At 38.3% G+C, this 274218-nt stretch overlaps 1 long non-coding RNA gene across 2 annotated transcripts; it reads left to right on the top strand.

The window, feature by feature from the left end:
* The first annotated feature begins 51362 nt into the window (after positions 1–51362).
* LOC116492957 lies at positions 51363–247627 on the top strand. Of its 2 annotated transcripts, none has more exons than XR_004253700.1 (4): positions 51363–51422; positions 113760–113811; positions 150625–150729; positions 247150–247627. It is a non-coding gene; the product is annotated as an uncharacterized LOC116492957 (long non-coding RNA). The 2 variants fall into 2 exon arrangements; XR_004253701.1 differs by lacking the exon at positions 51363–51422 and adding an exon at positions 71327–71372.
* Positions 247628–274218: the final 26591 nt, after the last annotated feature.

Below are 274218 nucleotides of genomic sequence, written 5' to 3'. Positions count from 1 at the left end.
CCATTAAAGGTATGATCCATAATGCTGTCTAGTTCATAGGAGACAAAGTCTCCCATTATAGAACGTAAGAGATCATTTCCAGCTAGAACTGTATCATTTTTTGCTTCTGAAACAAAAATCCTAGTTCCTGCCTTTCAAAAATAAAGCTGTACCAATTTTCGCTGAAAAACAGTTAAGTTGGACAACTGCTTCATATTATGGAGGTCAAGGAATGTTTTGTAGAAAAGTTTTTTACAGGATGTCCTGCCTGGACACTAGGGAGTGATCACAAACCCAGGGTATTATCCTGAGGAAGAAGAGATAGTTTCTGAGGCAGACAAATCTTGGTCTGTTATTGGTTGTCCAAAGACAGTTGAAAAGTAGTGCTTTGTGGTTTTGAGTTTTGTAGAAAGCCCAGGTACACCTGGAAGGACTGTCTGCTTTCAGTAAGATGTTCTGCTTAATCAGCAGGCTGTTGAACTTTGCATTAAATCCAGCTTTCAGATAGATTTCATCTCATGATAAAGTGGCTAATACAAAAGCCACAGAAAAGCTGTAGTGTTTTGTATTAATTCAGTGGCAAAAGTAGAGATGTGCTATCAAAGGTAAGTCTGGGAGAATAAATCTTTGTACCTGGTGGTCAGGCATAGGTAACTTGACAAAGAATTTACACTTTGGAAATCAGGAATTGCATAATAAAGTGATACCAAACCACAACGACTACAAACAAAAAGGCTGTACAGGTAGAGATATAGATGTAATTGAGAGAGGTGAATTGCTACAGTGAAATGAAAATATTTAAAAATTTAACTAGTGAAGTTCTTATGACTTCAAGGTCAATAGCAAGTCAGCAAAGATTGAGAGAAGATCTGTGGGTTCTGATATGTGTGTAACTGCCTGGAAGCCATTTACGGTTTTCGTGTAGGATAGTCTATTTTTCCCAGTAGAACAGTATCAAAATTCTGCAGCTCATCTGTATTTACCATTTTGAGACACAACAGTGTAGCACACTTCATCCTCCTGTTCTTTGGATAAAGCTTGTTAGTAAAGGACACGTAGACCTGATACACTTCTAACAGCTGAGGCTGAAATGTAGTGCCGGAGTTGTCAGCACAGGAGAGCTGAATTAACAAAATGACTTTTTTTTTTTTTTTTTTTTTTTTTTTTTTTTTTACATTTCAAGTACAATATCAATCCTGCTGACCTTTAAACTTCTTAGAATTATCAAGCTAAATGTGAATTCTTTATCTCCTTAAAGTATTGTCTCTTTCAAAAATGGATAAACACAAGCAACTCTTACCACCGTCCTCTTTGCAGGGGTAGTGAGTTGGTGGAGCAGGATATGTCAGATGTTGAAGTGTTATGTTCTGCATTGCTAGACAACAACAGGAAATAAAGCACAGAATAAAACATTCTATTTTTGTTTTGCTTATGTATTACTGGAAATATGGGAGTTTGTTCTGCCCTTAGTGTATCTATTCACTTTCGTCTAATTTGCTTTCCCCTGTGGTTAAATAAGAGAATAAAGGCACAACATGAAAATGAGATGTGACAAATGATGGAAAAGCAAAAGTCATCTGGAGGATGAAAGTGTTTTCATGGGTTTCTGGGGCTCTCAGGCTTGCTTGCAAATCCTAAAACTGAAAGGGGTGGAAGGGCAGAGTGCTCCTCTCGCTTTCACCTCTTTGTGTCTGTTCCCACTCTCACTTTCCCACCCCAAATATACGCTGAACTGTAAACTCAGCATTGCTGCCATGCTGTACAATTCACTTTGACAAAAATTGGTTCATGGAAACATTTACATAGTCTTTTTTCTTTCCTATGGAAAACATGATTTATTGAAGGTTGTAGCTTGGCGATGTAGCATCTGAAAATGAGCACCACTTTTCCACAAAAAAGGAGGGTTTACTTGTCTTTACCCACTTTAAAGTTGAGTCACTTCCTATAAATATCCTGAACATAATGAGGATTTAGGCATGAAACAGTCTGTACTAGCATTTTAAGAACCAATTTTGTATTTTTCGTACACTTGAAATACATGCCAGGCTAATCTTAGAATGCCTTTTAAAGCTTAGCAAGGTCAAATAAGTGCTTTGTGCAATCACACACGTAAGTTGTATTTAACTTTTCATTAACTTTTCAGTGTGCTAAAAAATATGCATAATTCATTTCCCTGCTGTTTTTCACTGTAACCATATGATAAATGGTGAGGGGGAAAAAGATGAGAGATTGGTGAAGCTTTCGCATGTATGCTACCACTGAGAAACCACTACAACTGCCAACTTAAAGAGTATGTCGCTGTCTAGGTTCATTTTTATTCAGATTCCAGTAAGTTATATAATTAAAAGACTATTAATCTGTACTAAGTACAACTACCTGAACACCCCATTATAATTGCAGAACTTTGCAATAATTACTGCTTTAGAATAGACTTTCTGATGAATACACGCCATTGCACTTCATTAGAAGTAAGTAACATGCATACACAGTCTGTTTAAAGTTTTAAGGAATGGCTGAAGATTTGCTTGTACCTTTTTGCTGTGCCATGAAAGACAGATGATTTTCCTTTATGGACTTACCGATGTCCTGTGTAATAAAACAACCTTTCTTCAAATGCATATTCTTATCTAGGCTTGCTTTCCTTGCTCTTACATAACTGAACACACACTCAAGACTGCTCTCTGTACTTATTTGCATCCTGCAGGATGGTCACAGTATCTGGGAGGATACTGCTTTCCGCAGCAAGAGTTGATTCACTGCCTTAACTCAACCTTTTATGTTTGCCTCAGGGCAGAAACTTCCGGATTTTCCTTATTGAAGCTCACATAAGATTGAATCAAATATGTATTTGAACTATGAACATTGGTATGCCCAAGAAATAAACCAGAGATGGTAGAAAACACAGAGGAAACAGCAGTAACTTCGTTTATGAGACCTAGCCCTGCCTGCCTCAATCTGCTCTGAAGTGGACAGTCCGTCTTCGGTGCCTCCAGTCCAGGCATATGCCTCGTTCCTCTCCACCAACACAGACGGTAAGGAAACAGCTTGGAATAACCAGAAGTACTGTGCTGGGAAAGAAAGTCTTGGTACTGTTCATTCCTGGAGAAAACAAGCCATCACATTGCAAATGGGGACTTCTCAGAGACTCGGGGGCTTTTTAGCCTCACCAGTCATCCCAGCATTGTTTGACCAAGCCATCCCGGGGGGACAGGCAGAGCGCCCACCACAATCTGTTCAAACACCATTGTAGCTCTTTTTTTCTGACATAGCCCAATTCATCCCTGCTGCTGAGATCCAAGCTTTCTAGGCATAATTCGGACAGATAGCCATGTGTAGTAACCTTTTTAGTTGCCACACTCAGGAAATACAGCACATTAGGCTTTTTTTCCTCTGCTATTCAGTCAGAAAATTCTGTTTATTTTGGTAAGATATATACATTGCAATATAATACATAAAAGTAATATTTACCTCATTTAGATATTGTTTGTGAATGAGGATAGAATATGCATCAGCCCAGAAGCAATAGCAGCCTAGCAGCAAAATATCATTTACAAACATAAATCATTCAAATTCCATCTTAAGAGGATAATATTTGACTTCCCCCAATTACTTGCTTGTGGTAGGATGGTAGGATATCACATACTTATAAGAAAAAGCATAAACCACTCTAAGAGGTCATTAAAGCTTACTTATTTATTTATTTTTGTGGGGTTGGGTGGGGATATTTTTGAGTGATAGATTGGCATTTGGCATTGTATGTCAAACACTATTCCTGATAGTGTTCTCATTCAATTATCACCAGAAAACACTAGCAATAACACAGTATTTCCAACACCAGTAAATCTGGGTAAACTGAGGTTGCTCAAGAAAAGCATTTGAAAATAAAATCCATCCTTATATTGACCCATCCAAGATGATTAGTTAAAAGCTATATAGGAAGTCAGACTGAGAGATAGGGTTTGATCACTCCTTGTCAACAAATTGTTGCTGATAAAGACCAGGTTTAAAACGTTGTATGACAGCTTTGATGGGAATTCAACAAGTCTGACTCTTTAATCAAGGCTGTGGTGTGGAGGCTAATTTCATTCATCTGTGTGGGATACAGATCTGTGTGGGTTGAGGCTGGCTGGCACCTCCAACTTCTCTGCTCAAAGCACATTCAGCTGGTTGCCCAGGACTGTGCCTAGCTAGGTTCTGAGTATCTCTAAGGATGGAGCCTCCACAACCTCTCTGTGCAGTCTGTGCAAGTGTTTGATCATCCTCAAAGATAGAAAAGGTATGGTTTAAAAAATAATAATAATTTTTAATGTTTCCATGGAATTTCCTTTATTTCTGTTTGTGCCCATTGCCTCTTGTCCTGTTGCTGGGCACCACGGAGAAGAGCCTGGATCCATCTTTGTTTCTTCCCACTGGGCATTGAGTCTCATTTATAAAATCCCCCTGAGCCTTCTCTTCCCCAAGCTGAACAGACCCAGTGCTCTTCACCTCTCCTCACAGGATGGATGTTCCAGTTCCTTAATTGTCCCCGTGGCCCTTTGCCAAACACTCCTGTAAGTCCCGGCCACTCTTGTACTGGGAGGCCATGAGCACTGGACCCTGTGCTCCGGGAGCATCTCACCACTTCTGAGTGGGGGATGGATCATCTCCCTTCACCTGCTGGTAGTGCTCTGCCTAATGTGGCCCAGGAAGCTCTCTGTCTTTCTCGCCATAATGCCACTCAGACTTTATTAATACAGAACCTTTCTGGATATCTTTTCTCTTTAATCTGGGATAGTCAGCCAACACTACAAATGATGCAAATAAAATCAGAATTTATTGTCTGAGAATAATTAAAAGTAGTTTTAAACCAGGAGTAATTTTTTCCTAGAAGTTCCAAATCAATACAGAGTGATATGTTGCTGAAATGCTACTAGAAAACAAAAAGCCGAATGAAGAATGAGAAAAAAGGCATGCCCTTTTTCCATCCATAATGTATTCCATGTCTGCATTTTTCCTTTCATCTGCTTGCACTCATAGCTAGAATATATGCCCAAGATCATCAGATAGTTATATGGACCTAATTAGAAGACAGTACAAGAGATTAATCCTATTAAGGTGACTAATGGAGGTGTGTAGTCACCTTAAACTCCTCTCCAGATAATGGGAAGATGCAAATAGTGATACTGAAGAGGTCTTAGGAGGCCCGAATAGCCATCTGGATGCACTTATTTCTCTTTTGATTTTCTGTATGCGTATATGTGTATACACACTGGAGTCCAGGAGGAACGCTCCAAAGCTCAGCATTATGCCTAAGCATAGTGAATATAAGCCTGCGTAATCATGATGAAATATTAAACATGCAGGTTAGACCCTGGTAAGAACTAACCCTTTTAGGAATTAAAACCTGGGGGTGAGATCACACGAATGTTATGGCTGTGCATGCTAAGAATATGAACTATCTTGCTGCTGCCATTTCCATATGCAGTTAACCACGGGACTACTGAGACAGCCCATCATATCAGGCATGCAGATAACTCTGGGATTAATTTGCAAGCAGGCTGGGAGGTACCTGAGTCTGTCCATGTCTGACAGGAATGCTTACGTTCTTCTCACCTCAGAGCTCATTTGTAGTAATTGCTAAGAGATTCACAGTTACTATTTATAGAGAGCTTTGGAGACATAAGTACTATATTCATTAGCAGAAGTACTGGCCAGAAACTGGAAAAGTGAAAAAGCAGACTTCGTGTAGATAAATTGCTGAGAGGTCTAACAGCATTGTTAACTTCCTTTTGCAGTGACATGGGCTCTCCTGAGTCGATCCAAGGGCTTCCTGATAGTATTTTTCTGGCGTCTATGTCTTAAAGCAACCACTTGCTTAAAATATATGTATGTAGATTTGCCTTGCCCTTGTGCTGTTTTTCATTAAGAGTTTAAATACAAAAGGTAAGGGGCTTCCAACAAAATGGTATGTATGTAACTGACATTCTTCAGTCTTTAGAAGATATTCTAAGATGTTATTATTCTCAAAGCAAATGAATCATTTTTACCCAAACATCAGCAAGCTAAACATGGTATTTATACAATGACCATTGGGACCATTTGTAGATTCTATGTTTGCTTTTCTAAATCCATCTTTATTTGCAACAAGAATTCTGTTATTGATAAATATTTTCTTTTAGGGATTTTGTGTAATATTTATCCTGGAAATTTCCACTGAAACCACAGAGGACAACTCGTATTTAAATCAATGATTCTATTTCCCCTTGGGAAGCTGCTGTAGAAAGTGAGGACTGACTTTTAATTTATGGGAATGTTGAGACAAGTTTGCCAGTAGCCGGCTTGTTTTCCAGCACTGACCTTTAGATGTTGCTTTATGTCTTCACTGCTTTTTTTGAATTTTACTCCTGCTTCTTTACCCACATCCCATGTCTAATGATTTAATTATCTTTCCTATTCAAAATCTTTGCTAGTGCTAACGATTATGCAAACCATTGCCTACTTCACCCTATCAATATTTTTCTTGGAACACAACGTCAAGGTAGAAAATAGTTTCAAATTACTTAGTTTCAGAAATAAGGTAGAAAATTTAAAAGAAAAGAGCTGTGATAAAGGAGATGGGCATTTTAACTAGTTAAAACTAGCTAAAACTTATCTTTGTCCTGAACTGTAAAATTACAGTTGCTGTAATTTAACATTCAAATCTGAGAAAAGTCAGATTATACATCTGGCAAACTCACTTGTGGTCCTTTCAGAAAAGATATAATCATTGTATTATGTTCTCTCCATTGGCCATATTCTTCCAACTCTTTGTTGCTGTTGTGATTTTTATTTTTTTTTCCTTTCTTGTGGGCTTGCCTGTTTGTTTATAACAGAGATGATATATACACTACCACCAGGTTATCAAGGTCATAGAAATCTATATTTTTTTTTTCTGACTAAGTGCTTTTGGGTGCAAAATTATCAACACTTTATCAGGTTTAACAAATTACTTAGTTACAGAATACCTTTTGCCAGGGAAGCATCAGATTTATTTTCTAGAGTCACAAATGTTAACAGGGTCAGCAAACAGGAGCTTCATTCAGACCCTGTGTCTGTCCTATGCAGTTGCTACTCAATTCACATGGAGGTTAAAGTCCCCTTATGTTTAGCACAGCTGAAGCAAGGACATTTCATGTAGGTATACATATAATATGCATTTTGCACTAGATTCCAGCTCTTTTTGCTTTGATGCTGAATTAGAACTGTGAAATAATAGCTGCAGAATAACCCAATACATCTAACAATCCTCTGGTAATAACTTTTTTTTTTTTTTTTTTCCAAACAATGTGATGATCAGAATTTTGTTATCTTCTAGTCTTTTCCCGCAGTGTCTGACATTCAGATGTTAAATGCGAAAAGCAACTTCATGCAGAACTGTGACAGGCTGACTGCTATACAACTTCATGGCAATGCCAGAGAATGTTACTGCCAGAAAACGTGTTACTGTCATAGCCTTTGTCTGTCATTACTCTGGCTCTTAAGAACAATAGAGATGCAGGACTGGTTGTTTTTTGAGTGGGAGACTGTGATGTGAGGGTGTGAAATTACCGCAGGAGATCACACTGGTGATTCACGGGGATATGCTTTCTACTGTATCAGATACTGGACTTATGCCATAGCTTGGTGGCATATGATACCATGAGAGTTTTTTCTTAAGAGCAACTAAGACCGCGTCTGAACGTTCTTGTAATCAAACGTCTAACTCTGTTATGAGAGTAGCACTTCAAGGCTGTAAGTCAAATACTGGTCCTGCAAATATCCTTCTGAGTCCTCATATTTCAAAAAGCCCTGTATTGTTGTGTAATGACTCCTCATAAAACATTTTTGCCTGCTTTGTGAAGAATGATGACAGGTTTTACGATCGTACTTTGCTCTCTTAATGTATGTACTACTACATTTTTGGCAGATCAAGTATTCTTCACTTCCATTCTTAGCGTTGCCATTTGGCACCAGCAACACTTCAAAGGTAAACTCTCTAAGTGTATACGGATTCCTTGGAGTGGAAGGTGTTATGGATATATGATATGAAAACATTATTGTGATGCTTTATATACATTATTTTTAGAAAATTTCATCATTGTTATGCTTTATATACATACATTATTTTTAGAAATTTCATAAAGTACACTGAAATAAAAGAATAGCTATTTCATTCTTATATAATTACAGCCAAACTATAAGCTATTGAATTGGCATCCATTATCCCCTCCTTTCTGAAATGTCCTTGAAATTCCTCCTCTGTTTTGGTAGTGTGGCGATTAAGCTGTAGGTTGTGAAAATAACATGAAGCTGAAACCTGAGAAGAACTGTCTGACAAGTATAATTCATTATTAGATCATTCAGACTTAAGCCGTGCATAGTGCCAACGAGTTTGGTGATTGCAGGTAAAGGTGCACCTTCACATTTTTTAGACCAAGTAGATAACCTCCACTATGCATATGTTCCCCGATTAAAAAGGAAAATGAGGAAGAATTTAAAGGAATACCTAAACCTGAGAGAATGTGTAATTTAAGGAATTTAGGGAAAACCACGATGGGAATTGTCTGAAGTGTTGAATTATAGGAGATTAGTTGAAGCTGTTAACTGCATGCTTTATCTTGTAGTTTTACTAAAATCTCTATGTAATAGGTTAAGTTCCTAGAAATACTATAGTACAAGAAAAAGATCTCCAAAGAAAAAGAGAGACCCTAAAAAATGCTATGTATTCTCTATAAAAATGAGCGTAGGGTAGCTTCTAAAGCTGTCAGAAATTATATATAACATATATATGTTTTCATAGGAAAAGATTTTCATAGGCAAAAGATAATAAAACAAAAAATGTTTCTCTGTCTTTTGTTTTTTATTACAAATGATAAAGAGCCATGCAATTTTGCTATTTCACCATCACTTAAAAATCAGTCATAGGGGCTGAATATCTTAAGATATTGTTTGTTCTGCTCTGTGGTTATTAGTCCCAGCTGCAGTAGCTGACCAGCTGTGGATGTTCTGATGAGACAAGTCATACGCTCAGAGGCTGACCTGAATAATATTCGAACCCAGAACTCTGCTCTGTGGTCCTTTATGTTTAACAGTGTAAGGTTGTGTGGGGAATTTTACATTTCTGTGAAAATAGTCTGTAGGACATGATGGTTTTATGCAGTGCAGAATTATTAGTCAAATGTATTTGCCTGCACTGAGTAAGAATGCACACCGAACGCTTTCAAACGATACTCCAATCATCTGCTTTAAATGATTAATAAGCACAAGCAGAAAATAGCTCCAGATTTACCTAATGTTTGCACGATTATTTTTGTAAACACTTCATTCAGGCCTTCTCAGCCACCTTTCCAAGCATTGTCAAAACAGAAATGTTGCTATTTTTGGTTAGGTTTTCTCAGTTTGTTTGATCTTCACGATGACACTGAGTGATGTATCAGGGAAAGCACCAGAAATGTTGATGTGCAGCTGACAGTAAGCATGTGGTTTAAGATCAAATGAGAGAACTAATCTAGATATTCACAGAATACTTACAGGTTTCTGAAGTTTTCCAAAGGTAATGACTGAACTTTGTGAGAACTACAAGTTTGTGTTTTATTAATTTGCGTGAAATTACTACAAAGATATGGTTACAGCTTCTCCTAGTATCAAATAAGCTAGAAGTAGTTTGAAAAGATGTGGAGGGACTTGTACATTTGTTCTGTTGGCTGTCCTACTTTTTCCTAAGTCCTTGCTGAGATAAGGTTAAGACTGGAATTTAAATGGCGTTGAGGAAGAAGCCAAGATAAGAATCAGAATATAATTAACATCGTATCGTCTCTCAAACAACCAAGGCTGGCCAGCACTGCTATTTACCAGTAAAAAGAGGTGGAAGAGTTCTACTTTTCCACATAAAATGCTAGTGTTGTCTGCGGTAGCAGTCTGTAGGTGTTATGCAATGGGTATGAATCTTTTACACCAAACAGAAGTCCACAGCACCAACCAAGCATTTTTTTTTTTTTTTTTGGTCTCCTCTTCCAAATTCTCTCTATTTCAGTTCAGCTTTGGAGATGGTTGGTGGGTAGTTTTAACTCTTGTGGTGGCAAGACTCTTTGACATAGCAGAATTTTTAGGAAATCTAATCTGAGTCTATGTATAAAATCAGGAAGGTTTGGTTAAATAACCCACTTTAATCGCTCTAGAAATGTTTCAAAGATGCCATTCTGCAATGCTGTGAAGAAAAGAAGCATCTTAAATCCACATTTTTTTTTTCCTTGGGAGGGGACTAATTTCCTCATACCGGAGTGCTAGTTCCTCAGTTTACTTCATGTAGGCAATCTGTACGTCAAGCCACCTTCATGAAGTGGGAACGAACCTAGGCATCTTTGACAGGTGCTGTGCCCCAGGGCCAGAGCCCCCTTCTCTCGGTCAGGGTGAGGCCCTCTCGCGTCTTGTGGAGGATTCTGACAGAAATCTGTGAGCGCTGAGGGAACAGAAGACGCGAGGTGGGGACCTTTTGCTGTTGACAGATACGATTCAAGCCCCTCTCGCTGAGCTCAGAGCCACCCTCACCGGTCCCCTGACATTTTTGGGAGCACGCGGGGCTGCGAGAGGCGAACATTAGCGCCATGACGAGCGGTGAAGGCTGAGCGACCCCCGCATCCCCCAGGGCTCCCCTCCCTCCGCGGGGCCTGAGGGGCGCCCACCCGGGAGCCCGGGGCCGAGCCCGCTGAGCGGGGGGCGCAGCTGCGCGCCCCCTGCAGCCGCGGCGGAGCCGGGCGCGGCGCCGGCCTCTCCCCGCTGAGGGGAGCCCCAGCCCTGCCGGGGGAGGCTCCGCTCCGCTCCGCTGGGGCCGGCACCTCGGCGGGGAGGGGAGAGGCGCTGCCCGCCCCCCCCCCCCCCACCCTCGGGGCTTCCCCGCTCGCCGCGGCCCCGCTAAGTCTGACGGAGCGCCGCCGCCGCCGCCCACCGCAGCGCAGCGGCCCGGCGCAGGAGGGAGGCGCCGTGCGCGGCCCCACTCCCCGGGCGCCGCCGCCGCTGCTGAGGGGACAGCGGCCGCCTCCGCGCTCCCGGCGGCTCCGCTCGGCTCGGCTCGGCTCGGCTCCGCTCGCCGGCTCAGGTAGGAGCAGGAGCCCGGCGCGGCCCGGATCTACCGGTGCTGCTTGGGGGCTGCGGGGAGCGGCGACCCCCGGGGGGGGGGGGCAGCCCCGCGCTGAGGTGACCTTGAGCGGCGGGATGCGGCCGAGGGATGTTCCCTCGGGGCGCTGGATGCGGGCGGCTTCTGCCCGGGGTCGCCCCGCGGGGCAGAGGCGCTGACCGCTCGCACAGCCCTCGGGGCTCCGCTGCGAGAGGCGGCGGGGACGGGCGGGCAGAGGTGGCCGCGCTGCCCCCGGGCTCGGGGCGAGCGAAGGGCTGAAGGGAGCCCTCCCCGTCCCGCACCCGGCGGGGGGCAGCTCCCCGAGCCGGGGGAGGGAGCCGGGAGGAGGCTTCTGCTCCCCCGCTGCGGGGAGCCGAGGGAAGGAGCAGCCGCTTCCAGGGGCGGGGATCTCGCCCCGCTCCCGCACCGCCGAGCTGCGGGGCCGGGCTGGGTCCCCGCTCCCACGGCTGCTCGCGGAGCCTCGCAGCGCTCCGGCGGAGCAGCGCCGAGCCGAAGGAGCCGAGCCCTCCCCCGACCTCTGCCCGCTCCTGTACCCCATTGAACTGTCAAAAAGTTGACTGCTGCTTCTGTGTTTCTAGCCGATCATTTTCACTGTTTCTTTTTCTTTTCTTTTTTTTTTTTCTTTTTTTTCCCCTACCTTATTGTGCTGTTTTATCACGTTACACCATCACAACTTAATTCTGTGCTAACGCTTTCTTTATTTCCTTTTCATCTGCCACGTATTTTGTTGTCAAGTGACATTTGAGGAGCACCGATACCAAGAGAAGGTGATGTGAAGACAGGGCAGCTAAAAGCAAAGGCATAGAGTAGGGCTCCACTGCTGCTGAAATAAACTACAATGTAAGTTTATAAACAGCGTGAAAGTTGACAGGGCTGTAACTCAACCCCCACGCAGTGAAAAGGGACCTTTTCCAGGCTACAGATACCTTGCTGGCAGATACTGCCAGCCCTGGATGCGTGGGGAGGTCTTTGAAGATGAGTGGGACCGCGTACGGTCAGGTTTGCAAGCAGCTCTTTGTTTCTGATCCTGTCCACTCACCTTCATGTAACGCGCTTTAATGTGGCCACTGAAGTGGAATCCAACATTTTCAGGATGTTTATGTGAAGGAGTGGTGGCTTGTGTACGTCTGTGCGTCTTGCTATTAAACTAGCTCAGTATTCTTGAAAATGACTTTATGATCTAATGTTGACCTCCATTTCGACGGTGAGCATTGCTGGAAGTTCTTCCCAACACAAAAGAATTTGTATCAGCTGCTTAGTTCAGCGTCAAGATTAACACTTCAACATTGAATTAAATGAATATTTTAATTTCACAATGCAAAGTATTACTTTACCTTTAATTTGCGCTTGATATCATTACCAGTGTTGTGTTTTGTTCACATGCTATAAACTCAGTACCACAACCTCTTAATTTTCCAAGTGATATTGGATCCAAATTTCTGGCATGTTTCCCTAACCAAACCATATCTTATAACCATTCAATTGCCTGTTTGCTGATTATCTGAAGAACACTTTTTTTGTTTTTTGACAAGTTCTATAGGGAGATGGCAGTTAATAAAATTGCACGTTGTTTGTGGTGCTGTCACCTCGATGGGATTCAGTTTGGAGGAAAGCAGTGGGGAGAGCAAACGGACCGTGGGAATACCCAGTGGTTTGATTTTCCTCAACGAAGCCTCCTGGTGTCCCTTGATGCCCTGGGGTGCCCCACTTGGCTTTTCACCCCCACTTCAGAGGGGTGGGAGTTTCAGCTACATCCCATGTCGCCTATCAGACACAACGTGGCACCGTGGGCAGCATTAGTTACCTGCTTGTAGGTAGCTGAGTCAGACCTGGTGCATCTCTTTGGTTCCACATCCTTTGTTAGCTAAGAATAAAGCACTGGAGATCAACTACCACAGCAACTTTGGTGATGGGACTAGAAAGTGGGAGTATTTGCCTGAAGACAGCTAATCCTCTAGGTGTTAGCTTAGAGTTTATCTATATTAACAACAGCTGCATTTTGTGGTTACTTGTTCATAACTTAAAATATTTTAAAATCTAGAAAGTGAGCTTAAACTTGCTTGTACTCAAAAATTCCCCATAACACGCACTGCGACTTCAGAATAGGTGCAGGATGATGAATGTAGTTGTGGAAAAATGTCTGCAAAAAGATTCTTGGTGATAGTCTGATGGAAGATGATAGCAAGAGAGAGAATCTGGAATGGGAAGAAAGTTCACATCTAAACAAAGCTGTGTGGCTGCTGAAATCTTTTAAAATAAACATCTGAATGAAGTTCAAACTTCTGATAAAGCTTACCATCGGAATGTGTGTCAGATAAACTTAAGAATTCTGCTTCAAAACAAAGCTAAGTATATAAAAAAACAACAACAAAGATTAGTATAAATGCAAACTATTTCTTTTGTGAACATACGTGACAAGTGCAAAAGGTAAAATAGTTTTGACTGTCTGAAAAGGAAAATCTAAAATCTTTGAGAAAGGAAAATTGAACATGGATAAACAATATTTACATGGAGCAGGATAACAGACATGACAGTAATGCATGGAAGAGTGGCAGAGATACACGTTGGTCTTTATATTTGTTCTACAAAATTATTAGTTAGATCAAATTTTTTTTTGAAGCTTACTCTGAATAAGGTTTCCTCTTCCATAAACAGAGTTATTTAGCACTGAAATATTTCAGACTTCTATTTTATAGGTGTAGCCAACTCTTTTATACTTAGTGCTTCAAATATATCACAATGTAATCTATATTATATAATAATGATCTGTATTCTAACTGATATGTTAACTGGCATTTTTCTGGGTCTTTGGTGTAAAAGGGTAAAAGGTCTCATCTTCACGGATTCTGCACCTTACATTCCGAATTCTTGAATATTTTGCAGCATATAAATAAAAGAGCTGCTGTGCTGCAGGGACGCCCTCCACACACTGGAATGTAAACTAAAAAGGCTTTAAATGTTTCTTAGAAGCAGAAGTTGTTACATATTTAACACATACAATAGCAAGTGTATTTTGGAGGGTTCATTGCATACCTTGAGTCCTGCAGAAAAATAACAGCAATTCTGAAGGAGCCTGAGTTTCTTCAGTCCAGATGCTCAGGTCAGCACCCTTGCAGCCTCAGTCGCTGTTCTCTTGTGCAGACTTCTTTATCTGCACGCAGCTATTTCTCTCCTTTGGTCTTAAGGACTGGCTTTGCTGGCAGCTCTTACAGGCTTCCCATGGCTCCTGTTTCTGGGCCATGCACCCCCAAACTGCTCAGCTCCCTGACACTGTCACATTGAGTGCCGAGTGCATGTGAAGGCCACATTGTGGTGTGGTTCTGAGCGTGAGAGAGCAACAACAGTGATATCGTGTGCTAGGTAGTACAGCGTCAATACAAGGGTCTTTGTTTCCACAGTGAATTTCTTCATTGTGTGGTGGAATGCCTTTAAAAGTAACAGCGCTGGGGTTTTCGGAACCCCAACGGGTTTCTTTCACTGATGCTTCCTGTGAGGGAGGTGCCCTGTCTTGCCTGCATGGAGCACTCTGTGTGTGCAGTGTATGTCTATATGGAAACCATCAAATAGGTTTGCAAATTCATCAGGGAGGGATTAGTCTTAATCATTGAAGCTGGGGCAGGGTTCAGAGCTGTGAGACTGAAGTGAGTTTCCCTCTCCCACCTGCCAAGCTTGGCCTCGGATGTACAGCTCATGCTCTGAGCAATTTTGTGCAGCATGAAGCCCACAAGACTGCAGCTCTCTATATACAGTATTTATATTTCTAAGCTTAATAAATCATAAATTCTGTAGTGTTTGTGGAATTACCTATAGCCTAACTTACCTGTTAACACATTACAACATTTTTCATTCAGCTGCACCAGGGGTATGTCTAACGTAGAATCAGCCAGCAGGGCTGAAGAGTGTTTAAAGATACCACAATTGATGCTGTCCACTCCATGTTACATGCACGCTTTAGGATTCGGGAGTCTTCTGATGAGTGTTGAGGCTTTCTTTTGGTGGTTAATAGTGGAAATAGCACTAGATTATTCCTTTTGATATCTCCCTGCAAGCAGGAGACGCTTTTCAAGCCTCTGCATTGCTGTACTGTGTGGAAGTCAGTGTCACCTTGAATATAGATTTGCTGAACATATATATTGTGTCCTGCTTATTGAATAGCCGTTCTTCATCAGTGGAAGCTATTCCTGCTAACGGGAAATCTGCCATCGTGGGAGATGTGATTGCATTCAGAATGTACAGAAGGGGCCCCTATATTACACTATCCAGTGTTTCTGTTTCTGTATTGCAAGTTTTGTCTTGATGTTTTAAACCTTTCAGTAATACCGATATTTTTGAAACAGGCTAATGATGTAAGAAGCTTGAAATAATATGCAGCTTGTGTGGGGGTTTTGTAACCAAAACTGAAATTGCCAACGGGTTGATGGGTTCCTGGAAAGCATTTGCATAGGTGTCTTAAAATGTTTTTAGGTGGGATAATGAAAATCGTAGATAATCAAGAGAAAAAGAAAAAGGCCTTTGCTAATGTCAGATTACTTAGCAATTTTGTTGGTAGCAATTGCTGAAGCTTAAGGTAAATTCACCTTATTCCCCAGAGCACTGAAGATTTTTGTTCTTTGTCACCTGAGGAAATTGTTCTGTGCATTTTTAGGTGGTGCTGGACTACAGTTTCTATAAAAGCAAAATGCTACCTTTGAGAATAAAGTTACACTAGAAAACTAATTAATGGCAATATTAGGTATATATGCGACTGTTTTGCTACATTAAAGTTGTAGTCTGAATTTAAAATGCATTTTTAATGCATTATTTTATCTACAAAATCTACAAATCATTCACAAACATTTTCTTAGCACATAGAATATTTTATTAGCTTTAACTCATTTTTTATGTTTTAAAAGTAGAAGACTGGCATGAATTTTGGCCTACGTATGGTAGAAGGTAATTACATAAAGAAAAAATGGTAAAAAGAAATAAATAATATATATATATGGAAAAGATCCATGCCGTGTTATTGGATTCTTCTTAATGATAGTAATCACTGGCTGTCCAAAAGACCTGTCAAAAAGTAAGCCCATTCATTTTTAAATGTGCAAAACCCACAATAATCATTCTGAAAAAGGTAGACTGAGTCTTCCTGAAAGATTAATTACTCTGAAAAATTCATGTGGTATACGTTGTAGCCTTTCTGGTTTTGTCAAGTGCTGGAGGATTTGAGAGAAATGTGAGGAAGAAAATGCCCTTACAATCTGTGAGGTTTGTTTCCTTCAAAAGATTCAGTGTTCTGGTGCTTTTTGTTTGGCCCAACAGTGTTCACTATATATTTTTTTGTTGGCACTGCTACCGTTTATTGCTCCCTAGCTAAATAAGCTGACAAGATGGGGTTGCATTTACTGTGAATTTCCTTGTGAGTTTCGTTTTGTTTTGTGTTTCCTTTTTTTTTTTTTTTTTCCTCTCTTGTTTTGCAAGTTTCTTGAGAGTGGAGAAAATGGAAAGGCTACTTTATGTACAGCATTCCTGTTACATATCCTGGTGTGACGTAGGATTTATTTAAAAATACCATTATATTATTTGTTACTGATAGTCTGCAGTGCCTTCCAGCAGAACTCAACCTTGCTCTGTTTTATATTTTTGCTTGATTTGTAGATTTGGACTTCCTTTGCTTCCAGTTTACCGTTGAGCAAGTTTACCGTTGAGCAATTTCTTCAATATATTAAGTTTTCTTTTGCAGCTTGCTTGTGTCCACTAGTGGATTGAAGATGATACAAACCTTACTCGCCTACTTCACAAACATTTTTCTCTACTAACATTTGTCTGGCTGTCAAATATATTATTTCAGTTTGCTACGTGGAATTCCATCCCAGGGATGGAATACAAGGACCTGAGTGCCCCTTAAGGTTCAATTTCGTATCAATCCTTATTGTCCTGTGAAAATATCACATTGGGCATTTACTGAGTGCCTTATTGTAGCCAATGTACACTGTCAATTACTGTTCTTCCATTCTTTATAAGGCCGGTTACCATATCAAAAGGGAATTTCTTTGATTTGACATTTTGATTATTTTCCAGCACCTAATCCTTCAGGTGCTGATGTGATGATTTAGCTTGCTTCCACATTTTCCTGGGCATAACAGAGAGGTGGATTGGTTTGCAGTTTCTCATCGCAGACTCGCTTCTTTTGAAGTTGCATACTGGTTTTGCCTCTTCATGGTCCTTTGGGAACTTTACCCTTTCTTTGTGCATTATTGAATATAATAGCTAATGTTTGGGGATGGCTTTAGGTAATTCCTCAACTCCTCTGCAGTGAATTTCAACAGGCCCTATCAAACTGAGTACATCTGGCTTCTCTTGACATTTTTTAGTCTGTTCTTTATTCTTCTGGCCTGTAGTCTTGTATTCTTGGTAAAATCACTTTTGATTTATTTTTTTTTCATTCTCCATTATCCTTTAGACATTGAAAGAATATGCAGGAGGTACTGAACACTTCAGCTTTTTCTTAGCCATCTGTTATTTTCTCTCCTTTCCCATTAAATCCTAGAACTGTTGCTTATCTTTGTCTCCCATTTACTGCTGCTGTATTTATAGATCCTTTTTTGGTTGCCTTTTTATGTCCCTCATTAGTTGTTGATCCTTTTGTGTGTTGGCTCATCTGGATCATAGCCAAGACATTTCTGCCATTCTTTTCTACCTGTTCTTTGTTTAGTGTTCTTGTTTCACCTTTTGTACAATCTCTTCTGATAGTCAAAGCCTTTAGAAGACTCTGGATGTAACAGTAATTGTCTCTCCCAATGCTCCTTCCATTTCCTCTGCATTGAGATAATCTGTTGCACTATTTTATACAGGCTTTGTTAATAAACTGTCAGGTTTCCTGAACTCCTAGACTCTAAGATCATCTCTTCAGGAGGCATTACCAATCATTTGACTGAGTTTGTTGAAGTTGCTGCCCTGAATTCCACTTTTTTTTTTTTTTTTTTTTTTTTTTTTGTGCTTCTTTCACATCTTCCATTTAGTACAATAGTGAATTCTCTCAGCTTCTGATAATGCTCACCTGAAATGTATTGCTTCCAGTAAGGTCTCAGTCAGTACTTTCCTATTAATCAGAATAAAATGCAGCTGCAGCTTTAGTAACATATTCCACAGTTGTACCTTTATCTTGTTTGCCCAGCTCCACCTTGGTAATATAACATGGCTCCTCCTCAAGGCAGCAGCCTGAAAAGATGAAAAAAAAAATGCCTCTGTGTGATGGCCAGGGCATGGCATGGAGCAACTAAGACTGTGTGTTATTACTTGCTTTGTTAGGCGATGCTTTCTGACTTCATGCAAGCCGCTTGCCTTTGCTGGGCTACTGTTTGGGATTAATAATTAAACCGCCGCAGTATGTACTTAACCCGCATGTCTCAAGGGTTAATTCATTACTATTTGTAAAGCTACTGAGAATTTCGGAGGGAAAGTGCTACTGTAAGTGGAAAGCAATGCAAGGTGTTTGTGATGTTACTCACAAGGAGTATTAAAGCCACTTACAGAGGAGTGAAGCATGGCTTTTTGTATGCATACAGAAACAACCCAGCCTCTTCCCAGTGTGAAAATCCCAGTTCTCTTGGTGTTCCTCTTGCAGGTGCTGTGCTGAGAACCAGTGCATCTCAGGTAGAACCTGCCTAGAACAGAAAAACTTTCCAGTTAAAATTTGCTTGAAGGAGGAATATCCCACCTGTGAACTTAGCTCTAAGTCAAGCGCTCCTGTCAAGAGACCATTTCCAAGCTGCATTTATGGCCTGATTGTCTAATAAGTTGCAGATAACACAGTAGAAATATTTAATGTGTTAAGGGCAAGATTTCTAAAAAGGGGAGGAATGGAAGCCAAATGGCATTTGGCTTGTCAGTGGGGTTTGTGCATCTACATCACTTGGATGTTTTTGAAAATTGCACTCTAAATTGGTGGCTAATAGAGAACTTCCCATTATAATGGTATAAAAGGCTTATAAGTCACGATTAATAATTCAGCTGAAGATTACTGGAGTCTGCTTCAGTACCTCCTGAAAAAGGTGAAGACTTTCTGCCATTGATTCAGTGTCTGTGGGTTATGTTGCTGGGGCGCTCTGGTGAAACAGTGTGTTTGGGGGGACGATTTTGGCCCCTTTGATACATATAGGCAGCCAGGATTGAAAGTTATAAGTTACAGGAGAAGCTGTTGGTGGGGTTGCCTTTGATGCAGCCTGCCTAGGAGCAGCGGGATGTATGAGATCCCGCTCCGTGGAGCGCAGGGAGAATCAGGCACAAGGCATTTCTCTGCTAGCTTCCCCCAGCAGAAGCTCAGAGGTGGATTTGCAGGGGAAGGGAGCAGGAGGTGGGTGAAGCAGGGGCTGTTGCTGCTGTGCAGCACGGGCTCTGCATCACAAGGAGCAGCAGCGGTGCCCTGCCTGCCCTCCCAGCCTCCTCCGGCAGCGCGCAGACGCGCCCGGTGCCGCAGCCTTAGTGGTTACGCACCAGTGAGGAGCTGGCTGTTTTCTCCTTCATTCTCTTTCCTTTACTGTCTGCTTCTCCTCTTTTGTTTTATCTCTTCCCATTCTCAAAAGATATCTAGACAAACCTTTCCCCCTAAAACAATGTGGTCTTCTATGTGCTATTGCTTTGGATGGGTACATGCCTTTTACATCCATTTTAAAGGAGGACTGTCAATTAAACCTACCAGTTTTATCCAACTGGCTTTTCAATCATCCCAGAAACACAGTACTGTCTTTGGGTAGTCTGAGTATAAATACAAAAAACTGAAGCCCCATGTATATTTTTGTGGGGAGACAAAATCTGTAAAAGAACAACAGTGGATCACTGGCATTTTTAGCAAAGCAAACCTGATATTTAGAGATTTTTAGTGAGATGTGGAATTTTTGTTAGCACATCAAAAGCTGTGAGCAGAGAATGGTTCATAAAGCAAACATTTGTGAGAATGTTTGTTAACCCTGAAAGGGGAGCTGATGTGTCCAGATCCCTCTGCCATGGAGAGGGACAACTTTCTGCATGAATCCCCACAGCCACTGGTGTTGAACTGGAAGTCACTGGGAAGTGTTCTTTGTCTTCTCACTCCCTGCTTATTGCTTAGCACCCTGCCTCTGCAGCGGCCATGGATGCACAACGCTGATGTCTTTTCAAGCTGAATAAAACTCTAGTTTGGACGCGATCCTGCCTGAATCTCTGTGCCTGTGGAACAGAGTGCTGCACACTGAAGGATGCCTGGACAAGTTGAAGTGAACCCTTACAGGTGCACACATTAGTGTTTAGTTCTCAGGAAAAGTCCTTCCTGAGTGGGGGGAAGGCCTTTCCAACCTGTTGTTGTGTGTGACTTCTGGCTTCATAACCTCCCTACAATTCAGTCCATTTTTTTTTTTCACATTCTTCTGTAAATACAGCCAAAGAAAGATGAGATCAGTGAAGCTTATGATATCCACCCTGATTTTAAACCTCTGACTTCTGGAAGAAAATTGTGTCCCTAAATACTTTGCTCTGCTAGGGGAAAGTATACAGAAGGAAAAGCCATAGGATGACTATAAGTGTTGAACAATAAAACCGGAACAAAAAGCTTTCTATAAATAGTAGTGTGGTCCCAGTTCAGCAAAGTACTTAAGCATATGCCTAAATCCTTCCTTGTTCAGCAAAGCACTTACATGTGCATTTGAATTCTGCTGAAATAAAGCATTAAATATCAGGCTTAAGTGCTCTGTTGAATTAGGGGCTGTATCTGTGCCGACAGGCCTGCAGAGAAGGATGGTTTTCTGCACGGGAAAATGGAATGCTGTAGCGTAACATTTTCTATGAAATTTCTGGCATGGTGCACTGACCAATTAACTTGGAGAATGACTGGACATTAAAGTATTAGAGAGTCATTGTGCTCTGATATTCCCCAAATTGTCCCTTTTGTTATTGGCAAATTGGTCAGACGTAATGATAGCAGCTGCCTTTCTAACAGTAGGACCTGTATTAGCTATTGAAGTGAATTTTCAATTTCTTAGAAAAACAAATGCAATAATGATTTTCCCTGTGACATCAGTGGAGCAGTCTGTACTCGGAAATTCAAAATGTGAGCTGCTTGATCCAGGTGCCTCAATTAGCCCTCTTGTCAAGGAGTTTGCAAATACAGGTAAAGACCATTTTGTACAGAGACTTATTTTCTCAGAAACTATTTAGCTTCTGTTTTCTCAAAATACAATCTATTAAAGAATTTCACATTTTCAAGGTATTAGTCACTTTTGAAACTCTTCTGCAGGGATTGTAAGTACCGGCAGCTATTTTTAGTCATCTTGTCTCTGAAGAGGTTTCACATAATGTTAACACAGTGGCTGTGATGGCTGGCTGCATCGATCAGAAAATGATATTTAAGAACCCCGTCTCGATTGGGTTAAAGCAATGAAAATACAACTCATCCCGATTGTTTATAACACAGATATGTATGGGTAACCAGATGGTGTTTTCATCTGTGTGAGCATGCAGGTTGTAAAACTTTTATTTCCAATGGGATGGAAAACTCCCTTTGTCACCCCCTCGTCTGAGATTCGGGGATACAGACTCAGCTTTTGAGCAAGCTGGCGCCTTGTCCCGCTTTGATCGACAGCATAACATTCAGATTTCGGATCACTCAAAGTTAATCAGACCCAGGATTCCCCAAATGCACTTCAGTATATTAGTTATGACAGTCCACTTTTTTTTTTTTTTTCTTTCTCATTGAAATCTTTGGGAAGTAGGTAAGTAGGTAAGTCAGTAAAGTCCAAACATTTCTGCCCTGATGTTGTAGTTACACAGAATTACCGTGGTGATTTGGAGGATATATTGTGGCAAGTGGGTCTAGAAGACCACTTCCAAAAATGTTCTTTGAACTACTGGGGCTTTTTAAAAAGCAGCCTGCAGAGCCCACGTTGTAGCTGGTGCTAATTGCCTATCGGAGCGCCAAGGCACACTTCCATTGCTTTGATTACTTCACCTTTTTTCCGTTGAGCAAATCTGTATACCCATGTCTTGCGTGTGATAAATCCCTATCAGGAAAAGCACACTGTAAGAATGGTTAATTCAAATATTATATGTTTGAGCTGATTAAGGAAATTCTAATCTGGATCTTTACATAGGAAGTTATAAAGCAGTTTCATAATTTAAACCACATCAAATCTATAAAGTTACAATAAGCTCATGTAAATCTCCCCAGTGTAATAAAGTGGAAATATTTCAGCTGAACAATTAAAGAGCCCTGCAAATATTTGAGTGAAAGTCCCTTGTTGCTTTACGTTATATTTGATTAGAGCGGATGCAGCTTTGAAGAAGTGCCATTTTGATCTGATTCAAAAGGTCAACTGTTACGAATCGTGGTTAATGTCAAAATGTTCTTTTACTTCATGTGCTGCATTTGGCACTCTGAGTTACACAAACCCAGCTCTCACTGTTTTGAATTTCAAACTGCTTGAGCAGCAGATTCTGCAGCAGGGATCAAAACATCCATTGGAGACAGGATCGAAATACGGAAATCGATGTGTAGAATGGCATATCCCTGCTTTTAAAATTAATGAAATTATACTACGTGATGTAATTAAGTAGGTTGGTAGATAAGAAACTAATGAGCTGGTTGTCATGAAATGTGCAGATGGAATAACTTCCAGTGGGCTGTTGCAGTGGAAATGACAGATTAGACTGGAAGTAAACTGACGGATTTTGGTGATCCAACGCTGAAATGTACGTGCACTGAAGCAAGCTGTTTTGCAAGTCCCTATCAATCTTCCTTTTCAAAACACTGGAAATAAACATAGTATTTTTAGTGAAATGTTCAGGAGCTGTTTTGTTAAGGTATCATGGCAAATAAATTCTTAAATTATTTACTCTGATGGCAGTGCCATAGGTATTTAAATCTTGGTTCCAGGAGAAGGAATAGTATTTGAAAGCTGTATGTTGAGCATCAATGCTAAATTTAATTAACCAAAAATCTTGTAGTTTTTTATTTAAAACAAAAATTGCACTAAACTGAATAGCTATCTATCCCTATTTGGAAACAATTCCATTTCTCTACTGTGACAGGGTTTAGCTATATGTTAGAGAATATTGTGAGTGAAAAAGGACAAAATGGTCATGATTATTAAACATTTTTGTTGACTAAATAAAGGAAAAAGTGGTGGAGAAATATGAACAATCATTACTTCCTTTGCCATTCTTGCTGTGAGTTTCTCTGCAGAGAGCTTTCAACAGAATTTAACCTAGGCAGGGCTTTGTCAGCTGGATACATTCTCCCCTCCCTTCCTCCACCTCCTTGGGAAATTGAAATCAAATTGCATTGTGCAGCAGATTAGTAGTGAGTTGAGTAATCAACTTGCAGAGGCAGTGATGACCTGGAGCTTGGTTGCAAGGTTTTTTTTTTTTCTTTTCTTTTTTAAACCTAATCCTGTCTTGTGGCATTTTCCTAGGTACTTCCGTTCTGTTTGAGATGAATGGCAAGTGAATATGAAAGTAAGGATGTAATAAGGGAGGAAAAAATATATCTGTCAATTCAGAAATATTCATTTTTTTTTTAATTCCAAATTCTTCCTGAAGGTGGAAGGCAGGTTTTCCTCAGCTACATTCACGTGTCAGCTATTGTGCGTCTGTCTCGTGCTTTAACAGGGTGGTATTGATATTATCTTTTCATATGCACTTTTAAAATTCTTACGCAGCAAGATTGTAGGCATTCAAAGGTACAGCAGGACAAAATACATTGTCCTGAGAAATTCTGAGTGTATTTTAAAGCGTTTGTTTTGGTTTAGTTTTCTCTTTTACAGTGTGCTCTCTAAGAAACCTTTTAGCTCTGGAAGAGCTGGTGAGGAACTGAAGTTCTTCTTAGATTAGTCCATCTGTGTAAGCTTGCTGTATTCAGCAAATTTATTTTTATAAATAGCTGCTCGAGATCATCATAAGGTAAAGGCTTGCATTTAAATACAGTGTGCATTAAGAAATATACTTCAGAAGATGCTTCTTATCGTGCTTATTATCTCGTCTCTCCGAGGGACAAACAGCTTCTCATGTATGTGGATCCAGGAGTTAAAAGGAACCAGTATCTTCTGTGAAGTGCTCCCTATCTATAAATATTTGTGAAGCCCTGCCCAGCTGTAAATAGAGAGGAAGGCTACAGGCTGAAGATTTGATCTGAGAAGATCCCAGTTTCAGTGAGGAGGGTGCTAGAAGGCTGTAGCAACTGGGGACCAAAGGGGTATGCTCTTTGTAAATGAGGACTCGGCTGTGATGATACATCCACAATACTAAATTAATTAATTGAATTTTCTGTTCTCTGGCACAGGTTTTTCTATGCATCATCTTCATGATATGTGATAGTTTCCTTACAAGTTGCGGTTCCTGGAATTGGATAACAAAACAGCCTTAAGTTTCTTTTTTAGCTCTCCAAAAAAGAAAAGTCCTTCACAATTGTGCAGGGAAAAATAAAGCCCCAAATGTTGCTTTTAAAAAAGAACCAACCCCACAGTTTTTCCTATGCCTACTTCATCATTTTTGGAGGGAGTGAACTGATTTTTTTTTTTTTTTTTTTTCAGTTTCTTGGTAATAATGTCTAGAAGATAATTCTGGGGCTGCTTTGGAAGACAGTCCCCTGCAACAGCGCTCAACACTAATACAGTGTGTAACATTGCCCTTTCAGTATTCAATTGAGAGTGTAAAATAACATTTAAACTCACTGGGGCAGAAGTGTGTATAAAGTGGCCTACGCAGTTGCCAGCAGGTTGAAATCCACAGACACAAAATCATTTAACGAAGTTTAGGAAACTGGCTGAAAATAAAGGAAGTATATATTAAGTTTAAGCCTTGATACGTTCTATGGTGCCTTTTTACTGAAAGATTACAGAAATAAGGTAGTAGCGATCTTTTTTTTTTTTTTTTTTTTTTTTTTTTTTTTTCCTGAGCTCTTTCCTTTGGGAATTAATGCAAGTTGTATTAGATAAGCTCAAACTTGGTATCAAAGCTCCACGATAAGGCATATATTAGTCAGCTATAGTATATCGAATTCCATTGTAGTTATGGTGAGCGAAAACTGGTGTTAGAATAAATCCTCCAAATAGTAATTCAAATTGTAGACTTAAGAAGAAGAATTTTGAAAAAAAAATAAAATAAAAATGCTATATGCAAAAAGATTGAAGGACCAGTGAGGTTATAACGTGGGGCAGGCACAGGTTAGGATATTCTGTAACCTCTCCACTCTGTGCAGTCTCAGGAGCGAAGGGGATGTGCCATCTGAAATCAGTATTTAGTGCAGTATGGCTGACCTGTGTATCTATGTACTACTAAATACGATGTGTTTCTTTGCAGACAGCAGAGTTGTGTGTTGTGCTGGTTTTCACTATGAAAAATTTCAGGTGTAATGACTGTGTGAAGTGGATGAAAGGATGAGAAATGAATTATGTTTCCAGGGCTCTTCCACAAGAGTATGAGTTAGACTCTTGAATGCGAAACTGTGTTTAGTGGCTGCATTTCTCATAACCAAGTTTTACTTCCCCTGTCTAGCGATATTAAAGACTGGAAGAAAATTAGCATTTGGAAAGTTGGGATTGAATAGACTACAGGAGCTGAGTTTTGTGACCTAAGGTAACTGAACCATGGCAAGCAGAACAAATACATTGGCTATGATGAACTTTATGGAATAAAATGGTTGAGATCTTTTTATTTTTATTTTTTCCAGACAGGAGTTACCCCAATTACTTCAAGTATTGAATTGACAAGGACCTTGAAAAACTTTTGACATGTTTATATTAATGCATTACTAATGGGAGAAAATTCTGAGGGGGGAAAAGAGGAAGTGGCATCTGATGAGGCAAAACCTGGTCCTCACGCCATCATTCCTAAACCTCCACAGAAAACCCACAAAGAAGCAGAGGAGAGCGGTAGTGGTTTATCTGCAGTTGTGCTTTCTTTCCCTGGGGAACTAAGAGGAGCCACCACTGTGTCGGACTCCTCTGTGGGAAAAGGGCAAATAGCCCCGACATCCCTGTGCTGTACTCATTATCCTGTCGGCATTGCTGGACTTCAGGTAGGGTTTTCCATTTCTGTTGAGTTTGTTCTGTAGGCAAATTTGTAATTGAATCAGGTGGGACTGCTTGCTCTTGGGACATTTTCTCATTGTTTATCTCCTTTTGTACTTCTTTCCTGAGAATTCAGGGGCTTATTTCAGTAGAAGCGTTTTGCTAATCTGATAGTTTATGAACTTTCTCACACAGCCATCAGTGGACCAACAGAAGTACAATATGCAGGATAAATTAAAAATCTACTGCCATGTGGATTTTCTGCATTAGAGAATTTAAATTCTATTATGTTTTTACATTAGAGAAATTAAAATTAATATGAATGTTATCATCTGAAGATAATTAGTGCATAAAATAGGCAAAATACTCATCTGAAAATAAGCACTGTTACCAAGGGCAATAATACTGTTAAGCAGAGACATTAATAGCATGTATCAAAACCACATTTTAATTTCAGTTGTCCTTTAGGAAACATCAATATGTTATTCTTCTTTTGCCTTCCCCACTGATGTGATCTTTTGTAGTTCCTATGTAAACGCAGAGAAAGAACAGTCCAGGAGTTGCGGGGTAGACACACAGCAGTTAAAGCTGAATGCATTTCCAAGGTATTGAATATTAAAAAAAAAAAAAAAAAAAAAAAAAAAAGTCAATACATCGTTGTTCTAATGATAATCTCTGAGTTCAGAGTATGAGTGAAGAATACAATCTGCTTGCTTTGCTCAGGATTACTCAGCTGGGAGATAGAAGAGAACCACACATCTCAGATAGCGATCTGTAGCCTTTCTTAACATGTCTTACAACGTTCCTTTCAATTTCTGCTTTTCAGTATACATTAAATACCTTTAATTTTCAGTTAAATTCCTCTTTATTTAGCTCTTTTGAAAGATAAGCGATAAACATTTATAAATTGCTATTACAGAGACATTTCATTGCTGTATAAATAAATGCTTTTGAACACAGACAGAACAATTCTCCACAGAGTCACTTGATTGTGTGCATTAACTATAAAATTCACTTTCTGCTGAGTAATTGTAACAGGCTCAGAAGTGCAACCGATACAGACTTAGCATAGCTGCACGGTGATCATTATAAATCTGGCAATGACTTTTAGCAAAAATTGTAACAGTAATTTTGTTGAGTACTGTTCTTGTCACGTTGCTAATTCCACGTCAGTGATTCCAAATGCTTCACAGTGTCATGGCAGAATATAGAAATGGCAAGTTCTAAAGTAAGCAGTGTGAATTGAGGAATAATTATTTATATGAACAGAGAAGATAAACCTTTAGGAGTGCATTTGAATAAATCAAAAGCCTTATGAATTATGATTGCCAAGACAGGACTGTGCTGTTAGAAGACTTAGCACATATTGATTGCTAACATTTCATATGTGAAACATTTGGGAAAACCCAAAAAATGATGAAAATGATGCATGTCTGACTCAGCTGATTCTTCCATCCTCTTTGATTTGGCAAAGAGAAGCGTGTGTGCCTGCGTACGTGTTATCGTTTAATTACAGCTCTGAGTAAATGGTGAACATGTGCGTGTACATAAACACACACACATTGTCCTCAGTATCATTTAATTACCTCCCAGAGCAAACAGTCTTTCTGTTTTCTGTATCCTGGGGCACAGAAGGAATGTTTTTTGTTGGTTTGTTTTTTGTTTTGGGCGGTTTTGGTTTAGGGACAGTAGGCTAGCATTTATCTGAAAGATGTCATTTCATATCTGACAACTGAATAGAATACAGAAACATAGCAGAAATGTCAGAAAAAAAAATAGAAGAACATTACACCTTCTTGACATTTAAATATTTTGCGTTGTATGAGATTGTTTTGTATGTCTTCCTTACATCTTGCCAACGTGTTTGATATCTACATATACAGCATGAACATTAAAACTGTGATATGAGATGCTTTTAGTCATAAATAATTAGAGGAAATATGGTCAGTATTTATTCTTTGCAAGTGGGCAAATATATTCATATATGTATACCCAGATTTCCATATTTGTTATTTGTTGTGGGTTCTCATACTTTGTAAAAAAAAAAAAAAAAAAAAAAAAAAAAAAAAAAAAAGGTATGCACAGTAGAAATAAAAATCAACTAGCTCTTAAGAGTTGAAATTAGTGAGCACCTTGGTTGCACAGAATAATTTCAATTTTTATTAGCTTTAATTAAATTTAACTTTAATAAATTTTATTTAGATTTATCAAATTATTTTTTCCCCGATGTCTTTTTTGGTGCTATTTCTGTTGTTTAGATGTATTTTTGTATTTAACCCAATTCTAAAAGAATTAGTACAAATTAAAGTGGTACAAAGGCTGAATTTCACAATAATTCATAAAAGAAATTTATAGCAGGTCTGTTTTCCAATTCCTAAGGTGTTATTTTTGTAAATGGTTTAACTTACTTATCTTTATTATTATATAACATAATCTTAATTGGACAATATGTCTTTATAACTGGTTGTGCAAAATGAGCCTTGAACACATTTGCTAAAATATTCTATCAGGGAAGTTGTAACTGACCTCAGACCTGAATGTTTTGCTGTCTTTGATATCAGCACCCCAGGAGGGAGAGAAAAACAAGCTGATAGCTCAACGGCTTACTAACAGGGTGTCATTATTTTATTTGTATCTATCTATCTGCTCGCAGTCAGGCTGCTGATTCAGCTTCAGCTGAATGTTGTTTGGACTATTCAAGTGAGTTAAGAGACCTCAGTCAGCTTACCAGTAGACAGTTGTTTAAAGCAGAAAACTAAAAATAAAATTAAAAAGTGATCACTAATTGGCATCCTGTTGGTTGGCTCAGCAAGAGATTACTGAGACAGAAATACTATTTATGCAGTGCCTGGGTACCACTGTAATAAAAATGAATAATAACTGAGCTGCTTTCTCATCCTTGAAAGTGGTCCTTCCACTCCTGGGTTGGAAGCTTGTTTGTGTAACAACTGCCCTCTGAGCTGTGCCTCTTCTGCAAGTAAGTAATAGACTTCAAGCTGCATAACCTTTTATCCTCGCTGAAATATTAATTATTTTCAGCATTCCAAACTAAGCACAAAGGGGTTGAAATACAAATGCTGATTGTTGAGGAAGAGAGGATGCTGTAAGAGAAGACCTCAAAAGAAGTCGTTGTACAAAACCCACTTACTGCAATTTTGGTTATTTTTCTGTTTCTTTATTAACTATTTCCTTGGCCCATGCTTTTTCTCTAGACCTTGGCAAGAGCTTAGAGACAGTTTCCTGTTGATGGCATCAAAGGCAGGGAATCAATTGCTTGCATTTTCCCAAAGGAAGCTGTGAAGTCTTGCTGTCTCGCCGTTTCAGTACCATCAGCCTTTTTAGGAACAGCAGTGCTTAAAAATGAAAGTTCTCCCTGAACTTTGGACTTTGATTTTGGTTTAGGGAAGGGGAGCACACCTGAGTCCTGAAAGACATTCCCTAGGCATGCCCACAGGTACCAAGTGATGGCGAGCCAAGCATTCTGGTGTTAATTGTATGGGCGCTTACCTTGGCAGAATCTGGCGACTTTACCCAGATCTGGGGAGCACACTCACATTCCCCACTGAATTAAAATCACCGTGAATTATTACTGGGCCAAGGTTAGTAAATTTTGTTTGCTTTCATTTTCATAGTGGCTGCACCAAATATTTTGCAAGAAACAAAACCAGATTGAATTGAAACAGCAATTATAGAATTGTTGGCAAAACAATGTATAATGCTTTGCTTTTCAGACTAAAATATTTGCCAGCTCAATTAAAGCTGCTTCCCAGATTTCAAGATTCACCTAATTTCAAGAAAATGAAAACATTATAAAAATATTTTAACATGAGACATGAAATTGTCCAAAAAGAAATATTTCACTTTGATTTCAAAATATGGTGTTTTATATTCTGAAACATTTGCTATGACCTTTTTCCAGTTTATTAGCCTCTTGGTCAACTCTGACTTCAACTAATAATTGGTTTTATTCCTGACCTCTTTCCCCTACTCATAAATTCCCTACCTATCCCCAAGACACACTCGATTTTTTTTCTGTAGCTTGCTGGATGTATTATTACCATTCCCATTGACTTCTGCAAAATGTTCCTCTGCTGACTGAATGTCATTTGGAGCAATGACATGCCCTTTACTGAGGTTTTCAATCGACTGCAGTTTGACTGACTGCTGAAGAAAACTCAGTCCATTTACTTCCAGAAGGAGTGCATGATAAGTGATGTGGACAACCCCCACCAGAAGTACTGCAAGTAGGAACATCTAACTTCTCTGTATTCTTTTGTTCGCATTCTAATTCTCAAGATGGATTAAAATCTAAAGCATGTATTATTTTTAGGCTCATCGAGAAATGCACACATGCATAATTCAGAACAGAGTAGGACCGTGCTGTATGCCAGTAGCTTTTATCTGAAATAAATGTAGTTATTTCTTCACGCAGTGCATTCCCCACCATCTGATTGTTACAAGAGCTATACGTGCTACTATATGGAGTGTGGAGTAAAAGCAACATATGTGTTTTTATCTGATAAGTAATCCAAAAGCTTTTCATTCGTTTCAGTGTAGTAGTGAGAAATGCTGTTATTGCAGGCTTGGATTAAAATTATTTAACTTTGGAAAAATTATTAAATGAAGAATTGCTAAAATTAAATTTCAGGCCAGGATATACCAGTGCAAAGGATGAGAAAAGGTGCAATTTGAAGCTGTTAGTGATGGGTCATGTACATCAGCGACTGTGTTGCTCAGTGGCATTTTCTGTCATCTGCTCTGAAGACTCGTGTGTATCTGCTAATCATTGTTCCTGGTTTTAAATGAAAAGTCTCTTTGCTTTGATCTCCTGGTGCTCCTGCAGCCCTGCCTAAAGCAGCTGCTAGGCAAGCTTTTCGTGGGCCAAATAATGGGTGTCAAAAAATCCAGAGAAAAATGCCCGCAATTTTTGTATTTGCATATTCATTTGGGCTTACTCCTAGCTCAGGCTTGGCTTTTCTTTCCATTCCCTCCATTAAAATCTTCTGCCGAGCAACGAGCTCATTGCAGTACTTTTCCCTTCTCCGTTTCTTCTGGAGAAGAATCGCCTGTGTAAATCACTGAAATGGCATCGCTGATTGCCCCAGTCCTGTAATGGAGCTGGAACTCTAACAGTGATTCATCCTTGGGTCTGCTCAAGGTCTACAAGTATGAAAGAAAGGAGAAATAGTTTGAATTACATAGTGGAATTCACAGCAAAGCTTTCTCTAACTTGAAGTCCACTAACTGTTTTAGATGATCAATATCGTCTATCATGTTTTTATTATTATTATTATTTTATCCAGCTATCCAATTAACTTCTTTTTCTTGTTTCACTGGGAGGCAAAGCCTGGAGCTTTGCTGGTGTGTTCAGACCATGCTGGTATGTTGTACCAATGTCAAAAAGAAAAGGAATTTTTTTCACTCGCTTGGATATTTTGCAAGTTCCAGCTCTCACTAGGAGAGCAGCAAGGCATACTTCACTTACCTAGAAGATTGCATTAGAATTTTCTCCAGTATTTTTTTTTCTATCTACTTCCAAGCCTAACGGAGAGGAGGAGCGAACATCTTCTTTTCCTATCAGATAATCCACAAGATGTTTTGATAAAGCACCTGTATGGTTACCTCTGTGAGAGGAGGCAATGACAAACCATGAGAATGGGGCAGCTGCATTGCCAGAATGGCACTGTCACAAGGATTCTGTAATTTTCACAAACCTCATAGTCAAACAGTGAAAATGAGAGTTGTCAGAAAAAAATATTGACACAACTGTGTGGTGGGTAGTGTCTGCTGGAACTGCACCATCGCATTAGCTAGTAAATGCTAATGCACTTCTAGTTTTATAAGCATTTGGAATAACTCTCTAATGTGCCAAATGTTTAGAAGTAAGTCATCTTTCCAAAGCAGAACACCTACGAGACAGATTTAAAGACTTGAAAATCCCATAAGAGGTATAACCGATGTCCTTTACTTATTCTTTAAAAGTTTTAAAAGATGTAAATATATTCCTCCAGATTTCTCTGCCTGCTGGCTGAAAGGAATCCAAACTTTCACTGCCAATAAAGGCAAAGGGGGTAACTGGATCTGAGGCAAACAAAAATGTTTTGGTGAAATAGGATTAGTTTTTAAATCTCAAAAAAGCTTGTGGAGTCATGCAAAACAGAAAAGAGAGGTTTAGCCTGCATAGAAACAGAATCACATGAGTGCAATATCATTCAGACTTTCACTCATGTGACGTTTGGTTGTTGTTGGAGACAAATCTTTGAGAAAAGAAGTACAGTAGTTTTTATAGATAAGGAGCTCAGTTTCCCTAGCTTTTTGCAGTACATGAAATACAATTATTGCAAGGGAGATGAAACGGGAATATGGCAAATACTCTTCTAATAGAGCTGCATGTGTGTTTTCTTTTAACAGTGAGGTTTTTGTTTTTTAGTTAGGGGCTGGTGTTGACCTGACAGCTGTAACACCAGGTGCAGTGTGTGCCCCTGCTATCACAAGTAGTTGTAAGCGAATGCCGAGTGAAGATGCAATGAAAAAAGGGAGGTCGGGGGGCTGTTGGCTAGAATGAGATGTTTGTTTGTGTGCAAGAGCTGCACAGTCCCTTCCTTCATTTTCTTGTGGACCTCTTTGAATCTTTGTCCGTACCCGTAGTGTGCATTGAAGGCTGGAGTCCTAATGGCCATCAGTAGCTGCAGAGTGCTTTGTGCTCATCCTGCTTGCCCAGAAATGCAAAGGACACCGCCTGCTTCCCAGGGCTCTGTTCCTCTCAAGTGCTGCATTCTCACAATCAGTGCTGCTCGCATTTGGGCTGCAGGAGTGGTTTGCATTAGTACATTACTTGCTGGTTTTCTTGGTGTTTTTAAAAACCTGGGGGTAGTCTGAAATGAACTTTAGTGCTTCAGCTTATTCCAAGGCAGCACACGAAGTTAACGCTCTGTTTCCTGGGGGAACGCTGCATCTCCAAACTCCTCAGCACAAGGACAGAGCTTGCCAGCTGTGTTGGAATGGGACTAGAAAATGGCAGATGTCTGAGGGAACTGAAGTGTCAAATCCCCCTGCAAAAGACTTCCTTTAGGAGGAAATTCTGCCAGTGCTGCCTCCACCGCCTTTCAGCTGAGTTTGTGGCAGTTCTTGAGGGCACTTGTGCTACGTGTGGCCTCAGAGAGCAGATAAAATATGGGGTCAGTGTTACAGGTGTCAGAGCAAGCATTTTGTTCTCTCAGCACTTTTTTGCACTTGGAACTCTTCCAGCTCAACCTGGCCACCTACACCAGACACGTAGGGGCTGTGTGCTGTGACTCATCCTCCTCTGCAGCTCCCTTCTGAGAAGATCCTTTTACGTGAATTGGTCGCAGGACTTAGAGATTGTTCAGATGTAGTGTTCATAAGCATATTCTGCAGTGTGCTCTCATCTCTTCTTCCGTAGCTCACCTCTGTAATTTAGAGAGAGCTGTAGGTATATTTTGCTCTTTTTGGGGTGCTGGTGCAAGTGGCCAGAGAGCAGCATTCTGGTCAACACGTGTCTCAGATTGAATTCATAGACACAGGAAAAATGTGGGACTAGTGGGAAAGGGAAATAAGGAGCACTTGAAATTTTAAATTTCCACACTGACACTGTCATTAAGAAAAGGATGTTTATAGGTTGACGTGCTTGTCTTTTTAAATTAAAATGTAGTTGAACAGAATTAAGAGATACAAAAGCATTCTTCCAGACAACCCAATAAAAATGTAAACCTTCCTAAATGTCATATAGGCCAAATGAATGTAATAGCCTGAAGAGGAAAAGGGTAGCACCAGCCCCATGTTTGCAGCCACTTCCCAGGACACTTACACTGTCATCGCTGACAAGTGGCAGGGGATGAGCCCTAAGGGCTCCTGTCCTTTGCCTGTCAGGTTGTGTGGGGCTTTTGGGCCACTTGAAGTTGGACACAAGTCCACATTAATACAAATGCTCCCTTTGTGCCTTCTCCTGCACTCAGATACAATTTTCATTTGAACTACCAAGGATTCAGCATGGATACTTTATATCCACACTCATTAACCTGAAGGAAATACTATTCTGATGGGAATGTGATTTTTTTTTTTTGGTACTGTGTCATACCATGTTCTCCTAAACTCCGCGAAGCTCCTCCCTACAGTTTCTTGCAGTTTTCTAGTTGTTCTTCATAATTTCTCTTGCCTTGCCTTTATCTTTGATGCTAAGGTAAAAACAGCTGGCCCGCAGTAGATGGAAAGTCATGTCCTCAGAAACACAACGAGCAGGTTTCCTATACCAGAGGCAATGTTAGGCAATGGTCTGCTCTTCTCAGCTTCAAGCTCGCTTATGGGTGATTTTGAATGCAGTGTAAGGAGTGGACACTACATTACCTGATAGCTTTTGCTTCACTGGTGTAAGTTTTTGTCAAACCTACTTTTTAAGAGAGTTACTTTTGTTTTTATTTTTCAATAGGAACTAACCACCAATACAAAATTGAATACAAAGTAGATGAAGGCAGTATGCTTGAAGGGAGGAAATGTGGTTTCTATGGTTAATAATTCTTACAGAAAAGTCAGCTTCAAGGAAATCACTGTTGCATTGTTAAATTAATGTTTTATTTAAATGAAGTATTGCCACCAGCTATAAATCACTTGGTGACTCTGCCATGAACATTTTTCTCTTTGAGTAGACATGACTGACTTCCAAAGGCAGGAAAGGTTTATTTGCATTGATCCCATAGTACAGACCTCAGGCTCAGTGCCATCAGCTTTGAGTTTAGTAATATTTATTTAGATGGATTTCACATGACTGATATGAAACATTCTCATACCTTACAAATATTGAAGCTTTTCTTACCCTTTCTAGCAGGGACAAGTGGAGCTCTAATCTTTAAGAGTAACAGCCAGAAGCTCCAGTCAAAATGCCAATTTTAATTAATTAATTAATTAATTTTTAAGTGAAGAAGTAGCCTCAAATTTTGAGCATGAGTTCTCCAATCTTTCCAGCTCTGGAGACCAGCTCTTTCTCAGCAGTCTTCCAATACTGCCAATGGGTGGTGCACAGGGCAGTGGCAGCAATGCTGTGGGCTGCACACGTGTCCTCTCCTGCAGGAGGAGACCCTCTGGGACACCCCTATTGCTTGAAAATGAAGAATGATAAGAAATGGAACTGTAATGAGGATGTTATAAAATAGCAGGTTTTCTAAGTGGCACAGCAAATTGCGGTGAAGCATGGCCAGCAATATGAAGAGTGGAAGAAAGCTCCAGGCGGAGGTGCACAGTGAAGCTGCGTGTTCGTCTCTGACATTGCTCCCACAGCGGCCTGGAAGCATGGGATGCTCTCCAGAACATCCTTCTGGAAAGAAAATAGGATGGGATTGGATGTGAACAAACAGTTTCAGAACACGGAGGTAGCTTTTGTCAGGACAGGTATAATGGCACAGCACTCACTTCACTAATACATGGTCAAGCAGTTATTACCAGCTGTTCATAGCTGGTTTCTGAGGCAAGGAAGTGTTATTAAAAGACAAAACAGTGCAAAATTATTCAAAGCAAAATGGTTAAAAGAAGAGGTGGTGTTTTTAATTCCCCTCCCCCCAATGGTCTACAACAGGTAGCAAGGATTGTTGTTTTTTTGCTTGTTAGAAATTTAAATCAATCACAGCTGACTTGAATTTTTGTCAGAATTTTACTCTGATCGCTTTTGCTTCTCCCCTTTGTTGTCTTGCTTCTCTGTGTTTTCCTGAGGCTGTCAGCAAACCCAGGTAGGTACTGAGAGCCAGCAAGGACCCAACCTGCTCTGTTCCAAACCTCAGCACTGAAGCTGCAGGAGCTGTGAACCGAGCTGCCCACAAAACTGCTTGCAAGGGGAAGAAAGTAAAACTTGCAGGTGATAGCTGGTGTTCAAAAAGAGCTTGCAAAAGAACCTCAAGAAGTTTGAATCTTCCAGTCTAAGATTGAAGGCTATGGATGTGTGTCGGAGATGCTGCGGTCTCTTGCGAGGCGGTGGGCAGGGTGGCAGCAGGAGGTAGGCAGGCACTGCTGCACAGCCCAGCTCTTGGTGCTTTGTTGCTGCTTCGGTCTAGGCTCTGCTCTTTGATTCTGGCTCTTTCCCCCCCTCCCCCGTCTGCTTACAGTATGTTTTATGGGGTTTTCATTGTCTTTCTCTGCTAGCTCGTGTTGTAATTCCAAGCTGCTCTCACAGTATATTCAATATGTTTTCAGTCAGTGGTTTTCAGCTAAAGAGATTAGTTGCTCTTATAGCATGCTAGTGGATATGATTAATACTTGAGAATTATTGTGTAAAATGAGGTTTAGACTCTCTGGGCTGAGGGTGGTATGCTGTAAATTTTATTTTATTTTTTTTTCCCTCTCAAGTGCTTAGTATTTTTCTGTTTCCAGATAGAGGATTTCAATTGGTTTGAGGTATTTATACTGGGCATTGATAATGCAGAAGCTTCTGCTTTAAAGAAAAAAAAAAAAAAAAGTAGTAAATACTTTTGATTTTTGGATGGTTGTGACTTTCTCAAAGGCCTCTAATCCACAATCCTTGCAGGTATTCTATCACACTTTGATTGAAGTAAAGGCTATTTAAATGGGTTCTGCAGGTGACAAAAAAAAACACAAAGGTGACATGTTGTTATTTTACAGGAGCTTTTAGTGCATTGTTTAAAATCAGTTTAACCAACTACGTGCTTGAAAACCCTAAAACATTTAATTTCTGGTGTAAACAGGTATCAATTTACTCAAGTTAATGCTACCCCTCTTAAATTTAGCCCACATTTTGCCATGATAACTCAAAATTGCCCCTTGCTGTCACTTCAGGAAAGCAGAATTAATAATCCATGAGTCTTGTTTGCAAGGAGCAAGAACACAGAAATGCAAACAAAAGCCTTTTCCTTCTTGCTTCCTTCCCCCTGCTCTTGTATACACTTTTTCCACTTCCCTCACTGCAGTGTCTGGGACATGGGACTTCAGCTTGCGTGGTGTGTGAGCTGCCCTCCAGCCCTTTGAGAACAGCTGATCTCGCTGTGGGAGATCATCTCGGTATCAGAAAAGCCAGGTGTGGAATTGCTTTTATACTGCAAAGTAAAGTGATCCTCACCAATGTATTATTTTAACTCTTCAGCTTAATGTACAATTCTCTTAAAAAATTGTCAAAAGCATGCTTCATTTTCTGCCTAAACATCTGTGTGCTAGTTGCAGTAGCTTTTTTTCTAGGACATTTCCAGTGACAAAGGACAATGGTTTCATAACATCTGTCTTGAAATGTGTTTCATGGATCTGAGACTAGACGTGTCCATGGGCAATACTTTCCTTTGGGGTGTGTGTGTTACATCACCTCCTGCTTTTTGTTTTGCTGATTATATGCTTTAAATAAACTTTTCTATTCACCGTGGTGGAACTTAATGTGCATGTGAAGCCCCATAGTAATAGCTTTTTGCTAACTGTGGTGGTTGAAGACTAAAAAGAAGCAAGATTTGTTGGAAGAGAGAATAAAATTTATCGAAGTGGTTGGTATCACTGTAACTTGTATATTTTAAAGTGTGTGAGTGGGAAGGCAGAACTAAACAGAGCATACGGTTGGCCTTAAAAAAAAAAAAAAACAAAAAAACAAAAAATGCAGAGAATGCTTAACTCTCAAGGGAGTGTAGACAGGGAAACACTTAAAATTTGTAGGGTAGAATAAGGAAAATTCAAAGTTATTTGCATGGTTTTGAAATCTCTTTAAATGCTTCTTGTTGTTTTTAACATTTAAGTATAATCTGTCTTTTTAAACTTATATATATATTTTGGCAAAACAAAACACAAAACCACTCAAATCTAATTATATTGCAGTTTTTCATCCAACGGAATACGAGACAAAAGCTAGAAAGTGCCAGCTAGATGCTGAAGTGGCTGTTGGAAAGGATTTTTTTTTTTTAGGAGCTTCCATTTTATTTGGTACTAGACTTATATGCATGGCTACTCAGATTTTGTTTTTTAAAGGTAATGAATTTTGCTGGCTAGTGATGAGATACCAGTTCTGCAGATTTGCTGTGTTACTAGAGACTTTTTTCCTAGTGTTCTTGGCAGCACAGGAAATTCAAATGCTAAGGCTATCGTCAATGGGGACACCGAACATGCTGCTCTTCCAGCATGTTTGTATGGCACCCACAGGAGGTACAGGGTGAGCAGGAGAAGAGCAAACAAACATGTTTACACCTAGACACCATTGCTATATTTGCACGTTAGTACTTTTGCTGGGCATCACCACCTGTCTGTCAGTGGGTACCAAACAAGATGTGTGCAAAGAGCTGAGAGATGTTTGCCTTGATCTCTGGCCCTCCAGCACTACTGATGTGCACTGAGCTTGGTTCCCAGCTCTTCTGGTTCCCGTTTAAGCGATGCGGGAGGTTGGTCTCTGTGCAATTCCCTGTGTGAGCCGCTCCTTGAGGGTAGTTGTACCCAGAGAGCGAGATGTCAGTGAACACCTTGATGTAGCGGCTATATCCAAGAATTATTTTACACACGTGCACAGAGCTGTGTCACTAAACTTGGTTTCGTGCTCAGGACTGCCAGGTGCCCTGGCCATGCATCTCTTGGCTAGGTGCACCGTGTATTCAGCTGTCTTCCTTCCCGCTGCCCGCAGTGCTTGGCAGGGCTGGCAGCAGTGCTTGGCCTGCACCCTGCTCTCTGCTGGGGTACCCGGCTCACCCCGCTCTTCTGCCACTGAACTGTGCAGCTTTCCAGGCGTCATTTATCTCGTGTGCTCCAGCACCCGCGGCCCCGGGGCTGCGCGGCCCCCTCGGATGCGCCGTGCCCGCGGGGGGGCGCTGGGATGCGGCCGGGCCCAGGCGCGTGCCCGCGGCCCCGGCTGCGCGCCCCCGGCGGCAGCGCGCTGCAGGAGCGAGGCGGCTCCGCTGCGCGTCGCCGGTGCCGGGCTCCGGAGGAACCCCCACGACTGATGTTTTAATGTATGAAATCTGAAACAACTCCCTTATTCTTCAGAAAATTACAACGGTGAAGCTGAACGTCCTGCTGAGGGTAAAAGAGGGAAGTGTTTCTTGTGCTGAGGGAGATTACCGTGTCCTAGCCCTCAGCTCGCTTAAGCACCACTGCTGCTCTTCAGCCTGGAAACGCCAGGCTCTGCTACATCGCTTTTACCGGCTTACAGCGTCCGGTGCTGGACACCCGCCTGCACACGGATAAGCAGAAACCCTTTCTGTAACCTCGGTATCTCCCTGTCATATCCAGTGTTAAAATTCCCTTAGTGAGTTTACCCTGCGCAAACGCGTAGGTGGACAGAGCAAGGTGGAAATCACATATGTGTCTATATTTGGGGTTAGTTGTAGGATGAGCTGAAGCAGCAGCTTTTAATTTTTGGGCAGTTATTGTAGTCCAACATTAAAAAGAATCATGTGAGTTTTGGAGTTTGCTTTGGAGCACTTTGCAGAGGAGGCTGTTAGCATCACTGGCTCTTGGAAGCATCTGAACCTGGGCATCCAAAGCACAGCCACGTAGCCTGGCCTGTTGCAGAAGAATCTGGCTGCTTCCAATTTAGCTGTGATGTGTCTTCTCAGCACACTGAAGTTGCTCCCTCGTTATCTGACAATAGTTTTGTTGATACTTGTATTCATATGTTAATATTTTCCTCGTTATTGTCAACCCCATATGCGTAATCATTAAATGAAATTTCTTACTATTTAAGATTTTTCATGTAGCATAAATGTAGCTGTTTGTTTAAGTTTAGGCCCAGTTGTCTTTTGCCTGCACCAGTACAGCTCATGGTTTCACTGAAGTCCATATCAGTAAAAATAAGATGAGAAGCCGCCCCTAAAAAGGTGAGCTACCGAAGAGGCAGGAATCCTCTTGGGTTACAGAACATGTATTTGGTGTTATATAGGAAAATGAAAAAGCTTGGTGGTGGAGAATGATAAAGAAATATCTATTGTGAGATTCAAGGGGGAAACTACAGCAGATAAAATCTAGGAAAATAAGTCCAGCAATGGTAGAAACGGTCTATTTAAGGTTTCTTTTATGACTTGTTCATTAGCTCCCAAAGTTTTCAGGCTGAGGAGAGAGAACAAGCATCCAGGCTCTGAGCTGCCTGATGTGCAGCTCTCCTCTCATTCTCAGACTTCAGCTGCAGTAAGAGATGTCTTTTATTTCCACCACGATGCTTGTGTCATGTCATGTGAAGATCCAGTGAAATTCCTTTCCTGGGATGCGTGACTGAAAGCTCCCTGCCCTCTGTGTCACCATCCACCTGCCTGGCCTTTAGACTGTCTGAGGCACGTAGTGAGATGGGTGCATGGCTCCCAGAAGGTAATGCAGGTAACGCACGCTGCTGAACAGGTCTGGATGGAAAGTGTTTATATATTTGAATACCTGAAGAAGAGTGGCTTCTCCCATGGCAATTAATGCTTCCAGACAAGTGTCGTGCATGCCGTGAAGTAGAAGTCTTTAAAGCTGTGGTTGCAAAGTGAAAGTTTTTCAGCCTGTGAGTGATGGCAAACATGCTGCCTTCACTTTCTGTGGCTGGGCCGAGGCTTTCCTAGCAAATGTCATGCTTCCTGGGCCTCTCAAAGGAGGAAGTAACTCCAAAGTTTTTTTCTCAAGATAGGATACTGTACACAGGTCTTCCTCTCCCAGTGGAGGTACCTGGGTTTCTCTGTTGCATAGACACACACGGAATATTGTCTTCAATGGTTGCAAAGCAGATATTGCAAGTTAAAAAGCAAGAGGTTCGTGATATTTTTCTCCAATTTGAAAGATTTCATGTTTTTACAGACTCTTAAATTTAAATCTGTAGGAGAGGAAAAACAGTGTTGATTTTAAAATTAAAAAAAAAAAAAATCTTAATAGCTGCATTTACTCCTGCAAGAATTGCAATGGAAAATGTGGGTGATGTACATAGTACCTTTTAGCTTTGTAAATGATTGCTTTTGAGTACTTGGCCTGCATCATAGGGATGAACTTAACTGGCTGGCATTCCTTTGTTGGAATTAATATACGAGCAAAGAATTCTCCCTGGGGAAAGGCCATGATTCTCTTATTGTACTGTCAAAGCACACGATGATGAAAATGAAATGAACTTGTCACCAGCAAAGTTTGGTGTGAACTCATCTGCCTGCAGAATAATTCCTCTAAGCGTGACATCTTCATTTAAAGATGCTTCTGACACTGCACAGAGAATTTGTCATGCAAATGAGGTTCTTATTAGGAAGTAATATTTTTAGAATACTTTAATAAAAGGAAGCGTGTTCTTCTAAAGGCTTTCTACACAAGCAAAGAACAGAACAATATTGTAGAAAGGAAGGTGAGGCTGGACATGGCTGTATTGTGAGACATATGTTTTCCCAGCTCATCTCATTCAGAAACCTCAATGTGGACTTCCTACATGGTCCACCTTTCACAAAATGTTATGCTTTAAAAGCCTTGTTTTTATCTTAAATTTAACCTAGCTGTGCATAACAAGGTGCCGTTGCTTTGCTGCAGTGCACCACTAGATACCCTTCCTAAGGATTTTGTCAAAGAAGTGTGCCTGTTGTACCAGCTTCTGAGAAGGCAGTAATACACAAACTGTTACACTGAGGCATGTGTATAGGTGAGAGAATGACAGTGCTTCTATGAGGCAACAGAGGGAAAGTCACTGACACTCTACAGTATTTTAGCCTCCAGTATTAAAAGCATGCAATGAAGTTACAGATCTGTGCAGCTGAAGTAGGTGTGTGGGTCCTGGTAGATAAGACTGGGAATGCATGCTGCTGAGCAGGTCCAGGTGAAAAGGATGCCTGCCTCTGGCAGCTGGGGGCAGTTTCTCTCAGTCCTGATTTTGCAGTCTCTTGCAGGGCGAAGTGCTGGCTCTAGACAAAGCAACTGCAGGCTCCTGCCCCTCTGTACTGACATGGGAGCCTAAATGCCCTGTCTTGTTTTGCTGATGAGGGACTGTTGGACTGGTGGTAAGCAGCTGTAGATGATTCACTAAGTTTATGCTTGCCTAAAAGGTTGGCTCGGTGAGGTGGGGCCTCACATTCATCTTAATTTTGTTTGTTTGTTTTGCTTTGTAATGTAGCTACTTTGGTAGTTAATTTATGGTCAATTACAGCAGTTGAGGAAGTTTTCTATGTATCAGCAGGAGGGACTTTGCTGCCAATAGAAAATACTTGATCTCCTGTAGTGTGAGAAGCAGAAGAGCAGAAGTTTGCTCAGTGAACTTTCCTGTTGCTGCTTTTGCCTCAGTTGTGTGTTAGTGCCAGTAATGAAATCGATTGGCAAAGGAAATTCCAGAGTGCAGATGAGGTTCTTGTGGGAATTAGAGGAAGAGAAAGGTGCTCCAGGCAGAACACTCGAAACTATTTATTTGTGCAACCACTGCTCTACTGCAAGAGCTAGAGGAGTCCCTTGCTTTATGTAGCTTTACCAGTCAGGCAGCGTTAAGTATAGAAATAATTATGGTAGGTGGGAAAAGTGGTAATAGACATCAGGAAGTCAGGTAGGAGTGATGAAGAGCAAGTGAATTAACACTTGGATCACAACATCTGCTGCTCTGGCTCCCTTGCCCATAAGACCAATTAGGTGTTGTTGGAGAGAAGCAGTCTTCCTAACGCTGCGAAGAACAACTGATTAATGATGATGTTTAGGGTTGGTGCCAGTCTCTTGTGAAACTGATATAGTGTCAGGAACTGAGGTGATCTATGGTAGCTGTCAGCCTGGCCATCTAAGCAAACGGTGTGTGAGCCCTTCTGTTCTGCGTGCTTAGAAAATACACAACTGACTGATGAGGATGGTTCTGCTGGTGTGAGAAAAAAGAACTGATAGCCATACTCCTGGATTTTTGTTTGCAAGGTAACTCCAGGCAAAATGAACTATAGTGCTTATAGATAGTGCCAAATAGAAATAGAAATGGTGTCATTGTGCTAACTCTTTTCCAATGGAGGGAAATACTGGATAGCATTTCCTTACAGGTGCAATTCACCATTGTTGAATTAAGTATATGCGTAATATATTTGTATTTGAGAATATACAGGTAAATAATATATATAATTGTGTAGAAACTCACATTCAGTCAAATTAAGGTATTAATTTAAAGCTGTGTTCTTGATTAAGGTAAGAAGATGGGGAATAGGAACAGAAATAGGGTAAAAATGAGTAGATGAAAAACTTGATAGGGGAAATGTGATGTGCATGGGTATTTGTGTATATGTGTGAGAGAGAATACATCTTGATGCACAGGTTTCTGTGGTGCTATAAGACCACGTGCTTGCTGCCTGAGTGCTACTTCAGCTTCTCTGAATAGTTAACGAATGTACTTAAATAAAAAATAAAATGCTAGTGACTTTCTCAATGGCCAGCCCATGTCTCTGAGAACGTGATGGAAGAGATACAGAACAGTTGGGACCCTGGCTGCTGCATTCCAGGCTGCATTCCAGCTGGCAGGCACCTGACACCAATATTTAGCTTACCTACAGTGTTGACAAAGATAATTGCAGCATTTCTGAAGAGGAGAAAAGTCTTATGGCTGTCAGCACAAAGGGACTCCTTCCTGAGGCACCTCCATGCAGGGTGGCACCATGGTTCTGTTTTCCAGTGATACAGAACACATCTTGTACAGCGTGGTGTTGTCACCTCAGGTCTATACACTTCCTGCAGGGAGCAGCAAGCACAGAGTGGATTATTGACTGTGCTGCAGAGAATACAGCAATTATGCTTTACAGAACTACACGTGTATCCTTTTCCTCTTGCTTGTGGTCTAGGACAAGAGGGCTTGCTAGAACGTGCTCATGTCGTTGTTATTTTAAAGGAGTATCTTGATTCAAGGCTCTGGTCAGTCTGCCAGATTGTGCAGAGGTTAGCTGAAGGCTGCCTCAGTGAAATGGTAAGCCTGTGGCTTGAATGCCTTAGAGAATATGCTGCTGGATATATTTACTGTCAAGGTGCAGTTTCTTTGATTCATCTTCCTGAAAGGATAAAAACAAAAGCATACCTCTATTAAGGGAGAATTAAGAGTAAATATAATGCTTCAGAAAGGTGCTATTTCTGTGAAGGTAATCAAATGCTCTGAGACACGAATGACTCTAATCTGGTCGCACTGCTTCCTTTGAAGATTGTCTGTAGTTGGGAACTACTGTGGCTTTCCAGATAGAAGCATGTTAATAACCAAGATCGTAGCTTTTCAGTTATTATTCCATAGGGGATGGAACGACTTCACTTAAACAAGTGTAGCAGCAGGGTGAGTGACTAGGCATGTAAGAATACAGATTTGAGACAGAATAATTTCTTCAAGGTCAATGAGTATCTTGGGGTGCAAGCTCGGTTCCATACTACTTTTGTGATGTTGTACTTCAGTGATTCAGTAGTCCAAATATGCAGCGTTTTAAACTGAAGTAGAAGTGACAGAAAATGAATTTTGTTATGCAAGCACATAACAAAGCAGTAATTACACAAGAAAAGCATCCTCTTGCTGTCAACTTTTTTTTCTTTTCCTAAGGAATCAGAAATGCTTCTGGGTACAACTATTTCAATAGCTTGTACAGCAGACTTCTCTATATGTATGGCATTCACTAAAAGGTTATGATTGCATTTATTAGTTCATATAATAAAGGGAGTAATTTTATTTTTTTTTAATCTAGTTTAATTATTCAAATAATGTTCTAATCATGCCATAATTAACAATCATCACAAACAGATCAGTGCTTGGGTGACAGAAAGTATAAACCTTTTGGACAAGGACATTCAGGTGTATTTGATGAGAATTTAAACTTTCCCATAGCTGTTCATTCTTGGAATTCTGTTACCAAAACTAATCTGGGAAGCTGTATTTTTTTTATATATCAGGACAGATTTCCCATGACCCTTGACTATAAATAAAACGAGATTATTATTTCTGCAGGCTGATTCTTTTAATACTTTGAGTAGTTTTCATGGATGCCTTCTTAAAATTAAAATAAAAAAAATTAATTCAGCCAGCTTTTTTTTCCTTCTGTTTTCACTCATTCATTGGCCTGTAACTAAATCTTAGCCCTCTAGCTGGGGTTGAGATGACACAGCACAGAATTTTGATTTTATTCTGGATGGACGAAGTAATGATAAATAAGATGAAGGTTAAGAACTTGCAAAGTCATAAGTGAAGACATGCAAGCATTTTGCATTTCCCATTCAAAATACGAGATTGGATCCATGCTGTCTGTAGTTTCCCAATTCCTATTTCTCAGAAAGCAAAGAAGGTGAACCATGGCCCGTGTATTTTTTTCTGGAAAAACTGCGAAGTTGGACACAGTTATATTTGGATGAGGTTAAACACAGGTAAAATATATGCTTTATGTCATTTATATTTGATGTATTTTCAGTTAAAAGTTAGGTTCTTATTTCCAGCAAGATGTTTGGGGAAAAAAAAGAGCTTCCTGGACTTGCTCAGAAATGATTTATGCTTATGATCTGTTAGTCTGTAGCTATAAACCTCAAGATAGATCTGTATGAGATGCCTTTCTGTCCCTCCTGGCTTTTGGGAGAATGAAAAAGATCTTGTACTTTGAATATACCGATTCCTCAATAAAAAAAGGTAACGCAGTGTTATAGAATATTGTCATCTGTGGGTTTGTGTCCCAGCTGCAAGCACAGTTCTGCTCCACTGAGGACGGAGATTGTGCCCCCTGTTATGTTCTATGGCAGGTGAAGTGACCACATGGTCCTGGACCTTCTGCCCTCCTGTGGTGGGGTGGCTCCAGCAAGCAGCAAAGCACGCCCCCCCAGATCCTTGAGTGCTCCTTCACCACAGCAGGATGGGGGAGAAAACAGGAAGAACAGGAGCTAGAAAGCTCATGGCTTGGAATAAAGGCAGGGAGATCCCCCACCAGTTAGTGTTAGTGTAATATGGACTCAACTTGAACAATTTGAAAGATTTGACTTCAGATTTGGGTACTGGGTGACAGAAATGGCAAGCATTGGGCCACTTAAGGCACTGTTCCTCCCCTTCCCCAGGCTCGGCTTCACTTACAGACACCCTTCCCCTCCCCTCGTTGCCCAAGGTGTCAGTCTCCAGGGCTGTCATCGTGCTTCCTCGCATTGCTGCCTGCCATTTCCTGGCTCTGTTTTCGCAGAGGCACTGCAAGCCCCCAAGTTGGTCAGACCCCAGTCACCTCTGGCTGTGGATTGCTCTTGGACAATCTGGAACCACCAAGAACCCACCGTGGGTGGAACCAGCAGCCCTGAGCTCCTCACACAGAAGCATGCCTTTGGTAGCCCCTGCTACCAAAGCTGGCCATTTGGAGCCAATGCACCTGGAAAACAAAAGCTTCCTGACCCCAGGCTCGCGGGGCAGCCCAGCGTGGGTGATCAGCAAGGCCAGGGCACTCCGTTCTCAGCATGTCCTCCTGCAAGGAAGAAGATGGCTCCCTAGATTGATTGCGGCTTCTGGTGATGCCTTCTGCTTGGTGCCTCTGATATAATTCCTTCAGCATGAAGGCTAAGCATTATATGCTAGCAAGGTCAGTACATCACAGCTATTACTCGAGGAAGGCACTCTATTTGCATTTAATTTCTCTGCTCGAGAAATGGATTTTGAAGCTGCTGCTGGTTCCCCTCGCAGATACATCTTTGTGAAAGTTTGGTGTGTGGAAGGAATGTAATTAATGTAACTACATCCTCAGCTGCTGCTGCTTAATGTCTTCAAGAAGATGCTGTGAGGGAACAAATAGATGGTTGGGAATTGCATGTTCACAACAGTAAGCCCTGGAGATGGGAAACGGGCTGGTCTTGAGCAAACAACAACAGTGCCTGTGCTTGTTTAGTCTCCAGTGACACATGAACCAGCAAAGCAGCTTTCACCTTCTCCCCCCGCCATGCAATCATGTTAATGCCCAAGTAGCTATGAAGGGGAAGAGCTGAAGGATTTCCTCCCCTCCCTCAGCTCCCTGCAGTGTGGGATTGGGATGCAACCTGAGCAGCCAGAGCTGAGATGCCAGCGGGGCGGGGAGAGCTGCTGGAGATGCTCTGTAGCTTCCAGGGCCTGTTCCTGGGGTGGCAAAAAATACCAGAACTAACTGAGAGGCAGGCACGCAGCCTTCAAGGGCGTTTGATCACATTTCAAAATTTGGTAAGAAAAGTTTCAGTGTGAGAACCAAAAGTCCTCTACAGACCACAATTTGGACATCACTGTCACGCACTAATGAGATGTTTGGGGTTTGTAATGGTTGCTAGCAAAGCATTTTTCTTGTTGGTTTCCTAGCCTGTAATCTGCTTAGTTTGTGTTTGATCGTACTAATTGCTTTCAGCTTACATAATGTGTCACTCTTTCCATGGCAGGTGCAGTCAGTCAGGTCTCAGAGGTAGGAATCTGTGAGCAAGTAACAATCTGCTGTTTGGCTTTTTTTTTTTTTTTTTCTTTTCTTGTTAAAATTGGAAGGAGGGAGTTCTTTTGGAACTTGCTTCTCTTTGTACTGGTAGAAAATAAATCAATAGATTTTTATTTTTGCTAGGTGATCAGTAGAAATCTATTTCAACTCCATATTTGTAGGAATATGTATATTTTTCTATATTAAACTGATTTTTCCTATCTTCTGGAATGAATCCCATAGTATGTGAAAGCTGCTCCTACCCCCCTCCGTCCCCAACCAAGGTCCTATAAATATGCCTGTTTTCTGCTTACATTCTTGTTCTTGGACTTAAAGCTAGAGCTGCCCTGATACTGAATCTAATGATCAAATACCTCGCCGTTTATGGACACATTTAGTTGTAAAGTTGTAAAAACCTGTTGGCAAAGGTAGTGTATCACCAGTGCATGGATCCATAGAAACTGTTGTTTTCCTTATGCCACTGAAACTCTAAGGCTGAAAATGAGAGCTTGGAAGGGAAGCCCCTTGTGAAGGGAGAGGTTTCAGTGGCAAAAATCCTCTGGCAGTGCTTCTGAGGTGGTGAAACTGAACACAGTAATGCACCAGGAACCATAAGAGATGTTACGGGTTTTCTGGTTAAAAAGGAAATAAGGAAAGAGGCACGGGAGGGGAAAAAAAAAAAAAAGGCAAACTCAGAGTAAGCCAGGGGATTTAAAACAGGGCAGAATGAAAAGTTTGAGTTGTTAACGTTGTAACAGAGATATGCGCTGAGATTGCTGTATGTAGAAAAACTCAAAAGGAGAAATGAGAACATTATAATTATCTACACTTCTGTCATTGGACTAGACAGGTCTTCTGGTGCGCATTCAAATAACATTTTCTATATTTAAATGTAAATGTTTGTATTTCAAAGTCAGAAGGTTTGAGGTGCTGTGGCCATATAGATTCTAAAGGGAAGTAATTCCTGCCAAGCTTTACACAACCTCAGATGTAAGCACAAAGTAATAATATAAAAAATAATCCTCAGGATCCGTGGACTTAGAATGCATAAGATTTCCAAAGGAACATTTTACTGTTTGGCTAAAAGGATACAAAATATTGTTTGTGTCTTTTAATTTTTGCTAAGAGGATTTATAGATTTATTTCTGTAACAATTATTCTGCTTCATTATTCTGAGATTTGGTTGAGTTCCAGCTTTTTGGCTCTTGTTTTATTATTATTATTTTTTTAATTCACAGTAGGTCACAGGTACCTGATGGACATCTCACTAGTTTTTGGTTTTGATTCGCTTCGTTATTTCAATAGTATTTTCTGTGATAACAATTTACAATAAAGGTAATAACAAATAACTCGAGTTAATAGAAACGTTTTGTTTCAATCCTGTGTCACTGCTTTTCCGTTTATGTAGCTGATTTTGTTATGTTCATTAGCTCTTCTGTAGAATAAATAATTCAGAGTATAATACATCTTTTCTCAAGAAAACACACAGCTTAAATATTACTAGGTAGGATCTTATGCATCTTATGTAGGCAGTGTTGTATAGCAATTTTATTTGTTTTCAAGAGATTTTTCTATTAGTAAAAATTTTACATATTTGCCCACTTTTTTCTGATTTCCATGATCAGTTTAATCTATGACATATATGTACATTTGGAAAGAACAGTGATGATTAAAACATAACATAAGTTGACTTCAGCTTTAGCTTGTTTTTTTGAGACTTGTTTTTTAATGTAATTTCTTTTCCTTTGCCTTAGGCTAGGGAATTAATATTGTTATAGTGGGATGAAGAGTCATTTGCTTAGGCTGTTGTTTTATTGAAAGGTTATAAAGCAACGGAAGTAGTCAATTTGGAGCAAGGGGAATATTAAAAATGTTGCTGTATCTCTTCCTTGTAAAGTATGGTATCTATAACATGATATTAAAAGCTGGGAGTCTGAGGTGAATCTCCTTGGCTTTAATGGGAGAAACCATCCTGCTCTGGTGAAGGGAATGAAGAGACTCATTTTCTCTTATGACTATTTAATTATGTTGATGTGTGGACACATGATCAGGGATGATAAAATGCCTTTCTCTGAAAGCTGCAGGTTTTACTAGGTAAAGTACTCAATGACATGCGTTACACTTTCTTCATCTGCTGCTGCTCTTCAAGTGTGGGCGTTCTTCTCAGCATCACAAAGTCCTTTATTTCATTTTTAGTGCCAATAGTGATTGATAAAGATAAATTTCTTTCAGCAAAGCTTGTCCTTGTGGACAAGTAGTCCTTCTGACATATCTCCAACAAGAACCAACACCAGTACTCCATGCATGTGTAGTTTTCTTTGCTGCATTATAGTAAATGTGGTACTGGTTCTTGTGACAAACACAGACATTTGTTAGTTGCGAGTTCTTTTATAATGTTAATTTTTTATTGAGGCTCTTGACTTTTGCCCACCGTTTTTCAGAATCAACCTTTTTCCAAATAGTTTCATTATGTTTTTTCCTTTTTCTATTTATATAATGTTCAGACATCATTAAAACCTCTGGCTCCATGAAATTTTAACAGATGTGATACTTGAGAAGCTGTTGTGGGCAGTGATCATTTATCACAAGATACTTTGAGACCTGCATTATTATACAGTAATTAAAAATTCACAGTGGTGAAAAGATACCTTTGTAAATATTTTATTCTTTTTTTCTTCTTCTTTTTTTTTTTTTTTTCTTAAAGAAGAATTTTTAAGACTAGTAAGTTCTGTGTAAGACTGCTACCAACTCTGGGATAATCTTCTGTGGACAATTCTTGTATTGGTATTTGTGAGGTAGGCAGTTAGAGACAACAATATTCAAGGAAATTGCTTAGAGAGCATGTGGTCTTGTTTCAGAGAGGGCATATCATCATGGGCATATCATCATGATTTTTTGAGAACGATGAAAGAAAGGAATACTTACAGCAATGTATACTTTCAGATATTTTGTTGAAATACTGGTAAAACTTTTAATTGGAGTGGAGTTAGAATCAGATGGAAGAAAATGTGTAACATTTAACAAAACATAATTGATCAACATGTTAATACTTTTTTTTTTTGGCAAATAGCTGAAGTTTTGTGTGTATTTTGCCTTATGTCCACTTTATAGCTTTATTACTTATGTTTCTGTTGCAGAATATTCAAGTGGCCAAAAATCAAGCATATTCAATAAGAATCTTCATCTTCTTTATTATGTTCTGCTGCTAGATTTTTCATATTTAGGGTGTTTTTTGAAAAGTTATTTTAACATAGATTCTTCTGGTAGGGTAAAGCTAGTATGTGTAATTTTGTGTACAGGAAGCACTTAGCCATACCATTGTCAATGGAAAGAAAAATGCAAAGGTCAGCTTTGGTTGAACACCTAGAATTCCAAACGGCAAGCCAGTAAATTTCCATTTGGTTTACACCAAGTGTGTTGTCACTGGAGAAGTTGGATCATCTTTCTCTTTTAGAGTTTTGCTAGTTTTAGCATCGTTGTAGCTTTCCTTATTGCTTCATTGATTTTGATGCTGGCTTAAGTCTGTTAAGGACAAAACTAAATTTTGAACTGAATTTGGTTCTAGTCATGCTTTTAAGATACCACTCAACAGAAACTCTTGCTTATGCAGCTAAATATTAATATCATATTCATCTGAATGTAATGCCACATGCAAGTGTAAGACTTGCTCTAAATAGATGTATCTATATTGAAATATTTGCTTTGAATTTGATAGAGAACATCTATCTACACAACAAGTGATGTTACCCTCAGGTTAGGTTAACTGAATTCTCTTGTTTTATCTATGAGAGTTGTTTGTATCTTGTTAACTCACTTTAGGAGAAAATTAAGGCTAGCTGGACCTATAATCTCCCAAATATTTGGGGTCAGGAAAAAGGTTTGTTTGTTTACATCCTCTTAGTTTTCCTCGTTTGACATGCTCTTTCCTTCTGATTCCAGCATTCTAGTCCAGTCTTGCCCTCTGCTGTTGTCTTCCTACTATTCAAGAGTCTTCAGATATCTTCCCAGGTGATTATTTCTAAGTTAAAGATATGTTAGTTTATGACTGACCCACAGTAATCGTTACTGTATTGCATAGCTCAGTATTTTTGTTATGACCCTATGTCTTAGATTTTATGACAGCTCTTAATGTTTCACATAGAATATTTCTTCAAAATCTCCCAAGGAAAGTATCACACACAGAGACTTCCAGAAAACATACCTAAGAAGCTTCCAGAAAGTATGCTTAGAATGTAGCAAATATGGCAAGACAATGGTTAAAAATCTTTCTTCATAAGGCTAATTTGCAAGAATGTTGAGAATAGAAAAGACGATTTATGAATGGAGTAGGCTGAAGAGGAGTGAACATATATGTGAGATACATCAATAGATATATCATCTCATCCCTTGTTGAAATCTTCTTAGTCTTTTTAATAAAGGATAGTAGAAGTTCAAAAATGAATGTGGGTGAAGAATACTTTATCAGATGTGAATAATATGGCATTTTCATCAGACTGTATTAATTTCAGTCATGAGTGAGAGGGGGCAGAGTTGTGTTCACAGAAGTAAATACAAAAATTTTAATTAACCTAAAGAAATATCTTTTAAAAATATTTTTTTTCCTATCTTCACCTGGGGGGGGGGTAGGAAGACACTTGCTGTGTAGCAACACTTGAGAGAATTAACTTGGTATCTTCTCAGAGAAGAGCGCTTGTTGTATTGCCAGTGTAATTTCAGAATTTTAGTAGTAGTACTTCTTCAAGATGGCAATTGAACCTTAACAAAATTGTTGCTACGTGGACGCTCACTTATTTGTTCTAAATATGTATGGATTAATACTTAACAGACATGAAGAAGCACATTTCACATTCACGTATGCTTTAGCGAGGATCCTGTCTGTGAGAGAGGCACTGTAAGCGACAGGTTAAGTGAACTATTGTATTTCATGTGCTCCTGCTTCTCTGGTTTCGCTATTTCAATGTATACTAAGCAGTTAAAGCCTCCATGTATGATCTAGCTGTCCTTTTCTGAAAATATCAAACTCTACAGTATGGTGCTCTAATGAAATCACCCACAGAAGAAAATGGTAACATTGTGAAGGTTTGAATGTTAACATAGTAAATATTTTTTAAAAATGTTGAATTTCTTTCATTGACCTGAAGAATCCAGATGACAAGAGATTTTGTCTTGAAAACTCATATTTACAGGACTGAGATACTTCCTTGATTTTTTTTTTTTTTTTCTGTTTCCTTGGATTAGTGGTGAAAAATCCAAATTTCTTTTGTTATATGGTTTATGCCTGGATATTGGATCTTTAGTCTAGATTTTTCTCCTTATACGGAATAGTAAAGCATTGTTTTGGTGGTAATGAGAAGAATGTGTGATACTCATAAAGCTGTTACTGAGGAAGGAGGAAAATAATTTTAGAAAGCTAATGAAGCAAACTGGTAGAAATTAAGTTAACACATAGAGATAGAGAAAAGCTTGTCATACAAGAGTGAAAATAAATAAAGTCCATTTAAAAAGCCTAAGAATATATATATATATATATATATATATATTTTAGATATAGTACACGTGGTTTCAAATATTATTTTTTTTTTTTCTCAGAAGGTCATGCATCCTTGAGTAAACTAGTGGAAGAAGAATGTGAAATAGAATTGAAATATTTAAAATTTGTGTGTGAATTTTGGCCTGGTTTTTATCTCCCCATTAATCCTTCAGAGACTTTTAGTAAACAAGTTAAATTATATCAGTAGTGTATGGTTTTAATTGCTTATTGGGGTATTTTTACTGCTTTTCCTTTATCGACTGGAATTGGTTCTTGAAACTGTATATGCTGACAAAACAAATATTAAGTAGGCAATTATATATATATTTCTCTCTCTAGATATTTCTATATGCATACATATATATGTAGTAAAATTACGTAGATGTACACAATCATATCATGAAGACTTTTTTTTGAGATGATTTCTTAATGGTAAAATAAATCTAGCTTTTGCTGTGGGATGCGGATATGCTCTATAGTAAGCAGTTCCTATTAGACCTTTCTGTTGGTGAATGCAGAAAGCAATGTTTGCTCTGGTAATGGATTTGTGTCTGTATGAAAGATGTACTGAATTGTCCTCATTGTGCCTCCGTCCCCCTGAACCTATTCATGTTTCAAATAATAATAAAAAAAAAAAAAAAAAGCATTGTGAGAGCCAAATGCTTTCATGCCAACATAACAATATTTGAAAAAGATAATCAAAGCTGTTTGTTCTGCTTTACTGCTTTCACTTTGTCTGCAATTCAGGTCTTCATTATGAAGCAAGATGGTGTCTGAAACATCCTCTGTGAAAGGGGGGAAAAAAAGCCAGAATAGATCAGGGACTAAGCACCAACAGAATTGATTTCAACTAGCTGGAATGTTATCAGGTTTGCAGTATATTCTGTGTGTGTTGATGGACTCTAGTGTGTCACTGCTAGGTCTCCTACAGAGTATGACTGTCAGGTTTAGAAGAGGAACAGAGTGAAATTTAAACGTGAATGTGAATTTTTATGTACATTAAAAAAAAAAAATCTTGTTTTACTTGGATTTTTCGTAGAAATCCCAAGATTTTTCTTTCGTATAGTAGTCTCATTTAAAGTCATGATACCCTTGCTTTATTCAGTGACACAGAATTGTTACTTAAACAGTGCTTTAACAATGATTGGTGAAACCTTCTGCAAAGCTGAATCAGAAATAATGTAATATTGTCTATATGGCAAAAGGAGTAGAAGTGACAGTGCGGTACTAACAGACAGCCTTTGTGTGATGTGGTGTGTGTGTCCTACAGTCTTTTAGATAGCCCTCAGAATAATGGGTAATATGATAATTAGAAATATTAATTAAAAATGTCTGGAGTATTTGCATGAACAAGGAAACAAAGCATGCTCATAAGACATGCTTCTCCAACCTAATGTGAAAGATGTCTTTAATTCTGATGGGCGATGGGAAGATACACACACACACACACGCACATTGGTTTAATATGCTAATTTTTCCATGAAATTTAATGCACTCTGAGAGCTTGCATAGTAAGAAGTACTTTTAGCCACTGACAGCTTGAATAAAATTGTATTGAGATTGATTTAGCTTCTTATATCGGAGTTGAAAGACTGCCTCTCACAGACTGTATATAACTAGGGATTATTTTGTGGGGGAGAAAAAAAACACACAAAGAAAACAAGGAAAGAAAACCAAAGCAAACAGCCTAGTGCACAAATGCAACCTGCTGTTGGAGCACTCAGCTTTGCATTTCTTGCAGTTCCTGAAACTGTGTTTGAAGGGAATAATAATAACAACAATAATAGTATCAAATTACGGATTATTTTTTTATGTACTTTTGGTCTTGGAAATTCAGAATATTTTTCTTTCAGCACTGACTTTCTATCAAAGCCCCCAGCATGATTCAGCATGTTAACTGTAGCCTGAAAAAGCAGCTGATGTGCTTAACATATGCTTGTCTCGTATAACTAAACATTTTGTTGGATTATAGCCAGACTGTTCAGTAAGGTATAGAACTGACCTTTTGCATGGCACATGATATCTGAGTATTTTGTACTTATTTGTATTTTTTTTCCCTCCGGAAGATTATAGTAGACTTCTGGAAAACTGGACAAGTAGTTTATGATGTCGTAGTAAAAGCCAGTTAAGTATTTGTGCTGTTAATATCTGTTACGTTCAATTTCAATTTCTAATCTCCAACTATATTGTAAGGGAAAAGTATTAATAACTGTAGCTGAAATTGGTTTCTTCATGTTGGACAAAGCTGATGTTCATTTACAAATGGCTAAAGCCCACAAAATAGTCTGACTTTCCAATAAAAATATTGGAAACTTATTCAAGAAAAAAAGCATCTGTTAAAAGATCATTTTCAAGCTTCTTATGGTAATTACTTTAAAGTGATCCAAACCAACAATTGCGCTTTAATGAAAGAAAATGAGAGACAACAGATGGAGGTGGGTTCTCTTTATTTCTTTATTTTATTTCTATATATTTCTTTATTTGCTGTAGTTTCTCTCTAAAACATACAAATTTGTTGTAAGATCAAGATGAGACATTAGGCAGACTAAAAGCGATGGAGATTCAGAAAAGGGTTTTGATGGTACTGGAATATCTGCTGGAGATTGGCCCAAGGCCTTGTACAGTTATTTCCAGATGTAGTAATCAATGCAAATATAATAGCATCTTTTCAATATTTAACAATGAATAGTTTCATATTTCACAAAACTGAATGGCAGTTGAATTATATTGTTTGAGGTGTGCTATATAATGTCTGTTGAAGAGCCTGAGGTAGTAGGTGGGACAGGGAAAATAAAAATTAAAGGTGCTGTGAAAATGGCTGTCAGTTTTGCCACTGATTTTCCTAAATTCAGCACTTAAGCTAGTAAAATCCAAAATACTAGTTGGATTTGGAATTTTTACTTGGACAAAGTTTCACCTCCATCGATCTGTTGCCTCTCCTGTGGGAGGCCGGGCTCTTTGTGCCACGTGTGAGAGGCCTGCCAGGGCCTGGAGCTCTTCGTTTGCTCTCCTCTTCCTCCTTGTGTGCGGGGAGGCTTCCTGGGGGCATAACTGCTATGGAGAAGTAGAAGGGAACCTAAAAACTGTACCTTATAGTTAGTTGATATCCTGGTTCTTGGTGCATATAGTAACTGGGATTTTAATGTAGTTGTTTGAGTATTTACTGAGTATTTACTCAGCTTATTAAGAGATGAATGATTATTTGAACTGAACTTTGTCCCTAGGGTGTGTTTCAAAGTTTCATAAAGCACTTAATGGTTACTGATACGGCTATTAAATCAAGATGATTTAAGTAGTAAAAGGTTGTGTTTTTCAATGACTTTATTTAGACTGCTTTCATCCGAGAAGGTATAATGTTGATGAATGTGCAAGCGTGGCACATGCACTATATCCTTTTTCAGATTTTAAGATCACAGTTAATACATCTTCATTTTTATTCTGTGTTCAGATTCAGAATTGTTCTCGAAATAGCAACTAACTAATATATTACTTGCACTGTTGATGTGCACTTGGCAATTCCTTTGGGTGCAGAGAGCAGATGCCTGATGTGTTTAACATGTATACGAGTCCAGCCAATTTTGTTGCCCGTAACTCTGTGTGAAATGGGAGTGTGTTGCAGCTGTGGCACTGCTGTGGTGGTGCCGTGATGTAAATCATGCACTGATGCCCGTATTGTGAGAGAACTGTATGCAGGAAGGGGAGGGAAGGACCACAGAGGTGAGGTAAAACCTTTCATGTATGTGTATCAAGAGGATGGAGTCGGGCATCAAACCTGTATCGATACTGCACATTGCCTGATCTAATCATGCTGCTCAAAGGAGGAGTTATGTGAGGATGGATTGAAATTCCTTTTCAGAACTCATGCTTTTATAAGACAGAATTAATTTTTTTCCCTGGCCCAAATTAACTAATTTAGTAGTGTCAAGATCTAGACTTAAAACTATATTTTAGTTAGGATATTTTTCCCTATCCTAATTATTTCTAAAGAGAAAAAGTAGTTGTAATTTGTAATTGAATTGGCTGAAACACTTATCAGAAGAACAGTAAGATTTGGATGTGTAATTATGATGTAGTACAGGAATAAACATTAGACGGAACTTTGATTTTTAGCTGTGTGATGGTGAATAATTTGCTGCAGAAAGACATTGGAAACAATAGTTTTAATAAAGCTATTAACTACATTTTTGGAAAATTAAGGCATTTTCTCACATGGTTGTGAAGTGAGGCTGAGAAACAAAAGGCATTCACCAAAAATAATCTAATATATTATGCTGTATATAAAAAATGGTCAGAGAGGATAAGATAAATTAAAAGGGTTTCTTTTGTAAGTCTGGGATGAGCAGTGAGCTATTGCTGGTGACTTATGATTTTTCCCCCCCCATAATTTAGTCTGTCACATGGTCTAACTGCTAAGGAACATTCTACCTCCCCATTACGTTTTCTTTCAATGTTTTTATACTTTCAGCCATTCCCGCTTCTCAAACTTGTAAATGGAAGACATGACCATCCCTAAGTAAACACTTGCATATGCTGTTTAGGTCATGTATATGTTTTCTTTTCTACATTAATATTAAGGCACTGTACTTCTGACAAACCAGTAGGACTAGATTTTTTTTTTAGGAGCTTTTTGTTGTTTATGCTAATTTGAAATAATGAGCTTATCAATGCTATGTGCTTGACAATTGTGACACAGATTACTTTTTTTGGTGATGAAATTGATCTTTCCTCCCTCCTCCCCCCCATCTCTTTTATAGACACACTTTCTGGTAAATTGGAAAAGAGATAAACACTGATTAACTTCCTGCAGTAATTTAGGCCTCTTATTTTTTGGTGTATTAAGTTAATTGCTACCCTTCTGACTGGGTTCCAAGCCATTTTTTCTCTGACTTCGATAAGCTGAATTATGTCCTTCCTCCAAGGAAGGAGGGCTCTAGTCTGCTAGAGAAACTGATTCCTTTCAAGGCATTTTCTTTTTTTTTGAAATGATTTTGGGAAATGTGCAAGTTTCTGCGTTCTTAAAGGTTCTCCACTGGCATGCTATTCAACAAGATGATTTTATACAGTATTCTTAGATAATACCTCCTTCTGTCTTCATCTTCCCGCCCCAGAGTCAGGCGTGCAAATTGGGAGTCTGAAACACTAAGCGATGAAGCACTGGGGGCAGGGAGGAATAGTCGCTGTTGGTTTGTTATAGAGAAATGAAAATGTTGTTAATTGAATGTAGGAACCACTAACCTGTACAATTAGGTCTCCTGGATGCCCATTCATAGCGGGGTTTGTATAGATTTTGGACTAGGAAAGATGTGGAAAAGTTAAAGGTTTTAATCACCCTACAAGCTGTCTGCAGTAATGAATTTACTTGTCTCTTATGCTGAAAAGAGACTTTATGCTTCAAGAGCTATTCTACTGTGGAGTAGATAATGAACTGAGAAACTGTTTTTTTTTTTTTTTTTTTTTTTTTTTTAAAAACCACCACCACTGTCCATTTGATAAACCTGCAGTTTGCCTGTTGCCAGGCCAATGACTGTAGTTACTGTAACTATAAACCAAGGACTTTTTTTTTTGTTTGTTTATCTATTTTAAAGAGCTTTGCTTTCCAGAAAGAATCAGTTCAGGAGAAATAAATGGACTACTTGTTCCTGAGGTCTTGTTTATTGCAAAAACAATAGGGGACCCCTCCTTCCCCCTCCCTGTGCTCCCTCAACCTTCTTCACTCTAGTTCATAAAAGAATATTACCATTGGCAACCTCTCCAGTGTTTCAAATACCTACATTTGAGTTAGAGTGGTGGGAGCTGATAAGCAACTCTGGAGATCTGCCAGCCAAATGATCTCTGATTTTTAATTTTTTTTTCCCCCTTCCATCTGCTGTACGTGTGCTATCTCTGAGCTAGATAAAGGCCCTTCCCAACAGATCGATTATCTTCATCCCTGGAGAGAAGCAGCCAATTTCATTAATTTTTCCTATTGCCTTTGCCAGTGAAAGCAAGTGTTGTAGTCAGAAAAGCAATCTATTTTTGAAATTTATTTTTAATAAATGTATCCGTCATATTATTTTAAGAGGTTATTTACTTCATGTTCCATTTATTCCTGACTGACCTCCTTCATGTTAGCTCCTTTATAAACATTCATCAAAATATATCTCACGCTATTGAGTAGATTTCATTATTTTCTTACCATGGACTGTGATTGTGCTACCACACGGCACCACAGAATAGTTGAGGTTGGAAGGGACCTCTGAAGACCATCAAGTCCAGCCCCCATGCTGGGCAGGGTCACCCTGAGCACATTGCATAGGATGGCATCCAGGTGGGTTTTGAGTATCTCCAGAGAAGGAGACTCCACAGCCTCTCTGGGCAGCCTGTTCCGGTGCTCTGTCACCCTCCCAGTAAAGAAGTGGCCTCCCATATTCAGCAGGAACCTCCTGGGCTTCAGTTTGTGCCCGTTGAATCTCGCTGGGCACAACTGAAAAGTGACTGGCTCCAGCCTCCTGACACCCTCCCCTCAGATATTGATACACACGGATGAGGTCTCCCCTCAGTCTCCTCTTTTCCAGGCTAAACAGGCCCAGCTCTCTCAGCCTGTCCTCATACGAGAGGTGCTCCAGTCTTCTAGTCATCTTTGTAGCCTTCTTCTGGCCTCGCTCCAGCAGCTCCATGTCCCTCTTGTCCTGGGGAGCCCAGAACTGCACACCGTGTTCCAGGTGGGGCCTCACCAGGGCTGAGCAGAGGGGGAGAATCACTTTCCTTGACCTGCTGGCAACACTTCCTAAGGCACCCCAGGATCCCGTAGGCCTTCTTGGCCACAAGGGCACATTGCTGGCTCCTGGTCAGCGGGCTGCCCACCAGGACTCCCAGGTCCCTCCCTGCAGAACTGCTCTACAGGCTGACCTGCTGGACTGGTGCTCAGGCTTATTCCTCCCCAGGTGCAGGACCCTGCACTTGCCCTTGTGGAACCTCATGAGGTTCCTCTCAGCCCAACCCTGCAGCCTGTCGAGGTCCCTCTGAATGGCAGCACAGCCCCCTGGGGTATCAGCCACTCCTTCCAGCTTTGTGCCATCAGCAAACTTGAGGAGGGTGCACTCTGTTTTATCAGCCAGGTTGTTGATGAATAAGTTAAACAACAGTCAACCCAGTACTGACCCCTGTCCCAGTACTGACCCCACATGGTTAGGTAGCTGAGTGAATTTGGCACTGCTATGTCAGTGTTTTGAAAGAAAAGTGAGGCAATCTTTCTTGTTTTTATTTTTCTATTCTGTTTTCTGAAATGGGAGTTATTTATCAAGGTACAGTGATGAAGTATTATGTAGAAAGAAATGAGGTTGGTTACTTTGTTTTATTGTTTTCAATGTGAAAGAGCTGAGACCCATTTTCTTTATATTTTTATAGATGTATTGGAATATTTTCCCTAGGAAAATCTGTTTGTTTGCTATTAAGTTTTGATACGGTCAGGTTTCCTGATATGCCTTTGCATTTGGTGGTAGAAAATAGAAAATGCATTGCATGTGACTTGCTATAGCTAAATGGCTGAAAAATTCACTAGTGAAGCAAGTTTTGAGTGTTTTGTCTTTCTGTCAAGAAGGACAAATGCGACTATCATTGCTGTAATATGGTAATGTTGACCTTTTATTGACCACTGCACTATCAAACTTTTTCATGATCACAATCAAAGCAAGCTTTGCAGCAAAAGAATTTGCTACTTGTGCTGAGAACCTTTAGCCTGCTGCCAACACTGCAGTCTAAATGAAGGAGGTTGCAGAGGTATGCACCATATTATATATATTATATATAGAGCGATTCATATAGATGTGAATTCTGTTCAGTAGGAAAAAAAAATCTGATCTCCCCCCCCCCCCCACCCCAACAGATATAAATCATAACAGAATAAAGCAAACTACTCTTATGTTTCAGTGTACCACATTAAGCCAAAATATTGTTTGCACACGAAACACAATGAGTTAGAGATGTGAGAGCAGCAGCTGGTAGTCCCCCACAAAATACAGAGAAAGGTAAATCCCAAATGGCAGCGTGCTGCTCCCAGAAGCCAGGCTAGTGACTGTTCGTAAAGTTGCCACTTCCCATCTCATCTGTCGGGATGTGTTCCTGCCCATCCCTGGAGCTTGCAACAAAGCTACTAAAAAATTACTGTTTGAGCAAAACAACATGTAGAACAGGATCTTGGCTCTAGATGGTGCCCTGCAGCATTTTTGGCTGACTTTTCAGCATTGAGTTTTAGGAAGAGGACGATGTTTCTAAAATACGTGAGAAACTGGACCACGTCAACTTGGCAACAGCTGCTAGGGTGTGGGGGATGTTTTTTCTCGTTGTGTAGATTGCATAATTTGCATTAATTTTACATCATTCTTTCTAAAACTGCTGTTACATAGCAATTTCCCTACTTTGCCACTCAAAAGAAGGTCAAAAATTACTCAAGGCTCTGGTTGTTCCTGGGGCAGAGAAATCTGTATTGGAATTAAGATTTTCAACCTCAGAGTATAGGAAGTTTGCAGAGGTGGTATGATGTAGTGCTGTGGTTCTGTATTATTCTGGTAACTTCCTGTAGAAGTAGATGCTAAGGGAGGCATGTGTGTAAGTAACATGCATTGTTTTTCAGGTATTCAGTGAAGAGAGGGCTTGCAGTTGACCAGAACCAAGTGGGAACTTGAACGTGGTGCAGTGTGGTATTTTCTGAAGGTTGATAATAAAAAAAAAAAAAAAAAAAAAAAAAAGTATAGTTTTTCTTATTTCTGTCTGTATTGAGGGGATATTTTGAATGTTTCTGCTTCTCTTTCTCTCTTGTCTAAATGGATGGCACATACTGTACTGCCTTCTGTGTTCAGAAAAACAGGTGATGAGGAATGGCTCAGCTCATCCTGCCTACACAGCCATTCATTTTAATTGAAATTCAGCCGATTCTCTCAGCTTTCTGTATGACTTGTGTAAATGTCTGACTTTAATTTGACCTCCTGGAATGTGAAGGGATTTTTAGACTTCAGTTAACTGTTAAAAGTTGTTATCTCTCCTGCAGGGGATGGGGAGTGGGAACTGGCGAACTGGCAGAAACACCTGTTTGAGCTCAGATACAGGGCTGGGTGTGACAGGCCTCAGCTTCTTCTCTGTGAAGCATGAAATGAAAATGATGGTAGATTTATAATAGTTAAGAGGAACTATCTGGCAAGAAGACAGCCATTTACTATACCTATGATAATTGTAAATCTGAACTTCGATATAATTTAAGCGAAACAGTCTCCTGATCCTCAGGACGTGTTCTCTGGAGACTTGAAGTGCACCATTTTTTGAATACTTTTCCAGTTACTGTTTCTGGTACGCAGCCCTCATGGAACCATTTTAAAGATTGATCTTGTCCAGCTTGCAGTGGCCTTGAGGATAGAAGGGCTGAAGACTTCAGTTTAACTCAGACCTGGCAGTGACTGAGTGAATGATAAAGGGGAATGCCTTAATCAATCCTCAAACTTGGTGAGGGAAAGTAGGATAACTTTTGTTTATTAAGAACTTTCCAGAGGCAATTCAGTGAGCCAAGCTTGCTGAGAGCCATTCAGCACAAAGGCAGCTGAAGATTTTCAAGTGAGGTGGCAGAGGTCAGAGTGAGCTCTAGTTCCAGACTGTGAGGCCCATGAGTTACAAATGGATGTGCTCAGGGAACCATGGAAATGGAGATCAGAGACTGCTGCTGGAGGTTGTTGAATGGATAAGGACACTATCATAAAAATATCATTCTCTTCTTTTAAAATATTGATCAGATCATAAAGGTCATAAAACAAGAGTAAAAGGATGTATCTGTGTGTGAAAAGACATTGTCTTTTGTTCACTAGTACCTTTTCTTTTGCGTGTTGAGGTGATCCTGCCTCTGTCAGAAGAAAAACTAAAATTGAGAGCTGGTTTCCATTTTAAAGGGAGAGAGATAGGACATAGAAACCAAGCGAAACTCTTGGGAGCCTACTGAGGGCAGAGAGTTAAAAAGCAGATTCCAGAAAGAGTAAGAACTTGTGCCTTTAGTCAACTAGAAACCAGTCTGGTAGCAAAATACTAAATCTGGAAGGAATGCCCCTCCAGAAGAGGTACTTATTAAAAACAAAAACTAAGTGAAAATGCACCAAAAAAAAAAACAATCAAGCTCCAGAATACAAACAAACAAAACACCACAAAACCACCACAGAAGAAAGAGGTATATTACTGCAGTTCGGGTTAATTCTGTTCAGCTGTCTCGATATAGCTGAATTCAGTAGTGAAACAAACTGAAGTTTATCTGGGAGAAGTTCTGAGCAGCCTTTCTCATACTGAGAGGAGACATAAAACTATTGGATACCAATGTAATGATGTGCAAATAACATAGAAATGAATTCTAGGACATCACATAGATGCTTGGGTACTTCAATATTAGGGAAACCAGACCGTGGGAGAACTTAGTCAAAACACATGCTATGTTGTGCAGCTGTCCAGAAATGCTTGATGTGGCCAGAGGCGAAGGTAGGGTAGGCGATGTTAAGATGACAGCAATGAACTGAAGGGTGAATGGATGTAATGGCAGCTGAGAGGGTGCCCAGGGTGTAATGTTCCCTAGTGAGAATGGGTATTTAGAGTGATTAGGTCTCCTAAGTTAATTAGAACATATATCCTTGAATTAGTTCCTCCAAAAAGAAAGATCAAAGCATACAAGATGTGAAAATTCTCTCTTCACTCCTTTTCTGGCACCCGCTTACAAGACTTGAGCTCTGAGACATGCTAAATCTGAGCCCGTGTGAAAAAACAGACCAGGTAAGATGTGTGATGCTAGAGAACGGAGAACTTCTGGGACTGCCTCAGCAAAATAATGGCCCACGGTAGTAACATTTAGCAGGTAACCTCAGTCTTTTGCCATGTTGGAGTTCTAATGCTAGCAACAAGTCCTGTAAATGGATACGAACATAAATTGTGAGTGTGTGGCAAGGGTCTTCCTGAGGTATCTGGCTAAGCCGTTAGCCACCAGTAACTAAGCTTGCTGCTTCTCCTGCCTTCCAGTTCTGTCCGTCTGTTCTTGCAGGGTATGTACTGTTGTTTTGGAGAGAAGTGCTGCAATGATGAAAGCAGGTTCCAGGTTGCTTAGTATGTGAAACAATGACTGCTTATTGTCATCAAGCAAATGGGAAAGCTTTTGAGAGCAACTGATTCAAACAGATTGCATTTGTTTGCCCATGTGTACTACTGCCATATGCCAGAAAGGAGTTTAACCATTCAATTGTGTAGTAATCTCTCCTCTTCAGTTAGGTATCTTTGTGTTTTCAAATAGTTTCCTTAAAGCTTACCACATGCTTTAGAAAAGCTATTTGATAAATAGTTGTTCTCAATGCTCTCCAGACTGTACAGACGTGCTTGGGAGCGTGTGCTTTGTTAGTTAAATACAGAAATCATAAAGAAACCTGCGGTTGCTTTACAACAATATCTGTAGTGCTGTTTCTGATAGTATTTATTTTTAGAATTTATTGTGCTAGATGTATTTGGAGACTATTGTTAGTGAAACATTTTAAGTAGGTATTTGGAATCTGAAAGTCTTTTTAAAGTACAGTTTGATTCTTTAATTTTAAGCATTCATATGTAGATAGAGAATATTTTTCTATATCCCTCTGGTATTTATTCTTTGTTCTAATCAGATACAACTTTTCTTATCATAGGTATTATTGTTTTGAAACTGAGAATATAAAATCTGATGGATTGCTTTGTTTTGACTTTCTTAGCTGTAACTTCTGCCTGAGATTGCTTCAGATTCAATGAAACACAAATGATGTTAAAACAGTATAGAGGAACGTCACTGCTGTGAATAATGTGATTTTCTCTGCACTTCTCCTCTGTGCATGGAAACCACCCTCAGCCTGCAGAAATTGCCCCGATGAGAGTTCCTTGGCTGCTGAATACCTAATCGCATAGCTTATCCCATGTTAATTAAGAACATCTAAAACAAATCACTCAAACATACTAGGTCAGGTATTCTTTTCTTCTTTTCACATTTAAAAAATGTTTGTTATAAATAAATAATAATAATAAAAAATAAAAATAATTCCCCTTCCTTAGTGATTTTTCTCTCCAAAGCTCCCACCCCCTGATACATTAGGAGATATTTTTAAAGATCTGGCAACATTAAATAGATAAATAAATACATAAATAAATAAAAATAATAATAAAAAAAGGCTTAAATTCTTGTCTATAGAATATTGAACTTTTTCTGTTAAAATTTAGAATTATTTTTGATATAGAGACTGCAGAAACCTGCTATCTGTCAGAATGAAAGAACGCTTTCCCCTTTCCCCCCAAAAATGTATTTTGCATACTGGCTTTACTTAGATAAGAAGTGTTAATTGGAAGTTAGAATTTGAGGTGACTGTGACAGGCATTTAGCTACAGTGGTGATGAATGTTACATAGTATGCACATATACAGATGCTGATGTGAAGGTTTTTGCCACTTCTGTTACCTCTTCAAAGTTTTTTTTTTTTTTTTTTTTTTTTTTTTTTTTGTCTGGATATCAGTGAAGGCTGAGTTGCTGCTACTGTCCATGAGTTGGAAAAAGCTTGATGTTGATACTGGGGCAGTATTACCCAACATCTTGGATTTTGACAGAACGAGCAGTGACAGGGTTAGAGGTGGTGGTGACTGTTCTTCTGTGAACAATAAAGGAATTGATTCATCTGACTAGAGGCGCTCTGACAGGAACATAATTTATCTCTTTGCTTGTATTTCCAGTTACACTGAAGAAAAAGAATATTTTCAACTAGAGTATGATCTAGGAATTAATTTGTTTAATGTGTGCTTGGCTCAGTAGTTCTAAAAAGCTTGTCTTGGGACAGAAAAGATTTGCCACCATTTTAGTGCTCGAAATGGCGGTGAAAATATCATGCTGAGATTTTTTTTAAATGTGATTCATTAAAATCACCTGTTTTGTGGGATTTCATTTCTTGGACTTATGAAAAACCTTTATTTGAATTTCCATTTAGTTGAATACCATTCTATTTTTGTAAGATCCCTTTAGTACTATATTTTCATCTTGTTCACTATCAATTCCTGTTAGAAAATGGGAAAAAAAGTGCTTCAAGTCTTCCTTGCATTTTCCAAATACGTGTATATATATATATATATATATGTGTGTGTATAGTAATTATACCATTTGGAGTTATACAACGTAAGCTCAGCAACTGGTGAATGTTACAGATTGTTTGGGTGAGACTAACAAGATGTAATGGAAAACTTCTGTATGTTGAAATTCACTGGCTTCAGTACTTGGGTTCATATAATGTATTCCTTTAAAGTCATCTTGTGCATCTTTGAGGAAGAAAAAATAAAACCATTAATTTGGATAGGATTATCCAAAAAAGGTTTATTTCAAAGATCGCTAACTTGGAGGCTAACTGGAATCATGACTCTATTTACAATGCTTGATAGTTGAATATATTTGATGTTTCAATAAAACCATAACAGGATTATGGGATAACAGCTTCACTTAAATATGTGCTCTCGTGCTGTACCGACTAGCTGTAGTGATCTACTTTGGCTTAAATCAGCAGCTGTCAGATGCAATCACAGATTTATCAGCGCTAGTGAAAAACTGAGTTAATGTTCACTAAGTTCTGTGTGTTTTGCCTCACAGGTTACATTTTTGTCCCTATCTTGGCATGGGGACCATGCTAATAAACCGTTTTGTACAGGTTGTAAAACTTAGGTTATCTGCAGATCCCAATAGAGGCATGGTATCTATGAAGCGTAACAGGTTGTGGCTGTACCTATCCTGTGTATGAAATGTCTATAAATTCTTGTTTTATGTGAGATTGTATGCCTTTGTTGTTTTAAGGCATTGCCTCATCTACTAGATTAGCCACTTGATAATATTCTGCTGTTATTCCAGGATCTTTTTCTTCCTAGACAAATACTGTAGAGGCCAGCAAGAGAGGCTCACCAGGAAAATTGAAGCCAAAATAATGTATTTTCAAGTGTGTGTTATTACTACAACTGTTAAAACTTTAATTTACAGATTTATCATAAAATTAAAGAAGTTTTATGCATCTTTGTCATTCCTTATTGCTTGGTAGAGCTTCAGCAAAGTTAATGCTGGATATTAATGCAGTCTGTTATTTGTATGACAAGTCTTCTTAATAGTTGAAAGACTTGTCTGGATATTCTTATTACTTATTTTCCTTGTTGTTGTTGTTGTTTCCTTTTTGTAAGGCTGATATGTATTTAAAACTAGATTATTCTGGGAAGTTAGAACTTTGCTCATCTTTCATATGTTTTAGGAAACCAGTGCTTGATCCACTAAACACTTTCCTACTTGAAATTTTATAACGTGTTTTGTGGTTTTCTTCTGTGTTACTTAATGTATTCATTTCCTAAGGTGATTTAGACATTACTGTTATGACTGCAGTCAATTAAGTAATTTGTCATGTCAAACTTTTTTTTTTTTAAATGCAGGCATTGTGTTTACTTTCCTTCTGGATGCCACAGCACTGTTCTTGCGTGCTTAAAAGAGATTTGTCCTTTTGTGGTATGCACAAAGCACCTCCCAGTCCTTCCCTAGCTAGAAATAATTTAGCTGTAGGCTTATTCCTTCTCTGTGTCTAAGCCTGCTGGCTCCAAACCTGTGTAGAGGAATGTGTTTGTATGGCTTCTTTCTAGGGTTGTAAAGAGAGGAAAACTTTCCTGTCTTTTCCTGACAGCCTTGTCAGATTCATCTTTCCCCTCTTGCTTTTACTGGAACCTATTTCCCTTCACAAGCTCAGGTGACATCTAGGGCATACTGAGAAATAGACTGGCTTTGAGGAAAATTTTTGGAATTTGAAAGTATTTGAATTTAAATATTTCAGGGTGAAAGGTCAACAATGTTTTGCTAGGCAAATCATGAACATAGAGATTTTTCTGGTCTTTGGACAAGACTGACAATCCTCACAACTGAGTTATAGGATTTAAATTTTGACAATTATTATTTTTTTTCTTAAATGTATTTAAATTGTGCTTTTCTTTCCCTCATTATAAATTGAATTAGAGGTACCTTGTTACAATTAGCTTAAAGGTGATGTTTTTAGTTTCATATTTTGTCATTTTGAAGTGTCAAATATTTGTCGTATTTGATTGTAGTGGCAGGCTTTGTGTGTAATTTGTACCTGATTCTGTGTATGCAATCTGACATGTGGCTTTTTCCCTTTTTGCTTTAACCTTTAGACTGTACACTCTGTTTTCTGTGCCTCTCCTTACTTCATTACCACTCTACTAAATTTTTGAATTTTTAAAGCATGTTAGGGTTATATTCATGTTAAGTTAAGCTTGATAGTGTGTTTTCCCTGGTCCTGAGTCCAACTGATATGGCTGTATAGAAAGTACTTAAAGGGAAGAGTCTAGGATCTCTCACTAGATTTTTCCCTCCCACTTCCCTGCCTCTGTATTTTCAGTTTTTGTTTTAATCTCTTGCAATGAATAGTATCAGTAGAGCCACAGTCCTCACTGAAGACCATGAGATTTCTGTCAGACTCAGTTGTTTTGATGTCAGCAGAATTTTTCTCCCTTGTTTCCTTACACTGAAAAAGTTTTTCTCGTATGTTTCCTTATTTCTAGTAGACTTCGTTAAAAATAACACCTATTTGTTGAAGTTCCTGTTGTACCTGTAAGACACGCTGCCTGTTTGCTATATGTCGCTTTTTGCCAGTTTGCATAGACTTTACATCAGTCTTTTTCATGATTCAGGACACAAATTTTAACCTATGTATTCTCATGAACTGTATACAAAACAGTGTGTGTGCACAATGACTATCCAAAATGGAACCACTGCAAACAGCAGGGGAATGTCACATTTCAAAGCCAGAATAAAATATTCCTGTCATCTGCCAGGCTTTGTTCCCGAGTAATATTCTGATCCCACTTACCAATAAATACACTGAATGAACAGTAGAAAAAGTGAAAATTCAATTTCAGAAAATTCTACAATTACCATTTAACTTTACTAAAAGATGAGAAAAATTTTCCAAATTAAAATGGTTAAAAATACACCAATCAAATGACATAGGTGCTCAAAAAGGATAAGCAACCACTGAGAGGACTACTGTTGACACATCAGATAACTACTAAAAACATGAGTTCCAGATAAGTTCGTGAGCACAAAGATGTGAAAGCTCCTGCCCTCAGATCTGGAGATGTACAGTGGTAACTATGATACATCCTAGATCGGTATTCCATACCCTTCTGGCTATATCTGCTGCAAAGTTCTAATGCCTGTGATGTTGAACATCAGAGTGATGACACTATTGTCACAATTCCTGCTGTGAAGCTATGGGAAAAGATTATCAAACGTAATAGTTTGTATTCAGTCAGGTACTAGGTGCTTTTTATGTGAAAACCTTGTTAGAACTTTCTTTCTTTTCCTGTGTTTCTAAGATTCTAGAAGGAGAAAGTCCTAAAATATTCTGTGTACTTCAGGAAATTTTATTAATTTCATAGAGTTGAAAATAACAATTGATGGAAAGGAGTGAAGATGTGGGAAGCACAATTTAGTTGTTCCTTATGTTGAGTTCCCAGCTTATCCAGTACACACTTGCTCTTTGATCTTCAGGTTTACTAGATTAATCCCTACTACTAGATTTGCATGTGGTGACCATTGCTTAGGTTTTGGTTTACAGTATTTGTAGTGTTGCAAAACAGAGCCTTCCCTTTTTCCGCTTAATTTTCATTCATGTCCCTGGCCAGAGCCCGTTACTAGTGCAGAACATTGCTTTCTCACCTGCTGTGCAGAATGGGCTGCAGGCATGTGTGGCACCTGTGCTCACACCAGCTGCCAGGACATCTGTATGTAATTTATGGTTATGACTGTGATGTATAAATCCCTTCCTGACTTAGAAACCAACATCTCTTGCTCCACGCTTATGCTCCCTATCAGGATCTACATACCAGTGTATTACACTTTAAACTAGGTACATTCCAAAATATAAAGTTTTAGCGAACTGTTTTACTTGAAAGCTCCTGACTTCTGCCAGGTAATGTCTTAAAACCAGCTCCTGTATCCACCTGGAAGGAACCAGAAAAGCTTTGTCTTTCTGCAGTTTGTTTAGTAGTTGCCACAGTCACATAAACCATGAATTAATCCACAGATACTTTATATTCCAGATCTTTTTACATCAGGAGGAGTTCAATTCTAATTATTTCTATTATAAAATGATTGTTGTTGTTGATAATGACTTTCCTTCAGCATAGAAATCCAACTGCACAGACTACAATGCTCTAACACATTATATAAAAATACTTTTGAAAGAGATTTTCTTCTCTTATTAAATGCTGAATGATGCCATAATTCTCAATTTGCAGTTTATCATCTTAAAAAGTCTGCTGAAGTTGGCCAACACTTTCGAATGTGCAATGTATACATGATTATTGTACACAAGCTTGAATGTATTCTAGCAGATGTATCTTTTAAATGAAACGCTATCATGGCATATTTTATTTTATTTTTTTTTAAATTATTATTTTAAATTACAGAACCACAGAATCGTCTAGGTTGGAAGAGACCTCCACAATCACCTAGTCCAACCTCTGACCTAACACTAACCAGTCCTCCACTAAACCATATCATTAAGCTCTACATCTAAACGTCTTTTAAAGACTTCCAGGGATGATGACTCCACCACTTCCCTGGGCAGCCCGTTCCAATGTCTAACAACCCTTTTGGTAAAGAAGTTTTTCCTAATATCCATCCTAGACATCCCCTGGCACAACTCCCCATTCCCCCTTGTTCTGTCGCCAGGCATGTGGGAGAACAGACCAACCCTCACCTCGCTACAACCTCCTTTAAGGTTACCTATAGAGAGCAAATTGCATGTGGTAGGAAGTACTTAATTTGTGGTAACATGTCACATTCGGTAGGTACAAACTGGAAATAGTTACGTCATAGCTAATTTTAATTTCCTTATCAAAGGAACCAGAAAAAAAAAAAAAAAAAAAAAAAAGCTTAGTGGATATTCAACACTTCTTAAGGTAATTAGGGTCCAAAACTTGACATAAATCACAAATGCTGTGTTTTAATAAATTTCAAAACTTTAGGGGAGCCTCCTATTTTAACTGCGTTCCACGGGGGCTGAAGTGTGGAAGATCAACTTGAACACTGGAACTAAGTTCCGAGCCACTTCAACTAAATTGATTTTTAAATGGAGATTGCTGACTGAGGTTCCTAATGTGAATTTAGTGAGTTTGTATTTAATATGAATTGAGTAGATGACATTGCACTACCATTGATAGAAAAATTTGCCTTAAGGGTAACTGATAATTTAAAAATAATGGCTTGAACTTTTTTTTCTCATTCTGGAAACAGCTGAGATTCCAGCTTCATTCATAGTAATAGTTGTGCCGTCTTTTTTTTTTCCTTCCTTAGAGTGACACTAGTCTTCTGATGTTGAAGGGCATCTAATCTGAGTGAGTTAATAAATCTATCATAATTAAAAATATACTATTGTACTTGCTAAATGACTTGTAACTAATGTATGAATGATAAAGAGGGCCCTAGGCTGTAAATTCAAAAGTCAGAAGCATATGTGCAGGGTAGGGGGAGGAAGCAGACCTCTGACGTTTTACCTCTGACAAAAATTGAAGTGCCAAACATTGCTTAAATACCTACAGCTGTGTCTCATTGCTGGGAAGGTTTAGCTATTGGACTGATACCATTGTCAAGATGCTTTTATATATAAATTAACTGCACCGGAATGGTTCTTTTCCCTGAAATTTCTGTCTATTTGGCAGTTTATATATGTCAACAATAAGATGGTCTTGAACTGTCTGTAAATACTATCTGTGTTATCATATATATATATATTTCTGTTAATAGACAGTAGTAATGAGCAGGTGAAGAAAGACTGAATTGTTATGACCTGTCAATCTAAGGAGTTACAAGCCTTCTTGAATCTTGAATTTTGACAGCCCTAATTTGATTAATTGGAGAACCTGAACCCTTGTTTTTTTCTGTTTTTGAGTGGGCCAGAAAAAAATAAATTCTCTGTTACTTTTGGTCAGTGATAGCTTGTGTTAATCACAAAATTTATGTCTTTGTTTTATAGCTTCTTGATACTTATAGAAAAATCTAATTGTGTGATAGGGACCTTTTGCGGTATGGCCTTGTGGGGAATTCTTGCAGGCTAATGTTTTCAACAAATGAAATTGTGTTTGTGTCTGTGTGTGTCAGTCTGCTGAAAGAAGAAATTTTAGTCTCTTCCAGACAAAGTCATGTAAATAGGTGCAAGCTTTGTAATGTATCCCAAGAGGCAAAGTTGACATATTAGGGACACTTAGCTGATAATTGTTTGACATTAAATTGTGATGTGCTTTGAAACCAGGTTCCATAGTTTTGGTTCTCTACAAGATATTAATCAACTTGAGAAAACTGTTCTCTCATGAAAATGAGTGGAGATGGTAATTGAGACCACTGTGTGGTCAAAGCAGAATGATTTCTATCTGTAGGCTTATAAAGATGGTGTCGTCTCTTTTGCCTAGAGAGTGAGAGAAATTAACAGGTGATTTAGAGAAAGCTGAAGCATGTAATCTTTTTGTTTTGTTTTGTTGGCCTATCCAGAAAGATTACCTGTAATCAGATGCCTTATAGACTTTCAAAATTGTAATGCACACCTGAAGAAGAAAAGAACACGCTAGAAAATATTTAGGTAATTTAAATGAGTTTAACTTGGCTAGTCCCAATAAAAATGCTGGTTTTGCTATTTAAGGAATTCATTGAAGTAATATATGATTTACTACCACTTGACATAGAGAATTTGTTAGAAGGGAAACTTCCCAGAGAATTGTGTGGGGTGTATGTGGGAATCAATATTGCTTTTCTTTGGAGGAAGTTAAGGGGTTTAACTGGATATTTGCAAAGGTGCCAGAAGAAGGTTTTTCAAAAAATCAGTTTGAAAGTTTGTAGATGATGGGTTTAATTAAATATCTGACAGGTATTAGTGAGAACCCAGCTGCTATGCTGCTTTGAAAGGCTAGCTGGAATACCAGAAAAAGGGAAACAGAAATATGTTGCTTTGCTAAGGCATTTAACATCATCCAATAAAACATTTTTGTAAGAAAAATGTGCTGTAGGTGAAACTACTACTAAACAACTAGTTATTATCTGGGGGAACAGCCAGTTTTTGAAGAATATCTAGAGTTAGCAGAAATTTGATGTTTAATTGGGGTGGATCTTACAAGAATATGTCCTAGGCCTGATTCTACTGTTTTTAGTATTTTTATAAATAGCTTGATGCTGGAACAAAAAAAAAACACTGAACTTACAATGCTTCCAGGATGGATGGGGATGCAAGTATTTTGCAGGACAATACCAGATTTAAAATTGATTACAAGTAGGTGATATTAATCAAAATCATTAAAAAACAAATCAAAAAAGGAAATGTATGAATTACTACTAAAATAAAATTAAAAGTATTAACCTAAATTAAGGAGTAATTTGGTTAGTAGGCTTAGTAGACAGAGGGAGGAATTAGGGTTAGGATAGGATGTAGGATTATAATGGACTGTAAACAACAGCACAGTGCTCCTGTAAAACTTTTAACCTAGGATATTTGGAGTTGCCCTTTGTCAGATGCATCAGCTCTGAGCTCACCCATGGAGCTCATGAAGGCCCACGTAGCTAGCTTCTAATTTTGGTCACTACCCCATGAAAACATGGAAGAGAGAGAAAAGCAAAGGACAACTGTAGAGACTACAGTGCACAGAAGAAGAATAAAGCATTTTGGAAAGGCGATCTGTGGAAAAAGTAGAAGGAATTTGAAATGAAAACTATCAGCTGGCAACGTGATTCTTTAAATATAAGGGTTGTGAAAAGAGGATGATGATCAGTTGTTCCTTGCAATCCAGTAAGCATAGCACAGAAAGTCATCATTGGATATGTTTCCAAATATTTAAGTGGGGTAGTGGTGGGGGAAGAGTTGAACAACACTTGAAGAATTGAAGCACTGGAGTAGGCGGCCTGTCAAGGCTCTGTGAAAGATTCTAACTGGGACTGGAGTCATCAGGCATGCTTTTAAAGTCTGCTATATTCTGCTCGAGCTGTGGGAAAGGACACTGAGGTTTCTTCTAGCCTGTTGTCTTTTTCAGGTATAGGTGAATCTCACTTCGTGTTTTCTGTACCCCACAAGCTCATGTGGTCTTAGTAGAGGGATCTAAGTCAGAATATCCTGAGTTGGTAGGGACCCACGAGCAGCATTGGGTCCAACTCCTGGCTCTGCACAGAACCACCCCAAAATCAGACTCTATATCTGAGAGCATTGTCCAAATATTCCTTGAACTTCAGCGGCCTGGTGCCATGACCATGTCCCCCGGGCAGACTGTCCCAGTGCCTGACCACCCTCTGGGTGCAGAACCTTTCCCTGTCACCCAGCCTGACCCTCCCCTGTCCCAGCTCCATGCCGTTCCCCCTGGTTTTGTTGCTGTCCCCAGAGAGCAGAGCTCAGCGCCTGTCCCCCCCCTTGTGAGGGAGCCACTGGCCACCATGAGGCCTCTCCTCGGCCTGCTCTGTTCTGGGCTGAACAAACCAAGGGCCCTCAGCTGCTCCTTATACATCTTGTCCCTAGAGCCTTGACCGTCTTTGTTTCACCATCTTTGTAGCCCTCCTTTGGACATGCTCTATCTTCTCTGTCATTTTACCAGGCACTGAAGTGAGACTGATAGGCCCATAATTACCAGAGTCTTCTTTCTCACCCTTCTTGAAGACTGGGACAACATTTGCGAACTTCCAGTCAACTGGGACCTCTCCAGTATGCTAAGACTGTTGAAAAATCATTGAGAGAGGTCTTGTGATGGCACTGGCCAGCTCTTTGAGCACCTAGAGATAAATTCCATTGGGCCCCATAGACTTCAGTGTATTCATCTGCAGTAGCTTTTTGAAATGCTGCTGCATCCCATAATACTCCTAATGCTTTATTCTTGGAACTCAAAATGAGCTAACGTAATGAGACAGCATATTGGCTTGAAGATTTTTGAGTAGGTTCATAATGCTGAGTAGAGAACTGTGGTTCCTACACATGCATTGAAAGGTCAGAGGAGTGAGTACTGATACAGTCTTAAATCTAAATGGGTTGTTTCCAGATATTAGAATGATCAACTGTGGAAAGATCAGATCTTCAGAGCTTGGAACTGAAGCATTAAATAACACTCTGACCCCTTCTGTCATCTAAAAGCTCAATGACTCCATATAACTTTTAAACTATGTGCCTTATAACTACATATTTTTGGAGCCTGATTGTTTGAAGTTGTCAAAAGATGAACAATTTATGGTGGCTGTTGGGGGAAGGGGAAGAGGATAATTATGTACCACTTAACAGAACTCAGAAACATTACACAGCATCAAAGGAAACTGCATTGCATTTCAGTTATGAAAATTAGCCTGAATAATGAAAAGTACTTATACAGTTTTTTTTTTTTTTGAGGAAAAGTAAGCTGAGGATTTATTTGTAATGTAAGTCCATTCTTTTCAAATGAGGTCTGCTAACAGCTAACAACTTGAAAATCTTTGTTGTACTCAACAGATTTCATATGGTGCTCTTCCTCATACAAACTAGTAGAGTGAGGGTTTTTTCAGTTGCTTATTTCAGAAAGCAGTTCCGCTTCTGATCTGAGCATTTTTTACTTAATTTATTCAGGAATGTTCAATCTAAATAAATATGCCATTCTTTCCATTAGCCTATGCTCATATATTTGTATGATCTGTGTTTAAGCAGCTGCTTAAATCACTGTTTACTGCAATATACTAATAATGTGAAACAATTAATTAGATGGCCTAATGACACAAAGTAAATTATCTATTTCAAGTTACCCTTGTGTTTAGTACTTACTCATTTAAATATCTTGTGATTGTGAGTTGGCCTTTTGCCTTTGTATGTTATGCTAGGATAAAGATAAAAATCTGTTTTTGGATATCTTGTTTAATTAAACTTAATCCTGTTCTTGTGTTAATCTAAAGCACAGGAGCTCAGAAAGAAGTAGCAAAGAAGAATCAGAAAGATAACGTCACCAATATTTTGAGTTATTCTTAAGGATTTCAGTTTACAGTGGTTGATGAAGGCAGTGATCAGTAAAATGTTAGTAAATAGCCAATTCTTATTACAAATCTGAAGAAAATATAGTAATTTTTTGGAAATGTACACTTAATGTTGACAGGTACTTAATCTGAGATTTATTATAGTTCTGTCACTATCTTTGCATTCCTGACAATTTTTGAGAACTGACACAGCAATGTGAGAACTGTCTACTGACCTTTTGCTCTTGACACTTTTGTAATACCTGAAGTAGTTCACAAAAGACTCTTGTAGCAAATCCTGGCAGACAATGGTTTCTCAGGTTGTTTGCTTGACCTTAACTTATGCAGAAAATTGAGGCGTGAGAAGACAAATGCTTGAAATGTGGAGGGCTGAATTTCAGCTAGTTAATTTTTTGAGATGGTTCAATGGGGAGAGTTACAAGTTCAGCCTCTAGAAATAAAATGCACTACTTTTTCTTTGAAATAATTACAAATATAAATATTCTATGTTTCTGTTTGTGGATTCTTATTTTCCTTTAGAATTCTGAAGCAGCAATCCTCAAACATCTGAAGTTTGGCTTCTGTTATTCTTATGAATAATTTATTCAGTAAGTTTCTGTGCTTGCTTTTAGTATAGTCCTGTAGCAAACTGCTATTTCTTCTAGACATAATTCAATTCAATAAGTTGTGGTTTTTGAATCCTTATGATATAGTTTCCTCTTTGTGTGCTTTCAGCAGTGAGGTGGATACAAATCATAAATTTAAACTTCCATTTATCAGCATTCATGCTGCAAGACAGAAGTAGCTTATTAAACGGCAGAATTAAAAGAAACACCTAGGTACACGCTACTCTTTTATTTTCCCCAAACAGATATATATATATCTGTCACATTATTTTGCGACTTACTGACAGTTGCACACTACACGGATCCTGCAGTTCAACTTCTTTACTCAGCTACTTCCTTCACCTGTCACCCAGCAGCAGAGCATTCTCTCTAGCTTTGCTTAACCACAGCTCTGTGAGCATCCTCAGGTGATCTTCCTTCAAATAACACGGTGATGATTTTCCACTTAGGACCAGATGGATTGGTGTAGTACCCACTCTGATATTCTGTTCAGTTGTACACTTTTGTAAAGTTTTTGCTTGTGGTGTATGCATGTGTGGGTGCATCGGCACATGTATTATAAACACATTTTGTGTTTATGTACATGCATGTGCACATGTGTAAATACATTATTTGTTCACAGCAAAATACTTTTTTTTTTTTTTTTTTGAGTGGCTCCTCTTTTTCACAACACTGTTCCAAAAATTGTTTTTTTGAAGTATCCATTATTACCCTCAAAAAATTGCTCATAATTCTATTACTGAGACCTGAAAATGGGGTTCAGGTCTCACCATGAGACCTAAAAATATTTTTGAACCTCAGGGACCTAAAAATGTTACAATAAAGGAAGCTTCTTAAATGTGAATAATGTTCTATCTACAAATGAAATAAAGTTGAAAGTAAACTTTTCTAATAGGGCTATTCTAATTGTTCTTTCTTAGTGACTTTGCAATATATTTGTGAATTAAGTACAAATTAATCTCAACTTCCACATTATAAGCAATAGGTTTAGGAGAGAGTGCACTTCATGAATACATTCAAAGTAAAGATGTTGCAATTACCTGAATTAAAACAAAGAAAAAAAACCTGCAACTTAGTCTGAAGTAAGGTTGACATCTCCTCAAGACTTAAGTGTTGTTGTTGTTGTTTCACTGCAGTTTTCTCCTTGGACTTCTTTGTTTTCCTTACTAGAGCAAAAAGGACAAAAATTTAGTAATCCTGCTTGCTGAGTTATGAGCATTTTTTTGTGGAAATGTGTTTTTGTAACTATGCTTTCTGTTTGAGGATCCTCTTGGCTCAGGCCCAGTTTTTAATTAGCTTTACTACTCGGAACGGGGCCTGCTGTTTAATGGACCTGCTTAAAACTTCAGTTAACTTACGTGGGCTTGCATCTCTAAGACTCAGCAACCAGATTTGATTGTGGTTGTTTGCCGTAAATTGTACAACTTGAGAATGAGACTGCCTACTGCCATCTCATAGAGTTCGAGTAAAAGACTGGTAGTAATGCATTGTTATTTTGTTCTGCTTCAATTGTCCTTTATGAGTGATAGATGAAGCAGAAAGCCTCCGTGCTGCTTCTGTGTTATCTGTTGTCCCCAGTCTCTGTCATGTTTTGCTTGTTATAATTACTTGTTCTGGTAATTCCAGACTTGGTATGTTTTGAACTAGGGCGGAGGAAGAAGTTAGAGATGGCCTGGTCCAACTGAAATAATTCTGTAACTACACAAAGCAGTTAGGTGAGGCAAGAAGAAAGTGGCCTGACTGTGAATTTTTTTGAAGTACCCCTGTTCAGAAGTTATTACTGAAGTATTTTCATTTCTAGGGAATGTTTGAAAGGAAATGGGGATGAGGGAAAGGAAAACCAGGCTTATAGATAAAATATGGGATTGTATTGGCTTTGCTTGATGGGCTGAGAAATCCCATTGAGTCTAGAAACCAGAAAATTGCTTAAAATTAATTTTCATCAAATATATGTTCTATTTTCTGTTTCCTATAGAATTCTTCAAAACTAGCCAGCAGGACTTGGAAGTGTAAGAAGTAGCTGCTAATTCTTTTTTTTTTTTTTTCTTCTTCTTCTTTTCTCTATTATCTAGTAAAACCATGATTTGACAAAGACAAAAACAAACAAACAACAAACTGTGTCTGTGTGCTGAGAATGTTTCTTTAATCTGAAATAATTTCTTATGTGTTTTGAGAAGTTCTTAAAGTTGCTTGTGTTTTAAAATGATTTGTTACTCATTATTATGAGTTAGTATCTTAGCAAAGTTTAACTGTATTGTCAATTCCAAGAGGCTTTTTCTTTTATTGGGTGAAAGGAGGACTTGTACTTCACTGCATGTAGTTGTGTCAGCATTTCCACTAGAAGGTAATATTTTGCTGCACCGAACTAGTGGGATTGTTGTAGCTGTGCCAAACTAGTGGGATTGTTGTAGCTGTGCTAAGAAACAGCAATGAAGTGTTTCTAGAAGGTGAAACTGTTGCTTTAATTCAGTAAGACAGGACTATAGGATATTCCATCTTTTGTAGAGGTAAGGATGTGTAAAAGCCAAGGAAGGAAGGAGGTGGCATTCATTTTATTCTAGTAATGAGTAATGTTAGTTAGTGCAGTTGAAATATTTCTTAGATAGAATTTAGGTTTAATATTAAAAAAAGAAAATAAAAGATTAAGACAGTGTCATGAAAAGAGGGTGTGCAGTGGAAATGATTAATTAAGGGGAAACTCTTTAGTATTCTTGGAAGAAAGAAAATAAATACTAAATCCCTCTGTACTGATAGAAAACTTGTTATCCCACATAATTCAGTTCTGAATTGCAGCAGAATTTATTCTCCAAAGATATTTTGTGTGCACTTGTGCTTTTTTCTCAGCCACAGCTAAGAGAGCAGGCATGTTCTATCTGATAGATACTGTGTTTCAACACAGCAGGCAAGTTTTGGAGAAAGAAATTAGTAGAGAGGAATGAGCTTACTTTCTTGTTTTTAGAAAACTTTCAGTCACAAAAGGATTCTGTCTCCATATCATAGAATATTCCTCAGAATTTTTACAGAGAATATAGATTGAGTGCTAGATAAGTTAGTGAAGCGTATGGCCTCAGGAAGTAGAAGGGAAGTTGTACTTGCATATGTTGTGGAAAACATATGCAACTAAATTTAGCTCATACTAGCAGATTCTACTTATTTTGAAGATTGTTTGTGGGATACTTCCAACCTTGTATGAAAGGGCATGGGAAGATTTTTATTTCTATTTGGGCCCTTGCATCTCCTCTTCTCCGTTCTCCCTCCCCCAAGGAAAAAAGCATCTGAGCAGAAGACAAATTATTTTTCTGCCTACACTTGTGTCTTGGTAGTCTGATTTTAGCACTATGTCGTCATGCTGCAAGATTAATCAGCATATGCTGGGTTTTGTTTTTAGCCTCCTTCTGTTTTTTATGTTTTTCGCCAGCTAATGCTTCTCCCATGGATATTAGATTAGAGTAACTATGAAAGCTTAGCCTGTTAACCAAAACAGTTTATTTCCTGTTCTATTGAGCAAGTCCTTGGGTGCAGCAACTTTAGAAACCGCTGTTTATTGTGTGCAATAAATATTTTATAATTTGATTATGACACTGTTGGATTAAAAAAAAACAACACTGGATGGTGTAGTGATCCTCTGTCACTTCAGAGTCTTTACTAACCCTTTGTGGTGGGTGTGCTGAGCTACAAGTACTCTGAGTGCTCTGATTAAAATTCACAAAACATGATTGATTTGAACTCTGAACTTTCGTTTTCTAGAACTTTTTCTTTTTTTCTTCTTCTATCAAGGAGGTTAAACACTAATTTACGATGTATTACAAACCTTCCTTTGATTTAGCTGGAAAAGTATTGCTTGCTTTTCCTTTCAAGAAAAAAGCACAGCTGTTATAATTGCATGGCTAAAAAGAAAAACACTTGTGCCCCAATGCTTTTCTATATTTCAAAGTATATGCATTTTTTCTGTTAATAGGAATTTCCCCTCCCTGCAAATTTGGCTTTGCATGTGGTGTACTGCTGCCTTTCTCAAGCTAAACCAATACTACTCAGTTTAATAGATTTTGGGGTTTCTAATTGTTTATAATCCTCTTATATAGTCAGTGACCATAAAACACTCAAATTCAGAGATTATACGTTGGGTTTGCAATCAATAAAATAAGGGTGGTTACTCACTGTTCTGAAGCTTTTCAAGATACTCAGGGAATTACTTAAAACACTGTACTTGATAAAACTTCTCCTATTTCTTCTTTGACAGATGCACCTTAGGTGTTGGATGCGAAGTGTTTATGGCATGAAGGTGGTAAAAAGGATTTATGAGATTCTTTTTATGAAGGTCACTAATGAATGCTGAGTTGCCATTTTTAGAGGTGACAAATCCAAGGATTTTTAAAGCTTTTCCTTTGTCTTTGGAGTACCTTGTCTTACACCAGAACCACTGAAGGTTGACTCAAGTTTGTTCAGAGTTGTATCCCCTGGAAACATATTGGCAAGCGTGATTTAGTGTTGCTTGTTCTAATCCTGTACATTCCTGAGCGAGGGGAGGCTACACGTTCAGTAAGCTTTATTCCTCACTGTACTTTCAGCATAAGTTTGTAAAGCCAAGGGCATTAAAAAGGCAACGTGAGATAAACTTTTTTCTTTACCTGTTTTGTAGATAAAAGCTTAAAATGTCTAGGAATAAGACCATTACATAATATGAAACTACTCTTCAGAATTATCTTAGGAATCAATCTGAAATGTGCAAAATGTATGAAGTAATATGACTTTTTGCAGCACCATTAAATTGTAGAAGTATTTGGGGCAGTTCATGCCAACAGTGTACATAAATAAAATTGGTGTGCACATAAGCCTGCTTTAACTTCTTCTGATGCCTGCTTCATTTAAGCAAAAGACTATTTTAAAACCAATGCCTTTCAAAATTTTAAAAAGCTTCCAAAATAGTGGTAAATCATTCAGTGGCTCTGTAGAGAAGAGGGTTTGGTTTTAATACCACTCCTAAGAGTAATGGCTTCAAGGCAGTCCTGCTGGCAGGAAACACTCGGATGCAATTACTTCTGTCAATATGAAATGGATAGAATGCATTTTACGAGGGTCCAATTTTTGTTTTTAAAGCAACGGTAATGTGGCTGGACTCTGACTTACCAGAAGACTTAGATTTCATTTAAGTTAGGCCTGTCCCGTGCAGGGATATGGCTATATCTCCAGTTGATTCCCTTCTCCTGAGGTGGACTAGGTATTTCAGTAATTCACGTACAACTTCATGCAGTAGGGCTCTGCAAAGAGATGAAACTCATCCCAGTCCTTAGGGAATTCTCTAACGAGAGATGAATGCTTTGGGGAGATATTAGAGTGTAACTGAGTGTTACCACTTTGTTGTATTTGATGGTACTTCCACTACTGTTTATGATAGTACTACCATAATATTATGACACGTTGTCTCAATAGCTCAGAGAAGTAGAGGAATTGCTCCTGTCTGTAATGAGAAAATGAGTCATGCAGTAACTTGAGAAACTGCTTGTGATCTATGGTAGGTCTTGTGGAGCAGGATAGACTGTCACTGTGTGCTGACTGGGGGTTGCTGGCCAGGATGAGGGCAGCATTGAGGATATATGTAACAATACATACTATGCATTATATGATCATGAAGGCAGCTGTTCTGTTTCTAATCTGTCTTAACCCAGAAGCTATTTTTTTTTTCTATCACATTAAAACAAACAAACAAACAAACAAAAACAGTTATTCTTTTGCTCAAAATTCTGTGTAAGAATCTCCACTTTTACAACTGCCATGAAGTAAGCAGAAAAAGAATGTCTGACAAAAACCAACCCTGAGTGACTTTTTAGATGAGTTTGGAACAATTTTTGAAATTTTATTAAATGACTGAAAGTAGAAATAGTTCCAATGTAACTCCTTTCATAGAAAAACATTGCAATTGTTTGAGTGCCACTACCCTTAATGCTTCTGCCTTTACTGGGCACTGGTAGCTTTTGAGAAAGCAGGGGCAAGGGAGGAAGAATACAGGGAGCCCAGTTTGGTGGGGAATGAGCTCTTAGATACACAGCAGAATCCATGTCAAGAGCTGGTTCATTGTAGTACTACGAGTTTCCCCCCAGATCCTGCAGTGTGGAATTAAACAATCACATCTTCACTGTTTGCAACTATTGCTCGAATGGCAAACAAGTCTCTAATGAAGGTTTTGTTGCAGGAAGTGTGGGTTCCTGCCTGTGACCTATTGCTTTCTCAGTTTCCTTAAATATACTTTTCTGGTAGAAGATTCTGCTTTAGTAACAGTTTTCTTTGGTCTGAAGGACCACCTTCATTTGGGGATATGGAAAAGCTGAGATTTTTTAGGATGAGATCCACTTTGTTGCAAAATTGCTGTGACTGTTTCAGGGAAGAGCTTCTGGGTTGTAAATAGACTCTAAAATGGGTTTTGCAGCAGATAATAAACTCCTTAGCACAAGCCACAACTGGTTGTTGTGGTCTTCAAGTCCTAGCTGCATGACAAGAGCTGCATTTACACCGACACATGCTAGGCTGTGTGTGGGGAGGAATCACATCTTGATTTCAGTATCCCCAGGCAGGTTTGGACCCTAGAGGCATGGTGTTGATGTGTTGCAAGTTATTGCTGTTGTATGTAAGTTCATTCTCTATTGTTCCACCATCATAGTTGTATATAAATTAGAGGAAATTTATGCCAAATATCAGGCAGTCTGTATAAAAGTCCAATTTTCTGTAGGGGAAGATGGTCCTGAAAGGAAGCATTCCTGGAACCTTAAATTATTGTAATATGCTAACAAATCACCCCACAGAGTTTCAGGGACAGCAAACAGTTTTCTTCTCTGGTAGTACAAAAACTAAGATCTGTGGTATTTCTGTTTTTTGTTATCCATGCAAGTTGTATTATTGGGGTATTGGTATTACCTATAAGATTAAACTGTAAAGGCTAGTATAAATTGTGCTTTAATAAACTATATTTGCTTGAATGGGAGAGCCATTTAGTCCTTACAGCCAGGTTAAGTGTATTTGTTTGAAGATCTGTTACACATTTTTTTTTTTTATATCAACAGTGACTTCCAGTTGAGGTTAGCAATTACACTGACATTAACTGCCTGCTGGCCAGAATCATGCTAACCTTTCCAAATTCTCATTCCACCAAACTACTTGTATGTCCTAATGGTTTATTTTCCACTTGGCATCCCCTCACTAGTGATAGAAGATAGTCCAGGATAAACTGGGTTATGTTTTTCTTCAAATAATTTTTCATTCTTATCTTTTCTTGATGCTCCGTGTTGGGAGGTGGGTTGGAGCAGTGAGAACACCTTTGTTCTGTGCTTAGCAGTCATTCCATGAAGCTTGGTTTACGTAAAATGCAATGTGGCAACACTAAGCTACCGTAAGCTTATGAAATAATCAGTCTTTGGGGAGTGAATCAGTTTCTGAGCTGTTTCCACAATTGCAAGTCTCCTTAGCAGTCGGTCACTACTGACAGCTTGATGGTGACATGAGTTGATTGCTACAACAGAAATGTCATAAATAGTATTAATGAAGGTAATGACTTTGTTTCTGAAATAATTTTTTCTTGCAGCAGCAAGGGATAATTATTAGAAGCCATTTCACTGCAATAACGCTTTCTCTAGCAGAATCTGGGGCAGGGAAATCCGAGCAGGAAATTTTTGTGTTAAAGCTAGTGCACTCTGAAGTGGCTGTGTGGGGTGGGCACTGTGCAACATGAAGGGAGAATTGGAGTGCTGCTGGGCTGAGATGTCAGTAGGTCAGCAATAGTACATCTCTTTTAATCTCATCATCAGGAGGTAGCTAAAAAGATTCTAATGTTTTTGTGACTCGATACTGAATAGTGTCACCTCATCAAGAGCATTAACGTGCAATAGTGTCAGTCCTCTTAAAACTTCTGTACCAACTGTACTTCATCTGTTCTGGGCTCCAGCACCCATTAACTTGCAGCTATAGCTGTGGGGGTTGGATGCAGAAAGTAGAGCACATGGTCAGTGAGCCTGAGTGAAAAATTTTGTTGGCTCTGAGTCACGCAAGAGTCCTGCAATAGCTGCAGAGAAAGAACTTGGCCAGCCCAAAGGGCATAATAAATTCATTCTTTTCATCGTTTGGTGGAAGGGATGGTGGAGACTTGTGACAAAACCATTTTTGGCTGAAAAGCTCAAATTCATTGTAACCCAAAGTGTTGGTGTAAATGTGTCCTTTTGAAATTCTAATGAAGCAGACCATTGGAAACCGCTTGTTTCCTGCTAGCTCAGCTTTGGCTTGGCACTTTTAGACAGAGCTTCTGCAACAACTGCTGTGATCCACAGACTGGGGAGGCCTGTGGTCCTTCAATTTTAGAATTTAGAACAGGGCCAGGGCTCCCTGCTTCCCAATAACACCTCACCAAGTCTGGGCTCATGGCTGCTCTGCTTTCTCCCTGGCATGCTCAGTGCTTGCAGAAAGGCAGGTGTCCAGAAGCACCCAGAGCTGCTGCTGACTTAGAAATCATGCCACAGTTGTCGTATTTTTTCTTCTGTGGGAAGCTTTGCAATGTCTCTTTTCTATTTTCCAGAATTTCATGCTGGAGAAAATTCTCAATTTCTACTTCCACAAATTCTCTAATAAATGAGACAAAGAATCCACAGGTGCTGTACAGCTCTCTGAGCTGAACTAGCTGGGCTTCAAATAGAGCAAAAAGGTTAAAATAGCCTGTTATCCAGCCCCATGTGCAGCCGTGTTTTGGGTGGGTGGATGGGAAGTAAGAGCCCTGCTGCCTGTGCAGGGCACTGCTCTGCGAAGTGATGTGAAGTGAAGTGCCTGCGGGTTAAATGGGGCAGTGCTGGAGGGCAGGCGGCAGCTCTGCTCCTAAGCCATGATGGCATTCTGTAATATTGGTGGTTTGTGTGGTTTTAAGTGTGTAGAAGTAAGATTAATCCCAGTTATCCTAAATTAATTATTTTATAGACTTGATCTTCTTTTATGTTATTCCTGTTTTTCACATGCAAACAGAGGAAAAAGTCATTATACAGAATTGTTCCGATACCACATCTGATGTTCATTGTGTAGAAAGACACGTCCTGAAGAACTAAGCACTTGGATTTTTTTTTTATTTCCTGGTTGTAAAAGATGCATGTAGTTTATCATAATGAGAAAAGAAACAGCTACATGTGTGGTTGTCACTTCTGCTGGTGTTTAGTCAATTTTTAAATTGAAAATACTATTTATCTGAAAAGCCTTGCAAGTGGTGTAACTTTATAAACAAGTTGTAGAGCTGTAGCTATAGTACAACCTCATGGACTATAGTTATGTGCCTTGCAAACAAGACTTTACCATAAATAAACTTCATTCAGAGATGGTAAAACCATTTGTGTGTGTTCAGAGATGCCCTTTTTTTTTTTTGTAGACTTACAAGTTTCTACAATTTTTCATATATGTGTTTTGGTGCATGTGAGTTATCCAAGCACTCACCTGAGAAGGGTGCTCAGCACCTTCTGCTGTTTTAATATTATCTTGCATCAGGCTCAGTGTAGCAAAGTAAGCTTTGCTGCTCTGAGTATGTGATGTTGCCACTGGAATAGTCCCAGCTGGAAACTGCTTATTTAATGGTTTTCATTTGAACTTTTTTTTTATTCACAAGACAGACAAGGTTGAAAGTGGCGTGCTTTGACTAATGCAAACAGGTGACAAAAATAAGCTTTTCTAAAACTTACATGGCTGTATGAACATCTTTAAGTTTCTAAATGTTTCAGTATTTCATGCATTAAAAGATTTTTTTAGGCTGTGAAGAAAATAGTACTTTATTTTACATGTTACGTAGCTTCAATTCCATGAACAATATTATGTAATTTTGTTACATTCAAGCTTGTGTGTACAGAAACACGTGCAGAAACACAGCAGTATAGAAACAAAACACATATGCCTCACTGCAGAGTCCAGGAGTAGTGAGATCTGAGTGTACTTATTGATTTTAATAGAAAATGGCAAGCATCCTGAGGCATGTAGGACTGAGTTTAATATTTAATCTATCACTGTTGCCTTTTTTTGTTTGTTTTGTTTTTTACTATATTGTATTGTCAGTCTGTTACTTTTCTACATATTATGTTTCTGAAGATACAATTGCGTTTGTGACTGTTCTCTTCCAGTGGTTTACTAGAGTGAGTTTTTTATTTTATTTTGGCTAATTTTGGAGAAACTGGTAAACTCTAATGATTATAGAAATGCTGAAATATCAGACCTATGAATTGTGAAGGAAAGAGACTCTGGATATATTTTGTTCATCTAGCAATTTTAGTTTCCATTTTTCTTCTGTAAGATTAAACTGTTACACATCCATACTACATATGTTATATAAAGTTTTTAAATAAGCAAAAAACCTAAAGAAGGTAGCCTGAAGAGCTCAAAAAGCTCGTTAAAGAGACAATGTATGGAAGATTCCTAGAAGTACCTCTCTTAACTGCCTTTTCCCCTATGGCATAGTGTATACTTGGGAGGTAGATCTGTAATTTCACAGATATGTGTAGTTTCCAAATGTTTTATAAGAAAAGCAATAATTACATAATAAGTGGGAACATAAAGAGATTTTTCCTTTGAATTTTACTATGCTGTCTTCATGATCTGATACTTTACATCACTGGAACTGTTGTGTTTATTTAGGAAAATGGCTTTTTTTTCAGCAAGCTCTTTAGGGTTTAATAATCCTTCAGGGTGTATGTGATCTGCAAAGTCAACTTCAGCCCTCATGCCCCATTATTTTAAGTAAATCTCAGGGAACCTTGAGGCTATGTGGAAGTTTGGAATACTGTTGGCATGTTTTTAATGGTATAAAAAAGCCTCCATTTTCCTTTAGAATTGCTTAACTTTAGGCTTTACTGTTTGCATAGCATGTATACTCCTGCACAGAGTATAGGGGGAGGAAAAAAAAAAAAAACAACACACACACACACACACACACACACACACACACACACACACACACACACACACAAAAAAAGAGGCAAAGCCAGCTCTTTTTATAGCAAAATACCTTTGGCAGAAGCCCAAGCAGGCATTTGGTATTGAAGCAGTGGAGGTTGGGTGCAGCTCTATTCTCCTGAATCCAACTTCTGTCACTCCTTCATAGATGAAAGGTAGAAGTCAAAATTTGCTTCCACGGCACTTTTTGTGTTGTCCTATACCACTTTTTCTGTGCATTGCTAAACAATTGCTTGTGCCAAGAGGTACTCTGTATGTGGATTAGAGACAACCAGTGGGTTTGTCCCACTGAGGAAATTTCCAGGCTGTGCAGTAGCTTCCAGGTCCGTCTCCTCTGCCGGCTTTCCCACCTCCTCTGCCAGCTGGAGCACCAGTCCCAGTTCTCGCTTCTGCTGTCATTTCCAAAACAGGTAGGAGCTCATTAGAAAGAAGGAACAAAACCAAACCACAGTGTAACTCTGATTCACAAAATCACTGAGATTGGAAAAGACCTCTCAGATCAAGTCCCACTGTTAACCTGCCACTGCCAAGTCTACCACAAAAACCACGTCCCTGTGCACCACATCTACACATCTTTTGAATACCTCTAGGGATGGTGACTCAACCACTTTACTGGGCAGCCTGTTCCAATGCTTCACACCCCTTTCAGTGAAGAAACTTCTCCTGATATCCAATCTAAACCTCCCCAGCGCAACTCGAGGCCGCTTCCTCTTCTCCTATCACTTGGTGCTTCGGAGAAGAGACTGACCCTCAGCCTTCCTGTAACCTCCTTTGAGGTAGCTGGAGAGAGAAGTGAGATCTCCCCCGAGCCTCCTTTACTCTAGGCTATATAAGCCCTGTATCAGCTGCTCCTTGTAAGACTTCAGGTCATTGATAAAAATACTAAAGAGAACTGGCCCCAGTACTGAGCCCAGGGGGACACTGCTTGTACCAGCCCCCCGCTGGATGTTACTCCACTCACCACAACAGAGCCTGGGCCCAGCCACCCTGACAGTTTTTTATCCAGTGAAGTGTATGCTCATCCAAGCCAACTTGCCCCATTGGAACTAAAACGTTAGTGATACAAGGAGGACATATCTCACATCTGCTGTTCGATACATGAGTCGCCATGGCCAAATTCTGAAATCTTTTCAGACAGGCTAATTGCTTGGTGTCTGTGAGTGGCTGAGATGGTTATCACTGTAAGTTGACAGCAGTTCAGCAGCCGAGATTTTGACTGCTGGGAGATTTACCTCACATTGCTATGCTGTTTCATTCTACTTTTTAAGTCAATTATGTAAATCGCTACATAGCTTTGGGGAGCACTAGTAAAAGTGGCTTCTCTGCAGAAAAGAAGCCATGAGCTCATGTAAACCTAAGGCTTCATGGGCTTGGGGAAGTCAGGAAATGTAAGTTTTGTTTTGCACAGAGGATGTAATGAACTAAAAATTCATGCCAGAGAGGAAGGCAGCTGCTTTTCCCAGGTATCAGGAATAATACTGAAACTTGAAAAACTGCAAGTTTGCTTTCCCCCTGGTCCCTCCCTGTGATCCTCCTGCTCAAAAAAATTCTGCTACGGCCATTTATTGCCTGATGTTCTCTCTCCCAGGCTCTGTCATGATAGTCCCTGGGAATAGCCAAGGTAAGCTGTTGTGAACCCATGTGGCTCCAATTATTTTAAAGGTAAGAAATGACATCAGAATAGTTATAATAGAGAAACACAGCGTCTTTTGCCCTGTAGCAGTTTCTTTCTGAAACAGCAGTGATACATTTTTGTGTTTTCAGTCTCTGCATTGTCTCTTGTCAGTGGCTACAGACATTTCTTCATAACTTGGACCCGAACACCTTAACTCGGTCTGAAGCATGGGGCAGGTTTCCCTGAGAGCAGGCATTCTGTTCTTGGAGTCCATGTGACATATCTTCTTGTAGCTAGCTGCAGAAGTGTAAATTAGAGCCAAAATGCATGTTACTTTTCCTGGAACTGAGCTCAGACTGATTTGCTTCACATAGCTCAACAAGTATCCTGGTGGGAATCGTATTATTTATTTAGAATGTGTTTCAACTAGTTACCTGGATAGGAAAAGTTTAATGCACCATCATCCTCTTGAGACATGTGGCTTCCTTTTTGAAGCATCATCTTTAGTAAGGCTACTCAGATGAAGTCTAGCCAGGTAAGTTGATGGGTGCTGTCAGGTAGGTCTAAACAGGGAAATGATTAAAATCACACTAATAGGATAAAGTATTGTTAACAATGCCTGTTCCCTTTTATTTCTGGGTCAGATAAATTCAATGCTAACAGCAAATGAAAGACCAATTAAAAAAGTAACTAAAACACTATTATTTCAGCAGTGTCAGAGGTTTGCTTGGCTTTCTCTGTGTTAGTGAAGTCAATCTGCTTCCTTGCAAGTAGGCAGTAGAGCAATTTTGGTTACTGATTCCTTGATGCTTTGTAAACATACAGAAAATAGGTAATGGGGTGGGGGAAGGATGTAACAAATACTTAACTTCAGTAAGCCTGCCCTACCACTATTAGAATAGAATAAAAGTAGTTTAATGCAAATGGTTTCCTTAGAAATGAGATCTGTCTCTGGCTGGAATCTGATAGGGAAGTGTAATTGATACATAGGCAAATCTCAACCACAGAGTGAAACACACAAAACAAAACAAAAAGAACACAAAACACCCCCAAAACATTGCAGTGTGCTTGTTCACTCCTGCTGTTACTTCAGCACATTATTTCCTCAAAACATTTCAATTTGTATATAGCCTAGAACTGTGCTTAGTATTTTTCCTCAAATAGTGGGGTTTGGTTGTTCTGTATTAGTAATGCGATAGCATTTCCGTTTCACTTTCCTAGCAGTTGTGTAACATGGTATCCAAGGTACTCCTGTGACATGTATAATCAAGAATTCAGACTTACTGGAAGGTGTATTTTTTTTTTCCCCCCCTATAGTTTCTATGTAAACTGGGATGTGTGTGTGTACAGCACTTTACTTGGTTTCTCAGTGGGAGGCACTCTTTGGAAAAAAATAGGTTACTGCATTATAGTCACGGATGAGAAGGTGTTCTTCCACAGAGACCACCCCTAACTATGTAGAAAAACCTGTAAGACTGTTGCAATGTTCAGCACAGTGTATCTTCAGCCAACAAGTATTTTTCTTCCTGCTGTTAAATCATTTTGGCTGATTGTAGCTGATCAAACATCAGCTATTATGCAGCTGTGTGATAGTTGCTGTAGTTAGATGTATGTTGCCCACAGAAACGAAGATCCTGTAAAGCTTGGAAGAGAAAAGGTTTTGGCAGTAATAGTACCATGCAGTTCAAGAGAGATGGCGCTGGAGTAACAGAAGGGTAATTTTCAGAAGTTTCATTTCGGTCTTCATCACTGGGAAAAGAGTAGGAAGGAGAGAAAATCCCACTGACTATTGCTTCATGGTAGCACAGAGTTTGTCAGCACAGCAACAGGGTGTGTCTGCAGTCTTACTGGAGCTGTAGTTATGTCAAAAAATGCCAACAGCATGATACTTGAGTTCAGTCTTCTTGCACTTTTGTTGTAGTTTTTAAAAAAAAAAAAAAAAAAAAAAAAAGGAAAACTCTATGTTCTTAAACTAAACAAACCAAGTATAGAATATTAGTTATGCAAGGAAAAAGGAGAGGTGAAATCAGCTCTACAGCTTGCTGCCTGCCCAACAAGCTATACCTATACAGCATATACGTGCTCTACAGCACCAAGCCTCATGCACAAGGCTGGAAGCGGTTATCAAGATGAACGGCTCCAATCCCCTTTCCACAAGGCTCCTCCCCATTTACACTGGAAATAAACTACATTGAAATAAACTCAACTATGATACTAAGCCAATGATTATAATGAAGTTAGAATTTTTGGTCATCTTCATAAGTTAAACGTATTTAAAAGCACACATATCAGTACTTATTGTGGAAGTTAAATGCTAGGTTCTCCTTTTTCATTCTCAGTCCTGTTGAATGTTAATGAAGATGTATTTGCACTGTAAGATTAGAATGAGGTCCTGCAAGTTTGCTTTGGTGTGCTGTGCAGCAGAATTCTCTAGCAAAAGCCTTTGATTTCCATCTATGTCAGTATTGAGACCTTGCAGGAAAAATGCACTTTTATGTGCTAGTGAAAGCTTTATTTCTACAGCTTGTTTTGGCACTTTGTGAAGCCAGACAAATGGAACTAGGTGCTGCTTATGATTAAGTTCAGTTGATGACATATTTAGAAAAATGCTAGCTGCTAAAATTCTTCATTAAATGATTCTCTCTGGTCTCTAGCACTTCCTGAATTGTCTGAAGGTATGTAGAAGTACTTCAACTTCCCTTGTAATTTGAAAGACTTAAGGTGGGAAACTCGTTGTTAGGTTTTACGTAGTCATTGGATATTATACTCCTGATGGGACTGAAAATTGTTCTATATTTATAAAATATGTCTGGAGACACTTTTTGTTAAAGGTGTTAAATAACAATACTTTATTACATCTCAATAAGTGTCTCCCACCCAAGGATGTTTTTGGTCCATTCCCCTGAGTAGTTCACATGTCTTTCTATTATTATTGTAAGTCACATAGTGAAGCAATAGCAATGCTAGCAGAATTAAAAAAATAATAATAAAATAATACCCTATGGCTATTTTACAATTAGATCAAAATATTAACTCCTCTTTCCTCTGGAACATCTTATAAAATAGATGATTTCTATTAAATAGATGATTTCTAGTACATACTAAGGGTGTGTCAGTGATGGAGTAAGCAGTAAGTTTCACTTTTCCTATAAAACGTTGTTTCTCGACTTGCCACTGAAAGAGTAAAATACTGAGAGAAGAGAATGCAAGTTTTGCTGTGATTTTTACTGTCCTCCAGAGATCTCTTTAGCGGAAAGGTTATTTTAATGACACATGAAAGAATGAAATGGCTGAAAACAGAAGAAACACAGTTATGCTTTCTATTTGTAAAATATAGGCACCCTGGATTTTGCTCTCCATCAGGTGGATGGTAAATGTCATTGCAATAGTTCCCTACATTGTCTTCTATATAATAGTCTAGTTTTGATTGGAATAATATTTATCTTTCAGACTGACAATATACAAAGGTATGGTGGCTACAGTATGAGGGGGAGGAAGCAGCAATGATGCCTTTCTCCATTTATATGTTAAATTAATGGCAAGAGCGTTTTCCTCCAATGCGGAAGGTTTTACAAATCCCCAGAAAAAGGAAGTGCTTCCTAGTAGGAAGTTCCAAAGACCTGAAAAGACTCTTGAGGTTCACACTGATGTGTTTCCTTGGTGATCCCTGTTTCAAGGTGCATCCCAATTTGTGCCTGTATGCAGTCTGTCTCTCTAAAACAAACAAACAGAATTTGGCCATTGCTGTAGGGCCATAGAGCTACAACTGAGCCATACCATTGCTTGGGCAGCATGCTTCGCACAGTGGGCCTCTAGTTCCTTTTTCGATCCAGCCTCCAGCTCTTTCATTTCTTAGTGGCTTTACAGTTGGATGGATGAAGGCTTTGAGGGTTAGAAGGAGAAAAATTAACTTTCTGACAAAATATTACAGATACATTCCCTAACTGTAGGTGCTATTATGAGGGTAAGGATGAACTGTGATGATGGATTAGGTAATTCCCTCTCACATGAGAAGAGGAATGAATTCTTAATACCAAGAGTTGCAAGGCAACCTTGTTTAACAGGCAGAGTGCTGCCATGGAGTCCTTTGGCTTGTAAAACTGTTTTCTGGAGATGTGAAGAGAAAGCTGAACAAAGCTGAAAGCTGAACCATGGTAGTTCATTTTACTTGTGACTCTAGTTCTCTCACCTTTACTTCTTAAGACCGATCATTTTTGACCCATCAGAATGCTTCTGAGGCATTATTTTACTTTCTTCTTCTAATAAGGAATTTTTCAGAAGTAGATATTTTGCACTGCTTATTTATAAATAGTTGCAGAGAACATGAACTTGCACACACCTAACCTACTCTGGTTAGCAACTCAAAAAAAGCTGTTGAAGGTGTAGAAAAGCTGTTGAAGGTGCTCTTGAAGGCACTGGGCTGGTTCTGCAGAAAGTGGTCTGCAAGGAAGTGTTGCCAGTATTGTAGATGGTTTGATACCTATTAGTATGGGATATTGGGCTCAGTACTTCGAGGTACTGAAATGGGTCACATATTTGCATAGGAGGTGGTAATACAGATGAAGGTGAAAGGCTTCAAGGGAAGGGAAGGAAAAAGCTTTTAAAAATAGATTGAAAATCTTACTTTTTTGTATTACTTGGGAGTGATGAGCAAGCTTTGTTTTTGTTTTTAAGGGAGAAATGAGGCTGGGGAGAATGGCAAGAGTACGAGTCAGGCAAAACTTCCCTCTTCTTCTGTTGGCTTTTGTAATTCCCTTTTGCCCTGCGGATCCCTATAGTAGCTCTCCAAAAACTCATGTTTATTTTGTCGTTAGCTGGAACTCCCTGTGTAAAGCTATGCAAAGGTAAGCTGGTGTCTTCTTCCTAACAGGCCTTGCTTTTGTATTTCTTCTTTTGAAAACTCCGTAGCCTTTGTAGGAAATGTATCTTCTTTGTCTTCTGCATGGTTTGTACATTTTTACGTGCTGACACAGTATAATTAAAAATGAAGAAAGAAGTGAGGGCATTTAGAAACAGTAATTACTGGTATGTCAGTAACAAAATTTGTGGGAAGTGAGTATGAAAAGAGAAATCATCCTTCTGTTAACAGCATTAGTGGATCTGTCCCTACCTATGGGCTTAAAATATTATGTTTGAGTTGTAGGACTACAAATGTACCTGGAGCTGCCACTAACGATAAAAATTCTCTTAATCTCAGTGAGGGAATTAGCTGGCCTCACTTTTTGAATATTAAATGCTCATTAATTAATTGATCAGATGTTGATGTAAAGTCTGTACCTTGTGGTTGCATTGCAGGAGGTGCAGCACATGAGAGTACCTGTGGCAGGTCTGCTTCTCAGCTAACAGAGAAATTGGGCAGTCACTTGGGTGTCTGTGTCTGAGCTTCATGTGCTTCTTGGCATTAAGCTTGCAGGGCTGTTTGCACACTTTGACTGAACCTGGTTTTCCAAGATCAAAGAAACGTGAGCCAAAACTTAGCTCTACTCTAGATGCCAGTCCTGCTGGGTTGCAAAGGAAAACAAATAACTCTTTTTGTTTGCTTTCAGGCTCTGTAAGCCTGTTTCTAATAGACTAATTTCAACCAGTTTATAGTCAAGTAGTAGTGGAGAATAAGTGAAGGGTGTTTCTTTTAATGGAAGACCTTGTGCACTGTTCACTGTTTCCTTATGCTCTTTTCTTTTTTTATTTGTGTTCGGTGCTTTCGATCTCTGCCAAGTGTGTTAAGATAAGCATCTGAAGCTAGTTACCGTCCGCAATAGTTTACCAAAGCTAATACATATAAATATCCTGAAACAAGTATTTTCTTTTAGTAGAGATGATTGGGAGTCACAGAGAGATCTTGGAATACAGACTGCTTATGGAACCTTTTTTTTTTTTTTTTTTTTTTTTTTTTTAAAATTAGGCCGTGGTTCAGGCTTTGATCCCATTCTTCTAAAATGAGGGTAATTTGAATACTTTTCTTTCCCCCCTGATCCCTTTGATTTTAATGGTATCCCTTTGAACAATCAGATCTCCATAACTTAAAAATTCTAGTTTCAAAAACCTTTCCGAGACTCAGTCCCATTATTGGAGCTTACTGTGGGCAGTCCCACGCAAGCACAACTCAGACTTACTAAGAGGTTTCACTCTTGAGTTATTTGCTGCAGCTTGAAGGTTTTACTTGAGAAAGGTGCAGAATTGCTGCATTGATGACTTCTAAGCTCTCATCCCTGCCTAAGACTTGATTCTTCTTTTCTATTGTACAAGAGAATAATGTGAGAACACCTTTGACCTACTGATTCAAACCTTGTCTTGCAGCTATTAACGTTTTTCCTTGTCATTTCACACACTTATTTCTTAGTAAGGTTTTGTCTAGGAATGTTTTATTATTATTTTGGTATTTTTGCTATTTCGAAGGTATGCAAGATTTAAAAATTTTATGTGCTGAGGTTTTCCATAGTCAAAAGATAGTAGCAATGATCAATGATAATCAATGTTTACCTTCTGACAAAGGTAGCAAAAATGGTTTTATTAGCCTTATGAGCTTATACCTCCAGTAAAAGGACTGCTGCTGCTGGAGGCAGGCTGCTGCGGGCTGGTTTTTCATTTGTTTTGTGCGAGTGGATGGGTGTGTTTTGAAGGAGCCCAGCTTTCCAGCTAGCATTTGGGGCTAATGGCTAAAGATAAAGTTTAGCTTTAAAAATGCTTTATGAAGAAAGAAGATAAAATGCTCTACAAAACCTGTATACTTAGAGTTGAAAATCTACACAAACCCTGACTGCCACAAATACAACACTGCAGAGACTGAGCCAAAAGTCTTGGGAGCCGCCCAACAAATAGATTAGCAGGACTCTGAAAAACAAATGTCACTCTGTACAAATAAATTCCAGTTCAAATGGTGGTTGTAAGAAATCAACTTAAAGAGAACATTGGAAGGTTTCAAAACCTGAGAACTATCTGATTCAAAAGTGTGGTTCAGCATAATAAAATCTCAGGAATGGCAGCTCATATCGCTTATTTCTGCTGTAGGAACATGAACTTTCTGCTTGCAATTAATGATTTGAAAGAAAATAATTGGGTGCTGCCCCTGCAATGAGTTTTGCACGGGGTGATTACCATTTACACAGATGGAACATATTGGAGCATATTTAGGGGTGCTATTTCTTGACTTCATTGTGGTAATAAACGACAGCTTTTTTAATAGGTTATGTTCATGAAACACTACCATTTTTACTGAGCTTCAACAAGATTTGCAAGCTGCCATTGAAATGAGCAAAAGCTTGCAAATGATTGTAAGCTGAAAAAAGATTTTAAAGTATTCAGTTCATGTTATTTAAAATAGTGTTCATTTCTACCATTTCCTTTTCACTGTTTAGTAAATTTTCCCATTAACTTGCACCACTACTTATTCTGTTGGATGTGTGGAAACAACATAGACCTTTTGTGTTTTTCTCAGCGGTGCACAGGGGCAAGAAGCACCTTAGGAATTAGGGAACCAATAAGGTAGTTTTGGTGTTTTGTTTTAAGCTGTCCAGTGATACACAAAAATGTTAGTATCCCAGTAGGATTTCTACTATTAGACATGGATCTGAGACTCCCAATGGTGTCTTTACTTCATCATCCCTCTCCTCTACTGCCTCATGAACTGCTCTTACATAGGGGTTGCACTTAGTGGCAAGATTTGTAAATGTTCTGATTCTTATGGCAGCTCCTGGTACTGGCAATGGGACTTGAAAACTGTATGGCTTCACTGTGGTGCTGAGCACTTCTGAGAATCTGGCTCACAGGAGGTGGCTTGCTATGGTTTGGACTGCCCCACTTGAGACATCAGCCCGTCTTTGTTCTGTGATGTTGGTTTAAACCTCTTTACTGTGAAATGAAATGCATTGGGAATGCTAACTTGTGTGAAACAGGTCATAAAGCTGACGAGTATTGAGCTAAGTCCTGTAGAATAATCCTGTAGACTAACAGACTATTGGCAGAGAGCACTTTGCTGCTCTGTGAATCACCTGCTCTTGTCTTCTTGTAGTGCTAAAGTTTTGATGCCTTAACGTGATAAATGCTACCATTTCTGTTAATTTCTTTTCACAAAGCTATATGTCTAAGGAAGTCAGACCATTCAATTTTATACTCTGTTACCAGAGCAGTACTGGTGATAAATACTGGGTGTTGAGGAAAATGCTTCTTGCAGTTGTAATGTCCTGCTGTGCAGCAGAGAGAATCGCACACACTGTTCACGTTGGGGTAAAAAAAATAAAAAATTACATGGTGTTGCTACCTTTATATTTATTTAAAAAAATGTAACAGATAGTAATGAAAGAGGAAATGCATCTTCACGTACTACAGAGAAGTCTCTGAACCTATATGTTGCACAAATTAGGTGTAAATGCATAGATACAATGGATTGATTTTGTGTAAAGAAAAAAAAGATGGTGAGCAGGATTTTTTTTTTTTTGTCCTATAAAGGAATGTCTGTTTCACACATTACTCCTGATTCTCCTGATTATAGGATATTACAATAAAATGTATATTCTTCCAATTGGTGCCAATGTGTATGGCTCCTTCTGAAAATCCCTGAAAGCTTTTCAATTTTGTAGTTTATAGGGAATAAAGGCAAGTAAATGAAATGGTGGAGACCAAAGGCTACTTTAAAGCTGGTTACTATTTTAAGATAGTCAGTGATGTAAGTGAAAATAGACTTAGAATACAAAACAACTCTCTTTTCTACTGCTCCTCCAAAAATTGTCTGTTTTGAGCTGACTGAAGTGGACACCTGGAATCTGAAGGAGTGATTTGGCCTTTTAAGAAGAAAAAAAAAAAAATTACAAATACTTTGTAATAGGAGAAAATACCTACTATTTAGACACATATGTAAGTAGATGAAATGAGAGTATAGAAAAATTTAAGTAGTTTCTAAATTGGATATATAATGCGAAGTAAGGGCTTTAAGACATGAGAGATCATAGACTCATTAAGTTTGGAAAAGACCTCCAAGATCATCTGGTCCAATCATCCCCCTACTACCACTGTCACCCACTAAACCGTGTCCCAAAGCACCACGTCCAATCTCTCCTTAAACATCCCCCAGGTGACTCCACCACTGCCCTGGGCAACCTGTCCCAGTGCCTGACTATTCTTTCTGAGAAGAAATGTCTCCTAATTTCCAACCTGAACCTCCTCTAGTGCTACTGCAGGCCATTCCCTCTAGTCCTACTGCTAGTTACTGTGAGAAGAGGCTGACCCCCAGCTTCCCATGGCTTTCTTTCAGGTAGTTGCAGAGAGCAGTAATGTCTCCCCTGAGCCTCTTCTTCTCCAGACTAAACACCCCCAGTTCCCTCAGCTGCTCCTCACAGGACTTGTGTTCCAGGTCTCTCACCAGCTTCGTAGCCCTTCTCTGGACATGCTCCAGGGCCTCGATGTCCTTCTTGTAGTGAGGGGCCCAAAGCTGAATACAGCACTTGAGGTGTGGCCTCACCAGAGCAAAATACAGGGGCATGATCACCTCCTTGCTCCTGCTGGCCACGCTATTTGTGATACAAGCCAGGATGCCATTGGCCTTCTTGGCCACCTGGGCACACTGCTGGCTCATGTTCAAGTGGGCATCAACCAGCACCCCAGAGCCTTTTTCTCTGCACAGCTTTCCAGCCACCCTGCCCCAAGCCTGTAGCACCGCATGGGGTTGTTGTGGCCAAAATACAGGACCCAGCACTTGGCTGTGTTGAACCTCATCCCGTTGGCCTCTGCCCATCGACCCATCCTGCCCAGGTCCCTCTGCGGGGCCTTCCCACCCTCTGGCAGATAGACACTTCCCCCCAGTTTGGTGTTGTCTGTGAACTTGTTGAGGGTGCACTCAATTCCCTCATCCAAGTCATCAATAAAGATATTAAAGAGGATGGGCCCCAACGCCAACCCCTGGGGAACACCACTGGTGACTGGTAACCAGCTGGATTTCACTCTGTTCACCATCACTCTCTGGGCCCAGCTATGCAGCCGGTTTTTAAACCAGCACCGAGTGTACCTGTCCAAGCCATGGGCTGCCAACTTCTCCGGGAGAATGTTGGGGGAGACCATGTCTAAGGCCTTGCTGAAGTCTAGGTAGACTATGTCAAGAGTCTTTCCCTCATCCACCAAGCGGGTCATCTGGTCACAGTAGGAGATGAGGTTGGTCAGGCAGGTCTTGCCTTTCATGAACATATGGTGACTGGGCCTGATCCCCTGGTTGTCCCACATATACTGTGTGATTGCATTCAGATGACCAGTTCCATCAGCTTTCCTGGCACTGAGGCCAGGCTGACAGGCCTGTAGTTCCCCGGGTCCTCCTTACTGCCCTTCTGATAGATGGGTGTCACATTAGCAAGTCTCCAGTCATCCAGGATCTCTCCAGATGAGCATGACTTATGATAGATGATAGAAAGTGGCCCAGCATTCACATCCATCAGCACCCTTGGGTGGATCCCATCTGGCCCTATGGACTTGTGACAGCCCAGGTGGAGCATCAGGTCCCTGTTTCCACCTGAACTGTGGGGGAGTTCTTCTGCTGCCTGTCCCAGACTTCCAGCTCAGGAGGCTGAGTACCCTGAGGATAAGCGGTCTGGCTAGTAAAGGCAGATGCAAACAAGGCATTAAGAACCTCAGCCTTTTCTTATCCTCAGTTGTCAAGTTACATAGGACTCTGGGAAACTGTTTGCTGTTCTGGCCTGTGGAAGGACCATGTGTGTTCTTATGTCAGAATGCCTGGGCCCTTGTTAACACCTTGACTTCATGAACTTGTGCTGAAGGTGTTCCTGGATACCTGAGCTCAGTAGCAAAGCAATCTAACTCTACCTTATATTAATCTTTTGAGTATAATGGCCAAATGGATTCGGTCAGCCCACTGCGGAGGGAAAGCTTTATGACTTAAATGCTGGAAATAAAGTTGTCATTTTTCTAAAAGTATGTATTTTTTTGTGCCACAGGTAACACTGCAAACATATTGAATAGTAAACATAATGTAAGAAATATCTGGGGGAATGTGTTTCTCTGAGTCTTTGGCACTTAGCAGAATACAGGGGATACTGTTTGGATGTAAATGTTTATTGTGGAGAGAAAATGTAATTATAAAAGTCTGCTAAGATTTAAAATGTGATATGTTTGCCAGGATGATTTGTATGTTTGGTTTTCCTTTAAACAACTTGAGTAATTTTGTGCTTTGTTTCTGTTTAAAATAGATCTATAAACCTCAGAAACAAACACAGATAAATCAAGCTGTTAAGTAATTTTTTCCCTTTTGTTTGAAAATGCTTTTTATTTTTTAAGATTAAAAACTTGTGCTGAAGACCAGCTGTTGTTGAAGTCTTTTTTGTTCCTAAGAAAAATGGACAGTAACAGGAGAGAGGTGTGAAAAATAAAAAGAAACACAGGCAAAAGCTGCTGCCCTGCCTCAGCTGCTGAAGGACAATAGGAAGAGCACACGTTGTGTGATCCAACTGCCAAACCTTAAATTTCCCCCACCCTTTTAAAAATTTATATTTTTTCTTGTGGCTGAGGGAAAATCACGGCTTGTGAATATTATTTTGTTTAGTCTGTCTATGGAAGTAAAATTCATCAACATCATGCTGCAGAACTGGTTGTAGCCAAGTGTGTGAATGTGGGGTTTCCAGTTAGCAGGTGTAACTTGCAATAGAGTTGTAGAAAAGTCAAAGGAACACTAGAAAGTGGAACCTTTAGGGCAAAGGAGAAGCGGGGGTTATTCTCGATAGTGAACTGTGTAAAAGGAGCTTGTTTATTTCTCTCACTAAAGATGAATGAATTATCTTCCTATATGAGGTACAATTCAGTGGATGTCCCAGCCCGTCATTGTGATACAGTCTGGGTTAATCATACCAGCTTATTTCAGACAATATAATTCAATTTCTTTTAGTTCATATTAAATTGTATTCATCGAAAACATTTACAGATGCCAAAGGAGCATATTATCCCATGAAACATATGGTGTTGTTTCTGGTTCTTTGGTAGTCTGGGAAGAGGTGTTTGTGTGCACACGCTGTGGATCAAATATTTTTTTCCAAATATTTACAAAGTAAGAGGTGTTGTCTTTCAGTGGGAGTAAAACAAAGCTTTATAATGTTTTTCAGTTGTAGTTTCCAGTGATATTAAAGCTATTTGTTGCTGGAAAAACAGCTTTTTAGTTTTAAATAATTCTGTTAAAAGCTGGGGAAGTGGCTTTTGTGATGCTGTTTATAGATGTCTGAAGAATCTGTTAGTTCAGGCAGTAAATAAAACTGGATTGCAAATCCCATTGCTTACCTTGCTTACCTATTTATACGAGAAGTACCTAGAATAAGAGAGAGAGAAAGAGCAGAGCTGCTTTTTTGGGGCTCATTAACCAAGTAAATGGTGACAGTGATGGGCAAAAGCTTTGGTCGGTTTGAGTGGATCCATTTGGGAAAAACTGGGCTAATTAGGCTGGTACCTATAAGTAGTGGGTAATACCACCATCTGAACGGTATTGCTTGGTTCTGGCCTGTTTTGTAGACAACTGTGTTGGAATTACAGTTTTTGACTTGCTAAAAGCCCAGTACATGTATACTTTTGCAAACAATTCCTGAAAATAACACTAATGTTTTGCCAACTTCTGTTTGTTGGCTCACTTCTCCTTCTTGAAAGTAATAGTAATCATCATTTAGATTGCCTTCCAGCTTCATTAGTTTGGTGTGTGGGTGCTCGTGTAAAGTTAAATATTTGGCATCACTTGGAATTTACATAATCTTGATGCATTTTCATGATCTAATCACCACTGATTGGTGGTAAACATCCTAGAATTCTGTACAGGACTTTTTAAGATTCTTATGCGATTGGCCTCAGCTGTGCGTGCTGAAACCACCAGGGATGTTGATCACCTCCTAAGGGTCAAAATCTCACAACAATTTAATACATCACTTCCATTTACTCTGTAAATGATGCATTTTTACAAAAATTGTTTAATGGCTCCAAAACATTTTATGAATATTATTTTTGCATGTATTTGCATTTAATGTGTCTAAGCTCCTGTACAACTGAAACCATGTTATGCCTCCTTTAGATGATGGCAGCAATTTGTTTTCTTGTGGATCTGCATTGCATTTTATCTTATCAGAGTGTACACCATGACAAAAATGGGTAATCAATATAGTGCAATGTTATAACTATTAAAACAGTCTGAGTATTTTCTATATTTGCTCACATATTTAGAAATGACCTTGAACAATCAATTCATTGAAACCAGATGTTCTGGTGTTTCCTTGCACTGAGACACAGTAAAAACAAAAATCTGTAATCTGTGATGAAGGATCTTTTCTAAACCTAGAATGGATGTTATGGATGTTAGCAAAACTCCTTGTCACAGAAAATTGCAGCTGAAATTTATTCTAATAGTTGTGAAAATGGTGCTGACTAGTGGGTATCTTCATGGAGGTGATTGCTGAGAAAGGAGCCTCACCATCCTTTATGCTGCTGCCCAGGGGAATGCACTTGGTTTTGCCTCTGTTTGGCTGTCCTTACAAGGGAGGAACTTGTAGCAGACCGTTTTCTATTTGCATATTCTTCCTGAATCCTGCCAAGAAATGTTGCTGCAGCTGCGGGGCAGCAGTGCAGCCAGCCTGGTTTTGGTGCCTCTGAGCCTGCAGGGAGCATGCCTGCTGCAACCCTGATGTGATTTGAGGGCAGGGCAGACAGGAGGTGGAACAGGAGGCTTTACGAAAGCCTGCACTGCTCCTGGATCCTACAGATGAGGACTGGAAGCAGTGTGGTTGTCTGTGATGTGCTTAGTGTCGTGGCTGCTGAGTCCCCAGGGAGAGATCCTGGCAGTGCAGTGGTGCTGTAGGGCAAGGCGTGGTGGTGCGGTGGGGCCTGGCCAGGGAAGCCAGCTTGTGAAGGCAGAAATATTCAGGTTCTGCATGGGGGTGGCTTCCTGCAGGAGGCTGAATAGCTGGTGGTGGTGCTGTTTTGTGACAGTAGCGTGTGGGGGAGCAATGCAGGAGAGATCTTGAAGAGCTAAGAAATGTTTTAAAATAGTTACCGCTTTTCTTTCCTGCTTCGCTGAAAGACTGCTGTTTTGCCTTGACTAGGAGAGAAGTCATAATTGCTTGGTTTTCAAAAAGAGCATTTGGTGTTGTGCTCCAGTGAGTTCTTCTATGAAGAGCTTGCAAGGAGTAGTCCTGAGCACCTTAACATACTGACACCAAAACAGTGTTCCTCTGAGCAGCTCTTGGAAGCTACAGGCTGCAAAGAGAATAGTTAAGGAAATCAAGTGGATGAGCAACCACAAGCGAAATGCTCACTGGTATCTCAGTGATACGTTTTAAGTGATAGAATGGCCTGTTGTCTGCTCTCAAATCAAAAGAATTCATCTCGAACCACTTCTAGATGTGCTATGAAAGTAATTTCTTTATTTTAGGGAATCAGAGACAATTTTAATTGATTTCTGCTATTGAGTTATGGGCATTAATAAACAGGCAAGGTACACAATGTATTGCATTAAAAACAAACAACAAAAACCACCTCCCACCCTGCCCACCCCTAACTATCAGATTTTCTTATGTCTACAGGGGAATCTGTGTCAGACGCTTCTTACCATGCATAACGTTTCAGTATAAGGACGTACAACATTTGCAGAATGTCATTATGGTCCCATCATTAGTTTGCATACTTCCAGATCACCTTGTTTGTTATTGTTATTGAGAGAACTGTATCTGTGAAGAAGCTTCACAAGTTACAAGGTCAGAGGAAGTAATCAGAAATATCCAATCCCCAAATTTTTGGGGCTTCCTGCGGCAGAAAATAATACCTCATCAGGATTACAGTCCTGTGCTTTGTAAGAATTGCTGCCTTAAATTTGACCAGAATTAACTTGAGAATAATCCCCCTGATGCTGCTTTGGACCTTCATTAGGCAGTTTTCAGTCTGCCCTGACCGATATATTTTTTTGCTGGTGACATCAAAGCAGAAAAAAGAAGGAAAGGAAAAGATTATGACATCTAAGTACTTTGCTTCTGGTTGAGGATAGAGATGATTCATCCAGCTTATTTCCTTTCATCTGCAGTGTTTTTCTGGTCTGTGTCAAGAAAACTCTGGAAGTCTTTTTTTTTTTTTTTTTTTTTAATAATAGAAAACCAACACTAAACATGCTGTGTTACGGGAGGTGGTTAAATTGTAATACCTCCAGGGATGGTCTGATTGGGATTGTTAAAGGCAGCTCGACAGTTCTTTTTCTCTTCTTTATAGGCTTTGCCCAAAATACTTGTTTGCTTTCTCTATAAATGTGTATCTACTTGTCAAACTTCCCACCAGAATTCGACTGAGTGTGCTGCAGGAGCAATGCTTATGCCCTTTGCAGAGGGGGAGATGTTTTTTTCTCCTTACCTTAGAGGGTTCAAAGTCAACCAAGACATGATGGAGAGGTATGCTGTAGCTGTGTTTGTGTATGATGATTGTTAGCTTAGCTTTGTAACACGGAATAGGAAGATGGTGTACATTCAGCCAGCAGAATGCATAACGTGCAGGGCACTGTGGTGGAACTGGGATATGTCTGTAGGTTTTTTCTCCATCCTTCAAATTTTGAAAGAGTTTTAATACATCAGCTGTCTATTACGTTCAGTGCTTCACGACACCTGGACAAAAATGGAGTTGGTGCAACTCCTCTGGCAGCCTTTTTCATTTTTTAATCTCTTTTTAATATACTTCTGCAACTCGTAGTGCATGTAGTTAACATTAACTTGTAATGAGTAATTACGCATATGCTTACTACTAGTGATGGAAAAAAACAGTTGTGACAAGTACTTTGAACTTAGTTCAGGAAAAATGCTGAAAGGTGTCTTTGCATGAACATCTTGGAAATATTGGAACTGTATTTTTCTGTTGCTTTGAAAGACCCTTATGGGGAAAATAACAAATTACTTTGCACGTAAAAGGTGGTTAGAAAAGCAGTATAACTGGAGTTGGGTGAATAGGGAGAAATAAATCCCTTCTCTAACACAGAATTTTTGCATACACCTAATGGAGGTTCACCTTGCTTTGTGGGACTTCAATCAGTCCCCCAGCGATCCTGAGCTTGCGGTCTGGGCAGGCATCCGAATTTGATGAATGATTGTGCCATGAAAATCCCCCACTATGCCTACAGCGCGGGTGGGGTGCAAAGTAGAGGTAGCTGAGCTATGTCCTGGACAAGAAATTATACGATTTTGTTACTGAGTCTGAATTGCTCTGAAGCAGCAGCACGTGAGTACAGGGCCTTGCCCTCGTGCTGCACTGTGCCCTGCGGCGGGTGCTGGCACCCAGCCCTCAGGCATGGCAGTAACATACAAAGCAGGTGCTTAAAGCATCGTGTCAGCTGGTGGCAGTGCTTCTAGCTTTCTAAATTAAGGGCAAGGTGCCTCTCGTCAGGATCTGCCTTTCTAGCAAACTGCTGCGGTATCAGCGTTAGATAGCTCTTCCCTGCAAGATGTTAGTTAAGCTGCAGGTTATACCTTGGCAGGCCTTGACTATGGATGTCAGACCTCTGTACTTCAGGATGGGTTCTCCACCAGGCAGCAAGTTAAATGAAAACAGAATCACCGTCCTTTTACTGTAGAGGGCTGACCTAAAGTGTATGCACAGCTTGAGCTATTTTGCACCTCAGCTGAACGTCTTCCCTAGTGATATTTGGGGAGGGGGCGTAGGGAGACAGCAGAAGGAAGGAAGCACAAGAAAACAAATATCTTGTTTTTCCTTTAAAATTTAAAACAGTAGCAGCATGCTGAACATTCACTAATAGCATAGCCTGTCTTCCTATGATGCAGGCAGGATCCCAGATGTCCTTGTGAGCATCTGTTCCAACAGCAAGCAGAGCAGTAGCTGAAACCTCTCTTCCTTGCATTGCTAAAAAGGTTAACCGTCTTCCCAGATGGTTTGGTGGGTTTTATATTAAGGTTAATTCATCTCTTTTACATGGAGGATTTGCGGTACTGTGGGCCTTTGTAATGTGCCCAAGTTCAGTGCTGCAGCACACACTGAACTGCTGTGTTAACTTATTGCAGTCCTTGGTACTAACAGAGCTGCAGAACTGACTCCTTGCTTTCAGGGTAGCAGACTGGCAGCATTCCTTTGTTGCAGAAATGTGTTTGCATAAATGTAGTTAGTACATATTCTAACTAGCTACTGTTCCCCTTAGGAGGGGACAAGAGTGTGCCACACTGCTAAGCAAATCTTCAGAGCTCTGGAAGCAGTGTCCTTTTGTCAGCAGCATTTGGAGCAGGGAACTCCTTTTCCCCTTGTGTTAATTCTATCTTAAATGTGGGATCTGGACAAAATTTTAATGAAAAACCTTGAAAAATGTTTTTCACTAGATGACTATGAAAATACTTCATAATTCGCTTTTTTTTTTTTTTTCTTTTTTCCCAGTTGGTCATTTATATTCTGCACAGACTAGAATAGCACTATGGGGGGAGCATTTAAATAGGAAGAAGATTTGTCATCTGTCACACTCTGAAATTAAACTTTTGATATCGAGTTATTGCCTTAGAAATAACTTCAAAAAATTTACATGATGAGAAAAGTACACGATGGGGGAAGCTGTTGAAGTAGTTATGTAATAATGCTGTTAAATCCACTATAGCCGAGCAGATTTTTTAAAAATATGTATTTATTTATGAATAAATTAAAATGTATATATACCCACCCAATAGAAATTTCAATGACTCCTAGACCACTTCTGTGGATTTCCTTTTTCTTTTAAGAAAATGACAGAAGAGAATTCGAGGTTCCCAGAGCTGCTGCAGAGCTTTCTATCCAGCTTTGTTAGATGGCTTTAAATCTTCTTGTTGTACACTGACCTATCTTAAGAAAGTGGAAAGAAAAGGAAGTAGTTACATGTAAGGAGAGCAGTTCGTTACATCGGGAAGTAAAGCTCAAAAGTATTGATGGCAAGTTGTACGAACAGTGAAGATGGAGGATACTCTATAATTATGGCTACAGTTGAAAGCCTGTTTGGACTTCATCACGATGCTTCTGTTCTGTAGAAAGGTGTTAAAAAGAAGTTATGAAAGAGGTGAAACAAGAAGCCTATCTCTAGCGGTGGGGATAATGGAGCTGCTCATAGCTGCTCCTCTCTCCCACAGCTGATTTTATTTTTCAAAATCCTCCCTAAAAGAAAATACCTGAGCAACTGTGTTCATTAAAGCTGTTATTTGTAGACAAGTGAACAACTTGTCCTCTGCTAAATCAGGTTGCTTGCTTTGTTTTTGCTTATCCCCTGTTGACAGCTTCTGCAATTGTGCAGGGAGCTTGGAGGCAGTGCTGGTGCATGGCGTGGCTGCTGAGCACAACAGGTGGATGTGCCTGTGCTTTGTGTGGATTTTTTTGTCTGCTGCAAGTATGTATGTGTGTCTTATTCATGACTAGAGGAGACTGTGGTCAGGTAGTTTCTTCCCCCAAAATACTTACATTTTATCCCCTCCTTTTGGCATGTAGCTGATGGCAGGCTTCATTTAGCATGAAGAGCCATGGGGTGCGAGACTGGCCGTGCTGTCAGATTGTAATGCTGCCTGACAGCAGAGGTAGATGGCAGCAGCTAGCGGTGTGGGGATCCTTCCCCTGGTCCCTTTGGATCCGGATCCCTTTGGTACACACAGGAAGCTGGGTGGCAACTGCCAGTGGCGCTGCTTGTGGGCCAAGCGCCAGCCCAACGTGTGGCACAGAAGTCTCACGTGCTTAGGAATTGTGCCACTTGTAGCTTGGGTGCCTGAAAAGCAGTGTTTTGGTCTATTCTTGACTAGGGCTTTCAGAAAGAAGAAAATGTGATTTTTCTAATAAAAATATTTTTTCAAACCCAAATTACATTTTTTTTTTTTCCATAGGAGGAGGTGACATTCTTTTTTTTTTTTTTTTTTAGCAAGTTTTTACTGTTTTTTTTTTTTTTTTTTTTTTTTTTTTTTTTTTTTTTTTTGTAAGACCTCAAAGTGTCTAGAAACTTTCTTGGATCACCAGACTGATCTGAGAGAAAGAAATCCAGTGTCTATGCTTAACACAGCTGTAAAGCTCTATAATCTCACATAGCTGTTGTTCTTATCTGCTGACTCTTATAGTCCAGGTAATATTCTAGAATCAGCCACATTTATTAAAGGAATTAGTAATAACTCCAACATATGAGGTAAATATGAACAGCGAAGGAGCTTGCACAGAATTTATCATAGTTGTTTTATTTTCATTGAGTTTTTGAGTTTCAGTTCTGCTACAAATGCTTTGATTCTAGCTTTGATTCTAGCACTTGTAATTCTAGCACATGTATTTAAGATTTTTAAAAATAATTTATAATCTGAATACTTCAGGGTAACAAAACAACACACAAATAAAACTCTTACAGTTTTTTTTTCCCTGTTTTAAATCTATAATAGATGGCCTCTGAACAAAATAGATAATATAGATTAACTCTTCTGTTATGCTTGAGGCATAATCAATTCCAGATGTGGTTTTGGCATACAGTAAAACTTTTATGATCAGTTCTGCTGTCATCTCATTCCCAACAGTTTTAGGCCACTAATGAAATTAAAGCAACTGTGAGGGCATCGGTGACCTCAGCTCTCCAGGTAAAATGATTTGGATTATTTTAACTAATGCATCTATAACTTTCACAACCCATTGGAGCAGCAGTGTTATCTCTTTGGTGCCTAAAACCCTCTTCTTAGCTTCAAGAGTGACTCAAAGTGCTTAGAATTTCACTTTGATTTTAGTGTCCGCCACCTTCTCCATGGAAAGCACCAGGTTTGGGAGTCTGAAAGTGTTTGAAAGTGTTTTACTGCTTTGGGGCAATGTTTCAAGCTCCCACTTCTTGCTAGATCTTTTCTGAGACGAGCAACCTCTTTAGAACAATCTCCTTGATTCATATAATTCAACCTGGAAACCCGGCACTTGCTGCTTTTTCAGTGTGTCACCTGATGAGAGATGACAGTAGATGTACCGCAGCCATGGAGAGGCTTCGCTGCCTGTCTTTTTGACATATTGAGCTAACACATAGGCTGTCAGTTTTGTTTTGCAATGCTATAATTACTTATACTCAAATCCTGGAGAAAGATGAGATGCATTTCACATTGTAAGCTAAACTTGGAGTAATACTACATTTATGGGAGATGGAAAAAAACTGAAAATGTAGTAGAGGCCTGTGCCACTGGGTGGGTGGGCAGGGGCGAAAACCGTTTCATTAGGAAAAAAAAAAAAAAAAAGGCAATCTACCCTCTCCCCATGATAATCTCCTTTCACAGTATCAGTGGGGATTGCCTTTCCTGTTGCCTTCTCAGCCTTCCAGATGTGATTTCATTTCTCTACCAGCTTGAATTGCAGATACATGGTGTTGAAATTCTTACTAGTGCCCTAGCCCTTGGCCTTTAGATGTTAGAGCATCCACTTTAGAAAGGTTTTATCATTCACCTGGTCTAGAGCTTCATAAATTTAATGTCCAGATATTAATAAACTCTGACTTAGGAGAGGAGTGCCAAGCAGAGTGCGCTTGTGGTCTGTTCCACCTCATGGGACAAAAGCACTGCAGGTCTTCCCTCCCAGAGGCAGTCCTAACATAGCCAACTGGTTTAGTTATCCCTGCTCCACCGAAAGCTCAGCATTCTTTTAAATTAATGAAATTGAATTATTTTTGTTGGTACAAAATTTGCATTCATGATAACTTCAATAATTTCAACGTCCTTTGTTTATCTTAAGAGATGCTTTTACTTACTCTGTAGCAGCAACATCTAGACAATTCAGAGAAAAGTGGAAAGAAATTCAGTGATGCTGCAGTGAATGTAACTTACTGGAACTTGTAAATTGAAAATACGAGGCAACTCTGACCCAAGCTACAGTATAAATTTTGGCTGTGTACAGTATCGTGCCAAATACTGATGTAATTTATCTAATTTTGTTACAATTTTTATCTTTACCATTATTATTCTCTACATTTAGGTAAATATTTAGTGATGGACTATATATGTGTATATTTTAGCCTCGTCTTCATGGATTTAAAATAAGAATTTCTCATTGTGTAGACTCTGTGATTACCATTTAAGCTATCTCACATGAACTATATGTGTGTACTTTGTCCACTGGCTGTAAAGGAGTCAATCAAATAAAGGAAATAATGGAAAATCTTAGCTATCAGGTGGCAAGAGTGCACATATTGAGTAGCGGAAAATACTGCAAGTGGAAAGAGCTCTTTTTAGGTGTTGGAATAATTGTATGTTGCTTGAAGCACACGACGAGAGCAGTTTAAACAGTTATTAAAGAATGTTGCCAGATCTTATCACTGCAGTCATGCATAAAGATCAGTGATCCCCATGCAGCACTACAAAATGTGTGAATGAGGTACACTTACTAAAAATAAACCTATGGAGTGTTGTTCATAAATTGCCATAGGATACTGACTAAATGCGTGCAATCTAAGCTGCACAAAATGATCTCCAAGATTGAGTTCAAGAATGTGTTTAACTGCAGCATTATAAAGGAGCTTAAGAGAAAAAAATAGTTGCAGGCTGTGTGTCTGAGCATTCATCAATGTTTAAAAAATACTAATAAAAAAGTCATACGTCAAAGAAAAAGTCTTTAGTCAAAAAAAAAAAAAGGCAGCATAGTAGAATAGTGATGAGATGAGTAGTGATGAGAGATGAGGGTCAGGCTGGGTGCGGTACAGCGAATGAACGAGGAAGTGCAGCAGATGGGCTGCATCTCCTACAAAGGCACTGGGACGTATTTTACAGGTTTCACTTGGCGTCAATAAATGGAAACTGAAACGTCTCTGAGCCTGACAACCAATCTCTACTATCTCTACTCTTCCTCAGAGTAGTTTGTTAAATTTGAAGCCACTGTAATTCTGCTTTTGCATCATTTGCGAAGAGCAGTATTGGGTCAATTTGGCCCAAGTTGATGTTCCTTAGCAGAAAGTCATCTTAACAGGCTAATCGGATCACCTATGACTTAGGCTGTACAGCTGCCAAACTGCCCAAAATAGAGAGGGAAGGGACTATAAAAATAAATAGAAATTTACATCTCTTCAAGGCATCCGGCAATGAGTGAGCTTCCCACAGCAGAATGAAGTAGGGACAAAATCTTTTCCCTTTTAGAAGAATGATTTAATACATACTCTTATACATACATTTTTTTCCCACTTGTGTCATTATACAAGCAGAATCTGTTCTCTTTCTCATAAGAAACAGGTTTGCTGATGAAGCCATTGTCACCTCAGCTTTATGTTTTGTGGCTCCTCCAAATTTTTAGGATGGTGAATAAATTGGAAGTCACATCAATTTCTTTATAGTTCACTCTTCAGTTTGACTAGGGAAGATAAAACCTTTCTCTCATCAAAAGTGTTCTTAAAATCAATAAAATTTTCTTACTATATCGAGATATTTGATTATCAGTTTCTGTATGGTTATTATTTTTTTCAGCCAAGTGTAGAAAAAGAATGATTGCAAGCATTCAAAAATGCTGCTTCAGCACTGGTTTAAGCAATTTAGGGAAACAAATGAAGCACAAAGGATTTTATTTAACAATAAATTTTCTAGAAACTTTTTTTTTTTCTTGAGTGACTGGCTTTCTTAGAGCAAACTCCTTTATGAGGAATTTTACAGCAATCTGCATGACCTTTAACAACTACAGTTTTTCAAAACTTTGGGAATGCCACATAAAAGCGTAAGGGAATATTCATCAGGTGGCACCTTAAGTAATACCTGATGAAAGTAACAATGCATTTTAAAACTAAAATTGATTACTCTGGGATTTATAGCATGGACTATGGTTTTGTCATATTTTCCAATCTGAGAATGCTGTTTTGACAAAGTCAGAGAAATCATGTTGAGAACACTGATTAGACGTTTGAATTTATCCCTCTAGTGTTTGAGCACTGTTCTTTTATCTTCTGAATTTATCCTCAAAGCCAGTCTCACAGAAGTGGAAGTACTTTACCGGTGAGTCAAATGGAGGCAGGAGGATTAATGACACACCTGTACTGTAGGCAGAAATACATTTTTTTTTTTTTTGACCTGAGCCTCAAATTGTAAGCACTGAGAACTGTGTAGGGTAGGCAAAACAGAGCTAAGTATTCCTATCACTATAGTGACCGCATCTGTGTTGCTTTGAGTCCTGAGCTGGGATTCTCTCTTCTTACTCATTTAATTTACGTCATTATCATCTCTGCTGCTAAAGTTGTTTAGACTTGCTATACTTTAAAGTTATTACATTTAAATATTTTCCCTAATATGTCTCCCTCCTTTGCAGTTAGCTTGATTCATGGAGCTATCTGCAAATTGTCTGTAATGGTATCTGATGTTTGGGCTGCATTGCTGGTTTATGGGGAAGACAGATTGCTTTTGCTTAGCTCTGGTATTGTGCACACAATTCAGAATGATACAGCTCTCGTATTCAGCCATTTTCATGTGTTTCCATAATGGGAAATCTCTGGAATAAGTGCAGCAAAGAGATGCTGGTATCCCAGGTAGTGGAGCAAGTTGTTTGACTTGAAGCTATTGCAACCTTTTGTATAAGATGCAAGAAAGATATTTTGATAACTCATAGTGATTGCATTCCACAGCACTTCTATCAGGTGCTTTAGCCTTTTTGTTGGCTAGATTTCAATTCCATTAATGTTGAAACCTAACTACCTAACCTAGCCTTGACTCTCAAACAAGTTTTATTTTCCTTCTAATTTCCAGCCTGAACAAATGTGCAGTGGAACTAATACAGTCAAGTAATCACCTTTTGGCTGTTAATAGCATGATATATATTCAGTTCGTGTATCATTTTGTATTGTTCGGATAGTGCTTTAAAAATTCAGAAAAGAAATAGATACTGAATGTATTTTGAAACTCTTATAAGGCTGTTGTTGCTTTCACCTCTCAACAAGCCTCACAGCTTAATGAAATAATTATCTGACTAGGGGTAAAAAGGTATGCTTACCAGGTCATGTCTTAACAAATATAAACACATGTACTATTATGTTTCTGTTTACTTAACAAATCATGTCCAGGTGGTTTTAAATAGATTCTTGAAAACATAGAAATCCTCTTGTTAAATTTGTGAATCAAAGAGATATCTACATGCTTGTCTTGATGTATTCTTGGAGATATTCGGTTTCATCTCCTCCAAAAGTAACTAGATTAAACTTTGATTTACTCTGATTCATACATATATTTATTTACTAGACCTTTTTCCCTTTCAAATAATTAATTCTAAGGAATACATAGCTTATACATTCTATTAAAGACTTAGAGAACTCAATGCTACTATTGAATAATTATAAATGGTAACAAATGTAATAGCTTTTACTTATATCATTTAAGATTTTTTTACTTTTTTTTTTAAAGTAGGCACATTAACTCTTCACTTATTAGAATCTGTTAGAGTTGCGTTTTTTTTTTTTAAGCTTTCAAGTTAATGCATTAGGGGAGTAATGGAGAAGAGATGAGGTTAATTTTATTACTCGTTCAATAAAAACACTTGAACTTAAATAAAACCAGATGCTTTTAAATGGTTGGACTGTATTATTATTATTATTATTATTATTACATCTACATGTACTGGACATTACATCCAGTCACAATTTATATTTCCAAAAATTGAAACTGTTTCTTCTTTATTTCTATTAGGGCTTGCATGCTGTGGCACAAAGACTGCATCACGCTGTGCGCTATGTTCATGGTAAGCCTTATTTAATCTTTTTAAGTTATACACAGTGTAATTCCAGGGGATAAAACATTATTTTGTCAGTCTGCCAGTTGAGATTATCATAAACACACTAATGCAACTTTATTCTGTATCTGCTGTACAGATTTAGTCTCAAACTTCCAGTTTTGCACAATATCCGGTGCAAAATTAGTTTTAAAAATCTACGATGAATCTGATGAGGGCCTGCAATTTTCAACTGTTTTGTTCAAAAATGAACTCTCAGACAGTGCAGCACAGGGACATTTTTGTAGATAAAATACTGCAGTGGCACCCCAATTCATGACTGGTCTCCAAATGACAAGAAGAGTAACACAAAAGGCCCAGGCTAGGATGCATCAATTCCTGTTTTGTCCAGGCTCCATGCCTGAAGATGCCTTATCTATGCTAAGCAATTCTCCATGGCTGCCAACTCTTTAGTGCTTCTTAAAATAATTAAGTTAAAAATATTTCATAAACTCATTTTGTGTAGGCAAAAAAAGCCCCTGTGCTCCTCCAAAGTGGCATACATTTCTTCTGTTCCCTTTCTCCTCCAAATATTAGCAAATTACCATTTTTATTATGGATATGACATGAAAATAAACCATCTCCTGGAATTAAGCCCCACTTTATCAAATGGTTTCCAACTATGTCCTGTTCTTTTCTGACCTGCTAAATAGAAAATACCTTCTGTATTTCTGGGTTTCCTGATGTAGGTTTTTAAATTTATGACTTTCCCCTTCCTTTTTACTGGAAGCAACTTGAATCCTTATGTGGTACCATCTCCACCCCTACCCCCATCAGTTCTCTTACCTGCTAAAGGGTCTATGCTAATCAGTGACCTCTGCCTCTAAGACTAGAAGTTAGTAAACAGTTTTCCCTAGCTGATGGGATTAAAGTGCCAGAGGTGTGGCCCAGGCTTTAAGGGACATGGTCTTTAAATCTTCTTCCCTAATTCACTTACATTCAAGTCAGCAAATTTAAAATCTGCTTCATTGAACTGTCAAGGTAAGCACTGGAGACATTTAGCTTTTTCTTGGTGTTTCTAACAGTCCAATCACATCCATAGATGTACTGCTTCTTCCCGAATAAAAATGTAATCCTAGCGTATTCACTGGCTTCTTAATAAGCACACTTACTGATGGCAATAGTTTGTCTTGCAGGGTCTTGAACAGCCAGCAGGTTTATGTGTGCATTTGCAGATCATGACCAAGGACAAGCCCTTGCTCAATTGCATATTACATTTAACTACTCATCCCTCTTGAATAGCAATTAATGCAAGAACAAAAGCTTAACATTTGTCAGGTGTTTTAATGCTATCATTCTTCTGTCTCCAGACTTTTTTTTTTTTCTTTTTTTTTTTTTTTTTTTCCTCATTCTGCAAACTGAAGGTCTTTTTCTGTAGTCTCCTGTACAACACAGTGGTAGTATGGAGCAGTTCTACTGGTCTTAGTGCTTGCTAAAAGTTTGGAAAGTGTGTGAGGATCTTAGCACTGACTGCAAATTAATTAGTCTGGGAGCACCAGAAAGATGGTAATGGCTCCATTAATAATTTCGCTTTCTTATAGTCTTGGTTTTAAAATAGTGGAGCAGTGTTTTCTTCTCTAAAGTACAATAAAAGTGTCTTTCAATTTTAGAGACCATCTAGGAGTAATTCTTTTCAAGATTTGTAGATGTTCTCTAAAGTATGGGGTTCATAATTTTAATTTACACAATTACGGAATAAGGCTCAGCCTGGCATTGCTTAGCTAAAATATTTTTACAACAAGTACAAGAAATCATTGTAAACTCAAATGCCCGGTAGTTGGATTTTACCAATGCAAACTGTTTTTATTGATTAGGCAAGTCTGACAGTATTATTGTCAAGTTAATTACTATTTTTTTTAAATGCATCAAGACTAGCATAAAAATTTAGATAAACTAAGCTATAGCCTCTCTGGTTTTGATGGGAAAATTAATCGTATGCTGCTGATGCTTCTCTAATGGTTTTGAAATGGTTTTTGAGGGTGTTTAAAACAACAATAAATCACACCTATTAAAATATAGTACTTGTCACTTTTGAATCAGGGGTAGTTGTATATCTAGACCAGTATATATACAGTTATTCTGTATATTATCTAAAACATGCCCCCTAAAGGTGCTGCTGAACCTTTTTCTTTTACAGTAGTTTCATCAGTTTATGTGCTCCTCATACTGAGCTTTCTTTCTGAAGGCCCATAGTTAATTTTCAGATACCCATAGTATTTTCAATTGAATCTAGCACTATTATTCAGCTTCTGATATATGGTTTATCTGATTAATGTTGTTTGGGGATTGCAATTATTTTGAACAATTTGTCTTCTTTTATCTGCTGTAATGCAACTTTTATTAGAACTCACTTGAAGAATGCAGTTTACATCATTGAATGAGCAGGACTGAAACACTGGGCAGTGTAGGAGTGGCTCCTGTACTCAGTGAATGTGGCCTTTGTTGTATGCCTGCCTTGTATCCCCGAAACGCTTCTTGTGGCAAGATGCTTTTCTATAGTTTATCTGTTTACAAATACTATCTACAAATAAGAGTCATATAACTTCTGCAGGGTTGGGATCTTTTGATTGCAGCTGTTCATAATTAGATTCGTTTACAAAATAGATCAAGCCAATGGAGGGTGCACAGAAAACTGACTTAGAGCTTATCAAATTAGCTAAGTAGAGCAATTAATCAGACAGACCTTAACTTGATTTGAGTTTTCTAAAGTTTCATTTTTTTTTCTTTTTTCTTTTATTTTCTTTTTTTTTTTTTTTTTTTTTTTTCTTAAAGAAGACATTAAATGTGAAGCTGGGTTTGGCGGGACAGTCTCCCAGACATGCACATGACAAGGAGAGTGTCAGCAGTGGTAGTGAGCTCTCCACAATCATCATACACCTTTCAGAAACCTTCTGACTTTCCCAATGCACAGGGCAGCGTGTTGCTATGCCATGACCTGTATCTGCTTTAAAAAAAAAAAAAAACGCAAACAAAAGCCCAAAACTGTATGGGAAAAATACCTGAGATCTACCTTCAGTTTTTGTATCCACATACTGCAGTCCTGGCAAGTAGGGTGGGAGCTCCCTGCCATTAGCACCAGTGCTGTTACACCGGTAGTTCCAAATAGCCCAAGTTCTCAGCAAAGACAGTACAATTCACTTGGTATGAAGTACAGTATTGATATGAGGCAGAAAAAAGTGTGTTTTGGTTTTCATCATCAAAAAGTTTTCTCCATGCTAAACTCTACCAATGGACTAATTCAGTTCCCCCAGATCATATTATTTTGGACTGAAATAATCTCTCTTCAGTGGAGTGCTCTCTGCAGCATGAATACAGTGTAGGGTGAGCGCAGTATTTTATCCAAACGATAACTTGTCAGTGAAAGTGTTTAAAAGGCAACTCTTCAGAAACTTCTGATTACAGTATGGTAACAGCCGTTGAGGTGTCCTGAAAATGATGCTGTTAACAAGTTCATTTTGCTTTTAAGTAAGTTTATTTGTCTGAAGCTGTTAATAGCAGTCCTTAATTGGGCAGTTAGCTGTGCTGCCTCGAAGTAAAAATGTACCATTAGCTACAACTGATTCTTAAATAGCAGTTGCTTGTCAGCCTATAAAAATCCGGCCAACAGTGTGCTAGATGCTGGGTTGCAGAGCCAAGCTGGTGGTGGTATACGGTATTTCATTTTGTGTTGCTTAAATACAGGCTAGATCGCTGCTTAAATCCATGCAGACCAAAAACAGCTGAAACCCCCTCCTCCTCTACTCTTCTCAGTAAGGAGTAAAGGACTGCTCTGGGTTTATGCAGAGTGCACCATGTGCCCCTGGCCAAGCTCCTGGGTTTTATGTGTGTGTATATAGTGCGACTTCGTGCAAATTAGTACTTCTGACTCTTGTGCAAATGAGCTGTGGACCTGCTGTTCGCTATGTGTGGGCAAAGCACACAGAGGTATACAGGAGCTTTAAGCTACCCTTCCATCATTGTGTGTAGAAGGCTGCCTTACTTCAATCCTGTATGAAAACATGCAATATGCAAGTATTGGTACCAGGAAACTGGCGAAGAAATCCACCTGGAAGAAGGGGAAGATCAATTAAGGATTATTGCTAGTCTTGACTGTTTTAAGCTGAATGCTTCTTTCGTATAATGAAACTTTTGTGGACAAAATATTTCTTAGATATTGAGGAAATGCACCTAATTTTACTCACCTGTTAATCTGTATCTGTACTTAACCAAGTGAAAGGAGGCAAGTGAAAGTGTTAAATATGCTGTTATGGATTTTCTTCTTAATTTGTTCACACAAACCAATGATCTTGTATTTTTAGATAGAATTCTTCTGTCTTTCACTGCAGGGAAAAAAAAAGTGTGAAGTGTATTTTTTTCCTTGTGTCATTTCCTAATAAACAGCACTGGTATTTGTCAGGTTTGGCCCTGCCAAACTGGTCCAAAGCCCCATATCATTGCCACTGAATAAAGGAGATCTCTCTCCTGACATGACCTTTGCCATTACCTTTTCCTTCTCTTCAAGAGGACAAATCATTTTTTTTTTTTATTTTTTTTTAATTTACACTTGCAATGTATCCTAAACCTTGTCAGAAAAAAGGACTGATGAGCTACCAGTCTGTGTTCCAAACAGAAAGGCTCAGTATTCAAATTCAGCAATATGTTTTCTACTTTCAAAATTATGTGATTGCTATGATACACCATTCTTTAAGGTGATTTTCATTGTTCCTTCTATGATATAACAGCTTTCTCCCCATGGGATAAAAGCTAATTACCACTCTTCTGAATATGAATTTCTGCCCTTGCATACTTACCCAGCGCCACTCACTGAAGTGCTCCAGTCTGCTCCAGTCCCCTGTGCAGTGCCAGAGAACTGTTAGTTGCACTACCTGAAGTGTTTTCTTGGCAGTTGATACCCAAAACATAGGGATGAATAGGCTAATATAGAAGCACGGCTGGCAGACTTGAATGCAAGGAAGAATTATGGATGCTTCCTTCAGCCTCAGCACCGATGGGAATGAGACGCTCCTTGGGATTTTGTTACCTATATCTAAATACTGAAATGTCTCTTGGGAGCTTAAATACAGATGTTTTCTGTAAATTTGAACTGATGATTGTTCCCTGTTCCATCAACTCAACTCTAATATTCTAGTTAACTGATATGCTCTGGGTCATTCTTTTTGAAAAGCACACAATGTATACCTATATGCATTGATTAGGGGCACTTACATTAGAGGATTTTACCTGCATATCTTAAAATACCCTCCTTCCCTCTGTGAAATTGGTTTCTCTGTTTCACAATTATGCAGTGCTTTTACCTTAACTGTCCAGGAATGAAAATGTTAACCAAAGTTATCATTTTGGGTCAGAATTTTAAAATCCCCCCTCCAAAATTTGAAATGATATTTTCATGCCACTAACACTGAATACTTAAAACTCCAAATGTCATGTGCTTAAGTGTTCTTTGAAAGCTATAAAAAGCATAAGATAGAGAGGGAGGTATTTGGATAATTATTTCAAGATTTTTGTAGTTTGATAGAGGTGTTTGCTTTCAGAAGACAAACAGCTCTGAAGGATGATGCCTGAAATGCCAAAGCTGCATTTTCTTCTATATTTATATCAAGGTATATATCAGATAAATTCTCATTTATCTGATGAATTTCAGACACTTGCCTTGATTTTTTTTTTTTTTTTTTTAAACTCACTGAAAATAAGAAACCTTCAGTTCTAACTGATACAGAAGACTGCTGGAAAGAACCTGTAAATAGGAACATTAATCCCTACCCTCCTGTTTCTTACAGATTTGTGGTGTTAGGTCTAAAAGCACTGTGACCATATTTTCAACATGCACGTGCTTTCAAGACGTTTGAATCTGATCAGTTATCCAAATGCTTCTTTTCCTTGGGAAGGTTGGAGGGCTGTACTAAATATGACTGAAGTTATTTTGGTAGCAGTGTGAATATAAAAACTTGTTCATGTCTTTGCTTGATCTCTCTGAACCGAGTGTAAGATACCTGGATGTGAGTGATAAATGACTCAATACAGGGGAAGGAATGATGGATGACTTGTGAAGCTAAACATTTCATCTCAATAACTGTTACCTGTTCAAAAGCTACAGTAGAGATATTGAGGAGGGTATTTTGCTTTGTACAGGTTTGCATTAGCTGATTTTTTTTTTTTTTTTTTTTTTTTTTTATCACTGTGCCAAACATAAGCAGAATGTGTATACTATAGTCTATTTCATGGATATAATACATCTTGTTTATAGCAAGATGTGTATTTCTTGTGGTGGTGGTGTCAGGGCCTCAAGCCACTAAGAGGTTGCAATCTTCATAAACCACAAATATTACTACTGATTAATGGACACTCTGGTTCTAGATAGACAGATACTCGTGGGGGTTGCTCTCTGACAAATGAGCAGTATTTTGGAAGTGTGCAAACACAGCAGCTCCCATGTCTCCATGAGATATCTACATCAGGAACCCAGACAACATAGCTCAAGTATCTGGTAGAAGCTGTCATTGAGGAATTAAAATGCAAGATCAAAAATATCCATCCAGCAGCGTGTGTGTGATCCTTTTACCACTGGTACGTCAGTGTGCACTTAAGCACAGTCGAAGCCATTACCAAAACTCTGAGCTGTGCTGCAGCAGGAGCAGATCAGAGTCAGACTCTCCTCCCTGCTGCCTTGTGCTAAGGGAGATAAAAAGTGGCCGATGCTGGACCAAGCTGTGTTGTGGTGATGTGCGGGTGTGTAGCTCTGGCAGCTCCCACCCTGGTGGTGCCCCTGCCCTGCTCTGCGCCACCAGGGAGAGCAGCGATATTGTGGGTTGTGTCAGATGCTGCCCCTTAGCCCTGCTTGGGCCCGTGTTCACAAGGCTGACTTGGAGAACAGGTAGTTCTTTTTCTTATGGTTTGGTGCTCTGAAACTATCACATATCTCCAAGACTTTCTCTATGGGCACCGAAAGTAGCTCACTGACTGCTATTCCTTAGGGGTACTCTGCTGCACAATGGCTCTGGTCACTAATTTGAAATTGCTACTTGCCTTTTTAATTGTTTCCCAGTAATGTAATACAGTATGTTAAAAATAGCACCTTGAAAAAAAGACTTGAGAGCCATAGGAATAGGGAGAGAAATCATATTATACTACAATAATGACTATTTTTTTCCATTCTTTTGATTTCGTGAGCTCTCTGCCTATATTCCACTGATGGCTTTTTTTTTTTTTTTTTTTTTTTTTTTTTAACCACCATTTTAAGTGGTAAAGCTGGAAAAGAGGTGATACAGTAACAGTAGTCAGAAGTTATAATCTTTCTCAGTCTCATTTTCTGTAGACTACTTGCCATTATTTGGGGCTTTGGTGAATATCTATCCCAAACTTAATATTAAAAGTATTTATTACTCCATGGCTAAGTATTCATAAACTTGCTTTCACAATAACTGATGCCACAGCTGTGTGTGTCACATACAGGAGACATTTTGTCCAGGACCTTAATCAAGGTCATTGTTATTTTTGGTGTTGGTAGCTGGGTGTTTTTTCTTCCTCTGTGGAGTACGTTATTTTTAAGAACCTTGATGTCATGGGTGGAAAGCTCCATTCAGTAAAAAGAAATCAGAGTTAAATCCTTTATTTAATGGTCTGAGGCTTATGGCATGAATACCTCTTTTTTTTTTTTTTTTAAAAACAAAACAAACAAAAAAAAAAACACAACTTACTGTTTTCTATCAAGTAAGAATATTTCTACATTTGCTTAAACACTGCATCAATATTTCCAGCAAAATACTTCTTTTCCTCAAATTTCCTTTTTAATAAAATACAGCCTCTTTGAACTCCACAGGCCTCACCATCTGTTACTCAATTTTCACTCCATAAAATTTTGCTGACATCTGTTTAATCAAAAATATTTTTATAGTCATGGAGAAATTTAGTTCAAACTTGCTATTACGCTATTCCTATACACCAAGGAGAAAATATGTAAATAATGAAGAGGAACTTACGGGAGAGGAGAGGAAAATTTTAAACTTCAGCCTGTTTCTGCTCAGGGCACCCTTAGGCTGTGGAAGTGCTTGTCAGCTTGTTGTCCATGCCTTTCGGCTTGGGAAGGCCGAAACTGTTGCTTAGGCTTTAAAGGCCTGTCCTCATTATTGGCTGTGCAGCTGCTGTCCTTGTCCCTTGTTCCTTTGTTGTCTTTTTACGGGTGAGTTTCCTTTGCTGTCTCTACCAGGACAGCCGTAGAACACCAAGTGGGGTGGATGCTTTTCTTCCATTCATCTCCCTTGGTTTCTCCCTTGCCCACTAGGGTGATACGCTCTCTGGATTCATTGTTTTCCTGTCAAACACACATCAGGCTGAAGTTTGTTGGTGCTATAATAGGCGCTGTCATAGATGTAATGATAATTATTAGTAAAGTCTTATTTTTAGTCTGTTTTGTAAAGGAAATGAGGCATATGCAATTTCTGTCTATCTGTCAGTCTGTTGGCTATCTGTTAAGCTTGATTAGGAAATTCTCACCAGTATTGTGGCCTGATAGACCCTTCCCATATGGCATTAAATTTAACTATTTTTAAACAGCATGCTACAATTTTTAATAACCAAATAGCTGTTTTCATTATGCCTCTTGGTTATCATATATATATATTTTTTTAATCACCTAAGTTGATCCAACCATGCTTGTTAGAGCACCATATAGTCTTGATTTTTGAAGAAGCATCAAAGTGTTGAGGCTTTACTGTTGTTTTCTCTGTTGCTATTGGGGTTCTTGTAGGTGAGCTTTCTCTTCCAGAATGATTTTTCTGTTTGCAGATTTATGTTGCTGTGTGTGCAAACTAAATAAATATTTAAAACCAAGTAAAAAAAATGTGAATATTGTTTTTAGTTGAATATTCAGCAGAATATGCTGATTATATTGAATTTAGTGATAGAGCAATGCTTTTAAATTTTTTCATACCAATCCCATTATCTGCACATTTAGTATTTACATATGTATTATTCAACTGTAATTGTTCTATCATATTTTAAAATAATACTTTTTCTCTTCCCTTGAACAAGAAGAGTAAGATTTTTGGTTTTAATTATTAGCTAGACAAAATCAATTGAAATGAAATATGAGTATAATTTTCTAATGCTTAGAGCCCTTCCCTAATTCTTTATCCTTGAAGAAGCTATTTATCTACCTTAAAGTTTTCTTTATTTAGAGAGATTTATTAAAGTATACTTGAGAGAAAAACGTCTGGAAGCATTCTTTGGTTTGTGTAAAATCTTTAGTTTATTTGGAAGGAATACTTTTGAGTATTGCTTCCAAAAAAGAAATGCCAGAGCCTTTCAAAATCCTTGAAAGCAAATTAAAGGAAAATCTGAAATGACTTTGTTTCTTTGGGGTTTTCTAATGGTAAATTGCAAGGGGGAGTTTCTTTCCTTCTTCTGTGTTTCTTGCGGATCATTTGTAGCAATGATCACGCTGTGCAAGTTTAACCTCAAATTGTAACCAGAAAAGTGTTGGGCTAGACGTGGGACATGCTGTTTGTTTTATAGAAGAGAAAATTAGACTGCTGTCATATTTGTTTATAATGATATCAGTAAGTTAAAGAAAAACAGCATGATTTTTATTTGCAGGCATGAATGATGTATAGTGCTTTTAAAAATATGAACTCAAATAATGGCAATGGATTTTTTCCTTGCATAGATATGAAGGTTTGGTGCAACTGTGAAAATGCTAACACTGCAATGAGGCAATGCTTTTTAACCTCTGTGGTTCAGAATGAATATTTGAGTGTTATATCACCTGTCAATCCCATCCAGGCAGTGCTATATGTCACAGCGGAAAGAAATCTCATAATTCTTTCTTGCTTGACTATATCTTTTGCTGACATTTAGAACAAAACAAATTAAACTGAAACATGTCAGGAAAATTTACTGGGCACAAGTCGTAGGCTCGGATTTCCATTTGATGAAGAACCACAAGAATAACATTTCACAATGTCTAACTCTTCTCTGCGGCTTAGGCAAGTGGATCCCCGAAGCGTTCCTCCAGCGGTGCAGTGGCTCGGTGCAGGAGGAAGCTTCCCCAGGCGTAGCTCATCGCTCCTCGGCAGGGCGCTGCTGCTGCCAGCATCCCAGGGGAGAGCTAGCAGCGTGCTGCATTGCAGGTGGAGGTGCATTGGCAAGGAATTCCCTTCTAGTTCTTGTTGCAGTTTTGTTCTACTGCTAATTCCACCCTAGTTCTTCCCATAATCAGTTCTACTCCTCGTTTGGTAATGCTCCAGTTCCATTCTACCCCAATTCTGTTCTACTCCCAAATCTTGTTCTGCTCCCCGTTACTCTACTCTGCTCAAGATCACAAGAGCTCTCAGAGGTATATTAGGCTAACCTACCTCATGCAGGAGAAAATTGGATAAGAACCATAATGAAAAAGCAGCAGATTAAAAATAAAATAAAATAAAATAAAAAATAATTCTACTTTGATAGAAGAAATTGTTGCATGCAAGCCTGTAGAAGAGAGCCTAGTACTGCAGCAATCCCCAACGAGGAGAATTCAAATAGAGACCACGTTAAAATGGGCCCCGTTAACCAATGCCTTGCCTCTTCAGTGCTATTCGGTGGAATGGGGAGTTTCTTCAATGTTGTTCCAAGTCAAAACTCTTAGAGACAGTTTTAAATAAGGTTCCTGGTCTTCTGGTGTTGCTTGAGATAGTAATTTACAGAACGTTACCAACTCCTGCCTTTTAGATATGAAACATTTCCAAAATCAAGCCATTCATTGCCAGCTGGGAAGAGCGAGCAGATATGGGAGACTCAGAATGTTTCAGTGAGAATAATAAAAATGCTTTATTTCAGAAGAGTTTGAGGAAGATGGTAAATGAGCAGAAAGAACAATATAATCCATCAGTCTTGACTGTAAAAACTTTTTAGTTTAGAAAGATAAATTCCTATTTCCTTAAGAATAGAGGCTATCAGAATAGAAGGTTAAGTTATATCATGAATTAAAACCTAATTAGAAGTTAGAAATCAACTGGGGGAATTAGATGGCCTATTATTAATGCTGCAGAAATGCTGTTAAGGTGCCCAGGGGATCAAACCTTTAATGATGATTTGTTAGTGAATTGCTAGAGCTAGGAAAAACCTTTTCATTTGGAATATTCTCTTGACACTACAGAATTTTCCACGTAACAGTACATTTTCAAAGTTCTAGTTTTCAGATGTTTGAAACAGACACTTTAATAATTGTTTTCCTAATTTAACTCATTAAATTCCTGCTTTCAATCTTGCTCAATTTTCTATTTTCTTCTCTGCATTTTGGTTTCGTGTAGCCCATTTGCTTATTACAGTGCATTTTGCTTTCCTTTTTCTGAATTGACTCCCTGTTTTTTAACCTTAGTGAGTTTTGAGTAAAAAAAAAAAAAAAAAAGAAAAAGGCAATGTTCTGCTTTATCCTGATTTTTAAATTTTGTTTATTTTTCTTTTGTTTATTTATTTCTTTATTTTGATTACTTCATGGCCATGGCATAAATTATCTCATTCTGGTTTTTTGATAGTAATTCTGATTTTGAGAGTAATTTGATAGTTGGAGTTGCATGAGGCAAATGTAAATGCAAATGCTATTTCACTGACAGAGTTTCCATCTTGCGAAAATAATAAAAAGACACTTTTGATGGTGCACTGCACAGATGCTTCTTTAGTATGTCTATGCCTGAATGTGGTAGTTGGTGTTTTTTTTTTTGGGAGGCTGGCTGAACTGGTTTCTTTAAAGAAATCAGCGGTAATATGCCATCAAAACTGTTAACAAATGGGAATGTAATTCCCCCTCCCCCCCTCCTCCCCAAAAAAAGCTTAAAAATTAAAAATAAAATTGTATTCTAGTCTCTACTGAGCTGTGCTCAGTTGTTTCTTGGTCTGTCCCATGATTTCCAGAAGAAGCTCCATGATAAGAGCTTTTCAGAAGGCTTCCAAGCTTTGCCATGTCACCTTTTGTGCATTGGTTATTTTAAAGCCATTTTTCTAATCCATTTTAGGTTGTACAACCCCATTCTTATTACAGTTGTTTTCCTGATTTTCATCAGTCCTCCAGGGCAGTGCTGTAGTCATTCTTCATTCTTCATAAGCAGGTGAGAAAAAAAAAATAAAAAAAACCCAGAAAGTCACCTCTTTACTGCTGTGACCGTTCCTGCACGGTTCAGCTGTGAACACTGGTGCTTGAGGGATTCACAGTTAAGTTTACACCCACCTGCAGTTGATGTTTCTGCCTTTTTCCCCTGCTTCTCTCTGTTTGTTTATTGATAGAGGTATATGCTCAAGTGTTAGTGGGGTGAACTACATAGGGTGGCTGCACCATATGTTAGTGCAATATCCCTGTGAAATAAATCAAGCATAGGTCTCTTGTGACAGACTGTGGCTTTGAGTATTAAAGAATTTGTAAAATAAATTGGCCTGTCTGCATGTAGAAAATGTCTTAGAAGCAGACTTTAATAATACCTTTGATTTTTCAGTTAGCGAATTTCAGCAAAAAACAGCACACTTAATTTGCTTTGTTGTTCTGTTGGTGTTTGAAGAACTACGTGGGAACCCGGGTGGTTAAAAAGGAGAGAGAGAGCAAGGAATAGAAACAAAGAGAAGTTACAGAAATTGACTTTTATTGGCCTAACTTTGTTCTATTTATAAAATAAAGATGTTTGCACAATGATCCACATTTTTTTTTAATTTCCCCTGATTTTGTCCACATCTTTTCTTTTTTTTGATACAAAACAAGGAATGGTTTTAAATACAAAAATGATTTTTAAATGAGTTAATGCTTATTGAAAAATATCTCCAATTTCAATATTTCATGGCTGACTTTAAACTTTGTGTTAAAAGTGAAGTTAAAAATATATGCAAAAATATTAAGCGTACTTTTTCTTTATGAAGTTAATAGAAGGTAAAGTTAATGGAAAGTATTCACTTTACACTTAGGTATGGAAGAGAATGGGAACAGTTTTATTTTTTCTCTATAAGTAGTAACTTCATGGGATTATAATGTCATATTTCTTGATAATACATAAGTGCTTTTACTCCTACATGTACTTTCACAAAATGTAAATTTAGTGAGTCACGTTCCGAGTACAAAGGCACTGGGAGTTTGAAAGATTATTTTGCTTTATGCAGCAGAAACTATTATTTGGTATCAAGTCCCAAAACTTTTAAATCATCAAAGTTAGAAAAGTGTTGCAGTAATTATAGTAAATACTGTGAATAAGCTACTCAGTTAATATCTAAATTTAGTGTATGCAGAGAATTAATAGACACTTTTGTTTTCCACTTGTAAAATAATTTTAATTAGAAGCAATTAAATAAAATTACATTAATCCAAAGCAAAAAGCTTTTCCTTTTTTTTTTTTTTTTTTTTTTTTTTAAGGCTTACTGCAATTAAAGCTTTCCTTATATTCTGTAGGAAGAGCTAGAGATCAGTTCACAAAACCCTTCTGTGTAGATGGGCTACCAGATGGCAGACTTATCAGACTTCTATTTGCAGCATTTTTTCTCCAAAGCATTTGGAACTGCCACTGTTCAAGCAGGATACAGTAGTCAAGGGACCACTGATAAACCCTCTTTCTAAGTCGATAGTGATGTTTATGGTGTTGGTATTGTCTTGATGCTTTATGTATCATATATTTAAACTCAAGAAAGTATCTGACCAAAAATGCTCCTGTAAATGTATGCCCAACAAAGGGTGCTGCTGATTTTTTTTTTTTTTAAACATAATTATAACAGTAACTGTGTGGTTATTGTTAGTAACTAATTAGTATATTAATTCCCACATTAGATTTCTTCCTTTTATACTAACATCATAACAATGTTGTTTTGGGAGAAATACTTGATGGAAAAGATGGTCTGAGGACAAAGGAGTTCCTTTAAAGCTTCCCTTTTTAAATGCCTTATGACTCAGCCATAGACAACAAAAAGTCAGTATTTTGTTCTGGGATATATCCATGCGTATGAAAAATGAATGTAAAATGGCAAGCAGGATACTTGGATGTCTGTTTTACGATCTGAATGTTTTCAAAAAAAAAAAAAAAAAAAAAGAGAATTGGTTATCCAAATGCAGTGGATAAGAGAGATGGTTTTCTACTGCCAATAGTAATTACAGATAGAAAATGGGAAAGAATAATCCTCAACAATCAAAACTGGAAGGATGCTGGCCTGTGTATTGGCCACCACTCTTAGAGTGTAAGAGACTGTTGCATATTGTCATTTCCATCTGGAGTTTTAGCCTTCCTGAAGGGAGGTTGGCGAATGAGACTATTTGACAGAACTGGTTCATGGCACCCACCAGTTCTCATTACTGGCATTACCATGGAGCCACCTTTCTGGTGGATCTGCTGTGCTGTGGCAGAGCTCCCCTGACATCAGTTCCACAGCCTGGAACAACAGACAGAACCAGGAATACAGGTATTTGAAAGCAGTTTTTTGCAGGTGCCTGCGTGTGCCAGTAATATATTTAAGATTCAAAAGCTGGTAGCTCTAACGTGGAAAACACATTGTAAGTGATTGCAAATATCATTAAATTAGCTTTAAAATGAGAGTTTTAAAATTGTGATTATGGCTTTCTTTTTGTTTCATTTTTCTTTTTGCCTTGTTTGTGATTCTGGTGTTTACAAAGCTAAGAGAGAAAAGAAGAAGAAAAAAAGAAATGTTTTCAGCTCTTTTATTCCACAGAGTAAGGGGCTTCACTTTCCTTAGAACAAAGCTGAGAATTTCAGCTCTTCCCCTTTGCATCTCATTGCAGGTTTCACTACCTCTGTCTTGGATCCTATCCAAATGATGCTTCTAAAATTAGGATCCATAAATTCTCAACTGTCAAGTGCTGCTTAGTTTATAATAGCTTTGAAATTGTGACTTGTCCACTCTTATTTTTGAAATCGGGTAGCCTGGTTCAACTAGGAGGTGACTTGATATAATGGTGGTAGAATGACACAGCTGCATCCTGACTCAAGAAAGTTTTCTTTTGCTTGTAAGCCATCCTCAATTTGCCTTACCAACTCTATTCTAAATGTAACATATAATTACACTCGTCTTTACCTGCTTTGCAACGTAATTTACTGTTAAGTACATGAAGACTTGAATTTAGAATGTTTGAGGTTAAAAAAATAAATATATAAATGATGCTTAGCAAGGCTTTCACTCAAATATTGATTCCTGTGCCTCAAGTGTAATATGCTGATTTTGCATCTTTTATTAACTATTTTGGGAGTTTTCATGCTTTGACTAGACAATCACAAAAATACAAATGCAAAATAGTGCTGAAAGAAGTGATGGTTTGGAACTAGGTTTTTATTCTCTTCATATTGCATTACAGAAGAGCTTTGGTCTTAACAATATGTAACATGAATATAAATGTATAACATTAAGTGTAAGCACATTACAGTCTAACAAGTTATTGCCCAATATAAAACCTGCTCTCCATTTTAAAGAAATCATGCTGCCTTCTATACAGCTTTCTCCAGAGCCTGGAAATTATCTCCTTGGTTTACGTGCTGCAGCTGATAGAAAGGAATTCTGAATTGTGAAAGCTGCTGGAGTCTTCTGGTAAAATCATCAGCTGGCTATATAAAAAAAAAAAAAAAAAAAGATTTACTGGCTGAAAACATGAAATTTAATTACTGTTATATTTAGGCTACCATAGGATAAACAGCTATTGTATTATAGCTTGGTTTTGAAGTTGATAATTAAAATAAGTTAAATCCAGATCTATCACTTGGCAGTAATTCAGTTGAAGTAACTATAAGTCAGTAGACGGATGTGTATTTAAGTGTTGATATTTATCTAATGTAGTGATGGCTGGGAATGGACGAAAAATGGCTGTTGACGTCATATCTTAATTAACATCACGTTTTCTATGACAGGCCATGACTCAAGAAGATACAAGTGTAGACAATACTGCTGCAGAAATATTAACATGGAAGCTTGCTGTGATTTCTTTTTAATGACATTGCCAGGTGAAATACTTATCCACGTTCTTGTCAAAAGAGTAAACTTGAAAGTCTAGAAAAGTTATGGTATTTTTATGGTTTTCTATAATGTCCATAGCTGAACATAAAATGTCAATAATGGAATAAGTGCTGTTATACTACAGTGTTGATGTTGTTATACTACAGTATTGATTATTCTCATTTACTTAAAGTCAATATAAATATTTATCTGCCTTCTGATCTGATGCTGAAGGATCACTATAATTAAAGATGAAAATGCTTCTTATGAGAATTCTAAGCATTACTTCCTAATATCCTCTTTTACTCTATTTTTTCCTACTATCGGGAATAGCTTGTACTGAGCTGCATAAGACAAATGTAGTACCAGGTATTTAGCTTCTGTTAAAGTGTAAGTGCATGAAAAAAGTTTTTATTTCTGTGAATATAAATTGAAATGTCTTGCTAATATGATTGTGGATATCCTTTGTGTCATGTATCTTATGTACCTGAGTGCATTTGGATATTGTGGTGAATTTTACTGTATTTCAGATAACTACAAAATTTATTTCCTATTTCAGTTACTTAATAAAAAGGATATTGCTGTTTTGTTCTCATCTACTAACAGCAGTGAAGTCTGTAGCACAGGATTATTTTATTTTCTGTTAGTCAAACATTCCATGGAAACTTAGATTTTTGCATATTCAAGGATTTTTTTTAAATGCAATTTTAGGTTGATGAATTTTATTACTTTTCTTCCAGCATGGTTGTCAAATAAAATTTGTTATGTATGAAATATCAAGTAAAACCGCTTTTTTTTTTTTTTTTTTTCCTGTGTTTTCTGTTGTGTTTTCTATATGTTACATAATAAATTGCAGATTTTATGTATTCACTTTCAAAGTGTGGAGATCATCTGCAGAGAAGATGGTGGTTAAACAAGCATGCAAATGAAAATTTCAGAAACTTTTATGTGCTGTAATTTAATGCCAACCTAATTACCTCTATTTTGATAACATTTAAAATAAGCCCTGTGACATTGGGGATAGCAGACTACTTTAATAAGAACTTTTTAGTTTTCATGATTTAAGTTTTCCTTTCCATATTTTTGGATAGAACTCCCTCAAGCTTTATGCGAAGTCATCTTGTGTTGGTGTTATGCTGTACTGGTAACTCAGGTTAACTTTAACTTCCAACTCCCACCTTGAGTTGTTAATGGTATTCAGTTTTCATTTATTCATAAACGAAGCAAAATCTGCATATCAAGCATCCTTTTTGGATCAAATGAAACTACTTCAGGCTTTTCTTATTTCTTGATATGAAATATTTATGTGAACTTTATCATGTTGCTGCTAAACTTCATCATCTGTAGCTATCACAGTACTGCACTCCGAAGTTCAAAGCTATCATGAAAAGGAGGTATTTTTGAAGGAGGAAAAATATGTATGTGTGCCCATTTCCCTGTTTAATAACTGAGCATAGAATATGTTCAGTTTTAGGATTTAATTACCAATGATGAGTGAATTTATTAAAAAAAAAAATACAAAAAATACAAAATCAAAAACAAAACAAAATTAAGTAAAAGGGAAAATTCCAAATTTGCTCAGCCTTCATAATGAAGGTCCAAACTATGTAGCTAATCTATCAGCTTATCGTGCTCTCCAGTGACCTCTGCCAGTGCCTACCACTGGTCTGGGCATGGAAGGTGAGAGACACAGGGAGGTGAAGTAGTTTTTTGTGTTTGCAGCAATTCCTCCTCATAATTCAGACAAGGACTCAATTCGGGTCTCCGTTAATAGTCTCTCTTATAATCTGCCCATTGAACCAAGTGCACTCGGCTGTATTGGGAAAGATTCCAAAGATATTTGGAAAAATTCCAGCCATTCTCAAAATCATTGTGATCAACTTGTGTGATAGTTGCAATTAGAAATCAGAGGCTTTTGCAGGAACTGAAGGGAGTCTGTGATGAGAGGACAGCCTTCACTGTGAGGATCTCATCTTTTGCTCAAGACTAGTCCATAAATTTTGGACCGTTTTCATCATGCTGCCACATGTAGTAGGTTCTGACTGAGAATCCTCTGAATTAAAGGCTTCCATGATCTATTTGATAGTGTGATTTTTTTTTTTTTTTTTTTTTTTTTTTTGTATTGCTTTGTTTTAAACTTTAGACAAGAAGTGGGCCCTCATGGAAAATTCATTTCAGAATGATTTAGGACAGATTTTTAAAGACCTGGGGGTTCTTTACATTTTGTATTTCAAAAACGTGTTGATGATACTATGCTGTTTCTGAATTGATGTAGTCATTACTCAACTGCATACTTTATACATCAAGGTTATTCTAACAAATTTAGGGGTGTGAGATTAAACTGGTTTAATTTTTCTTTATGATCATATTGCGGAATGGTTCAAAAGGATGGTACCAATTTATCTCTCAACAAAACAGATGATCACAAAACCAGATTGTATACTGGTCTTTGCTTAATATCTGTAATTATTGGGGACTTAATGTGTTTCCCTTTTCATAGACAAATCTCTATTTTTGATTTGTTCAGTGCTTGTCTCAACTGAAGGTCTAATCCAATGGTTCCAAGAGAGAGCTTTTGAATTTGGTGTTTGCTGCCTGTGACAGAGATCTGGCTGTAGTGCAGTTTTTATGTTCGTGTTGGGGAGCAAAAAAAGAATCGGATGCTCTCCTCCAATCACTGAGAGCTCCTGCTCTTGTTCCCGTATTTCATCCAGATTTGTGTAGAATTCTCAAGTCTATGGGGACTGGAGTTAGCTTTCTGTAAGGAAGGATACACACTATTATCTGGTGATATTCTGATGTCTATAATGTACATTTAGTGGCATACTTCTGTTTTTTGTTTACATTACTCTGGGTATATATGGGTAGGGGTATTTGTATTCTATTTTTCTGTTGAGCACCTAATAATAGTTCAGAAATAATATATAGAAGCAATAGTACTTTCATTAAGCCTTTCTTTGATTGTTTCTGGCTTCTATATATTAGTGTGTGTATATATACATACAAACACATGTCAATCTTGAGAATTCTTAGACTGAAGAGCTTGATTATCTTCACACTTCTGTATAAGAACCAGTCTTGCAATTGCGTGCCTACCCAAGCCTCCTTAGGAATGTTCTCACCCTGATTCCCATCCTACTCTGTTGGTGATGACCTCTTTTCTTTTAGGGAGAAGAGAAATGGAGGCTTTTTACTTAAGGGTGTATAAATACAATTATTTTTGAATCCCTGCATTATCTCAGCTGTCTCCTGGAGTTTATACTAAAGGGAAATAAATGATTCCATCCTGTTCCATCTGTTGCTATAAAACTGTGATGTATTCTCTGTTGTACAAGTTTGAACATCCATAACTAACAGGTCTCAAACAGCAGTAATGTCACATTCTTGATTAAGCACCGGAGTTTGATATTCATATTAAAACATGTCTGTTTTTTTTCTCTTTGGTGTAATCTTTCTACTGTGGTTATAACTGGGAAGGTAATAATCATGTGACCATACCAAAAATATGCATCTACTAATACCAAGGATCTCAAGACAGTTTTTACTGAACAAACAAAGATGATCTATTTCAGTTGTAAGTGCTGGGAATCTGCTGCAGGGTCAGTGGAAGTGGTCAATCTAATCCTAAAACCAGTACTGTGCTAGATCATTACATTTTATGTGGGGTGCTAACAATTTCCACAGGACTTGCGGCGTTAACCAGTAGATGAATGTTAGCACAGGGAGGAAAGCAGCTCACTCCCACTTACTTGGTTTACTTGATAAAGCACTGACAGTGAAACCAACGCATCGGTCCCAAATTTCTTTCCATTTCAATCTGATTTAAAAGTTGGATGTAAACGAGATGGTGTGAATCGTTCCAGTGTTTTAGTGAGAGTATTTCCAAACTTGGTCTACATACATATTTATATATGTACACATAATTATATGTAACCACATAATAGAGGGCGCATATGAATACATGGGAATGTGAATGGCACGTGCTTTGTCATCTAGAAAATGATGATAAGAGTTTTCAACTATTTTTTCCCTTGAATTTTCCTAGTATTACAGTGAAAAGATGTTTAGTTCAACTTGGTTTGTAAACTTCTTTTTGTTAGTGCCACTGCTGATAAATATAGCCATGTGCCAATAGCACTCATGATTTGTTTTGTTGAAGGAAAAGGTTGTTCTGTAATTTAAAGCTAGTGATATTTTTACTGTATCATCACAACTTCATGAAAACTATGGCTCTCAATGGCAAAATATAAACTGTTAGTGCATCCGAGAACCTACTTAGTATGCACACTTAGTATACATTTGCTGCTGCATAATTATATACTATTTTGCTATCAGTGCCTCTGAACAAGTGAAATCCTGACCACTTGGTAAAGCAACTAATCCAGATAGGAATTTAGGATTAAGGATTAGTCTAAATGTTTTTGGTGTTACACAGAAACATATTTTTTTTTAATTTTAGAACTGAAGCAGCTTTTTTTCATGACAGAACTCTGTTAGCAGACTTCTGAAGAACAACCTTCTTTCTCATTGCTACTTTTGTACTGAACTGATAGGTAATTAGGAAAATGAGTAAGTAGAAGTAGGTACAGCACAGGACAAAATAGGCAAGGAGAGCTCAGCTCAGGCATCTAGAACATTGGCAGCATAAGGAAAACTCTCTGATCCTTTTCTTTAATACTTTAAAAAAAAAAAATCAAATTTTCTGACGAGAAAGACAGCTGCTGATTATTATTATTATTATTTAAAAAAAGATCCCTGCAGGGATTTGTAGGATCTTACTGCTGAGGCTTTTTTTTCCCCCCTCTCTCTCCTTGGTGCTAGGCATAAACTATCCTTCTTTCTATCTTCAGCCTCCCATCTGTTACCAGAAAGTGATGAGTCTGAAGAAAACTGCTTTGGAAAGTAGGGTAGCTTCCCTCATGACGAGGTGCTGTGAAGGCTTGTCAAGTTCATTGTGACCATTTGCCTTCTTTGTCCTCGTTGTTAATAAAAAATAAATAAATAAAAAAGGCTTATTTTTAATTCATGCAAGAAACTTGTCTAGATAAAAAGAATAGATTGTTTTAATTGAGTTTTGGGGGCTTATAAGAAATCCAGTTTGTTGAGATTTCTATTGCATATGTATGATTTCTTGCTGAGTTTCTAAAGAGAACAGAATCTCACAAAAAGAAATGTTGAGACGTGATTCATTCCTGAAACCTAGATTGCTTTCCTGACTTAGTCTGTGCTTGTACGGGGGGGTAGGAGAAGGGAAAATGCAAAGGGAGAAGATGAAATAACTAAAGAGGAGCTGCAATGATTTTGCAGTTGTTACCCTTGGAAACAGTCAGATCAAGTCAGTTAGTGTGTCTTTGCATTCAGCCTCTTTTTCCCCACACTTCAATAATTCTTGACTTCTTGGGCCAGTTTTAGTTTATTTGGCAGGCAGGTAGAGACACAAAAACATTGAGTTCCTGCCAGCAGTGAAAACAGATGACTGGGTTGAAGAAGTTTAAAAAAAAAAAAAAAAAAAAAAGCCCTAAGACAAAGAGTGCTGTTCCCTGTTGAATACCAAAAACCTGCTTGGGAATAAGACCTTAGGAAAAGTCACTAATTTGTGAAGAAAGCTCCATTGTAAGCTTGCATGTTATTAGACAATGGAGAAGCCAGTAAGGCTTCATTAGCTCTGCTAGTCACAAAGGTTTTTGCTTAGTTTCTCCCTGCTCTTAGTTGTATAACCACTCTACATTCATAATTTATATTTCCGTAGGAAAAGTTTATTCTCCATTGCTTGTCATTAGTGGCATTCTTCTCTGGCTGAACTTTTAACTTATTTTGACTTATTTAATTTATTTGAAGTATTGTTGCTGTTGCAGTAGTGTGGAGTACTCTATATCCTGAAGAGCTAGAGCCATGAAAAGTCTGTGGCTTCCCTAACCATTATTTGATAGTATATAGAATTGAATTTGTATTTAGTTTTGCGTTGGAAGCTTGGCTCTTTTTTTGTAATCTGCATTTCTCTTCTTATTCCAGATTTATCTGCTTTTCTGTACGTATACGCTGAAGCATATGCTGGCCTTCAATTGCAGAAGCTTGTTCTGCATTCAGATTTTGATTTTTTTAATAAACCTAATGTTATTTATGGCTATCAGGCAGCAACTTTTCCTAATTTTGTAGTATATAATTATGCTTTTCAATAATAGTGGAAAGAATAAATATATTTGGTAATTGTTACAAAATGATAAAATGTGAAGCTCTATTGTTTTCATTTCCTTAACGCAGGTATTCATTAAGTCTTTTAACAAAACAGATGTATTTTCTCTTTTTGTATTTCAAGTTGTGTAACTCCATTATGTGGCTTAATGAAAAAAACAAAAACAACAGAGCGTAGGGTTTTATTTATGGATTCTTTTTTTTTTTTTCCTTAAATTTACTTAAAGAAACAGAGAAACAGAGCTTTTTTTTTTTTTTTTCAATATTCTTGATATATTGCTAATAGCTTTGTATTTTCCAATGTTCAATTAGTTCCTATATACTTAGTGGTGCTCTTCTGTACTCTTCTTTTTCTTGGTTTATATTCTCTTATTTTACTAGTGACAGAGTGGTGTTTACCTACACTTCTTTTACGTCTTTTACAAAATCTTGATTTTCTACACGTTGACAACTTCTGACATCCCATACATTTTCTAAATTGTATAATGTAATAAATTTTTTCAAGTTAGTTACTGCATTCAAATGTGTACTCTTCCTGTACTCTGTCTTTTTCTTAACTAGCTGATGTTTCTTTCACACAGTTTAAGGAAGCGAAGATGGAACTTGCCTGATACTTCCTTTTCCATATTCCAGTTTATTGTTCCATCCTGGTCGTCACTGAACATGTAAAGGGTCATCTAAAATACTGCTGAGGTTTCTGTTCAGCCTTCTTAGGGAATATAGTTCCATTTGAAATCTGAGCTTGCTTGAATTTTAATTATTTTTAGCAGCTCACCTTTATCAACTGCTAAGATATTGGGGTAATTTCAAAGATGCTTTGGACGTTTTATAAGCACCTCCCTTGGTTAACTTCCATGTGCGCTTAGGCATTTGTACCATGGATCAAGGTTTTGTGCAGTCAGACCCTGCAGTATGACAAGTAGAACGATGTAGTTGAGCTGAGATGTTAAACCACGTTGCTGATACCTGGTGGTTAGATTAAGAAAGTGAAGTAGTTTTTGAAGTTTTCATCAGTGCTTGCCTGGGCCTAAATACCTTTGGGTATCCAGCGATTAGGAGCCCAAGTCCTGCTGAGAGCCAGTGGTGTTTAAATTCCGCAGTAAGAAGGTGCCTCTCCTTCACTTGGTGCTTTTCAAAGCGTGTTGTCAGCCTCTGGGTCCATTTTGACTCTGCAGCAATCATTGCCTTGGTGCCTGGTTAGGTAATTTAAAACTGCTGTACTCTCTTTCATTTCTGATTTCATACTGTCCATGACATACACAAATTTCTACACCACCATCCATCTACTAACCAGAAGACCTTTTTAGCGCTAGGCCAGCTGTTTTGACACTAATCAGGGCTTCACCCTTTCTTTAGTGAATGTCTGTGCCACTCTATGTCTGGCTTACAGAAAGCAAGGTTGAAGGGGTGTGCTGTTTGAGACCCTAAACCAGAACTGAAAACTGGGGAACAGCATACCTGCTTCTGATCATTGACTTAGCCATGGGTGTCTTTTCATAATGGCATTTTGCTCTCATGTGCCTTTCTGATAATAACTGTATACATAAAAGTGTGTTAGATAATTCCTGGGCTTGTTTTACGTTTCCTTCCTTTGCGTTCTATTTCTCACGGTAAGTTCTCTGCAATAGAGTACAAATTGCTTTTGGAGGCATGAGGAAATAAGAAATAATCCAATTCTAGTTCCTTAATATTCTAGTTCCTGAAAAATTATTTAAAACAGTCCCCTTTTTGGAGTGGCATACACATACCATACAGTTTTGCAGTCACACAGAATTCTTATTGTCCTTTATTATGATTCTCATAATATAGTTGCAACTTTGTCACCTGTGTTCCCAAACCAACTCACAGCAACCCCGAGTTGCACTTATATAAAGTGCATTGCTATATTTAATGAGCCTGGAATTCCTGCCTAGAGATAAGTCTTTGATGCACTCTGACCTGCCTAGATTTCCATTATCTGGGACTGTATCATTGTCTAACAGTAGTAAATAAAAGAAGAAAAAATCAGTGTTGAGAATATTTGCTCAGTGAGCAGGGAAATCACTTCTGACAGCTAGAATATGCATTGAGCCTTAAGGCAAAGAAACAAACAAAAAAGAATATATATATATATCTATAAAAGAGCTTTTCTTCCCAGTGAAATAAGGGAGGCTGATGGGGAAAGTACAGATAAAGAATGCAATTAGGTGGCAAGATGCTTTATGTTGCCCAAAGCACACATACGATTTACTTATAAAAAGTTGTCAATTTAATTATGTTTATAGGAAGCCAGGCATGGGAGAGATAATTAATCCATACCCTGGCCAAAAGGAACTTTTATATCCATAACCATCAGTAGTAATTGGTTTCCTTTTCCTTAAACATTCATAGGGAGTTGCTGTTCTGTTCTGTAACTTGCACAGCTCCGAATGAGGAGGGCTGCAGGGTAAAAATTCCATTTTCAGTCATTGTTTTTTTTTTTTTTTCCTTTGTTCCTTTCCTTCTTCCTGCCCCCTTCTGCTTACCTAACTGCAGCTCCCGTCCTAGCCAGGTAGTCTGGCCAAAATAGCTCCTGCCATCTGGAGCAGTCGCTGTGAACCTCTCAGTGACTTCCTCTCATTTGAAATGTCAGCTTGAATCTTTTCTCCCTTGCTTACTGCTCCTTAATTTTCTTTTCATTTTGTTATTCATTATTCAACAAGGTGACTGTGTTGTTTGATTGTGTTGATGTACAGTGTGCAGGAAAAATGTTATGCAGAAGGGAGCTCTGTGTTCTTCCTCCTCTGTCTTCCCCGTTATCCTAATCCACATCAGGGTCTGGTTGCTACTGATATGTCATCTTCTCCTGTGAGAGTTATCTTGTGTGATGTATTGCAATTATATTTAGATTCAATACGAGTGCAGAGCTGTCTAAATTTTCTTAAAAAAAATAAAAAAAATAAATAAAAAAAGCAAAGAAAATAAAATTTAGATGAGCTGTTATTTTTCAATTAGGATCTGTTTTTTCAAATCATTGCCAACATATTTTCGCATTTTCAGATGTTTGGTAAATTGGTGAATTTTCTGATAATGAAAGTATTTTTTTTTTCTTTAATAATGGTTATTTCTGTCTTGTGTAATTAGATGGGAATGTCAGTTTTGTTCTGTTTTTAAATAAGCTACATTTATATTTATAGGGTTGTTTGAAATCTGCTCTAAGACTTTGATGGTGAAAAATTAGGAGCAAATTAAAAACAAATCCTTGCATTAGATTAGTTTAATGATTTTAAGACATTGCTGATTAAATTTTTGAACGTTTTAAGATGTTATTTTAGTGAATATTAGGATTAGGACAGAGGATGACGCATGATTATAGATGGTCAGAATTGACGATACAAGGCTATTAGCAATGCATTTTGCTAATCAGAACATAAACAATGAAGCCTGTAGGCTTTTCCATACAGCTCTGCCAACAGAACAGAAACAAACCTCCTTGGTTGCTTGTGGACAGCAGTGCCACAAGTATGAGCTGGCCTAATTGCTCTATGGGAGTGAAGAACCAAGTATTCTTAATAGACCTGTTTTCATTTGCATGACCTTTGAGTTATACATAGTATCGTTCACGTCTCTAGCTTAGAAATAATCATTTTGTTGAAAACCTAGGGGCAGCATGCATTTGTCTAACCTTCCTTTTAGGTATTTGTCCTGTTTTTTACCTACACTTTGATGTTGTTCACATAGTGGACTTAATGCCTTGGATTGTAGCTGTCTGTTACTTCCAAAAAGAGACTTTTAGAGTGCAATGCTTATCACTTACAAAAAGCTATTTTATTTCTGGTGCTAGCTTTCACTCCTATATGAAATCCATCTTTTCTGGGTTAAAACTTTTGATATCAGTATAGAATTAGGGGCAATAAAAGACCAGGGGAGGAGGTTGCTGGTGAACAAAGAATTTCTGTTTCCAGTTCCGCTTCTGGCATTGAGATACTCTTGCTGAGAATGGGAACTTCCTAGAGATGGCTTCATTTCGGTTCTGTCTGGTATCCAAATAGCTGCTTTGTGTCTGCATCCCTTCACTAAAGAAGACTTCATTCAAGTCCTTCCTATGGTTCTTTTTTCCCAAATCTGTATCCTTCCTAGGGAAATGTAGGTCTGACAATGCACAGTCTAAACTTGCGCTGTGCAGAAATGGGGTTACTTAAAGAATTAAGATCAAGACCTTGAACTGCTTTTGGAGCTGCTTGTGAGAGACTTGATATACACCTGCTGTGTCAGAGCAATGCAAACCTTAAAGAAAGCAGGTAGTCCCAGTTTGTTCTGTCTTCAGCTGGCATGTCATCCTCACCTTGTGCTTCGGCTGAGATTATTTATCACTGAGGTGACAAGTGCAGCACTGGCAATGGCCAGAAAGCTGGCGAAGTGGCTGTAGCTTCCCAAGAAACTAGAAAAGGAAAAACAAACAAACAACAGTTTGTGACTGATACTGATATAGTAGGTGGATATCTCATGTACCAGCTTGAAAAAACCTTCATCCAGTAGTTCTGTAGATCTCCACATCTGGATCTCTATGTCTAGTGCTTGCAAACGCCAGCTGTGCACTGTCCAGCACTTGCTGCGTGTTGCATGAGGGAGCCGAGCACCTCTTCCGAGGCTTCTGCTGCCATAGTGTGTGGCTGGTGCCTGGCGGAGCTGTCTTGGGGCTTGCCAGGCTCGGGAAGGTGCTTGCCAACAGGACAGCCTTTCACACTGCCTCTGTTGACCCGGGAGGGGCACCTTGCCTGCCACTGCACCCACTGGGTGCACAGGGGCATTGGAGCTGTGGGGCACAGAGTAGAGCAGCTACCAAACCAAGTTTTTCATAGTATAGGCAGTGGTTGGATGTTTCATTTTTTACTTGTTTCCTCTTGGAACAAGGTCAAGAAGGTTATTTTTTCATTTGCTCTAGTAGTAGCTTTCTTTGCCCCATTTATAGCAAACCCTTGAGGAATTAAACAGATAAGGAAATCATGCAGCATAAGGAAGCTGCTTTTATTTTATTTTATTATTATATTTTTAAATATAATTTTAGGTGCTAATTTTAAAGGAACAGTCATTTGGAAGTATATGATTACTTGCATAGAGTACTCTTCCAACTATAAATCTAGAGCAGAATCTTCGAGCTTGAGGCAAACACAATTTGTCTGTCTTCTTGTGAGCCAGGTTAAATTGATTGTAAAGAAATGAACTGGGCATTTCTGACTGATTCGTTTTGGCTTAGGAATGCTATTTGAAAGATTGATAGTTCTGAGTGGGGAATAGGATGACGTTTCGCGTGTGTTATCTAAATTATTATTGGCGATTACACAAAGCTCATCAGCTTGCCTTGGCCTTTGTAAGGCAGTCATTTAGCAATCTGCAGCAGCTTACCGGGAAGGTTTTGTTTTATTGGAGTCTTTGGGTAGTCAGGAAAAAAGTTTGCAAAGAAATCTGTTGCAGAGCAGATGGTAATGGCTGCAAAGAAGCAGGAAACTAAGAAAGCTGTCCTGGTCAGAACGAACCTTTGCAGAGTACCTTTTAAAATACTTTTGCATCACATTTATTCAAAGACCATTTCAGGTGTGGTATCCAGTATCCAGCTGGAGGAAGACCAACAGTTTCGAACCTGGCACCTGTTTTCTGACAAGTGCAGGGCAGAGCAGCATGTATCTTTAGCTGCCCCAGTGCTGTTCCTTGTGTGGCGGTTAGGTAGTGTAAAGTGCATTCATTATTTTCAAATCAGAAAGCAAACAGTGAATGCTTAATGTTAGGTATTAATACTAAAAAGAAAATATAAATTGTTCTCTTACTATAAGGACTGCAGTTAGCAGCTGATGATTAACCTGGAAGCCTGTGGTGATGGTGGTGCTGCAAACTACTGCTGCCCCTCTGCAAGGCAGTGCTGCTCCATAGGCAGGTGGTCTTTGCAACCATCAGAGCTTTGGAATAACTTGGCCTATCTGCTGCCCAATGTGCCAAGTTTTTAATTCTTAATTTCATATTTTTACTTTGGATCTCTGAAAATGAGGATAAATATCCTTGTGATCATATTTACTTGTGACAGAAGACAGTGCTGAACATACTTGTCTTTCTTCCACCACTGAACGCTTGCTCTGAAGGTTTGTGCATCTGCTTTTCCTTCTCAGGTGTTTTATCTTTTATCGTTCTTAAAATATGCAGGATCCTCATGACAAAAGACTGGTGTCACTCTAAGCTGAAGAGCGTAGGTGTGTCATTGTGCCTCTGATTCCCAGCTTCAAGAGCACCCTTGTCTATTGAGCCCTCCTCTTATTTTCCCACTCGTTCTTTCCTTGATTCCTATAAAACTCCACCATCATGACACGAGGTAGCAGGAGCACCATGAGGCAGGTCATTTGGCGGCAGCACAGTTTGCCTGTCAGTGCGAGGAGCTGTCTTTTAAATCCCATGAGCTCTGGCTTTGGAGTGGCACTTCAGGGAAGCTGGGGGCTTGGCAGGAGTTGGGAGCTGCTGCCACGTGTGCAGGCGACACAGGGCTGGGCTTGTGTCACGGCTATCGAGGGAAGCCCTCATGGCCCTGGCAGGCAGCTCCCAGCTCTCACTAGTTCAGGTGCTTACAGCCCTGCTGTCTGGGCATGCCAAGTGCGATTTGACACCCTTTTTCTCTCTGTCCTTGTAATGTTAACTTTCCCATGTTTGGTCCAGTTTTGTGTATGTATCTATTAACATTCTTACACAAAAGCTGCAGTATTCATGGCACTATCACGTATCAGTTCCGCTTCAGTCACACCAAGCACGAACGCTAATCCAAGTTCCAAAACCAAATAAATGCCAAGAAAAAAGATTGCCACTTACAACAGAATTCTCTATTCAGGTTGTTTATTTCATCCAAGCATGAAGTTGGGTTAAAAAATGGCTCAAAAATAAATACTGTTGCAGCTCTCTACTCAAATAGTGCTTTGGTAATGTTTACACTAACACAGCTGATCCACGGTGCCTTTTGGACATGTGCAGCCTTATGGGGCATCGTTAGGTCACTTAAATTCTTTATCCAATTTTGTAATTTGAATATATGCGTGAGCTGGGCATAGCTTATCTTGCTGCCATCAGGCAGGTGCTCCTGAGGAGAAGGTTCTGGCTATCAGCAGTCCCAGGAGGGACCCGTGCTGTGGAGTGAGTAACCTTCATCCACCTTGTTAACTGCTCAAGTTCTGATTCTTACAGCTAATAGCGTTGTTTTTTTTTTTTTTTTTTTTTTTTTTTTTTTTTTTTTCCTCCCTCTTGTGAATACATGAATACATGAAGGGATTTGTTCTTTCAGGATTTTACCCCATTACTTCCACGTGGATTTGAATTTCATTCCTTCCAGCTTAAATTTTTACAGGACCCAAGTTGAAATGGCTGCATCATAAACTTACAGTTGGCTTGGTAATATAACATGTTAATGGTATTATATAAACAGTTTTTTTCAAGAAAACTTGTTTTGAGTGAAACCATTGCACATGGTAATTGGAAATATTTGTCACATTTCTGCTTTTCTTCCTTTTTTATTTGTTCCAATACTTCTTAAGAGCATCCTTCTGAAACTTCTGAGAGAATATGCAAGTTTGTTTATTTTGTTTTTGTTTTTTAAATTCAGTAGCTGGAGCACAATTTAGAATGTTTTGGATGTGATTCCAGACCAAGTTGAATGAGCATGAAATACTATGTAGTCCTGGATTGAGTATATAGCTGTAATTATACTTAAGGAGTTTGCTGATGTTATATGCACCACTAGAGCAAAACTCCAGCCATGGATAAATGATCATTCTCTATTTTCCATGTAAGTCAATCCATAGGGACTGTGGAGCTGCTTCTGATGAACATGGTACTTGATTTTTTTTGTTTGTTTGTTTCTCATCTTGTTCTTTGGAGAGGTTGCAATACTTGTTTGGATCACTTCCTCCCTTTTTAACATAGTAAACCTCTTAAAAGGGTTGTACTTTGAGGGGTTGTGGTGTTAAAATTGCGAATTCTCACAGGGTTGAAGCAATCTCCATTTCCTTCACACGTGACATTGCATTTTGCTTATCCTGGAAATCTTTTTTCTGTAGAAGATCCGCTTGGTGAGCAATGCTCACTCATGCTTGGTGTCTCACTCCTTGCACTTAGAAGCGTTGCATGGACAAGTGTCCAGGTGTCAGCACCGGCTGCCCACCTGCTAAAAAGCATTGCTTTGCTGTCGAGAGATTTCCACACAACCAACTGGCAATGGTGATTGCTGTGTAGGGATACCCTTGGCAGGCAATTTTGGTTTTTGTCTATCTTGGTGCGCCTGTGTGACTTTGCGTGCAATGTACTTGAGATATCAATTGTGTATTGTGTGACTATTTCCTGTGTTTGTGCCCGAAGGTTATGGGCATGAGAACAGAAGGGACAGGGTGCCCACCATCATGTCAGGACCTTGCTTCTGTGTGGAAATGATGAGCTTAGCCATCACCAATTTGAGTATTACATCAGGATTGGCTTTCCTAAGTGCATTGTGCAATGGACACCTGTGTTGAGTTTCATGTTAATGCTCAGTCACAGAGGCCTGAAGGATCTTTTTGCAGCTCTTTGTGGTTAGCTCTCATTGTGGTACCATGAACCTTGTGTCTTGGTGTGGCTTTGCCATGTTGCTGCCCATGTCCTTTTCCAGCTACCGTGCGAGCCCACAGGGGGCAGCTGCTGGAAGGGCTCCACATGTCACCAGCTGCAGCGGGGCACTTTGAACCAAGTCAGTCCTGAGAGCAGAGACCTTTCCTCTTTCTCCTAGTGGCTTCGTTTTCTTAGGACTCTTTTTGAGGAAGATATTTTCAAGAGCCTACAGATATCCTTTGGAAATTAATATATCCAAATGCACAGATCCAGCTGAAGCTCCCTCATTCACATTCTTTTTCTCCAGGCAAATGGGAAGCATGAATGCCCATTACAGGAAAGAAAAACTGGCTTCTTTCACAAGGATAGGTGTTTATAAGTTTATTTCATTCCTTTTAATGACTTCTATTCATTTTCCTGATGAGGGTGATGGGATTACCTGCCTGTGTGACTCACACATCCACTCTAACCTAAAACACATGGAAACAAACACCTGCCCGCCTGGCTTGTGGCCCCCATTTACCTGCATAGGAAGAATCTTTTTTTTTTTTTTTTTTTCCTATTAATTGGCAGCTGCTGCTTGTGTACTACAGCTTGTTTTAGGCAAATATGGCTGGTTGTATGTTACATGCAAACCTATTTTAAAAAAAATCTTGCTGAAGTCCAAAATGCACATCTGGAAGCTTTAAAATATCCTTAATTTTGCTGTGTTTTGATCTTTTGGATTTTATCTTCTTGATGTCTGACAGATTTATTTATTTATTTTCAAATCCTTCTCCTCAATTTCTTTTTCTTCCTGCTTTTACATGCGACACTTTGCTTTCTGTTTTATTTTTTTAACCTGGTTTCTGTCCAGATGGAGAGCTTTATATGTTCTGAACTGTCAGGTTTTATTGTGCTGCATTTTTAACAGCAAGGTCATTTCATGGGAAATTCTATTATTCGTGATGAAGGATAGGTGGCACTCTTGTTATTTTTGTTTGGTTTCCTGAAATAAATCAGGTGTATGCAACCTCTTAGTAAGATTTCCTTTTATATTGTAAGTGCTTTAGAGAGAGTTCTTGAACATTGAAGAGGATTTTATTTATGTTTTTTATATTGAACGCGTACCTAAATTGTCTGAGCCTGGGACTCATTCACAGTACTCTCTGGGAAGGAAAATATGTTATTTTTCTGAAGACCTCAAGAGTGGCTGCTCAGCTGTATGGCACTGGCTAATTTTACATACATAATTCTTATTGTATATTTACATACTGTTTCTGGAGACAAAGAAGAAAATCAACAAATCCTTTAAGGTCACTCCAGTTATTAGTACCCTTATACTTAGTAGTTTCTTCTTAGTTTTGTGATAGAAGCATAGCTTTAAGTTGACGTGGTAATCATAGTACTACTGAATGGAAGGAAAGGGCATGTTAGCAACTGCTGAACAATTGATAGAGCCTTTCCTTCTTAATTCAGGGTGGTAAATGCCTGTTGCCTTGGTTCTATAAACTGACTGTAGAATTGCAGAAGTTTGTGAGCTTGAGAGTTTCCTCTTATAACACAGAATTCTTGAAACACGAATAATACATGCTGATAGAGGTATGAAATGTTAGATATTTTCTGTAACATTAGAGGAAAACTCATTTCAATTCTATTGCATGTTTTATCTTTCTCCGACTGAGTGTGCAGCCAGGGCACAGTTACATGGAAGTGTTTTAACCTTGATGCTTGAGAACTTCAATCCAAATGAAATCAGAGTCAATTTCATTATTACCGCTGGCTGACAGCTTCATATGGCTGAGGCAAAGTGATTTGGTGATCTCAGTCCAGTTCCTGTTGATCCGTTTGTCAATAAATTGACTCTGTCATTGCTCTTCCCAGAAGAGAGCCCCATACTTGAAAGAAAGGGGGATGAATAGAGTAGGAATGAGAAACTTAGAAAAGTTTCCATGCTGCCTCTCTACAAGACCATGAATCTCTTCAACACGAGTGCCTAAGTAGCTTATTGTTTTTTGAAACGTTCTTGCTGTGTAAACCTCTCTGTGATGGTGTCCTGGCTTGTCCAACACCACAGACAGTTTGGGGAAGTTCTTGGTTGAAGCCTTCTAAGTAGAGCCATCTGAACTACTTAATGTACTGCAAGGCTACTTATAGAAAATTAAATAGTTAATGTGGAAGAAAATGTGAACATTAGGGCAGCAGTTCATTATAGACAAGAATATGTTTGCTTGATTTTCCTTGAACAGCTGGTAGGAGGTGTTGTCCCCTAAAGACAGGATAATGTGTGTTGTGTTTTCATATGTTTTGAAATGCTTTCATTGAGATCCACAAGATGAGAGTGTGGTTGAGATTCTGCTGTGCTAGTGTATAGCATGAACTGAGTTGAAACAAATACCTTCTTGAAAGAGATTCCAATCTAGTTTAGATTTTAGATAGCTCCACTTTGAAATATTTTATTAGTATATAGACACTGGGGAAAGGGTGCTTGATTTTCATTTTGATGGTTGTTGAACTCTGGAATTTAAAATGGATTTGGACATATTTTTTATTTTTTTTATATATATATATATATATATATTTTTTTTTTTTTAATGAGTGAAGAAATTTTATGATTTGGCTGTTTATTTTACAGTTCATGTCCTTGGTGCCCTCCCATGTAATAATACAAGCTCATGTATTACTCATCCCTCCCTTTTTTTCTTCTCCAAAGTGTGGTGTTGTGTTTGTTTGTTTTGTTCTGTTTTTATAACAGTACAATACCCTGAAGTGTCTGAATTGAAGAGTCCCAAATAAAAATCTACTTCAGCACAGGAAGTTTTCTTGTTGACTTAGTTAATGTTTACTTTCTAATACCAAATCAGCTTTCAAGTTATTACATGCCATTAAGGCAAAGAATTTTGTTTTGTAAAATAATACAAGTCCCAAATGGTGGTAGTTATTGAAGTTAACACTTTTTGCCCAACTGTGGGAGTGCTAGCATCTTTGAGAGATTCCAATTTTGGTTCTTATTTATGCTTGACATTTAATGTACTTGACATTCTGATTATTTTACACCTACGTAATTTCTTATAGCTCAAGGGATAATGACAATATTTTAAGCAGTTGTGAAGTGTAGCTGTATATTATTAAGCAGGTGCCACACTACGAATGGAAGGAAAAAAAAGCCTAAAATATTTCTGGAATCATTTTCTTGTGTTGTGTATCTTAAGGTCAACTGTGGCTGTTCATCAGCTTCTTTAGCTGTGCAACTTGGTTATTTGTTTTGTTGTAAGGAAGGCAAGTCTTAGTCTTACTAATATTTTTAGTTACTTATATGTGTGTGTGTGTGTGTATATGTATGTTTATGCGTATAAAACATATAACGCTGGGCTGTGCGCTTATGTTGTGTCCTTTGAGGTCTGGGGTGAAACATTATAATAACACATTTCTGAGTAGTTACTCAGAACTTACATTTTTCCTAAAATTTGGATTAAAATAACAATGTAAAGTAATGTATTCTCTATGAAATTAAGGCCATTTAACCAAGCTCATATATCTATAATGCATGCTGCTGTTATGGCTGATCTCAAAAGCAGCTGTCTTATCTTGGTTTATAGATAATTGATAATAATATAGGGAATAAAGAATTATATAATAATTTGTGAGAAATTAAAGTATCATGGGAGGGAAAAATGATTTGTTTGATTTTAAGTGTACTTCATGTAAGGTCTTCTCTTCTTCTCTTTTCCAAACATAATTTTGTTAGCCATCTTTGCTGAGTTGTATTCTCATGTAAATGTGAGATCCCTGCTGTCACGTAAGATTTTAGGGCATTTCAAAAAGGGTAAAATTGATGTCAGAGAAAGGAGACGGAAAGTGGTGGTAACACCATGTTTTTTAGAGAAGTACATTTGGTGGTCACAGTTTCCCCATTTAATGTAATGGGAGTTTTGTGTTGAGTTTAATGTAATTGTAAGTAAATTGGCTACGTGAGGTGTGATGAAGAAATGTTAAAATACTTTATTTTACAGAACCATGCAGGGAGGATTTAAGCACTTACCCAAGTCCTCACAAAACACTTGTCATTTCCCAGCAAGGGGTCCTTGAAGCAGCCCTGACTGAATGCATTATAGGAATGATTTTTTTAATCTTTATTTTGCAATCTTGCCACCTGGTGGTATACTTTGGCAATAAAAGCCTGGCTAAAAACCTGTGCTGAGTGATATTTACCTTGGTAGGTAAGATGTTAAGAGCAGAATTTGAGACTGGATTATAATTAAGTTCTTGGGTTTTAGCTTGCAAATTCATTGTGTTCTTCCACTAAGCTCTTTCTGTCTTTGTCACTGTGATGGCAAAGTGGTTTCTGTAAAATTGCTAGAAAGTGACTGGAAGTCTTCATTGTGCACAAGACCAAAGGATTTATTTGGAGTTAATTAACAAATACACATACAAACACACACATATTTACCTCGAGAGTACAATTAGATTCCAAATTGGTTGAAATTTGGAATACAATTGCTTCCCTCCTTGTGTCAGTGTCACATGTTAGGTGCAGCCTAAGGTCTGTGCATGCCTTTGCATTAAATCCATTTTCTTTCCCACTCTGATTTCCACAGAAATGAGGGAAGAGAAAATGTAGTAATACTGTGTGGTTCTAGAACGCTTAGTCCTAGCACATTATGAACCTTAATCCTCAAAATAAAACTAGATATGGTTTGAAAAAAGATAGTGTCCAAGTCCTGAAATTCCCTCATAAAATTATGTTAAGCTGAATTTACCTAGAATACTCAAAGGGTGGTGTTAACCCTGAAATAAGCACCACAAATTGAAACAGTATGAAAGTTGAATATTTTTGAATGGTTTAAGCTGTCATTTAGATATAAAGAGGGAACTGAATGCATTTGAATGATTCACAGGACCCGGTGTCTTTCAAACCTAGTGCCAAGAGGACTGGGGAAGCTAGCTCCGTGATGCCAATCCAAGATGAAGCAGATGTGGGTGTACTGGTGTCTGTGTTGGGAGACCCTCATAGATAATAAAAGGTGTTTCATGTAGAGTTCAAAGGGCAATAACTATCCAGTGTTTGCAAACTGAAACTCTGTAGGCCTGCCTTTATGGCATAGTGTTACATTCGCATAGAGAACACTTGTGTCCAGCAGGACCTCTCTTCCTCGTCCAAATGCTGCCTGTGGTTTTACTGCACCTTCTTGGGGGCCTGTTGTGGAAAAAGGCAGAATGTTATTTATTCTTGTCGACTTCAATGTGCAAACTCTAAGACCTCTCAGATACTCACTTCCAGGTTCTCCTGTCCCACAGACAGCAAGGAGAATCTCTTGTCCACCAGCCCTCTCGCTGGCAGCCACACACAGCCTGCTGCCACTGGGGCCCCTCAGCTCTCAGCATGCAGACTGCCTGCCATCTTCTGCAGCCCCTCTACTGTATGAACCCATACAGCACAAATAAAACATTGCTCTGTGTTTTTGACTCTTCCTGCCCCTCTCTGATACGAGGCAGAGCAGCAGATAGTAAAGCTACTTGACAAGCACTGTTTTTTTTTTTTGCTGTCAGCCTTTTCATTCTCATCTGTCTCTTGGCCTTCAGTTTCCCCTTCCCACTTTCAGCCCTTCATCCTCACCCTCCTGGTTAATGTTCTGCATTTGTCCCATAAATGGTGAATATTAATAATGTTGAGCAGCTATTCCAGAGCAGCTACACAACTTGAAGTGCTGAAGGTTTAGACTTGTCATATTCAGTGTGCAAGCTATTTTTAAAGATAATGGAAATTACAACCAGATGAGAGTCGCTTGTCTGCACTAAAAGTACTGTTTATTTATATATATATGCAAGAGGCCAGAGTTTTACCAAGGCTACAGCACTGATAAATGGATAAGGGTGAAAAGCTTTGGGAGCTGAGGCTCATCATTCCAAGCTGTTAATGTAGATTGTTGGTCGCAGAACTTTTTAATCACATTATTTTACTGCATTATGTCTGTAACTATTTATGACACAGGCTGTTTGCTCTCAGTTTTATGGGGTATCCTTTAGATCAATCCTCTTGTTTGTTCTATTAATTTGTTTAATTCTCTGGGGTTTGTCAAGTCTAATTATCTCTTTTCTTTCTTCCAGTTTTGAAATCAAGATTGATTAACCAACTCAAAAAGACCCAGCTGGTTATGTGACTTGGAACCCTGTTTGTGAAGCACTCGTTCATTTTTACAAGACAACAGTACTGTATGTTGTTTTTCTTTCTCCCAAAATTCAAATTCAGCTGTTGTAATGTAATAGAAATCATAGACAATAGAAATGCAAAATTCCTGAGGAATTCAACTCATATTGATAAATAAGATCTTGATATTCAGTTTAGTGACACCAGATTAGAAATACAAGTGCTTTATTTGCTTTACCATATTACTAATCCTAGGTTTCTTCCACATAACAATGACACTTATGATTTCACATTGTCTAAGGAGAGCTTTCCATATTTTGAAAGATCAGTCTGCTTTCTCTTTACATTGCATTGCATAAAGTATGGGATTAGTGACTGTGACAAATGTGTTTGAGCACTTGACTGCATTGAAAACAGATTATGTAATGGCCAATACTGAACCACCGTGCAGGAAACATAAAGCAAATGCAGAGAGAGATTGCAGTGTCACTTGATGACATCTACACCAAGGTAGCTCCAGCGGAGCTATTGTTTCCTCATTGTTTCTCTCCCAGAACTCCAAGATTTTGGACTAAATAATGCTTCCTCTCTACTTAATTTATTTTCCCACCATTAAAAATCTGTTCTTTATAAAAATGCTCCTTAATTTTTAATTGCAAAAGAAAATTGCACAGATGAAGTATTAGCCTTATAGTCTTAACCTCAAGCATTGGAAAGTATACATGAAAGTTCCAGGAGTAACATTACATGCCTTAACACTTTTTTGACTTATGAACTCTATTGCATACACAAAAACTTAATAAGAGTAAAGGAATATTAAATACAGGTATGGTAAATATGTGTGTGTTTGTATGTGTATTCGTTAATTAACTCCAAATAAATCCTTTGGTCTTGTGCACGTCATCATATTACATGTGGTATGAACCCTACCTTTTTCTTTTCCAGTTCCATGAAACTGTTATGCCTTAACAGTGACTTTTCATTTCTGTAATTAATTTTCTTTCTTAAATTTTGGAAACACTACATTTACATGATGCTTCACTACGACTAGCAGGAATCCAAGCCACTCTATCAGGTACAGAGAAGCACCAAGTTATTTCAAGCATTACTTTAGTTATGACCACACGAGAACTCAGGCACCTTGGATTGGATGAGCTTTATAAACATGTTAAATTGAAGTTGCCCAGTTTGCTCTGAATGTATGAAAATTCTGTTATTTTCTGAGTGGAATGAAAAAACTGGTATTTATTCTTTTTTTTTTTTTTTTTTTTTTCTTTTTCTGTTGAATAGTAAGTGGTTCAAATGTACTGTAAGTGGTGATACAGTAAATGTATAATCTGTTGTTCCATTTAATACCTCTCTTGTTACTAAAGACTCATTAACCAAGAAGGGAAAATAAGGTATAATATTCAAACTATTATAGCAAAAGGGGAAATAGCACTTACTATCTACTAAATTAAGTTTAGTCTTACGAAATATTAGAATCAGTACAGAAAAATTAATAGTATTTACTCTGAAATAGAATTTTATGCAGTGAAGTATAGGATTACTTCTAATTCTGATGATTACAAGGGGATTGTCTTTGTACGTTTTCTGTAAGTAATTAAGGAAGCTTTCCATATTATATAGCTTACATTCTGTATAGGTGCTACAAAGAAGACTGTAAGAGTTAGCTTTAGATAGATTACTTATTTACTTTTACATTGTATATTAAAAAAAAATGAACTAGCTTGTATGGTAAAGTTTATAAAAAGCACTATGTTATACAGAAAGGCTCTTGCACAACTTTAATGTGTTCAAAACAGGATGTAATGTTTGTATGGATAGAAATTATTCAAGGATTTATGCTTTTGTCTCTAATAATTTCCAAATGACTTTCCACTGGAGCAATAGAATATGTGTTGTTCTCACATGTAAATATTAATTGATAGGTTCTTTAACTAAAACTAAATCAGAATGAAAATATGGTCATAATGACGGTGACAACTGTAACATTAATGCTGAAAACACTGCACTAACATTAGTACTTTTTACTGACATTCCTTTTTGACTGCAGTAGTTTGTCGCTATTGCTTTAATGAAGGATTTTAGTGGGTGCTGTAAGCTATGCAGACCAAATAGCATGCTTGTCTTTCAAAATCCTAGAGATCGAAGCTACATGTTTTTCAAAAACTCTCTTAAATCATCTGTAACACTTGTCTGTCGGATGTTTAAACATCTGTAAGAGACAAAAAGCTAAGACGGACTAGGCTGGGAGTGTTCTTAGCCATTCAGATATTTAAAAGTAAATAAATAAATTCCCACACAGAGGTTTTTCCTGTTGATTACACCCCTCCATCCCCTCCCCCAAGAGATCATCAAGATAAGATCAAGATTAAGATCATCAAAATACCATCATTTTGCCCCTTCCTTAGTGTTTTATGCATTAGTCTTCATTTATATTGTGGAAGGCAAGCTGCCATACACAATCACACAATTTAGTGTGCCTGTAAAATGAAACAAACAAACAAACAAAACAACAACAACAACAAAAACAAAAACTCCTAGAAATGCTTTGTTATTAGCTTCTGAAATACCCTTTTTGAGAGATGCAATGGGCTTATGGTCTAACTCTACCCAGATTTCACTGTTGTTTAACCTGCCTCAGAACTGGAACTGAGGTTGCATTTACATAAGATGTTTTTTTCCATTGATGAACATGTACACGGTACTGTTCTGGTTGTGTTAGGTGTTAATACAAGCTTCAGATAACACTAAAAAGGATGCAATGCTGATTTTTGTGGGTGTCTGGTGAGGCCACAAGTTCACAAGGATTATTTCTTCCTTACAAAAGTCACAGAGGTAATTGCAACTGTTGTCCTCTCCCAAAGGTATTCCTTTATGAAATCATGCATGTGTTTGTTTGGTGGTTCTTGTCGTCTAAGTCATTAAGGGAAATACTTTAGGCTTCAATGTTATTTCTATTCTTAGTAGAAATTGAATGCCCATCATAATTGAGAATGATGAAGCTGAAGAAATGGCTTCATCTTCAGCACCAGATGCCTGCATTTTGCTGTCGGGTCTGTGCACGCAGGCACTAGTGAAGCCACTGAAACTCTTGGCTTTTCAAGTAATTGTGACCTTTTGCTTTTGTAACTTATTCTTTGTTGGAGGAAAAGAGCTGTAAGAGCGAAGAGTGAGACTAGTAGTCTCACTTCATTATATTTCTTCAGCACCACTAAGATGGGCGCAAATTGTATGCCAACTCATCCCTAATGATCATATCTATGTCAACAAAATTGATATCACAGGTTTCATGTCAGATAGTCCTGTCTGGTTTCTGTATTACTTTTTGTGGGACCATGTCCTGTGTTTTCAAGGGGAAGAGGGGTCTGTTCTGTTTGCTTTCACTTCTTAGAGGCTGGTATGGCATTATTCATTCAGTAAAGTTATGCAGAAGTAGAGTGCTCCTGTGCCTACCAGTACCTGTGCAGTTACCTCTTTTTTTTTTTTTTTTTTTTTTTTTTTTTTTTGTACAACTAAATGAAAAATAAAAATATCCATGCATGTCTGTGAACTCTCCCTCCTTTGAAAATCTGACCTCCCCTAATTAAATAACCTTTTCCTACTATGTAAAGTCAATGACATTTTATAATCATACAACTTGTACTTATTTTAAATTTGTCATTTTGAGAGGTCTGTAGAGGTAATATTAAAACATAACTATATTCAGTGAGAGGATAACAGTAGACATTACCTAGCTTTTGCTTAGGGCTTCTCACCAGTCAGTCCTGAAGTGGTACTGGTTATGTCGCATCTGTTTTGTAGGTAATGGAAATGGTGACCCTGAGAGGTTATGTGGCACATTTGCACTATGATCTTTCTATCTCTTCTGTGCTGACTGTGTTACTGAACATCACAGTAAAATATTTCTCTAGAGCAATACAAACAGCTCCCTAAAGTAATGATATTTTAATGTAATAAAGTTAAAGAAAACTTTTAGTTGAAACAAAAATTTTGATGTGTTTCTGCTGCATTTCTTGCATCAGTACAGTGCTTGGAATTCTGCATGTTGTATGTGCTGTTCAAATCATTTGTTGCTTTACTTTTTTTTTTTTTCTTGGTAGGCTTTTCATGCTGCAGATTTTGTAGGTCTGTTACTGGCTTTGTACTGACTTATATTTGTTCCTAGCTCACAAAGCCTAGGTTAATGCCTTTTTACTGGTTTCCCCTCAAATACAGAACATTCAGATGTGTAATTCTTTAATATGACACCACAGAGGGTTGAGTACAATTCACATGCTAATATATAGAAACTAAATCTCACAAAGGAGGTGTGTTCACGTTTGTCTTCATTCACCGTATTTCAGAGGCTATGTGCCAAACCTTGCTTGACAAATACAGCATACTACATTTACCCCTTAATTCAGAGGGTAAATGCCTTTTTAAAGGTAAAAAACCTTCATCCTTCCTTAATTCTTTTGATCCTATGGAGGAGCAAAGGTTTTCTTTTATGACCCCACCTGTGCCTGCTTTGCTGATTACTCCACTTCTTACTGATTCCTGTGTTAAATTTCCCTTTTTCAGGAAGAAACTACAATGTGAATACATCCAGCAGAGACAGGACTTTCTGATTTTTTTTTTTTTTTCTCCTGCCCCTGCTGAAGAAGTCACCTCAGTGGCTGTGGTGCTCTTCCCTCTCTTTCAGCTTGCCCTGTAAGTTTAGCTCCTAGTTGAGATCAGGCTCTTTAAACAAAACAACAGTTCCAAAACAGTTCCAAAACATCAGTAAACAAAACATTTTTTTTTTTTTTTTTTTAGCATAGATTTTGCTGGTGCATCTTGTTTATCTACTTTAAATTTTAAGTCTGCATTTTGCCTGCATGGCCTTTAGAGTTCCATTCACTTTACTGAATTGTGCACTCTTACAAGAGCAAAGTAGAAAAATTCTCCATTTGCTTTCAGTTTGATGATCTAATCATCGTCTATTGAATTCCTATCCATTTTTCCCCTGGAGAGTTCATCTAAGCCAGTAATATTAATACCTTTCTTGAATGGTTTGGCACTTGCCAGTTTTGCAGGGTTGTGTAATCCATTGCAATTCCTACATCTTTCCTGAGGCTGGTGAGTCATTTAGGAAAGCAGGGGACATGGGAGGGGAGTTTGTGTCTGACCCTCAATTCCTCTTTGCTGGTCACCCTCCCCTGCTCATCCTGACTGTGCTGTTGGCCTGTGCAGGGCCTGGCCTTGGGCTTCTCTTTGGACTCCTCATTTCTTTGCACCTTGTGTGTCTCTTCAGTGTCTTGAAATGCAGGTTTTGTACTGGCTTCTCAAGCGCAATCCTTGTCATCCCCTCTTTGGATGGTCTGAGTGACTTATTCCTAGGCCTTGTGTTAGATTTCTCAGTAATCTCTCCCTGCAGATGTCGGTGCTTCAACACCGAGTGAAGTGATGCTTCGCTTTTTATGTATGCAAGCAACACATGGTCTGCAACCAGCTACTTAAGCTCACAAAATATTTAAGAATATGTTTGAATGCAAGGTCTTACAGAAAATGCAAATTTATTACTTATTGCTTTTCACTTGATTCTTATGATAGATTTCTGGAGAGTGCTCCAAGGAGGGTTTTTTTGGTGCTATCACTACTTTTCCTTCATGCTTATGCTAATTTTCTTTCTTTGCTTGAGCCCCATAACACTTGTTATCAGTAGCTACAATTTCCTGCCACCTGTGGTGGAATATATTTCTTCATTATGAGCTTTTTGCTGCTTTCTGAAGTTTTATTTTTGATTAGCTGCTATGGAATTTCTACATATCATTTGCTTGTCCTGCAAAGCTTAATCATCTGATAGCTGGGAAAATTGCTGCCTCTGGTTGATTTTACTTTGGCCCAAAATCACTTGGTGTCTGTTCCTGGTACCAGTACTGATCTGGTATATGAAGTTCAGCAAAGAGAATGTGGAGGAAAACTCTTTTTCATTTTTTGTATTTTTTTTTCTTTGAAATGAAAGAGTGCTGAAAATGCTGAGGCCCAGTTCAAAACGATTTAACTGAATGGAGGTGGAATTCAGAAGAGATCACAGCTTTTATCTGAGTTTGATAAATGTTTTCTTAATGTTTGCAGAACTTCTGCATTTTAGAACCTTATATATATATGTGTATTTTTTCTTTTGTGGGAGGGGAGTGAGGGGAGAGGATGTAAGCAGAGGTTTACCACTGCAAATTCTCATGCCCAGATCAGAAGAGGACCATGAATTATACCTGCTATTGGATTTATAAATGCAAATATGTCTTGCCAATTAAATATACCTTTCCATCCCTAATTAAAAAAAAAAAAAAAAAAGAAAAAAAAAACAAACCAACAACTTTTTATCACAAGAACAGCTGTCCAACCACCTCATCTATATCAGGTAGTTCTTCCTCTCTATCACTGTCATCTAGAACAAGGATTAATGCCAGGGAAATATTAGAGGGAGTGATTAAAAAAAAACATATGTGTATATGAGAGACACTTGTAAATTGTACTGGATTTCTAGCATCAAAAGAGGGACTTGGCAATAGCAGATCTATAGCTTCAATGCTGTAGGAGGAAAGAAAAAAAATGGTTTTGACTCTGTGCTGAATTCTGCTGGAGCAGCTGGTGCGAGCTTTGTACTGGAGGTGAACTGGTACCCACAGGTAAAGCTGCTGCTCTCTGGTGTGTGTGCCTGTTTAAAAAAAAAAAAAAAAAAAAGGCAAAGAATAACTTTCTATTTATTCTTTATTGATATTTTTATCCTTACTTTTTCTAACCAAACCTAGCCTCTAGGCTATAAATTGCAACTTAAGGGAGATAAGTCCATATAAGTCTTTATAAACTATTAGGTATTCATGTAATAGCCCACTGAAAAGGTTGTAAGAATGACCTTAATGAGTTCCTCCTGCCCCCACTCCTCTACTTATGTTTTTGGTGCCATGCCTCGATGCCAAGGAATTCTTCCTCTCTCCATCATCCTCCAGGTCCCCAGAGAAATAGCACACAGCCTTGCTGGAGTAGTATGATTCACCACTGTAAATGTCTCTGTCAGTCTTACTTGAGAAACTGCACTGAAATGGAAATGAAATCTGTGCCCAGCGGGCATAGACATAACTTTCAACAACTAAACTCTTTCTTCTTTTTCCTTCCTTGTTTCTTTAAGAGTGTGTGCTTTTCTACATGCCAGTGTGCTTTATGGATGAGATGAAATGAAAAAAAAAACAAACATATGCTTTGCAAGGTGTCAAGATTAAGGTGGTGCTGAACTGTTTTTGTTTTTCTCATAAGCTTTTCTCTAAATCCCATGAGGTGGCATTCCTGAAAATAAGCAAGTAGTTATACACAGTTTCTGCCAAGGGTCAATAGCAGATCCTTTCCTTGTGGAAGGAGTTTTAGTAACAAGGGAACTTCTTGTTTCTGTAACCACTTTGTGAGAGACTCTCTGGGTCAGAAGTTGCATCTGAAGCAGATTTCCTAATAGTCTTGAGCGAGTCGTCTGCATTCATCAGAGAAGCACTGGGTGTTGAAGAGAGACTTGATAGAGCTTGGTTGATGGATTTTGCAGGTTAGTGGGATTGCCTTTTGAGAACAGATAAGAATAGCTAGTGACTCCTGAAAATCCTGGTAAATGAGCGGTTAAGCCAGACACAGAGCATCTGCCAGACAAAGGCATCTACACCATGTAAAGGTTAATGGGTTGGGGAGACCCTCACGGTGAGTTGTTGCTTGATACAGCTGTGGAAGAAAAAGGGGTAAAAAAAAAAAAAAAAAAAAAAAAAAATAAAAAAAATTGATTGCGTCATCCTTTTTTTTTTTTTTTTTTTTTTCTTAAGAACCATCACGCTTGTTTTAGTGGGTATTTTAGAAGAGAATTAAGGGATGGCAAATTGGGATTTACAAAGGCTGAAGTGAAAGAGATTGCAATTGTTAAGACATGAGATTATTAAGGATCAGAGAATTTTCTATTATGGTTTTGTGGAATTTGAATTGATTTTGAGAAAACATGCACTAGTACAAAGAAAAGTTAAGGAAAAGGAGAAAGGAGGTTAGAGAAGAAAGTCCTGCAAGACTGAAAAATCATTTTATTGCAATCTGTATGTGAAAGAAGAATGGCAAAAATAGAAAATCCTCTGAAATAATCATAATCATTTAAAATATTGAGAATGTAAAAACAAATGTTAAGCTCCCCCCACCCCCCTTTTAATGCTTTTATACGTGTGAATACACATGCGAGTTTGTGTGCCTGTTTGTATATATACTATTTTAGTTCATCACCAGCCGAGGTCTAGTAAGGCTTAAAACTTGCTTAAGAAAAGCTCCGGTTGTTTTCCATTTGGAGTCTCATTTTAATCTTTTCATAAACTTTGTATGACACAAGGCTTTTCTTAATTCTGTAGTCAAATCTGAGTAAAATAGGTAATGTTCACACTACAATTAAAAAAAAAACAAAAACATAAAAACCCCAACATAATCTAGATTACTTTTAATCTTTGCATTCCTACACTGTGTTATATTTACAAATGCTGTCTCTTGTTATAAGGCATTTTCAAAGTTTTTGCACTGGCAGTTCAATCCTCATCTTTTACAAGAAGTTGGAAACTGGTATGAATGATTCATTTTAAACTGCTATTTTAGTGGTGCACGCATCATCTTATATACAATTTTACATAAAACGGATGGGGAAATGCTAGTTTATATACCTCCTCCACCTATCTATTTAAATGAAAATGCATAAAACTTGAACAGGGGACTGTCATTTGGATGTATAATATAAAAAATACAGTAGGGAAAAACAAGGAGAGAGCTCAGGAGCTGTGAATGGTGATCAGCTAACTGCAAAATGAAGGAAATTCCATGGGCAGTCTCAAAACTCACCCTTGGCTTTAAGCCCCAGATGTTTGCTGTGCCTGAAGACAAAATAATCCAAACCAGCTAAAATAGAATTAAAAAAAATGCAGCAAGGCAAAAGATAAGATCAACATATGTTCTCACACTTCTCACACTTCTTCTTTTTTTTTTTTTTTTTTTTTCTTTTTCTTTTTTTTTTTTTTTCTTTTTCTTTTTTTTTTTTTTTTTACTTTTTTGGAAAGAGAGATGAAAGGGAGAGGACAGATTCTTCATGAGTACTCATGATGGAGTAGAGCTATATGGGGGTGAGATTTCTGGTTAAAGACAACCAGAAAAGTTCAACTTCTTATAAAGTGTGACTTTTTAAGAAAATCTGCATCTTGCATTGGCTTATAGTCCTTTTTATTAATGTGGGTACTGGCTTGAGTTTGCTACTAATCTGTTATGCATTGTGTAAAAATTCAATATCACAAGGAAAAGAAAGCACAATAATGATAATGTGACAGGTATTTCTAAGATTAGTCCTAAAACTAGGACTAAATAAAACAAAAACATTTATCCTTGTGTATAATTAAAATAAAGCAGTATATTGAAAAAAGTTTGCAATAGCTTTGAATGAACAGTGGTTGAATTTAATTAAATTTTATTACAGTGGATTTTGTTCCTCATTGTTTGCTGAGAAGTAATCCAAATTTCTCAATGCAGAAAGAAGTGATGTATGAAAAATATTATTTCAATAGTCTGTTTTTTTTTTTTTAAATTTCACTCAAACTATGAAGGAATATAGTTTTAAGGGTTCAGTGTAATCTCTCTACAACCCTGTTTTTTTTGTTTGGTTGTGGGCTGTAGATACAAATCAGGCAAAAGTCCTGGTGAAATAAATGAAGTATATGCATTTGCACAGTTTGACCAGCCAGTCACGTCTATTTATTTTTTGTTGTGAGCAGATGGTATTTCCAAGTCTGTGCAGAAATATTGTCATAAGTATTTCCTTTAGTACTCTTTCTGTTCTAATTCTTTTCACAGCTCTCCTTCCATTCAGGACATGTTTGCTGTTGGAAATATGTGTTCTGACAAAATATTTAAAGGTGAACAAAGAGAGAGGGAGCTCAGAGAAAGGAATGAGTCTTTTTCTTCATAGTGTGAAAGTGATTGGTATACTTGTGCTCCTGTGTTTTGAATGATGATATGTATAAAGAGCATAAATGGGTGAAAATTTGGATTTATAAAAAAAATAAGTTTCCTTATCTTTCCTGCACTATTTGCTGTTATAATGTTGGTATATATTTATATCTTGATTTAAACTGCCATTAAAAAAAAAGCCCAATAGACAATCTTAAGAAACTTAAATCCTCTGTTTACTTGTGACGGTATGTGAAAGGAAGCTGCATTGCAGGTAGCATTGGAGACACCATGGTGAATGGTGGGAGAGAGCAGCCTAATTTGCAAAGGCTGGTCTTTCAGTTACGATTTAAGTTGGGCACGTATTCAAGTTTCAAAAGGAACTGGTCTCAAAAATGATCAGCTTTGTTGTTGTGCCAGTCTCCAGTTTGTGTTTATCACCTGCCCTTAGATAGGCAATATTTTGCTGTAAGATAGATTTTCCTTATAATAATGCTTTATTGAAATGAAGGAAGTATTACCAGTAATTTTATAATGCCAGCCACATGGTGTTCTAATTCACTGTTGTAGTTCACAATATTTATGTAATTTCATTAAACATCCATACCTCCATACCTTAATTCCTCATTCAACTGAGGATAGCTACTAAAAGCAAGTTAATTTGGAGAAAAAGGCTTTCTGGCAGGAGATCCCAATGATTCTTTTTGTGTCTTAAGAATAGTTACTGGAAATATTCTGCTATTTTTCTGCCTCTAATTTATAAATAAACTTATAAGGTCCTGCTGTAAACTAGACTGTAGATTGTTTGGTCCTGTGAATTTTGATAGACGAGACAGAACTGACCGTAATATTACTGGCAAACTTGGAGTAACTCTGAATTTCAGGATTTAACATCTCGTTCCAATACATCTTCAAAATTTCATTTTTGTGATATTTTTGAATATTTTTAAAGTAGTCCTTTAATTCATATTCAAAAATAAAATAAGGTTCTTCCTGGAACAAATTCTTAACATATGCAAAGTGTTTTACAGTGAAAACTCCTGTTACAAAAAGACATATTTTTTACTGCAACTGATTTGAAAGAGCAGGAGGTTAAAAATCTTCTAATATGTTTTTGAAATCTGCATGTCAGCACAGAGCATTTCAAAAGGGCTGCTGGGACTTTGTGGAAGTCACATTTCTCTTTTGATTTTAATTTTGTACCTAGAAAGGATTAGAATATATTAATTTGAGTTGATGGACAGATGGAAAATATTTTTAGAATGTAAGATGCATATTGGAAAAGATACATACTCGGGAATATGGCGTGAGAATCCTTATATATATATTTTTTTAATTATTATTATTATTATTATTTATTGTGTGTGTGCAATGTGGAAAAAAATTACCCAAGTTCTTTCAATCTGCTATGCTGAATCTCTGCATTTTATTTGCTACTGTTTGTTTGATGCAAAGTTATTCATGACCTTGTTCCCTGAAAAATTCTGAAAAGGTATTTGAAATAGCAGAGACTCCTCTGAACAACAGCATAATTTCCTAGAAAGCAATATTTAGCCACTGATTTATTTGCTCATTCTGTCTTTCCATCACCTATTATTTTTCCAGAGGTACTTTCTCTTGATTGTGACCTTGCAAGGTGACAGATTAATTCTAGTGATTAGGAATTTGTGCAGGCTGCTACTCAGCATCATGTTTTACAAAACACGCTATAATACATGATATTCTTTAATTCAATTTAAAGCAGTTTAACTTTGAACAACCAAAATTCAGATGCAGGGGAAGCTTTGCAAGCTCATCCATCTTTTTCCTGCTCCCTGCTCCTGTGTTCAGAGGAAACTTTGAGAAATCCAAGCAAACTTTGCCTCTCGTCTCTTGCTTTTACCTGCCAGGAGGAGCTGCCCAGTGTGAAGAGCCTCAGTGCAGGCTTATGGGATGTGCAGGGGCCTGATAGAAACTTGGCAGTGCTCTGCTGAAAGCAGCCACCTCGCACCTGACTTCTCTCCCCCAAGCTTCCTAACTGCAATTTAACTGCTTAGATCTGCAAACATGGGTGGCATGGGTGGGCCATTTCTTTGACTTTTGGGAAACCATTTTCCTGTCACTGATAGTATTGTAGCAATTTTAAAATGGGACTTCTAAAATTGGAGTTAGGGAATCTTTTAAACAGTTTTGCAGCCCTAGTGGAAAAGGCTGCAGATTTTGCAACTGACTTTTTTTTTTTTTTTTTTTTTTTTTTTTTTAACTGATCTAACAGTGCTTCTAAACACATGGTGCAGTGGAAGATATTAACAACTGGGAGCACGTAACTTCACTAATAGTACAAATAAAATGTATTATAGTCTCAAAAAATAAATATATATATTATTAAAATATTATAGTCTCAACTACTTGCCACATGACAAAAACCAGTAAAAAGCTGTGATAACTGACCAGAAAAAGGGGCTATAATTTCTGAGAGACACAGAAAACTTTTTTTGTCACCTGTGCAAAGCTCATAGTTTCCTGGGCAGAAGTGATTTATGTTTGATTTTACACAGCAAATAAGCACTACACGTAGATGTTCTCCACTGGGGCACTGCAATTCAGTTTCATAGCATGAATTTAGAGAAAGTCTGTGGTCAGTGAGGAATCATTAGCAACAGAATAATTTCATCTGGTGGAAGGCAATCATTTACTGGTGGGGTTGACGTGGATGGGAGCACGTCCATCAGGCTGCTGTTCTGTCACAGCCCTGGCTGGTGCAACAGCTGGATATTGGCCTTTCTGCTTTCACCTCCTGTCATGGTCACGGTCCCAGTCCAGCCTTGCACTGGTTCTTGCACTCATCTTTGAGCTGATATCAGTCCTTTCTGGGTGGCACATGAACTTTACACATAATATGACTGGCTTAGGCTGCATGAAGCCAGTCTGTGGGGTGGAAGAAGCAGTGAACCACGTGGAGCTGACTGAGGTTGGAAGGAAAGTGACGAGATAAGAGGGCTGCTGCAGTTCCAATCCTCTACAGCTGCCTATCCAACCTTTAGAAAATAGGATTACTGGTCACTTTGTTAAAAGAACTACTGCTATGGTAGATTGGCTCCCTTCTTTCCAGAGACAGCAAGCATGCCATAAGATTGCATGTAATTTAACCATGCAGTTTAACACCTGTCCAGGTTTCAGTTAGGTCAGAGTTAATTTTCTTCCTAGTAGCTGGTAGAATGAAATATCCTCTTAGAAGAGAACATTTCAAGGACCCAAAAGGGTTCTGGTGGGCTTTTGGCATAGCTGCCTTACAGACAGAGGGCATTAAACCATTGCCTACCTTGCCCAGTTTCTCAGAGGATCCTTCTGTTGTGGGGTTGCTTAGGGTCGAAGAACAGCAAGTGCCAATTGCTACCACAACTGGGCACCAGCGGCGATATCGCACTGAGACTCCCTGATTCCCATCCATAAGCTAATTTGTCAGTCGGAGAGCCAAGGAGTGACCAGCAAGACTCATTCACCTTTTAATATGGCCAGTGCAAAAGTCTAATTGTGAGTGGAGACTAACAGTGGACTATTGTGGCCTGAACACCACCACTGAGTGCTGCAGTGCCGGACATGCTGCAACTTCAGTACAAACTGGAATTGAAGGCAGCCAAGTGGTATGCCACAATTGATATTGCTAACGCATTTTTCTCCATCCCTCTAGCAGCAGAGTACAGGCCACAGTTTGCTTTCACTTGGAGAGGAGTCCAATATACTTGGAATCAGCTGCCCCAGGGGTGGAAACACAGCCCTACCATTTGCCATGGGCTGATCCAGTCTGTGCTGGAGGAGGGGAAAGTTCCTGAACACCTGCAGTACATCGATGACATTATTGTGTGGGGTGACACAGCAGAGGAAGTTTTCGAGAAAGGGAAGAAAATAGTTCAAATCCTTCTGAAGGCTGGTTTTACCATAAAACAAAATAAAGTCAAAGGACCTGCAGGAGAGATCCAGTTTTTAGGAATAAAATGGCAAGATGGATGCCATCAAATCCCAATGGATGTGATCAACAAAATAACAGCTATGTCTCCACCAACTAGCAAAAAAGAAACACAGACTTTCCTAGGTGTTGTGGGGTTTTGGAGAATGAACATTCCAAATTACAGTCTGATTGTAAACCTGTTCTACCAAGTAACCCATAAGAAGAATGATTTTGAATGGGACCCTGAGCAACAACAAGCCTTTGAACAAATTAAGCATGAAATAGTTCATGCAGTAGCCCTTGGGTCAGTCCGAACAGGACCAGATGTAAAGAATGTGCTCTACACAGCAGCCAGGGAGAATTGCCCCACCTGGAGCCTCTGGCAGAAAGAACCTGGGGAAACTCAAGGTCGACCCCTGGGGTTTTGGAGTTGGGGATACAGAGGATCTGTACTCAGTGGGCTTGAATAGGAAACCCTAGTCACCCAGGAATCTTGGAAGTGATTATGGACTGGCCAGAAGGCAAACACTTTGGGATATCATCAGAGGAGGAGGTGGTCGATGCTGAAGAAGCCCCACTGTACAACAAGCTACCAGAAAATGAGAAGAAATATGCCCTGTTCACTGATGGGTCCTGTCGTATTGTGGGAAAGCATCGGAGATGGAAGGCTGCTGTATGGAGTCCTACACGACGAGTTGCAGAAGCTGCTGAGGGAGAAGGTGAATCGAAGTGAAAGCCATCCAGCTGGCTTTAGATATTGCTGAACGAGAAAACTGGTCAGTTCTCTATCTCTACACTGATTCATGGATGGTAGCAAATGGCCTGTGGGAGTGGTTACAGCAGTGGAATCAAAACAACTGGCAGCGCAGGGGCAAACCCATCTGGGCTGCTGCATTGGTGAATGGAGCTGAGTCCAGTTGGAGGCCAGTCACTAGTGGCGTCCCCCAGGGCTCGGTGCTGGGGCCAGTCCTCTTTAATATCTTCATCGATGATCTGGACGAGGGCATCGAGTGCACCCTCAGTAAGTTCGCAGATGACACCAAGTTAGGTGCGTGTGTCGATCTGCTTGAGGGTAGGAAAGCTCTGCAGGAGGATCTGGAGAGGCTGCACCGATGGACTGAGGTCAACTGCATGAGGTTCAACAAGGCCAAGTGCCGGGTCCTGCACCTGGGGTGCAATAACCCCAAGCAGAGCTACAGGCTGGGAGAGGAATGGTTGGAGAGCTGCCAGGCAGAGAAGGACCTGGGAGTGATGGTGGATAGTCAGCTGAATATGAGCCAGCAGTGTGCTCAGGTGGCCAAGAAGGCCAACGGCATCCTGGCTTGTATCAGGAACGGTGTGACCAGCAGGGCTAGGGAGGTGATCGTCCCCCTGTACTCAGCTCTGGTGAGGCCGCACCTTGAGTACTGTGTTCAGTTTTGGGCCCCTCGCTACAAGAAGGACATGGAGGTGCTTGAGCGGGTGCAGAGAAGGGCGACGAAGCTGGTGAGGGGCCTGGAGAACAAGTCCTACGAGGAGCGGCTGAGGGAGCTGGGCTTGTTCAGCCTGGAGAAGAGGAGGCTCAGGGGCGACCTTATCGCTCTCTATAGGTACCTCAAGGGAAGCTGTAGCGAGGTGGGGGTTGGCCTGTTCTCCCACGTGCCTGGTGACAGGACGAGGGGGAATGGGCTTAAGTTGAGCCAGGGGAGTTTTAGGTTAGATGTTAGGAAGAACTTCTTCACTGAAAGGGTTGTGAGGCACTGGAACAGCCTGCCCAGGGAAGTGGTGGAGTCACCATCCCTAGAGGTCTTTAAAAGACGTTTAGATGTAGAGCTTAGGGCAATGGTTTAGTGGGGACTGTTAGCGTTAGGTCAGAGGTTGGACTCGATGACCTTGAGGTCTCTTCCAACCTAGAAAATTCTGTGATTCTGTGATTGTGGCAAGATATTGCTGCTCGGGTGGAGAACCTGGTTGTAAATCTACGCCACGTAGATGCTCCTGTGCCAAGAATTGGGCTACTGAAGAACATCAAAACAACCAGCAGGTGGATCAGACTGCTAAGATTGAAGTGACTCAGGTGGACCTGGACTGGCAACATAAAGGTGAATTATTTATAGCCTGATGGGCCCATGACATCAAGGTAGAGATGCAACATACAGATGGGCTCGTGATCGAGGGGTGGACCTGACCATGGATGCTGTAGCACAGGTTATTCATGACTGTGAAACGTGCTGCAATCAAGCAAGCCAAACAGTCAAAACCTGTTTGGTATGGAGGACGATGGCTGAAATATAAAAATGGAGAGGCCTGGCAGGTTGATTACATCACACTCCCTCAAACCCGCAATGGCAAGCGCCACGTACTTACAATGGTGGAAATAACCACTGGATGGCTGGAAACATATCCTGTGCTCCATGCCACCACCCGAAACACTATCCTGGGCCTTGAAAAGCAAGTCCTATGGTGACATGGCACCCCAGAAATAGACTCAGACAATGGGTCTCATTTCCAAAACAACCTTATAGACACTTGGGCCAAAGAGCATGGTATTGAGTGGGTGTATCACATCCCCTATCATGCACCAGCCTCTGGGAAAGCTGAACGATACAATGGACTGTTAAAGACTACACTGGAAGCAATGAGTGCTGGGACATTCAAAAATAGGGACACACATTTGGCAAAGGCCACCTGGTTAGTCAATACTAGGGGATCTGCCAACCGAGCTGGACCTGCACAATCAAACCTGTTACGTACTGTAGAAGGGGATAAAGTTCTCATAGTTCACGTAAGAAATATACTGGGTAAAACAGTCTGGGCTACTCCTGCCTCAGGAAAAGGCAAACCCATTTGTGGAATTGCTTTTGCTCAGGGACCTGGGTGCACTTGGTGGGTAATGCAAAAGAATGGAGAGGTCCAGTGTGTACCTCAAGGGGATTTAATACTGGGTGAGAATAGCCCATGAGTTGAATTGTATCATGTTAATTATTATATAATAGTGTATGTCATCACTACTATGATTACTATATACCCTAAATGAAAATGGTGATTAATTAGAATATACGGGAAAGAGTGTAACCTGAGCATGACATAAATGGTATGGAATAAGGGGTGGATATATGTCCTGGTTTCAGTTAGAACAGAGTTAATTTTCTTCCTAGTAGCTGGTAGAATGCTATGTTTTGGCTTAGGATAAGAAGAGTGCTGATAACACGCAGATGTTTTAATTGCTGCAGAGCAGTGCTTACACCAAGCCAAGGACATTTCAGCTTCTCACTCTGTCCTGCCAACGGGCAGGCTGGGGGTGCAGCAAGAGCTGGGAGGGGACAGACCCAGAACAGCTGACGCAAACTGGCCAAAGGGGTATTCCATACCATCTGACGTCATGCTAAACAATATATAGGGGTGGCTAGCTGGGGGGAGGAGGGCCAGACTGATTGGGGTTAGGCTGGGCATCAGTCACAGGGTGGTGAGCAATTGCACTGTGCATAATTTGTTTTGTACAGATTGTTATTAGTAGTACTATTATCATTATTATTGTTATTATTATTATTATTGTTATTGTTATTTTCCTGTCTTAATAAACTGTCTCAATTCACAGGCTTCACTTTCCATTTCTCTTCCCCATCCCAGAGAAAGAGGGGGGAGGGTGAGCGAATGGCTGTGTGGTGTTTAGCTGACAGCTGGGTTAAACCACAACAACACCTTATGGATGTCCTGTACTTAATGCACTTTCAACTTCATTTTGAGCTAAATGGAAAATTTTCAAACCTTCGTAATTCCTGTTGTTACCATATAGCTCTCTATTTCTGTTAAGCAGAAAGTTTTGTGCTACAAACATAACTTCAGAAAAACAAACAAACAAGTGAAACAATACAACATTCAAAATGTACAAAAGTAAAAGGGCTATGTGACTTTTTGCTTGTTTTAATAAGTCAGTATCACAGGAAAGCAAAATCAATACTTCTGTCTTTATGATCTTAAATTTGAGTTCAAGATACCACGTCAGTTAGCTTCCAGTCAGGATTTCTTACTCCCTGTAGCTGACTGCTTTCAGTTGGGCAGTGATAATGACCTGGAGTTGAAATTAAGATCTTTGAAGGGACATTTGGTGACAAAAGTACCCCATTTCCTTCTCCCTGACTTTTTCCTTCTTCTTGCATTTAACACAGTTGCGAGCTTACTAGGGAAGAAAAAGAGAGCAGAAACATTTTTTAATGGAGTGTAGGGAGGACTGAAATAAATTTTTCATATACATTGCTCTCTGAAACATGTCTTCTGGAGGTCGAAACAAGCCCCAGTGGCCATGCACGGGAAACAGGGAGAGCCTGCATCTGAGAAGGAAGATGTGGCACAGCTCACTCCGGCAGCAGTCAGCTCTTAGATCTGCTTGGATTTGCTCTGCTCTCCTGTATGTTTGCCAAGTAAAATGCTGCTTAACTTCAGAACTTTATGATTTGTGTTGTAAAACAGCATCATAAGAAACCTGTAGAACTTGTATGTAAGGAGAAAAATCAGTTTAAACAAATCCCCCACAGATTTTGCAACACAAGACTTCTCATGGATAAGTGAGCTATGTGACCTTCACAGAGACATTAATGTGGATGACAAGGTTTATTTGTCATGTATGAATGAGAAATCTGAGTGCGCAGAAACTTGATGAACACAAGCAAATGCACAGCTCAATGTGCAGTAGCTGCGCAGAGGTTAACTTTGTGATTCTTATGTTGCCACATCTAATACGATAATTACTTTTGGCACCTTTGTGCCTAGGCCTAATTCATCTTGCAAAGATAAGGTAATCATTTACCACTTAACCTCATTCTTCATGTGCCAAATAACACAATAGTACAATAAGAACGTAGACATCCAAGTTGGGAGTAAAGAATAGAGGCCAATATCTTGGGCAAAAGCAATATTTGAACAGTAAAATAAGCAGGATTAGAGGAAAATTCTACCTCAAAACAAGTCAGGCTTTAGCAAAGAGCCTTGCATTAGTATTTTTACTTGGCAAACCTTAGGCTGAGATCAGCTGTGGTGAAACATACAATTCTCCAGCAAACATTTGTAGGTTTCAAAAGAGGACATGGTTCAATTAGTATTGCTGCACCATGAGTGGCATTTTATGGTAGGCTATACAAAGTTGTGTGTTCCTAGTTAATTTTTAGTTTTGTACTATAGCTTAAGCACACGTTGTACAAATATGCCTTTGCTCAGGGTTTAAAACGGCAACAACAACAACAAAAAAAAGACTGGGACACTCTTTAGTGTATTTGAAGTAGGGATGGCACAAGGTAGTCCTCGTAGAGAATAATATGTAAGAAGGTGGAAGAGACTGTAATTGACACTTGAAATGGAGATCTAAAGTATAGTTAATAACTGTGTTGATGGTTTCTCCATTACCTCACATGCATGACTTATGTTTACAGTTGCTTAACTGTTTATATGTAAATTAAGCTATTGCAGCTTTCTTTCCCTCTGTTAGGGCAGTTTTAGCTTAATTATGAAAAGGAGATTTGTGGGGAGCTGGGGAACATTCATGTTATTGTGATTCATTTAAAATTTGCTTCTTATGTGTTTGCTACTTGCCCCATGTAATTTAGTGTTTATTCATTTATTTGTTTTTCTTTCTGCATGGAAGAGCGTGCATTCACTCATTCTATTTTCAGTATAATAGCTGAAATTTTCAGTCTTGGAGAGTAGAAGAAAGGTGAACTGCACCTTCTTTGTGCTTTCTGGACAAGCAACTGGGATGCTGTATTGCTGCTATTTCTCACTGTGGATGTATAAACAACTGTGGAGTCACTTTAGAGTTAATTATATTGTAGCTCTCTTGTGGTGTGATGGAATAAAAATCATGAATTAATTGCTTCAGTGGACCTTCGCTCCTCTTAGAGCAAAGTTTCACTATACTGTAAATGCTTGGTATTATGTCAGTTCCCTAGAAGTAGTCATTATCACCTACACACTTGGTGTCAAGTGCTGCTTTCTAAAGAGATTAGTACCTTTTCCTCCTCCACCTCCTCCTTCTCCTCCTCCACTCTTGCTCAGCTAAGTAGAAGAGAATCCAAATTACCGCAACCATACAGGATGGAAAATGGAAAATAATGCCCCTGATGTGTGGTTGCTGTTTCAAGGAGAGAAATGAGATCCAGGATTTTATTCCCCTTCACTAGCACTTTCGTGCTGACCTAATTTCACCTGACGTCAGCAGGTTTAGCATGGTAGCTCCGAGCAGAATGGGGCTGTGAGCCTGTCAAAGCTGCACGCTGCAGAGTGGCTAAGTAAGGAAACGGGGGTTGCAAACCAGCCACTGGAGAAGAAAACACGGGTATTCACTTTCTGTGTAGTAGGGAAAGGAAGGAAAACTGCAATCAAAGTAACAATGGAATTAAATCCAAATAAAAAGAGGACCTTGAACCAGAATGCATTTTTTTTTCCTTTTTTTTTTTTTTTCTTTTTTTCTTGGTAACTTCCGTAATATTCCTATACCTGTGAGAAGATTTGGCTAATTGAACTCTTATCAGTTATTTGCTGGTCACCTGGCAACAACCACTCATACCTCTGTTATACGGGCATGAATTTGTCATCTTACCAGGCAGGACTGACGAAAAGAAACAACAGTGCAGAGGTTAACTGAAAGGAAAAGGGGGAACAGAAGTTTTTCATGGTTAATGTCACATTCACTTGGATGCTACCTGTGCATCCAGTGAGGAAACCCAGTACAAGATGGAGAAATGGTATCAGAAAGGAAAAAGATAATAAATACATCCCAAGTAACCCACTGTTGTATCTAGCAATGTCTGCTTTTTTTTTTTTTTTTTTTTTTTTTTTTTTTTTTTGAGAGTATCCTATTTACCTGCTGTGATCTAAATGTTATTTACAAAGGTGAAAGAGAGAAAATAGAACAAGCTGCTAGGAAATAGGTAATGTTGCCACACTGGAAAGATTGGGATGTTTGTGGTAGGGGACAGCATTCCCCCCACGTCCCATCTCTAATTACTGAGGATTTCCAGTTGTGCTTGCTAAGCACACAATCTGGATATTTCTGCTGAAATCTGTGCTGAAAGATTTCTCAAAGCTTTTACATTTTCTTCTGCTTCCTATTTAGCATTCCTTTGAAACAAGTGACTGAGATTAAAATTCCTTGCTTCTATCTTTTGCTGCCTTTAAGCAGACTCCCGCAGCCAGAAGCAAAAGGTTTCCTATCTGGGTAGTTGTCTTAACAAATAAAAGGCCACGTACCTTAGGCTGCAAGTTCTTAGTTCTGTAGAAAAATGCAATGACAGCAACAGTCTGGGCACTGGCAGTTCAGTGTATTCTATGTAATTTTCAGTTCAAAATGTTTAATAGGTCTGTTACTCATCTTTTCTGGAGGAGTTTTATGTTTATGGAGCAGAGGTTTCTAAACCGTGATACTAACGTCACTAGTGGTACACTTCAAAGTAGTGTGCAGAAATGGCAGCTCCCAGTTCCGTCTGCGCAAATTCAATGCCTTCATTCAGGCTGTTCCTCTGCCGGGTGGTTTGCCCTCATTTTCTGCTGTTGCAAGGGAGCTGCTCTCTCTGCAACCTGATTGCTGTTCCCCGCTATCGTCCTGCACAGGACCCTACTGGTGCAAAGCCCCCCATGCCTTGTTGGCTGTGGGCAGCAATGCAGCATCGTGTTGGGAGTCTTGTGGAGCAAGATGAGAACCTCTTCTGGAGGTGCAGAGGGTGAGCTCTTACTACCACTGTTAGTGCATGAGCTAACTGAAGGTAGGGCTCTTAGTGATGGTTTTCGTGTTTAAATAGTGGGCATATAAGTAAAATAAACTCCTCAGATCGATGTTTGCAAGCAAGAACACATAGCTGAAGACAGAACTAGAAATTTAAAAAGGTGGTGCTAGAAGACAACACATGCACACACACAAAACAAACAAACAAAAAAAAACCCAAACACCTCTGATGCTGGAGGCTTTTACAGAGTTCCAGAAGTGTTGCGCCTGCGTAAGGTTTTGAGGAGATGCTCTAGGTGTGACAATTTTCACTTAACCCATGAATTGTGTGCACTCTAGAGAGGTTTTCTTTTTGCAGTGATGCTACTTGAAATCTAAGTAATGAGTTACTGTTCAGTTCTATATCTGAAGAGATTAGGAAATGACAGAAGAGCTGGGCTAGCTGGGGCTGCAGTTGTGTCAGACCTCAGTCTTGGATTGACTTTCATGCCTGGTAAGCTTATGTCCTGAGGGATGACCAGTGTGTGTGTAGGTTAAACAATGGGGTAATGCCCCCTGAACAGTTTTGAGGCTTTTCTCTTCTATGAAAATAAGAGAAAGTAGTTTGGTGATGTGATTTTTAATATCCCCTGAAAAAGGTCTTTAGTCCTCCTCACCTGTAAGAAGTTATGTTTGGGAAAGCATGGAAGTAGAGTTTATACCTCTGAACAATATAATATGTTCAATGAAATAGAGTATAATAAAATTATTTAGTGGTTTGGTTACTTAATATTTATTTTATATTTCTGCTGTAGATTGCATCTGTCTATGACAGACCTTAATTATTGAAAGGCTGAGTATTTAGCAACCTTCTGTTTGTCATTTGGGAGATAATTTAACATATTTAGAGAGAGGAAAAGACACGGTGAAACTAAATCACTTGGTGAAGGTTACAGGGAGAGTTTGTGATGAATGTTGAAATTAAATCTAGATCCTCCTAGCCCTGAGCTAATGCTGTTAGAGCGTGGTCACCCTTCTATCTAGAAATCTCTTCTTTCATCATAGGAACTGTAAAGAAATGTTAACTGTAGGAAATATTGTGACTTCCTTTCTTTAGTGGATTATGAATCTGGGATACTTATCTGCATGTTTTGTGGTTTTGGCTAAGCTTACTGCAGTGTCTGTGATACGCAAGTTGGGAAGTTTTCCTTGAAAAGCTATTAAACAAAGAGCCTCTACCTCCATCCCAAATGACTGAGAAGTATGAGCCTCTGCTTCTTTAGATGCGATGCAGAATTTGGAGTCCATGTGCATGTGTGAGCTTTGGAGCTCAAGAGAGCCTCAGTTAATGTTTTAGCTGGAAGGAGAGGAAGTGCTTTGCTTGAGGTAGTATTTAGACTGGTATCTTGGAAGTAGTTTCAATGTGAGGAGTAGGACTGAGCTCAAAATTGGAAGTTTCCTGGTCATAGATCTTGGTGGTAGGCAGCTGGGACTGAAGGTGCAAATAGAGGGGGGGACATTGGATGGATTAAGATCTTTTCTGAAGAGACATGTCTATGTTGCTTTCAGGTAGAACTGTGAAACATAGTTTTAAGTATCTGGCTTGAACAATGTAATTGAGACAGCATGAAGTTCAGCACAAACTAATTGCTCAGTACTTCACTCAAGTATTTTTCAGGATGATATAACTGAACATAAGCTGTGCTAACTTTCATTCTTTTACAGCTAAATATACATCTCTGTAGTCTTGTTGAGCTTGAGATGATTGTGTGGTGATGAAGAGAGAGGCAACATTTTATGTAAGGTGTGTGTAGGAGATCTGGGAGAGATCTCCATAGGGATCATATTAGAGCGTATAAATGTAGAAATGGTTATTTACAGATGAAGTGTAGAGTGAGAGGGGAAGGGAGCAAGGGATCTGAGTCTTACTGTTTTCTTGTCTACAGAGAAGTGCTGAATATCAAGCCGCTGGCTCTGTATGAACTTCAAGTGATTCCTGATTTCATTCAGGACCCTATTTACAAAAGGTTGGTGATTGGTTTGAAAATCCAGAGTGAGATTAGTCATAAAGGTTGATGCTTTATCTTCTTACTATCTTGAGGTCTCAAGTCTTTAAAAATAAATCTGAACAACTATGAAAGTTATCACTAAATATTTGTAAATATATTGTAATTCAACTTGACAGTGTTTTGTATGTCCATTGGCAAATTTTTGTGTTCTTCTTGCTGAGTGCCAAGAGGACAATTATTGCGCAAGTCACTTGTTGTGTTTTAGTATTATTCCCTGGATTGGTGCTCCTGGGGATAGACAAACTTCAGTGCCAGACTTTTGTTTCCTTGTTCTAGTTACGCAGTTCTTTCATTAAGATTGAAATCACTAGCTTACTTTCTCATGCTGATACTGCAAACGCACGTAGCACATTTTACTAATGTAACTCCATTGCAATCACTTTTAGTATTCATGTTGCCTGAGTAAATCAGATGCTTATGCTTCCTTATAAAACAGGAGAAAAGAAACCAGATTTTGTTACAAGTGAGGTAATTTTGCTCTTTATAGGCTGTGATTTCAGGATGTCTGCCTTTTTGTTTGTGGTAATTATTATTTTTACCTTCCTGAAAGCATAGCACCCAAAAACTGTACAAAGTGAATATTGTGGTGTAGATCATTATTTTATTGCTGTTATGTCTCTAATTTGTATGATTCATGTTTTTCCCCAGATTCCTTAAATACCATATTGAAAGATTTCAGGTAGATTCCAACAGTGTTCTCCATAAACTGTGGTTTTATCTTTTTATGCATCTTTTCCTGTAAGAGGCCCACAGCTTCAACTTGGAAACTATCCGTTCCCTCCGGGCAGAGTAGAATCATCAGTACTTTGTGTATAAACAGTAGGAAAAGTCAGTAACAATCATTTTTGTGCCTTTGTACCTAGCTATCTAGGAATAAAAGATAGATGTGGATATTATTGATGGAACAGAAAAGCCTGTTTACAACAGATCTGTAGCTTCTTTATTTTTATTTATTTTATTTTATTTTATTTTTTTTAGCAATGTAATGCATTTTAAACTTTTAGAATACATTGTAAAATGGAAAGGTTCCTTGGCCACATGGTTTAACAGTGGTCTCTAGTTTTATCAGTCAGTTCTGTAGCACTAATTAGAACTGCAAGCCAATATTCTTCCTGCCAGTGCACTGGGTTTCTTCCATTAGCTTACAAATGCCTAACTTCAAACTATTTGAAATATTATATTTGAAAGGAAATCAACTTATTCTGCTTCTTAATAATAGACTTACTAGTCTATCTTGACTGTAGACTTAGTTTACTTCTGTGTAATTCTATTTATTTCTAGTTTAGATTGGGAGAAAGTAAGTGATGTAAAATGAAATTCTTTTTTCATATGTCAGATTTTTTTTATTTTTTTTTTAATTTTGCTGGGAGGAAGTAGAGAAGGGAAAGATGTCACAGATAGGTTTTCCCAACTATTTCAGAGGATAGACACAGTAAATGGTTGCTCTTAATAACAAACAAACATTTTCATATAAGTACATTTTCTTGGAAACTATACTGGATTATATGGAGTGCTTTGCTTTCTACTAGCATCAGTGAAAGGACTTCAGGTACCATTGTAGAGAGTGGCTGCAAATCTGATATGGTAAGGATATTTCTGGCTTTCACATGCATAGGACACCTAGCTATAAAGTGATGTTGCTGACAACCAAGGGATACCACTTGCTTTTCAGAAAAATTCCTTAGGACACTGCAGACTTTGTAGATTTAGGATCTAGAATGCTGTATATTATTAGCTTGAATAACAGGTAACCAGATTGAACTGTGTTCCTGTAGAGTATCATGTAAAGGTGCTATGACTTTTTTTTTTTTTTTTTCCAGTTAAGCGTACAGTCTGTTTTCTTCTTTATAGCAAATTAAATTGCTTTTGGGAACTGAAGGTGTTGTTACTTGCTTTGCTGAGTACACTAAATGGAAGACGGATTGGGTTGCTGGAGAGCGACCTCTTGGGCAGCTCTAAAACAATTTAGAGCTCTTGAAGGCTGGTTCAGTGTAGTCAGCTAAAACACGACAACTAAATGCCCTAGCAAATGAAAGCAAACACTTCAGGTGGCAGCATGGACTGCTGCCAGTATTGAGTACACAAAGTGTTGTGTGTGATCATTAATTAAGGGAGACCCCAGGATTTTCATAAAAAAAGAGAAAATCAAAGGCTAACACTCAGCTTACATAAGATGTGTTTGAGAAATCGTTGCCTTTTTTAGAGGATATTTGAGCTTAGCATTTAGATGTTTCTTTAGAGAATTAATTATTTGGAAGCTGTGGCCACTATATGTCATCTTGGTGGTTTCGAGACGCTTGTATTTGAGTCTTCTCTCCCCATTCACCAAAGTTATATTCACACAATTTCCAGCATTTCAGATATGGGGAACGTAGAATTCTGAACTGTATTTTATTATATATATAATTATTTTTTCTTAACTGTGCTATGATCTTCCCTTGTTGTTGTTCCTGAGATAGGATTGATGAAATGCCAAGAGGAAAAAAACAAACCTCCATGGGATTTCATTTTACAAATAAGATGCCGAGAGTTCTCATCACTACTTTATCTAAACATAACGCTGTAAGCATTTTTGTTGCTTGTGAATAAGATGATGTTTGGAAGCTACAGCAGCTCTCAGGAAACCTAATTTTCCTCTCCACAAATCGAAGTTAGGAGTATTAAATATAATTAATATGGAATATCTGTGTTTAACCATTTTATGGTATGTAAGCACAGAACATTTAGATGTCTTTAGTGAACTAAGTTAAGTACATGATGGAGGACTGCAAAATTTTCTTTATCCTCAAGGTCAGCTAACATCTTTGACATCACTTTGGCCACTGATCTACATTCAGGAAATACAGGTCTTAATCCTAACCTTACATGTAGTTTCAGTGTTTGAAAATTTATATAAGTGTATGCATTATTTATTATCTTTTTTTTCTTGATCTTTTGTAAGTAACTCTATAAGATGTTTAATTTTAGAGACTGGAATGTCTGCTTTAGACAACAAGTCAACAAAAAGTACAAAATAGAATGCAGTTTATCTTTGCAGGACAATGCTGTATTAAAAGAATAACTATTTGTCTAAAGAGATTATTAATGAGTCCTTCTAAATATATGAATTTATAAGAAGCAGTGCTATTTAAAGTAGAATTTGAGTAGCAGCTGCTTATCTGACAGTACAGGACACTTCCTAAATTACTAAGTTGAAATGGCAGATGAATGCTTAACGGTCTTAAATTTATCAGACCCTTAACAGCCCATGCATAAAATACCTTCTGAAGGTTTAAGAAGGGGGAAAGAATGAGGCTTTTGCTTGCTTTGACTGGTTTACAAGTGCTTGAGACTTTTTTTCCTCTTGTTCCCTTTTCTGGAGACATGACTTAAATGCACTTTGTCTATTTCTTCTCTTAACCTTCCATTGAGGCATTAGTATTTATTTATTAATCATTTGTTTTTTGATATCCATCCATTCTTTGTACGTTTATAGAGGTTCAGATGTTAGCATGGACTTCATATATCCACTGGGCAAGGGCATATGCCAGAGAACAAGAATAATGGTAGCTTATGCAAGCCTGGAATAGGCAGAGGCTGCAGGGATTTCATTGCTATGGTCTGCAGTTTTATTGCTGGACTCTAAGACATCCAACAGATTTATTTGCAGCAAAAACCTTACTAAGAGATTGTGTCTGTGTATTAGCTCTGGAAAAGGGTTACAGTGATGTGTTAGTCATCCTGGTGGCCATGTTCTGGACAAGGCCTTGAGTTCTGGGTTCCTGAATTCACATGCTGTCCTGGGACACGTGTGGTCTCTGTAGTCCTCTCTGAGACTGTGACATGAGCTGTCAAATGACCCACAGTGAAATATATCATTAGCCTCTTTTTCCTGTGCAAAATAACATTACCTGTTTTTTGTGCTCAGAATGAGTTGTTTTCTTCCTTCACTACAAACATATTCATAGTTTGTAAATGTTTATTTATTTATGTATTGAGTGAAGGACAGAGCAACAAATCTGCATCTGAGAAAAGGTAGTTAAAATCTAGTACACAAAACATTCAAACCTTGTAGCCTGTGCTCACTGGTTGGCTAAACATGGATGGGCTCCACCGTAGCTTATAAGCAATAAAAGTGCTTCTTGGTTCATCCTTTCTTGGTCTTTTGGTTCAAGCCTGGCTGCTTTAGTGCATCTCTGGGGGGCAGAGGAGATCCTAGCTTGCTTTGTTTGCCTGTAAATCTTTTCTTGACCCATTTATGACCAAGCAGAAGGATATATATTTTTTTGTCTTTCAGAACTTTTCGGTTAACTAGGAATGTAGTTATCTGCAGCACATGAATGTTTCTGGTGGAAGATTATTATAATAGTGCATACTTTGAAGGATTATTTCATTTAAGGAAATACTAGAAAATATTTCTGTATGTAGTCACATTGCCGGTTTGCCACATGCCATTTAACTTCTCACTGAAGTCCCTGTTCAGTTCTGCTTCCTGTTGCTATCTGGTGAATAAGGTCTTTTAGAAAATGTTGAAGATGACATTTGTACAATGTAAGCGTTTGTCAGGTCAGCAAAAACAAGAAACCATGCATATGGCTTGCCTATACATGCAGATACTTGGGAGTAGATTAGTGTGAGGACACATTTATTCTCCGTCTCTGGAACGAAATTGAAGAAAAAGGAAGAAGAAATGCATGAATTGTGTTTGGATGTGGGGTTACTCTAGACTAGATATCGTGCATTTTTTTCCTACAATAACATTTTTCTTCACATGTAGAGTTTGCCTGCACTAGATAGTCCACTTTATTCTAGAATAACATTTATGCCTTGGCAAGCCCCTAGGCATTGTTGCTGCATGTGCTGTATGTCAGAAAGTGCTGAAATTCTGGCAAAATTATGACAGCTATTATTTCATGTCCCTGTGTCTGGGATTAAGAAACAGCTAATGGTTCTTTACAACACTGTTCAGTCTAGAAGCCAAGATAAGTATCTTCATTAACAATATATTTTTATTTCATATACAATAAGATTTTGATCTGATATTTGGTTAATATATATTTAATAATATGAACAAATATATTTATATAAATTATGTTTATGAATAAATATGTATTATTATATGCATTCCAATAATTCTTTAATCTTCCTTTTTGTAAGGCTAAGAAAATAAATCCTTTTGCTAAAGAATTCAAACACTTATTTCAAATCCCTATATAACTATGAATAAAACCTCATAGTAGTGTTTTAATATACAAAATTACAAACAGCTGTCAAGATAATTTCAGTCTGGGGCATTACTCTTTAGTAGTTTGAATTCCTGGCATGGGTTTTATGGAAGACATTTCCAGGTGCTCTAGTGGCAGCAGAATGACCAATGTGTTGGTGTTAATACACTTTTTCTGTTTTGGCTGCATGGTAGCCCTTCTGTCAAACCCCATGTCATGAAGGATGGGACCAGTTGAAAATGTTCTGGCAAGTTCCAGCCCATAGCAGCAAAGCTCTTCAAGCCATAGGAGCCAGTCTGTGAGTGAGCACAGAAAGTGAGGCGGAGGCTGCCCTTGCTATCCAGGGAGCCCCACGGATGCCGGCTGCCACACACTGAGCTGTTTGCCCAAGGCAGAAGGCTGTGATATGGGGATGGACGTCGGAGGCTGGGAGTGATTTATGCAGCAGGCAGGCTCCAGTTCCCTCTTCCCATGCTGAGGAACATCAAGATTCACATATCTTTAAATTGACGTCTGTGGCCATGGAAAGGAGAGACTGACAGTGCAGAGGACGTGGGGACAACCATGTCAGGAGGCTGGGTGGCTGCATGGTACCTGGCACGGGGCTCGTGCTCGCCCTGAAGGCTGTGTGGGTGCGCACGTCGCCACGCAGGATGATTACCGGCACTTGCAGAACAGGGCAGATAAGTGCGGCTTAACAAAGCTTAACAGGTCAGGTTGCCTTACCCAATAAGCTATACATAGACTTTTATCTTGTTATATTGGGGAAAATGAAACAAAACAATGCCACAACAAACAGAACAGAAATCATTCCTTCAAGGTGATTTATTTCTAGAAAAAATGTATACTAGTTCTGTTATTTGCTGAGCAATCGAAAGCCCTCATTTAATAGTTTGCTAAAATTTTATCTCTTTCTAATTGTTGAGAATGATTGAACCTTGTCCCACTGTTATTTCAATTTATGTTAATCATTTGCTTTTACTAGAGTACTACGTTAAATAATGCTAGTACAGGCTTCGGTTGTTGATATAGTTTTGGAAAGCACTACGACAGTAGTTACTGTGTCAGTCTGAGATTTACAGTAAGGATATCAAGGTATGTATGAAAAATGCATATATTGAAGAATGTAGGCTTAGAGAATGTCTTGAGAAACATGCATTTTTTTTAATTAATATTATTAACAGGTCATATTTATACTTTAATTCTCTGCTATTATTTATTAGTGTCCAAGCTGTCTGAAATATGACTGTGTAACAATTAATTTAAATATGTCAGTTTCCTTTTTATTGGAGCAATCCAAGGTTATAGTGAGACCTAGCTATATAAAGGTGGTACTTGAGATTGATATCCATGTCATAGGCATAGGCAGTTTCACTGTAAAGGATGCTCTTTCAAACGCATTCTGACTTTGAATATGCTTTTCCAATTGAAGGTGAATGGTTTCCTGTACAAAGCATTAGCCAGTAAGAAAGAAAACCTTTGGAAAGTTGTTGTAGTAGTTTGTACCAGTGATATCAGGAGAAGGTACTGAACCAACATTCTTGTTCTAAACTTATCTGTGCTCTGTGGAAGACGAGATTTGGTGAAACAGAGATGTGGATCCATGTAAGCTATCCGTATGTACAAAATTTCAATCCTCTTTCTGAACATCTCTGAAGGGTAGACTGCTTGAAATCTGTAGGCTCATACAAACTAATGTACTTTTTTTTTTTTTTTTTTTAATTTAAATTGTAGGATCCTATCATTTGAAATTAAACTGTCAGTACCCCAGTGCCTGTGAGTGCATGTAATCTCCACTGAGACAAAAAAAAACAACAACCAACCAACCAACCAACCAAACAAAACAAAACAAAAGACAGAAGAGATTTGGCACAACTCCTGTTTCAAAGTGTGCCCACCAGTACACTTACAGGGTTGAAATACAGACTAAATTGAAGGGGTGATTCCTAAGCATATTGAATATCTCATTCTTCAGTTCCTAAAACCCGTGTCACTCTTGGGTTGTTCTTTAGTGCTGCTGTTAGGCTACTTTATTGGTTATGATTTGTTCTGAGCATTTAAAAAATAGTTTTTCTCATATGCATGTGATAAAGAAGATTCTGTCTTAAACTAAGAAAGAGGTGCAATACTTGTGTAATACCGTTTTCATATTTTTGGGGGACATCTTAGACTGTTCAGATCACAAAGGAGCTGATTTCAGCTGTGGATTTAGCTGTAGCTGTATCAGATGTAGCAGTTGCAGATTCTTACTCTGGCAAATACATATCACTTTGGAGGAGAAACTAAAGATGCTGCTCTGTTGGGAACTCTGTCATTGCTGTGGTTAGGCAGTGAGCCAGGTTTACTTGAACTTTATTAGGAAGCTCAGACTCATTAATGCTACTTCAAGTAGACTGCTTTCCTTAAGTTTTATTCTTTTTGAAAGGGCCTGATTCTTTTTTGAAAGGGCTCTTCTCATTCGGGTCACCCTGGTTTAGTTATCAGAGCACCAACACTGTAGCAGGGAAGGGGATGGTGATGCCAGCCCAACCTTGTAGCACATCTGTTCTTTGTGGGCATGGATGGTAGGGAAAGGAAGAAGAAATGTTTTTATTGATGGATATCAGATGGCAGATGTTGGAGGAAAGAGAAGGTAGCCACAGTGGTGGTGTTCTGGTAGGTCTGCTTTTGGGTATGAGAAAACTGGGATTCTGATATGGAAAGTGAGCTGCTGTGGAACACAGTAGTTTATCAGTCATAAAAGTAATTGGTACAATAAAAGCAATGTTTTGAATGTGTGCTGCTTACCTCCTAACCTTCGTTGCCTCAGAGAGTACACTTAGGTATGTCAAATACCCTACTCTCAAAGACAGGAAAGGGTTAACAAGTCAAGCAACCTATAACTGCAGTAATTTGTTAGTAGTGCATATACTTATTTTATAGTTAGAGAAATTGAAGCACAGTGGGATTAAGTGACCTACTAACATCCCATAGTCAAGAAACTGCAGGGCAAGTCCTTGAATTTGGGTGTTCTGAGGTCCCTCTCCTCTACTTCTTTTATTAGGTCATGTTGCTTCCTGGGATAACAACATGTTTGCGCAGTTTGGAAATGCAAGCTGTTTCTTTGCAGAAATATTACTGCAGAATGTTACAAAACTGGAGAAATACCGAGTCTGAAAACAGATTTAATTCCTGTTTTTAAAATGTAGCAAATGAGGTTTAAAAATATGAAAGGCTGCCAGTCTGCTGTTCTAGTTTAAGTATCTGGGTTGTGATTAGAAAAATATTAGAAATCTGCTGCTGATTTCCAGTGCTATTCCTTTGATTGGACAGCCTCACTTAAAAGGAGGTCTTGGTCCCCAAGATCCTGAAAGAGGAATTAAAATTATGTTCCTGCATTTCCTGTCATTAATTATCTCATAAAGACCTTGAAAGGTGCTCATGACGTCTGTCTCCAGCACATCTGGACTGACATTTTCTCTAAAGAAATTAGGTAGAATCTTTCTTTTGTCTCTGGCTATTTTCTGAATTGCCAGTTGAGGTTTTACTGGAGAAATAATTTCTCAGGTCATATTCAAGCTCAATAGCTAAAGTCTCCTTCCTTTCACATCCCATAAGCATTGCGGTGGTGTTTTTTAAGGTTAGTCCTGAGAAACATCTTTCTATTTTTCTTTCAGATTTTCTGCTCTTTTTCTGCTCCATTTCCACTACTTGCCCCCAAGTTAAGGTGTTAAATTGTTCTACTGTCAGAGCTAAATAATATGCCACTGGACGCTTTAATAGGCATGAGGACATGCTGACAAATCTTCATTTCAGGAGAGGCACTGTTCAGATGTTTTGTTGTTTTGCAATGCTTTGCTATTAAATTTTATAATGAGATCGAGAAAAAGTGCCTGCTAACATTGTAGCCATTTTGAGTTGGAAATGCTGAAAGCCAAGCAAATTGGAAAATGTTACTTTATTTCACAGTTGTGTGTTAAAAAAATATAAATAAAAACAACCTTTTAATATTGGTGCTACTTAATAGCTTATTTTGTGGGGTGGAATTGCTGGTTTTAGCTTTGGTTGTAAGGTACTAGTGATGCCTAGCAGGTGTTCCCTGTTCTGTAACTTGAAGGGTAGTGAGCACACACTGAGCCCTGACATTGCCTTAGAAGAAAGGATGTGTAGCACCTCTGCAGGGTGTGCACAGAGTTGCTCTAGGTAAGGACAAATATAACATGACTTTGCATTCTCTGTTTAAAAACAAGGCAAGTTCCCAGTGTTGTGCATGGTGCCGTGACACAGGAGGTCAATTCTTACTCCTGAAAGTGCATCTTACCACAGAACCGGAGAATAGGTTGGGTTGGAAGGGACCTTAAAGACCATCCAGTTCCAACCCCCATGCCATGGGCAGGGACACCTCCCAGTAGACCAGGTTGCTCAAAGTCCCATCCAACCTGGCCTTGAACACATCTTCTGAGGTTGTGCTCAGCCGTGGTGGCCAGCTTCCTGTAGCACAGGTGGCAGTGGGATGAGTAGCAGTGCTGTGATGAAGGTAGCACCAACACTAGCAATAAAATGCCTACAGCACTGGAGATGGGCTCCAAACCGGTGAGCCTAGCAAAAAGTTTAAATAGCTTGATCATCTCGTTACGTGGTGTGAGACTTTTGAGGCCCTACATTAAATATGCACCGGGACTATTCATGTGAAAACTTGTTCCTTTGGGTTGGGTCCATAATAATATATTCAAACTAAGATTTTTCTTTCTTTTTGAACTTATTTTTGTTATTTTCTTTGCATTCTCATTCCCTTGCCTTTACTCTATTAGTCACAACCAAGGATTAGGGTATTTCCTGACCAAGACCAATCTAGGCATGGTGATTCTGTACCCAGGCTGAAGTTTCTGTACTATGACACACATGACCGTGAGCTGCAGTCAGACTGGCAAGAGCCAGATGTAGAAAAACTTGTTCCATACTGTGTTCAATTTCTTTAAGCTATTCCTCTCTTCATCTAGGAAGGACAGTTCAAAAAAATCTTCTTTAATCTATTTTGTTACTCTGTCAATCAACCTTTTAGACCTTTTCAAATCATCTTTAAAACATGTACAGAAAAATACATTTCGCAGCTTAATAATTACAGATTACATTGGTATCTTCCTGCTTTCTTAACAGAGCAGGAGAGGTCACCAGCATTTGTGGGTCTGGACCTAAGCACAACACATCTCAAGTATAGCACTTTTTTTGTCCTGTTATTTTTTTTTTCAGTGCCTGAATTCAGTTTTAAATCTGCACTCCGTGCTCCTTAAAGCTGCAGTTTGTACCAAAGACTTGCTAAGAAAAAGGGGACACATCTCTGTGCTTAATATAACACAAAGTCACTGCATCTAGTGCCCTGACATGCATATAATTGCCTGGAGCTTTCTAATGATAAAGGCAGTTTCACGGGAGAAAAATCTGTATTGATCCTGGTAGGAATTTAAATTTTACTTCATTAAAAAAAAAATCAGCATAGATGAAACTCCCTGATCAATGATCCTAGCTGTGGTGCTTTTTTTTTTTTTTTTTTTTTTTTTTAATAGCTTCCATTTTGGTGCAGTGCAGTACAGACTTTTGGTTTAACTGGCTGAATTGATATTCTGAGCAGCGAGTAAGGCAGGATGACAGAGCATCAGCACAGCTACTCCTATTAGTGCTCAGGGAGGTACGCTTACTTGCAGTTGCCCATTCTGTCCAAGACAGAGTGAAGTCACGAACCACTGCTGTCCTAGGATACTACGGAAAAGCTTACAACTTTTCTATATGTTGTTTTAAACCTAGTTGAAGAAAAACAGTATACTTTTCTGTGTTCAGTCACTATCAGGATGGAATGGTTTGAGGTACAGAATTTGAAGTCACTGTTTGGGAACACAGTGCATGTGCTGACCATGATTTACTTTAAATTGACTTTAAAAAAAATAACCCCTATTACATAGATTTATTTTTTAAAAGGACTGATGTCCCTTTTATTTTTAGTGCTTGGATTTTATTTATTTATTTATTTATTTATTTATTTATTTATTTATTTATTTTTGCACAGCATGAAAGGGTGTTCCATTGAAATATACAGCCCTTGGCATTTTAGAATCCTACTCATGTAATAATTCAAAATATCAGGTAGATTTATTTATTTATTTATTTATTTATTTATGAAGAAATAACACAGAACAGATAGTAAGCAGCTTGGAATAAAATAAAATGCCTTGGTTTCTCAGAAAGTCTAAGACTCATTATCATGAATTAGAGTGCTATGTTTTTAATGTTTAAAAAGCAAAAAAAAAAAAAAAAAAAAAAGGTGTGTGTGTGTAGGGGGGCAAAGCTACTGTGACATGTATATGGTTTTACAGTGTATGCTAATGTGACCAGATCAGATTAAAGATGAGGGCATTTTTGCATGCTTCTTCTGTGTGGGTTTTAGATTTCTGGAAGGCATGACAGAAACACAAGTGCAACAAAAACATCACAGCCTGGAAATAATTTTTTGACGTTTTCATTATAATTAACCTTGGTTCTTATATAAGCGGAAAGAGAACAAGAGAGGAAGAGAGCTGTGTCTTTGAAAAAGGTGCTTATGAAATAATCTGAGAGAGACATGTTTGTTGCATTTGCTGCCTAATTTATAATTAGTTAACAAAGCTAAGGAAACATTTGGTACTCCAACGCTCGGCAAGCCAGCCGATGCAGCCTGCTGTCTGCTGCAGGGGGGCACTGGATTTGCTGTTTCCCTCACTCCCCTTGCCCCCTTCATACACAGCCTCCCCTCCACCTTCCCTTCCTCCTCAAATGAGAGTGATAGGACTTGACAGTCCTTGTCCTTGAAGGTTTCTCCCGTTTCTGAGTAAGTGGCATATTCCTGGTAGCTTGCCATCTTCCGTTTTTGTCATTATCCCAAGGGAAGTATTAAAATCACAAACAACAACATGGTGGTTCAGTCCATTTTTTCTTTCAGAGAAACCTTTTCCTCCCTTACCCTGCCTGCTGCTTGCTTCCCTCCTTTAGCAATGTGAAACTGCAGGCAGCAACCATCCTCCTGCGCCCTGGCAGCGAGATGCTCTGGCAGGAAGCTCGGCTGCCTCCCCACCTGCCAGCCGGGGTGGTACGGTCTGCAGAGGGACTCCGGTAATGTAGCTCCGCTTATCAATCCCTTACAGATGCCGAACGGTGATTACTCCGCTGTGTAATTGAAATCATTTTGGATTTGTGATGATATCTTAGCCAAGTAAGTAGCGACATCCACAGCATGAGAATAAAAAAAAAAAAAAAAGAAAAAAAAATTGTTCCCCTTTCTGTTCTGAGCTTGTTTATTTGGCAATTTGCTTCTCATGAAGGCACAAGCTGATGAGAAAATGGTGTGGAGACTGGGTCTGAGTGATGCATTAGATTTTGGTTCATGCCCTTTGAATCTCTGGAAAGGTAATGCTGCAACTTCTGTAGATTATTCTGTAAGGTCAAACAGAAACTGCATTGCTAAAAGGCACTCTTGCATCAGAAATAATTCACTAAGCTTTTGTGGGCTAAAAATTCAGTATGATATTGTCTTTTTTAAACAAATGGGCTTGATTTAGATTAAATCTGTTATTTAGTGGTGAAGAGAACACGTGGATGAGGTTTTGCTTTTATCATTGCTGGTAAGAATTGCATTGCTGGTAAGAATTGGATGTGTTTTTTTTTTTTTTTTCTTTCTTCTTTCTAAGGTCCAGAAAAGACTAAAATGTGAGCAGTGCAGTTTGACTTTGTTTTTAACTTTAATGTGATCTTATGAGAGGTAAAGACATTTCTTATTAAGAAGATATGTAATCCTCAACTGGGTTTATTTTTAGAGCTGCTTATAGTTTTTTTGATGTGTATGCTTGAAAGTAAAGGGCACACCGATTAACAAACAACAACAAAAAGTAGTGCAGTACCTTTCTATTGAAATGGATTAGAAAATGCTGTAACAGGAACAGGGAATTTTATGTAATTTCTTTTAAGCATGCATAGTGTTTCCTGTGGCAAGGTGGGGAAAGGCTTTCTATGGTGTGTTGGTACAATAACCGGTAATTCTTACAGATACATACATACTTGGGAAAAAAAAAAAAAATCAGCCCCAAATCCCTGCATGCTGCATGGAAAAGCTTTTGGCTGCTCATGAACCATACAGTGCTTTAACAGAAAACATAAGATTACAGGAGTCATTTCCTATTATGTAAAGGGAGCTTCTGTGCGTTTGATCCCTGCCTGCGGCGCTGGCAGCTCATCTGCCCAGCGGTCCTGGGCAGAGGTCGAGCTCTTCCCCAGCCTCCCCTTTACTGACTTGGAGTTGTCCTGTACAAGCTGGGGCAGCTGCTTGGGCATCGCACGTCGTTTCCATGGACTAATGAGATGATGGCCATAGGCAGTCCTGGAGCACTTCAGCAGCCAGGAGCAGATGCTTAGCCCTGTGCTTTCCATACCTTCTGGAAGGTAAGTATTGAAGTTGCTAAAAGGGAATGCAATGCATATTCTTTCAGGGTAAAACTGTTCATTTTACGATCCACACACATCCAAAGTGCTGCATACTTACTAGGACTTCTGGTCATTTGACCTCTTTAGTACGTTCTGTTAGGGAATCTGTTAAAGGATTGCAGAGATGTTATACAAATGAGGATGTTTGAATGATAGCTGGCATGCTTAAAATGGAAAAACTGTTCTTTTATTTCTGGGGTTGGTGGTTAATATTAGATATATGCAGTATGAAATTGATGATGAAGGCTTTTTGTTAGTCTTTGCTTAGTAAAAGGAGATTACAGATCTACTTCACAGTCCACATTTTTTTATGTCGAGATGCATTCTCGATTAGCATTTAATTTGTGAGAGGTCATCCATATGCATGACTAGCTCTTGTACCTTGCTCTGAAATAACTGTTTGACTCAGGTATCCAGCAGGTCTTTGATCACATACAGCTTTTACTTTGTTCATGTTCCTCTCATTTTAATGAAAATTGCTACCTGTGAAGAAGTGTTTCATATTTTCCTTGTAGTGCTGGTAAAATGAATAAGTTTGTGAATAAGGCAGTAAATTAGGGCTGGTAGATAAGTTGTGTATAGTAATGCAGCATGAATATCTGCTTTTTGCTTTTTTTTTTTTTTTTTTTTTTTTTTTTTTAAGCCCCCATTCTCATCCTGTTCATTTTTCTTTTTACATTTCTGTGGAGAATCGATTTTTGGCCCAGCACATCAATGGTAAATATGCTTGCATTATCACAGAAAAGGTCTTTTATTTTATTTATTTTTTTTCTGTTGACAATGGAAGCTGAATGATATTTCTCATGCTTTCTGCATATATAAAAAGGCTTCATGCATGTATATTGACACAGTTTAGGAGAGTTTCATGCTTGTCAGTAGGATTACAGGTTACAGAAGACATGGTAATGCTGAACTAGGTATCATACAGTTCTTTTAAGAGCTTCCATGAAGTGACTTTTGTGAGTGCATTTTTCTTTTAAATTTCATATAATGTAACTAGGAAACAGTTTTAAAGGATTATTTTTCCTCTTTCCTTCTCCCCCCTTAGTAAAATGTACAGCTTATCTTTTCTAATGCTCTAGAATTTGGGATGCAAAAATTTCTCTAATGATTAAAAAAAAAATCCGGTCTGAATACTGAAAATGTGAACTTACATTTTGCTTATATATAAGAATGTTACTAGTATTTTCACCTTATTTTTTTTTCATTCTGCAGTTCATATTTTCAAATGTCAGTTGTGTATGTAATAATTCCTTCTTACATTTTGAAATAAATACAGAAGTCATGACCTTGTACCTATCTCTAACATTCACTAAAACCTCACTATACTGCAGTAGGACTACAGCAGCTGGTAGTTCTGTAAATTGAACCCACCTCCTTTTTGTAAATGTAAATACTTTCACAGGTCGGACTTAAAATAATGCTCTGAAGAGAAGAAAGCAGTTTATTTGATTCACCATAATGTGGAACCTTGTAGAGAATAAGCTTAGCTTCTGCCAGATTTTTCATTACATTTTCAAGGGGAGACAAAGAAGGATATTACAGTTCACTGGAATTCAGCAAGTATTGCTATGCCTTTCTGGCTGATTGCTGAAAGTGAACAAAAATTCATTAACCTTATCTTATACATTATCTGATCAACTGAAGAAAAATCATGATTAAAATTACATATTTATGTATGATTTAAATAAGCCAATTGAAACAGGGTTTTTTAAAAAAGGCTAAGGGTGATTATGATTAAATCATCTGCTCTAGAGAGTTTTTTTTTGCTTAATTCATATACCAAAATGTGTTGCTAAAGCTTAAGACAGTCTCTCTCATGCTTTCATTAAGATTCTTTTCTTGCTGAGCCAGGAAGGTAGCAATGAATCCCTTCTGAATGGAGGCTCCCTGGCAGTATGGCTCAGTTGCAAATCAAGCAACAGAAATCTGTGTGACCGGGATAGTTCTGCTGCCTCTGCAGCACCTGCAGTCCAGGCGTTGTGTTTGAGATTAGGAAATCTCAGCTTGGATTCAACTTGCCAGGGCTTTATTGTGCACAGCAGGGATGCTCAATACTGTGAGACCGTACAGAATTTATCCCTATATATCGCCTATATATACATTGCATTCAATGATACCATATCCTTAGTGGAACGGTTGCATAATGGAACAGTATTTCTTCCTACATAGCCTATGTTTTGTATGCTGTACTTTTTTTATATGCAAGTATATATGTACTTCATAAAATCCTTTAACCCTTAATTTCATGTAAAAGACAATGAAAATGATCAATAGCATTTTATAGTAATTTTTATTTTAAAGTATGATGTCCTTCCATACAAAGCACAAACATATTGTTTGATTTTAAGAACTGTGGGGTTTGTGATTGAAGTTTTACAGTTTTTATTTGTGTCTAGGGAGAAAAAAAACATGCTATGTTATTTTTCTTAATATAAACTCTTATTTTGTGCATTAAAAATAGAGATTCACATAAGAAGAAAAAAAAAGCAATTTGTAACAAAAAGTTTAGGAATTAAGCATATTTAAAAATAGCCCAGTAACACAAAAGTAGTCCTAGGATGCTGGCATTACTGCAAAGTACAGGACATACTCCTTTCTAATACTGTAAGTCAATTAAATATGAAGACTAAAAAGTCCTGTGGGATGTCCACTTGAATATCAGACTTTGCATAGTTGAGAAATGGTGACCAAGTTACAAAGTTTTTCCCTTGTACTACCAGGTATGTGAACAAGTTCATCCTGTTGGCATTGGTTCATGGTTTAAAAGTAGCCATTGCATGGTTAGAGCATATGAGGGTTGTGCACCAGGCTATCAGAGAAGTCCTAGAGGAGGCCCAGCAGAAATAATTGTGATTTATTTGTAAGTTTGTGCAATTTCTACCTCTTGTCTTCCTCCCACAGATGTGGAAGGTGAAAGAGGTGGAGGAGTTAACCGATTTTACAGAGTCAGGGAATCAGAGCAGCTGAGGTTGGGAGGAGATGATCTCCTCTGGAGATGATCGTGTCCAACCACCCTGCCCAAAGCAGGTTCAATGAGAACAGGTTGCTCGGGGCTGAGCCTGGTCTGGTTTTAAATGTCTGCAGGGATGGAGACACCACAACCAGTTCCAGTTTGACCACCCTCATGATTTTCTCACATTCAGTCGGAATTTCCTGTGTCTCAGTTAGCTCTCATTGCCTGTTTTAAAAAACAAACCAAAAAAAAAAAACAACAACCAGACATTCACTGGGCACCACTGAGAAGAGTCTGGCAGCATTTTCTTTACTCCTTCCCATAGGGAATTAAACACATTGATCTGGTTCCCCCTGAGCCTTCTCTCCTCCAGGCTGGCCAGCCCCAGCTGCCTCTCAGTCTCCGACTGGCCAAGACTGAAAATGCTCAAGTCTCTTCATCATCTCTGTGTCCCTTCACTGGACTCACCCTGGGAAGTCCATGTCTCTCCTGTACCAGGAGCCCAGCACTGGGCACAGCAACCCAGATGTGTCTCAGCACTGCTGAGCAGAGAGGAAGGATCAGCTCCCTTGCCACGCTGGCAGCACACTGGCTGATGCAGCCCAGGAGGCTGTTGGCCTTCTTTGCTGCAGGGATGTGTTTCCATCTCCCAGTCAACTTTGTGTTCACCAGGAGCCTCTCAGCCCTGCAATAGTCTTTTCCTCCCCCAGAACAGAATTCTGCACTTCCCTCTGCTGGGCTTCCTGCTGGCTCAGTGCTCCAGCCCATCAAGGTCCCTCTGACAGGCAGCACATCCGTCTGGTGTCACCAACCACTCCTCCCTCCTTTGTATCATCTGCAGACTTGTGGGGGACATCATATCATCCAGGTATTGATGAAGATGCCTGACTATTGCATTGCAAGCAGTCACTGGACAGTAGATAATAGACCTCCTAGGTGTGTTCTTTTTTCACTAGATGACCCTTCTTGTGATACAGTTCCGTATTCTTTCTTGATTGCTAATGCACACTGGTATGTTAAGAAGCAAATTTCTGAAGTAACAAAGGTAAAACCATAAGGAGAGAAATTTTGCTTAGGACAAAATGCCTTCACACACGTGTTCCTTGATTAAAATGGAACTGCAATTTTAGGAGTTAGCCCAGAACTGAAGCATTTCCAAAAAAAAAAAAAAAAAAAAATCCAAATTATGGTAAATACCCTGAATATACTTACAATTAAGAATGTGAAAGATGTGATATTAAGGTCCAATACCTTGCATCTACAGCCTAGATGCACTATGGTATGTATATAAACTTTTTTTGAGGACAAAAAAAATGTACTAAAATAAAAAATATATATATACACTAAAGAATGAACACTCACAGCTGATGAAATAATTTCAATTGATAATTTCATTCAGTGCATTTTAATTAAAGTGAGTTAAAAATAAAACCATATGAATTGAATTAAAAATAAAATGAGTTTCAGTCCAATATGCTTTCAATCTTGCTGAGAAATCTACTGCACAAAATGAGGAGGTGCTTAACTGTTACACGCTGGGCAAAGAGGAGCTTCGGTAGTTCTCTTCCCAGTTCTCTGGCCTTCCCAGCTCCTGACCTGTGGAAATAGCTACGTGTTTGAAGCAAATGGCTTTCCTCATACATACATCTCTTCTAAGGAGATTTTCTTAGCCAAGAGCTGTCTTTGGTATGATAAGTTATCTTCCATGCTCTTATTTGAGTTGTGCTTCATAGTCCAGTTCAGTGCAAACTTTGCACTTCACCTTGTGATGAGCTGGTGTTTAAACGCCATCAGGGTTACCTCCTTCTGCACGCCCTAGCCAAAGTCTGATGATAACAAAATACCCACCTTGCTGGACACAAGTCAGCCATCACAGCTGAAACTGACCACTGGTTGGTTTACCAGGCATTTTAGGTGAAGCTCAGTCCCTCTGTGTACCACTGTTGATTTATAATGGAATGGGAATTTTCTACTGGCCTCTAAACGTGAGGTCAGACAGAATCAGTCCTAAGTCTCTTGGTAAATGTGAAAATAGAAATGCCTCAAACTTTTTCTGTAAGCCAGCAGGCTAACTGAAGCTGATCCAGCAGATGAAGAAGCATGAGGGTAGTCCTGCACCTTGGAGTGCTGGCAGCCAGTTGCCATGGGTGACATGGGAAATGGCAGCCCACAGGGATCTGGGTATTGGCACGTACTCGAGGTGCAAGAAGAGGAGAGTTTTACACTGCTTGATCTCACACAGGCTGAACTGGGCATCCCCTGGCATTTGTCTTCACTCATCTCTCTGATCTCCAGGACCTGCCCACACCTCCAGGGTTTTCGTCAACTCTTCCTTTTATTTCTTTTTTTTTTTTTTTTTTTTTTTTCTCAGACACCCTTCTTCTTGCAGACCACTTCTCTGGGGAACCCTTCTGCTGAGCCTCCTCCTCCTTCTGCAACTTGAGATCCCTGGTTTTCACAATCCCTCTGGTCTGTGCATGCAGTCTGTCTCTACTGGTGGTGCTCTCACGTCTCTTCAATAATTGGATTTGCCACTCTTACTGGATTCAGGCATTATCAAAATTTGCAACCAGCTCATACTAGCTCCAGCGAGCAAAAGGCACGCTTGTGCTTGAAAGTCTGAAGTTCAGTTTTGGACATAAGTACCCCCCCTCCCCAGTAGATTCAATATCTGCTGCATTATGTTATTCAGTTTAAGCTGTTTTTCACCTACAAGTGTAGCACACTTCTCAGCTAGGGCTGGTAAGGATCTTCATTCCTGTTGTCTTTTCCTTTTTCTCCTTGGGCCATTGCCTTCTGAGAGCAGACATAACCATCCCCAGTCTTTGTTGCAGCAGGTTTCTGTGGACTCGTGGGTCTTGAGAAGAGTTACACTTAGAGCAGTATGGCCTATTTTGGCATGTGCGATATATGCCGTTTGTCTTGCAGGATCGATGAATATATTGTAATAGTTGTCCTCAGCATATAACTAACCTTGAAAAAATCTGATGCTGATGAAGCACCATAAAAATGTGCTGCTACCATTATGGGTTGTCTTTCAGAACAGTACCCTTTGTGTCACACAGGTAATTAGAAGACAGCAGTGTTCCCAATAACCTGTTCCAGCCTGCCTGGGGAATGTGTGATCCTGAATGTCAGGAGACAGCATTGATTTGCGTCCTTTGTAGGCTGGTTTAGGAAGAAGCTTGTCCTGGCCGAGGAGGACCATTTCATTTTATGCTGCATGCTTACTGCGTTCCTCTCCTCTGCTTGCATTATAATGAAGATTTTGCATGTTGTTCTAAAAATATATCAACTGATATTTGATATTTAGGGACCAGTGAAATGCAATTGCAATGAAATAATGATTTTTGTGTTCTTTTTCACAAAGAAATGTGATTGCTTCTCCCTACACCGTACTTAAAGGGATCCCTAATAATGACTCATTGAGTTAACCTGGGAAATTTGTAGAAGAATTCTGTGCAGTTTTAGATGCACTATAGATTGTCACATTAGCCAAGGAGGGCATTTGCGTTGTAACAGGACTAGTTACCTCTGCAATGCTTTAGTGGGAAATTGTTATGCAGACTGCTGCAGGATAAGGTGAAATGCTAAATCAGCATTATTGAATAAGATGGCTGAACATGCCATGAAAGCAACCCATCAGAAGCAATGATATGCCTGATTTCCATGCAGTATACCTCCTTCTTTCCATATAGGCTTGGCAGCAAACTCTTTGTTCCGCAGGGTATTTGGCTCCTGCTCAGGGCTTGATGCCTCTCCCATCCCCTCATGGCACTGGTTTGCACGGGGCAGGCCAGACCTCCTTGTCTCTGAGGGGTCTGCCTTTGTCTTGCATTTACCAAGAGGAAGAGGAAAGGACTACCATGATGTACCTTGTGCTGTGCCAAGCCTTCCCCTTCAGGACATAAGGGTTAGGAGCTGATATTTTATTGCAAAGCGTATGTGGGGAGCTGGTAGTCCACAGGGCACCCAATTTACATGTATGCACCACTGTATATGGAGTCTTTCATTAGGTTGATTTTTAAATTTTGGTTTGGTTTTGTCCAAAATAGTATTGAGCATTTCTGTTTGCTCTGTGTAGTGCTTAAATATTGTAAATAGGCAAAGGAGGCAGAAATATGAAATTTATTTACTTGTGTGGGCTGAAAAGGGGAGATGAAAGAGGGAAATACAGCTTTTCCAGGACTATGAGATGTAGGTACGGACTGCTGGAGTCTGTATCAAATGAAGGTCTTTCAATATGCAGGTGGGATGTGGCTGGTGCCCAGGCTAGGGGGGGAAGGCTTGGGGGAGCCAGCAGCTGCCTGTGGATGGGGGCAGAGCTGACCTTGGTGTAGGGATGGTGAGACCACAGAGGCAAATTTTGCTTACTGTGACAAAAGGTACTCGCTGCTACAACGGCTGAGTTGCTATTTCTTTTATCTTCATATTAAGCTTTGTGTAACTTCATTTTAACAAACTCTAGTTGCTATGCCATTCCCAAGCTTATTACAGATTTCCCACCAACCCAGAAGCAATGTTTAAAAAGCCCAAAACCTGCAGAAGGGAAGGGACATATAAAATCTGCAATGCAGAAATAGGATTATATATTTATCTGACTTCTCATGTAGACAGATGATTAATATAGTACAAACTACAGGATTTATATCTTGGTATATCATTAAGGTTCCCTGTAATTCTAATGTGAGAAGATAATAAATTAAGTGTCCTCTTCCCTGCCCTTGTCCTCCTTTTTCTAGTTTAGAAATATACTTAGAAGTTTTAATCGGAAAGCATAATTCTGTTACTAGAACTGAGGTTGGAAAGAAATGAAAGAGAAAATGGAAGACATCTGAAGTGTTTTTTCTTGAACCTTTTGAAGCATTGAAATTGAGTGCATGAGGTCTTCATACACAAGTCTCATTTACATATCTTTTTTGGATTAAGAGGGTATCTTTGAAACTAACACTACAAAAATATTTTGGGAGAAGGATTTTTTTTTTTTTTAATTTTGGAGAAAAAAACACCTCTAATATCATTTCTTAATCAGGTCCGATTTCCTATTAAGGAAATATTGTTCTCCTTTATCTGATCTGGAGCAGATGGAAGCTGCAGATACAGGACATATGTCATTTCTAAAGGTTTTATTATGAATAAGGTAAATAGTATTTTTGCAGCCTTAATTACCAGATCCCAAGAGAAGCACATATACATTTAAAATAAATTTGAGTAAGAACACTGTGAGAGATTAACTAATCAAGTAATTAGAACTATGCATATATTATTCCTTTGTATCAAGACACTTTATTTCGTTCGGGAGACAATACTGCTGATAGCTCATCCCTGAGATCCTCTTGTCTGTGATCAATAGGAATCAAAGAAGTTTAAAGTCTATGATTCTGTCTAGAGTCTGCATGCCAGATTTGTTACATTAAGTAAAATATAACACCCAAACCTGTTCTCCTTAGGCAGAGGCGTGACCCAGGGGTTGCGACACTGGCATAAGAATTGAAGCAGTACACTCAGTGCTGAGGTGGGTAACACGGAAACTGGAAACTCCACAGGAGATTTTGTGCTGATTAGGACAGTTTTCATTTTGATTTTGATGCTTTCTTGAGAAGAGTTCTGACTATTGCTGGATTAGGAAAGGGATAAATCCTTCAAAATAGAATAGAAAATAAAAAAATAAATATATATAAAACGTAATATATATACACATATATAAATAAAAACCACAAAAGCACCCTGAATAGGGAGCAGTTGCTATAAAGTCCTTTTTGTTGTTTGGTTTACTGTATAGTTCAGTTCCATTCAAAGTAATTATTTCAGTGGTTCACTTGAAAACAATAACAATTTTGTGCTCCCTCCCACACATAAGATCCACTCCCTTCCTCAGTAATTCTTGTTTGACCTTACAAGTTCTCTAGAAACTTTCCTACCAGCTGCCAGATATTCTGTTTAGGAGTTACTCAGGAGGCCAGCAAGACATTACTGTGTTGGTCTGCTTTTGACATTTGCCCTACAGTGAACAAAGAGCCTCCAAGATTGAGGTCTTGATCAATTCAAAATTTTATATGGATTTGACTTTCTCTCTCATAGTCTACCTTTATTATAGCAGTGATGTGTCACTACAGTAATAAGAAGACAAAAAGGGGAAAACTTGTAATTGCTTGAGAAAAAAATGTGTTGGGACCTATGAAATTCATCCCTGTGAAAGATCAGAGAGACCATGGAAAAAAAGCACTTGCTCCATTAAGTCACATGGCACAAAACTTCTATGGTAATGCCCACAGAGGCTTTATGAAACCATTTTTAATTCATTTTAGGAAAGAAGGAAGGAGCCTATGTTACTTATTATTATTATTATTATTATTATTATTATTATTATTATTATTATTATTATTATTATTATTATTATTATTATTATTATTATTTTTATACAGACTCTCCCTGAACCTGTTATTTCATGGCTAAAAGTAAAGATTGATCAGCTCCATTGGAAAGGTAGAGGGTGATATTATGGGCCTGCTCATGAGGAATGGTCTCATAAGAAAGAATATGTACATGTGAATACAATGAAAATGATTCAGAGGTCTTTTGAACTGCCTAGAGAATGGAAAAAATTATTGATGTAATTATGGTATTTCAGAGGGTCTCTGTTAATTGTGGCAAACTCTGTCTGTCTTCTTGCAAACTGAATTCTTGTCCCTAGGAAGCTTCCCAGCCATTTATGACAAGATGCTGTGATGCCTGCCTTGGAAGAAGTCTTTTGTGGTACAGCTGTCTGGTCTGGTTGTACAGGCATAAGAGTATTTGTGAAGAGTCGTTCACAAGAGAGGACAATTTGTCTTATCCACAGAGTACAGTAAATACATAAGTGACTAGTAAAGTAACTGAAAAGCTTGTATGACTGATTTTAAAATCTCTTATACTCATTCCTACAAGGTATATGGAGCACAACAGCTATCAGTCTGTCCTTCATATATCCATACAATCTGTATATGTCCTCAAAGTCTTCAGCAATTATTTGCCTCCCTTGAGCCTCAACATCAAAGCCCAGCAAGGTTGATTTTAGCTCTTCATCTCTCTTAAATATATACCCATAGGAGAAATGTCATTTGCTGTGTGGCTTTGTGAGACTTTTTGAGATGAGTTGTCAAGAATTGAGGTCATGCTAGTTCAGCCTGGCAGCTGAGTGCCTGAGCTTGGTTTTCTCCATAGCCAACATCTCCCTAGAAGTCTTTGGCTCAGATTTTCTTGCTTGACTGTGTCACGCAGTCTTTCCCCTTTATTCAGACCGATGGTTGTATCTGTTGTTGCTGTTTGTTGATCTTCGTCGGCATCAACTGCTTTCATTAGCATTTTTCAACAAAGGAATGAATCAGAATAAATCACAACTAATAGAAATATAGGAACAGATTATCATTTTGCAAAGTTCAACTGTCTCAGAGGAGATTACATATTTGAATGGAACAAATACAACTTCATAAATAAACTAAATTAAATATCATCTAATTTTACTTTTGAAGCCAAATACTTTTAATCCATACTCAGCTTCTCATGGAAATATTTCCCAACTCAGTTTCATTCTTTGAAACATTCTTATTCATATTTAAAAACTAAAAACGTGCCAAATTGAACAACGCTTGTGTATGCTGAATAAATGTAAAAGCTTGGGTGCATTACATAATAAGCTGAGAGTTGGCAAGTGAAAGTGATTGCTTTTGTGAGTGTCCAAGCAGTAGTGTAAAAAATGTTTCTGAGAACCTAGTATTTCTCTCTAAAGCAGTCTGACTGATGGCATATCTGAAAATTCCCTTATGTATAGTTCATCAGGAAGCAATAGAAGAAATATATACATTTCTCCAGGGACAATTCATGCAGCAATTCTGGTGGTGCAAATATTACACAGATGGCCTGCATTTTGAACAAATCCTTGCTCATCAATGCAAGATAAGCTTTTCCTGCAAATGTTGTTAGAATTGGGAGCATTTAAATACCCCTAATATTTTCCTTGTGATTGGAAATGGACTTTAAAAAATATCTTCTTCTTAGACAAGAAAGAATTCTTAGAAAGAATCTTTCACAGGATGTAAAAAATGTGTAATACCAAGCAATAAAGTTCAAGACTTTTTTCAATCCATCTGATGTTCAGTGTAAAACGTGATCAAAACCCATATTCCAGTAAAAGACTTAAATGCAGTTCTTTCTGACATGTTTGTTAAATTGCTACGTATAGGCTGCAGCATGCACCTGTCCAGTGACTTCAGTGGCTGAAAGTAGTTGACAATGGTTTTCAAAAATACTTAATTTCCAGGTAACTCAGCTTTAAGGTTTCCAAGAACTTTTTGGTCTGCAAAGACCAAGCAAAACGTAAGCAGAGAAAGTCTTGAACAAATAATTTTGGTTTAAAAAAATATATTTATTATTAGATATTTTTATTTAACATTTATTTTTGTTGGAATACCATAATTCCTCTCCAAAAGTAGTAAAAAACCCCAACTTCTTACAAATCTCTTTTCATATTAAATCACAGATATCAGTCATTTTAGTAAAATTATAATTTTATTGCCACACTTAGAGTTTTAAGGCAATAGCTAAATGTTAACTTTTCCCATTGTTTGAATTGTTTTCCCCATGTAGTACCAATAAAATAAAACTTGCTAATTCTCTTCAGTGAGTTGGAAGTACTGTGGATTAGTGAGTGTCGTTTCATCCAGATAGGAGAAAAACACAGTTAAGAAATGCTTGATGCACACTGAAGTTTTTTGTTTTGTTTTGTTTTGTTTTGCTAATTAGATATCTTTGTTCTAGATATCTATTTAGGACTAACCTCTGTAGCAGCCCTGATGGCAGAGACCCCCACTAGAGATGCAGCCAGCAGGGGCCCAGGACTTTTTTGCTGTATATTCAAACTGCTATGCCAAATGGCATAAGCAAGAGCAGCACAAGGACACTTTGACTCATGCAAATTGCATCTACAGTGAAGGTCTTTCTGGCAGTAAAGCTGTTAACAATCTGTTTTTTGCAAGTATTGCTGAAGGTAGGTGAAGGCCCCAGTGGTAGAAGAGATGCCATATTGCAGGCTAGTGACACTGGTCATCTTTAAAGCCCAGAGTGTACAGAGTGTAAGAACTTAAATCACTGAATTTCTTTGTCCCCTGAAATACAAACCAGCTGTTAGCAGCTAGAAGCCATAGAGGCTGGTTTTGTTTGCTTCCCCTTCCTTCACAAAGGGGAGTTCTGGACAAGTCTCCCGTCTAGGAAATTGATCACATTGCAGGCAAAAAATATGATCCCGTTGGTTTCTGAATGCGTACAGATTCATCTGAAATGAAGGAAAATTGCTAGTTTTCCAACTGAATGTGTAGCCAGCATATTTGTTTGTTTGGTGTTAGGAAGATTTGTGATAATGGTGTGAATGCTGCTGCTTTAGTGTTTCTCTACATTTCCAGGATGTCTTTGAATACCTTTGCAGTGATTATGAGTTAATAGAAGAGTTAATTTCATTAGTAGAAAGCAAGAGGCAAGAGCTAGATGAAGATGTTTTGCAAATGAAATGTTTTCATAATTGTGCATTATAGAAATATCACTAACATGCAAGTACTTGGCCTTGGAGGATATGTTGTTGATAGGCATATGCTCTTCAGGGTGGGAGCAATGCAAGAGGTCAGGTACAACCGCATATATTAAAAAAAAAAATAAACAAAACCTACCAGAATTTCCTGTAAATAGTACTTACTAGATTTTGACAATTGCTGCAATGCAAAAAAATAAAATAAAAAATATTTGGCATAAGAGCTTTGGTGGTTTTGCTACTACATCCATCTGCAAGAAGAAACATAAATGTTTAATTTATTATTGAGATTCATCTCAACTATCTGTTAATTATTACAACTGATTTTAATGTATTTATATTTTAACTTCTAAACATATTACTTAACATTAAAAAAGACTATTTAAAATATTTTTTTCAATAAATGAAGTATCTGAACTTTAGAGTTTTAGCCACCATTATATATAACAAGAGTATTAATAGGTTAAAAACTGATACTTCTCAAAAAAGAGCTTTTTGGATGGTTCAGCGAAGATTTGATATTTGAACAATCAAGGCATGAAATGCATGGCATTACTTAGCATTCAGGCTAAAAGCTCATTTGTTCAGAAACATTAAATATTCTCTTACTATACACAAGATATTGAATTTTTTATTAAAATCTGCATGTATGAATCATTCACAGGGAGTAACACAAGGTAATGTACTTGGTTGCAACTCAAACAAAATAACCTCAGTTCCAGCAAATGTTTCTAATCAAGGGCAAGTAGTCTGGTATGATGCTGCAGAATTGTTTGCTAATGTGCAAAGAATATTTTTAACTGTGTGTTGTCGGGAGTTAGTGGGGTTTCCGCAGCAAACCTAACAAAAAGGAGCTGGAGAAGATCAAGCACAGCAGTTCCTGCTGTATACCATTCTCTGCTGAGGAACGGGCAAGCATTGTTTGCAGGGAGATCGCCTGGTGCCCTTTGCTGGGGCGCTCATGCAGAGAGAACCAGAGCTGGATTTTAGAATTAACATCAGGTATGGGTTGTGCTAAGTAAGAGTGCATTTAATTGAATGCCTGTAGCTTCTGAAGTTATGACTAAGAATTGTCATTGGTAGATTTCTCTGGAGAGACACATACAGTAGTGGTCCTCAAGAGGCTATGTAATTTGCCCTGCTTGCTTTCTGGAGAAAATGTAACTAAAGCTGTGTAAAAGTGGAAGTCCTAAATATAAGCTGAGTCAGTATCTATCACTTATTTTTTCTTAAAAGATCCCATTAACCCCATGGCCTTCCAAAAACATGCTCTGGTTCTGAGATACTGTATACTAGAATTTTAAAAGTAATATATGGTGCATATGAATAGATACCATTATCATCAGTTGGCAGTGTCCTACATAGTAATTAGGATCATGATCAGTAAAATATTCAGAGGTTAAAGAAAAGAGGAAATACCTGAGTTAATTAGAACTGCTCATTTATATATATACATATATATATATATATAAAATAGGTCTCTTTAAAGCATTTCAGCCTTTATCTTCTTGTAAATCCAACTGTGTTATTTACTAACTGGTTTTGATGGCATGATTTTTTTTCAGTCACGTCTGTTTTAAAGGGTTTTAACCTAAATCATTTCTTTCTAGTGGAGCTACACTAGATGAGGCAGCCCATATAGATGAAGTGAGTGCATAATAGCTAAAATAACCAAAATAACAGAGTGAAGAATCTGCAGCTCATCCATAAAGAATCCATGTTGAAGAAGAAGACATGGAAATAAGTCTGTCTACATTTTAGCATATCTTGAGACTGAAGAGAAATAAATTTGTTGGTTGACACAGCTGGATTGTGTTTCGTTTCACATGCTTCCTAGAAAATTTTGTTTGTTTTAATGTCTTTCTCAGTTAATAGATTCAACAGGCCTGCTATTGCAGAGTTCTCATAATTACTCCATTTTGGCTTTTGAACGGAGGGTGCTGTGCACATTTGAATAATGTTACAAACCACCCTATGCTGTGTTTGAGAAGTGTAATTTCCATGTGTGCCATGCTGTAATTTATACTCTATCGATTAAGGAATAAACATGGCATGTAAATATGTATCAAGACATATAAGAAAGCAGGCTCATGTAAGCCAAGACCGAAGCCCATGCCCTGGAGGTAGAGGCTGGGAGGGAATGGCAGGCAAAGTGATTGCTGCCCATGGAAGTAACGGGACCTCCACTTGCCATTCATTTCGCATCATTCAATGCGTCTGTTTTATCATAGTTTTTCCAGGTACTGAAAGACTTGGCCTCCCTTTTCCTTTTAAAACAGTTGATTGGAACTTTCTTTTTGTAGAACTAGACCCGTGACAAGTAACTTAAACATTCACGTATAATTTTCTGCATCTGAAGAGATTCCAAAGCTCCTCTTAGCTGTTCAAATGAATGTATACCTTTTTATGAATCTTGGCTCTGTATCTTCGGCTCTTTCCTTTTCCTGAATACTTGGTCAAATGTAAAATTTCACTATGAAATAGAAAATTCTCTAATATATGCTTAAATCATATGTAAATCGGCTATCAGCTATCTTTTTTACTTTTATTTCTTTTAAATGTTTTCTGAAGAAAACAGTTTGTAACTACGACATGCATCTCTGTAATAGAAGAAAACGTGGAAAGCAAGCCAGTAGCAAATTGTAATGGACAACCAGTCCAGTCATTCTCCAGATGACACATTTCATGTCATGCAAATTTAGGACTGTAGTCTCTATAAATTATGTGGCCACAGTTCACTTATGGTGGGGTTCATTTTTTAGTGTGCAAACAATGTTAAGATAATCTGAAAGCTTTATGTGGGTGTTTTAATACCCTGAAATGGTGTCGCTTTTCTTTCCCTTCCTTTGACTGTTCAGCAGTGATGCCTGCCTGGGTATGCGAATGCCTTCAGAAGACCATTCTTGCTTGTCCTTATCATTTGGTCCCCAAAACATAGAAGTTATCTGCAATTTATGGTTAGTTCTTCTTTCCCTATTGCTTTCATTGCTAAGAATGGTTTGTTACAGTGGTAACAGATGAATATATATATATATATATATATATATATATATATACATACATATATATATATATAAAATAAAATCAAGGTCAAAGAGAAATATATATATATTATATATAATTTATATATTATAATTATATTATAATATATATATAAAATAATATTATATATATATAATATAATAATTCTATATTATATTATATATTATAATATATATATATATATTATAATATATATATATTATATATATATATATTTCTCTTTGACCTTGATTTTATTTTTTCTGTGGAAAAAATCTGGGCTTCTTCAGCTAATCAGAAAAATCTTGTCATGAGTTCAAGTAATGCAGTAATATGTATTCTTCTAATATAATACATTTAAAAGCAAGTGCTTTTACTTTTCCTCTCTCTCTCTCTCTTTTTTTTTTTTTTTTCCATTTTCACCCTCCTCATGTTTGCGAAGAACAGAAACTGGAAATGTAATTGTAAAAAAAAAAAAAAGGAACAACCGTCAAAACCAAAGTTAAAGATTCTTTGTTGTTGTTTTGTTTTGCATGGCCAGTAAACAGAGAGAAAGGGAAAACCTAGAGTGTGTGTTGGAGGCAGAATCAAGTAGTCTACAAAGCAAAATTACTGTTATTATTTTTAGTATGCATTTGTGTAAGCAGGCTACTTTTGAAAATGTGCTGAAGAAAGCCTGGACAAATGCAGGAAAGAGCTTATGATGGTTTGAGCACAAGATATCAAATAATTGTGCTTTGGTATCATCTTATATATCTTAGTATGTGTTGCTGAAGCCACAATTTTCCTTTTTTGAAAGGTCACAGGATCATAGATCCTCTTTAATTATTCCAGTAACATAGATTTTGATTCAGCTGTTGCATACGATGAGGATTAGAACTTAGTTTTTGAAAGTGAACGTCTTGGGCCAGCCAACCTTACAGTTGTTGAGGTTTTTGTCTGCCAGTGAGTGGCAGAAAGAGATGTGCTGTTCTAAACCCTGCCAGACCACAGGATGTGCATTGGACCCAGCCCTCTGAAAGGTGCAGTAGGAGCCCTGCTGTGCCCTAGTGGAATTTTTTATCTCGTGAGTATTCTATTGCACTCTTAAGACTCCCATTTTTATTTTTTTCTCTCTGTGTATTTATGTTATGTATTTGTATTTATATATATACATGCACATATAACATATATGTATATTTTGCATATATATGTATTCACATAAATATTTGTATAAAAATTAATTTCCTTTAAGGGAATGCTTGCTACATTACCTGAGAAAGTCTGAATGGTTTAGTAGGGATTAACTTAACATTAGTTAAATAAAACATAATGAAGTATTAAGTAACAACTTAGCAACAATGGCAAAGTGGTTTAAGTCATCAAGTACCATCATTGTTTGGTTTTGAGAGAGAAAGGGATGAGGTTATATACAGGATCATTTCTCCTATATTGACTTCAGTGCTGTCATCTGAACATATTTTTAGGACTGTGAAATAGTACTTCAGGTATGTGTATAGTGTTCTAAATCCACAGCTTATGTTTGCAAATATATTCATATACAAATCTGTATTTGTACAGGAGTGTTCTTCAAATTAGCCATTGGACTGCTCTGTCTACATAGGTGGAGACTTTTCATGCAAACCTTCTGATGGGTTTTCTAGGGAAGAACATATACACTAAAATCTAATAATGATTAATCATGCACTTAATTGAAATGATTTAAAAGCCTGAAAAAAAATTCTTTGAGAGAAGAGATTCATTTTGAATTTCATTTTCTTAGACAAGGAGACTTTAAAAGGTATTGGCAGCTTCTTCTCTCATTTCAGTCTTTGTCCTCCCACTCTGTGACAGCTGCTGCTCAGCGTTTTTCTTCCTCTTCTTAGTCTTGATGAGCAGATTTTTTTTTATTTTTTTTTTGATTCCTGTTGGGCTTGAGCTGCAAGCAGTTGGTGCTCATGAATATCATTAAAGCTGGTGGGGGAAGAGACAGGTAATGCAGCATCTTTTTCTTTTGTCAGGGCTCTGATTGGATTGTACAGTTTTTTCAAGACTAGGATCATCAGTATGCTCAGTGAAGGGGCTAAGGGCTAATTAGACAAATATGTCTGTGGGCAAACCTGTTTGGAAAATTTGAAGTGCCAGGAATTGAAGCTGAACGGAAGTCTTCTGAATTGAAATCAAACACTTCGGAAATCTCAGGGTGTTGTTCCACTTAACTTTCTGAAGCTCTGCCCGGATTTTACCTATTGCCAATCATATTGTCACCTTTCAACTCATGTAAGAAGCACTAAAAGCGTTTTAGTAGAAATTCTGTTTATTTTGTATCTTTATCTGTGGTTTGTTCCCAATGTGTGAGATTGTAGCTGACATAAGAGAACTGTTACTTCCTATAAATGCCTGGCTAAACAAGTTGTTTTACAAGCAAAGCAATTACCAAGCTGAGGTTACCTACAACTCTTGTGCAGCTTTTCCAAGTTCTTATGCCACAATGACCTTAGCCCATTGCAGATGTTGTTGTGGCTTCCCTGTACTCTTTTGCATTTGATCCCCCTCCCTGTCTCTAAGCCACCCTCATGGTATCCATGATATCCCTGCCTTCCTGTTGGTACCTGTGCTATATCCTTCCCCTTCTCCTTTCCCTTCCTGCACAGTGCCACCTTCCCCTGCTGCCAGACCAGCGGCTGCCCCTGCTGTTGGTGTGCAAGGACTGCCCATCTGTAAGCCAAGAATGGCTGTTACAGCTTCTCCATCACTATCTGTGCTAATGAGGGTTGCTCCTTCTAGTCAGACCCAGATTGATATTCAAGTACTCAGGAAAGTGGTAGGACCTAACTACATGTGAGTTCTCTCTCCTGCACCAAATTGGTTGCAGCTGATGACTGAATTCAGGAGTTGGGAGTCAGGGCTAGACAGCAGTGCAGAAGCCTCAGTTCCTGGGGAAAGCAGGCTTAACAGCGAGCAGAAGTTTTGATATAATTAGGGAGAAGGAAACTTGTTTTGTGAACATAACCTCTAATTTTATCATTGTGGAAATAATAAAATTACAGCAAAACCAAGCATCTTCTACAATAAAACAGCAGTAAAACTGTCTTTCAGATCTACTTGCATTAATGTATACACTTTATTCTAGTATGTTAAATGCAGAAGTGTTTAATGCTTACAGAGGCATATACATACCACGTGTTTTATAATTCACCTGTTAAAAAATAGGAAATATTCCAAATTGTACTAATTATATTAGGCCAAAGATGATTTAATTGCATGATTACTTCTGTTATTGTAGTATCAGTGAACAAAATAATCATTTATGAAAAAAAAATTGCAGCAGATGACCAAAATGTTTTATTTCTCAGTGCTGATCATTGGATTATGAAAATGGATTACAATTGAGTAATGAGTTCTTCAAGCCCCTGAATGATATGATTTCTGTAAATGTCTCCTTGATGTCATTAACCTTGAGCTTTCAGAGCAATAACTGACTATGTAAGATTTGCCTTTACCTAATATTTTGTAATGAATTTACTCTGTGTGTGTTTATTAATATACCGGTGAGACCTAACTGGAAGTTGCTTAAATGAATAAACTGGGTTTAGAAAAAGATATGGGGATTGCTAAAAAAAAAATAATGCTATTTTTGAGCAGACTACAGTTCTACTTAGACCTGTGTTTACATGGTCCTGTTCATCAAATAAAGTCATCTTGTAAAATCATAGTATGAAAAATGAGAAATTTGCCTGCTTAAATGAGAGCATTACTTAATATTTAATAAAACCCTTGCCTTATATACCACTTTTTTTTTTTTTTTCTTTTCTTTTCTTTTTTTTTTTCTGGTAGCGTACCCTCTGTCAGTGGAAGTTTACCTCTGAAATCAGGACAGTTCCTGTACCAAAGCCTTTAAATTTAGTCTTGTTAGTCACTGGAACACTTTTCCAATGAACCTGTGGAAAGTTCACTGCAGAACTAATTCAGGAAAAACTACTTATTTCAATTTTACCTGTTTAAAATAGCAAATAAGTCAGCAGTAAACTATGAGTGAGATGCAGTAATCTTTTTTGGTCATCCTCTGCCTAGAGGGCTGTCAGATTTTTTTTTTTTTTTTTTTTTTTTTTGTCAGATCTGAAATGGTAAACTATAATTATTTGGAGGCAAAGGTACCCGTCTGGGTGTTCATTTTAAGGCACATGGTGAAAAGTATGCCATCTGACAATGGAAAGAAAAGCCTTAAGAGTGGAGTTGGTAAATAAGCTTTTTGATAACACCGGTTTTGGGGAACTGTCGTAAGGGCTGAATGATGTGCAGTGCCATCGAGCAACTTTCTGTAAACAACTTTCTAGTTTGCAGTATTTTTCTTTTAAAATATATTCACTGAATAAATGAACAATATAGCACCCCCAAAAACAAACAAACAAACAAACAAAAAAACTTCAGGGGCAGGCCTGTAACTGCATGTTGGTTTCAGTGGGCTGATTCATTAAATTTTTCATGGGAAAGCTTGCATTGAATATCCTACTTTCAAACCAGCCTGGTACTGTTGTGCTGGTTCATGGATGATTTCAGTTCCTGTGTCTTACAGAATAAGGTCAGACCTGGGCAGCTTGGCTTGGAATGAAATCTCTCATGTTCTGCATTCTTGCCGTTGCTCTTGAATCTGCAAATGAAAGGCTCCAAATTTATTTAACTGCTAGATAGCAGAAAGGAAACGTCAGCATGCTAGCATCTTCCTCTTCCCTGAAACTTGCTAAATCAACTACATTACACCCACAGATACAGCAATTATGTAGAGAAAATAAACAGTGTGAGTGACACTGTGAGGGAGACAAAACCCTGTGTCATCTAGACTACTGCAGCCTGTCAGAAAATGTGTTCTGGACTTCTGCAAAACAGATGAGGAGGAAATTCAAAGCAGAAATGGGCATTTGACAGCAATTTAGGAAGCATGGTAGATGGACAGGCTTGAAGGACCTCAATATTTTTACAGACATGTAGAGTAAAGCCATTCCTGAATAGATCAAAGCTGCAGAGACAAATGCCCCCTACATACCCCTATCTGCCCATCATTCCTTGGTTCCTGGCACTCACTGCAGATGTGCTATAGGCATAAAAAATATCATACTTTTTTTTTTGGGATGTACCAGGGTTTTCTCTTGAGAGACCCTGTCCTAAGAAAAATAACCATCCCCATGTGCAGACCTGTATTTGCAGACTCCTGAGGTTTGCTTTTGGTCTGGATGAATTTGTAGTCCCTACTGTCCTGTTAACCAAATATCCCCCTTAGTGCAGCTGAGGGGGGAGGAGTGGGAAGGGATCTGCATACCTTCCTGGGCTTGGGCAGAAACCTGCTGAAGGGAAATGTGCTCCTTCTGAGGTTTTGTTTGTGCAATAGTTGTGCTAAAACCAGTGTAGGGTGAATGATGGATGCCTTACTTCTGGTTATTGGTTTCTTCAGAAATACTTGTGCTTTTTTTTTCTTTTTCTTTTTTCTTTTTTTTCCCTTTTTTCTTTCTTTTTCCCATGATTCCATTTTGCAGTGCTTGTTTGAAAGATTTCAGGTCCTGACAAGACTATGTATGACTTTTTTGTCTAGCTTCTTTTCCTAGCTTCTTTTCTGGGTTTCACCTGTGGGTCAAAGATTACTGCTCCCAAATTTCAGCCTAGATCTTCTGGTGGTAGCAGAATTAATAATAACAGAATTTCAGTTATTGTCTTTAAGGAACTTTTGTCTGATGTTCTATTAAAGAGCTTTAAGAGAGTGAACTCCATGCAACCTTCATGTAAAGTAAGGGACTGAGTGGAGGAGGTCAGATTATATTGAGAGGCAATTGGGCTGAGTTTAAATTCTGTACTTTTTTGATTGACAGACAGAAGTCAACAAAGCAGGAAGGAAGATAGTGAAAGGAAGTAAACTGGTCACCTGGCTTTACAAGCACTTGAGTTGCTGCAGTTTACAGTATATATATATATATATATATATATATATATATATTAAGTATTCAGAAATAGAACTGATCCGCAGATGAGTACGATTAGGTTTGGAGTTACTGACCTTTCCCTAATAAAGACTATCTGCTAGCATTGGTTTTGCAAGCTTATTGGAGGAGTTTTTATTTTTCTTCCCAAAGACTGGCATCATTGATGAGGGTTTATAATGGTTTCAGTCTTCACAAATCTCTTTTCCTGAGTGATTTCTGTTCTCTTCTTGAATGATTTCTAAAGATTCCTGAGGTGAGGAATTCCTGACAGAGGAGTAGCCAGTATAACTTTTGCTCTAATTACTGTTCTGTACCTATTGATGTATTACGACGCATTTGATTAGGTGGTGTAGCACTGCATTTTGTTTCTTTTGGGTTCTGAGTGTAATAGTTCTGTTTCATCAGTGACTTCACAATTGGATTTTTTTTTCCAAAATTAATTTTTTTTTTTTATTTGGCTTTTTTGTTTCTTGTTTTTTTTTTTTTTTTTTTTTTTTTTTTTTCCTGAGCAGTATGAAAATTTCATCACAGAGATCATATAGGATATACAGGATATTCTGCTTATGGGAAGGACAGAAGTGTTACTCACTTAAAAAAAAAAAGTTTTAATTTAAGAAGTGGATGCATTCTGCACCACATGTGCATGTCAATAAAGGCATTGTGATGTTTTTTCCTACTGTGCTGACTAGTATACCCTGTGTGGACACTGTAAATTATTAAAATATTGTGTGGTAGAGAAGTGTATTAAATCTATTTGCTTATTCTTTCTGTATATCTACCTTTCTGAGTACTGGCAACACTTTCCTGAAGTTGCCATGTGTACGGTTATGATTTCCTTGGAATGATAAACAGTGGTGACTGAATGACTTCTCCGGCCAGAAATGAAATATATTACTTTGCACTCATTTTCATATTAGTAAGGCTGTTCCAAAGAAAAATGGAAACTCAATACAATGTTAAAGTTGCAAAAGTAGAAGTAAAAGCTATATTACATTTCTTCCTATAAGAATTATGTTCTCAATGGAAACCACGTGGAATGTATCTGCTATATATAAGAACTGAAGCATCACTTATTTAATGCAAAATATAAATGAAGCTTAAATATGATGTGAGTTGCAAATTGTGGAATGCCATTTTAGACTGTGTGTACTCAGGCATGGTAAGTCTTGCTTTCCCAGCCCTTTTACATAAAGAATGTCTGAGCTGTTGTGGATGTTTTGCACAGTATGAACTGGATGAACAGGATGTGGTAAACGGATTACAGCAATGTTTATCAGTAATTTATTCTGATGTGGGAAGTAAAGCAACCACTGAGTGGTATATAAATAGGGTGAAACGACGAGTTGCTGTGCAGTGTTGAACAGTTCTGAAGTTAACTGTGCAAGAACTCCAGAGATTTCTCTTAGGAGAGGAAAACAAGTCAGCTTTGCTTAAATAGGATTGAGATAAATATGCTTTCAGTTTGGAAGTTATATTTTCAGCACGAAGGATTAAGTGGATTTGGCAGTTCCTTTGAGCTTGACATTGATATTGGAATGAGTTTTCAATAGCTGATTCCCAACACCTCCTGCTCCCTACACCCTGAGGTCAGCCCTGGGGTCAATGCCAGTACCAGAGAGGTGGCTCCCTCAAACCCCAAGGGATGTGTCTCCAGGTGCCACTCAGCCTCTTGACATTCTGTCAGCTCATCATGACTTGCTTGAAGTGCTACTAGCTGAAGGAAAAGTACAGATAACACCATCACCATCTGTTAGAAGCCTCCTGCTCCCTCATGGCCCAGGCTGTGTGTGTGAAGACGTGGACCTGGTTAGCAGGCAAGATGACGCAGCAGAAGAGGCTGGTGAGATCTGTTCTGCTCGGTGTGAAAAGCAGGTGACCACACTACGCAGTCCTAGTGCCATTTCAGTGGCCTGTTATGTCAACGCTTTTATGTAATGCTATTATTTCTTTTCTCAGTTGCAAGTACAACTTTCTTCTTAATGTATTTGCACTGTTTCCTTCTAGAACAACCAAAATATTTTTAACTTCTGCAGTGAGAATGTGGTAGATTGCATCCTTTTTGTTCGAGAAAAGCCCACTGGCTGCTTGTAAATAGACAAGCAAGACTGGACTGGTATCTATGATGTTTAAAGAGACCAAAAAATTATCCTGCTTGTAATACTTCTAGAGACATAAAAGATCTTGAAATTTCTGCATTGAAGTCACAGTGTCTGACATGCCTGCAGATTTTCATTAACAAAGTGGACATAACCAGAAGAGAGGAGTATCATGAAAAAGATTAAATCCCAATAAGATAAATGTAAAATCTTTCAAATTAATATAGAAAATAAACATAAATGAAAACAGTTATTCTCAAATACCTTTGAGCTAAACATGAAGTAGGCATGTGTATTCTGAAACAAATCTGAAGCATTGCTATTAGTCAGGAAGAGTACTTTGGGAATAGTAAGTCCCAAACTTACACTTCCAGTGTGGTGAGAAGAGGCAGTTTTGAAGGCCAGTGTTCCCAAGGTGAGGAGCAGAGGTAGCAGGTGGACGTAACAAACAGGGAAGTGCTGGAGTGTTACAAGAAACTGCCACTTCCTGGGCTGCCTGTTCATCAAATAAATGTGATCTTTTCTCATAAGGTGTCAAGGAATAAATGGGTTTTAAAATCAGAATTGGTATGTCATTTTGTATAATGAAGTAGCCATATGGTTAGAATGCTGTGACCCATTCATGCTACATGTAAGACATCGTATAATGAAGTCAATGGTAACATTTTTACTACTGTGAGTAGTTTTGGAGAAGCTGACACTTAAAATGTCAAATTTTAAACAGACCACTGGAAATACTTCTACAAACGTTTCATCGTTCAAGGAGAATCTTGTTACAGTTCTGGAAAAACAACCAAACCAAACAACTTCTCCACCTCAATCTAGTACTTAAGGTCATCTGGAAGAACGAATCTGCTCCTTTGTTGCAGGACAGCTTTTCAGGGTGACTAAGGTAGTGGGGGAGTTTGCATAACTGGAGTAATTAAGTAGAAATAGAATAATTTCAAGTTTTGTGTCCATCATCTGTTCTTGCAGTAAATTAATCTGTACATAGCATCCTTTATTTTGGAGTTTTCCTCACGTGATGAGCTGTGCTCTATTAATAAGCCATGCATGCAGAGCACTGCCCACTAAGCACAGGAACATGGGAAGCTTTGTACTGTGCTGCTTACTCTGCTCCAGGAGGTGTGAAACAAATGATCTGTGGGAGGTAGGGGGCCACATAGGACCATTTGTTCCTGTTTGATGAAGTGCTCTACCTTAATCTTCTGCAAGCAAGAATAGGAGCCTGCCCTTCCTCTGCTTGTTTTCCCTTGTATTGCATGCAGGTGTTCAGGAGGGGCTCTGAAGTTATGGTAGAGCTTCATGAGTTTCGCTGTGGTTTCAAACTCCCAATGTTTGCTGAGACCACTTTGAACACTGGAGCAAAGGAGCTTTAAGTCCATCTCGTCAGCACACCTCTCTGCAGTGCTCTTGCTAATGATTCCAGTAAGCATCTTTTCTGGTTTTAGATCTGCCACAGAAATAATTTGTGAGGTTTAGGATTTTCCGTAATTTACAGAGGAGAATGCTATGGCAGATAATTCTGCCTGTGAAGGCCATGTTTCTTACAGTAATATATATAGCATAATAAAAAGTAACAAATAGCAGAAAATCATTACCCAAATTGTTACCAAAATTTCCAAGCTGAGTGTGTTTATTTTTGTATGTTAAAGAGGTACAAATATTATGACTTTGATATTTAATCTGTCTTTTGATACTTTGTCACACTAATTATTTTTTTAAGATTATTTTTATCTTCCTGAAAAACACAGGTACAATATAATGTGATATCCAAAGAGCACCTAATATTTTTTTCAGAGAGAACCTTCCAATGGTCAAGATGTAATTTTTCATATTAAGGTGGAAAGTGACAGTTTCACGTTTGCTGTTTATTGTCTTCCTGGTAGTAAAGAACAAGAAAGGCTAGCTATGACAATTTTTGCTGTCTGTTTTTTTAGCAATGTAGGCACAAGTTCAGTGCTGAAAAAAAAACCAAACAGTTAAATTGGCATACATTGGTGCTGTAGTTCTGCATTTCAGTCTCAATGTGTAAATTTACTGTATGAAGGTGTTCTGAATTTGCTGAGGCTCCCACAGTGTTGTTGTTTTTTTTTTCTTCTCTCTCTTTTTTTTTTTTTTTTTTTCCTTTTTTTTTTTCCCCCCTCCTTTCTAAATTCAAATCAAATTACTGGACATTGGTCTAAGTAGGAAAAAAATTGTGATCCAATGACCAGAACCAAAAATTTGTCCCCAAAATTAGCAAAGTAACTAATTTTCAGGTAAAATAATATATATATATATATATATTTATATTTGTAAAGGTGATTTTTACGTGTGCAAGCTCAATAGCTTGTGAAATAACAATTTTCTTTCACAGAGTAAAAATAAAGATGAAAAATTTGCTGAAAAGATATGCTTCCTCTGTGCTAAAATGCTCTTCCAATGAAGAAAAATCCACCACAGCCTACATGAGAAGTGTGAGGGGAATACCTTCAGGCATTTATGTCTGAAAAAAGCATTGTAAAAGCATTTATGTCTGTTTGCCACTGCTGTGGGCCTGTGCAAACTGTCTCCAGCGGCTGGTTGTGCTGAATTTGTTGCTCAAAGATAATATCTTTAGAAGTAGATTTCCCTGTTCTACACTATCTTTTCTTATTTTTGTCCTTTTCGTGCATAAAATTAAGTACAAAAATCCATTAATACATCGATGCTTGCAAAAACTTTCCATATCAAAGACATTCATTATTTATCAATAAATTTAAACACATTATAAATGTTTTATGCTTAAGTATTCTTGGTAACAATAAAGCTTCTCCTTTGCAGTATTACTTTCCATTGTACATGGTACAAGCTAAATGTATCATTTCAGTCATGATGTATAAATTATTCTACAAATCATTTCCACACCTACAAAATATGAAATGTTGTACAAAATGTGATTGAAGCTTTCTTTAAGAAATGCTAGCTTGTGTTTTTATAATTTGTAAGTAATCTTAAGATTTTCTCTTTCTACTGGAGACTGATTTTGGAGATTTTTCAGCCATATTTTTAAGTAATATTGATCAGCATTTTCCTTTCTATATATAAATTTTACTAAGATGCTCACAACTAATAGAAATATGGATTTAATTTAAGCTGGGAGAGAAAACTAGGAGCAAAATAAACTCTTATTAACTTGCCCAATTTTTAGCCATTTGTGTGGAATGGTTGGAGTCATTGATCTCAAGTCTCAGCAAGAAATTGTCTTGTGCATTTTTGAACTTCACCTGGTGAAGTGAAAACAAACACACGTGTTCTGAGGGCACTTACTGAAACCTTGTCCCACACACTGCTTGTCCTTAAACAGCAGCACATGTGAGGAGATGTTGGTGGGATTTTGCAGATGTATGATGGTTCTTAGCTTCATGTATGTACATTTTCCTAGAATCAGTCTTAAATTTGAAGAAAGATTTCTCTTTGTAGTGTTTCATATTTAACAAATATAATTTATAATTCCTCATTAAATATATATCATTTAAGTTCTGCTGGACCAATAGTATTCTAACTTTCAGGGTGCTGAAGGGCTTCGTTTTCCACTGAAGAAAATGATTTTCTAGCAAGCAATGAAAAATAAAGCTCTCAAAAATGAAAAATAAAAATGAAAAATGAATGAAAACGAATAAAGCTATCAAATAAAAATAAAGCTCTCCTGCTCCTATTTTCACTGATGTGTCACTGAGGCAGGAAGTTTTTCCCCAGCCCGTGATCCATTTCTCAGGTCACTTCTCGAGAGCAGGAAATGGTTTGAAAAGTGACTCTGGGGAAAACATTCTGGGCTTTTGATATTTGGGAATTAGTGTTGCCATGATAAATTAAGGCTTGAATGATTTTTCTGGTGTGGAAAAAAATCAGAATTTTATTAAGCAATGCTGATATCACTGTGTGTGTATATATATATATATATTTAAGTTGAGAGATTTTGTCATTTGGGTAAGGGTAAAGGAGCTGTTTCTTCATTTTCCCACTTCATCTTTCTGAAAAATCTTTGTGTGTATTAATATTCTGAAAGGGGAGTTCAGAAGCTCACATTTAGCATTAGAAAATGCTTTTAGCAGTCATGCAAGCTCTTCGTAGTTCTTGTGCTTCCAGGATGACTTGTAGATGAGTTCAGATAAGCAGCCTGCAAAAAACAGCTTAGTCGTTGTGGTCTCCCTGGCCTTTGGGGCTCTGAGACAGAAAGAACAAACTTTCTGTTTTGGTGACTTACATTTAATGACTTCAATAATATGCCTGAATTTCAGAGAAATACAATAATTTATTAAACAGAAATCACTCTGAATCTGTAGAACATAAGGGACCATAGCAGAGATGCTGCCAGCTGTGGTTATATCCAACCTGGCAACGTAATTGCCAACCTGGCAATGTAAGTCCCGGAACTTTGTGCAAAGACCAGTGAAAGCTCAAGCAGTGCATTCGAAGAAGCAGTCGCACTGCCCTTGCTAAAGGGTGAAGAGTTATAAGACTCCCTGATCAATTAAATATAAGTATTTTAAACAGAGCAGGTGCACCAGTCAATTCACTACCAAATGAGCTTCTCCAGAAGTTACTATGTTGAGATGTGTAATTACTGGTCCTGTAACAAGTCATAAAGTCTCTTTTGCTAAAACTTTGCCTTAGTCTTCTATTCTTTTTTTATTTTACCTCCTCCCCCATTAAAGGGGCCAGATTTATTTATTTTTTCTTACAATGCAACTGGCACTTTGCAACAAAACCAAAGCAGATGTCAATAAACACAGACTTTTCTGTGCTCATTTAAGTGAACAAAGTGCATAATTGTTCAGTGAGTAGCTACTGTTTGAGTTTCTTAGGAGATACTCACTTGCAAGTCAGCACTATAGCGCTTATCAGCTTTGGAAGCTGAACAACTTCTGCTGCAGCTAAAAGCTTTGAGAGGAATCTGAAAACTCGTGATGGCTTGCACAGCTTCAGAAATTCCTGGAAATCTGCTCTGGATGAGCTGCCCTTGTGTGCTGCTCTGTGGGCTTCAGCGGGGCAGCTCGTTCTGGATGCAGTCAGGCTCCTCACCCAACTCATGTCCCTACAAATTCAGCCTGGGGGTGCCCTGTCTGTGTTCAGATGATGAAAATAGTCTCCCTCTGAACTTCCTGGTGTGCAAGTGTACTCTGTGTGCATGTACATATCATGCAGAGTCTGTGCTTGGGATTAGAGTATAACAACTTTTATGTGCAAGTTATGGGAACTTCTTCATAACTCTTTTTGAGGAAATTTTTTTGTCTAGGCTTAGTAGTCATTCTTAATCCAGAGGAGCACGTTTTGCAAACTGTGTTCATTTTGCTGAAACATTTGGGACATTCTTGTTGCAGTTTGTATATTTTTGTCACAGCTAAGGAATGAGTATAGTGGTGAGTTTGGACTGTGAGAACAGTCCAAGCACAAAAGTATATAAAAATAATATTTAAATTCCATTGGTTTTCCATTTAAATTCCTTGGTTTAGGAGATCTACCACAGTATATAATTAAATGACATTTTTGCTGACTTTGAAAGGGTTTTTGCAATTTAGGCTTCCATTGTTCTACCTGCCTAAAAAGTGGATAAATTACTTAAGACAGCAGTGTGGTTCTTCTGAAAAAAAATCTCATTTATGAAGCCTTAAGAAGTAGCAAACGTATCTATTCTTATACTACAGAAAATTTTGTTGTGGTGGACACATTTGGATTAATTTAGACTATCCAATCTTAATGATTCTATGATTTGGTTTAATGCCAGCTGAACTGTATTGTGGACATTGGACAGTCTGATGGCTTAAAAAATAGTGTGTAGGTTACAAAGACTGTGAAATGGATTCAGTTTCTTTGCATTATATTCCTTTATGTTATTTGTGTTTGAAAATTGCTAATAGCAAGTGATTAATAAAACATAATGAAGATAATTGTTGGATCAAGTCTGGGGTCTTGATCCTTAATGGGCTCAAATTGGCTTATCTCTAGAAATCAATGGACAAGACAAGTTTGTCTTGCTTATGGACCTAGGTTTATAGACAAAATACCACCACCACCACCAAAAAAACAAAAAACAAACAAACAAAAAAAAAAAACACAACAAAACAACAAAAACAAACAAACAAACAAAAAAACCACCTTCCCATGCCCTATTTTCCTTTAAAATCCATTTGTTCATGACCTGAATGGCATAGAGAAGGGGACAATATTGCTGCCTGGGCTCTCTCCATGTTTTCAAACTGTGGTAAAATGTTGCTGTTGCTGAAGGAGACCAGTTAGGGAATACCCCCTCATGCCACTGAAATTTTGTTCCATTGCTCGTGATACAAGATTCATTCGACCTGCAGAAAGATGTAGGGCTATTAACATTTGTGCTTGTACATTAGTTTGCTATAATGATAGTCAACAGAGTATTGCAGGTTTTTGCACTTGTTGTTAAAGTCTGGAGACAGAAGGGCTATCTTGTGCTTATCAGTTACCTTTGGGGGCAGGAACTTGACACCTTCATAAAATATTACTGCTCACTTGCTATCTATATGGCTAAAGGATGTGCTGCAGTGCTACCTCTTAAATACTGCTGCAGTAGCACAAAAAATCTGTGGAGATGAGTTTGTTTTTACCTTTCCATAGCTGAGGTTGAATTTTCTTTACACGTGCAGATTTTGTATTGCATCGTTAAGGACCAATGTCTGCAAAATCCTGGGCTACACCAGACGGCTGGTTCTTAAACGCAGAGCTTGGAGGAGATTTTCAGAAGGCCACTGGCTAATGTGCTGCCAAGCTAGTAGCTTTTTTCATAATCTGTAGTTCTTATTGCTTTCTCAGCTCCTTGCTCGAAGAGAACTAATATAAGGAAAATTGTACAGAGGAAGAGAAAAGGAAGATCTGATGTAGAGGTCACCTCTGAAACTGTAACCAATGCAGTCGTATTGATTTCATCAAAGCTGCTTTTTTATTTCAGGCTTTTGGTAGAGTCTTTTTCTCTAAAAATCCTAATTTCTTTTAAGGTCTTTTTAAAATGAGCAGTTTTATTCTTAAATTTGTAACCACATTGCAAAACTTAAGGAAATGCAGGTAAATTTAAGGAAATACAAGTAAAGATGACCTCAGTTTTTGGTTACCTTTTGCCAAGATTATTGCTTCCCAGTTCTGTTGTGTGTGATTCATTTGGTTCTTATTTCCCCTGCATGTTTTCCTGCAAGGAAAATCTGCATATATCTGGCTAACAAAGATGATCATTATAATATAGGGCAAACGTAATGTTCACTTACTCCAAACTTTATGCAAAGAGTAGAGTAGTGGCAAAAAAAAGGACTTTCCTAAAATAATATCTTGTATTGTTCTTGAAAGCCCATTTTGTACCCTGTGAGCCAAACTTCTGTCATTTTGTTCCTTTAATTTTTAGCCCTCTGCCCCATTGACATACTTGTCTCCTTAACTGTAGATAAACCAATTTCTGAGTTATTTAGGATGGAAAGTATCAAAGGTGAATAGCCTTTATTGTTAGTAAGTTAATTTAAGCCTTAAATTCGGACTCCTCTGCTGAGGTTCAGAATGGCTGCTAGCAAATATTTATGTTCTTGTAAATGGACCTTACATGGAAACGCCTTGAGCTGGGTGCCTGTTGGAGTGCCAGCAGTGTGTGTGTGGCAGTGGCGTTTACCTTGCCCCGTGGGAGCAGCTGCTGCACGGCTCCCCCCGGCTCCCCTCTCCCTCCAGGTACCCATTGTTCACCTGCATGAGACGCAGTCGCATTTTGGCTGCCTGTGCTTAGTTCGCTATGTACCTTTGCAGGTCATGGTGCCACTGAATAATTGTTTGTCTGCTCTAAATAAGCTCTATAGCATGCTGTACAATATGTGCAAGTCCTTGATAAAGAAAGAGTCACTTTTCAGCAAAAACAGTAAGAAATGAACTGTGAGAGTTTGCCTGTGCATCACTGGAATGAATGGAGCTTCCTATAGGTGCATAGCAATGCACTGCAGAGCAAACTGCTTGATTAACAGCATACACTGTAATTTTAGAAACTGAGTTGAAATGTAAGTGGCTGTGGGACAGAATTGTAAATATATTTCAGGATATACCTGTGTTTTTAATGCTTAGTCAAATCAGCATAGAATACTTGCAGGACACCAGTGAAAGATATGCTTAAAATTCATATTTTAGTTCTATTATTCAAAAGGGAGACTTGCTATAACATTTTGGATATATAAGGATGTGAAAAGCAGCAATTTATTACAGTTGCAGGGCTTTCTTGCTCGAGTACTTTTATCGGCATGAAATATGAATAAAAGTACATAGTTTTTAAATAGATACTTAGGCTAAGTCCTAACAAATAAATCTTTATTATATTTATCATTTTGACTTAAGAAATAAGTCATCTTATGAACAGTAATTTCTTCTCAGTCCTTAAAAATATTTTATGGATGTTGTATGTATGGCTTTCTTTTTAAGGTATAATTTTATTTTGGATTATTTGCATGTCTCAAATGTAACAGGTTGTATAGTGCCACATTTTGTGCCTGTAACATTTTTAAGTGTTTTTATTTTGCAGATTCAAAAATTTATTGTAATAGTTGAGTAAAGCTATTTTGTAGTTTTTGGATTCTTTCTTTATTTTTTTTAACCACTCCCCCAAAAAAGAATCATGGACTGTTTTGCAACATAACCATGCTGTTAACCTGTGAAATGCTAATTTAAATTCTGATCAGTCAAGACACCATTAACTCATAGAATTCGATCTTCTAAGGTAGCAGTCCAACAATGCTTATTGTTGTATATGGCAGTATCAATCTTCTAGACTGCATTGCAGAATTTTTATTAGCCATAAGGAGAATATGTTCAGCTGTACAGATACAAAAAAATTGTTACTTAAGGGTATCAGCAATTCATTTCATCACTTCATTGTAGTGTGACTGATAAATATAGCTTGCATCCAGTAAAATACAATAAATTTTACTGAGATAATTTGAGGATAATTAAAAAAAGCTGCATTAAAAGCCTTCTTTCCTTTGGACATTTTGTAATCCTTTTTTCTAATCACAATTCAGTCTTTTAAAGATGGGATAGAATGTTTATCTGTGAGAAAGTAATGGTATTTGAAAGCTTAGTGTTTTACTGTTAAAACAGTATTAGGTGCTTCTTGTTTCCAACTGAACCTCTTTGGGGCTGGTGCAGATGCCCCCATGCCCAGCGGTTTGTTGTTTGGGGCACTCGGACACGAGGCAAACCAAAGAGAAAACAAAGGATATTCAGAACAGACGTAGCCAGTATGGACTCCGCATGTGTGCATGATTAGATGTAGTCATACACTTCCTCTTCCCCTCTTCTCTTTTATTTCCTTTCCTCCAAGCTTCAAGTTGAGAGTAGTTGAGTTCAACATACTGGTATTCATCACGGAAAAGAAACTGTTATGGTTCGGTTTTAGGCAGGTTTAACAGAAGTGGAGAGCTAGACCCATGTATGGTGTCAAAGGGATTCAGAGAGAGGGAGGCTGGGGTTCGGTTTCATCTTCTGCTGGATCCATCTTCTGGTTAACCCACTGCCACTGGTTTTCCAAAATATTTCCATAACGGATAACTTGCAAGGTATCGTGGGATTGGTGGGAAGATGGTCTTTGCTACTAGTCTTCCATTTCATAGAAAATACTTGAAAATAAATACAAAGCAGGGGCTGGAACTCTAGTAGCTGCCTGTCTGTTCAGGATTCAGCATATCCTAATAGTGGCTTTTAAAAGTAATTATTTCTGGCTTAAGTGCTTTTAACTTCAGTGGATGTTGAGTGTTTTTCTTAATTTTGCACATACTCAGCCTTGTTCTGTGATTAAAGAGCTGTCTTCTCTCCGGCTCCCCAGCCTGAGCACGAAGCCCAGGCATTACTGTGGTGAGCAGGCACCGTGCCTTAAAAAAAGAGGGGAATGGGAACTAGAGGGGCATATGAATCCTGTGGCCACTTTCTTTGTTGCCTTCTGCTGCAAAACTAGGGAATTCTGTGAGACTGTTAAATACTGTAGTATGGAAAACTGTAGACAGGTCACTTTACTTGCCAGGATTTGTTGATAAAAGCAAGCAATTATCCTTGTGCTGCGTGTGCTGCGCTCAGGAGTGCTGGGCTTCACTTGCCTCTTCTTCTCAAGCCAGCCTGCAGCTGGGGAGGGGAGAGGGATCTATAGGGGGTGGAGAGAAAGTGCTCCCCTTACAGCAAAGGTGTGTCTTGTCTGACACATGTTCAGACCACTCTGCAGTTGGTCTTAGGTAAGTACATCATATAATGGTCATTTGTGCCTTCTTGCTGTAATGGGTAGCTCCGTCTCACCTGCATAATTTATCTCTTGGTTCAGTAATACAATCCCAGTGGTCGGAGAATTGCAGGTATGGAGACTAATGCTTTTGCTGGTAACTTTCTTACTGTTCTTCGCTATCCATCAGGATAATTTTATGCTGTATAAACGATATTTAGTGTTCTGGGGGAAGGTACACAAGCAGTGTGTATAGTGAGTGGGTAACTTGAGTTACTGTGAAGTCATAAGGCAGAGATGTGGGCTTGTAAGAGAGAGAATTAGTTTGCACAGCCAGAAGGCAAACGATAATTGCTTTGAAAATGTCCCCTATGTCTTAATTTTAGAAAGTATGATAAAAGGTTCATTATAGTAGAACCCTATATGTAAAAGAAAAAACTAAGCTATAAATATTTTTTGCAGGATTTATTGCCTAGTGGTGTTTTACCTGAAATATTAAACATCTGCATCTGCTTATCTTATCATTAACAATTGTCGCATAGCATACATTTTAGCTTATTACAAATGTGTTTTTTTTTTTTTCCCCTTTAATTGAATAACTGACAGTAAATGTTCAATATTACATTAAATTGATAGAAAATATTTGGAAAGGTATAAAAGGAGTTAACTAATGACTGTTATCAACTAGTGATTGTACTTTGCACAGATTATGCATTGAAAATTTACCTCATTTCTATTTAAGCATAATCTTTTAAAATTGCATTCGGGACTAGATTTTGCCTTGTCAGAATTTCACATGCACTAGTTTCATTTTTCTTCTTACTTTCAGACCCATTCAGTAGCTGTGAATTTTGTCTTTAACTTCAGCTTAGATACCTTTAAGCACAATATTCGGATATTTATTTTGGAGGTTATGATATTTCTTCCTAAATTAACTAAACCCATTAAATGAATAAATTTGGACTAAATGTTTTAAGAGAACATGGAATGCACCACTATTCCTGCTCCTCATTGGATCTAGAGATAGAAGCTAGAAGGTAACATAATTATTTTTGATAAAATACAGCAACATTTTGCAAGTTGTCATGTTTTATGTCATCAAAGTTTGCTTGTATTTGAATTTTGAATAGATTCACAATGCAGTTTTAGTTGAAATGCAAATGGTACAGAATGTCTGGATAGGCTGATATATTTGGATTTGCAAATGCCTATATGAATTTTATAACTTCTCTGAAAGGAATTAGCTGAAAAGAGTATCAAAAATACTTCCTTTTTTTTTTTTTTTTTTTTTTTGAGGATTCAATTTACGTCTGAAATATAGGCAGGCAATCTGCCATTTCGGAATTTAGCTGGAAATGTATCCAAGACCAAAGCTTTTTGAGAGAGACAATCCATACTTTTTAAAATGCTTGTATGTGGGCAACTCTGTGAAACGGCATTCTGCCTGAAAATACCTAAAGTTGATAAAGCATGGTTATGTAACTAGCATTGCATAATAATGCATTTTAAGATATTCTAATGTAACTTTACTTTTATTACTTTTATCACTGTTTCTTTAGGAGAGAAGGTTGCAGGGATGTGACTAATTACCCTCCTTCTTTCAGGTTATGAGATGTCCTAATTTTCAAGGAGTGTCCTTGCTAACAGGGACAATCTTGGAATCTTGGAGGCTTTATTGAAAATGGGGCAATGTTCTAATTTCAGAAAAATCCCATGTCAACCAGATACATGAGCAACTCTGGAGCCTCACGTGGACTGTAAGGGCATCGCAGCTGTCTGGGGTAGTACCAGTACTGGATGCCTCTGAGCTTATCAGGAAACAGTGTGAAATGTAGGTGCTGCAGCGGATGGCTATCCCATTTCTGGGGATGAGCACTAGTGCAGGTGGAAATCTTTCTAGTCCTAGATGTAAGTGGCATCGATCGTGTGCTCTCTGTTTGGAAGCTCATTCAGTTATTCCTTTTGCTAACTTCTATGTAGCTCTGAAGCTAAGAATTAGACCCACAAGAATGGGTCAGCTAAATCAGGTTTGTTCTCCCCTTCCACTTGAATAGAAAGACCAGGCTGCATGTGCTGCTATGGGGGAAGGAATTTCACAGAGGCTGCAGCTCAATTTGAAGGACCAGACAGTTGTCCAAAGAGAAAAGTGGATTTAAGAAGCGTTCAGATTTGTTTGATTGCTCTGTTATCTATGTACTCAAACTCAGAATATTTTAAATGTATTTTAAAGTAAAGAACTCCTGAGATCGTATAAGGGGTTACCAAAGTACAACACAGAGAAATCTTTGCTTTTGCAGGAAAGGAAAGATTGAAACTTGAGTTCATGCTGGATTTTAAATGTGTGCTAAAACGCCTCTAGTTGCACATGTATCTGAAGGCTTCTATGGAAGCGATCACTGTGTTGTCTCACTTCTGCCCATGAAAAGCATGTATGCGTGTAAGGTCCATAATGGATTTCACTATGTTTCCTATACTTGGGAGAATCCTGTGTCATTACATTATTTGAATAAAAACTTGCCTCTTTCTCTAGTGTAGACAGCTCAATATATTTGAGGATTTTAAGAGAAAACTGGTGAAGTGTTACAGCATTGAGGATTTCTGCATGCTGAGCTCCACAGCTGGCTACTTAGGCAGCCCACATACTAGGTTCTCTTGTGATAAGCATAGTAAGGTGCTGAGACATGCCTTTGTAAGCTAATGCATGAACCAAATAGAGGAAACTCTATGCATTTCATGTATGTCTCTGTCAGGATGCATCGAAAAACTCCTTTGCTGGTGTTTAAAATTCATCAAAAATACATACATTCTGTTTATCTTTGTTTTATGGCAAGAGTGATTTAAAAAAATAAACGATTACAGTTTCCATAGCTCTAATTTGTAACAATAGAAATACCTGGAATCAATTTATCAGCATCAGAATGGGATTAAAAGAAGGTAGCTTTTTATTTACAGCAGCTGACACATACATGGCTAAGTGACAGTGGTCGTATTTCATTACTTCACCTTGTGACATTTTGCTGCATAAAATTTCATGTATCTGCCATCTCAGTTTCTTGTCTTTGTTAGAAACATTTCTTATACTCCCACTTCTTGTAATTAGAATAACGATACAAAATTTTCTCAAGGTTAAGAAAACTGCTGGAACCACAAAATAGAACATGAACAAGCTGTAATTGCTTAGTTTCTTAAGTGAAGATGTGGAACCCCCCAAAGAATTATGATAGTCTTTTGTGGGGGAGGTATACCACTATTATGGAGGGAGAAATGTCAGTTCTTAACAGGTACTGATAATTAAGGGCCGAGATTTCAGCTGAGGTGGAGGAATGATTTTGCTTACGCGTTGGAGCCTGTGTGCTATGGTAAAAGCATCTGTGAAACAATTTGTAAGATATTAAATGTAAAAATCAACTGAAAAGAGTGTGCTTTTTTTTTTTTTTTTCCTTTATTAATTAAATAGAGAACATTTTGATGATAACACATCGTGAATTAAGTCCTACACTTCTTACTGCTGCTAATGGCATTTGTAAGTGTTGTAAAATCCATATGCATCATAACAGAAAATTTGTTTCAGAGTGCCTTAGAAAGCTGTTCAGTCATTGCTTCTGAACCTTCTTCTTGGTGGCTATAAATTGTTCAGATTCAGTCAATTTCAAAGACTACTGCACTGCCCTATTACTTCATCATAATATACATTTTTGGTTAACATGTATTGTAAACTTTAAAATGCTGTAAGTGTTCCCAAATCATTGTACACACGAACATCTGCATCCTTTGTAACAAAGGTATTTTTGTTGTTTACTGGTTCTGCTTCCTGAAACTGTCTAGGCAAGCTATAATGATGTTTGTATTTGGACGACAACACTTGTGCCTGGCAAGTTTTGACAACATATAGGCATCTGAGGAGCAGAGGTGAGGATGTTTTTGCAACCTAAGACAGCAGGGGAAAGCCATGCAACAAAGGTTTTCTTTCCAACAGAAATTTCATCCAACAGGTTTTCTTTCATCTGACTGCCACGGTGAAGGCCTGTATCATTACCAGTCTTTCCTTATTTTTTTTTCACTGTGTCACAATTATTTGGAAAAGGTTTAAGAGTTTCTCCTACTCTCTTTAAACACTTTGATGCCTTCTTCATTCTCTGGCTTCCCTCTTGTCTTGTCTGCCTTGCCTCATGATATGATAGCAGTGCCTCTCAGAGTCCTTGGTTTGTCTTTTCCACAAACTGCATCTCTGGGATGCGACAGAGTTGCATCACTCCCACTACCCAACTGCTGAGTATGAGATAATCCTGTAGACATTTAAGAACTAAATTAACATCCTTTCTCATGCAGAGAGATGCCACCACTTGATATGTGTGCCGCCACCTGCCTCCGTGTTGTTTTTTCTGGATGTGGGCCTATATTATTTTGATAAAACATCACAGAGACTGACTTCATGCAGAAGTTCTCTCTGTTAATACTGTAGCTCCACTGAAGTGCTGTTGATTTGGCACTTTTTTTTCCCCCCTCCACTTTAGGTGATTCTCATCCACCTCATCGTACGTATTCAGATCTTTGCCCCAGCATTGCCGTCCTGGATCAATTTCAGTCTTTGCAAAATTGGTTGAGTTAACAATCTCTGAATACTGATCCAATTTGTGTTTGTCTGTATATGCCTTTACCATTTTTCATAGTGTTTCTATGAAACAAAAGCATAGATGAGTAAAAATCTGATAGTGTCTTACATTGACAGTAAACCTTTTTGTTCAGTTTTAGATATTTCATTCTCTTGTATGCTATAAAACCTGCATTATAGCAGAAATCAGTATTGCTTTCAGTATTCTGGGGAATATTGTGACCTGCTAAAGAAATCAAATAGATTATTTTTTTTTTCCCTCTGGCATTCAAAAATAATTATTTTTAGCAAGGTTGTCTGGTCAGCATTATGAGTGGAAATTTCTAAACATGTCAGAATCCTTCCTTGATGGGAGTTAAATCCCTTAATTACAATATCTTGTGGCAAAAGAATCTCTCTTATGTGCCTAATCCTATATGTAAGATAGGTTCTTAATCTCCATTTGCAATGTCTGACCTTGAGTTTCAAGTGTGTTTGTGAAAATACACTCTAGGTTTATTTTTTTTGGATCAAACGAATGTGCTTCATTATAAGCAGCTTGCTTTTTTTTTATTTTTTTATTTTATTTTTTTATTTTTTTGCCAGTTATCCAGTTATGAAAATTTAATTTGGTTACCAGTGACTTTTGGCAAGTTCTGTCCATCCTCTTCATTTACTGTCGGTGGCATTTTATTAACAGCAGCACTGTATAAGCAACGAAAGCAATTTGCTCTGTCAGGTGACACGAATGCAATCTCCATGATGCTTGAGCCCAAATCTGGGCATTGAACCCCGTAATAACCATCAGCATGCTTGCACGCTACCTTCCTCGTTTATTTATGAAGGTGCAGCTGGAGTGCTGTGTCGAGGCTCTGCCTCCCCAGGACAGAACAGACGCCCAACAAGCCCAGGGGCTGTCCAGTGGAGGGCCACCAAGGTAGGGAGCAAGCAAGCAGCTGGGTGAGCTGCAGTTCAGGCTGGAGAAGAGAGAGTTTAAGGATCTCTTAAGAGGATGTGAGACAATGAATACAAGTTGAAGAAATTCTGGTTAAATTCTGGCTAAGAACTTTCTCACCACAGGGTGGTCCAACATGGGAACGGGTCCAAGGGGGAGTCTTGTGTTCAGAGTTGGCCCTGCTTTGAGCAGGGAAGTGGACTAGCTGACCTCCAGAGGTCCCTTCCAACTCAGCCTATCCCATGCCTTTGTGATGAAGGAAAAAAAAAAAGAGAAAGAAAAAAAAAAGAAAAAGAAGTGTTTAACTGGAAATTAAGTTTCAAACTAGAAGTGCATGGAAGTCTGTGCTGGCATTTTCCTGAGTCACATACAACTTTTAATTGGATGGGACCTCTGTGAGGGCTGTGCTGTGGTGTCAGTGGGTCCTCCGGCTCTCTTGGAACAGAGATTCACAACAGCAGTTCATGCTTAACAGTTATGGGAGGCAATTTTTCAGTTTGACAGACTTGCCATCCTTTTTGATGTTTTTTTATAACTTTACATGACAGGTTCGTGATTTGCTCTTTTTCTCTTCAATTGCTTCCAGCAAGCGGAATTCATATAGGTAAGAGAGGAATGTGCAGAAGTAAGAGAAGAGGAAGGAAAGCAGTATGCTCTTGTCTTTTCTAGAGAATTCCAAATACGTTAGAGGTGCAGTGCCCAAACTCCTCCATTTTAGAGATAAGCGTGGAGCTGCTTACAAAAGTCACAAGTGACCTGTCCCAAATTTCTAGATGCATTTTATATTATATTATCTTGAAGTTAAGGTAATAAGGAAAAAATGTTGACTGAATCTTGACTGCTTAAGTCTGTGTACTTCTTGCTATACAATAAATTTGACACTTATTTCTGCAGTGTTATTAAAGAGCTTCTTAATTAATGTCTATGTTGTTAAAGCAACCTTCCTGGAAGCGTTGCATTAGGTGAATTGTGCTGCAGTGGGATTAATGAGGGATGCACAATAAAATAGTAAACAATATATGTGGTAAAAATATTGATAAAGCCCTGTATCTGAGGGTGAACTGCAGAAAAAGATGAAAATGAGCTATGATAAAATGTATTCTCAATTAATATAAACTTGGTACTTCTAAAACACAAGGCAGGCTGTTAAGGCTACAGGGATAAACAGTGGGAGGTAACTTCTTCTCCCTCCCTTGTTAAAGGAAAATCGTTAGAGTAAGTCTCAATTATAATTCTGTGGCCTTACAGATGTCTCATTTGGCTCTTCAGAGGCCTTAGTGGATAGGATCAACTTGCAGGTGGAAATCAGCCAGCCCAGACTAGGTCAGGGTGGGAGCAGAGTGAGGTTGGTTCTGGAGCTGCTGGTCTGAGAGTCAAGAGACCTCCATCCTACTGCCAGGGGTCTATCTCACTGGCAGACTGAGATGCTCCTTCAGCCAGGAGGTTTCCAAGACTTTCAGGATATAATTGTTTAAGGGAATTTCATCTGGCTAAAGCCTGAAATATTTGCACTATGCATTAGCAGCAGTTACCTTCCTGTTAAGGATCTGTGATTCCCTACATTGGGGTTATGCTTTCCGTCTTTCAGTACAGCTCCTTTCATAACAGTTGTAGCATTTGCAGATGTACCTTATGTAATGGCACTTCCTTCTGTAAAAGTTGAAGAGTATAAAACACTGCAACACTGTTGTTATATATGTAATTTGATTTTGAAATGTTGACCTTTATTTAAAGGACTATTTCTGTAGTTTTCCCTTACAAGATTTTGTTCTGATACTGGATTCCTAGGTATGAATGTTGACTGTCATTCTTAAGCCTAAAGCATAAGCTAAGATGTTACAGAACACTTGTTTTCAAATGGAAGTTCTCTTGATGCAAAGCACTACTAAACAAATCACCTCTCGCCTAAAAGCATTTTGTAAAAAAAAAAAAAAAAAAAAAAAAAGTGGAAGGTTAATTCTGAGAGAAAATTTTAAACAGTAAGATTCAGTTCCTGTAAGCATTGCTCTGAGGCTATAATTCAAGAAGGTAATCTGTGAGGTTCCAACAGGAATCTGTGGATAAGACACAGAGGGTCATGATCACCAGTAATGCTGAGTGCATTATTTAGGATGGCATAAGAAATAAAAATACTGTAGAGGTAAGACGTAGAATGAGAGTTTGAAACATGTCTACATCAGCAAGTCACATGGTGCATTAGAAACAGATCAATAGCTTGAAGCAATCAATGCTGAGGCCCCTGTAGGTATGCAAGCTTGGGGTTTCACTTCGGACTAGATTCAGCCTGAGCCTCTGGACAGAAAGCGCTCCCCACATGTGACTAGAAGCTTTCCAAAGACCTGTAATTGTTTCAGATCTGTGTGTGTTGAGTGTTTTTGGTGTGAACCTGGAGCGGGACTTCCACTTTGTTTCTTCAAAAACGAGTTTAGTTCATGAGCACCAAACCTGCTCTGCAAGCTGAAAACAAAAACAAAAAACAAACAAAAACAAAACACACACACACAACTTGTAGAAGTTGTTTCAAAACTGCAGTGTTGCTCAAAATCCATTTGTTAAATGAATTTATCAGAATGAACTATACTGGGCTAAATCCATTGCCTTTGAAGTGGATGGTAAGGCTCCAGCTGATGTAAATGAGAGTAGAATTGGGCCAGCCATGATCACTTATGGGAAATCAAAATCTAGGATAGAGAAAAGGTGAAGATCAACTTTGCAAAAATACAGAAATAGTTTGAGTGTAATTCCACTGATGATACCTGTGTGCTTTAGTAGGAGTAGCATGGCTCAACTGTAGGGCAAATGTCACTTAAATCATTGTAGTAAATTTTAACCCCAAGCCACTGCTTGTCAGCTGGCAGGATGCAGCTGTAGTGCAGCTCTAGCTGCAGCACAGCACTTCTGCCTCTGTGCATTTTGCATATACCTACAAAATGTTACAGGTAGTGGCACATTTTATAAACCCTTTTCCTCCAGCAACATTGCACTCCTTGTGTTGTTCTTCAGACCTTTTTGGCAACTTGTGGGTGAGGTCAAATTGTTCAAAAGGAAATACCTTCCAATTTGTAACACTGAGATATGAAATAGCTTAATTGAAAGTGGACCGAAAGACTTCAAACAAATTGATACATCAACAATATTACTCTACTTCTTTGCGTGCCATCTGTGATAATGGTGTTCCGATCTCTAGAGGATGCTCTCTGTCATATGCATATCTGTTTTTTTTCCTGTATCATGAATAGCAATGCTGCTCCAAAGAATGTGGTTTTGCTAGCCAGTCCTGTGGTGCTGAGGACTTTAAATCCTATTCAGTCACTGATTTGTTCATTATTTGCTTTTCCTGTGTTTGGACAGAGTGTTTCTAATCTGTTCAGGAATAGCAGACATGCAGAAGTTGTATATCACTGGAGTCAAAGAAAAAAGGCTGTTTAAGGAGTTTTCTCTATCTGTTTGCTGGGCTTTCAGTCTGGTGCAGGAGTTATCTTATGCAATAGAAGCCTAGCTCTGGTTATAATGCGACTCTGGGAAAAAAATCTGTCAAAAGCAATGACAAATTCACCAGCCTTGCTTATGCAATTAAAATGGCAACTTTGCGTGATTCATGTTTGTTCCTTTCGAAGCAGTGAGATGTTCTGAAAAGCAAAAGCTCATGTCTTTTGGTCCTCTGTCTTCTGTGCATCTCTGATTTGGGTTCTTCTTTATACTGATATAACCCCGGGGATGTTTTAATCATAAGAGAATAAGCGCTTGGCAATTCCGGCATGACTTCCTGTCTCTCTGAACTGCATCCTCAATTATATTAATCTGACTGTTGCCTATTTAAGCATCGTACTACATCTGAATGACAGTGGGGTAAACAGATTCAGCAAATAAGCTGTCGTTCTTGTGTGCTTGCAAGTGGCAGATCAGGTCAACCAGAGAAACAGATAAACAGGAGCATACACACAGATTTTCTTGTGTCAGTGCCTTTGACTGTGATGTAAATGAGGAGCATGAGTACACAGAGTGCTACAGGAATGTTTTTCAGTCTGTTAAAATGAGGTGTACATGCTTTTGGCAGACATAGGAAGACAGTAGGGAATTGCAGGTTTGAAAAATAGTGACGTTTCAATCCTAGATTTATATTATTACTACTTCTGTTTATTTCTACTTCTGTAATTCCTTGCAGGTCACTTGAGTGGCTGTTAAAGAAATGGAAATATCTTGTATATTCTGTGTATATCTACAGATGTAGACTCCCAAGTGCTAAAAATAATTTTTGAAAATGAGAACATTTTTTTTTTTTTTTTTCTTTTTTTGAAAATGGTTATGCTAGAACTTGGTAAGTTTTGTTCCTACAAGAAATTATGAAAAACAAGATAAATATCAGGTTATTAAGGAATACATCTGAGAAAGTATTTTTTGTTCATTTCTAAAGAAGGCAAAACAAGACATGCAAACATATGTGAATAAAGCTATGCTTATTTTAAATACTCACTTATAAAAGCTTTACATTGATTTACCAGCTTTAAATACCTGTAGAATGAGTTGGTGTCTTGTTTAATCCCCATCTTGGCTGAGTTGCTCGCTGAAATCAAGGGCTGACTAGATACTTATTTTGTGATAGCATGTGGGTTAGGTGTATGCAAATCAGAGACCTAGGTAATCTTTTGATTAGTCTTGTTAATTTTCTGAGATAACCTTATATTTTTATTTTTAGAGGTGAATACCATTTAAACACACAAAGCTTGTTGGTGCACTGACAAAAATTTCCTTTTGTTGTTCTAGAGATTGTGCTGAGAGTACTACCCCTCCTATATTTCTGATTTGAAAACAAAATTGAGAGACTGCTTAAAATTATTAAAAGTATGGTAATTTTAATTCTCTGATGTGTGAATTACTTCTGATGGGTCCATTAAACATCAAGAAAAACAAAGCTTTTGTCAGGTGGTGTGAATTTGCTTCTCTTGAATGTATGTGGGACTTGATTAGAATAAAAAATTTGGAAATGACTGGAATATCTTTTTTGTTTATTTGTGGATATCAGGTATTAAATCAGTGCAGGGATTTTGAGTTCAACAGTGTTCTAAGGTCTGTCATGGAAATCCCATTATTTAAGACTCGATTGTGTTAAATTGTTACACCTCATACACAATAAATTGTAGATGGGATTAATCATTTTACTGAGTTTAGCTGCATTACAGGCATGTTCAACACTAGCATTTATATTTGCAGAACCTATGAGAAAAGAGGGGTAATTCCTTGTTACCATTTCTACCCATAGAAGGAGAGATTTAATTTTATTAGTCCATTTGTAAAATGTATCCGCATCTATGATGATGTATGCATTTCTTTTGGAAATCCTTTACTTGTCAAATATTTGTGGATTTGGTGTCATACTAAGAGACTTCACTTTCTAGTAAATCTGTAATGATCACTAGCGATAGGGAGTTTCAAAAGTTTAGCTGACAGGGAGGATTCAGAGATTTATCAGTACCATTTTGGTTTAGAATTGGGAATTGGAAGTATTGTAGTAACTGATTTTCCTGTAGTAACTTTTATTCCTAGAAGAAGTAGGAGCCCAACAAATCAATAAAGCTGTGTACCCTGGTACTAGATGAAGCTTAAAAACTGGGAGTAATCAATCTGTCTTAGCATTTTATGGGGATATTTCTTCCAAATGTCTCAAGACACTTTTTACAAAAATTCCATTTTAGGCATTTATTGATAATCTGGTAGGAAATGAAGGCAAGACTTGATTTCATTCTCAAATAATCACTTTCTAGTCAAAAGCCAGAACAGTCTACGTTGACTCACTTTTGTAGACGTATAACCAACAGACTACACATTTCTTTGCAGAAACTTTTTTTAGATGAAAAAAGGTAAAGAAAAAATATGCTAAAAATGTGCTAAATTTATTAAGATCTCAGTATCCCTAGAGTAATTCTATTTACAAGAACAGTTGTTGGTTTTATTTTTTTAATTTTCAGATCTGGTTGGAATCGGAAGTTTAAGGTATCATTTTTGATGAATGTATAATTAACAACACTCGAATTTAAACAAAATGTTTAAATCTCAAATCATTAATGGTGCATGTTGGCTGAGTATTTGGTAGAAATTATTACACATAAGTTGCATCCCCAACCTGAAAGGACGGCGTTTGGTCAAAAGTATTTGTGAAGTTTACATAGGATATTTAGAAATTAGAATCTTTCATAAAATGGTAGTGCCTGCAGTCTTCTGATGCAGAAAAATAGGGGGTTGTGTTCAGCCCCCTGCTTGTTTTATTTTATTTGAAAAAATTACATAAATACAAATTGACCTAATGCCAACAGCATATAAAAGTGACAAATTAATTACCATTTTTACATCATTTTTTAAATTTATTTTTTATTATAATTTTTCATTGTTAAGTCCAGGTCTTAACACACTATCCATAAAGTTGGCAGCTACTTTATGGTTGTAAAAAACATAGTGGTCAGATTCCAAAGTAGGAGATTTCTCTGAGAATGCTCTCTGTCAGCCGCTTACAAATACACCTTCTCAACTCAATTGTCTCTCCTTGTCCCCATCATGGTGGTTAAGAGATGAGGAGGGAGTTGTTCCCAAAACAGACAAGTAATTTGCTGGAAATAGATTTTGGATCAACACATTTGATTACAAGGAGAAATCAAGCTGCGCTAGTGCACTTTGTGTAACACAGGTCTATGTTCTCTGCAAGAGACACGGTTAAAATCAGCAAACAATCATGCTCTGTAGCAGCTGAGACATCCAGATGGTCTCAGTTTATCCCTCATTAAAACACATTTCAGTGTTCCAATCTTTAGATAAAGATAGGCTTGAATAGCTGTGGCAAGGCCCATATCCTAAAAGAAAGGTCACAATCATTTTATTTAGACAGTTACAGAAAATAAATCTCAAAGCAGGCCAGTGCCTTGTCTGCGTATCAGTTTGCACACTGTTAAGCTAGGCATGTCAGAGAGATCTGTGGAAAAGCCCAGATGCTGGCGATTTCTGCACTGTTTATGTACAAGGGTCTGTTGCCTGTTTTCCACTGGTGGAAGTGGACACCAAAGAGCAGTCACCAACCCTTCCTCCTCTGCACCATTCTGGTGATAGCACAGGACTTGACATGACTGATTTAATTCCTCACAAGTGAAAGCAGCACTGCAGTATAATGGTAAAAGGGAATGCTGCAGCACGTGTACCTTGTGTTGATGGTACTCCAGCAGGCCTGAGAGAGGTGTTACTCCTCCTTGTAAACGGCTTTGTCTTTACCTTGTTCTCCTGCCCTTGAAGGAGGACAAAGAAAAAAAGCAGCTGGAGCAGCCTGGTCCACATGTCAGATGGCCACAGTGTGCCATGATACTCATCTCTGACTTTTCTGGCTTTCCTCATCAGCCAGGGAGGTAATGAGGACCCCACCTGAGCTGCAATTTGAGTATCTGCTGAAGGGCTTTGCTGGATAGGAGTCTGCGTATCCTTTAGCTAATTATGTCATTAATTAATCTATTATCCAGCGATGACCTGCAAGACAGTTGTTGAGAGTATTCATAACCTACATGGAAACTCTTAAACTATTTATCTGCTGTATTTTGATAACTCCCTGTTACTGCTCTGTAGCCCCAGCAAAATGCTTATATAGAATTATACTTCAGGTATTGAGAGAAAATTCACATTTCTTGCTCATTCCCTTGATTTTTCCCATATATGCAGATAGCTAATGCAGTTTAAGAGATGCAGAGTGGGAAGATTAATCTCTCTCTTCCTCCTTGCAGCCCCTGAAGAAGTTACAGCATTATAGTTTCAAAAGAGAACATTTTATTTTTAAGTTGCTATTAATAGAACAGAAAATTAAAAGCTCATCATGGTTAGGATGAGATCCCGATTGAACTTGACAAGGAAGAAGATATTTAATAAAAGTACCAGGCATGATGATGGCTTTAAAATAAATCTGTGTGTTAATAGCTAAATTGTGAGGTGATAATCTGATGGTCTATTTAAAAACGTGCAGGAGGAGGAGGATTTGTAGGAGGATTTTTAGTATGACCCCATAGATAATGTACGGTTGTTCGTATGTCCTGTCCTACTACTTATATTTTTTAGCTAATTGTATGATTTTAAGGTTGGGCAGCAGTGTTCTACATGGCTGTGATCACTTTTTATCCATCAATTGATGTCTGCTGCTGTTTTATCAGCTTATTTTTCTGAGCCACCAGCTAGGATAATGTGCTTCAGGGAAAATTATACCCTACATCAGTGGTTTTGTTACAGCATGTTGTACATTATTGGTAATTTGAATGCACCCAGATAAAAATAGAAAGGTTAAGTAGTTTTCCAAATGTTGCTGCTGTGAAGCAGAAAAAGAGTAGTGTCTGTACCGTACACAGTTTTGAGGGAAGAATGTTTTTTTTTTTTTTTTTTCTTTCAAAACCGCTTGCTAAAATTAATGCTTTCCTTGAAGCTGAATGTAAGGAAGACTTTGCTTCTGAATTTTTGCTCCCAACTCTATTTATTTTCTCTGATCAATTTTTAGGATTAATGACCCTGTTGTGTGTCAGCTTCCATACACACATGTGTGTCTGGAAAGTGCCTTCCCCTGGGCCAGGTGTGGTTTCTGCCGGTTCGGAGGAGCCGCAGTCAGGTGGCAATGATTGCCCTCTGCAGCCTTCTCCTCAATCTGTCAGCCCCAATGCAGTGGTTTTCGTTTCTTCCATTATTTTTCTTCTACCGGTGTTAAATGTTTCTCATTTTTTTCTCAGCTGTTCTCAGGAGAAAGGACCAATGCCATTTTTGTGGCTGTACATATATATTATTTGTGTAAAACTAATTTGTCATTTATTTTTCAAAACGGCATTTTGATTCCCTGTGTAAGAATAATCTGTGCAGAGACCATTTAGCAAAAAATTCGCATTATGATGGAGTTGACTGATATACTTTTAATCCTTAGTGAATGCCCTATTTAAAATCACTGCAGAACATCACTGTGTGTCTTTCAGCTAATGCCCACTGAGATTTAAAACCTCCTTTTTGGATGCTCTCTTTTGCTCTCTTTCTTAAGAGTGACCTTGGCTGACGGTTCCTATTGTGCAACCGAGTCCTTGCGGGGATTTTTTTTTTCCTCTTGTCCTTTCACATGGCTTTATGTGGTGCTGACTTCTCTCTCCAGTAGCTCTGCTTCTATTTTGTTGTGGTTAAGATGTTCATAGTTACAAATTGCTGTGGAGAACAAATGTTTATATTTGATTTTCTTATTGATTACAAATTTCTTTGAAGATGTTAGATTCTGTCTTTATGTCAACACTTCCCTTTCTTCTCCCCTGATTAAAGAGCCAAATAATCACATCCGTTTTCTTGTCAGGTGATAGAAATAAGCACACAAATGACTGGCTATGCAGGGGAGGAAAAAGCAGGGGCTCTTGACCTTATTTGCAGACAGGAGGATGGACTGGGGGCTTACTCAGTCTTTTTCAGCTCTATTGTCTGTGCTCCTAAAGAACTAGGAAAGGAATCTAGCCAAATCTTGCTTTTAGGTGTAGTTTATTTTTCTAATTTTATTTTACCTGCAAAATCTGTGTGTGCTCAAGGTTGAGGACATTTGCATTTGAATCTGGGAATTTGAAGGCTTGGATCTGTATTCAGGAGCAACCATAGGTAACTTCCCCTCTTTAAAGAAAAATGTTATGTGACTGTAAAAACTATTTCTGTGGATTTTTTTTTTTTTTTGAGTACAATAGAAACATCTTATTGAAGAAAGAAAGCTTTTGCTTTTTGCCATCAAACTTGTTTTCTATAAGATGTAGCATAGCTAAAGGATTATTTTTCTCATATTTGTATAATTATGCATTGAGAGTTCAGTGGCAGAAACAAGATTTAAACAGATTTTAAGTTTATTGGGGACCTAATTCTAATACATGTACTAGGACTGATAAAATCCTGGTAGCCTCATTTTCTAGTAATTCAGAACCTTTTAAAGTTAGATCTTAAATTTGTTATCCTTTCACAAGCTGCCCTTGAATTCTGAGGATGAATTTAAGAGCAATCTGAAATTTAAGGAAAGTTTTTATAACTTTCTGTGTGTGTGTGTGTGCAGTTTTTACTCATCGGTAGTCTACTGCTGGGAAGTAGTGGCATCATGTTTGAGTGGTATGTGGTTGGAGTAGAGCAGTTGGTCATTCTGTGACTGGCATCTATGGGATATCTGAGTCCTGTTCAATGATATGTGATGTCTAAAATAAGCTATTTATATAAAAAGCCCACCTACCAAAAGGAAGATACTTACGATGGCTGATGTTCTTCTACTGCATGTAACACTTCCAAGGTTCTAGCCAAAGAAGTTGAAATGGTCTCATGCCTTCAAATATGCAGGGAACAAAAAAAAAGTCTGCCTCCAGTGGCCCTTATAGCACCAAACACAGCTAGTAATTATAATTTGGTCTCTCTGCTCTCATTTTAGAGAACTGTATCCAATGTCAAGGATAAAATAGACAGATATTATATAAAAATATATATATATATTGTCTTTCTAAAAGACAAAGGTACTAAATTGTTTTTACTCTAAACAAAAGTAATATATATATATTTGTTCAGAAAAATGGATTATAGTGTGCATTTTTCTCTTCTAGCCACTGTAAGAAGAGGGCATATGAAAAAATGTGTGTTCCAGTTCTCGTCACACACACACACACATATATATATATATGTATACGTTCACTCTTTAAATAACAGTGTATTTATAACAACTGTTTTTTAAAAAACAGTTGATTTTTTTTTTTTCTGTTCTTCATTATTCTGCTTGTAGTTTGTTTGCATGGAAGCTGTTTTTTGTGAATTTCATTCATGATCAAAGGTGCCACACTAAAACCTTTGGTTTTATAAATGGCTTTTATGGCTTTATATCTTTACTCGATTGTGTTATAAGATACTTGTTAGTGTTATAAGATACCTCTGATAGGTAACCAAGGGGGGAGAAGATAGGGCTGCAGATGCAGGCTGCAGGATAAGTTTGATGGGTTTTAGTTTGTTTATTTTTTCCTGGGCCAGCTGTTTCCCACAGAGGTCTGAATCATACTCTAGCATTTCATTTGCTGTAAAGTCATCTGCCAACTTCTGACTGACAGTAATGATTCTGACTTCAGCTGCCACTATGATTTCTTGTACTCCACACTGGCTGGCCCTGCTGCTAGCAAGAGGATTTTTTCTTTTTTCTTGAGTAACACTTGAAAAGTGTTAATACCCCCCAAAAAGTGTTAACACACAAAAAAATGTTTTTCTCCATTGCTCTTGGTTTTGAAGTCACTCAGGTAAAATATTTTTTATATAAGGCTGAAATAAAGTGTGACTGGCTAAATACAGCAATCTGATTCTGTTTTGGCAAGGTCACGCTGTAGCTCTCCCGTCTTTTGGCTATGGTTTGTTAATATACTTGGATTCTCTTTACTTTTCAAGAGTGATGTGGCCAAGTGTAGTCAACTAGTCAACCAATCCTTTTTGCTGCTAATTTATGTGATGTATGCTGACAGAAGAAGAAGAAAAAAACAGCATAGCAATTTTTTTTTTTTCCTTTGGGTTGCTATGTGGAATTGAAAACGTTTTTCTTAGGATTGAGTGTCACATCTGACCATGGTATAGTAGTTTGGAATTAAATGGTAAAATCTGAAAGGTCTTTTGCATAAAGTAAGTGTTTGGATTTAACCTTGTACGTGGATTGTATGTGTTGCAAACTATTTCCAGGAGGTTTTAGAAGAAACTCTTTTAATTAATAAGCAATCACCCATACCGGGAAAGCTGCTATTTAAACAGATGTAAAATAGCTGTCTCTGGGACTTTCACATGCTGGATGTAACTCCTGTCTTTCCTTTACTAAGCACTAACTTTTCATCAGGTACAGAAAACCATTGACCTGTATATCATGACCTTTCTGCTGACGTCTGTTCAGGTTTTATTCTGGTTTTGTCATTGCAATTTGAGCTGATGTAAAGAAATGCCAATTGACCAAGCAAGATTTGATTTGGGCCCTAGAACCTCCTGAGTCCAGAACGGGAATGACAAAACACCTTTTGCTGCAGCTGGCTGATCACGTTTTCCTCAGTTTTTAGTTTCTGTTATCCTGTGGGTCCATCCCTTATGAAAACTGATTGCTTTTTAGTAACAGTAATCAATCAAAATTATATCATACATGACACTAATGAGTGCTGCTTCCTGGGATGTGTGAATGTGTTTTCTTGCTTCCAACTAAAGCAGGAAGAGGCCTTAATTTATCTCCAGCTTATTTAAAAATAAAATATATTTCTGCATTTGAGACTACAGTTGTGACAAAATGCTGACCAATACTGGAAATATTTCTGTCCCCTCTTAAAAACTCTCCAAACAAGTTGTAGGTTGGTGCAGTCCTGAGGTGGGTGTCCAGAGGGTCGCCATGTGCTGGCAGCAGGATAGCTGTTGGACTCCGTCCTCTGGAGCCTACAGGCTGAAGGACAGCCTGTAGGAATTGTATAATACTAAGATTAAAAGACTGAAGGATGATTCGGTCACGTGCAAGATTTGCTTTATTATTTTCAATTTTTAAGATTAAAAAGTCTCTGTAAAACATTGCTCAAAAGTTTGAGAAAGGAATGTAAAATGAGGTTCAGATGTTACTGAGAACAGCAGAGGTTTTTACCATAGTACTTGACCTAGTCTTAAGGTATGAAGATTAGATAGGGAGGCCATTTAATCAGCTATTGTTTTCAGTGCATTTGATTTTGATATTTTTTCCAGATCTCTTTTATTTAATGGTAGTCTGAATATGCTTAGCTTTTTGTCCAGCTGTGTTTTAGATTAAATTGATAATATAGTTTGGAAGCTGGCCTTCTTTGGAGAAACTATGCTGTGTTAGTTTCTGTACAAATCAATGCAGCTATAGATGAAAACATGCATTTTCTAAAGCTTACGGAGGTGTAGAATGGGTCTTTGGAGTTGTACTTCTGGCACTGAACAAAGAGTATGAATGTGCATTGCACGGGAAGACAGTGAATAAAGGAAACCCAATAACCACTTTGCAATGCGGAATTAGAGCCTTGGGGGAGAATAAATAGCTAATGAAAAATAACCTTTAATTTTATCACTGAAAGCAAATAAAATAAATCCCCACTAGTATCAGCAAGAAACAGGGTGCTTAAACTTGTGGCCAGTACAGACTTTTCTAGAAAACTTCTTTGCATAGGAAATTATTTCCCCCCATTAAGCATCACTAATGATGTGTAGGGCTCTACACCAGTGGGAGCACTGGCTGTTGGTGAGTCCTCTGGTCCCATGCAGCAGTGCCTGTGGTCAGCAGGTGTTGGTGGTTTTGCATAGCCATGCCAGGAGTATTTTGCCACTCAGCCTAGTGCTCAGTGATGAGGGATAATAAACATGGTTCCTTCTTGCAGTCAGCCTGCTAACAGCATTCATAAACAGTGGAATTCTGGCGTCAGTGAAGGAAGGATTTCATCTGCAGGGTCTGATCCAATCCCCCAGAAGTCGTTGATAGAGTAATTTCATTGACTTTAATGGGACTGAATTGATTCCTTTAATAGTATTTTTCTTCCTGTCAGTAGTTCATTTGGCTTTGCTGCAACCATTTACATGAGTAATGGCAGAAAACAGACTTTGTGTCAAATTGTAGACTGAATAACTGCATGCTATAACAGGGCACTAGAGGTAGTTTTATTTCACAATTGTTTTAACTTTTCCCTCAGCATATTGGTACAGCACAGAAGAAAAAAAAAAAAAAAAAAAAAAAGCAAATTTTTGTAAGCATTTGATTCTGCTTGGTAGAGGTCCTAAGTAAATAGACTTATTGTTTAACTGAAACTAATGACCTTTTGTGCTCCTTTAAATAAAGATTTATTTTGTGACCGTGTCTCTTTTGCCTTCAAATAATCAGCAGTATCATACAGTAGACAGGAAATCATTTTTCTTTATCCTACCTGATTGCAACATTTGTACAAGCTTACTGGAGGCATGGATTCATACTGAAAGGACTGAAATAATTTAGGGGCTGTAATGATATTTGTTAGATAGTTGTCTGCGATTTAAAAAGGCTCTTATTTTTTTATTTAACTTTGTTGTCATTATGTCATATTAGCAGGGGAATTCTAAATGAAACATTGTAGAAGAGATTCCAATGTTTTGTAGTTGGAACATACAAATGTCTCTCAGTCCTGGATGTTCATTGCGAATGAGTTATTTACCTCTTTTCTTAACTTAAGGCAACATGAAATTCTTTAGCGATTAAGTTAGGATATTTTCAGACAGCACGTAGCTGCAAAGTTCAATTCCTTTCTTCATCTTCTCCTTGCTTGCAGATATTAAATAAAAAATTCACTCTTTTGAAGGTGCCAGCCTGCTTTTATTCAAATAATAGTTTTCCTTAGGTTCTGCTGCATCTTGTACATTCCTGATAATTAAATTTCAAAATCACTTTTTAAGAGAGTATGGGTTTGAGCATGTTTGATGCATTTGAATAGTTTCACTGGCTGCTTGGATAAACAAGCCATTTCTCATTCTTGTCTGTGAAGATTATTTTCACAAATAGATGAGCATTTTGTCTTTGACATTATGAGAAGAGCAATAAATTGTAAGAGGTGATGCAACTGGGCCACAGCTGGATTTACTTCACTCACCTGGAGACTTGTGTGGAGCAGGGTAGGGTTTTCTTTCTCAGCTCTTTCCAGCTTGCAGAAGGTTGCCATTGAGTCTTGCATCTTCCCCAGCACGGTGTCTGCCTGTTGCTGGTTTTATCCAGCACATGCTGTACATTGAGGTCTGAGGTTTTGAAAAAACTCAGCCCATTTTGCTTAGATTCCAGGGAAAATTCCTTTAATTCTGCTTCCAGTTCTATTTTATCAAGGAATGATATCTCTAATAGAACGGATATTGAGAAATCTGACTAAATACCTAGCACTCAGTAAAATGTGACATATCCAGCATTTTTTTTTCTTCTTGCTTTGGGAGGTCTCTGCATGTCCCAAGGGAGCAACTAGCATTGTATCTTTAGCCAAATAATAATCCTAGAGTGACAGTAATGCCACAAATTACAGGTTGGGAACTACTAACCCCTCTCAGTATCATTTGGGGGGAACCAGATCAGTATGCCTTCTTCCCAACTGCACAATGAGTGAATGGCACCGTGGTTTCCTGATCTCTCTGCTCTGGCTGTTCCTCTGCCAACCCATGAAGAAGCGATTACTTCTTCATCCTTCCTCTTGTAAGTGCAGGTAATTCCTTCATCGTCATTTTTCTTAGATCAGTCAGTATATCCTTAGATTAATAATTTAGAGAAAACAGACCAATTATGAATGTAGCCTGAATTTTTGGAGTTGTCATGATGTCAAGGTGTTTTGCCCAGACCTTCAAGGACTGTGAAATGCAGGTTTTGTGATTCTAATCTCATGAAACTAAGGAGCTGGTTTGTTACTTTACTACTATTTTTTTCTGCTAATAAACATCCAAATGAAATCAGATATCAGAATACATGGTGGTGATATCTGCTTAGAAATCATTCTAATACTGTAAAAATATTTACAGGCTTCCAAGATGAGACTTTTCCTGATCAGAGAAATCAAAGTATAGTTTTCCCAGCAGGCTTGCAGTTAGTTCTTCCAAATTGCTTCTGTTTTAATTGGCATGCATTTCCTTTAAGCAGCTAGAAGATGAAAAATATTTGACTTGGGCTCTACAGGAATGGAAGCCTGTTTCCCAAGATACAGGCACCTGGGAGAAGAGAGACTGTAGTTTGTAGTGCACTTGTACAACAAAAATCCACAACATCTTGGAACATAACTTATAACAAGGTGACGACTTGTATTCTGACCACTTAATGAGGAAAAATAAGCGTAGTATTTTACTCAGGCTTTCAAGAATGTGAAGTCTTTTGGTACCTGAAATGCATCTAAGTGGGAAACTTTCATCTTTATTTCCTTTTTTCACAGTTGTTGCCAAACTATGCTTTAGGAAAATTTTAGCTAAATTTCTTGTTCCTAAAGCTTGTTTCAGAAGCATTGGTAAGAAAAAAGAAAGAACCACATGACTGGCAACATCACAATGTCTGTGAAATTAGTTTTTCAATGACTGGAGATTTTTATTTCTCTCCTGTTGAAACCAATCCTCTGTAGAGAAGTTCTCTACAGACTGTTGCCACTGGGAATGGTGAGACCAAATACATACAACTGGGGAGGAAATCACTGTGTGCTAGAATGATGTCAAAAGCTGTGCTCCCTGACTTCTGGGAGGTGGCTCTATGTGGCCTGGGATGCAATTGCTTATAAATTAGTGCCATTGAAGATGGCACTGTAGAAAACTGTAGATGACGGTCTTTGGGTTTGAAGAGATTGAGTAGGCCTTGGGCTAGAGGTTGACAAGTTTTCTTGTGGAGGCTCTGAGGGAACGTAGGTCTCCTCTGAGCAAGAAAGAAGACGCACATGCACTGCCTGGTTACTTCCCACCTCCAGTGCACTTTCTGCTGCTGAAACATGCAGCTTGCTTGAACTTACTGCCATCCGACGATGTAGATGTCATTCCCATTTCATTCCCCACGCAGCTTAGACCATAGTGGGGTGGATTACTTTCAAGTGGCATTGGATGTCTTTTTGTGAACTACTTATGCAGATGTGCCGTATAACCAGTGCAAGTAGGCACCCCTGGCATGAAATTCAATTCACCTAATTTAGACATCTGTGTTAGAAAGAGATCAGACTCAGTTTAGAAGTGCCTGTTTCTCTTTGCAGTGCGTCTGGATCCGTACCTCCTCTGAGGCAAAATAACAGCTGTCTGTTATTTAATCTGAGTTGAATCAGTGAGGGTTTTTCTCTGATACTATTCCTGAATAACGTGAGTTGTTCATTTTGATTGAAAATGTACAGGTATCACCTGATTGTTTTAAATCAGTGTTGGTAGTTCACCTGTACTTCATTCACATTGTGAAAATATCAAGGTTTTGGGAGTGCATTGTAAAATAATTCCCTCATGTCCTCCCTGCCAAACAGCAAACAGAAGACTCTGTCTAAACCTGGTGCAGTAGTTGGATTTCTTGTAGAAGAGATTGTAAATTTCACTCACTTGTAGTTTTTTTAATCTATTCAGATGACATAAATCCTGTAACCCAACTGATGGGGGAGTATCACCATATACCAGTCTCAATTTTCTATTTCTCAGCTTTTGTTATAAGAATATTAACCACTCGGTGGCCATGTGGTTGTGTCAGTTATGTTAACCTGGTATGCAATCTGGCAAGATTCCAAAGGACTTTTCATAAGAGAGATTCAAGGATCGAATGAAGCTGGCATATCTTGTTCCACAGGATTAGAGAAGTGCATTATCAGTGAATAACGTTAGTCATGCTTTGTGCTTTCTATATATTGCCATCTGCCATTCAAAAATGTGAGATGGTTTTTCCCTAGTGCCATAGCATTAGGTGAATCATGAAGAGCAGAAACTCTAAGGGATTTGTTATTAAAGCACTGAAGGAAGAACAACCTTCATATTTGTTGTTTATTGATTAATATTTAATTGAAAGCAATATAAACAATTAAGCAGGCAAATGACTCAAGCACATGCTAAAAAGCAACATCAACGTCTTGCTGTGGCTAGCAAATAACAAATGGAATTTCTAGGAATAGAAGCAAAAAAAATTAAGATATAGTGATGGCACAGTGAGTTAAAGAAGATGCTTTGCTTGAGAGTGGTGGAGTCATCCTACAGAAAAACAGTGCAGAAAACATCTTTGATGCCAAGTTCAGTACTTTTTACATCACTGATGAAATCACCAGGGGGTTCTTGTCAGAAAAAGGTAATCATTGTCTTTTTGCTGTGTTGTTCATTTTCTTTTAGTAGAGGAGGATTTGGAAAAAATAATATAGCACCAATAAAGCCCTATGAGTTGTCAGTTAGGCGAACGGTGTATTGTTTTTTGTTGCTGCTTTCTTTGAGTGTTGTGGTTGTTTTAGACAGTGTTCAAGGTCTTTAAGTGTACTTGTCTTTGGAATGGATTGTCTTTTATTTATCTTTATTTATTTTTCCTCCCCACTGGAAATACATAGCAGTCTGTCACATTAGTTATTATTGATGCCACCTTTTGTCACAATATTTTCCTGGGCTTTCTTTGTTATGAAAAAATCTGTTTGCTCTAAGTTATTCTTTCTGCATGGTGTACGTAAGAAGTTACCCTGAAATTAACTGTTACTGTGAACGTTGTCTGGCATGCAAGCATGGAAAGCTGAGTGCTGTTGGTAGGGCAGGATATCTCCTCCTTGCTCTTCCTTGGCAAATAAAGGCCACTTTTTATTACCACTTCCAGTTTTTCTTTATTGCTCACAGTAAGCCATGCTTTGTGCTGAAATTCTTCTCTTCTTGTGAACTTGAAAAGCAATAAGTGAAATGAAAGTTGGCAGTAGTTCGTAGCACTAGAATATCTGCCAATAAATAGGATGGGTGGAAGAAGCATGTAGCAGTTGACTGCTATTTCAACTGCATTCCATAATATTGTAATGAAACATTGGCCTTTCTTCCCCCCTGAAATCTTAGGAATGTTGTGTTGCTATCTGTAAATGGGAGGAGGGGAGAGGTTCAGTATGTCTCCCTGGAGAAGGTGAACTAGTCGTCTCTAAAGCAGATAATGTATTTGTAGGCAACGAGGCCTTAGTGAATGCAGTGGGTTTGATCATTCTACCATGCAGAGTGATGGCAAGGGAGTTAGTGCAGTGGAAATACTAAGCCTGTGTGTTACGGTATGCGGGCAGGAGATCTCAATTACTGCGCAAATGTGGGGCTTGAAACACTTTGGGATCCTCTGTATGTGCACATGATGTGTACTGCAGTACCTAGAAAGTTCAAAATGTGGCAGGTTCATCTGCCAGTGGGCTGGTGGTATGCTCTTTTAAAGACCTTTTTAATCACAAGCAAACTAGGCTGAGGCCTATAGATTAGACAGTGTGCAGGCACTAACCCACTTGAGGCAAAAAAGAAACCTTTAATTGCTGTGAAAACTCTGTGCCAAGTGTAATAGCTGCTTTCAGCAGTATTTAAACCAACTTCATTAGAATATGGGAAGAGGAGATGTGTTTTAAAGGCTGGTTTTAGCAAGTAATCAGCTGTCTCCCAGATGGTCTGAATATGACTTCTCAGGCATAGGCCCGCCCTGAGTTGTGCTGGCAGGTGTGTGTCGGTGGGAGCAGCCCCTGGATCGCCCCAGCTCTGGCCCTTCAGGCCAAGATGATTGAGTTTGTTTTTTTTTTTTTTCCTGGGCTGCGTTTACACCCGCAGAAGGCAATGCTGCAAGATATAATGTATGCAAATGTATTCTGACTTCATAACAGGCGGCTCTAGTTTTTCCACCAGTTTTTCTGTCCTTGTGCGGGAAAACACTTTTGCTGTAACCCGTTATTAAAGCTAATGGTTTAACTGTTTTTTGTTACTCTGTAGCCTTTAAGAGAGTCTGTGTTCTTGTGGGATGAAGGATTGCAGTGGCCATACGAACCAGAGTACACACTCAAGGTGCATCCAGCATGTGGGACTAATCACTTTCTTATTAATATTTATGAACCATCTCATTTAGCAGGTGCTCTTGGGACTTGATTAAAGTAAGCAACACTGCCATTGGTGCTTCAGGTGTAGAGAGCTTTATCTGGTGAGAGCTAGTGGTATCCTTGTCGATGCTCGCTTTGACCACCTGCAGCATTTTACAGAAGACCTGTACAGTGTTTCTCCATAGCTGTTCTTAAATGACAAGTCAAATTGCAATGATAGAATGAATTTGAAATCACCCTTGTAAAGCAGCAGTGCTCACTCTTCTAATGAGCGCCTTCTGTTTGTTCCCAAAGGTCCAGAGGAAGAAATGACCATGTAGATGCTACAGCCTGGGTGCTGCATAATGGGAAGTGGTGAATGGAGTGGAGCTGGTCTGCAGCCTTGAAAGCAGCCAGTCTGTGGACCACCAGTCGGCCAGGGACACTTTGCACACCAGAGGCATTCTCCACACAGCTCACTGGACACGCTGGATTCTTTCTAATTGCTTAGGTTGGGATACGAGATTCCTTTCCTTCAATTTTTAAACAATTTTAAGCTTGTATCAACTATAACGAGTGGAGCAATATAATCAGCAACAATGGGTGACATGACAAATAGCGATTTTTATTCCAAGAACCAAAGAAATGAGGCCAACCATGCAGGAGAATTTGGGTGCACACTGCAAGAACTGCGCTCCCTCATGGAACTTCGAGGAACGGAAGCAGTAGTAAAAATTAAAGAGACATATGGGGAAACAGAGGGGCTCTGCAGACATCTGAAGACATCACCAACAGAAGGTAAGCATATTTTCCTTCAGTTAAATCTGGGGGCTTTGCATAAATGCTCTCCAGAGAGTTAAAGAAAGGCTTCATATAAAGCCTTATCACAGTTCTCATGGTGCTGCCATTATTTCCCAACAAGAAACAAACAAAAAATCTTCAGGGAAAGAAGAAAGCAGTCACCCATTTGTCTAGCTACAGCTATAGCTAGCATGAGAATAAAAGGGCCTGTTTATTCAAACAGGTAAATATATTATTTCTTTAAAATGCAGACAAACATCAGCACCTTTTTCATAGCGTTAAAATGACACTCTAACTTCTACATTTTGGGAGTAAACAGATGCATACTAAGTGCTTCAAAAGTTTCTGGGTATTTAAACCTCTTGAGAATATGAAATGAATGATTGAGATACATGTTGTATTACTTTTTAGATCAATATGTAGTGTATATTTTGTGGTTACTAATCTTGACTTGCTCTATCACCATAGATGATTTTGATCATTACGAACATATTACTATGTCAGTGTTTTAATTAGTTGGGCTTTTTATGTTTATAATTATGCTCCTTAGTTGTGTTTAATAATACCATTCATAATTTCTCAGTATCTATTCTTCTAAGTGCCTCTGGTGTTCTTTACCTGGTCAGCAATCATTGGTCTAGTTTTTTAAAATCGTTGTATTTTCACCTCCAAAGATTATTAGTGTTCTTGGAAGTTATACAATCTTTAAATCTATAATATTTATCTTGTTTTGTAAAGTAGTCAAGATGTTAATTTTAAAATATTTTTTTTTCAAGAAAATAGAAATGTTAGCTTTGTTTCATCCTCTCCTTTTTAAAAATCAATCACTTAGTTACCTTTTCTGTTTAAATGCTATAGAGTCTTGATTTGTTGGTGTAACCATAAACATCTATCCACTGTAAATCCATTGTAGGGTCACATAATGTGATATTATAAATTACACCAGTTGAAGAATCCCAAGGAGCAGCTACCAACACCTAATCTTCATATAAAGATTAAAAGTTTCTTTATGGCCCTGTCCTTGTTCTTATACAACGTCAGAATTCTTAGAGGTTAGAAACTATGACACTGTGAGCAGTACCTTTTCAGCAAAGGATTATTAAACTAATTTTGTATTGAGATGAGCAGCAAAGCTCCAATAGTGACTTAGCATTCATGCATCATCTTGTATTCTAATTAGTGGCAAGTGGAACCTTTTATAATTCAACATCCGTTTTCTAGTCTTGGTCAAATACCTTGTCCTGCCCAGAGATCGCTCTCTGTGGGAGGAGTGAGGCAGGAAAAAGGGTCTGTGCCCCCTGTCTGGGATTTCCAGATGTCCATCAGCCTTGCAGAGAGCAGCCTAACAGCTGTTGCCCACCAGGTAATCAATTCCTCAGGGAATATGCAATGATTCTGACACATCCATGATGCATCTGGGGAATTCCAGACACAAGTGCAGGATCCCTACATTTACATGGTGGAATAAACACAGATTTAAAAATATCCCATTTGGGATTCAGCACCTCCAATATCCCTCAGTGGGTTATAAAATGCTGAAGGTGAAGTCTCAGTTTGTGTGAGCCAAGAGCACTTCACTGAAGCTTTGCCAACTTATTCTAGTGGTTATCTGGTCAATGTGAACTTCAAAGGAAATGTTAATTGCATTCTGTTCAATTTGTGACATCAGGGAAACTTAATTCCTCATATCGGAACAGAGCGTATGGCTCCAACTAGTGTGGCATGCTGACTCCATCAGTAATCTATATCTGATACTTCAGATAAGGTAACTTTCCTCTGAGCCTTACATACACTTCATCATTTCTGCATTAGGGAGAAACATTTCCAGCTTCGAATGGCAATCAGCATAGCCTTGGAATCATGAGGACTCTGCTTGGTTTTTAATTTTAAATTAGATCGTGTAATAGATGTTCCTAATCACATTAAGCTTTGATCTTATTTTTATTTGTTTTGTTTGGAAAAATAGTTTCAGGAGGAAAAGTCTCTGAAATGTCATGTTGAACTCAGAAATTTTTGTCTGAGAGCAAATATCCATAACAATTCAGAAGAAAAACTGTAGAGGCTTCTGCCAAACATATGTTTAGGCATAAATCCCTAGCCATTGCTTTTTCTTGTGTCTAAGCATGGCAAAGAATGTCACAATATGGTGAGGAGGATATTCCTGAAGATGTAACTTTTCTGAGAGGAAGGAAACAAAATAGGTTCTTTTATGGAAGGGGGATTTTGTTTGACATCAGGCAGACATGAGCTACAGATGAATTATTATTGATGTACATAATAAAAAAAAAGCTTTTTTTTTTTTTTTTTTTTTTTTAGAGTGCTGCAGATTTTATACAGTTTTATGAAGAATAAGAGAAGAAACATTACTGCAGGGTTTCAATAAACCCAAAGTCTTGCTGAGCAAGAGTCTTGGGTGAATATGAATGAAACAGCAAAAAGGACTTGACTGTTTAATCTGGTTTTCCTGGGTTTAGCTCTTTCAGAAATTGTTTTCATAAAATAATTTTTTTGTCATTTTTAAAGCATAACTTTAGCAGCTACTCAAACAGAGGAAGGATATTAAAGCAGGCATATTCCAAAATGTGATCTAATCTGAATTTACTGATTTGATATTTAGAAAATATAAGAAGTAGCAATTAGCTCGGTTTATTCAGCAATTCATTTCTTATGTTAATATTTGATGTACCTCCTATAGACTGGTGGAATCAATCACTTATACTGGATGTGCCTTTTTGGAAGTCACTGGATGTGACTTTGTTTTGCCCCAAACCTGGGGAAATATGTTGTATGAAGAAATACAAACGCGTATCTCCTTGATTTTTTTTTTTTTTTTTTAATATTGATTAGTTTCACTTTCATTATTCTAGTAATATGGAAAATAAGCAGGATCTAGCTATCTGCCATTTTGCAAAATGGCGTTGAATGCACCATTGGGCCAAGCCAGGATGACAGTTGTACAATTTTATGTGCAATCTGAGTCTTTGAGGCCCACTCGAGCATTAGTGATACCTTATAAAGGATGGCTGGTAAAATGTGATGAGTTAGTTGGATGAATACCAAATAAGGCTGGAATGCACTCTTTCCTGAAAAGAATGTTAACTGTTTTTTGTCCACAGTTTCATGTAGTATGTACCAATTAACCCTAAGTTACTCAACTACATTCCCTTCATATTACAAAAATGTTTATTCCTTCTAAGAATATGTTAGTGAATTAACTTACATGATTTCTTACTTGAAATACTTGTATGCTGTAATTGCCAATATGCAGGAAATGTGAAGCTGTGAACAATTATGCTTTTTTTTTTCTTTTTTTTTTTTTTCTAGTGTAAAGAAAAGGCTATTTTACCTATATTACATTACCTATGTAATATTTGTGCTACGAGGAATATCAGCTGTATTTGTGTTTCAGGCCTGAAACAGCAGCTCCAAAAGATGTTATATATTATAGGTGTTAATGTTACAGCACTAAAGAAGTTCTGTTTGTGTTGAGTAGCTACCTGATAGATTGCAGGTAACTAAAGTTTCTAGGTAAAAGATTTTAGAGATGATCTGGTGTACTGTGAGAACGTTATTATGTGAACCATTGGAACCTATTTGTAATACGAAAAATGAAAGTTTGTTTGGCAAGCTTTAGTTCTCTTAGGATACTGTATCAAGATTTCATGGCAAGAGAAAGTATCAATTAGCAGTTAAATGAAAATATTTCTAGCATGGAAGTTGACTTTTTATCCCCGTCAGTGTCCTTAGTTAAGATGCAAGATCTCTGTCTTTCTCATTCACCATATAAGACATACAGACTGAGTACCAATGAAGCCAACTGTAGGAGTATTTCCTTTTAATTAATACAATCTGAAAAGTATTTTACAAATATAACTGAGGTAAAAAATGAAGCAAGACTGGCTACAACCATGTGAACCAGTTGCTTTTATTAGCAGCTAGTTTTAGTTCCTCAAGCTTGTTTTTGTAAAAATAAATAAATAAATAAATAAATGCTGTTAAAAACTTAATATTCTGTTTTTTGAAGCGAATCTTGCCAAGTACATACTGAATTTCATTTAGGTACACCACTCAATTGTTATATGTTATATTAGCTACAGGTATGTACAGAACTTAGAAAAATGAGATAGGAACAGAAAGTACTTGATTGAGCCAAATATAATTGTGAGTGTAAAATAGAAATATAAAATAGTGGATTGCCAGAGATTGAAATGTATAACACCACCCTGTAAAAAATATTATGAAAGTTAAGAAATTAATAGTAGCATCGTTTTAGCTGTTGTTAGCACAATACGCACAATATTTGATGTTTTATAATGTTTAAGTATAAATTAAAGATTTTCTCAAACATTTAAATTCAAGGTCAGATTTTTTGTCAGGAAATGGTCAGAATTCAAGGTCAGAATGTTATTCTACTCATACAATGTTTTTTGTTCTTTAAAAGCTATGTTCCAGCTCTCCCAAAGTAGATTTTAAGAATTTGGATGTGGAGCTGAGCTGAAGTACTTTCAAAATCTTCAGAGCAGCCTCTGCAAAGCACCCTAAACCAGAACTCCTCATCCTCTCTCCAGATTGCCATGCCTAAATCCTTGTCCTTATTTGTGGTATCACAACATAACTTGCAGTTCAGGCCAGTTTGCCAGCATGGTCAGGCCAGCAGCCAAACTCGAAGTACACATCTAGTCCTTATTTGTACATGTTCTCTCCCTATGGAAGGCTTGGTTTAAACAATGAAACAGTCTTTCCCCACAACAAAAAGCCTTCCTTATTGTCACAGCTCATGCCTGTAAGGGTTCCCCCTCTTGGAACACTCTTTTTCTTTTTCCTACCTTGCAAAAAAAACCAACCAACCAAACAAACAAACAAAAAAAAAACTAGCAAACTTTAAGCTCATATTTCACCTAGTTATTCATGCAGTATGAAACCTGGTTGAGCTGGTAAGGCCTGTGATATGCTGACATTTTTCCCTTCTCACTTTAATAAATCCTTGTCAGCTGTGCTGGCCCATTCAGGTCCCCACAAACAGCTTGTAATGCTCCTGTAGGCACCCAGGGTGTTCATGGGGCTTAGCGGTGAGATTTTGCCTGGGAAGGAACCACCCTGATCCTGCGGGTGGCATCCCTGTCCTTGGCAGGGGGCTTGGAACCAGCTGAGGTCCATTCCAACTCAGGCCCTTCTAGGATTCTGTGTTTTGCCTGTATCTTTGGGGGTCATCACTGGAGAGGCCCAGTTGGTGCCTGCCCCTCAGGATGGGCAGAAAGCACAGGAAGGAACATGGGGCCTCCCCTCTGCACCCAGGGATGACTCCTGTCCCTGCTCGTTTGCTGTAGAACAGTTATTATTTATCTGGCTCTTTGCATGTCTGTTCTGTGCATAAATGCTGGGTCATACCCAAGCTCACATTAAATGCCATTGTCCTGGTAGGTCTTTCAAGATTGTGAACAGATGGAAAAGATCTAGGCAAGATGGTTGTGTTAATAACACATGTAAAGTAGGAGTTTTGCTTTGGCTCACAGTACTGTCTCAAAGTCCTATATAACTTGCCTGTTAAAGTTGTAATACTTGGCCTTAGCAAGCTTGAAGTTGGCTCTTACACATCTGTACTTCGATGGGTGGGTGTACCAGCATGGTGCTATGCAAACGGACATGAGTGCAGCTTTGGGATTTCTGCCCTGCGTTCTGGGGATCCACAGAAACCCAGGATGGACGTGTTCTGTACATTTGAGACTCCTGCTGTAAGCATCTTATATGTCTATAAAATAATATCTAAATGTTTAATGACTTCAGTGCATGGAGCATTCTTGGCAACTGCAGTTATTTTCCTTATCTCATATTTCCATTGTTTGTGTAATGGAACAGCAAACATTCTTCCAAAGGTTACCCAAACACAAGCATCTCAAATGAAAGGCTTAGATTTTTCTAAGTGATAAGTACAATTTCATTGCTCTTTTTGTTTCTGTTTTTTGGCATGCTGTGCCACTTGCTGATTTACTTTGGCTTTGTTCATTTACTTGTAGAAAACTAGGGAAATATTGCATGATGCATTTTCCCCATGAAGCTTGTAAAATAAATATAAGCTAGATCACCTGCTCCTTTGAGATTCCTAAATACTTTGCAAAAGCTTCTCTGTGTGAAACTGCATTGCCTTAAAGTAAATTTAGGAAAGGAAGAAAGCAAGTGAATGTCTTCTGCCTGTTATAGTAGCCATCATCAGAGATTTTCTGAAACCAGTGCTGACTTGCTTGTGTGATTACCCAGGAGATCGTTTTCCTTTCAATGATGGTCATACTTTGGCAGGTGTTACTCTGTAAGAAAAAGGCTATTCTCATGCTAGCTGAATTCCCCTACCCTTTAAGACAGTACCTTAAACATATGCAGGCAGTGTTTACTGACTACAGATAGACATTTTGCTGTTGCATCTCAGATCTAGGTGAACTGAATAATAAATAGGTGCAATATTTTTCTCAGGTCTAAAGGTTTCTTCACTGTAATTAGCTCAGTGACAATTGCAATATGCTCTAATTCAAAGGCAAGTCTGACCCCAAAAAGCAATTCCTTCCTTCTTTCTGAAGAGTTAATTGTACGGTAATATTTGCCTTGCTGTGTTGTGCCACAGGATTCTCCTTGGTCTAAATACGATGATGCAATACAATATGTCATTCCTTTTTGTAAAGTAGTAAGTGATGGAAAGTTGCCATGATATGGTGCAGGTGATAAACCTGTAGTCTCATTCTAAGAGAAAGTGGTTTGCAATAACTAGTTCATTTATTACGTGAAAAAAATGAGGTCAGATCTTTAACTTTATAGCAACAGAGTCTGTAATGATAGGAGAAATAATTTTTAGATTTCATAAACTCTGGCACTTACGTCAGTTGTCGAGATTGCAGAGCAGGATTACGTAAGTGGTGCTTCCTCAGAAAAAGGCAATTAGTCCTTTGCTTGGTGGATCAAAAGGGTATTCTGTTAAGTATGCTTGCACGCACATGTATCAAAGTGGCTTCTGTGCTGGTAAAAGAAAAGCTGGGCTTTTTAATTGGTAATGGTGAAAAAAGTCCTTAGAGAAGCATGGAGCTGCTGCTGATCTGTGCTGCAGCCTTTCCTTTGCAAAGCACGCATGTTTTCTGCGGAGTCTACGTAAGAGTAACAGTATTGCAAAGGAAAAAATCGTGTAAAGAATACCTCACTTCTATTGTATTGCAGGGCTTTGAAATCTATAAATATATGGAGAGTGTCAGCCTTGAGAGAGAGCTGATTTATCTTCATTTTGTTCTTGCTTTGAGAAAGCTGCAGGAAGAAAGCAAAGTCCATTATACCAAATGAATAATCCAATCGATGTAGCCAGTTTGCCCTTGATGAAATTAAGCTTTGTCTTTGCAGTATATCAGAGAGACTGAAAGGATTTTTTTTGCCTTGTTTCCTCAGTGTCCTATGAAAGCAAATGGTTGGTGCTCAGTGTTTTTTTCCTTTTGTGGTTGGCCATGCTAGAGGAAAGACAAGCACAGCCCTTAAGCAGTTGTTTCAACTGATGCTTAATAGGGTGCAAAAAGTGCTGCCTTTAACGTTTAAAGATAAAACAATTACCAGCGTCTTCCTTAGGTATTCCCCAACTTTCCATGAAGCGTCATTGTTAGCAGTAAAGTTGCTTCCAGCTGAGCCAAGGGAATTGGAAAACTTTGCTGCTCAAGTCTTTGTGAAGATCATGTGTAGCTTGGAGAGATGACAACCATGCTGTTCCTCGCAATCCTTGAAATTTTGATTATTGTTCTTAACTCAGCATTGCATTTATATCTTGTCATGAAAAAATATTCTGTTATATGCCCAAAAAGAAAAAGGGGTTGGGATAAGTAATTTGTCTTATCACTGGGGCAGTGGCTTTCAATAAGCCAGTCCAAGTTCAGTAGCCTTGTCAGTGCAACCAGCATGACTGGATGACTGGTTATTTTTCTTTTGACGTTAACTAGTATGAACAGTCTTGGGATAAGAACAGTGTGTCAGATGCAGTAATGATTTCCTGCCTCCCTTCCCCTTTTGCAGTTGATACTTAGCCTTCAAATCTAGACTGATCAATTTTATTGTTCCCATCTGTTTTCCAAGAAGTCTTTCAGAAGAAAAGGTTGATGGTGTTTGACATGCCAGTTATTTATAAAGGTGAGGGGAAAATAAAGCCACAGATGTCTGTTTAGCAGCCAGCTCGATGTGCTTCCAAGACAAATAGATCTATATTTCCTCATTCCTGGTTTCTTGAATGTGATGCATTCACTGTTTCTGACCTGCCTTTTTGTTTTCAAAGCATCTCTAGAAATTATTTCTACCCTTCCTCGGTCATTTTTCCCACATCTGTGTAGGTGTTCTAGAAAATATGCTTGCAGTTGCAGATCCAGAAAGCAGTAAGGACAAAGGAGGCTTCCCACACATCTTGAAAAATTGATCATCAGCTCCAACATAGAACCTATTTTCACTGACAGTGGATGACAGTCTGACATAGCCTGCAACACAGTTTAGTAACTTTCTTTCAAACTTTTAAAGAAAGAATTATCTTTCTGAATGCTATTAGGAATCCCATTCCTTGTCCTTGCCTTCGGGATAGTAAAACAACACACTATAGTCTCGTGGTCCAGAACTTGGCAGTTTAGCCATATTAAATGCAGTGTATTTCTGTTGTGTAATGGAAATAGCTGGGTGTATGTAGCTGCTATTTCTGTAACAATAGCTTTAACTAGCCCTTGTTTCCTCTCTGCTTTCATATGAAATTCTTTAGGGACTGCAAATGCTCTTTTCCCATGTGGATTGTGAGCTGAGTCACTGTGGTAACTTGCATAAGACTCGATAACCTGAGCTTCCGTAGCCTGTGCTACTCTTTCGATTATTCCTTTTGCATTTTGTGTAAATCTCTCCTCCCCACCACTTTCTACAGAAGCACTGTATTTTTTGGTATGAGGGCAGCTTGGGTATAGTCTGGTAAGTTACAGAAAGACTGAAAAAATTAATACAAAAGAGAACAGACCAAATTATTAGAGCAGTTCGAAGTTCATATCATAGTTTTTGTTGTTGTTGTTTCTTTCTTTCTAATTAGCATTGGAGATTAGGGAGAATAGGGAATGGCCCATTTCTTTACAGGTGTGCTTGGAAAGGAGAGCTTGTCTTTGAAGTAGTTACAAGAGAATTAGAGGAGAATTTTCTTAATGTGTTGAATAAGTGAGCGGTGAACAGCAGCAGACTTCCACCTCTTATGTGAGGGCATAGCTCTTCAGATGCTACAGGCTGAATGCTCTATGTCCAGGATCTTTTCAGCATTAATGCAGTAATACAAGTGGCTGGAAATGTTCTAAAGTTGTAAAAATTAAAGTGTAGCTATTAAATTATATTCTTACCACTTAGGATAAGCATTATTCTAGGCACTCAGTTGATTCTTTTCTTAAACACAATACAGCAAATGTACTCCTTTTTTTAAAAAAAAAATAAAAATATTTATTTTTCAATTTGCTTCCCAGTTTTGAATGATTACCTCAGTTTGGATGGGAAATTGGGGCATCGTGGGTTTCCCTGTGCTTGCCTCACTTCAGCTGTTGCATACCCTTCTCTCTAGAATAGGGTCTGAATTTTAAAGGTATGACAGGGCCTTTTTTGGGCCACTGTTTTATTTTTTCAGTTGTATTATTACAGTTTTTTTTTTCTCTTTTTTTAAAAAAAAGAAAAAGCTTTATTAGAAAGTTGTTACATTACATCACGTACATTCAGGAGTATCATGACTGTCGCATGGTTTTGTAAGGTCCCTCAGCCACCTTGATGTTTGTAGTCTTGCAGTAGTGCAGCCACAATATGCACTTCTCCTCCAACTGTAGTCCTGCAATTGACTTTTAGCCCATGAAAAACTTGGAGCATATATAGATGACTCCCTTGGTAAAAATCTTTCCTATTAGTGACAATTGATTAAAAGGGTAAAACAGCTGTGAAGTCTGACTGAAATTAGAACCTATCATTTTCTCTGTGCAAAATGTCTAGTTTTTGTTTAAAAAAAAAAAAAAAAAAAAAAAAAATTTTAAATCACTGCTTTCCTGCTTTCTCCAAAAGCATGGTGTAAAGTTGAAAAACTATTCAAGTATTAAGGTGTGCTCACCCTCCTGACTTTGTACACGTCTCCTGTGATGACAGTGGAGTACTTGGTCCTTGGACTTGTCCTTTGTTCTATTGTTTTCTCAAATCAGTGAGTTTGTGCAGCGAGCCCAGCAGGTGCAAGGGCAGTTTGACAGAGCTGACCCCATCTCTTGTGTCAGTGAGTAGATGTGAAATTAAATGAAGGTGCTTAGGTAAGAGTTCAGAACAAATACTTTTCAGACTTAAAAAATATGCCGAAGGAAAGCAGCAAAGTAAATTGTTGGTGATTATCAGTATCATTAGTGCATCAAGCGTGTTACATGACTGCTGTAGTTGACCCTAGAAAGGAAAATTATTTTGTTTCTGGTGCTGGTCTAATAAGTCACTGATGCATCAAAACTGTAGGTGCTGAAGGAGTCTACAAATACACATAAAAAATTTAAAAACTTAAAACTTAAAAACTTTAAACTTAAAAAGGTAGCTAAGGAAAATAGGTATAAATATCTTGTTGGTTTTGTTCACAAGGAAGGAGATTAAATTAGAACTTCTGCTACTTCACCTGCTTACAAATGTGAAAACTGATCTGCTGCAACACACAAAGTAAAAACCCAAAACTACAGAAGTGAAATCCATCATGCATGCTGGATCAGAAGATGGATATAACATGTATTAACAGAGGAATAAATACAGCTTTAGCTGAATAAGTGTATTGGTTGTACAAAGATCAGTTCTCTTTTCTTCAGTGAGCTGTTGTCCAGCTGTTTTGGTTTTGTTTAATGTTACAGCATAGCTGAAGTCACTTACATGTGGATTATGAGATGGCAGAAGTCATTGAACTAAGTCTTATTGACTGTTTTAAAGTGACCTCTTGGAGGACAAAGAAAATACCCAGTTCTTTACTGTATGTGCACTATTGCCCTAAAACACTGTATACAAGCTATAGAGGCTACGAATAAGCCTGTATTAATGTTTGAGTTGAATGTTAAATGTCTTGGAAAAATCTGAGTTTTTTGCCTTGAAGAGTGTGCATGGTAAAAGGTCAGGACACTTGGTAAATGCTTAAAAATATCTCCTGCAACACCAGTAACTGTTTCAGCATTAATAATATACAAAGGCTCTTAAGGTGAAATATTTTTTTTCTCACAAACCTAGATGCTATTTTTAATTTCTGATTTTAATCCTGTTTAACAGGGATATCAGCATGGCATATTTTGCCATGAGATGCTGGCAGTGCTTTCTGCTGTCCCACTTTTCCAGAGGTATTGACGACGACATTAACGCTGCTGCAGCTAGCAGCTTAAAATTATGGAGAAAATATGCTGCCTCTTGCTGTGCAGTGGCAATCAATTGCATTTCCTGTACGTAAAAGCCTTCATGTCTCTCCTGTTCTGCTCTTTCCTCTTATAAATCTCCCTGCGCTCAGCAGCTGCTACAAGGGACACCTCACCTTGCTATAAGGAGTGAAATGTCCCTCCAGGGCTGATGCCAGCCATGCTCCTACGAGTCACTCGCAAGCCACTGTTTACTGTGCGAGGGTGTCTGCTGGCATCCTTCCCTGGAGAATCAAATGAGTGCTTTTGCAAGCCTGTCATCTTTTCTATCTAGTCATGTTCATGTAGTGACAGCACAGTGAATTTTAAGAGTTTAAAAGAGTGTTTAAAATTTGTCCTAAATCTGGTACCCAGTTTGGAAGCCTCTCCATTTCTTGTCCAATTGCGTTACCATCATGCCACGACTTTGTGAGACCTTCCTTCTCTCTTACCTCTTCCTTTTGCTTTGGGCAGTTTAACCTGCATTCTGCCATCATTGTTGCTTCAAAGTCCTGAATTTTAGTTGAGTGACTTCCTGCATCCTCTTAGATGCCTTGCAGTGTTGAGATGGATGAAGTTGCCTTGATACCTTTAAGACGTATTTTTGCAAGCTTCCTTCCTTTTAATTTGAGATGTAGAATGAGAGGAACACACCTAAACCTGTTCTTACTTCAAAACATTTTGAGAAAGTTCACTCTCCAATTAAAAATAGTGCATCTTACCTGCCTGGGGCTGCCAAAGGAAGTTATGGGAGCCTTGTAGGAATAACAAGTGGTGGCTGAATGGAATACAAGTGTTTCTACCTGTTGTTGCAAGGTGAACATAGTCCATAGCATAGGTGTCATGATCCAGGTGAAGTGGTCTTTACCTGGTACATCTTACCTGCCGGGGGAAAAGGTTTTAGGTGAGGGCCAGATCTTGGTGGGAAGGGGCCTATATGCCTCCTAGGGAGCAAAGAGGGTGTGCAGAGATAAAAAATATTTTTTGCAAAAAATGGATGCTGAAAACTTCTGTCAGTTTTCACTGCATGAGATAATTCAAGCCATAACTTATTATATTATGGCTTTATTTTTCTTGAAAACCCTTCCAGGAATAAGGCATAATTTTTTCTTCTTCCCAACAAAGATTCAGAAATGAGAAGGGTTATAAATTAAAATGATATGTAAATCACCATGTTAGTCTTAAAATGTTTTCAACTGGAAGCTGCTGCCTAACATTTACAGAAGACCATAGAATCTATCTACTCTAAGAAATGAGGATGTAATTATTTTAAAAGAAGAAAGGATTGACAAAAGCATCATGGTTGCTGCTGTTTTGATAGGAAAAGATTGAGGTGGATAAGGTGTAATGATATGGCAGATATTCACTTTTTAATTTAAAGTATCTTTGTGTATAGTCAACTATTTCCTACTTAAAGCTTCATTATACTTAATGAAAAGTGCTCTAGATAGTTTTGGTTTCTAGCGCTAGGAGGAACTCTGGAATAGCAATTCATAGAAGCTTAATTGAACTGAGTTCAATGCATAAAGCACAGTAATCCAAACAGGGTTTTGGTAGTTAACAGGGACACAGTTTAAATAAGAGTTCTTTACAAAGCAAAGTTAGTAGTGAGAGCTTTGCTTCTGCCCAAACATCAGTGCTCCAACTTTCCCATCTGGTGTCCAATATCATAAAAGACTAATACGAAATCTTAAAAATTTGTAAGCATAAAATCCAAGTTTTAGGTTTTAAGTGGCCAAATATGTGTAAAAATACACCAGTCTCTAGCAGGATGGAAACTTTATCGTGAAAAGAGACCAGGAAACTAGAGAAGGAAGTGTTAGGAAGTGAGTGCATGGCAGCACCCTCTAGAATGTCAGTGGCTTCAAGATTCAAACACGTTTCTCTTTGGCATGAACTGCAGGGGCATGTATAGCATGTGTTGGCAGTAGTAAAGACTAGATGATGGCCTAGCAGCAAAATGTTAGGCTCTGTACAAAGTAACCTTACGATTCTTCTCAAAAGCCAAACACCGTTGTTTATTTGATAATCCAATAACTCATTAAAGGGAGTTGGCAAGCAAAGCTAATTAATAAGCACCTTTTCAGAGGTGAACACTTGATGCTCTAGTATTGAGTCAGTACATGTAAGTAAGGTGAGCTGGCAGGCAACATTAATTAATACATCCATTCAGTTTCTCAAAAGCTATAGACTTATTATATAGCTCACGCTGAGCTGGGAGGTGTTCAACAGGAAAAGTAATGAGAAATCTTACACTGCACCAGTTTTTTGTTTTTATCTGGCTGTTGTTTTACAGTGAGCAAAAGGAGCCCGGTACATGGAAAAGTCTTCTGTTAGCATGACCCCTGCAGTAGGTTTAATTAATATAGGACTAACTGTTTTGTTGTTGGCTTATCACTGAAGACAAAAGTAAATTCCCAGATACAGAATATTAAACATATGGAGCTACCTGTGGGTTTGTGATTGCCATCAGCACTTAGCAGTGAAAAGCTAGCAAGGTCCTTAATAGTCTTTAGGACTTTCTGGAACAAAACATGATCCAATATTAATAAATGCTTTCTGAACAGTGAACAGTGCTGCCCAGAATTTATTCAGACAATACAGAAGGGCTAGGTCCAAGGTGCCACTGGCTCACTAGGAAGGAGCAAAAGAGTTTGCTCTTCCAGAAGGGTTTGTCTAATGAGCAAGAGGATGAAATATGCTTAGACCTTTACACACAACTGTGTTTATTATCAGAAGACAGTATGTTGCTTGAAGTTATTATGTGAAAGTTTGCTTGCTTGGATCTAGTTTTCATCTGGGAATCTACTGCAATTTACTGCTCGACTCTGCTGTTTGATACTCATCCTTCTGGGCAGTGTGCTCAGTGTTTCACTCTAATCCTTCTGGGAGGAGGGAAAATACAGAAGTTTGAGTCCAGATAAACACTTACTCAACAGTTTGACCTTTCTATAGACCTGCATCAGCAACTGATAAATGCTACCTTGACATCACCCAAAAAGCTGACAACTTCATTTTCAGCTCCTCTAACAGAGGAGTCCTAAATGACCAAGTTGCCTAAATAAAGAACTGAGAGTGCTGGGCTAGCAGACAGTGGAAAATTTTTAGATATGGGTTAATTGTATTAAAGCGTATATCTGACAAGGGTAAAATGGATTTTCCTATGTCACATTTCCTTAGTTTTGTGTGCTGTTTTCTTCAATGTGAAACGTGAACTACAGCTCCTCTAAAGGACACGAGATATTTAGAAAACCATATTAACAAAGATAGCCAGATTTGAGGAATTCATGTTTGAAGAAGTTGTCTACAAAAATACAGGTATACAAACAAAGACAGAAGTGGATTTAATTTAAAATCTTACCATGCGTAGTACTAGGAAGGGATTTATTTTTGAGCATGGTAGCAATTCGTATGCCTAAATGCAGATAGCTGTGTGCATTTCAACTAGTGGAAATGTTAGCCTGATTTTATAAGGTAGCACTTGCTGCTAATCTTAGTACCTGTGCTTCATAAGTTCTGTCCTCTTAACAGAGATATACAGAAATATACAGAAAGCTTTTTTTTTTTTTTTTTCTTTAAAACTGATTTTTCCCTCTGGCACTATGCAGGTTCCTTGAACAAGGGGTTGACTGAGGTTTGCAGTCATGGAAATACTGGATATGTTCCTGCGATCCAAAAAGTGGCTGAAGGGAATCAGAACAAGAGTTAGAGATTTTATAACCAACAATAAAACAAAACTTACAACAGCTGTGGACTGTAAGGGAGTTAAGCTAGCATCTAGAAACCTAGGAAGAACTTGTAGAACCTTGAACGACTTGCAGTCAAAAATATCATTCAAACAGTTGACTCTAAAGTGTTGGGACAAAAATGTGGAGCTATGGTGGTCAGTGATATTTACCACCAAACTTAACAACTGAGCCTTAGAAAACTAAAATGAAATGAACAATGTGCATTGAAGCATAACACAGAGACCACAGATCTAGCTTTGTATGCTGCTAGTATGAGCTAGAGTCAGAGGTGTGCCTCATTCAGGCCATGCAAAATGGTTGTATGGTGTCTGAGTGAACAGCCCCTTGCTTCCTGCAAGGGGTACACCAGAGACTGAGTGAAGACTTCTGGACAGCAGGCCAGAGACTGGTACGAGGGTTATGGTTTATACAGTATACCTGCAAAGCAAGGGTAGGTGTTTGGGAGTATGTCACCCTTGCCTGTTGCGCTGACATATCTATTCCATATATTACCATGTAAGAGCAGTGGGTAACATTCACACAGAGATGTGAAATGTGGCTTGTTTCTAATAGAAGCAATACAATTTGTAATCTGTCCACAGCTATTGGATCTTTCTTAATAAATAAATAAATAACCCTGCATCTGCCACTAGATCAAAACATCACTTTCAATGTAAAGAAGAAATCTGAATGTGAACTATAAATCAGATCACATTTGAATTTGGACACTCAACCTTCTGATCCATGGTTTTCTGTATCTGAATTTCCAAGCTCCGGCTAGTGTAGATCACTGTGGCATTAATTCTGAGACACGGGGTTTCAGGAAAGCTTGAGGAACGGTAGTGTTTGAATGCTTAATGGGTGGGAGCTGTTCTGCATTACTGAATACCTTAATGCTGGTTGTCTGAGGCTGCTTTATTTTCTCATGCACATCTATTGACCTGTAAAATGCAAGTTAAACTCATTTACAAAATCCAGAGCAGTCCACATGCAATTAAGCTAAGCTAAATTTCAGAGCAACATGCATCTTTGAAATAATTCAAGTTCTCAAAGTGGTATGAATACAACCAGGTAGCCTTTGGCCTAGCTGGGTGGAAACAAGCCCAAGTATAGGCATCGATGTTTCTTCCCGTGATAGACAGAAAATGGCACTGTCTGCTACTTGCAGACAAGGTTTATTATCAAATGGCATCAACAAGAACAGTTGTACAGGTAACATCTGTGAAATTTCACTTCAAGGGTAGGCCTTTGGAAATATTTTGCATTTGACTGCCTGGTGTGACTTGGATTGTATATGGAAAGACTTCAAAGGAAAAATAGTCAAATTAGATATCTGTTTGGCTGTGTGGCCTCAGTTACCAAAATTTTGTTTTTACCTTGGGGTTCTGCAGAGAACAAGAGAAGTGCTGGAAAACTTTAGGCTTTCATATATGCTACTTGTTACAGCAGACAAACTCAGCAATGTGGCAATTAGGATCTCCTCTCAAGAGACTTTCTAGAACCTCCTTTTATTTTGACTACTTTTTTTTTTTTTTTTTTTATTCAGACCATGTTGGAAATGATGTCTTTAATCTGTTTCTAAACTGAAAATGGCTTTACTTCCTCCTGTTTTCCAATTACCTGTTTAATTGCTGTGCTTTCTGGATTACGGATTTGTGAAGGGAACTCCCCCTGAGTGTCAGGAACTGTGTGCTTAAATGTACTCCTTTTCAAGCTTCTGGTCCAAATTGCACATCTGAATTATGTGGCACCTTCCACTTCTGGGCATTGTTGAAGATGATGGCAAGCTGTTATTTGTGCTGCAAACATTCAGTCAGCTGAAATTGTGAATGGTGCGTTAGTGGTAAGTGCACCTGAGAGGGCTGTGGGGACTGGTACCAGAATTCTCTGATGCAAGAGTATGAAAAGATGCCTGAAGGCAGTTGGGCTTTTAATAATTTGAAAGTCTGGATTTGGCATGAGAGGTCCTTGACCTGCATACTGTCAATATTACTGCTTTAAGCCAGAGTACATCTATGACAATTTTAACTTGAATATGCTTGAGGAAACTACAGCAATCTTCTGGAAGAAGATGGAAATTGTTCTTTTGTGTATTCTTTTCAGAATATCCATCTATTGCAGCTTATTGCTCCTTGAAACTGAAGAGAGATTGTATAAGGTGTCTGTTACAACAGGGATTGCTGTTGAATCAGATGTTTCAAGATTGGACAGTGAAATATTTTTATTACAGCTCAAGATTGTCTATAGGTGGGGCATGTTTGGGCATGTTTTGTTAGTCAAGTAGTGACTGAGTTATACTTTTCAAACAATATTTAATTTGGGAAGATCAGAATTTGAAGTAATTCATGCATAAGTGTATATATTTTTCATGGTTTAAACAGTGCAATGTCACTAAAAATGTAGAAATGTGGTCTTCATTAAACAAAGCCATTTTTCTGTTAGATATAGGAAACAAATATTATGTTCTTTCACACAAATTTGCAAGTTGTTCAGTAATAAGCAAAAAACTGTAGTTTTAATTTTACTACGAAATATGGAAGTATTTTTAAGTAACCTTCTTACCAACATTGGAAACAAGTAGGGAATAAAGCCCTTGTATATTATTATAAAGTCAATAGCTGTACAAGTAGCACTTTTGGAAGAAACAGAACTTTTTACAATTCAGAGTAGTTTTACAGAAGGATGAATCTAACATTACTTTGAAAGTGTAGGCTGTGGCTATCCAAGGTATTTTGAAATTAAAAGCACTTTTATCACTGGCATATTGGAATGGGCACATTAGTATTGATATCTGAAGAATTAAAAGCAACTATTGATATTTTATGCTGTATCCAGCATTGAAAAATTTAGTGGGACATTTGGGGAACACAATGAAGTGAGCATAGTTTTTACTTTTAAATAAAAATATTGAAAAATATTTAAGTAACAAGTCTTTCTGATGAGATGCTTTATCCTAGTGTTTAAGAAATGCTTGGAATTCTTGATTTCCAAAGTAGATATTACTGTTAGTCTTTTTAGATGATTGAGAATGAAAGTAAGATATGGTATGTGCAGTAAATTTTATAACCCACTGTTGTATTTACCAGCAACCTAATAGGATATTATTGCCAGAATCAGATGGAAGTACCGTGTCTGTTCTTGCCGTAGATTTTGCTCCAGAAGTTTTAATTCTGAACATGTGTGTGTAAGACGTAATTCTGATGAATTCCATAGCAGTATTCTGCTTCGTTTTGTAGTATATTCCCCAAATTCTGTTTATAGATAAAGAGATATGCCAGTGGCATGGAACAAAAGAATATGGTTAAAGATTCTAGTGCAGTATATGGATGCTTATGTTTTATATGCTTTGATTTTTAAAAAAGCACATTATTTCTTTAATTCATTTCCAAGGGCAACATATACTTACAATTATTCTAGTTTGAAAACAAAAACAAGCCAAAAAACCCTCTACCCTCAATTTCAAATTATGTGTGAAATTCCTGCTGAAAGCTTTGTGTGTGTGTGGGGATTGATCTTAATTTCCTTTACTGTACCTTTTGATTTATAGCCATTCTTAAATTCCTATTATTAAGTAATCTATGATCTGCCTCTGATCTGTTAAGTGCTGAAATGCTGATTCAAATCCTAGAAAATTTTATTTGTAAACCTGAATCATAGAAGATGGAAAATGTGAGAACTTATTACTGAATATGTAGCACAAAATCTTTTGTTCAGGGGATTATTTTTTTCAGGTTTTTATAATCTAGGGCGGTATTATGTCTGTTTCCTTTCAGCACTTTCATTCAAGTGCTTACATGGAAGGACAACTTTCAGTACAAGCAGTGAGAGTTTAAGACCAAGCTCCATACAGCTGAGATCTGATCTTCATAACAAAGTATTCAGAGTAGCATGAGGCATTGCACTTAATCTGGCACAAGACGTATGGCTGCATGCTACAAAACTCATCAAAGCAGCAGAAGTACTTGAGCAGTTAACCTCTGATTCTATTGCCATGCCATGCTGCTAAAAACACCTGAGCTAGCTGAAGGTGCGTGGTACTAGAGCACTCCTGTGACTGCAGTAAATATCAATGTGCTCTAAAGCTTTAGACAAGTGGAATAGGCACTGAGTATCTTTGTGAAGGAGGCAGGAAATTATGTGCTGCTGCTGTCATCTTCGTTCCAAGTAGCTTTTTATTGATGCGTAAGTGTAAGAGAGTTTAGAATAATTTCAGATGTTCAATGAACAAAACAAATGCAGAGGCCCAAAAAGGAAGCAGTGAAGTCCAGATCAGCATAAAAAAGTCCTGCTCAAGTCTCAAAAGCAGCTGTGGGGAGATGCCTGCAGAGGAAGAGGGCTGAGTGCCTAACAGGGAAGCACTCCATCATGGCTCTGTCCCATTGATACTCATGAAAGAAAAACCATGTTAGAATTGGGCCTCAAAGAAGAGCTGTTTGCTCAGGGGAATTCAGTATTGGAACATGGTGAAGGGGATATCTTTTTTCTTAGAGTTCCCTTTATAGTTATGTGGGAAAGAACAGCTGTCTATGAAGTTGACCAGCATTTTAAATGAGCCTGTTTCAGCTGACTATGTGCAGTATTCAAGGTGTTTTCTGCAACAGCTATAGGGCATTAGAGGGGAACAGTGCTATTTTATTATCTCCAAACCTTACCAACAGAGGAAAAATAGAAGATGCTTGAAGTAGGGACTGAGTTTCTTTATAAAGCTAATGAAGTAGTGGGACCAAAAAAAAAAAAAAAAGAAAAGTAATGATTATTTATCTCCCTTTTAGCAACAGATGTTATTGTTTGGTAACACTGCAATGCTCTGTAAATAACATGTCAGTACATTTAATTTAACATATGCAAATCTCTTCTGGACACTTCTGAACTCTTCTCTTCTCCTTTCTGCTCTTCAGCAGGATTTTTAGGGCACAGCACACAATCTATTTCATGGGTCTTTTCTAATACCATTTAGCTCCATGGAGGCAACATCCTGAATATTGATACAGTTGTAATTAAAAATGCATATGTACAGTGAGTAGGCTTACAAACAAAACACCCCCCACAAAAGGCAAACCAACAGCAAAAGGCAAAACAAAAGCACAGATAATGAGAAACAAAACCTGACTTGCAAGGTTAAAACCATTGACTGCAATCACTCTCCTGACTGTGTTTTAGCTTACCCCCTATAGGAACTAACCAGCTACCTGGCCAAGCAAGCTGAATGTCATCTTGGTTGTTCACTAGTCATCATCTTGCCTGGTATAAGAGAACAAAAAGAGGAAAAATGTGTGCCTCAGGAAAAATCTTGCCTGGTGTCATGAGTTAACAGTTAACTGGTGAAAGAACATTGGAGTACCTAGAAATCATGCTATATTTAGAATTTATTCTGTGCGGTGGCAAGGTCAATGCTTCATTCCCTGTTGCTCGGTGCCCAGAAAACAGAAGTACTGGTGCATTTTACCATAGGTCACAGGAGGCTTGATAACCCAGTTCCCCTAATTGCCAGGTAAGGGAGATAGGGTGTGTAAACCGAGCTGGTTTAGTGCATAGGGAAGAGATGCTGCATGTAGAGGTTAGTGTTATTTCCAGGGTCCCTAGGGAAAACATTGTCAAAGTTATTCTGACAGAAGCTTCTGAGAGGCTGCTGTGAAATAAGTTTAAAAAAAAAAAAAAAAAAAAAAGGTGCTGCTAGTAAACAGTTTAAGAAGGATGTTTGTGCCTGGAAGTGTTGGAGCTGATCACAGGCATGCTGCTTTGCTCCTGTTTCTAACTTCTTGCAGTGCAAGTGTGTTCTATCTTAGAATTGGGTTGTTTCAGAGCATGAGAAAAGGATAGGTGTTATGGCATGATCAGGATAACTGAAGTGTTTCTGTGCAAATAGTAGTGTTGTTTGATGGCTTGTAGCTGTATATATCTATTGCAAATGAACTTTTCTGAAAAGCGTACAACATGGCATGCAACCATATGGAAGCTGCTCTTAAGAACATGAGTTGTCTCCTACAACTTTGTTTCAAGCATGGTACTTTTATTTGCTTTTTAGAATAACAGCTTCACAACTGGAAGTGCGTTGAAAATTCATGAAAGAGTGAGATGTGTTCACCCAAATTTGCATTTGGGCAACCTTTAGCATTTATCTTATTTATGTTAATGAATAATCAATGTGAAACAGAATGCTCTTGCTCTTAACTGATTTGAAATCTGCCATGGAATAAAATGCTGATTATTTACACCACTGAGTAATTAAGGGGCAGGTTTTATGTTATAATCCATAAGTATTTTGGAAGATTGCTGTACTAGTAAGCTTTGTGAGTCCTTTTCATAGGTCAACAGATTCCTATGGAACTTCTCTGCGTTTCATAAATATAAAAAACTAATAACCCTTCTACTCTGTTCAGAGACTCCATAGTATGTCTTTAACCTTATTTGTAGCCTTATGTATACTGCAACATACTTCTTGATTCACTTGTCCATTTGGCAATCTCAAGTGAAGCCAAAGGATTTTGAAATTAATCTATCATAATATTATTCTGAAGAGTTAAAATGTTAAAAGCGAAGTAATGCATAATCTCTTAAATCAAATTTCATCTTCAGGGCAGGTTGATGAAAACAAAATGACTTAGGACCCCTGACCCAGTATTTCCTAGAAAGTAACATTGCTGATATGATTATTCTCACATATTTAATTTAGGAAATGACATTCATGTATTTGTGATAAATCATTTGCTGGTTGGTTAAATCAGCAAACTATTCAGACATTTTTTTTTTCAAATTTTCTTTTAAAAAGATGCAATCTACGTATTAGATATAATCCCAACAACTGTTTAAATCTAATAATTATATTAATTATTGTGGAGATCCATTCCAGTCCTGGGCAATGGTGCTGTTTTGCCAAAACCAAGAACCTGCTATGTAATTAATGAAAAAGAAATTTGGTGCAATTCTTAGCATGCTTTGATTTCTGATTTGGTAAAACTTACTTATTCTAAAGTTATTGCAACAGTGTTGAGTCAGTAGCCCAAGTAGCTGTGTAGTTTTGAAAGTATCAGACTATTGATATTTGCAATGCTGAATTGATAAAAGAAGGACATTCAGGCTTCATCTTACATTGTCCTAATAGGACAACTTGACACCAGATGTCCTCTTTCTCTCCTGAGATTATAAATTTTGCACTCTGAAGGTTACACAGTTGTTGGTGAAAGTGAATTCAAAAAGTCCTTTACGAACAGTTGACTTATAAATAAAACATAGGCAGAGAGCACACTTCTGGCATGCATGTTATATAAGCTAAAAAGCAGAAGGACACTTATTTTTGGTGAGGATTTGTCTGCTTCTGATAGAGTTGCAGAAGAGCAGCTACTATAAATATCTGGTAGGAAAAGCGAAATTTGATTTAAATTGTTTTACTGGGTAGTCTAACATACTTGTGCTCTTACAGATTACTGCTTATGTATCTCTTCATGCAGTAAAGTGTATAAATCTAACTGCCTCTTTTTCAGCCCTTGATTTACCTTCCCAGCTTTAGGTAGTGGCACTGGAGAGACAGAAATGTCTACGTTGTAGGCAGAGCTGGCAGAGCTCCCTAAGCAAAGCCCCAGGGGGGTTCTGGTGCAGGAATGTGGGTGTCCTTCACCTCACCGCACCCATTCCAATACTCATTTCCTGCTCCAAGGCTCTGTGGTCAGCTCAAATAGTAACAAGTGTTGCTGCGCCAAAGGCGGAAGGGCACTCACAGTACAGCGCCATGACATTTTTTCAAAACTATGAGGTTGCTATTATGAATATTTTTCATATCTCTCAGATTGCATTAGGCACTACGCAAGACTATCTAGGAAGTTCAGCATCTGCAAGATCACATCCTGTAAGTGGTTTGTGTTAGGCATGCCTCGTGTGACCTTCAGAAATAGTTTGCTTAATTTAAAGCACATGCCCTGAGTGTGCTTAAATCTAAGCATATGCTCAAGTAGTTTAATTTGGAATTGAATTTCACATATGTAAAGCTAAGCTGTTAAGTAAAAAGAAGGTCGAGTGTTAACTGGCTCTGTTCTGGAAAAGAATTAATTAGAGCCTGAGAAATGTTTTGTCTGTCATTGTTTCGTTAAGTCCTTGTGTGCTCTGTGATATTAGCAGGGACATGCAAAAAAAAAAATCAAGACTATTCGCCCTCTTTTGTTACATGATGACATTGCTTAGTGCACAGGGAGTTCTGTAATTATGCTGTGATTTCAAAAAATGAAGACTCCAAAGGTCTCCTGTTAAGTTGTTTGAAGTACACGCACTTTTATAGATAGGAAGGGTAGTGTTTAAGAAAAAAGAAGTCTTTATAATTTCATCTGAAACAGATGAAAACAAAGTAACATGCAAATTTTGAAAAGGTGCTGTAAGGGATGCAGAATTTTGTGAGGACCTGGTAATTTTTTCTGTGCATTCTGTTTCGGATGTCATCTGTTAGGATTATTCACCTTGCATCTTCTACAAACCTGTTCAAAATGTGATACTGAAAAATATCATTAAGAAAAAAACCAAAAACTTTAAGCTGCCTCTAATCATTTAGCAAATAGCTTATTCCTTCATTATATGCTGTTTGTTAGAAATTTGACACTGCATTGAAAGCTACTGATTTCATTTTGACAGCTTGACTTAATGTTTTTTGATCTATATTTGCAATTGGTGTTGAAGGTTGCAGCTTAGAAGGCAATCCAGATTCCGGAAATCACATTTGTGACAAGTTGCTTAATCAGCAGAAATACCTGAAAGTGTTTGAAAATTATGTTGTGCCACTACAGCTGTGAGAGAGTTGGTATGAGGTGTTAAGTAGCACTAGAATAGGTATTAAAAAAAGCTGTAAGTCTAAAAAGGGCCATGGGGTGCTAAAAATATAAGATTATGGAGGTCAAAGAAGGTCTCTAGGTGGTTGCTGCCTTTTCTTCTGGTAGCTACATCTATTAATGATCTTAATTGTGCCTGTATAAAATGCTGTGTCTGTGTCGCAAACCTTCTGATCGCCAGCCCCAGGCTTCTCCACCAGGCTAGGCTGTAGATATGCAGTTAGCTGCTGCTTTGATCATTGCTGGGTGTTTTGGCTTGTTCTGTCCTTTTGGCACTTAAAACCCACCCAGGAAGAAATGTTGTAAGATTCACCTGACACCCAGAGTCACTATGAAGGACCTTCAGATCCCAACTGTCTTCCCTAGCGTTCTACATCAACATGAGGATAGAAACATCTTTGTTTTTAACAAGCACCACTTTGTGTGTGTGCAACTGAGGAATAAATAGGAAAAATTGATAGTGTTTATAAAGCTGCCTGGACAGTTAATACTGAGAGGTGGTTGTGAGGATCCCTTTGAAGCTCCTTTGTAAGATTAAGTAAGGAGACAGCCTTCTAATACCTCATTCTTAGAGGTGTATTCACAACTTTAAGTACCAATCAAAACCCTGGCCTAGATGCTTTAAGGAGCATTTGATAACTTATTATGTATTCAACTTCCATGTGGTGCTTCATGTATTTGTTGTTTGTCTGTCTCGTGACCTTATTTGTGGGATAAAGGTGGCAGTGAACATGAAAATTATCCTAAATACTGTGTATATTTGAATGGGAAGAGCAAATGAATGGCACTAGATAGCAATGTTTATTGTGTCAAGTCTTTGGGATGTCATTTATATGTAACTACTTCTAATTAGTGCCATTCAAACCAACTAAAATGACTCCAAAGCAGATGCCAGTTGTTGCAAGGAATGTGCCTGGATACTTGTCATTTTGTGTAGTCAACTGGCACGCAGAGCATTGACAACACTTTAATATTAGAGATGGAGGAAAGGTTTCCGCATTGGAGCATGCAGTAATTTGCAATAGGGAACATTTCTCTTAATAAAATGCAATTGGGAAAGTGCTGCTTCTCAAATGAGAGTTACCTTTCCCTTTAATCGTAGTCACTTCTGATGAAAACTAATAGCTTGTGTTTCCTCCTTCCACGTCATCTCTAAAGTGCACCATGCTTCTGCAAGCAGTGTTAGGGAAGGAGATGACATCAGATAGCAGTCTAAGAAGGAAAGGCTTTTGCACTCCAAAATTTGGAATGTGCTTTGCTTTTGAGAACATGTGCTGAAAATTAGCGTGTTAATGACTACCTCAGCCTAAATTCTGGCAATATCTAAGTAAAGCAGAGTCATTCAGCAATAAACTGGCTTTTGATTTGAATGCAATTTATAAGCATAAAGCTACATTGCTCTTTGATTATGTAAATTGACATCCAAATAGCAATGCTTCATGTTGTAATGATACTCCCCCCACCTTCTAAAATTGCCTTTTATTTAATTAAGACTCTCCAGGAGGCTGACACTCTTCTATGGCTGAAACAGCAGCTGTACAGCAGTGATGAACCTCAGAAAAAAAGCTAAACATCTCTGTGATTGCTCTGCATCGTGGTGGGACAACGGAGAAGATCCTCTTGGCATTGCCTTCTAGCTTTAATAGCAATTTTCTCAGTGATCGCCATGACACTCTGCAGTGGGGATTGGATTTTGATTTTAAAACTAGTAATTTTGGATGTTTCCCTAATGTAATTTAACTTGCCGTTTTTCATAGAGATATTTAAAGCCACACTCAGAGGCTACAAATGCTAAGCTAGTGATGAGAATAAGCCTAAATGAGATAATAGCTGCAAACGTGGAAAGTTTTAAAGTGAACACTAGCTGGTAAGGAGCCATACTAGGTGTAGATGCTGTGCTGTGACCCCAGATGCTGGTGGGATTAACCTCCCTGCCTCATCTCTCCTTTCTTTCACTTGTTAAGTAAGTTGCAGTGGTGGTAATTTCTGTGTATCCTTACGTCCTGTGGTCAGGCTGACTCGTGATTAATATACTTTGTACACTCACATTATAGGAAGGCTTCTTGAAAAATAAGTTGTTGCAATAACATAAATAGTACTGAGAAGTATAGATTTAATAAGGATGACTTCCAGTAGAAGAAGGGGTGACGTTACTCAGATTATTAACACTTCAGAAAATGTTAGTAATATCAAGCCTTTGCTTTGTGTCAAGAGAGTTTCCTTAGTTTCAAAGGAGCTATGCCAGTTCTTGGGAATTCTGTCTCCAAATAGCTGCAGCCTGATTCAAAGCCTGTTTTGGTTTGCCCTTAGATTCCTCTCTAGCTTCTTCTGGCCATACTGAAAATAGATTTCTGTTTAAAATGCTTATGTGAACAAGAGGTAGGTGGAAAGTAGAAGCCAATAAATTAAAAAAAAAAAAAACTCCCAAACTCCCAAACTGCTAAACACTGCATGCTAAAGCTACATCAAGACATAGCTTTAAGATGCTATCAAGATGCAGCTTTAGTATGTGTCTTGATGCATCTTTAGCAAACATGGTAATGTGGAATGTTCCTGAAATGTTCCTGGCGTTTGGCTTTGGAAAACTCAAAATACCCCCTTCTCCCTCCCCCCTAAAAAAAAAATAAATGCTGAACACACGAG

This window comes from Aythya fuligula, chromosome 10, assembly GCF_009819795.1.
Source record: "Aythya fuligula isolate bAytFul2 chromosome 10, bAytFul2.pri, whole genome shotgun sequence".
Lineage (NCBI taxonomy): Eukaryota > Metazoa > Chordata > Aves > Anseriformes > Anatidae > Aythya > Aythya fuligula.
Note: the sequence above shows the minus strand (reverse complement) of the source record. Positions and strands in the feature narration are given on the sequence as shown.